At 48.2% G+C, this 264457-nt stretch overlaps 2 protein-coding genes and 1 long non-coding RNA gene across 8 annotated transcripts; 1 reads left to right on the top strand and 2 right to left on the bottom strand.

The window, feature by feature from the left end:
• Nucleotides 48832-218240, top strand: TBXAS1 (thromboxane A synthase 1). 3 transcript variants are annotated; one of them, XM_021078509.1, is made up of 14 exons: nucleotides 48832-49101; nucleotides 67795-68114; nucleotides 90425-90518; nucleotides 94199-94251; nucleotides 128484-128580; nucleotides 141121-141237; nucleotides 155018-155106; nucleotides 158347-158495; nucleotides 160429-160559; nucleotides 164714-165031; nucleotides 209007-209098; nucleotides 213422-213559; nucleotides 215580-215742; nucleotides 217992-218240. In XM_021078509.1, exons 4-14 carry the CDS (start codon nucleotides 94217-94219, stop codon nucleotides 218064-218066), a joined length of 1404 nt encoding a protein of 467 aa, XP_020934168.1. In that variant the 5' UTR covers nucleotides 48832-49101; nucleotides 67795-68114; nucleotides 90425-90518; nucleotides 94199-94216; the 3' UTR covers nucleotides 218067-218240.
• On the bottom strand, nucleotides 55911-210586 carry LOC106508202. 3 transcript variants are annotated; one of them, XR_002340216.1, is made up of 5 exons: nucleotides 209748-210586; nucleotides 206604-206744; nucleotides 73368-73739; nucleotides 58239-58324; nucleotides 55911-56766 (listed from the first exon to the last, which is right to left on the bottom strand). It is a non-coding gene; the product is annotated as an uncharacterized LOC106508202 (long non-coding RNA). The 3 variants fall into 3 exon arrangements; XR_002340215.1 differs by having other exon boundaries at nucleotides 55911-56763; XR_002340217.1 differs by lacking the exons at nucleotides 55911-56766; nucleotides 58239-58324 and adding an exon at nucleotides 68121-68519.
• On the bottom strand, nucleotides 220362-261690 carry PARP12 (poly(ADP-ribose) polymerase family member 12). 2 transcript variants are annotated; one of them, XM_003134615.4, is made up of 12 exons: nucleotides 260238-261690; nucleotides 253879-254014; nucleotides 252241-252541; nucleotides 249125-249223; nucleotides 243202-243325; nucleotides 237534-237729; nucleotides 234296-234437; nucleotides 230368-230464; nucleotides 225336-225411; nucleotides 223680-223810; nucleotides 222704-222855; nucleotides 220362-221500 (listed from the first exon to the last, which is right to left on the bottom strand). In XM_003134615.4, exons 1-12 carry the CDS (start codon nucleotides 260564-260566, stop codon nucleotides 221175-221177), a joined length of 2109 nt encoding a protein of 702 aa, XP_003134663.1. In that variant the 5' UTR covers nucleotides 260567-261690; the 3' UTR covers nucleotides 220362-221174. The 2 variants fall into 2 exon arrangements, with proteins under 2 accessions (XP_003134663.1, XP_020934207.1); XM_021078548.1 differs by having other exon boundaries at nucleotides 259995-260258.

Below are 264457 nucleotides of genomic sequence, written 5' to 3'. Positions count from 1 at the left end.
GATGAGATGAATTACTGGGCAAAATGTAGGGTTCTCAAATTCCGCCTGAGAAGATGGTGAGGCAGGTCCGGGAGGTGCCAGAAGAGGGCACTAGAGAGCATTTCAGGTTGAGCGCTTGACCACCGTCCTGGGTGAGACCGGGAGATGGGCCCAAGGGCTCCCACATTTGGCTTAGAGACCCTATGCCTTGTGCTTTATTTGTTTAATAAATGCATTGACACTTAGTGTTCAAGATGTTTACAAATATTAGCTCATTGAACAAATCCAGTTTTTTATACTACCTAGAACTCCAGGTTTCCAAAAGTCCATGGAAGTTCAGGATGCTGGGAAAAACCTAATAAAGGCAAGAGGACTGGAAGGGACTTAGGAACTCTCAATGCCAGGTGCCTCTTCTTAACTCGTCTTTTACAAAATGACACCAGCAATAGCTGCCTCAGGGGTTAATAAAGGAGCTTTGGCCTCGTTTCAAGGTCATTTTGCTCCCAGGACAAGCATCGAGGGGTCTTTTCTTCATTTATGCCTGCAGTTGAAAAAACATGCAGCATCACAACGTCCTCCAGGCCACCAAGAGGGAGATGGTTCTCTTTTTGGTATATGTTCAGGTGAGCAGGTGTTGTTCTTCATCTTAGGGCTTTCACACCTGAGCCTGTGCAGGTGGCACCTTACTCAGACTTGGTGTGCATTGCCCTCATTTCCCTTCCTGGTCTTTATTTGTGTCAGAGCCTGTGGTTTTGTCTTCAAGGATGTGTCCAGGGGGAGGCAGTTCGCTTTTAGGGGTTTGTCTTCCCAGATCACGCCTCTCTTTTGGCCTCTTGCTCTATGTGTGTGATTTCCTCTTTTGGACAATGTCTCTGTCTCATTTGCTTTTTCTCTGTATCTTTCTACCTCTTCCACACGTGATTTCTGCTCTCTTTCCTCTTCTCTTTTTTATTATTCTGTTTCTAAACAAGTCATAATACAGGCCTGTATTTGTTTTAGCTATTCTTACGATAGAGCTTCTGCTTTAAATTTTCGATGGTCTTAAATGATACATTTTGTAAGGAACTGGTTTTAGCAACTACAAGACTCCTTAAGCAAAAGCTTCTGTGGCGGGGAGCAGTGCACTGACAGGGGATTGGACATTACATTCAAATTAGGAACAATAGGAGTTATGACTTTAAGGGCAAAGGGCAGGGCGAGGCTTGGTGGGGTGAATGGAATCTATGGTGGAAATGGCAGCCTTGGAGAAATGACACCGGCAAGATCAGGGGAACAGGGAGACATCATTCATTTTCTACTTCTGCTTCTGGAAGGAAAACGATCAGACACCTGAACAGGGATACAGGAAATGCAAAGAGAAGCAGGAACAACATTCAACAGAAAAGAATTATGGAGGAGTTCCCATCATGGCACAGTGGAAACAAATCCGACTAGGAACCATGAGGTTGCGGGTTCGATCCCTGGCCTTGCTTAGTGAGTTAAGGATCCAGTGTTGCCATGAGCTGTGGTGTAGGTCGCAGATGCGGCTTGGATCTGGCATTGCTGTGGCTGTGGTATAGGCTGGCAGCAGTCGTTCCAATTGGACCCTAGCCTGGGTTCCTCCATATGCCTCAGGTGCGGCCCTAAAAATGCAAAAAAAAAAAGAAAGAAAGAAAAGAAAAGAATTCTGGAAATCACTTCCTCCCAAACCCAAAGCACAATCAGTCTATGAATGTCAAAGAAGCTGTGATGTAGACACACAGAAGACAGGGCAACACTGTTGGAGGTTTCAGGGATGGCAGATTAGGGCACATTAGCATGAGAAGCAGGTCGGAGGAGCAATCCAGCACCGCAGAGAAATTTCTGTGATGCGGGGAGGTGGGTATAATACTTGGTTTGTCTGATATGCAGTGTAGGCTGAACTTGGATAAACTAGGCAGATGCTGCACGGAGAGAAGCCTCTAGCTTGCGAGTGGGTGTGGAAGGGAGGGTGGACACAGAAGAGGCTTTGAAAAGCCTGAGGGTCCCGTTAAGCCAAGTTAAACTTTGCTCAGTGATGAATCACTGGGCCTGTGCATTTCTGTGCTGTGCAAAGTTTGTGTCATAAAGTTTCTTCCTCCTGGCATGAAAAAGTTCAGCCCTGTGTGGCAACCTGGAGAGAGACTGACCAATGGCAGAGGGCCATCCGGGCTGACTCTTTGTTCTGACGTTGCTGTGAACTCTTTGATGTCAAATCCTCTGCCTTTTTTTCATCCCCTCCCCCGGTTGATCTCTAGACAAATATTAGTTAGATACTGTTAATCCCTTCATCCTTCTTGAATCAATCTCCTTCCTTTTCATATCAATGCATTTTAAACACTTCCCTTAACTTTGCTGGCCTGCCTGCCTTTCTTCCTCTTTTTCCTCCTTCTTTCCTTCTTTCTTCCTTTTTCTTTCTTTTCTCTTTTTATTTTCTTTCCTTTCTCTTTTTCTTTAGTCCCTTCCTCCTTCCCTCTCTCTCTTTCTTTCCTTTCATTCTTTCTACCAAAATCTTTAATTCATGAAATGTTCGGTGACTGCTTACTATGTGTTAGTCTGCTGCGCAAGCTGGGAGGAAAAAGGGAATAAGCCACAGCCCCTGCTTTGAAGTTCAAAGCCAGCAGGTAAAGAGAGCAATACAGTATGATGAGTGCAGTAATTAAAGGATGAATATGGTCAAAGGGACAAATGGCAGGGGTGTGTTTATAGGATGGGAGGAGACAGATGTCGGTGTCTGGGAGGAGCGTGAATTGTGGCCGGGGGACAGTATGTAGAAAGGCACATGTGTCCAGGATCTGTAAGAAGCCAGAATATTGCAAACACGAAGAACAAGGACCCAGCTGAAGACAGAGGCAGAGTCCTGAATGTCAAGTCAAGGAACTGGCTTTATTCTGTATATGCCAGATGTGGAGAGAAAACGAGTTTCATTTTGAATCATGAACTTAAGGTTCCTATGAGATATTCAGAAAGGGATGCTCCTTTGCCCAGTGGGTGTAGGGGGTTGGGGAATAGAACTTTTTTTTTTTGAGTCATCATTATATTATGGGTGACGAGTCTGCTGGAGTGAGGAGATCACACAGGAACAGATTATACATGGTGGCCTTTCCCCAGTTCTCCAACTGTGGTCCATTTTTTCTTTTTTCTTTTTTTTTTCCTGAGGGTTGCACCTGCAGCATTTGAAAGGTCCCAGGCTAGGTGTCAAGTTGCAGCTGCAGCTGCTGGCCTACACCACAGCCACAGCAACCCTAAATCCAAGCTGCATCTGCAACCTACACCACAGCTCATGGCAATGCCAAATCCTCAACCCACTGAGTGGAACTAGGGATTGAACCCACATCCTCGTGGATACTAGTTGGGTTCGTTACCACTGAGCCATGATGGGAACTCCCCCTAGTTGCATTTAAAAAAAATTTTTTTTAGCTGTCCATGCAGCATGCAGAAGTTCCCATGCCAGGGACTGAACCCAAGCCACAGCAGTGACACCAGATCCTTAGTGCTAGGCCACCAGGGAACTCCCCTAGTTGCATTTTAAAAGATACATAAGGTTACAAAGCAATCTAATTATAATGAGATACAGTTACTGAATGTATGTTTCTTTACTGATACATTAAATAACAAGATCTAACTGCAGGCCCAATAGCTACAAAGTAGCAATGAATATAAACAATGTTTCAAGAGACCTCTAAGGACTGTCAATGTGACATAAAAATGCATGTAACTTCCATTGGTAACAAAATCACAGGTACTGCTATTACCCCTGTGGTTGACTTCCTACAGTTAGACTTGAAGATTTAAGGATCATGAAAATAGGGAGTTCCCATTGTGGCTCAGTGGTAATGAACCCATGAGGACTCGGGTTTGATCCCTGGCCTCGCTCAGTGGGTTAAGGATCTGGCGTTGCCTTGAGCTGTGGTGTAGCCTGGCAGTTACAGCTTCGATTCGACCCCTAGCCTGGGAACTTCCATATGCCACAGGTGGGGCCCTAAAAAGACAAGGGAAAAAAAGGATCATGAAAATAAAGGTCTTTTTTTCCCATCTAAGTTTACAGATGCCCATGAACCCCTTGTGGATATGGGACTCTAGGATAAGAATTCCTGCCCTAATTTCATTTAGTATGATAATCAAGTTAGACAGTGAAAAACAAATATCACATGACATTGCTTATATGTGGAATCTTAAAAAAAAAAAAAAAGGATACATATGAACTTATTTGCAGAGCAGAAACAGACTCGCAGAGTTTGAAAGCATATGGTTACTAAGGAGGATGGGGGAGGGGGAGGGATAGACAGGGGTTTGGGGCTGGCATATGCACACTGAGGTTTGTGGAATAACTGGCCAATGGGGACCTGCTGCCGAGCACAGAGAACTCTACCCAATATTCTGTGATCATCTGTGTGGGAAAAGAATGTGAAAGAGAATGGATGTGTATACATGTATAACTGAATCACTTTGTTGTACAGCAGAAATTATCACAATATTGTAAATCAACTATACTGCAATAAAACTTTAAAAAAAGAATGCCTGCCTTTATGCTATTCTGCTATATTCCTGCATAGTATTTATTATTGTTTGATGTCACATATTATTTACTTACTTATTAAGTTCCTATTTTTTAGATTGTCTGATTCTCCCTGCTAAAATGTAACTTTCACCAAGTCAGGAGTCTTTGTCTATTGTGTTTGCTGATGTGTTCAACGAATCTAGAACAGTGTCTGGCACTTCCTAGAGGCTCCATAAATACTCACGGCATCAGTGAGGCCCGAAGGCACCAGCTTTGAGTCTAGGCAGGTGGCAGGGGGTTCTCTTGTCTTCTATTTCCCTTCCTCCTCTCCCCCTTCTCTGCTTTCTAGTCTCTTTCTTATTTTTTATTTTATTTTATTTTATTTTTTTTGTCTTTTTAGGATCACACCAGTGGCACATGGAAGTTCCCAGGCTAGGGGTGGAATCAGAGCTAGAGCTGCTGGCCTACACCACAAACACAGCAATGCCAGATCCAAGGTGCATCGGCAACCTACACCCAACCTACACCACAGCTCATGGCAACGCCAGATCCTTAGCCCACTTAGCAAGGCCAGGGATTGAACCAGTGTTTTCATGGATACTAGTCGAGTTCATTACTGCTGAGCCACAGTGGGAACTCCTTTTCTTTCCCAATGCACCGGCAGCAGATGGAAGTTTCCAGGCCAAGGAGTTGAACCCATGCCACAGCAGCAACCAGGCCCATAGCAGTGATAATGCCAGATCCTTAACCCACTGAGCCACCAGGGAACTCCTATCCTATTTCTTTGCCTTTACAAGCTCTTCTTTTCTTTCTTTTTTATTAGCCTCTTTGCACTTCTCCTTTATTTGACAAGAATGTACAGCCATCCTCCACATCCACAGGTTCTTCATCCTTGGATTCAACCAACTTGTTGGCAATTTTTATCTCCAGGGAGCGCTGACTATACTCTGCCATGTTATATAAGGGACTTGAGCCTCTGTAGATTTTGGTAACTGCGGGGCTGGGGTGGGGTGGGAGTCCCAAAACCAATCCCCCATGGAAACCGAGGGATACATGTACGGACAATTCAACTGTGACCAGGTGGACCCAGGCCTGGGGCACCTAGAGCGCCTCCCTCGTGGGGCAGTGGCTAAGGACGTGGCCTTTAGGCCAACCCAAGTTCAATGTTTGCTTCTACATAGTACTTGTGGTCTGACCTTGGGCAAATCTCTTAACCTCTTTGTGACTGAGTTTCTTTTACATCATTTATTCATTCATTAGTCAATCATTAGAGGGCTCACCATGTGCCTGGTGCGGTGCCGGGTATTTGGAGTCTAGCGGGGGAGAAACACACAACACTGTGGTGTGACTGATGCTCTGACGCACAAAGGGTGAGTGCCGGATGAAGGTAATGGGAAATCTTGAGTCCAAGAAATTCCCTCTTAGAGCTAAAGTCAAGGACAGCCCATTGGCACCATGTAATTTCAAATGAATAAGTTCTTGATTTTTTTCATTTCTGGACAACACTAAGGGGATTCAAACACATAGTATGTTACAAGAATAATTAAATATAGGAGTTCCCTTCATGGCTCAGCGGTTAACCAACGTGACTAGGATCCATGAAGATGCAGGTTGGATCCCTGGCCTTGCTCAGTGGGTTAAGGATCTGGTGTTGCCGTGAGCTATGGTGTAGGTCACAGATGTGGCTCAGATCTCGCATTGCTGTGGCTGTGGTGTAGGCCAGTGGCTACAGCTCCAATTCGACCCCTAGCCTGGGAACCTCCATATGCTGCAGGCTCGGCCCTTAAAAATAAAGAAGTGGGGGGAAGGAGGACGAGGAGAAGGGGGGACGAGAGGGGAGAGGGGGAGGAGGAGAAGAAGAAGAAGAAGAATTATGATTAAATCTCCATTTAGTCTAACCCCAGATTTTATTTTCTTCCTCCAGGCACCCCAGGATTCCACTGTGTGGACTGACTTACACCCTTGCCTTCCTTTTGGGGTTAAAGGAAGAGGGCAGAGCAAAAATTCCATGGCTGGCAATTTCAGGGTCCTCTTTGGTAGATGATGAAAAAGAGAGGACTGTGGCTGCCCCCTGAGGGCTAATTTTGCCCAGACATGGGGGCACACAGGATGGAGAACATCTCAAGAAAGTGACTGGTAAGCCAAACACGGAGGAACGAGGAGGGCAGAGGAGTGAGTATTCCTGGCAGCAAGGGGATCTGTCTGGAGAATGGGAACTCACGGCCCTTAACTGGGGAAACTCAGTCTGCCTGCAGCATTAGGGGTGAGTAGGAAGCTGGCAAGAGAAAGAGTAATGGGGGAGGTGGGATAGAAGGAGGTCAGAGGGGTATCACTGGGGCCAAGTCATGCGAGGCCTTATAAACCTCATCAGAGTGTTGGGCTATGTCCAGAGACATATATGGGACATTAAGGGGTGACAAGATTAGAGTTTAGGTTTTTTTGTCTTCTTAGGGCTGCACCCACCGCATATGGATGTTCCCAGGCTAGGGGTCGAATGAGAGCTGCAGCTGTAGCTGCCAGGCTATGCCACAGCCACAGCAATGTAGGATCCAAGCAGCATCTGAGACCTACACCACAGCTCACAGCAATGCCGGATCCTTAAGCCACTAAGCAAGGCCAGGGATCAAACCTGCATCCTCGTGGATACTAGTCGGCTTCTTAACCTGTTGAGCCACAATGGGAACTTCGAGATTAGAGTTTTTTTAAGCCTTTGTTGGCTGTAGAGTGGGGATAGATCAGAGGAAGTAGGATTAGGGGGCAATAGATAAAGGAGACCTGGGCCATGGTGATAGCAACAGTTAGGAGAAATGATTGTTTTCAGGAGACACTTCAGAGTTGTAATCTCTAGGCCTTAATAACTAGTGGGGGGTGGCGCGGGAGACGGGGGGACGTGCTAGGGGTTAAAGTGTCTCCAAATCACGTCACCCACTCCAAAAATGTATGTTGGGAGTTCCCGTTGCGGAGCAGCAGAAACGAATTCAGCTAGGAACCATAAGATTGCGGTTCGATCCTGGTCTCACTCAATGCGTTAAGGATCTGGTGTTGCCGTGAGCCTTGGTGTAGGTTGTAGCCGTGGCTTGGATCCTGCGTTGCTATGGCTCTGGCATAGGCCAGAGGCTACAGCTCTGTTGGACTCCTCACCTGGGAACTTCCATATGCTGTAGGTGCAGCCCTAAAAAGCAAAAAAAAAAAAAAAAAGATATGTTGAAGTCCTAACCCTCAAGCCTTCAGATGGTGACCTTATTTGAAAACTGGGAAATTGCATATGTAATGAGTTAAATTAAGTCATAGTGGAGCAGTGTAGGTCCTTCTGCAGTACAACCAGTGTCCTTATAAGAACATGGCCATGCAAGGGCAGAGATCCAGGGAGAGGCCACGTGAAAACAGCAAAGTGGAGGGACCCTGGCCCTGGGATGCCCAAGACCGCCAGAGACCCACCAGGAGCTAGGATCAAGCGGGGAAGAAATCCCCTCCAGGTCTCGGAGGGAGCATAGCCCGCAGACGCCTGGATGTCAGCCTTCTTGCCTCTATGACTGTGAGATGACACATGTTGGTGTTTCAGCCACTGAGTTTGTGGTACTTGGTCACAGCAGCTCAAGGAAACTAATATAGAGGGCAGTTAACCACACACACCCCCAGCTAACACCCCGAAGGATGAACACTTAGGCTACTCTGAACTTTGATTATTATAAACATTACAGAGCAAGAGGAGCTGGGAAATAGGAACACAGATTAAAAGGAAAATCCCAAAAATTCTTCAAATCCATTCAGAAGTGCCTAAGGGCCCACAGCTGCCACTGGAACTCAGCCCCCTCACCCCCTGTGGTTTGCTGCCTGGGTTCAGATGAGGTGATATGTGTAAAATTTCTTTGTACACATAAAGCTTTGTCTTTTTTTTTTTTTTTTTTTTTTTTAAGGGTTGCACTCTCAGCATATGGAAGTTCCCAGGCCCAGGGTTGAATTGGAGCTGCAGCAGTTGGCCTGCACCTCAGCCTCAGCTGCACCAGATCTGAGCCATGTCTGCAACCCACACCATAGCTCATGGCAACGACAGGTCCTTAACCCACTGGGCAAGGCAAGGGATGGAACCTGCATCCTCATGGATACTAGTGGGGTTCGTTACCACTGAGCCACAATGGGAACTCCCTTTAGTCTGTTTTCTAATAACTTGAGAAGTTATAGAGAACACCTGTACTTTTAGCATCTCTGTATTAACGAAATGTCCAACGGAGTGACTAGGATTGGATGATCTTTCTACTGTGGTCTCAAATCACTCCATCCTGTAGGAGTACTTTCTTCTATTGTATTTTTAGGTCTGTACGCCTAGTTCTAGGTCAATTCCTCCTTCAACCCACACTGAACCTTAACTGCTGCTTTGTAATCTGAGCATTATGGTTAGTTAGGCCCTTGGGTGAAGTGCCAGAGGCATCTATTTATATGTTCCGTCATTTCCTCTTCATTGAAAAGTGCACCTATCTCCTTACAATAACTTCCTTTATTCCCATGCACCTGTGACTGTGTGGCAATCATTCTCTCCTAAATGGCTGTATCAGGATTTTAGGCTTACTAAATAATCTGTCTGAGCTATAGAGTCAAGGTAGCTTTAGTTTAAAATGCAAATAGGGACCATGAGGATCCTTTGGGTTTCAGACTTAAATGAAGTCTTCTAACTTCCCCTTCTTCTACTAGTGCTATTAACAGTATCATGATGATGGGGGGCACAGGGTGGGCTGTGCCTGTGGCATGCAAAATTCCCAGGCCAGGGATCAAACCTGAGCCACAGAAGCAACCAGAGCCATATCAGTGACAACACGGGAGCTTGCTAATTTCCACTCATCCTTCTTTATTTTTCTTCTCCAATTGTTCCTTCCTTCCTTTGCCTCTCTTTCTCCCTTGTTCTCTCCCTCTTCCCTTCCTCCCTCCTTCCTTCCTTGCTTCCTTTCTTTCTCTCTCTCTCTCTCTCTCTTTCTCTCTTTCTTTCTTTCTTCTTTTTAGGGCCTCACCCATAGCATATGGAAGTTCCTGGGTTACAGGTTGAATCAGAGCTGCAGCTGCTGCCTTACGCCACAGCCACAGCAACTTGGGATCTGAGCCATACTTGTGACCAACACCGCAGCTTGCACTTATGCCAGATCCTTAACCCACTGAGTAAGGCCAGGAATTGTATCTACATCCTCATGTAGATAACATTGAGTCCTTAACCTGCTGAGCCACAGCAGGAACTCCCCCAATTGTTTTCTATTCAGCCTTTATGCTACCTTTATGTTTGGTTTGGTTTGGTTTGGTTTGGTCTTTTTGTCTTTTTTTTTTTTTTTTTTTAGGACCACATCCGTGGCATATGGAGGTTCCCAGGCTAGGGGTCTAATAGGAGCTGTTGCTGCCAACCTACACCACAGTCACAGCAACACTAGATCCAAGCCGCATGTGTGAGCTACACCACAGCTCACAGCAAGGCCAGATCCTTAACCCACTGAGCAAGGCCAGGGGTCGAATCTGCGTCCTCATGGATCCTAGTTGGATTCGTTTCTGCTCTGCCATGACGGGAACTCCTATCCTACCTTTAAAGAAAGGAAAATTAAATAATTATTTAGAAAATCTCCCTTCCACTCAAGACAACCAAAACCTATACAGTGTGAGTGATCAGGTAAGAGCAATTGACAAGAACACAGTGCTTCAAAAAGAGGGGCGACTCCTTAAACTCCTCGAGAAGAGAACTCAAGTTTCTACTGTGATCACACTAAGTTACATGGTAATAAGGAAAAGTTTTAAAGTCAGACCCTTTTGTCCCTTACTGCTGGGTGTTCATTCTCACGGATAAGGTGGGAAATTTAGGTCTCTGTATTAAATTTGTATGAAGGAATAGTTGTTAAAAGAATGTGTAACAATGGTCGCATGACTGATTGATAGCAGTTCTGGATTTTATATCTGGTTATTCACTTAAAAAAAACCCCAAACAGGGAGTTTCTATTGTGGCTCAATTGTAACAAACCAGACTGGTATCCATGAGGATGTGGGTTCAATCCCTGATCTCGTTCAGTGGGCTAAGGATCTGGCATTGCCGTGAGCTGTGGTGTAGGTCCCAGACATGGCTCGGATCCCTCGTTGCTGGTGGCTGTGGTGTAGGCTGGCAGCTGCAGCTCTGATTTGACACCTAGCCTGGGAACTTCCATATGCTGAAGGAATATGGAAAAACAAAACAAAAAAAGACAAAACAAAACAAAAAAACAAAACCCAACCAAACCACAAACAGAAGCACTAATATGTAAATGGAAGTCACCGTCTTGGTTAAGCAACACAGCTGCTGTAACAGAGCAAAACGCTAATACTGGCCTACCACAAGGGAAGTTGATTTATCACAAGAGTCCAGAATGGGGGTTTGGAAGGTGGCCTTCCAGGCAGTGATGCTGGGACCCAAGCTTCTCCCACTGATGTGTGGGACCTTGGAGTCCTGTGCTTCCAACTGGCAGACAGGAGGAGAATAGACGGTCCCGTTAGGAGGTTTTGATGCGCCAGGACTAGGGGTGGGAACCCTGTCTTCCATCCTGATTCCAAGGGCTACAACTCAGTCATGTGATTCTGTCTAACCGCAAGGCAGATGGGAAATGCATCTATGTGAGCATCCAAGGGAAGGAGAGCAAGTTACAGAAACACCACGCAGTCCCAGAACCGCCAAGGGTCCAGTTCTACACCGGGTCATATTCAGAGAAACATAGGTTCAGCTTCAAGAAAGAATCACAATAAGAAAGTTAAATTAAAACCCTAGCTGCTCAAGAAAGCTTCAAAGAAGAATTATGCTTTTTTTTTTTTTTTTTTTTTTTTTTTTTTTTTTTTTTTTTTTTAGGGCCGTGCATATAGCATATGGAGATTCCTAGGCTAGGAGTTGAATTAGAGCTACAGCTGCCAGCCTACACCACAGCCATAGCAACACTGGATCTGAGCTGCATCTGAGACCTATACCACAGCTTATGGCAATGCTGGATCCTTAACCCACTGAGCAAGGCCAGGAATGGAACCCACAACCTCATGATTCCTAGTCAGATTCGTTTCTTCGTTTCTGCTGTGCCACAGTGGGAACTCTGAAGAATTATGCTTTTTTTTTTTTTTTTTTTTTGTCTTTTTGCCTTTTCTAGGGCCGCTCCTGGGGCACATGGAGGTTCCCAGGCTAGAGGTCTAATTGGAGCTATAGCTGCCGGCCTATATCAGAGCCACAGCAACTCAGGATCTGAGCCACGTCTGCAACCTACACCACATCTCATGGCAACACTGGATCCTTAACCCACTGAGAAAGGCCAGGGAACAAACCTGCAACCTCATGGTTCCTAGTTGGATTCGTTAACCACTGAGCCATGACGGGAACTCCCTGAAGAATTATGCTCTTAATGCATGAACTTTGTTCATCTCCCTGCCTCTTGACCTTGGCCTGTGTGTGTGCTATACACACCGTGGCTACACCCCAGAGCCCCCTCCTCCTACCCCAAGCCCCTGAATCTCTTTGCAACTTAGGACACTTGGACTTTTCCCCTCCTTTCGCCCTCACTTAACCCTCTAGGCTTCAATTTCCCCATCTGGGAAAGGAGGACCTTGAACCAGATGACCTTCATGTAGTCAATACTCAGTGAATATATTAAGTCCATTAAGCCTGACAGGGCACATCTACCCAAACCATGGAATGTGGTGCAGCTACTCAAAAACAGTGAGTTTGCGTGATCGTCATGGATGTATTAAGTGAGAAAAGTAAATTTCAAGGTATGGTGCATCGTATAAGCCCACACTTATAAAAAGAATTTGAAAATCCCTAACTGTGTTTGTGTCTTTGTATGATCCTGACAGCAGGTGCAGAAGACTGCTGACCCCAGTCTTTCCATGACTATTACGACAAAGGCCGGGAATGGAGACTGAGACACAGATGGAAGGTTGTTGGCCTTTTCTTTATACATCTTTGTTTGTTTTGCCTATACTGTTGGCATATGACAGTTCTAGGGCCAAGGATCGAACCTGCCCCACAGCAGTGACAACACTGAATCCTTAACTGCTAGGCCACCAGGGAAGTCCTTCTTTACATATCTTCAGAGTGTTTTCCCCCTCATTTCTTGCAATGATCACATACTTTGCAATTTCTTTTTTTTTTTTTTTTTTTTTTGCCATGCCTTTGGCATGCAGAAGTTCCTGGGCCTGGGATCCAACCTGAGCCACTGCAGTGACAACACTGAATCCTTCACTACTTGGCCACCAGGGAACACCAAGAATCTTAAGTATGATTTAAAGATACTAAATAGAAGTTCCCTTCACGGCTCAGCGTAAACAAATTTGACTAGGATCCATGAGGATGCAGGTTTGATCCCTGGCCTTGCTCAGTGGGTTAAGGATCTGGTGTTGCCATGACCTGTGCTGTAGCTTGAAGACACGGCTCAGATCTGGTGTTGCTGCGGCTGTGGTGTAGGCCGGCAGCTACAGCTCTAAATTGACCCCTAGCCTGGGAACTTCCATATGGGGCAGGTGCAGCCCTAAAAATAGATAAAATAAAATAAAATAAAATAAAGATGCATTTGATAATGAGATATGCAAATGGGTGGTAGTTCTCATGAAATTTAGAAAAAAGAAGGGAGGGGAAGAGTGTGTCTGTGTGTCTCCACATCATAATGTTCTTTTCCTTGGAAATGCAGGTTCTGAAACAGAGCAACGCATGCGCGTGTATCAGGCTATGCTGTTTCCCACAGCAAGCGCACCCCAAGACTGTCTGATTCCACGCTCAGCAAGCTACCTCCTCTCTGGAAATGTAATTTACCAGTTTCATGTATATTGGAAGGTAAGTGTCCTGGACCTAAATATTTTGGACTGTGGATCTCTCACTCTAAATTAATACACTGTGCTATGATTTGGGGACAAAACCAAGCTAGTCTGTGGTATGGTTAGAATGGATCAACTCCTCAGATCCTGATGACTCAGGTAAACTGAAAACAGAGTTTCCAAACCACAAGGCTGAGCCCTGGACCCTGGCTCCCCAAGATGCTGCAGAGATACAATCCCTATGAGGCCAGAAGGCCAACCAACCCCACCCATGATCTGTTTGGTGGTTGGTTTCTGGCCTGTGTTCTCAACCCCTCTCTTTTTTCCTTTTTCTTTTTAGGGCCACACCTGCAGCATGTAGAGGTTCCCAGGCTAGGGGTCCAATCAGAGCTACAGCTTCTGGCCTACACCACAACCACAGCAACCCTAGATCTGAGCCGCGGCTGTGACCTATACCATGGCTCATGGCAACGCTGGATCCTTAACCCACTGAGTGAGACCAGGGATTGAACCTGTGTCCTCATGGATACTAGTCAGGATCTTTACCACTGAGCCATGACAAGAACTCCTCTCACCCTCTCTCTTGTCTTCATTTTCTTTGTAGTTTCCAGAGGTTGAAGATCCTATCTTTTAGGTTAACTTACTGTAGAACTTGACCCAGCATCTACATACAGTTTATTGACAATAAAAACATACAAATTAAATCCTACTCCTGGGCATCTATCTGGACAAAACTTTCACTCAAAAAGATATATGCACCCCTATGTTCATTGCACCACTGTTCACAGTAGCCAAGACATGGAAACAACCTAAATGTTCATTGACAGATGAATGGATTAAGAAGTGGTATATATACATAATGGAATACTACATAGCCACAAAAAAAGAACAAAATATTGCCATTTGCAGCTACATGGATGCAACTAGAGATTCTCATACTAAGTGGCCTGAGCCAGACAGAGAAAGACAAGTACCATATGCTATCATTTATTCATGGAATCCCAGATTTGGCACAAATGAACCCATGTACAGAACAGAAACAGACTCACAGATATGGAGAACATTCTTGTGGTTGCCAAGGGGAGAGGAAAGGATTGGGATGGATGGGAGTTTGGGTGAGCAGATGCAAACTGTTACATTTGGAATGGATAAGCACTAAGATCCTGCTGTACAGCACAGGGAACTATGTCTAACCACTTGCGATAGAACATGATAGAAGATAATATGAGAAAAAGAATGTATATATATGTATGATTGGGTCACTCTGAGATACAACAGAAAGTGACAGAACATTGTAAATTCACTATAATTTTTAAAAACTTACAACAAACAAATTAAAACACTGATAGCCAGAGTTCCCATTGTGGCGCAGCGGAAATGAATCCGACTAGGAACCATGAGGTGGCGGGTTTGATCCCTGGCCTCGTTCAGTGGGTTAAGGATCTGGCATTGCCATGAGCTGTGGTGTAGGTCACAGATGTGACTCGGATCTGGTGATGCTGTGGCTGTGGCATAGGCCAGCCGGCTACAGCTCCAATTAGACCCCTAGCCTGGGAACCTCCATATGCCATGGGTGCAACCCTAAAAAGACAAAAAGACAAAAAAAAAAAAAAAAAAAAAAAAGCAGTGATAGCCATGTTGGTAGTTATCCTTCAGGAATTCCATGAAGCAAAGCTGGGCAAATGGTTAGCTGGTCCCCTTCAGCCACCAGGGATGTGGGGCAGGGAGGAGTCTACTTAGATAGCCAGAGGAGCCCAGTTTGCTCTGAGCTAGGGCTTTGCCTACTAGGTCAAGTCTGCTGTGAAGGAGGAAGGAGAAGGATGATGGTCACTCCTCTCCTCCAAAAGAGACGTTTTGGAAAAACTTTTTAAGTGGTAAAAATCATTTGGTATTATTTGAGGCCCAGGTAAGAAACCCTCAATAGGAAATAAGGCAAAATGATACAGGAAAAAAAGAACCGATGTGAATATTTGATGCAACACTATCTGACCCACACCTGGAAGGGTCATGTGGGCTGTGTGTCTGCAGCCCACCTAATTCATGGCTAACCAGGCAAGATGATCAGATGGGAGCTCCAGTTTCTACATATATAGTCGAATGATTATCTACCACATGAATGACATAAACTAAAACTCCGTGAGGAAGAAACCCTCTCCCCCAAAAACCTCCCTGCAGGTATCCAATTGGTCATTGGTACTTTTAAAAAGTACTTATTGAACACCTGCTATGTACCAGCCACTGCTTTTGTGTGTGGCTCACATCAGTGAACGCCTTTGTCTTGGAGTATATGACAAAACAGACCCAGAAGAAATGGACAAACAACATCCCAGCAGCATGGGATCATGGCCAAATGAACAATTCATGGGAGTTCTCGTTGGGGCTCAGTGGTAATGAACCTTACTAGGAACCATGAGGATGCGGGTTTGACCCCTGGCCTCTCTCAGTGGATCAAGGATCCTGTGTTGCTGTGAGCTGTGGTGTAGGTCACAGATGCAGCTCGGATTTGGCGTTGCTGTGGCTGTGGTGTAGGCTGACAGTTGTAGCTCCGATTCGATCCTTAGCCTTGGAACTTCCACATGTCACAGGTGTGGCCCTAAAAAGCAAACAAACAAACAAAAAAGATTCATATTATAAATTCTATTGACTTTCAGGGGATGGAAGATCACAGTCTGGTGAAATAGTCAAGAAAAGGTTAAATTGTGAGCCAGCCATTTAGGGATGAATTTGATTTAGAAAAGCAGAGAAGAAAAGGCAACATATTTCATACGAGGCGGGACAGCATAATAGTGGGAACATTTACAAAGTGCTTTATAGTTTGCCGAGCACTTTCTCATCCGCGCTGCAGAGGTGGAAACGGGCAAACGTGCTCAGAGCCCAGTGCTGACATGAAGCTGACTTGGCAAAAGGGCGCCATTCCCCTTTCCCCTCTACCCTTCCTTCTTGTTCCTGATCAGGGTCCATGGCCTCAGATGGACTTGCTCCTCTAGAGCCCTTCTCCTGGGAACTCCTCCCCACGGGAGTGGCCAAGGGAACCAGGAAGCCGTACTCTTCTGGATACACCGTCTGCGCGGGCACGCGGGCATGCGTGAACACTAACAGTTGGTGTGGGATGGTTTCCATTTGCGGTGAACAAGGCATTTTGCAGCTTATAATCCCAGATTAAATACTCCTGGACTTCAGAGGACTTCCCTGTCTTAGCCCACCTTACTGCTCACCCCGTCTGAGTTCAAGGTGGGTCCATTCTTCCTCCTATTTCACAGCCCCATCTGTCTTTCCCCCATCTCCTCTCACTGTAGGCTGCTGGCTCCCCCAAACCAGGTCCTACCAGCCCCCTTCAGTCTTCAGGTCAAGCCCAACCACTTTCACTATCTCTTCTCCCTCTGTACATGCAACTGGAGATGATGTGCCCACCTCTGCACCTCTGCCGTGGTTCTTACTATCCAGCAGTGGCACACCATATCCCTTTGAGAAGCTGATGAATGCTTTGGACCCTGGACACACACACACCCAAAAAAATGTGTCTGATTTCAAGAGACTCATGTTGCCCTGAAAACATCCCTTTTAGAGAACACGTTTGTTTGGTACAAATCACAAACTTCCATGCTTTCAAATATACTTTTATATTACTTGATCTAACATATGTCTTATGGTCATGATTAGACTAACCTTGAAAACAAAGCAGTTATAGAATTTTTTTTGGTGGCCCTCTTAGAACTAGGTAGACTGTAGAGCACATGGAAGGTATAAAAGCATCATCATCATAACAAAATGTGGTCCATCCCTACAATGGAATATCAATTAATGATGAAAACATAAAACAGCTATCAAGCCGCAGAAAGATATGGAAGAATCTTAAGTGCACACTGATAAATGAAAACGGCAGTGTGAAAAGGCCACATGCTGTATAATTCCACCTAGACGACATTCTTGAATAGGCAAGCCTATGGAGACATTAAAAAGATCAGTGGCTTTCAGGGATGTGGGGGGAGGGAGGGATGAAAACAGAACACGGGATTTTTAGGGCAGTGAAACTATTCTGGCTGACACTATGATGGTGGATACACGTCACTACACGCTTGTCAGCACCCACAGAATGTACAACACAAAGAGTGAACCCTAGTATGACCTATGGACTTTAGTTAATGATAATGTGTCAATATTGGCTTGTCAGAATTCCCTTCGTGGCTTATTGGTAATGAACCTGACTAGCAACCAGGAGGATGCTGGTTCACTCTCTGGCCTCGCTCATTGGATTTAGGATCTGGTGTTGCCATGAGCTGTGGTGTAGGTCGCAGATGCTGCTTGGATCCCACATTGCTGTGGCTGTGGTGTAGGCTGGCAGCTGCAGCTCTGATTTGACCCCTAGCCTAGGAACTTGCAATATGCCACAGATGTGGCCCTAAAAAGCCAAAAAAAAAAAATTTGGCTTGTAAATTGTACAAAGGTACTATACTAAGGTAAGATGTTAACAAGATGAGAGAAGAAATTGGGGAGTGAGTAATTGGGGAACTGTATTTTCTGCAGTTTTTTTTATCTGTAACATTTCTAAATTTCTAAAACTGTTCTAAAAATAAAGGCTATTAATTTTTTTTTTTTAAAAGAAGCATTTCAGGAATTCCCGTCGTGGCTCATTGGTTAACAAACCTGACTAGCATCCATGAGGATGCGGGTTCAATCCCTAGCTTCGCTCATCAGGTTAAGGATCCAGTGTTGCTGTGGCTGTGGTGTAGGCTGGTGACTACAGCTCTGATTTGACCCCTAGCCTGGGAACTTCCATATGCCAAGGGTGCAGCCCTAAAAAGACCAAAAAAAAAAAAAAAGTTTCAGATTTTGACTGTAGCCTCTAAGGACTCCTGGGCTAGAGAATATGCAACTCCTAATGCAATGCGTGTATTTTAGCTTTCCAAAGGTTGTATCTGTTGCTGTTGAACTCAGTTAAACTTGATGCTTGACGTCATGTTGACACAATATCTAGGATTTTGAGAACTAACCCAGTTAGTAAGATAGGTTCTTACGATGCAGACTCAATCCAATCCTATCAACATTTAATGCACAAATTTCAACACAGAAAAAAAAAGCTATTATAGTTAATGAGTCTTAGACATAGAAAGAAGGCCCACCAAGGTTCTTTCTTCTTGGTCTGTCTGTATTTTTTTTTTCTTTTTTTCTTTTTGTCTTTTTAGGGCCATACCTGAAGCATATGGAAGTTCCCAGACTAGAGGTCAAATTGGAGCTGCAGATATCAGCCTACGCCACAGCCACAGCAATGCCAGACCCAAGCCATGTTTGTGACTTATACTTATGTCAATGCCAGATCCTTAACCCACTGAGTGAAGCCAGGGATCAAACCCGCATCCTCATGGATACGAGTTGAGTTTGTTACCTCTGAGCCATGACGGGAACTCCTGTCTCTGTGTTCTTAACAGAAGCTTTGAGGGAAAGCCATACCCATCTGAAACAAAATGAGTATTTGGAGCCACAGAACATCATTTCAGGGAGTGAAGGGCCAAACTCAGTGTCTTGTTCCTAAGTTTGTAATAACATAGCCAGGGGTGACTGACCCAGGAAACATCTCCCCCGAGGTTATGTCTGAATTGATTGTTCTGAGGTCAGGCGAGGATTCTGGACATAGTATTAGCCATTTGTCCCACATGGATTCTTACCTAATCTCGTTTTTTTTTTTAAAGGGCTGAACTGATGGAGTGAACTGTTCCAAAGTCCTATTATTCTGCCCATTTTAACAAATAAAGTTAAGCATGTCGTGATTCAGCTGGTTGGATAGAAGTGATCCATTATGATACAGGAAACAAGGAAAGTTTTTCTGTCTACTTGGCCATGCTTTCTTTTTTTTTTTATACGGGCCACGTCCATGGCATATGGAAGTTCCCAGGCTAGGGTCGAATCAGAGCTGCATCTGCTGTCATATGCCACAGCCACAGCCATGCCAGATCCAAGCTGTGTCTGCAGCCTACACCACAGCTCATGGGAATGCTGGATCCCCAACCCACTGAGCGAGGCCAGGGATTGAACCTGCGTTCTCATGGATACTAGGTGGATTCATTTCTGCTTTGTCACTTTTCCAGCCATCCTTTTCTGTCCCCCCAAATCTCCCAAGTCTTCACCTTCCTGTTTGCTTCTCGACTTTGGGGGAAAAGAGGGAAAGAGCGAGGAATTAAGTAAAGAGTCAGCAAATGAAGGCTCCCAGGTGCTCTGTGGGTCACACTGCAGTCCCCCCAGTCCACTCACACTGGAGAATACAGTGGACACAGTATTCAAGCTTCCCAAGAAGGGCCATGCTGCCCTCTCAGCGATTCTTTTGACCTCAACCCCTGCTCTGGCCCTGCGAAGCATTAATTTGATTCTGTTTATTATCTTCTTCAATAATTATAAAAATAAGGTTTTCCAGATAAACAAAGAGACTGCTTGCTTCATCCCTTCCCCATCATTCATGATGTGCATTCAAAGTGCATAGCCTGGGGGTCGCCATTGTGTACACATAATAAATCTTAGTTTATCTGGAATCTGGGCAGTCACGAAGCTTAGATGACAAGGATTTTTTTTTTCTCCCTTTTAACAGACACAAGTCAGGGAGGGCAGTCATTGCTCAGACAATGTGATTCCAGCAAGTGCTGTTCGGCATCTCTGAGCTCTGCAGGGGAGAAGATGGATGAGCAGGCAAACTGGGATAGAAGACAAGCCAGCCAGAGGGAAAGAAAGAAATTGTTGAAGCAAGAAGAGACAAGGGCATTAAAGAGGAGGAAGACAAGAAATGGAAGCCAGCGGAAGGGGAGAGTGGAGGGGAAGGGAGGGCGGGAGGAGGGAGGGGGAGGGGATCCGAAAGACTGAGTGGGAGGAGCCAAGCGTCCCTCCGTTGTGAACAGGGGCAGCCAGGTGTATTGTTCTGCAAACCACATTATTAGCTGCTGCCTACCATATGGCTTCTGAGATATGAAGGGAAAGCACAGGCAGAAAATAAATGTTAGTCAGTTGTGATAACACTGAAAAAAGAAAACTGTGTAGATTTTGAGAAGGGTGGGAGTTCCCCTTGTGGCTTGGCGGTCACAAACCCAACTAGTATCCATGAGGATGTGGGTTCGATCCCTGGCCTCGCTCAGCGGGTTAAGCATCCAGCGTGCTGTGAGCTGCGGGATAGGTCTCAGATATGACTCGGATCTGGCGTTGCTCTGGCTGTGGCGTAGGCTGGCAGCTGTAGCTCTGATTCGACCCCTAGCCTGGGAACTTCCCTATGCCCTGGGTGTGGCTGCAACAAACAAAAAACAAAAAAATAAAAATAAAATTTTTGAGAGGTGTGAGAACAGAAAACCTCTAAGCTGGAGCTCGGTGTCTTTGTCCATGTCATAATCAAGACTCAAAGAGGATGCTGCTCCCAAACCATAGCGGTTCTGTTTCACATAAAGTTGTTTCAAACCAACCATAATTCATGTTCCTAACGGTGACCTTGAAGCATGGAAAGAACTAAAGGAAACTTCAGAATTTTCCAAGATGAGTTATGCTGAGTGTCGATGGACTAGCGAATACAGATCGAAGGTTAAATGTGTGTTGCTGTATCCTCATTTTTGGAAGATGGTCGAATCCACATGTGAAAGACAGAACTGCTCTCAACTACCTCGCATGCGGCCCCTCTGGCAACCAGTCTGGACCTGAGATCCAAGTTCTGATTCTGTAACTGAATTTATTGTCTGATGGACATTCCTGCCTGGGAGCCCTGTCATCACTTTAAAACGTTATCAGAAATAGCTTCATCTCTCCATCTGTCCTTTTCTGGAACATTGGCACCATTCATCTCTCATCTCACCCTTGCTTTTCTCTTCTTTATCTCCATGGGCTGCCAAATATTTCTTCAGCGTTACTCCGTCCCTTCCTCACCATCCTCATGACCGTGAGTTTAGCTAAGGTCCTCTTCTCCAGCCTCCCCCTCCACTCTGTTATTCACCAGCACGCGTGTCCTAGAACAACTTTCTCCACATCGATGCTGTTTGGAAATGATCTCGGAGCCTAGGAGGTCTTCCCATTGCCCTGGCCACCACCCTAGCCCTCCCTGCCCAACGCATTACCAAGTCTTCGCTGCTAATTTCCAGGCACCCTCTAACCACATCCCCTTCCCCAGTGGGAAGAGAGGTTCCACGCAAAAACGCGCGCTCCATCCCGATGCCCTCCCTCTTCTGTATAAGCATCCATCATCAAGCTCTGCAGATTTCACCCCAGTGTGTTTACCCCTCCCCCCGGCTTTGTACCTCTGTGGTCACCACTCTAGTTCAGGCAATGTCACCTCTTGTTACAACTCCTGCAAAAACCTCCTTCATCTACTCCCTGTTCCTCTTGACCCCCGAGTCCGTTCTCCTCACAGTGGCCTAGAAGTAATTTTTAAAAATGCAAGTCAACGAGTTCCCATCATGGCTCAGTGGTAATGAACCCAACTAGTATCCATGAGGACGTGGATTTGATCCCTAGCCTCGCTCAGTGGGTTAAGGATCTGATGTTGCTGTGAGCTGTGGTGTAGATTGCAGATGTGGCTCAGATCTGGTGTTGCTGTGGCTGTGCAGCTCCGATTCGACCCCTAGACTGGGAAGCTCCATATGCCTCAGGTTCATCCCTAAAAATAAAAATAAAAAATAAATAAAAATTGCAGGTCAATTCGTGCCATCTCTCCAGTGGCTTCTCACCGTCTCACTGCACTCGGGATAAGAATCTAAAACCCTTGCTGTCGCCTCCAAGGTCCTGAGTGACGTCCTCCCTTGCCTCCTTCCCCTGGTGTCCCATTACCTGCCCGTCACAGCCTCGCCAGGCTTACCCACCTCTCCCAGCTCTCTGCCCATAGCCTATACAGACCTCCCTGCTTGAGCCTTCTCACCTGGGCTCTCGGCTTCAGTGTCACATCTTCAGGGAGGACCTTCTAAAGCTCCCTACGCACCGGCTTTCCCACTTCCCGCCAGTGTTCCTTTTACCATGTAAAAAAGGAACACTGCTCCAAACTCCTCATCACAATCTGCAATCACTTTGTTTACGTGTGTTTGGTCTGTCTGTCCACGGGATTCCAAGGTGCTCGTCTCTCTTCCTGACCATCGCTTCCCCAGCTTCTGCCTCGTATCTATTCGCTATTTATTATGTATTGTGTAGTTATGGATGATGTTTATATCTTATTCTTATTAAATTGTATATATTTACATAGATCTATTTCTTTTTTGCATTTTAGGGCCACACCCCTAGCCTATGGAAGTTCCCAGGCTAGGGATGGAATCAGAGCTGTAGCTGCTGGCCTATGCTGTACCCGTAGCAATGCCAGATCTGAGCCACGTCTGTGACCTACACCCCAGCTCTAGGCAATGCCAGATCCTTAATCCACGGAGCGAGGCCAGAGATCGAACCTGTGTCCTCATGGATGCTAATCAGGTTGGTTTCCGCTGCGCCATGAGGGGAACTCCTTTTTCTTTACATTTCTTGATGATTCCAGGCTTTATGGATGGGCTACCCTCCCTTCTAGCTAGAGGTGCTGTGCCTCTTCTTCCTCCCCTCTCTTCTCCGGTACCCTTCCCAGCAGGCATCCCTCCTACTCTAAGCTTTTAGTCTTTTCTCATGAATGGTTGAAGTTTTTCTTTCAATTTTAAAAACTCTCCTAAGAGCCCGCTCCACCCTTCTTCTTTATACAAACCTGCCGTAGGACTCGTTTTTACCCCCCTGTATTTCCTCACTCTTGTTTGTGTCTTCCTTGTCTTCAACTTCCTCCTCTCAAAAGTTTTGAATTATTCCAAATTTAGTTCAGAAGCAGTTTTTAGAAAGTTTCAAAAATAATCCCACTGGTATTTTACTTGGGAATGTATTAACTTAGTTGCGTTAGTTTGAGGGGATCAATTTCTTTGTAATATGAAATGCCTCCTAATCAAGGACGCTATACATTTTTCCATTCGTGTATCTGTATGTTTTTTCTTTTTCGGCTGTCTGGAGGTATAAGAAGTTCCTGGGCCAGGGATCAGATCGGAGCCACAGTCTCAACCTATGTTGTTGCAACTGTGGCGATGCTGGATCCTTTAACTCACTGAGCTGGGCTGGGGATCGAATGTCCTGGTGCTGCAGAGATGCCACTGGATCCCATTGCACCGCAGCGGGAACTCCTCCATTCGAGTATCTTTAAATAAAATTATCTTTTCTTCGTATTGGCCCTTTTATATTATTGTTGAATTTCCCCTCACTATTCAACAGTTTCAAAAGAATATGTCTAAATCTGGGATCTTTTTTTTTTTAAATTAATTTTGCCTGGTACACAATAAGCTTTGATCCATGGATGCAGGTCTTGCATCAACTTGAAAAGGTTTTCTTTTCTAATATCCTTGTATTATTATATGTTACCCTTATATTATTATAAAAAACTGGATTTCCATTGTTTGTCTTCTCCATCTAGACCTTGTTTCTGATCATTTTGATCTATTTGTCCTTTTCTTCTCTGTTGTGGAATAAAATCCCATGCTTGTCTTTCTTTTCACTGCTTGAATTTTCTTTTGTCTCAGTTCTAACCATAGTTTATTCAAAATTCTACTATGTCATTAAATGTTTTCTTTCATTATTTTCTTAACTGACAACTCTCACATATTACATTGTTGATTTTCTCATTTTTACCTTTTATTACATGGAGTCCATGATTCTTACTTTCCCCCCTCAAATATAGTTTAAACTGATTTCTATTTTCTGTAGCATTTTTGTCTTTAAAATACATAGTTTTAATATTTCTTTTTCTTTTTTGTTTTGCTTCTCAGGGCCACACCCTTAGCATATGGAGGTTCCCAGGCTACCGGTCTAATTGGAGCTATAGCTGCCGGCCTACGCCACAGCCACAGCAACACCAGATCCTTAACCCACTGAGGGAGGCCAGAGATCGAACCCGCAACCTCATCGTTCCTAGTCGGATTCGTTTCCACTGTGCCACGATGGGAACTCCAGTTTTAACATTTCTTGAGTGTTGTGTTTGTCTGCATTCATGTTACAGAATGATTTCATAGGTCACATTTTTTTTTCTTTTCCTCTTAATTATGTTTGAAATGAGGAAAGTTCTATCTTGACTAAGCATCCACCAAAAATTAATGTGGATAGATTTTTCACTGTTTACCTGAAATCTGTTAGAATCACCTTTCAAGATCTCAAAACGGAGACCAGGCCAATGAGCCAACAGCCTGATGGGTGTGGAAAGGAGGCCAGGCTATGGGGGTGTCCTGACAAGGAACTATAATCACAACCATTGGTAACTCCAACTATGTACCGGGCCTTTCTCTGAACATCTACCTGGATTTCCTCATTCAATCTTAGGAATAACTGAGAGGTGTATTTATTTGATTATTACCCCCATTTAATGGATGAGTTAACTGGGGCTCAGTTAAGTAAGTTATCCAAGCAAATAATTAGTAGAAGTGGGAAGTAAAACCCAAAGAATTTGGTTTGGGAATCCAACTTTTTTTTTTTCTTTTTTTCAGGGCTGCACCCATGGCATATGGATGTTCCCAGGTTGAATCGGAGCTGCACCTGCCAGCCTACACCACAGCCACAGCAACACTGGATTCGAGCCATGTCTTCGACCTGCACCATAGCTCATGGCAACACCAGATCCTTACCCCACTGAGTGAAGCCAGGGATCAATCCCATGTCCTCACGGATTCATCACCTCACAGGTTCATCACCGCTGAGCCACGACGGAACTGCCCTGGTGAATCTAACTTTAGATCTTCCTTCTCATTTTGGCTCCCCTTTGCCTTAAAACCTAAAACAAATCCCAGATTTTTCGACAGTTACATGAAAAGTCTTAGTCCCTCCCTGCCACGAAGCAAGACTTCCTCCTACTTTTATTTAAAAGATTTTTGGGTCCTCTCAGTGGTTTCTAGAGGCTTGGGGTGACTGCCTGTGCTCTGCTCCCCTGTTTCCAAGTCTGTCCCCTTCCTCCTCCCTTCTCTCTCTCTTGCTTCTTGAAACACTCTTCTGCCTTCTATTTAGCTTTGTTCTCAAAAGAGATTCTCTGGGTGTTCCCGTCATAGCACAATGGAAACGAATCTGACTAGGAACCATGAGATGGCAGGTGCCATCCCTGGCCTTGGGTTAGGGATCCGGCGCTGCTGTGGCTGGTGTGTAGGCTGGCGGCTGCAGCTCCGATTCGACCTCTGGCCTGGGAACCTCCATATGCCACAGGTGTGGCCCTAAAAAGCAAAAAATAAATAAATACATACATAAATAAAAGAAGATTCTCTGGATGAGCCTCTGCCTGCACTCTTCTTCCATCTGCACCTGCCTTTCTTCCCCTTTTGCTCCATCTTCAGCCTGCTGTTCTTTCCATTCTAGACACTCTGCTTGGTGGCCTCACATGCCCTAAAGGTTTCACTACTGTCCCCACGCCCATGGGGTCCAGTCCAGGGCTCCAGCCCAGATGCCTCTGAAACTCCTCTTAAATGGCCAGTTGTCTTCTACCTCTTCCCACCCTAGTTCTCAGAGACCAGACACCCCAAACTCGATGTGCCGGAGCTGCACTAGTTACCTCTTCTTACAGAGTGTGCCTCCTGCTTGGTGGGCAAGTCCACCTAACTGGGCAGGTGACCTTGACTCCTGCCTCTAGTTCATCGGCCCCTTTCCAGCCAGATGACACTCCCCACGTCTGCAGGGATGATTGTCCCCTCCTAAAGACCCCTGAAGCCTCCAGCCCCAGCTCCTCATTGTGGCCTGAAAATCAGGTGGGATTTGGCCTCTCTCTCTGCTCCCTGCTGCGTTCCATTTCCAGCTCTCTGCACAGCTTGGAGGTCCCTCCCTTTATCTTGCAGGGCCTTGGCCCTGCCTGCTGGTAAATGGCTTTCTGGGGAGGAAATGTTCCCTGGTCTGTAGCATGTGTGACTTTTCTGGTGTAAATACTACCGCCACGGCCAATTTCAAAATGACCTGACACAATTAAACGTGGAGAGGGGAAGAAGACCCACTGTTCGTATTTCTGCTGTGTAGATAACAACAGGCTAAAAACCCTGAAGGCTTGGATGATAGTAAAATGTAGGAAAACAATTAGGGAGTAATATATTTTTAGTATTTGCTATCCTTGTTGTTACTGGGATTTCTTTAATTGTAAATGAATATAGTTTAATTGCTATTTGACCAGTTTCACAACCAGCTTTGAAGATTCCTGAGCATTTAACGACCAGTCCACATGAGTTGGATCAAGCCAGCTCCAGAGCACTACTGTCCTCCCCAGCGACATCGGGTCAATGCTTCTTCTTTCCTTTTTTCTTTCCTTTTCTTTTTTGGCTTTTCTCAGGCTGTACCCACAGGGTATGGAAGTTCCCAGGCTAGAGGTCCAATCAGAGCTGCAGCTGCTGGCCTATACCACAGCCATAGCAACGTGCGACCCAAGCCGCATCTGTGACCTACACCAGAGGTCACGGCAATACCATATCCTTAACCCGCTAAGCAAGGCCAGGGATCGAACCTGCATCCTCATGGATACTAGTCAGATTCGTTACTATTGAGCCACAATGGGAATTCCAATGCTTATTCTTTTAGGAGTCAGCTCTGCTCATGCTGGGAACGTGTCTCTCATTCATCTCCATCATTGTTCTTATCACACCAAGTCTGGATATGCACCTGTCTCCCTTCCTATTCTATAAGCATCTTGAGAGCAGAGGTCATGTCTTTGTATTCCCAGTATAGTACCTGGTACAAAGTAGACACCCAGTCAACGACTGTTTAAGGAATTAGTGATGCCCTTCATGTTGGGACCACCTTTTCCTCATCCACCTCCCTTCCTACCCACTGCTCGAAGCGCCTTTGGCTGCAGGATGGAACAGTGTTTAGGTATCAAGGAAAACAATGCTCATTGACGGGACTGACTGATCTTGTGGACCGGAACATGCATGGGTATGAATAGTCACCCATACACATGTAAGGTAGGAAGGGTGTGTGCTTTCTTAACGTGGGTCCCCGCGTCCACGACCGTCACAGCTCATGTCTATAGGATGCAAGTTCCTCATTCAGGGGAAAGCGGTCATTCAAAGCGCTTATACACATCTGATGTCCTGCAGCTTTCAAGGCTCAGGCCTTGTCTTTTATATTGAATGAACATTAATACTCTAAACCATCGTTCTGACAGAAAATCAGAACAGTTCTCCAGGAAGGCTGAACGGAACAGCGATTGAGGTGGGGTTTTTGTGTGTGTGGGGGGGGTGCATCTGTGGCATGCAGAAGTTCCTGAGCCAGGGATCGAACCTGAACCACAGCAGTGACCACACAGAATCCTCAACTGTGAAGCCGCCAGGGAACTCCTGATTGAGCATTTTTTTACATAATAGATACTGTACCAGCCACGGGGAGGGATCAATGGAAACGAATCTATAAGTGTCCTGATGATGTTGGGGATTTTCTTTTCAGCTTTTCAACTGAACGGTCATCATTTTAATGACACAGACTCTACTTTTTTAGCATTTTAGAATCACTCATATTTTCTGTAGCTGATTAACCACACAGACTATAATCTTACAGTGCCTAACACACTGCACATCTATAGAACTCAGCTCCAGCCTGAGAAGGGGTAGCAGAGCAATTTCCAGAATTGTTATTTTATGCTTCACTAGGATGACTTGTTTATATGAAGGAATCTCTCTGTTTTCCAAGAAGATTCAACGGTTCCATTAAGCAGCAGCAAAAGCAGTAGTCATTTCTCCCTAATAGATTTCAATCCTAGCCAGATTTATATTTCACAAATAAATATTTAAAAGCAAATCATAACAGAGCAAAAACCAACACTACCGCACAGACCCAAACTACGCCAGTTAGTCTGGGTCCGCTTCTCGTAGGAATTACGTGTTTCTAAAACCTCTGTTGATTTCACCGTCTCCCGAAATTTGGATGTCTTTAAGATTCTGTCTACATACCCATCAGTCTGAAAAGCAAAATCAAAAGATGGTGCTTACTCAGATTCAATTCTTTTTTATTTTTATTTTTTGGCTGTGCCCTGGGCATATAGAGGTTCCTGGGCTAGGGACAGAATGTTGTGACCCTCGCCACAGCTGCAGCAATGCCAGATCCTTAAACCACGGTTCCACAAGAAACTTCCACTCAGATTTAATTCTTTTTTTTTTGTTGTTGTTTTTTCAGGGCCGAACCTGCGGCATATGGAAGTTCCCAGGCTAAGGGTCTAATCAGCGCTGCAGCTGCCGACCTGCACCGCAGCCACAGCAAGGTGTGACCCGAGCCACATCTGTGACCTACATCACAGCTCACAGCAATACTGTATCCTTAGCCCACTGAGTGGGGCCAGGGATTGAACCTGAATCCTCTTGGACACTAGTTTGGTTCCTTAGCACTGAGCCATGATGGAACTCTGGCTCAGATTTCATTCTAATTCAAGCAAATAGAATGTGAAAGAACTTACTTTTCCACTGGATTCAACCTTAAGAATATTGAGAGTTCTTAATATTTCCTTTTTCAGTGAAACATTGTTTCTTGCCTGGGAGGGGGACACATCTCTATGTACTCTACAGATACAGTCTTTGTCGCCTTGGATAACCAGTCCCATCTGCGGTTTCCCAAAAGACTACAGTTCACAAGCAGAGGTGTGTGGGTGATAGCAGTGACTTCTCAGTGGCTGTTTCAAAAGAGAGCTGTGCCCCGCAATTCATCCGACTGCCCAGCGGGCCCCCCCGGAGGAGGTCAGAATGGCGTGGAAGGCTCTGTTTGCCCGTCTTGGAGAAGATCAGCATCTTAGGAGGACTGAATCTGTTCTTGATGATTCTGGATTAGAAGTGATTCCACGGCATGACTCAGGCTCTTGGAAAGGGACACCATGGAACTGACTTCTACAAGAAAAATCTAGATGTGGTCTCCAGACTCAATAACTCATTGTTAAGAGAAAAAAAAATAAGGCAAGGAAGAAAAAAGGACTTTTTCACCGTGACAAGAACCACGGGAGTAGACAGCCCTAAAGATGAGAATAGTAAATCACCTTCGGTGGGGGATGTTTTCTGAGCATTTCAAGCAGGATTGACTGCTTCATAATACTTCAGAGGGCATGGGAAGTTCTCCATCATGAATGAAAACATTCCATTTCTTATTATTTTTTGTGTTCTTCTTCTTCTTTTTTTTTTTTTTTTTTGACTGCACCTGCGACATATGGAAGTTCTCAGGCTAGGGGCTGAATTGGAGCTACAGTTGCCAGCCTACACCACAGCCACAGCCACGCCAGATCTGAGCCACATCTGCGACCTATACCACAGCTCACAGCAACGCTGGATCCTTAACCCATTGAGCAAGGCCAGGGATCAAACTTGCATCCTCAGGGATACTAGTCAGGTGCTTAATCCACTGAGCCCCAGTGGGAACTCCAAGAACTACCCCCTTTAAAATGAGCAAAGCCTTCAACTAGCCTACATGGCCGTATCTATTTCAGTCCTGCACTTCCTGGCCTGTACCCTTTAGAGCAATTGCATTTCATAAATTATAGGAACGTGCCTGGAGCAGGTAGTGGAGACATGGGAATGGTCATAAATCTGGGACTCAGTGACTTCTAGCTCCCAAAGTTAAGGTTTTCAAGTGCTGGCCTTGGCACAACAGGAATTCCTGTCATAAAATAGTCCTCCACAGGTAGACATTTAGTGTCTTAAGTTTATTTCTTATCGCCACCCTTGAAAAGCCACGGTGAACAGGAATGCTCAAAGAGCTCTCTTTTTCCATCACACCCTAAAAGGCTAGATGGAAGCACTTTCCTAAGCAAAGATAATTAGGCTGAAGTGTTCTACTCTCTGTGGCCAAGGCTGAATTCCTACTGAGTTAATATGCACAAACACGGGGGATGATACTGACCCCCCATCATTGGGGTGAACTTCTCAGATGGACTCAGGTGGAGGGAACAAACACCTTCCAGGAAATGCTCCTCCAATCAGATGCCTGCAGCCCAATCAAAAATTTTTTCAGAACTGTTTTTCCATTACATAAGCAAGGCATATTCAACTGAGATTTTTTAAGAACTTCAGATACATAAGGAAGAAAATTTCTTTTGTTTTCTCCATGAGCACATGCAAAAACATGTCTTTTGCCCTGTTTTTTGTTTGTTTGTTTGTTTGTTTGCTTGCTTGCTTGTTTTTGGCTACACCCGCAGCATGCAGAAGTTCCTGGGCCAGGTATGCACCTGCACTGAGGAGTGACAATGCTGAGCCACCAGGGAGCTCCACGCTCCCTATTCCATTCTGTGGATCAGATCTCAATGAAGACAGGACTCAGAGAGGAATCAGTAGGAGGGGCACGAAAGGAGGAGTAGGGTAGAATGTGACCTCTCTCCATAGCCTCAGTCCCTTCTGGGGGGAAAGGATGGAGAGTGGTGTTCCTGTGCGGTTCACAGGCACCTGATCAGCTCCCCAGGAGAAGTGGACAGTCATTCTACTTCAGCCAGAGGGCTCTGAACGTCTGCCAAGAACCTGATGGGTCCCTTGGTTAATCTTCTGAGGAGATGCCGTTTGGTTGGAGGACAAGTAGAGAAGCACCTCCTGGGCAAGGCCAGGACCTTTCCCATCCATCCTAATGAGACATGCTGTTCTGCACACCTCCCGGCGTTGGGCCAATGGTGTTATCTTGAGATGTGTTTGGCCATGAACCTTGGAGGCATCTTATCTGCCCCTTCTTGTGTAAGTCATTGTACATAGCACAGATGGGCAGCAAGCCGGCCAAGGGAAAACACTTCTGGGGAAGGGGCTGAGCAGCGTTTGCTGCCCACTAGACTGTTTGTAGCCTTCTGGAAAAGTTTTGAAATCGAAGAATAAATCATGGTTCTTTTGGTTTGTCCAAATGTTGGATTATTCTGTATCATTCTTTTTCTTCTTCTTCTTCTTCTTTTTTTTTTTTTTTTTTTTTTTTTTTTTTTTTTTTTTTTTTGGGCCACACCTTGGCATATGGAAGTTCCCAGGCTAGGGGTTGAATTGGAGCTACAACTGCCAGACTACACCACAGCAATGCAGGACCCGACCTACACCACAGCTCAGGGCAATGCTGGATCCTTAACCCACCAAGCAAGGTTAGGGATTGAACCTGCCTCCTCATGGATACTAGTCAGATTCATTTCTGCTGAGCCACAGCAGGAATACCTACCCTTCTTTTTTTGAATAATAACACCCATTGCAGACTTACAAATTCTAGCCACTCCAACTGTCCCAAGACCCTGGACTGGGTCACCCAGTCCCATCATAACTGCTTTTCTTAGTTACGTAGTTGAACCCATCTTACCCGTGTCAGGAACCTAGAGCTCAAGCACCATGGGTTTCCCAGATCTTCTTTATAACCATGTTAAATGTTAGCAAAAGCTAGATTCAATGATGACAGGCATAGAATGTACACCTTTTCCTGCCAAAAGCAGGTGTACATCGAAGTCACAATATTTGGGACCCAGTCTCCAAGTTAGCTGGGATCACAAAGCCAGGACAGTGGATATTGCAAAAGAGACCTGCGCTTAAGATTCTCCCTCCACACATCAGTCTGAAAAGCAAAATCAAAAGATGGAGTGCACTCAGATTTAATTCTTTTTTTTTTTTTTGGATGTGCCCTGGGCATATCATTCCCGGGGCCCAGGGATTGGAACAGCATTGTAGTTGCAACCTTTGCCACAGCTGCAACAAGGCCAGATCCTTATCCCGCTGCATCACAAGGGAACTTCCACTCAGATTTAATTCTAATTCAAATAAACAGAATTTGAAAGAACTTTTATACTGAGTGGGTATAAAAGCCTCTGGGAGCAAAGTCCGCACTGCCAGACTATGACGTGGGTCCAGCTTTCATCTCATCTCTCTGTCTGGTCCCCTCTGGGTGGGTGTTTCTATTGGACTATTCATGTGGCTTGAATGCCCCTGTCCCCCAGCACCACCTCTGTTCCCAGTGGTCCTGACACAGCGTCAGCCTTGTACCATCTCTTCACTACGGAAAAATTGTCTACATAGAAAGTAACTTCAGAGTCCATCTCTCTACATAGGGTTGGGAAGAGTAGGTTTTGACCCTCGGCTCACTTCCCTGTCCACTCAGGCTGTGGTCTCCTCATGGTCTCCACATGGTGGGAAGCCCAGAGCACGGAATGCCAGCCTCAGGTTCTCACTCAGGTTTGTTGGGAAGGTTGGCTGGGGGGCTCACTTTAGACTCAGAAAGCTAGGCGGCAGCTGCTCTCAACACGATGGCAAAGCTCTACGATGAAAGCACCATCAGGCCGGGGGTTGAGCAGCCTGAGTTCTAGTCTTGTCTTTGCCAAGGTTTGCTGAATCTGACTGAGCTCGAGTGTCACTGTTCAGTCGAGCCGGGCTCTCTGGGCCTGCCTAAATCCAGGGTGGTTGTCACTATCAGATAGAAGAACAGATGCGGGTGTGGGTAGGGGGGTTCCTAGTGCAGGTGGGAAACCAGATGCAGGCTCTGGAGCTAAGTAACAAAAGAAGGGCAGCTCAGAGTTCCCACCGTGGTGCCACAGGATTGGTGGCATCTCTACAGTGCCAGGATGCAGGGTCAATCCCCAGCCCAGCACAATGAGTCAAAGGATCTGGTGTTGCTGCAGCTGCGGCGTGGGTCACAACTGTGGCTCCGATCTGATCCCCGGCCTGAGAACTCCATATACCATGGAGCAGCCAAAAGAAAAAAGAAAGAAAAAGAAAAAAAAAAAAAAGAGAAAGGAAAAAAGAAAAAAGAGAGAAGGGCATTTCCTTAGGTTTGGAGGAATTCAAGTAGAGAGCAGTCAACTAGGTTCTGAGGATGCTATGAAGCTAGGTACCAAGGATCTCTGATGCTAGGTATCAAGGATGCTCTGATGCTAGGTACCAAGGATGCTAGGTCCTGGAACCTCTGCTTGGTTTTCCAGAGATTGTGATTTCCAGACTTCCAAAGATGGTGGTTCTTGACCCAAAGGAGACTGGCCTGGAGTCCTCACACTGACTCTGCCTCCTGTGGTCCTGACTGGGGTCTAACATCCTGAGTCACTGAAGGTCAAGCTCCCTGGGCACTTTCCTCATCCTCCTCTCCCAGCCCTGGTCCCCGAGCCTCTCACCTGTTTGCTGTTTCCTAACGTGATGGCCTGCTTGGCTCCTCCGGCTTCAGCTCGGAGCTCAGGTCCTGTCTCAAATTCATTCTCTCTGGCTTGGCCAGTTTACAAAACCGGTCGGGAGAAGGACACCGACAATGAATGTGATCCAAACCTCAATCTTACCACCCAGGTGTTTTATGTCAGGGAGTGTGAGACATGAGGATTGTGAGTGTGTGATGAGAACCTGGCCTTGCTCTTCCAAGGCTGTGAAAGTAGCATAAGGAGCAGGTCGGATGGAAAGACAGGATAAACATGAACAAGAGAGGGACAGACAGACAGCAAACGATCAGCAAACAGCCTGTGTGTGGGCAGAGGGGTTTGCATGCAGCTCCCAGGCGTGGCAGTTTTCCCAGTTTCTAGGTGGCCTGATCAAGCTGGCAGCTTCATTTGGTCACTTCCATGAAGAGGGGGCCTCTGTTGACGGCTGTTCTTCTAATTCAGTGGCTCAGCCCATTCGACAAAGGAAAAGCAGAGAATAACACACCGCAAGCTGATTTTGTTGGTAAACATTGCCCAACTGTTTTCTTATTAATTTACCTTGGCAATACCTCTCTATTATGTAATTACGTGGAATTTCAGACCCATATTTACTTCTATCCCCCACACACCTTCTGTTCCTTCCTCTTCCCACTACCACCTTGAGAGGAAGGACACACAGCTCCCCTTAGCTCCTGCAGAAGCTCAAAGAGTCCTACTGGGAGAAGACACGGACACCATCCAAGGATGGGGTGAAATCAGAGCTGTGGTAGGAGGAGTGGGGGGGGGCAGCACCTGCTCATCAGGTGAGCAGGCCTGCTGCCAGCATCTTGTCCTACCTGCAGGAAATGCAGAATAGATATTTCTGGAATAAGAGCTTGAAGAAGCCAAGTGATGAGTTGCTTACTATGAAAGAACCAAGTTTGAGACAGCTGATCCTTCGGGAGGACTGGCCAGTTTGGGCCAGTTTGATAATAGATGTCAGGGGGAAAGAAGAGGGTGTTTCGCAACAAAAATGGGGGAAAGTCATGAATGGAAACCAAAGAAGAACTAATACACGGCTGCTCAAATACAGCAGCAGCGTCTTTTGACCTGCGGTGTCCCCAGAGGTGTTGTCTTTGAACTTATTGCACAGGTGATGGGGAGACCCTCTGGGAGAGTTCTTGCAGCTAGATGGGATTCAGGGGGTTTGGGTAGGGTTGGCATTAAGAAAAATCCACCCCCTCCCATGGTGAATCCCCTGTGGTGCTCTTTCTTAATGTCCAGCTAAAGACCAGAAGCTCTGTTCTCCAAGAGCGTCCCTGACCAGCAGCAGAGGTGTCACCTGGGAATTTGATAGAAATGCAAATTCTCAGACTCTGACCCAGCCCAAAGGAATTGGAAACCTCGATGGGGGAGGGGCGCCCAGTAGCTTGTGTTTTAAAAGCCCTCCCCTGGAGTGGCTCAGTGGCGACAAACTAGTATCCACGAGGATGCTCATACGATCTATCCCTGGCCTTGCTCAGTGGCTTAAGGATGCAGCGTTGCTGTCAGCTGTGGTGTAGGTTGCAGACGTGACGCAGATCCCAAGTTGCTGTGGCATAGGCTGGCAGCTGCAGCTCCAATTCAACCCCTAGCCTGAGAACTTCCATATGCCACAGGTATGACCCTAAACAAGCAAAAAAATAAAAACAAATACATAAAAAAAGTCCTCCCCTGTGAGTTCAATGCCTGCTCAAGTTTGAGAACCACTGCACCAGAGATGCATGGCACTCGGATGCTCCTTTCCTTAAAGACAGCTCTCTGGCCGTCTTCCCCATTTGTTTGAGAAACACACCACTTCTGTGTTCCTCATCCAAGCGAGGAATGAAGGAGAACGCCCCTTGGGCTGCTGGGGAACGAGGCGGGCACTGAATAACTGAGGGTAGGGCACTGGTCTGGTCTCCTGGGAGCTTGATGGACAAGGCAATTTCCTGGAAGGCAGAAGTCGTGTGATCTGGGGAAGCAGTGCCTTTTCCTAGTTTGCACAAAGTCAGGGTTTAGCCCATGTGGGGCTCCTTCCTCCACTCTCTTCTCTCGCTCTCCTTCCCAAACTGTCAGCCAATCCTGCGCGTCCTCTACCTACACAGCATCTCCTGAACCCACCCAGCCGTCCACCACTTCTGTTCTCCATTGTCTGCTGCCTCAGCCCCACTCCATAGGTCCCTGTAGGAATCTCCCCATGGGTCTCCTTTGCTTCAGGGTACCCCAGAATCCCCCATCCATCTGTCCTTCTCAACACCTCTGGTACATGTCCTTGCGCACGGCACTGCCCTTTCACTAATGCACACAGGGACACACCTGCCCACACATGCCATGAGCACGTGTGCACGTCCCAAGATTCTCAGCCAGTGACTCTGTTGGTGGGGGGGGGGGTTAAAGTTCACATGGCTCAGATCTGGCCTCCTCCCGCTGGCCCTTCCCTTCTGCTCCACTCTCATCTCATAGCCTTCTTCCGGAACCCTCTGCACTAGCCAGACGGTCTACTGGTAAAACCCTGATAAGATAAGCAAGAAAATTAGAGCTAGTGAACCCAGAACAGGTACAAGCAGACACAAGGGTGTCTGACTGGTACAGCTGCAGAAACGTAAATGCTAAAGAGTCCAAATGGATACTCTTGGGTCTTTAGAAAATAGTCCCATACTCGGATGGAGTAGAGAATGGTACCAAGGACTCAATGGTGCTTTTTCTCTACCGCCTCCTTTCTTTTGTTACATCTTTCTTAGAACATCTAGCTTGAGAAATGATTTTGTGGTTTTTTTTTTTTTTTCTCGATGAACTGATATATTTTATAGAAAACTAACCGAGTGCTTGGATTACAGGAACAAAATCTCAGTTTATTTCAGGTGTTCTTGGTCAAAGAGCAGGACCACCTACCTTCATGACCCAAAGAACACTATCGCCATCTGGTGGTTGCTACCTGAAACACAGGCAGAAGTGCATTCATTCATTCAACAACCATTCCATGGATACATATTGAGGGACAGGCAGGCTTTTCCCTAGCCACTGAGGATACAATGTTGAATCAGAAAAGGTTTCTTTTGGAGTTTCTTTCGTGGCTTAGAGGTAATGAACATGACTAGTACCCATGAGGATGATCCCTGGCCTCCATCAGTGGGTCAAGGATCCAGCGTTGCCATGAGTTGTGGTGTAGGTCTCAGACGTGGCTCAGATCTGGCATTGCTGTGGCTGTGGTGCAGGCCAGCAGTTGCAGCTCCAGTTTGATCCCTAGCCTGGGAGCTTCCATATGTTGCATATGCGGTCCTGAAAAAGCCAAAAAGGGAAAAAATTAAGAAAAGAAAAGCTTTCTTTTCTAAAAAAATTTACATTTACACGGCAGACATACAATTAGTCTGGCAACTCCAATGGAGACAGCTTGGGGCGCTGCAGCAGGACACAGAAGTACAACTCATCATCTGGGGAGGGGGTCCTGGAGGACTTCCTTGAGGAGGTGACACCTAGTCTGGGTCCTGCAAATGCACAAGAAGGAGTCTGGCCTGTTAGCGGAGGGTGAGGATATAGAATGACATAGGGCTTGTCATAACTCGGGTGGGCACAGGTCCAAGGCAGGCTGGGCCCTCAGTACACAGACCAGTGCAGACAAGAAGGGAGATAGGACCAGTAAAGAAAGGGGCTTGACAAAACACTCAAGCCACAAGGCTGACTTCTTCAGGCAGAGCACATGTTTTTGCTTTATATGGTCCACTGGGGTGTGAAGAACTAAGGCTTGATTCGAGTAGCACTTACCACCCAAAAGGGTCTGGTTGGGTGGATCAGTCTTGTCTAATCGTGTCTAGACAAGCATCATCCGTGGCTGGACGGCACCAATGGCTTCATGGGGCCGCAGGCAGGCTCCAGGCAGTGAGTGAGCTGAGGGCAGGACCCAGCTAGCCCCTGGGGCTCTGGGAAGTCGGCTCAGCCTCGTGGAGAGCCTTGGCCATACTTGGTCAGATGTGGGCACTCCATCATTGCGGAGGCCGGGCCCTCCTCCACGCTGATCCCTGAGCTGGCTACAAGGCTTTGGCTTGGGGGGGCAGGACCTGGATCACCCTGTTCTAGAGGCTTGTTTCCTGCGCAGGACTGGTTGCCTGGAGAACATACCCAGGCGGGGACCCATCTGAGGCAGGAACGCTATGCGTTCCTTTCTCCCCCTGGGCCCACGGTGTCTCCCAGCCTCCTTTGCAGACAGGGGTAGCCTGTGTCCGAATTCTGCCCGACGAAATAAAAGTGGGAGCATTTATACCACTTCCGGGCCTGACCCTTGAAAACCACCCTCTCTTCTTTTTCCTTTTCTCTCGTTCCCATTTTCCATTTGGCCGTAGATGGTCCAGTGTCTGGGGGTTAGTAGATGGGGGTGGGGGTGAGGCGGGGACACAAGATGAAAGGATTTTGGGGATCCTTACTACAACCCTATTCTGTGCATTCTTTTCCAAGAATCAATTCTCTCTCTCATTCTTTTTTTTTTTAGGGTTGCACCCGCGGCACATGGAGGTTCCCAGGCTGGGGTCGAATCAGAGCTGTAGCTGCCGGCCTACACCACAGCCACAGCCATGTAGGATCCAAGCCTCTTCTGAGACCCACACCACAGTGCACAGCAACACTGGATCCTTAAGCCACGGAGTGAGGCCAGGGCTCGAACCCACATCCTCATGGATACTAGCCACATTCGCTGCTGCTGCGCCACTGAGGGAACGCCGAATTCCTCACTTTGGGAACCTACATCTTTGTCATGGTGCCCTCTTTGCTCTGTGCCTGGACTTTCCATGGTGCCGACTACTTGCCTGGAACAGCACTGGAGTTTGCTGTCAAAACCGCTGCAGATTCTGCTTTCTGGGCATGTAGTCTGCTTTCTGGGCATGTAGTCTGTCTCCACCATGCCTGCCCCATTCCCTGGGACAAAGAGGTGAAAAATGGCTGTTCCAGACACTAGCTTGCCTGAAAGCTCCAAGACTTGCCTTAAGGCAGTCAAGCCATCTGTTGACTCTCCAGTTCACAAGCAAAACGATGCCTCATCCCCCAGTGTAGCCACTCTCAGCCGTGGAGCGCCAGGAGAGACTTGATGACAATTTAGAAAGTGTTCACATCTGACAGGCTGAGATCACGGGTGTGGTAAATGGACAGGCTGAAATGTGAAGGAAATATGGGCCAGGCCATGTCTGATTAGCAATAGCAAGAACAGCCTGTAGCTGACGAGTCTGTATCCTGCCATCTGATGATGCTTCAGCATCCCCACCGTGTGACAGGGAACCTGGATGATGCTGACAGGTGGAGGTTAGATGGTTGCTGGCTGAGCTCTCTCTCTCTCTTTTTTTTTTCCCCCTAGGGCTGCATGTGTGGCATTTGGAGTTTCCAGGGCTAGGGGTCAAATTGAAGCTGCAGCTGCCAACCTACACCACAGCTCATGGCAACACTGGCTTAACCCAGGGGGCGAGGCCAGGGATGGAACCCACATCCTCATGGATACTAGTCTACTAGTTGGGTTCGTTACGGCTGAGCCAGGATGGGAACTCATCTATACTCATTTTAATGAAGTCAGATGAGATACAGCTGGCCTAAATGGCAACAGGTCCCTCCCTTGCTGAAAGCCCTTCCTTCGGTGGCTCCTTTTTCCTGTGAAAGGATGCAGTGCATTGTGCACATGGCCCACCAGGTCTTGGATGTTCTGACCCCCACCCCCACCCCCATCATTCAGTCTTGTGTTTTCTTTGCTCAGGGCCTCCAAGGCACACTGGTCTCCTTTGCATTCTCAGGCACCCCCAGCACAGTGCCAGGCATCCAGCATGAACGCAGCAGATAAATGTTCACGAATGAACAAGAGGCAGGGAGGTTGTTAGGAGATGGTTGCAATCTAGTGAGAGATCATACTGCTGAGATTTAAGTGGATCTTTTATTCGGGGCCACGCTTGCAGCATGCAAAAGTTCCTGGGCCAGGGATCGAACCCGCACCATGGCAGTGACAACGAAGGATGCTTACCCTGCTGCACCACCAGGGAACTCCTGGATTGATCTTTATTTTTTTATTCTTCTGCATTTTAGGGCCACACCCCTGGCATATGGAAGTTCCCAGGCTAAGGGTAAACTGGAGCTACGGCTGCCGGTCTACACCACAGCCACAGCAACACGGGATCCAAGCCACGTCTGCTACCCACACCACAGCTCATGGCAACACTGTATCCTTAACCCACTTTTTGAGGCCAGGGATTGAACCCATGTCCTCATGGATACTTTGGGTTCGTTACCACTGAGCCACAACAGGAACTCCCTGGATCGATCTTTAGATACGAACTCTCTGAGATCATAAACCCAGCTTGCTAGCTGGGCAGTGTATTCCCGTGGTTAGAGCAGTAGCTAACATGGAGCCGTTGCCCATGTACTTATTGAGTGAGTGAAATGAAGTAGAAAGAATGAAAGGATGAATGGCTACAGGGAGTCATAGCCAGACTGAGAGAGCCTGAATGGGCAGAACCAGCAGGGCTTGGTGATTAATGGAGGGGGAGGTGGGGGGCTGGGGGCAAAGGAAGAGTCAAGGACAAGCTGGCAGAGGGGCCAGAGGAGTGAGTCACGGGGTGAGGAACCCGGGAGCAGGATGAGATCCGTGGAGGAAGGAGGTTGTGAGGCTGAGTCTAGTTTTAGACATTTCCAGCCTGCAGCATCTGCAGCATCTGTGAGAAGAGGTCCAGTGAGTGGCGGGATGTATTAGTCTGAGACTCAGGAATGAGAACTGGGCTGGAAAGAATAGATTGGAGAGGGACCAGCCTGTGGATATTAATTAAAGCCAAGCTAGCACATGAGATTGCAATGGGATGGGCAGCATGGCTGTACAATGCTATATAAAGCATGGTCCCTGCCCTCATAACCAATACAAAATCAAGATTTGACATAGACCTTTAAACTGTTTACATATCCATCCTTGTCTCCATAGCAACCTTGAAGGGAAGAGAGAGTTCTGCCCTTATCTCAGGAGGGAAACACACACACAGAGGGTGGCCGTGTCCTAACACAGGAGATGTTCTGGTTTCACGTGGGTCCCACAGACAGTGGCATCTGGAAATTCTATGCGAGCCGGTCCACCCCTGTGTCTACCCCCACGTCTCGGCCACGGGGCCAGAGAGATGGACAGAGAAGTTTGAATCAGTCCTTTCCACCTTCCCTTTTTCTCTGGTGTCGTCTCGCGACACCTTCCACTCCACCAAAGCCATTCGGGGGTGGCAGTGATGACCACAGTGCCAAATCAAACATGCTTCTGTAACCACCTCACTTGGCCTCCCCGTAGCATCCACGCCCTCGGCATTTCCTGCTTCTTCCAGCTGTTCCCCTGTGGCTTTGGTGGAGACGACTGCAGACCCCATGGACAAGTGCCTCCCACGTCGAAGTGTGCCGCATGGGCCCCTCGCTTTCCTTCCAGCAGCCCTGGGAAATAGGTACAGTCATCCCCACATCACAGATGAGAAACGGAGGCTCGGCGAGGTTCAAGAGCTTCCCAAGAGCATCCAAGCTGGAGAGCCGAAGTGGATGGATTGGAAGCCTGGACTTTGGAAAACAGAAAGTGACGCTCCTAAGCACTAAAATGGGGTCCCTCGGCTGGTTCTGCTGCTCTCTCGGATCATCTTTTCTCCACCTCTTGCCAGCCCCCCCAAGTCTTCGTCCTTAACATGCCCCCCCCCCAAGTCTGCGCCCTTAACATTCTTTCTAGCCCAGTGGGCTCAGCACTCCATCTCTGCCCTGTGGCCAATTTTACACCTATGGCTCTGCCCCATCCATATGCAGATGGTTCTCGACAATAAAACTCCTTCTCACTTTTAGATTTCTCTCCTGACCTCTCCAGGATCTGGAGGCCTCCTGAGCATCTTCCCTATGTGGGCCACCAGGGCCTCTTGCTCAGTTTGCTCCCCATAGAAGCCACAATAACTTCCATTTACTCCTTCCCCCAAACCAGTGGTGTGGTGGATGGCCCCCCAGGGGCTCGGTCAATGGAACCAGAAATTGTGTGTGTGTGGGGGGGGGATTATCATCAACAACCCCCTCTCCTTCTCCATCCTGCTCCATCAATGACCAATTCCTGTTGATTCTGCCTTCCCAGGAATCTCAAAACCCGGTCCTCCCTTCCCTCTTTCCACTTCTTTTTTTTTTTTTTTTTTTTTCTTTGCTTTTAGGGCTGCACCTGCAGCATGTGGAAGTTCCCAGGCTAGGGGTCGAATTGGAGCTGCAGCTGCTGGATCCAAGCCACATCTACAGACCTATGCCACAGCTACAGCAATGCCACATCCAAGCCTTGTTTGCAGGCTACACCACAGCTAATGTCAATGCCAGATCCCCTCCCCCCTTTTTTTTTGTCTTTTTGCCATTTCTTGGGCCGCTCCCACGGCATATGGAGGTTCCCAGGCTAGGGGTCAAATCAGAGCTGTAGCCACTGGTCTACACCAGAGCCACAGCAACTCAGGATCCGAGCCGCATCTGCAACCTACACCACAGCTCACAGCAACACCAGATCCTTAACCCACTGAGTGGGGCCAGGGATCGAACCCTCATCCTCATGGATACTAGTTGGGCTCGTAATCCACTGAGCCCCGATGGGAACTCACCTGTTTCCACTTCTATGGCTCTATTCAGACCACCATCTCTTACCCAGAACACCAGTGCCTCTTTGCTGGTCTCCCCATCTCAGCTACAAGGGTATTTCTAAAAAATCTATGTATGTTGCGGCTCAATTTTTGACCCTACCCTGGCTTCCCACGGCATCTAGGATGATGTGAACTCCCTGGTGTGGCCACACTGCCTTGCATGATGTGGCCTCTGAATATCTCTGTGCTTCCACTCACCTCCAGCTTCCGATGTCCCCAGAGCAAGCCTGGGGCGCCCTCTGCCATGTACTCTGTCCTACTCTCAGCTGCTTGGTCATCTGTCCCGTCTAAGCTCAGACGTCATTTGCTCAAACCCTTCACCAATCTCCATTCTCCTATTTTTGTCCCCTCTGTGCCCTGTGTTTATGTGACAGACCCTATAATGGCCCGGAGGCATGCACCTGTCTGTCTCTTGGAAGCTGAGCTCCTTGGTGGCAAGACCTGGAACTTGGGATCTTTTTTTTTTTTTGTCTTTTTAGGGCTGCACCTGCGGCATATGGAGGTTCCCAGGCTAGGGGTCCAATTGGAGCTACAGCTGTCGGCCTCCAACACAACCACAGCAATGTAGGATCCAAGCCGCATCTTTGACCTACACCACAGCTCACGGTAACGCCGGATCCTTAACCCACTGAGCGACGCCAGGGATCTAACCCACAACCCTTATGCTTCCTAGTCAGATTTGTTTCTGATGTGCCACAGTGGAACTCCTGGAACTTGGGATCTTAGAGGCTGGAAGTCCATTGCTGGTGCCTCATGCCTAATGATTGCCCAATATGTGTTTGTTGATCAAAGGAATGAAGAGTGAGAATCTGACCCTAGGTTCTCAGAAACTGGATAGACAATGTTGAGGAGATTGGGCTGAGCAGGGGCTAGCTGCCCAAAGGGGGTCCCAGTATCTTCTCCATGGACATCAAGCTGCCCACAGGCATGGGCCACCCCTCTGTCTTCCTTAACTGCAGCAACTCTGCACCCAGAGGTGGAAACATGGAATAAAATCTGTCACATGGGCTGGCTGGGTGAACCAGGAATATTGAAACCAAGAGCTTTGGATTAGTGGATAAAACATTGCGTTTTTTTGGTTGTTGTTGTTGTCTTTTGTCTTTTTAGGGCTGCACCTGCCGCATATGGACGTTCCCAGACTAGGGCTCGAATAGAAGCTGCAGCTGCTGGCCCACGCCACAGCCACAGCAACACGGGATTCGGGTTGTGTCTGCGACCTACACCACAGCTCCTGGCAATGGCAGATGCTTAACTCACTGAGGGGGGCCAGGGAGGAATCCACATGCTCATGGATGCCAGTCAGGCTCATTACTGCTGAGCCACAACGGGAACTGCCAAAACATTTTTTTTTCAAAAAAATTTTTATTAAAGTATAGCTGGTTTACAATGGTCTGTCAATTTCTGCTGTACATCACAGCAACCCAGTCATATATATATATATTCTTTTTCTTTTTCTCATACTGTCTTCCATCATGTTCTATTGCAAGAGATTGGATACAGTGCCCTGTGCTGTACAGCAGGACCTCCTTGTTCATTCGCCCCAAATGCAATCGTTTGCATCTACCACCCCCAAATTCCCAGGCCATCCCTCGCCCTTCCCCCTCCCCCTTGGCAACCACAGGTCTGTTCTCCATGTCTGTGAGTCTGTTTCTGTTTGGCAGGTAGGTTCGTTTAAAGCCAGAAGAGTGGGGTTTGAGCACACCCTCTAAAATTTATGGAAGGTACGAATTCAGATGGTCTTGTCACATCTCTAGGCTCCAGTTTTTCCCACTTGGAACCCAGAAATGAAAAGTCCTGCTCACCCACTGCCCTGGGTTACCGTGAGGCTGACATGAGGTTATAGGTCAATGTTCCTTGAATGTCTGTGATGCCGAGGCAGCCCCGCTGCCCTTTGGCTTGGGATCCTGCAGGGCAGAGGGAACATCTCTGCCTCAAACCTCATTAGAGACATCGGGCTTGGCGCAGGCCAGCTGGGAAGCTTCGGCCAAGGAGGAAGGCATCTGTGCGGGCAGTTTTTAAACAGAGGGAACATGGAGGAAATACCACAGAATTTATGGAGTGAAAGCTTTAAAAAGAAACACAAGACTTAAGTCAAAACAGTTGACTCAGCTCTGGGGGAGGCGGCTGCCTGGCTGTAGGAGAAAATAAAGATAGACTTGGAGTGGATTGAGACAGAAGGGAGAGCTCTGTGGGCGTCCTACTGGTTGGGGTAAACGGGTACCTCAATACACAGCTGGGGCGGCACGTTGGGATGTGGGAGCTGCCTTTCCAGAGGGTAGCCCCTAGGAGCATTTCTGAAATATCATTCCTAAGACTCTTGGGCTAGCCTCCTGCAAGGCCATCACGATACGTATAAGGATGTCCACGGCAGCCTCATTTGGAGTTGGGAAAACTGGAAAACAGCCCGAACACCGTTCAGCAGAGGCTGGGCTCAATGAATTACAATGCATCAGCCAGCGGAATCCCAACGAGCAAGCGGCTGGGGACGTGGAAAGCTATTCGCGACACAGTGAATGGAAGAGGCCAGCTGCAGAATGGCATGCATACGATGATCTCGTGTTCATAAAAACTGAAAATATGCCGATGGTTGCATATGCGGAGAAAAAGGGAGGGAGCATGTGCACTAATTGGTTAAGAGGGTTTGTCTCGCGGGGGGTGGGATTATAGGCTATTTCTATACTGTTCTGTAGAGTTGGCTGTTTTTAAATAGATATATATTAAACTGAAAATAACTAGGGAGTGGTTAAAAGCCTAATTTTTTTTTGGCTTTTTAGGGCCGCACATGGAGGTTCCCAGACTTGGGGTCCACTCAGAGCTGTAGCTGTTGGCATACACCACAGCCACATGGGATCTGAGCTGCATCTGTGCCCTACACCGCAGCTTACAGCAACGCCAGATCCTTAACCCACTGAGCGAGGCTGGGGATCGAACCTGCATCCTTATGGATACTAGATGGATTTGTTCCCACTGTGCCACGACGGGAGCTCCAAAAGCCTAATATTGAATTGTGGTAACTATCATGGCAACAGTCTGCTCCTGATCGTGGAAAAATCCCTGCCAGGGCATCCCTGTGTTGCCTCATAGACATGGAAGTTGTAATGCATCCTCAGTCGTGGTACTCTCCTGATGAAAACTCCTAACACCGCCTGTAACTGACCCTTCTGCTCCATCTGGTTCATCTACTGCATGTTCTCTCTGCTCTGAGGCCAATGTAGAAAGGGAGTGATGAGTATTCCATGGCGTTTCCAGCACCCACAATTTACAAGTCACACAGGAAGGGCTCCAAAAGCATCAGTGGGAAGAATGAATGAGTGAACTCGATGTCACCAGGGGAGGTGGCCACCCCTCAGGCTATCTCTGAGCTGGTCACCAACATTCAAAGCTGTCTCTGTGAACTGGGCAGGGCCTGGGCCAGCCCCACCTGTCCACAGGGAGATGGAAGGAGCATCTTCTAGATGCAGAGCCTGAAAAGAGAGATGAGGGCCGTGGGCTCTTTCACCAGGTGGCTCTGGGGCTTTGGACCAGTCACTTTCCCTTTCCGGGTTTCCCTTTCCTCCTTTGTAAATAAGACCTGGGTTTGGGCAACATTCCTCCAAGCCCGTTTGTAAGAGCATGACATCTGGATGTGTTCACAAACGTCCCCGATGAGGAAGTGTGTGGTCAAATGCACGTGGGGTGCTGCTCTCTGCACCCCACTCATGGAGAGTCACCGCGCACACCCGCAGGTTCAAGGTCTTCAGTACACAAACTTCTGTAAACTTATGATGCTGATGCCAGCATCTCTCACGTTCATTTCACCTTGGAATTTTTTTTTTCTCCTGAGCATCTTTGTGATACATGTATCAGTCTAAGTAATGTCTGAGGTCCTTCCAACGCCCTGACTCTGTGGTTGTGATGAACTTGCCCCCTCCACGCCAGCGTGCTGTCCCCCCGACATCCCGCACAGCAGCTCCTGTGGCTGAACACACGGTATTTCAGATGGCACTTGGTGAGGCACAGCTCGTTTTGTGAGGAGGATTACACAGATCTGTTAACATCTCAGTGTGGTCCCGATGGGGCAATGGAGACACAGAATCTGGAGAGAGGACAGGAAGACCTGAAGGGCTGGGCTGGAGCATGGGGGCGGGGGGATGTGGTCCAGACAGGAGGCAGCTGCTGGGGACCCCTAAGTAGAGATGCACAACAAGGGGCGGGGCAAAGGGCTGGCGAGGGGGAGGAGCTGAGACGGCCCTCCGCACTTGCAGAGTTGGCCTTCTCATTCACAGCTCTAGCTCACCTCCGCCTCCGCACTGAGCTACCTTTTGCACATTTCTGCCTTCCATGTTTGACGGTAACCTTTTGATGAAGATATGGGCATTGGAGCCATCCAGCCCATGCCTCAGTTTTGACTTCCATAAAATGGGGTTCATCATCAGCCCTCCTCATAGCGCTTTATGAGGATTAAATGAGCTCACATACGCAGATGTTCTTAGACTAGTAACCAGCACACAGTAAGGGCTCCATCCACGGTATTATTATTTATTATTATTATTATTTCTATTTTCAGCTGTGATTCCTCTCTGACTTGACAGCTTCACTGAGATGTCTCTCCCAGGCACCTCAAGCTTCACAGGACCAAAACCCAACTGTTTTTTTTTTTTTTTTTCTTTTTTTTTTTAGCACTGCACCTGTGGCATATGGAGGTTCCCAGGCTAGAGGTCGAATCGGAGCTGCAGCTGCCGGCCTACTCCACAGACACACAGTGCTGTATCCAAGATGTGTCTGCGACCTACAACAGCTCCCAGCAACACTGGATACTTAACCCACCGAGCGAGGTCAGGGATTAAACCGGAAACCTCCTGGATACTAGTTGGGTTTTTTTCTGCTGAGCCACAATGGGAACTCCCAAAACCCAACTTCCTTTTTTTTTCTTTTTCTTTTTTTTTGTCTTTTTAGGGCTGCATCTGCGGCATATGGAAGTTCCCAGGCTAGGGGTCCAATCGGAGCTGTAGCCGCTGGCCTACACCACAGCCACAGCAGCGCCAGATCCAAGCCATGTCTGCGACCTACACCACAGCTCATGGCAACAACAGATCCTTGACCCACTAAGCAAGGCCAGGGATCCAAACACATCCTCATGGATGCTAGTCGGGTTCGTTAACCGCCGAGACATGATGGGAACTTCCCAAACCCATCTTCTGACCTTCCCAACAACACCCGCCCTTCCCCCAGCCTTCCTCATCTCAGTGAATGGTGCTCCCTCAAGTCAGGAACCTGGGGTTCAAAGGTGCCCCCCCTTCCCCTTCCCTTTCCCATCCAGTCCACCAGGCGATTCTGCAGAATCTACCCCCAGCATAGGTATCAAAGGTATCTGCTTCCTCCTGCCTCCCAGCCCTCTTCTAGTCTAAGCAGCCTCATCTCGGGACACACTTCTAAGAGGTCTTCTAAGTGGCCTCCTGGCTTTGCCGTCTGTGAATTCTCCACGTGCAGCCGGAACAACTTTAACAAACAGAAAGACGACCATACTCAACCACTGAGTGGCACATAAAGTGAAGCCCAAGCTTCTCCTGGGCGCTGGTGCTGTCTGGCCTCCATTGACGTGTCCACACCTCCATCTGCTCCCCCAGTTGAGCCGCTGTCCTCTTTCTGGTTCCCACAAGGCGGGGAGTTCTTTTCCACCTTAGAGCCTTTTTCTGGTCACCCTTTGTGGCCCGAGGGCTTCACCCACGGCTCTCACCTGGCGTCTCCGCCTCACCCGAGGCTCTCGGCGCCAAGCTCCCCTCCTCAGCCGCGTTTTCCTGCCGTGCCCTCTCCATAGGTTACCTGTTATTCCCAGACGTAACCTCGTGGTCCTGACCGTCACAGCGGTTCTCAGCTCGCAGTTGCTTCTTTGTCTACTTGCTGATTGTCCGTCTCTCCCCAGAGAAAATGCTCCAGAGCCCAGTACTTCTATTTTGCAAATACCCAGTTTGCACACTCAGCACAGAGCCCGGCCCTGTATGTGGTGAATGTCACAGTGAGTGAATGAATCCCTCTTGGATGTACCCTCCTCGTGACGAAAGGTGTAACGCAGACAAACACGCAAAAAGTAATTCAGTCTCCTTTAACCAGATAAACTCAGAGTTGGAACAAAGGACCCATATGTGAACACATTTGGATGTGCTTCTAGACGTTTGAGAAATTCTCCAACTTGCGATGAGAGGGCTGACCCAAGGCAAGACCTTCATCTGTTCCAATGGGCAGTCCCCAAGGACCCCTCTGAGCCCAGAAGGGTCTGCAGACCCCAGGAACTAATGAACTTCGGGGGATGGGTGTCCTCCACGCAGCCAACATTTTTCAGCAGGTTGATGATGTCTGGTCAGGCCTCATATTTTTCTGGGAAGTTCAGTCTCCTGACCCATATCATCATTTAATTAAAAAAGAATTTTCTTTTCTTTTTTTCTTTTGTCTTTCTAGGGCTGTACCCTCAGTCTATGAAAGTCCCCCAGTTAGGGGTCGAATTGGAGCTGCACTGCCAGCCTATACCACTGCCACAGCAAGGCCAGATCCAAGTTGCATGTGTGACCTACGCCACAGCTCACGGCAACGTCGGATCCTGTTGAGCGAGGCCAGGAATCAAACCCGCATCCTCATGGATACTAGTCGGATTTGTAAACCACCGAGCCACAGCAGGAACTCTGCAATTACAAGATACTTTTCTAAAGAGGAGTCTTTGTTTAAGGACTCCTTGTCACAGCACAAATGCATGGCTGCAACCATTGTCTTTCTCAACAAACCTGGGGCCCGTTATGCTGCCACTTCCCAGAGACGTTAACATAAATGTTTATCGACAGTAGAGTCATCGAGAAAATAAAGCTGCTGATTCACTGCCTTACACTGAAACCCTTTCTTTTTCCCTCCTCTTCCTTCCTCTTTATAAGGACACACTTCTGAGAAAGCGCACATTTCGGGGACCCACTTGATTGGCTGGGTTCTTGGTTGCCTGTCTCTTGTACCTGCAGATATCATTTCCGGTGAGGGCAGGGGCGGGCCAGCCTCACTCTTTCCTCTGGAGGACCAGCCCTCTAGGGTCTCCGAGGAACAATGGAAGTCTTGGGGTTTCTCAGCCCGGAACTGAATGGCCCAATGGTGACGATGGCCTTGGCAGTTGTCCTCCTGGCCCTCCTGAAGTGGTAAGTGCAGCCAGCATGTTCCAGCGACAGTGACATTGTCAGAAACTGCAGCGGGTGCCGCCTCCCTGGAGCCAGGGTGGGGGGTGTGGGAGTGTGTTTTTCTTCCCCTCTAATCTGGAGGGAGTTGAGTATTAACACGGCTTCAGAATTAAAAGCAAACAGCCAGGTTAATCTTTTGCTCACATGCATGAGATTGAGGTGTCAGGAAAGGCTGGGGATTCAGTGGCTGAGAACGCCACACATAATTAAGTTGGCAAGGGAAAAAGAAACAAGGGAGAGGTTTGGGGAGAAGTAGCTCTTTGCACTCCCATCCTATCTTCTCACCTCGTTTTTCTAAGATCCTCTCCTCACGATGGATTTACAGCGGATTCAGCCTCTTGGTTCTGATTACATGAAAAACAAGAAAAAGATAGAGGCGCTGTCAGGCCACGTGGGCCCCTTTGCAGAAAGTCACTGCCAGGGATTTCTGCTTAAGGACAGAGGGGTGAAACTAATTGCCTAGTTTTCGAAGATGTGATAGAAGGGAACGGATTCCGATGAACGTAGTACATGCAGGGCCTCAAAGGCTGGGACCCTGGAAAGAGCTCACATTTAAAAGGAGAAGAACCCCCTGTGATTTTCTTCATTCAACAGAAGGGTTTCCGAGTTGCATTTCGAAGTAGCGTGGGCTTTGTGAGCTTCCACCATGGCGTACCGTGGCCAGGGCCAGAAAGTGCAGAAGAGATGGCGGATGCAGGTGTGGCTTTATGAGCAAGTGAACATGCGGATAGAGGGCGGTGTCGCTGGTTTTGAGGAGTATATGAACCTCGTACTAGATGATGCAGAAGAGATTCGTTCTAAAACAAAGTCAAGAAAACACTGGGTCGGATCATGCTGAAAGGAGATAGCATTCCTCTGCTCCCAAGTGTCTCCACCTAGAAATGATCACTGAAGTGAGAAATTGTTGAGAAGGCAGTAGTTTGGTAGTTGAGTGGTTTTGTTCAACGGGTGTCCTTTGTTGAGGGTGCAGTTCTAAAACATATTCATATTGTTTTGATGGTCCTGTGTTATTATCAGATAAAACTAAATGCTTTTGTGGTGTTTTTATTTAAAAAAACAAAAAAAAACCCGGAAGGTTTTCCGACATCTGGCTCCATTGGAGATTGGATGGAAGGCCCAGCAGTATGTTGAGGTTTTGCATATTCAGCCGGTTGGGACAGCTTATTCACGGCACCCACGCCACCAAAAACACCTGGATTCAGGCGGCCCTGGTTTGTGAGGGGAAAGTGGAAAAAAGAGTGGAGAACTTAAGTTTGAACAGAATTTCAATTTGTGTGTCCGGTGGTAATAAAGCCTCCTCGAGATTAATAACGGGGGAAGCACTTGGAGAAGCATCAAGCATTATGCAAATGTGAGGTATTATTCTTTTGGAATTTGCATAGCTGAAAATGGAATTCACGTTTGATGTGCTGTGATGATGAAATTACTTCTTGGAAATTGGCTTTGAAACCCAGCTTCGGTCCCAGTGCTGTTGTGCTTTCTAACTGGTTTAATTATCTTTTGAACTTTTCTCAGTGTAGCTTATCTCGCCTTGAAACCAGCCACATGAAAAGCCGGGGGTGGAGGCGAATGGTCACCCCGTCCCCCACCCCACTCCATCCACCCGTCTCTCCGTCTCCGCGTGCTTTGCTTAGTGGTGCTCTTAGCACAGTGCCTGGCACGTAGTGAGTGCTTAGCAGATGTCAGCCGCTATAATTAACTATCATTTGTGTAACCTGAACACAGAGGAAAAGAAGTCTTTGGTGCTTCAGGTATACTTAAAACTTCTCATGAATATGCTTATAAATATTAATTTCTCATCACACAGTCACGCTCTGTGATTCTCAAAGCGGGTCCCACCTGAGGCCCCCAGGTGGTCTCACAGCTTCAATGCCTCTATTGTACACTTGGCACTTTTGTTTCTGTCTTTATCGGGTCTTTGTAATTTCTGTATTCTTAACTTCCAGCTCAGTGCCTGACACATAGTACGGCCTCGATAAATATTTGATGAATGGTTGAGTGGACGGCATCCATGAATGTGGCTCTGCTTGTGGGAAGGGGCATGTGTCCTGACTGATAAGGTGCTGGAATTGGGTGTTTATAAGCAGCCATAGATCAGAGTCATGGCCAATAACACCGTACCGTTCAGCAAGGCAGTTATGCATGTGTGCTCTGTTCTGGGGCCACACCAATAACCTGGGTCAAAGACACGGAGATTAGGGAGAGGCATGAAGCCGAGGCGGGGAGTAGGAAGCAAGAGCTGGCTTCTCTTTGTTCCTGCAAAAATATTGATTGAGCTGTTAAAGTGTGCTGGGCACAGCGTGAGGCCCAGCTACAAGGTCAGAAAATAGCGTGTCTGGATCAGATGCCCAAGGTGGGGGAGATGTGGAGGTTCAGGGGTGAGCTCGGCATCTGGAGAGGACAATGGCGAGGAGGAGGAAGCAGCCAGAGGGAGTGGCCGTGGCGGTGGCTCTGGTGCTCCTGGGTCTATCACTTGATCAGCTCAAGGTCACCATCCTTGTGCTCTCAACCCTCCCCTTCCAGGCAGGACTCCAGACAGCCTCTGAGCAACGGACATCAGCCTGAATGAGGCAGGGGGCCCCCTCCTGCTTCATTTTCCCGATGGGGCGGGTGTGGGAGGGAGAGGGGCGCTCAAGGAGAGCTGGAGGTGGAGAGACCCTCACGGCCGTCTTGCCTCGGAGAATTTGTGAAGGGCGGTGTCCTGAACTTTTAAAGTCCTTAGTTTGACCTTGAGGAGCTACACTTGCCGTTAGTCCAAGGAGAGCCTCGACTCTGGGAAAGTTACATGAGGAGGATCGCTTCTTGCCTACGCCGCCAGCCTGGGAGTAACTGAAGGCAGGGGTGAGGTCCCATCTTATTGCGGTTCCAGAAACTTCTGTCCATGGCACAGATGGTCTTCTGGTTCAATGTCAGCAAAGTAAAAAAGTACATTTTTATCAGCCCCGCACCCAGCAAGGAGGGTTTGGCTGCTGCCCCCTTCAGCAGCTTCAGCCCCCAGCCCTCACCCAATCGGGCTTGGCAGTTCTGTGAGTGGTCAGCTTGCTGCCTGTGCCCGTGCCTTTGCCCTGGCTGGTCTCTATGCTTGAGTTCCCTCCCTTCTGTCTTTTTCCTTCAAGGATCTCAGAGGCACCTCCCCCAGGAAGCTTTTCCTCTTTGCCCAAGGCACTGACACGCAACGACTCACTGCTGCTTTTATCATAACTCTCATCACCCACTTCTCGCTCACAATGTATGCATGCAGCTGGTGCCTAATAAATGTTGGCTCCAATCTCCACTGGTATTTTTCTTGTTGGTTCTTCTCTTAGTTGTCACAGCTCAGTACAAGTCTTTTTTTATTTTTATTTTTTATTTATTTTTTTGCTTGTTATGGCCATCCCTGTGGCATATGGAGGTTCCCAGGCTAGGGGTCAAATTGGAGCTGTAGCTGCTGGCCTACACCACAGTCACAGCAATACCAGATCCAGCTGTGTCTGCAACCTACGCCATAGCTCATGGCAATGCCAGATCCTTAACCCACTGGGAGGCCAGGGATCGAACCTGTGTCCTTATAGATGCTGGTCAGATTCATTACCGCTGAGCCACAATGGGAACTCCTCAGTACAAATCTTAATTCTGCTGCCACATGCATCACCCTTTCCCTGAAAGCCGACTGTGTTTTCAGCTTGGACCAACTTGATGTCTACGTTTTTAATTGTTGCAGAAACACTGGTTTTGGATCTCTGCCCACCTTGTAGAACAAGACCATGGCATACTTAATCCACTTAATAAACACTGCTAAGTTATTAAGTGAGTTTGGAAAGAAGAAGACAAAAGAGTCAATTTCATTTAGAAAGAGACTGTTATAAAATAGGCATAGCATATTTTGATAGTTTTCCCCAAACAGTTTTGACACAATTTTTCAATGACAATCATTTAACTTGACAGTTATGTGGCTGAGCAGTGGGCACTGGGGTATGAGGAGACCAGGGCTGATCCACTGAGGCTGTAGACAGAGCTGGGTTGGTAGAACAGATTAGCTAGAAGCACGTGACACACATGCGAAGGTGATCAAAATATGTGAGAGGACACTTTAAAAACTTATTTTTTCTGCATAAAATCATCTGAAATGCCTACTTCTGGATGAGGTTGGGTGTATGAGAAATAAGTTGGGTGGGCTGAATATTGCTAGAGGCAAACAAGTACTCATGTGTTCACACTTTCAAGTGCACCTATGAACTGGCAGCTTTTGGTGAGACAAAGATTTCTTTATTCTTGAAGAAAGAGTGTAGATCAACTATATACATATATATATGTGTAAATATAAAGAAATATATGTTGTATATAAAGAAGAGTGTAAGGACTCCCTATTTGATTATGTACAAACTCATCTGTCCAATCCATATAGACAGAAAGTGGACGAGTGGTTGTCAGGGGCTGAAGGAGGAGAAGGAGAGGAGAAGGGAGTGGCTGCTGAAAAGTATGGGGTTTCTTTCAGGGGTGATGGAAATTTTCCGAAACAAGATAATGTTGATGGTTGCACAACTTTTTGAATGTACTAAAACTGAATCACAGACTTCAAAAGGATGAATTTTATGACATGTGAATTATATTGCAGTAAAAAAATTCATGTACCCAGGGAGGCAAAAAAGAAAAAAGAGAGAGAGAGGAATGTAAGGAAATAGCTCAAATATTAATAGTCATTTTCTTTCAATGGTGAGATTATGGGTGATTTTTTTTCTTCCTTTAGTCTTTCTGCATCCTCCATATATATATATATATTTTGAATGAATATCAATTACTGAGGGAAAAAAAAGAGGAGTTTTACTAAAAAGAGTAGGGAGGAGTTCCTGTTGTGGTGCAGCAGAAATGAATCCAGCTAGTATCCATAAGGATTCAGGTTCAATCCCTGGCCTCAATCAGTAGGTTAAGGATCCGGTGCTGCTGTGAGCTGTGGTGTAGGTCACAGATTCGGCTCTGATCCAGCATTGCTGTGGCTGTGGCTGTGGCTGTGTCTGTGGCTGGTAGCTACAGCTCTGATTTGGCCCCTAGCCTGGGAACTTCCATATGTTGTGGGTGTGGCCCTAAAAAGAAAAAAAAAAAGAAAGAAAAGAGTAGGAAATTGCTTCTGTCTAGTGGTGAAGAGGAAAGCAGTTTTATGCTTTGGGCATGGAGGTTTGGAGACTGCCATCTCACTATTTCTACAGCTGAGTAGATGTACGGGAGTGTTGGAGTAATGGGGGAACTTATTGACTGATGAAGCAATGAGAAAAGTAAACCATTGTTCAGCATTAAGTAGCTAATCAGTCAAAGCAGTAAAATATATAAATATGGTGGAACTGAGAAGCACGGTCTTGGGAAGGTGGAAGGGCTTTGAATGCCAAGCTGCACTTAAGTCTCAGGAGGCCAAGACCCAAAGGTAAAAATCAAGTGGACATCAAGATAGGAATCAGGGAGTTCCCACTGTGGCTCAGTGGTTAATGATCCTGCCTAGTATCCATGAGGATGTGGGCTCAATCCCTGGCCTCACTCAGGGGGTTAAGGATCCAGCATTGCCATGGTGTAGGCTGCAGACGAGGCTAGGATCCGAAGTGGCTGTGGCTATGGTGTAGGCCAGCAGCTGCATCTCCGATTCGACCCCTAGCCTGGGAACCTCCATATGCTGTGAGTTCAGCCCTAAAAAGACAAAAAAAAAAAAAAAAAAAAAATATAGGAATCAGAATGAGTTAGTGTCCTGATCCAGTCTCATTCTAAGATGAGGTTAAATTAAATTGTGAATGGTGATCGCTAAGACTTAAGACTACCATGAAAAATGTTATCCCTGTAACTGGTAGTTTCTTTCTTAGAGAACTTGCTTTACATGTAGAAAAACTGGATTCTAATTCTAGACCTACATCTAATCCCAGATCATATTTAAAAGAAACCATTGCTCCCTGGGATGCAAGATGATTTAACATATGCAAATCAATAAACACGATACGCCACATTAACAGAAGGAAGGATAAAAATCCTATAATTATCTCAAAAGATGCGGAAAAAGTATTTGACAAAATTCGACTCCCTTTCATGATAAAAGCTCTCAACAAACTAAGCATACCTCAACTAAATATACCTCAGCATTATAAAGGTCATAGTATATGACAAACGCATATGATACTCAACAGTGAGAAGAGGAAAGCTTTTTCTCTAAAATCAGCAAGACAAGAATGGCCACTCTCCTTAGCTTTTATGCAACATAATGCTGGAAGTCCTAGCCAGAGCAATTAGATAAGAAAAGGAAATAATGGCCTTCTATATTGTAAAGGAATAAGTAAAACCATCTCTGTTTGCAGATCATATGATCTTATATATGCAAAATCCTAAAGATTCCCCCGCAAAAAACTGTTAGAAAAAAGTAATGAATTTATTAAAGTTGCAGGGTACAAAATCAGTATATAAAATCAGTTGCATTTCTACATACTAACAATAAACTATCTGAAAAAATAAATAAAGAAATCAATCCCATTTACAACAGGATCGAAGAGAATAAAAATACTTAAAGGTAGGACTTCCCATCATGGTTCAGGTTAACAAATCAGACAAGAAACCATGAGGTTTCGGGTTTGATCCTTGGCCTCACTCAGGGTGTTAAGGATCCGGTGTTGCTGTGAGCTGTGGTGTAGCTTGCAGACGCAGCTCAGATCTGGCATTGCTTTGGCCGGGGCAGCTAGCTCTGATTAGGTCCCTAGCCTGAGAACCTCCATATGCTGTGAATGCAGCCCTAGTATAGACAAAAAGGCCAAAAAAAAAAAATACTTAAAGGTAAATTTAACCAAGGAGGTAAAGGATCTGTCTGCTGAAAATGATAAGACACTGATGAAAGAAATGGAAGAAGCCATACAATACATGGAAAGATATCCTGTGTTTACGCATGGGAAGAATTAAGATTGTTAAAATGTCCATACAGCCCCAAATGATCTACAGGTTCAGTGCAGTTCCTATCAAAATACTGATGGCATTTTCCACAGAAATAGAAAAAAAATCCTAAAATGTGTGTAGATCCACAAAAGACTCTGAATAGTCAAAGCAATGCAGAGAAAGAACAAATTTATAGAGGCATCATACTTTCTGGTTTTGAACTATATTACAAAGCTATAGCACTCAGAACAGTATGCTCTGGAATAAAATCAGCCACATAGACCAATGGAACAGAATAAAACATTTGGAAACAAACGGTCAATTAATTTTTGATAAAGGAGCCAAAAATGCACAACAGGGAAAGGATGGTCTCTTCAATAAATGATGTTGGGAGAACTGGATAATCACATGTAAAAGAATGAACTTGAACACTTATCTTACACTATAAACAAAAATAAACTGAAATTGGATTCACCTTAAAGACCTGAACCTGTAAAACTCCTAGAAGAAAACATAGGGAAAAAGCCTCTCAACATGGGTCTTGGCCAAGAGGTTTTGCATCGGACACTAAAAGCACAGACATCAAAAGCACAAACAAGTAAGTGAGACTCCATCAAACTAAAACTCTTTTGCACAGTGATGGGAAACAATGGACAAAATGAAAGGTCATCCAGTACCTTCTAGATTTCCTTCATGGCTGCTTCATCTGTTGATGGTCTTGCTTGGCCAGGTCTGTGCTGAACCCAGCTGCTGCTGGCAAAAAACAAGTCAGATAAGTGCCAAGGGTTCCGACAGGGAGCCTCCCTCTGCTGCCCGGACCCCCTACTCTTCCTCAGTGGCAGTTCTTCTATGCTGAGTGTCCCAGGAACTGGGAAATACTCTCAAGAAGTGGCTTTTAGGGACCACCTTGTAGCTCCATGCATGATGCTTGCTTATCCCTTCCAGCCGCAGTCCTTCAGACTTTCTGGGTAGCCGGCTAGTTAGAGGGGGCGGCTAGTTAGAGGGGGCTTCGGAAACGAGAGAGGTCTTGGGTTGGGTCTCGAAATGCAGGGAAGGGTTAGCAGAGAAGAGGAGGGTGGAAATTGTAGGTGGGGCAGGCAGTATCCCAGGTGAAGGCAACATCGGGGTTTGTAACATTTGGCGGAACAAACCATTAAGAGCATGAATAATGGACACGTTTCCGAAATACATTTTAAAGGCTGTGGATAACTTCCAGCGCCCCAGAGCAGCTACAGAAGGATGCATTGCCATTTTCCTTGTTTTTATTTTTTGTGCTTTTGTCTAGGATACGATGGGTACTTCGGTTTAATAATTCAGTGATGAGCTTGGAGATAAAATTGAGCTCGCTTATGAAAACTAGGTCTGGGCTTCCTCGAGGACCATTTTCACAGAATATTATTTTTTGTTTTCTCTCTTTTAAATAGTTATACACAATATCCCTAGCCTTCTTCTCGCTTTATTGATTTTCCAGAATGAAAGTACGAGGTGTGACTATAAAGCGACGTGACTGATTATTTTAGCACACACACCAGAACTTATACAGCCAAATGAATTTTATGACCTTCAGAGGCATTTTCCTGATAAGCTAAACCCTCACTGCAGATATGCCATATCAGAAAACACATTCTTAGCACTTTTCTTTGGGAAGGGTCCTCGGTGTGCAAACGCCACCTTTTGACAGCCCTCAAGGCAACAATATCGTCTTTGTTGAGAATAGATTGATTTTTTTAAAAAACAGCCCACATTTTGCCAACAGGTGATTAGATCAAGTAATATTTTTAATCCAAAACAAAATATGATTATGAAATAGTAAGGCTTGGAGTTCCCATTGTGGCTCAGCAGTAATGAACCTGATTAGTAATCCATGAGGATATGGGTTAGATCCCTGGTCTCAATTACTGGGTTAAGGATCCAGTGTTGCCAGGAGCTGTGGTGTAGGTCACAGACATGGCTTGGATCCTGTGTTGCTGTGGCTGTGGTGTAGGCCAGCAGCTGCAGCTCCAAATCGACACTTAGCTTGAGAACTTCCATATGCCTCAGGTGAGGCCCTAAAAAGCAAAAAAACAAAAATGCAATAAAGCTTGTTCTTTACTCAGACATTTATGAGCCAGTTCTGGAAGCCGGGGGATTCTGTGGAGCCACATTCACGGGACATATGAGTTGTTCTTAGCTTAGTTTTGTTTTAAAGGAAATAAGAGCAATAATCTTAATATTTACAGTCATACCTTCTCTCATCTTGTGAGGAATTCAGTTTTCTGGAATTGGTAGGATCTAGTCTTAGGGCAGAGATGAAAGAAGAATCTCGTTCATTCTGTAAACAAAGGAGAACATCAGAGCCACGTTAGTGCCATACTGAGCTGTTTGAGTCAGGGCTTGGTGCTGCTTTCCTGGGAAGGACACTGGCTTTTCCAGAAATAAAGCTACTGAATGGTCCTTCCCCTCCACCTCTCAATACCAGGATGACAACTAACTGGGTGGGTTGTCATTTGCCACTGAGCGCAGGTGCATCTTTGGGAACCTGAGTAGTGTAGCAGCGATGTGTTTCCACTTGCAAAAATAATGCACATCTGGATGAGGGGGTGAGACTCTGGGGAGGGATGGGGGCAGGAGCTCACACCGCTTTGCATTGGTGCTTCGATTATTAAACACTTTGACCCTGGCTTGCCAGAAATATGCGATGCAGCACAACATCCAAGGGGGCTGGAGGTGAGGAAGAGCATCAGCTGAGTGGGGCGGCCCCCAGAGCCCCGTGCTCTCAGGTGTCTTTGGCCTCCAGGCAGAGCCTGGCACCCTCAATGTCTGGATGGCCTTGCCCAGGGGTGTTTCTTGGGTTTCACCTCAGCAGACAGCAATTCCTGAACACGGACCCAGAAAGAGGAAGGCATTTTTTTTCTCAAAAGTTTCAAGGGAAATGGCATCAGAGAATGAAAGCGAGGCCCACCTCTGCTAATAGTGGCTTCAACCAAAACCCTGTTTCCTAAGCACTGCCCAGACACCAAACCCATGAATTCACAGAGCTGGTAGAAGCACTAAGATTCCCCTCTGGGGTTTCCTTCCTCCCTGACATGGTTGCCCCTTCTCTGGACACTCAGCTCCTCTCAGTCCCTGCTGTCCCTGTGCCCCACTCCCTGTTTAAGCTAAATCCTACCCATCACTCAAAAGCATGTCTAAACGTTGCTCTTCCTGAAGGTCTCTCTGACCAGGCCATTCCTCCTCTGAACCCCAACAGAGCTTTCTGTCTACTGCATCTTGGCGCTCCCCAAATTATTTTATTGTTGGTTGAGGCCTGTGTCCTATTTCCTAGCCTGATGATAAGGCTCTGAGAGCCTGGGCTGCATCTTAAGGCAACGGATACCAGGCGCCTAATAGCTGCTCAGTAAATGTGAATGATCCCACTCAAGGCTTGGATAACTGAGATGATGGCACTGCTTCCAGGTAACTGCTGTCCCGTGTGTGTGCAAGCATGGGGGAGGGTGCAGGGGTGGGGCGTCCATCTCCTGCTGACCTGCGGGAGCACTCGGTGACACGATGTTCTCATGGCAGAATGCCTTCTGCATGGATCACTGAAAGAGTAAATAAATTCCTTCTTAGTCCATGCACTCATTGAACACAGAAGGCTTTCTAGGCTGGGTGCTGGTTCTACCTCACTGAGGCGCGGTGGATGCCATTCCCCAAAGTAACTGACACATTAGAGATCAAAGAGCAAGGCTCTCATGCAAAAGTAGGAGGCAGGACAGAAGGCAGGATGCAGCCATTTAGAAGACGTGGCCTGTGGGGAGCTCAGAGCACCCCGATGTGTGGGCGGAGGGGGAGGTGGGGGTTTTGTGACCACAGTTTGGGGAAGGGGAGGCATCCAACCTCCACTAAAGGCATCAGAGGACAAACACTTCCTCTTTCACAGTTTTATTAAACCCTGATCCCCGTAGTTCAAAGCAATGCTATTTCAACTCTTCACCAACATCTGGTGTTTATATTATTTCCCCATAGGTCTCGTGTTCTATTGTCCAAACAACAATGTATATTTAAGTAATGACTGATTGATTGTCCCATTTTAATTATTCAAAGACAAGCTGATGGAAGCTCTGCCAATGGAGAACAGCGATCGATGAGAAAACTGGCCTTAGCGTACCAAGCTATAATTCTACTCCAGAGCAAAGAGACTTGACATTTTCGTTAACCTGCACAATCTTATTGTCAATAAAGGCACAATTTACATTGAGGCTCTTTGCAACGTTAAAAATATCTCCTGTCCCCCTCTTCCTATCTTTGCAAATCAATAGGCATCTGGGACCCCCTGGGCTGTAAAGCACAGTGAGTTATACATTTAATGGTCTGAACGCTATCTGGGCAGACAGAGGGACCAAAAACAGTAGCATTGTCCCATGCTATAAGGGATGATAGAGGGAGGTAACTGGGAAGTTCTCAGGAGACTGTGGCATTGCGGAGCTCTGCAGGCCTTTATGGTTGAGGGCAGATGCAATTTTCCACTGGAGGACGTTGGGCAAGTTACCCCTCCATCTCACTTCCTCGTTGATGTGAGAGGGCTAACCATCCCTGCTTCTCAGCGCCTGGCATCTTTTCCCTGAACCACCCCGCCCCCAGACCAGCTCTCCCTCACCCCCAGTAGTCAACCCTATCTTGTTTCCTAAGGGGCCCCCAAATCATTCTTTCTTCTCCATGTGCTATTCAGGTTTTCAAGAGCACGCCTTGGCTGGAAATAGACATCCAACTGTTTCCCTGCCTCCTGCTTTGTGCCTCTCAAATTTGTCCTTCAACTCTGCAGCCAGAATAATACACCAGAGTCTCACCATGGCTGCAGTCTTACCTTCCCTGGCCTTGGGCACCTAGAGAATGAGTCCCTCGGCTGGCCCAGGAGGCATTCTCTGACCTGGTCCCATCCTCGTCTCCATGTCCATCTCACCTGGCACTTTGCTCCCAGATGCTCACAGCTCCTTCCATATACCATGCTGCTTGCCATCACTTTCCTTCCCTCTGCCAGGGTGCTCTTCAGCCCTTCATTCAGGCAAGAGCCCCATGCTCTTGGCCTCACCACACCTGATACCTTCTCTCTCACACCACTTCCCCGACTCCCCCATTTGAAGGTAAGCAGGATGGATCACACTCAGCTTTCCCCTAAGTGCCCAGCACTGTGTATGCTCATTTCTTTTGGGTAATAGGCCCTTGATTATTTGCTGACCGAAGCTGAATTAAGAAGGACAGTGTATAAGATTCCATGCAGCACATTCAGACACAGATACAAGTTAGTTATTCTTTGCTGCTATGAATACCATCATAGAGAATTTCCATTCATTTCTGGCTGCATACCGCTGCAACCAGCTACCACCCACTGGTTACATAACACAATTTCACTGAATTGAACTCTGGATCTTAAAATATTTTATCTCTGTAACTCAGGCTAGACAGAGTGGTGGGCTGAACTTCATCTCTGCATGATTTAGGAAGAAAGGATTGCTAAACAAAACCACAGTGCAAAGGTGACTGTTGAACCCATTTAGAGAAATAAACTATGCTCAAGCACTTTAGCTGACGTTAGTTCATCAATGTTGCCTTTAAAAACACACGCATGGAGTTTCCATTGTGGCATAGTGGAAACAAACCTGCCTAGTATCCATGAGGGTGCAAGTTCGATCCCTGGCCTCACTCAGTAGGTTAGGGATCCGGTGGTGCTGAGAGCTGTGGTGTAGGTCACAGATGTGGTTTGGATTCCGAATTGCTGTGGCTGTAGTTTAGACCAGCAGCTGCAGCTCTGATTTGAATCCTAGCCTGGGAACCCCCATATGCTGCAGGTGCAGCCCTAAAAAGCAAAAAAAAAAAAAAAAAAAAAAAAAAAAAGCCACACCCAGAACACTTCACCTTTGGTTGCCTTTCCCCAATTGTGTAATGGTCCAGAGTTTAGGCTTTGGAACCTGACTGCGTGGGTTCAAATCCTGACAAGCTTTGTGACTTCAGGCAAGTTTGTAAGGTTGCTATGCCTCAGTTCCCCCAGCTGTAAAACAGGAATGATAAGAGCACTTACTTCAGAGCATGCTGGAAGGCTAAATGAGGAGACTCAGAGCAGCACGGGGCATGGCTGGTGTTCAGTAAGTGTGAGCTATTGTTATTCCATAACTAACTGGAGGTTTATGCTCAACAATAACTACACAGATGCTAGGTACTAGGTGGTAGCTAGATCGTGGCTTTTATTCTTTTTTTTTTTTTTTTTTTTTTTTTTTTGCTTTTTAGGGCTGCACTCGCAGCATATGAACATTCCCAGGCTGGGGTCAAATCAGAGCTACAGCTGACAGCCTATGCCACAGCTCACGGCAATGCCAGATCCCCAACCCACTGAGTGAGTCCAAGGATCGAACCTGCATCCTCATGGATACTAGTTGGGTTCGTTTCTGCTGTGCCACAATGGGGAATCCAGTTTATTCATATTTTTAAACACCACTTGGAATTCTCGCATGATCTCTTGGGATGCACTGAAGTGAAAAGGGAAGAAAGCCATACTTCAAACAAATGGCTGCATTTTGTTTATGGTCAGTTTGATTAATGTGTGTCTTGGGGTGTTCCTCCTTGGGTTTATTTTATATGGTACTCATTGCACTTCCTGGATTTTGAGTGAGTGGCTCCTTTCCCATGTTAGGGAAGTTTTCGGATATTATCTCTTCGAATATTTTTTCTGTCCCCTTCTCTCTCTCCTCCTTCTGGCACTCCTATAATATGGATGTTGGTGCGTTTAACGTTGTCCCAGAGTTCCCTGAGAGTCTCTTCATCTGTTTTCAATCTTTTTTTCTTTCCTGTTCCACATCCATAACTTCCACTAATCTGTCCTCCACCTCGTTTATTTATTCTTCTGCCTCCTGTATTCTTCTGTTGGCTGCTTCTAACGAATTTTTTTATTTCAGTTATTGTGTTTTGCATCTCTTCTTGTTTAAGTTTTATATCTTGTATCTCTTTGCTCGGGGTTTCCTGTAAATTATCCATCTTTGCCTCCAGTTTATTTCCAATGTCTTGCATCATCTTCAGCGTCAACAGTCTAAAGTCTTTTTCCTGGAGGCTGAGAATCTCCTGATCACTTAGCTGTCTTTTTGGGGTTTTTTCTTTCTCCTTCATCTGAATTATAGTTCTCTGTCTTTTCATTTTTATAGGTTTTTGGTGTGGTGACCTTTTTACAGATAATAGAGTTGTAGCCTCTCTTACTTCTGGCGTCTGCCCCCCTTTTGGCTGAAGTTGGTAAGGGGGCTTGCTGTAGGCTTCCTGATGGGAGGGAGGGGTGCCTGCCCACTGGCAAGTGGAGGTGATTCCTATCCCTCTGGTGGGTAGGGCTTTGTCTCTGGGTGAGATTAGAGGTGGCTGTGTGACTGGGGTGTCTTTAGGCAGCCTGTTTACTGATGGGTGGGGCTGTGATCCCACCTGGATTGTTATTTGGCATAACAATAACAGTGCTGATGGGTGGGGCCTGATTTTCCCAAAATGGCCACCTCCAGAGAAAGGAACACTGCTGAATATTCCCAAGAACTTTGCTTCCAATGTCCTTCCCCCCACAACAAGCCACATTCACCCCTGTTTTCCCAGAAAGTCCTCCAAGAACTATTGTCAGGTTTGACCCAGATTCCTATGGAGACTTTGCTTTGCCCTGGGACCAAGGGCATGTGAAAGTCTGTGTGCACCTTTTGAGAATGGGGTCTCCGTTTCCCCCAGTCCTATGGAGCTCCTGCACACAAGCCCCAATGGCCTTCAATGCCAGATGCTCCGGGGGCTCTTTCTCCCAGTGCCAGGTCCCCACACGTGGGAGTTTGCTGTGGGGCTCAGAACTCTCACTCTTGTAGGTGAGTCTCTGTGAACCAGTTACTTTCCAGTCTGTGGGGCTTCCCACCCAGGAGTTATGGGGTTACTTATATCACATAATTGCCCCTCCTACCTCTTGATGTGGCCTCTTTTTTGTCTTCTGGAGTAGGACATCTTTTTTAAGGTTTCCAGTCCATTTGGTTGAAGATTGCTCAGTATTTGGTTGTAAATTTTGTTGCTTTTAGGAGAGAAGTTGAGCTCCAGTCCTTCTATTCTGTCATCTTAATCCCATCTTCCAAACAAGTGGCCGCATTTTGAATGATCTTGGGCTTATACCATTAGGTGGCTTTTGATCTTGAATAAGTGAGACAAGGTTTTAAAAATACCTCTTGGGAGTTCCCTTCATGGCTCAGGCAGTTAATGAACCCGACTAGGATCCATGAGGATAGGGGTTTGATCTCTGGCCTCGCTCAGTGGGTTAATCTAGGGTTGCCAAGAGCTGTGGTGTAGGTCGCAGACGCAGCCTCAGATCTGGTGTTGCAGTGGCTGTGGTGTATGTAGGCTGGCAGGTGCAGCTCTGATTCTACCCATAGCCTGGGAACTTCCATATGCTGAGGCTGTGGCCCTAAAAAGTAAAATAAAAAATAAAAATAAAACAAAAAATACCTCTTGGCTTTAGCAAATGAGTTTTAGGTGATGTTGGAGATGGTCACTGATGGGCTGGTGAAAATAGAAGCCAGAATGCAGTAGGTTTAGAAGAGGTTGGGGGAGTTCCCGTCGTGGTGCAGTGGTTAACGAATCCGACTAGGAACCATGAGGTTGCGGGTTCGGTCCCTGCCCTTGCTCAGTGGGTTAACGATCCGGCGTTGCCGTGAGCTGTGGTGTAGGTTGCAGACGCGGCTCGGATCCCGCGTTGCTGTGGCTCTGGCGTAGGCTGGCAGCTACAGCTCCGATTCAACCCCTAGCCTGGGAACCTCCATATGCCACGAGAGCGGCCCAAGAAATAGCAACAACAACAACAACAACAAAAAAGACAAAAAGACAAAAAAAAAAAAAAAAAGAAAACATTAAAAAAAAAAAAAAAGAAAAAAAAAAAAGAAGAGGTTGGGAAGGAAGGCAGTTGAGAAGAAAAGGGTGGATTATTCTCTCAAGAAGAAGGTCTGACATGTCAGCTGGCTTTCTAAGCATCAGTTTTCAGTGGTAAATTGGAGATGATCTTCTTTGTCTTGTACCCTTGAAAGGGAGTATGAGTACTTTGTGAACGGTAAATTTTACACTGATAGATACTTTTATTAGTCTGTTGATGTAATCATTTGACTCTTGATTGCAGGTGTCTAAATTTTTTTAAAATCTATTTCTTCTTAAATCTATTTCTTGCTCTCTAAATGAAACTTTAAACTCAATTTGCTTTCCAGAAAATTTTCAAATGTTCCTATGATAAAATCTACATTTATCCTCTGATTTGAACAATAACAGCACAATTCTATTTTTCATTTGGTCCTTCTTTCATTAGTTGACACTTGCTTTGCCCTGGACTTGAGAAGGTGAAGTGTAAATGATGAATATCAAATCAGTAAATAAATACTGGTAAATTCTTCTCCTACTCTCTCTCGTAGACCAGACCACTGGTTGCTTGCATACCCTTCTCCAAGACCCTGGTTTCCTTAGCCCTTAATTATGACACTGCAAATGTTTCTTTGCAGGTTGCATTCTCTCCCATCTTAAAACAGACATGTAAGGCAGCCAACCAACCAACCAACCAATCATCTCTTCTTTGACTGTGTTCCACCCCTCCCCCCACCCCTCCCCATCCTTTCCTTCCCAGCTGAGACTCCATACCTGCTCACTTGCTCACTTGCCGTTGACCCTACAACCCTGCAATGGGGCTTCTACTCCACTGAAATGACTCTCTCCAAGGCCCCCAATAAGTCCCTGCTTCCTAAACGGAATTCCCATTTCCCAGCCTTTCTCTTTCTTTAATGCTTTGCAATATTTGACTCTGACGTGTTTCATCTTTTATTGTTGGCTTTATGGCAGACCCCTCAGTTGTGTATGAGTAAAGAAAAGGCTGAGCACTTTGATACAGTCCAATGGCCTCATTTTACAGATGAGGAAATGAAGGTCTGGGGAGTTAAGTGAATTGACCTGTATGGGTCAGTGATTGCTGCAATAACGCTGTGTAACAAACCACCCCAAACTCATGGGCAAATACCATTTATTTTTCTTATGGTCTGTAGGTTGACTGGGGTAGCTCTATTCCAGGTTGTGGGAGGGGTTCAGATCTGTTCCACATGGGTCTGTAATGGGGCACAGGCTAAAAAGGATACTTTGGGAAAGTTCTACTCCTGCCTGATCACAGAAATGCAAGAAATATAAGCGGAAATAAGTAACGTCTCCTAAGGGCTCAGCCTTAAGGTGGCTTAATGTCACTTCTGCACATATTCCTTTGGTTAAACCAAGTCCAACACTAACATTAATGGGACGGGGAAGAAGGCTTCACTGCAGTCAGAGGGACCTCAGAGTCACGGAACAAAGGGTGATAATGTAGAATTTTGATGGAAGGAAGGCATGAAGTGTTGGGAGGAATGGCTCAATCCACCACATGTTTGAAGACCACACATGTGGGTTCTGATCTCTGGCAAAGCAGGAAAGGGCCATGAATGAGCAGACACAACAAAATAAGAAACAACGATAAAAAAAAAGAACAAACAAAACAAAAACTTAAAGCTAATGGAAGTCTGGATTTTTACTGTAAATGACAACAATGTTCTCTGAAGAAAGAACAGACATGGATGGGGAATTTGCCCGCTGAGACACTGAGACGGTGAGTCATGGGAGGTCTTGGCTGTGCAGTGATGAACCAGCAGGGAGAGGGCTCAAGCAGGGTTGTGAGCTCAGTGTAGGGGCTCAGCTAGGACCTGGCTGAGCCTGGGGATCTAGTCAAGAATTTCTAGCTGAATCAATGACAGAGTTCAGGAAATGACTAATGATGGAGCTACAACATAGCCTGAGAAGAGCAAATACTGACTCAGGGGAGGGGGTGGGGAAGAGATGAGCTGCCGCATAAAGGACCCAACTCCAGTCTGGAAAAGCAGGACTGAGGGGAGGCAGGTCTCAAGTCCAGAAGATCAGAGGAAGCCTGAAAGCAGAGAGCCGAAGGCGCTCACCACACCCTACCCTGCAACAACCAGGGAATGCCTTGTAGGCTGTGAGCTGTATTGTATGGGATAAATTCATTGTTCCATACTTAGCAATGCATTTATGTATGTTGTTACACCAAGAAATGGCTCTGGCTGAACACACAAATAGCTCGAGTTATTTAAAATATTCTCCTGGGTGCTAGGGCCCTGCTGGGTTATTAAAGGGAAAAAAAAATGCATTTTAGGCTTATCTCCTGCCCTTCCAGAAACTACCCCTAGGTGCTGGCTCATGGCTGAAAGAAGAACAGCTGTATCACAGCATCACAAGGCCTGTTAAGAAGCAAGGTGAACTGAACGTGGGCTCTTAAAGATAAAAAGAGATTCTGAGCTTGCTTCCGTGCTCCTGTCCTGCAATTCTGTACGTTCTCCTCTAGGCAGTCGCTGGTGACTCTCAACAGGGAGATGCTCCAGCCATCCCAAATCGGCCATAACTTGTCATTTCCTTTTTTCCTATCAAAAGTGTACACTGACTCAAACAAATAAAATATAGATGAGTCAGCATACAAATAATAAATACCAAAAATCCACGTTCCAGACCAAGAAAAAAAAAATGGAACAATCAAACAAGCCTGAAGCATAACATTCAAATCGAGCCAGGAAAAAAAAAGTTTTTGAATTAGCTTTCATCAGAGTCAGTTTCTTTCCACACCGCCTCCTCTGACCCCAAGGTGGACAGGAAGGCCTGGCCCCATTAATATCTCATATGTGGGCCTTTCTCATGGCTGGCGACAGCTCTGATGGTCTTTGTACTGGGTTGAGCAGTGTTCCCTCCCATCTCCCCCAAATTCAGGTCCACGTGGCACCTCAGAATGCAGCCTTAATTGGACATAGTGTCTGGGCGGAGGCAACCAGGTCAATACGAGTTCATGCTGAATCGAACTGATGTCTTCATAAGAGGGAACTGGGATCCAGAGACGCACAGAGCGAAGATGATACGAAAACACACAGGATCCTCACGGGAACGCCAAGACTTGCTCGCGACCGCCAGAAGCTGAGACGAACCGGGCAGGGTCTTCCCTCGGAGCCTCGAAGTGAACACCCATATCCTGATTGCCGACCTCCAGCCTCCAGGACTGTGAGAGAATCAACAGCTGTTGCTGTGAGCCCCCGGTTTGTGGTCCTTTGTTATGCCACCCTAAGAGACACCTGCAGTGGGCTTCCCCTCCCTGGCCCTGTTGAGCCGACAAAGAGCAGCCAGAGCCCCGCTAGAGCCTCCTTCAGTCAGACACATCAGGCCTGGGCTGTGGGCCGGGCCCTGACCGGTCCCGTGGCCGGTTTCTAGGTCTCAGCTCCCCCATTGGCCTAAGAGACAGAATGATGACGTTGGTGGGGATGACAGGCCACCATGGTTCTAAAGTCCGTGGTCCAACGCCTGGCACACGGCACGTGCTTAGAGAATGGTAGTTGTTAACAGCCATAGAGTTTCCATATCAGCTTGAAGTTTCGCTGACTTTCCTTTTCCAGTAAAGGCCAAGTAGATGCCTCTTTCCTGGGGATGTCTTGTGGCATCGGGCACTGAGCAGGCACAGAAAACATCTTTAAGGGATGAAGAATGGAACAATGACCTCCTCTGGGTTTTTTGGTTTGTTTGTTTGTTTGTTAGTTTTAGGGCTGCACCCACAGCATAGGAGGTTCCCAGGCTAGGGGGCCAATTGGAACTATAGCTGCCACAGCCACAGCCATAGCCATAGCAATGCAGGATTCGATCCGTATCTGTGATCTACACCACAGCTCACAGCAAGGCAAGATCCTTAACCCACTCAGTGAGGCCAGGGATCAAACCCACATCCTCATGGTTACTAGTCAGGTTCATTACTGCTGAGCCACAACGGGAACTCCCGGAACACCGACCTCTTGTTTTCAATTCCTCAGCAAAGGAGAAAAGAGCTTACAGTCTTCCTAAGGTTTAGGAATCAGCTTGAAAAACCCAAGTGAAACTTGGGAAGAAGGATGTCCTTTAATCAAATTTGTTCACTTTGGGGCACAGGTGATGTGGCAGCCAGCTTCCAAGAGGACCCCTAATGATGCCTGTTCCCTAGTTTTCACAGCTTGCTGTGAATCCCTTTGCTGTGAGTCCCTTCACCCATTGTACGAGGGTCAAGCGGGTGACCAAGAGAACAGAGCAGAGGTGACAGGCTATCACGTTTAAGATTCGGTTATAAAAGTCTGAGGTGTCACCCTTGGGCTCTCCCTCTCCCATGGACTCTGCTTGCTTAGGGGGAAGCCAGCTGCCATGTTGAGTTGGCCCTATGGAGAGGCCCGCCTGGTGAAGCCTGCCAGCAGCCACACAAGTGGGCATAAATGTGACTCTCTAAGCCAAGGCAAGCTTTAGGTTACTGCAGCCTCAGCTGACAGCTTGACTGTAACCTCACCAAAAAAAAAAAACTCTGACCCCCAAACCACCCAGGTAACAGACTCCCAGATTCCTGACCCTGGGTAACCATATGAGATGATACATGTTTGTTGTTTTAAGCCTCTCGGGCATTTGGGGTCATTTGTTACATAGCAGTAGATAATACAGGCGACAAGATAGGAAAGGCCAGGATGGGCCAGAACGGGGACAAGGGATGGAAGGGGAGGTATTATACACCACAGGAGACAGGCCAGAGGCCAAACCCAGATGGTCAGACATGGAGAAGGTCAGGCAGGTTCTGTGGGTCTGAGCCTCTGGTCCAGAGCCCAGTGGAGTGAGAGCCAGAACCAACCACATCACTGATCTAAGGGCATTGAGATCTTGGTGATCTGAGACCGGAATATCGCCTTCTGACCTTGGCTGTATACAATTTCCAGTTGGACCTTCAGCTGGTCTCTGTAGTTATAGGTGATCAGAGGCCAGTGAGTAAATTTGCCAAGAATTAGGTCAACAAGGAGTTTGGGGATTACAGTAACAGACAAAGTGCAACGGGATTATAAATATTTTTGAAACACTCATAATAGTCTTTGGTTATTTTGATCTCCTAAGCTCTTGTTTTGATCGCCTAAGCTCGGTCATTGGCCGAACTGGGAGGCAGAATTCGGTTTCCTAGGCCTGTTCCAAAGCTATGAGACAGCTCACAGTGTAATAGAAAGTTGGAAATATTGTCTGGGTTTTTGATGACATATCTCAAATCCAATTGGCCATGATCTTCTCAATGCCTGCTAGGCTAGCGGTGGAAGAACTTAGAATCATTTTCGCACCTCGAATGAGTACCCAAGGCCACTTATCCCACCTGTGGCTCAGAGATAATGAAATTAAACTGGCCAAAGAAGGAGCTCCCATCATGGCTCAGGGGAAACGAATCTGACTAGTATCCATGAGGATGCAGATTTGATCCCTGGCCTCACTCAGTGGGTTAAGGATCGGGCATTGCTGTGAGCTGGGGCGTAGGTTGCAGAGGCGGCTTGGATCTGGCAGTTGCTGTGGCTGTGGGGTAGGCCGGCAGCTGCAGCTCCAATTCAAGCCCTCGCCTGGGAACCTCCATAGGCCATGGGTGCGGCCCTAAAAAGACAAAACAAAAACGAAAACTGGCCAAAGAAATGGCCCCTCTATTCTTTGCACAGGCCAGGGTGCAAATTGTCCTGTCTTTGTTTCAAGTCTTGGGGCCCTACTGACTCAGTGGCTAATCTGATCAATTATTTGATCCCTGAGGATAAGAGAGTCCTATGAATGGCATCTGCCTTTTCACAGGGGCTGAGGAGTCCTTACCCCACAGAAGGGAGCAAAGCTGCCTGCACCCTCTGTCTTGCAGACAAGTTGAGTTCCAGTCAGTTTGCTGCCTGCAAACATAAAATGAGGCACAGAGGCTAAGAGCACAGGCTCAAAGCTATACGGCCGGGGTGTGAATGTCCGTTCTGCTAATGCTGTGCAACCTTGGGTGAGTGACTTAATCTCTCTGGGCCTCAGTTTTCCCATCTGCAAACTGAAGATGATCATAATAGCACCTCCCACACAGACTGTTGGGGGGGGGACAAATGAGTTAATGTGTGAGGCACTTGGAAAGGTTCTGGCTCCTGGGAAACCTTCTGTAACTGTTTGCTATTGTTATGCAGGATACAAAGGCAAAAGTCACCCCCTCTGCCCTCTCCAGGCTCACATTTAATTGGGGTTCACCCAAGGCGGATGTCTCTCTTTCACAACATCTAAAGGGTTCTTTAAGGACTTCATAAAAACAAAAGGATTAACTTCGGATGACTAAGCCCATATGATGGAAACAGAGCCAGGTACAGTAAATAATGAACTTAGGAAGGATTATATTGCTACAAACAATACATGGAGTTCTCCTGCTCTTTGTTTGCAATCCCTCCACCATGAGGGAGCCAGTGTCCAAGGAAAATGTTCCCATCTGCGCAGGACAGTCTGGATGGGCTCCTGGAGGAGGTGGTCCTCAAGCAGAAACTTGAGGAATGATCAGGACTTGCCAGGTGGAGCAAGAGGGTGGGTCCACCCGGCAGAGAAGTATACCCGGACCAGGGTGAAGCAAGCAGGCACCTGGGACACAAGATTTAAGGAGGCACTCACGCTCAGAGTCATTTAAGAGCAGGGGTGGCACCTGCACGTCCCTGAAGGTTGAGTGCCTCCTTAAACTTTTGCATCCTAGATGCCTCTCTTGCCTCACCTTAGTCCTGGCCTTGGCAAAGAGCACAGTAAGAGCCTGGAGGGGTGAAACAAATTGGTTTAACTAGAGACGTCCAAGTCTTGAAAGACGGCTTGAATCTAAATGTGGGGAGAGAGAGCACTTGGAGTGAGGCTGGGGAGTCAGCCTGGGGTCAGATCATCAAAGGCCTTAGGCATCAAATAAAGGGGTTTATGTGACGTTGGTCTAAAAGTGACAGGTAGGCAATGAAGAATTCTGAACTGGGCCACCACATGATTAGATTCTTCTGCTGCTAGTATGGATGGCAGATTGGTGGATGAGGGAAGAAACTGGATGTCTGGGGGAGGCCAGTTCAGGACTTTATTAAGGGAGAGGCAATGATGGCCTGAAATAGGGCATTGCCAGTTAGAAGTAATGAGAACTCATAGAGAGATATTTTCGGGTTTAAGTGACAGTATGTATGATTGATTGCCAATGAGGGGGGTGACGGGAAGAGTCAAAGACAGTTTAGAAGCCTTGTGGAGTGACTAGTAAGATAAGAAGTACACCAAAGGTAGTTATTGCAGCTTCCCCGAGTCCAAGAGAAACTCTCCATCCCCCATTTGTTTTCTTTCCTTTTCTTTTTGTTTTTTAGGGCCGCGCCCACAGCATATGGAAGTTCCCAGGCTAGGGGTCGAATCCGAGCTGCAGCTACACCCCAGCCACAGCAACGCAGGATCCCAGCCGTGTCTGTGACCTACACCACAGCTCATGGCAACGCTGGGTCCTTAACCCATGGAGCCAGGCCAGGGATCAAACCTGTGTCCTCACGGACACTAGTTGGATTTGTTTCCACTGCGCCACAACGGGAACTGCCTGCCCCCATTTGTTTTTTAAATGATACAGCCCATGGGGGCTGGGACGTGTCCTACCCTGGGTACAGCACCCATAGTCTCTAAGTATCTCTGACCCAAGCTGAGTGACATCCAGACCCCATTGCTTCATCCTGCTCACTGGCTTCCAAGCAGCCTTAAGGTTGTCCAAGTCCTTTTAAAGACAACTGTGCAGCTGGGATCAGACAACACATCCCCAGGTCCAGCCACCCATTCAGGACCCTCAGGACCCCAGGGCTCTGACCTGCCCCATGGCAAGAGCCTTAGACGAGACCGTGTGAATCAGAAAGGCAGCTGGGTTCTGAGGTTCAACCCAGAAAGGCTGAGGCCTCGGTGCTGGGGAAGGAGGGCAACGTTCAGGGCCGTGCAGCAGCGGGAAGTGCTAAGGCAGCTGGGCTGCACGCGGAGGCACGGACTAGAGCTGCTTCCTCCAACCCACTGGGCACAGCCGGCCTCGCGGGCGTTGTGGTCAGCTAAAGATCCTTCGCTCTGAACTTCGGTGAAACCCGGTCTCGCCCTTCCTGCGCTTGAGAAATTTGGAAAACACCAGCTCTGTGCACATTTCCCGACATGCTCACAGAGATAAAGGGAGTGAAAAATCGTGTCTGAGCTCCTTAAAACATTAAGGACACCGTGGTTTCTTCATTTAACCGAGGGTTGCTACCTCATTTGGGATTACGAGCAAAGCAAGACAGCTTTTGTTGTGCTTGACAAAGTGATTAATTCAGACTCGAGGTGAATTTTGGCTTTCTCAACATCTTTTGATGTGCTAAGATTCCCCAGTGAGGACCAAACATCATCAATTACTTAAACAACCCATTACCTTGAGAGCACAAGTACCAGGGAGGCCCAGTCTGCGCCGAACTGGCAGAGGATAGAGCTAGAAATGAACCCTCGGCTCTGGCCTGGACCCTTACCTGTTCAGGAGGGGTGAGTTCTTTAATCGGTTTTGCTCCTGCTCCTCTGGGATGACCTAGATGCTTTCTGTCTCTGCAAAAAGGCATCTTGGGTGACACCTGCGTCTTTGGGATCCAGCTGCTGCCTGTGGCTTTTGGACCAGAACCTTATTCTGGTGGGCAGGGCTGAAGAGCCCAGCACTGGGGGAGCTCAGAAGAGTCCACAGAGGCAAAATTCTTATGCAAAGGGAGCCAGTCAGACATTCTCCAGCTTGCTTTGTCCTTCACAAGGGCCGAATTCTCCAGCTCCTGGGACACGCAGGATGAGGCTGGGGCTTCTGTAGGATGCTGCGTCTGTGTTTACGATCCCCTGACTCATTAGGAATTCAAGGCCTAAAAAAAAGAGGCAGATTTTCATCTAAAAATGCATATATAAAATTGATAACATATATAGTATATTTTAATGCACTTATTTAAAAATATTATAAATATATTTTTATGTATGTATGTATTTATGTTGCTTTTTGGGGCCACATCCAAGGTGGATGGAAGTTCCCAGGGTAGGCACACCCCACAGCCACAGCAACGCAGGATCTGAGCCACGTTTGCCACTTACACCACAGCTCAGGGCAGCACCGTTGATGTTAACCCATCAACACCCATCCATCCTCATGGATCCTCGTTGGTTCATTTCCACTGATCCACAACAGGAATGCCTAAAATATATTTTTAATGCACTAAGCCATTACTCTTTTTTTTTCTTTTCTTTTTTTCTCCACCCTCAGAAGAAGAGTTTGGGGAAAGGTTTTATGCTGCATTTATTTACGTCATTGGTTTTTCTAGGGGAGGGAGGAGGAGCTCAATCTAGTTACATTCAGTCCAATAACCAACACTTAAAAAAAAAAAAATCCAGGAGTTCCTGTTGTGGCTCAGCGGTTAACAAATCTGACTAGGAACCATGAGGTTCCGGGTTCGGTCCCTGGTCTCGCTCAGCAGGCTAAGGATCTGGCGTTGCCATGAGCTGTGGTGTAGACTGCAGATGCGGCTTGGATCTGGTGTTGCTGTGGCTGTGGCACCAGCCGGTAGCTAAATCTCTGATTAGACCCTTAGCCTAGGAACCGCCATATGCCACAGATTCGGCCCTAAAAAGGCCAAAAAAAAAAAAAAAAAAAGTTCCAGAAGTGATTCATAGATATCAGCCACTTAACTGGTCTTAGGACAGAATTCAATAGCTCTGCTCTATGTTTAAAATAGAAAGATGAGTCGCATGTGTATTCACACTGCTAAGCCACTTTTTGTGCTACCTTCATTATTTTCCTTGAATGCTCCCTGGCATGAAAGGGCAAGGCCCCTCCCTGAATCCTGCCCTGGGAAGAACTGAGAAATAAAGGCGCAGGCCCTGGCCTCACTCTGGGTCCCCTCCCTTCTAAACCAACTCCAACTCTGTGCCACTTGCTGCCTTTGGTTCTGGAAGGTGTCAGCTGATTTTCTTGGGTGGGGCCAGCACAGGAAGGCACACCTGAGAAAGCCGAGTGCACTCAGAGTGAAGGCAGGTACTCAGCATCCCCTCCCTAGGCATCTTCCAGAGCTCACTCCTCCTGAGGGGGGACCTCCTGGGACACCAGCCCCTCAAAGCAGCGGCCCCTTCCAGCACCTTTGCCTGCTATGGGCGACGCGGCTGTTTATCATGCCAACTTTCACACCTCTGTCCTCCACCTAATGGATTTTTGGAGACTGGTCTGCTTTGGAGGGCCCTGCTTTTTTTGAAAACTAGCCTCAGGGGGCTGGGGCAGGGGCAGTAATAAGCATAAGGACCATTTGCCATTTTTTTCTAGGTTCAACAAATACACACCATCCCCTAGATGGACAGAAGAACTGCTCTTAAGTGATCAAAACATTTCAGCCGCACATCCTCTGACAGGGACGCTTTGTTGCGAGGATTGCAACGTAAAGGCTTGATGGACTGCTTGTGGTTAGCCACGGAAGGTCTGTGGGGTCCATGGGGCTGTAAGTGCCACATCCTTGCAGCTCCCCTGGCTCCCAGCACAAGCCTGGCTTGTGGGAGACACATGTGTCCACCCAATGGTCCTCTCCACTTGTAACATGTGCCCCAGGAGTGATGGAGGACATCCCTACCAGGGTTTGGAACAAATCCAATGTCAAAGGCAGACCAGCTCTCTTTAGTTCTGAGAAATGAAATACAGGACAGGCGTCACTTGTTCAAATTCCCCACGCGTACTCTGAGAAAGGACTGAGATTGCTTTGTCATTCTCTGGCCATGGTGTCAGACGACCAGCTGGGCTGGGACAACCTAGACAGAGCGTGTGTTAACACGTGGCCCACTTGAACCAGCCTTGAGACCCCCATCTTCCCCTCGGTGCCCTTACGGACCATCCGTGGCCAGTGAGATCATTTTAGGGAGTTCCCGCGCTTTAGAATTTCCCATTGTAAAGTGTTTATTTTTTTTACCATTAGTTTTTCTTTAAGGAAGTGGTAATCGTTTTCATTTATGGTCATGACATAAAGTTTCCTTTTATTTAAGTTGATTTAAAGGAAATCGGGGAGTTCCCCTTGTGGCTCAGCAGGTTACAAACCCGACTCGTATCCATGAGGATGTGGGTTCGATCCCTGGCCTCACTCCGTGGGTTAAGGATCCAGTGTTACCGTGAGCTGTGGTGTAAGTCACAGATGTGGCTTGGATCCTGTGTTGCTGTGGCTGTGGTGTAAGCTGGTAGCTGCAGCTCTGATTCAACTCCTAGCCTGGAAACTTCCATACGCCGTGGATGTGGCCCTAAAAAGCAAAAACAAACCAAAAAAAGGAAATCAGGAAGCAAGTGGTAGCCTAGGTGATTTGCAGATACGGCAAAAGTTGTAAAGATTGCGGAAAATTGCACAAACGATTGAACGTAGAATATCAACCTCTTAATACCAACCGAGATTTAGTGACTCGATTGACCGACCCTCCCGCCCAGAAAAGTTGGGCTAAAGATGGAGAAGTTAGCTAACTCTACTTGCCATAATAACCATCAACTGGATGACATGAATGCTTTCAAATTGTAGTCTCTTCTTATAAATACTTATCCGCTGGCTGTTTAGGTGGCTGGGTCTCAGAAGCCTGGGTCGGCGATGCTCGAGGCTGAGGCTGCGTGTCATGTGAGGTCTGGGCTGGCCTCCTCCCTCTCCCTCAGCAGTTGGGTCATCAGTTCTCTCTAAACAGGAAGCCCTGATAATCTCACAGTCTCCGCCCCAGATACTTACTTTTCCAAGCACACTCCAAATACAGTCAGCATCTATTCACAATGTAAGTTGGTGCAGTACCTGAGTTATGCCCTCCAGACAGGCCCACATCCTAACCTTTGGGGATGGTACTCTATATGGCAAAAGAGACTTTGAGAGTGTGATTTAAGTTAAGAGTCTTGAAATGGGAGATATCTTGAATTTTCGGGGTGGGGAAGCTAAATATAATCACAAAGGTCCTTGTAGGAGGGATGCAGGAAGATTCAGAGTTCAGAGGAATTGATGAGATGACTGAACACAGAGATTGGCGCGATGTGGCCATAAGCTAAGGGTGCAAAACCCAGATAATCACCTGGAGCCCCTGGTCAGGACCACCCCTACTGACATCCCGACTTGAGACTAGTGAGACTGATTTTGGATCTCTAGTCTCCAGAACCATCACATAATAATTTCTGTTATTTTAAACCTCTAAGTTTGTGGGTTTTTGTTAGAGCAACATTAGGAAACCAATGTAGTTGGGAAAGATTAATTTACTCCAAACAATTCCTTCGTTTTCTGGTAGGGTTTACCATATTGATTTTTTTTTTTTCTGTAAGGTACCCCTATGCATTTAAAATCATTCTAATTCCAAAGGATTCAATTAACAAGTTTTAAAATCTATTTAAGTTTTTGAATAGGCATCCGCATGGTTGAAATCTTGAACATGGCATCATAAAGTATGACCAAGAAAGGCAGTGAAAAATCTTCCAGTTACGGCCCCTAGATACAATTTTCTACTAAAAGCAACCACGACTTCTTGGAAAATGGCTGGTTCAGGTCTGGGGCAAGAAATGTACAAGATGAACCTTGGAACATCTTGTCATTTCAGAAAGCAGGGAAGCTGTTTTCTCCAAAGTACTCAGGAACAAACTTACATGTGCTCGCCTAGCCAAAGATGGGACAAATCTGATGAGTAAAAGGATGATGCTGCAACAGATCAATACACATCAAATACATTTAAATTCATGAGTTCATAATGATACAAAATAGCATGTGTAACCGATTAAGATGATATGGACTCAACGCATCATTTTGAAAATGAGCAATAAAAGGAAAGAATCAAGCATTGATGCTAATTTTCTATTTTCTATTTTTCTTTTTCTTTTTCTTTTTTGCTTTTATTTTAGGGCTGCACCTGTGGCATATGGAAGTTTCCCAGCTAGGGGTGGAACTGGAGCTACAGGTGCTGGCCAACACCACAGACACAGCCACGGGAGATCCAAGCCACATCTGTGACCTACACCACAGCTCACAGCAACGCCAGATCCTTAACTCACTGAGCGAGGCCAGGGATCAAACCTGCTATGGATGCTAGTCAGGTTTGTTAACCACTGAGCCATGAAGGGAACTCTGATCCTACTTTTCTTACATGAATTGTCCTTTGGGGCAACCAAAGAGTAGAGGAGGGTAAATTCAGAATTATTCTAGCTAATAAACTAGGACACAATATCACCGCTGTGCAGCCCCTGGGGAATGAATGGATTCAGACGATAAGATCTCAGCTGCTAAGAGACAAATAGACTTTAGGACCATCCTACACAGTAGACCTGCAGAAAAAGCTTTTCTGGATCAGTGGTTCTCAGACTTGGCTGAATGCTGGAATCACCTGAGGATCTTTAAATAATATTCCAAAGTCCAAGCCACACCCCAGACCATCTAGTCACCACCCAGGTGTGGGGATGAGGGGATGGGATTCAGGCAAAGAGTTTCTTAAAGTTCCTCAGGGTGCAGACAAATTCAGGAACCAGTGGTTAGATATAGCAATCAGGACTGGGGATGAAAAACAGAAAACTACACCACAGGAGGCTACCAGCAGAACCTAGACTGTGGGGGTCCCTATCATCACCTGGCTTTGTTATTTTAAAATGCAAGGGGAGGAGTTCCCGTAACAAACCTGCCTAGTATCCATGAAGATGCGAGTTCCATCTCTGGCCTTGCTCAGTGGGTTAAGGATCTGGCACTGCCATAAGCTGTGGTGTAGGTCACAGACGCAACTTGGATCCCAAATTGCTGTGGCTGTGGTATAGGCTGGCAGTTGCAGCTCTGATGCAACCCCTAAACTGGGAAGCTTCATATGCTGCAAGGATGGCCCTAAAAAGCAAAAAAAAAAAAAAAAAGCAAGGGGACAAGGGATGGGTGGGTGGAATGAGAATTTAGAGACTTGAAGATACTGAAGAGGCATCTGGCCCAATTTCAATATATGGACCTTATTCAGAACCTCATTCACCAACATACTATAGGAGAAATTTATGAGACAGTAGGGAAATTTAAACACTGACTAGATATTTGAGGATACGAGGAACTACTGTTATTTTTAATTGTGATAATGATACTGTGGTTATTTTTTGAAAGAGTCCTTATGTTTTAGAAAAGGGAACGGACATATTTACAGCTGGAATATGATGTCATGGATTTGCTTCAAAATAATCTGGGCTTAAGGTGGGCGGGGTGTAAAGCTGAGACAAGATTGGTTGCGAGTTGATAAGCATTAAGGAGAGTGGTGGGTACACAGGGATTCATTTGATTTGATTGTTTTGTCTACTTTTGCATTTCACATACTAAAAAATAAAACTAAACATCTTCTTCCCAGCTGTCCTCATCCCCACAGTTTCATCTTTGCAATTGTTACCTATGCAAAGAACTTCTTAATTAGTCTTAGAGACATTTTAAATAAGCATACAACCTAATATAAATAATGTTACTTTTCTCTCATTTTTTTTCATAAGTGGAAGCATGCTAAATTCAGTTTTCTGCATCTTATTATTTCCGTGTCATATTGGATCTTGATGGCTTTCTGTCTTTGTTGCATAGTATATCTCTGAATGGTTACATCATAATTTATTTAAAAAGTCCCAAACTGATGGGCATTCAGGATGTTTCCAGTCTTTTGTTCTTATAAACATGCTGGAATAAATGCCTCTGTACACATTTATGCTCAATGTATAAAACAAATACCCAGAAGCAGATCTGATGGATCAGTGCCCGAATGCACATGCAAGATACTAGCACATAACCCTCCTTATGGGCTTGTACCAGGGTAGAAGTTGAAGAGATGGAGAAAAGTGGGCAGATATGGAGATGGAGCTAATTTGAAGATGGAGCTAAAAGCATGTGCTGATAGGTCATGTGCAAAGTATGAAAGATAAAACAGAAGAATCAAGCACATCTAAAATCAGTCAGCTTCAGGTAAGTTCTGCCTGGGTAATAACTGACTCCCCTCATGCCCTCAACAAATCTTAGTGATTTATACCAACAAATATTTACTTCTCGGTCGTGCTAAATGTCTATCATGGACTTTTTTCTCCTTCGTTCCTCATCATCGTCATGGCAGGACCCAGGTTTCAGCAACAGCTCTCGGAGTTGCCCTTGTGGCTCAGTGGCAATGTGCCCGAAGAGTATCTATGAGGATATGGGTTTGGTCCCTGGCCCTGCTCAGTGGGTTAAGGATCCTGTGTCGCCATGAGCTGTGACGTAGGTCACAGAAGTGGCTCGGATCTCTACACCGTGACTGTAGTGCAGGGCAGCAGCTGCAGCTCCAATTTGACCCCTACCTGGGAACCTCTATATGCTACGGGTATGGCCTTAAAAAAAAAAAAAAAAGAAAAAAAAAGAAAGAAAAAGAAACAGGTCTCATCGGAGGAGACAGAGGGCTCATGGCAGAGGGAAAGGGACAAATGGTAAATGGCTCATCAAGTGCTGCTTTCAAAGCTTTTGCTTGGAGAGAGCACGCATGGTATCTTTTCACACTCAGTTGGCCAGAGAAAGTCACAGGATCTGGACTTATTATGTAAACGGGGTGGAGATGTATAATCCTCCAATTGGGAAGGACTGTCAACTTTTAAACCATTGTGCACTTTACATTTTAAACAATTATGCACTCTACAATTTGCATGTCTCAAAGTTTTCTGGCTTCAGCAATTAGTGGGTTATGGTTGTAACAGTGATGACTGGGGAGGAAAAGAGGGAAAAACTGAGCTCAGATTTAGCTATGCTAAGGTTAAAATCCCTAATAGACATCAAAAAGGTGCAGCCACATTGCTGTCTGGATAAAGACAGGCTCAGTGGAGAGAATAATTTAGTTGAGAACTACTGAAATGTGGAAGTTATAGACATACGGATGGTCTTAAAAGTGATAGGACTAAAAATGGAAAGAAGCCAGCAAAGATACTGAGGACCAGACCCTGAGGTAGGAGGAGTGAGGTCATGGAAACCAAGAGAAGAGAATGTTTCAGCAAGAAGGAAGTGCTCATCTGGGTCAAAATGGTACTGAGAGTCAAGTAAAACAAACAAAAAACAACTGGCAGGAAATTACTGGATTGACAAGATCAAAACCATGGATGACCTTGACAAGGTCAGGTCCACTGAAGTGGTGGGTGCAGAAACTTAGCTGGAAAGATAGAGAAGAGACTAGAGGCAGAGAAGGGAAGAAAACATGTCTAAATAATGCTTTCATGGATTTTAGTGGAATGGAAAAAAGAAAAATAAGACAAGGGCTGGAATCAAAGGAGTTTGCTTTTTTCCTTAAAGATGGAAGACACCAGAAGATGTCTGTATGCTGATAACAGTGGTCCAGCAGAAGGGGAGAGAGCAATGCAACAGAAGGGAGAAATAGTTGAGAATTCTGAGCAAGAGCAGAAGTTGAAGGCATTGACTTTAACAAGGCAGACTCTGATTCATCGTGGTTATCAGTTAATTGGTATCTGTTGTTGTTATACCTTTGGTTTCTAAGAAACCTGCCTTTGTTCTCTGTATATTCTCTGCATGTTCTCATGCAGTGTTTTATCAACATCCTAGCTTAGAGGACAGGAAGAAGCAGGTTAGTGGAGTTCGAGAAGCACCTATTTAAAATATCGAAGACCTGGTTGCAACTTTGACTCAATCACTCATCAGCACCTTAGGGACACTAATTAATCTCCTTAAGCTCTAATTTCCTAATCAGTAATATGAGAAGAATATTTTTTTCTACTTTCATAAAATTGTTGGAAGGCCCATGCAAGACCATACATAAAAAGTTCTTGGCACAGTGCTTGGTGTATTGGAAACATTAAAAATTATTATAAGTTATAATAACAGTAATAATTGTATACCCCTCTTTGTATACACAAATGTATTTTTCCTGTGCTGTGACAAAGTTGTTGTGAGACTGATAACTACAATGATGATGTTTTTGTGGTCCTTACATTATTGGGGAAAGAAATACACATCAGTCAGATATTTATGTATCTGTTCAGTAGACCTCTAATTTTTTTTCCAGAGGAGTGAAGATGATAAGCGGTCTCCTTTTCTGGGAGAACAAATTATATTGGCTGTGACTTAATTTCATGGATAGAGCCGTAGAGAATTTAAAAACAATGGGAAAGTCTTTAGACTCCAAAATATCTGTCCCTCTGTGTTTTGCTTGTATGCATCTTGCAGTACATTTTATATTTAGAAGTTTCCTGTTAGAATGCAACTATCACATAATGAAAGCACTACATTTCAAAATGTGTGGGACACAGCTAAAGAAGTACTAAGAGGGAGATCCATGTCCTTGAATGAACTTACCATAAATAAAATAATACTGAAAATAAGTGCCAAAATGTTAACTTCAGAAGCTAAAAGAAAAACAAAGAATGAAGAGTAAACCCAAAGAAGTTAGTAGGAAGACCATAATTTAAAATGAGCAGAAAATAATGAAATAGACAACAGCAAAAAAAAAAAAAAAAAAGAAGTTATCAACAAAAGAAAAAGTTGGTGCTTTGAAAAGATTAAATAAGACAAACCTATAGCAAGACTAATCAAGGAAATTTTTTCCAAGCAAACTAGGAATAGAAAAAATGTCCTTAACCCAACAAATGATATCTATTAAAAATCTACAGGAGTTCCCACTGTGGCTCAGTGGGTTAGGAACATGACATAGTGTCTGTGAAAATGTGGGTTCTATCCCTGGCCTCGCTTAGTGGGTTAAGGATCTGGCATTGCTGCAAACTGCAGCATAGGTTGCAGCTGTGGCTTGAATCTAGTGTTGCTATGGCTGTGGGGTAGGCCAGCAGCTAAAGCTCTGATTCAACCCCTAGCCCGTGAACTTCCATATGCTGCTGATAGAGCACCCCCCTCAAAAAAAGAACGAACTACAGAAAAATCTTACACTTAACTTTGAAATATACACATTCCCATAGAGTCAGAAATAAGAAAGAGATGTTCTCTCTTACTGCATCTTTTAAATAATGTAATAAAGCTCTAAGCATAAGTGATAAGACAAGAAAATGAAAAGTGAGACAAAAGGATAAAAAATAGAATAAACTGATGTTATTTGCACAAAATATAACTGTCAGCATAAGAAATCAGAGTCCACATGTAAACCAGAAGAACTAATAAGAAAGTTTAGAAGGATCATGATTACAAGATTGGCATAAAAAAACAAATGGCATTCCTACACATGAGCAATAACAATGACCAATATACATAAACAGCACAAAGATACTCTGTGCATAAAATTACAAAATATTGGAGTTCCCGTCGTGACGCAGTGGTTAATGAATCCGACTAGGAACCATGAGGTTGGGGGGTTCGATCCCTGTCCTTGCTCAGTGGCTTAAGGATCCGGCATTGCCGTGAGCTGTAGTGTAGGTTGCAGATGCGGCTCGGATCCCACGTTGCTGTGGCTCTGGCGTAGGCCAGAGGCTACAGCTCTGATTAGACCACTAGCCTGGGAACCTCCATATGCCACAGGAGCAGCCCAAGAAAATGGCAAAAAGACAAAAAGACCAAAAAAAAATTACAAAATATTATTACGGACAGAGAATGTAATCAATGGAATGATATGACATATACATAGTTAAGAAGACTCAGTGTCCTAATAACATTAGTACTAATGTATAAGTTTAATGCAATTCCAATAAAAATTCCAAAAGGATTTTTCACCAAGCTAGACAAATTAATTCTAAAATTAATATGGGAAAATAAGATATTAAAAGGTGTTATAGAATCATAATAGTTAAGATAGTCAGACAAATGGATCAGAATAGACCCAAGCACCCATTTTAGTAAGGTGGCATTTTAAGTCAGTGGAAAAAGGTGTGAGGCAGCAAGCACACTATCTCTTTGCCAACCCTTTCTAGAGATGCACTCAGCTGGGGGGCAGGATTATTTTTACTGGGGTTCCGGGGACATATCTGTTCTGATGAACCACCTCTTATTGTAGAACCTGGCTTAACACATCACCTTCTGATGTGTTTGGCTGCTCAAGGACCTGAAAAGGAGGTGCTCTGGGTAGATGCTTCAGATTCTTGATCCTGGGAAAGAATAACCTACTCTTATAAATTACTTCATGAACATTCTGGTTTGCAGGTAATACCTTAGGAAATAACCTAATGGCTACTAACTGACATGTGAATAAATGTACACTTGATGGTTTCCAGCCCTGAAAGTGAGTCTTGAGGGAACAGGTCACAAGGGAAGGCAATGAACATGAAGATGAGGATGTGAAAAAAGGGATGAGGACTGAGAAGACCTTATATAGAAACTCTATTTCCAAGGAACTCCTGCATGATTGAAGCTATTTCTTTTTTCTTTTCTTCCTTTCTTTCTTTTTTTTTTTTTTTTTTTTAGTTTTTGCTTTTTAGGGCTACACCCACAGCATATGGAGGTTCCCAGGCTAGGGGTTGAGTTAGAGCTGCAGCTGCCAGCCTACACCACAGCCACAGCCACACAGGATCCAAGCCGCATCTTCGGTCTACACCGCAGCTCATGGCAACACCACATCCTTAACCCACTGAGCAAGGCCAGGGATCCAGCCCGCATCCTCATGGATCCTAGTCATGGGATCCTCGTGGATTCATTTCCACCGCACCTTAATGGGAACTCCTGAAGCCATTTCTTTAATTGTAGAAATGGAAGGAGAGAATGGGTCGAGGAAGGAGAAGGAAACAGAATTTGAAGTCAACTAACAAGGCTGAAGCTATTTATTTTTTCAACAAAAAACTCTTCAGAATTCATCTGCTTACTGCCTCCATGCCCAAAAGTGGGCTCAGAGTTACCTCTCTTCGACTCCTCAGTTCTCAACTAATTTCTCAACCAGTTGGTATTGCATGAGTCTGCCTGCCACTTAGATAAGCTGTGGTGGGAATGAGGGGGAAATAGAAAGAGTCATTTCAAAGTTGGTAAATATTTTTGAAATTGGAGGAAAAGGGATGGCAAAAAATGCTTTCTCTCTCTCTCTAGGAATGAGAAAAATGCAGGCATCAAAATACATTGATGTGTCTACAAAAATCAGAAAAATTTTATGAGCGCATTTGCTGAAATGGATACACTGACAGTGAGACTAACTGGGACAAACTTTCTGGAAAGCAAGTTGGCATTGCGTGACTCATGGATTTCGGGTCTGGAAAAGCTTTGTGCATAAAGAGCTTGGGAAAGCTTGATGCATAGGGATGTTCATTGTAGGGGCTTAACTTAAATTAGCTAAAAAATTGAGAACACCCTGAATATTTAATGATAAAAATAGTCTAGTACATTATAACATGTCCACAAGAGGAACACACAGGCATAAAAATAATATTCATAAAAGATTAAAAACATGGAGTTTTTTCCTTGTCTTAAATGGAAAAGTAGAAATATGGAGAAATATAATAAATTAGAGAGAATATGATCTTAAACATATAAAAAATACTCTGAGAAAAAACTACAATTACAATACATTGAACTTTCTCTGAGAGTTCCTACTTTTTTGGCCCAAATTTCTGTCAAGCATTTCAAGATTCATTTTCTGGAAACTAGCAAACCTCATCTTCTGCTCCTGTGTCTCAGAATCTTTGGAAAAGGCAAGAATTTAAGCCCTCACCTCTAATTAAGTTTCTGATATTCATGGCCACAGCCTCTTATGGAACTGCTGGCAAAGCCCTTCATTGATCTGCATGTTGCAAGCATAGAACAACATGACAAAAAGCTTCTCTTCCCCAAAGGTGGACCAGGGGGTTACCTGGCACCTCCAGGCTTCACCTCTTCCTGGAGCACCATGGTTTTTAATCCCAGGAGAGTGGCTATTTGCCAAAGGAATCTTCCACCATTTCAAAAATATCAACAGCCTCGCACAGTAGCTCAGTACCCAGACATTCTTTTATAGGGCTAGTGAAGGCATGGTGCATGAGCCAGGAAGCTGGCTGGTCCCAGAAGCACACAAGAGAGCCATCAGTATGCTTAAGATCCACAGTGAGGGGATCCTGGAGGGCAGGTCAGCCTTTGGCTCTTTTCTTCTTTGGCTCAAACCCCAATCAGCTTAACCATCTCTTTAATACATGATTTATTAAAATGTCCCTCAATGCATCGAAAGTAGGCTCCTTTGGCTGAATGATGGGCTGACCACTCTCATTCAAAGCACCAGTAAGGGGCTTTGTCTTGGAGAAAACGAAATATTGGGGGAATTTCTAGGCTTTACAAATAGACTCTTAGGTTGAAGATAAACCCATGTGGTTCTATTTATTTTGGGAATGGACAGTAGAAGGCGCACCACTGGCACTACAGGATTTGTGCCCTGTGGCAATGAATGAGGATGCTATCTGCAGCCACTACAGGTACTTGCCCTTGTCATCTTCCAACTTAAGATTCCTTAATGTAAAGAACAATAGCTGTTCATAATCACAAGTGTGGAATATACTTGCATTAACTCCCCTCAAAATGAAGCTAGCCTAAATAGTGTGACATGGTGGCTGCATGACAGCTGTGTGTTACCTGATTTACTAGCATCCTGGGCCACCAGCACTTTTTTGATGGCTCAGGTTTTAATGGCACAATTTGATATAAAAAACAAATTTCTTTCACAATGACAATTTTTAAGGTAACGGGAGGTGTTTTTAACTTTTAAAACATTTTTTTGGCCATAGCTGTGGCATGCTGAAGTTTCGGGGCCAGGGATCAAACCCGTACCACAGCAGTGACAACACCAACTCCTTAACTGCTAGGCCACCAGGGAAGTCCCAACTGGGGACATTAAAAAAATTTTTTTTCATTGATTCCCTAAAACTCTTTCATGGGTATTCCTGGAATATCAGTTTCCTACCAGTTTCAAAGTAATACAAACTGGGCTTAAAACACCAGAGTTTGAGGAACCCTCCTACACTCTTGGTGGGAATATAAAGTGGTACAACCACTGTGGAAACCAGTATGGAGCTTCCTCAGAAAACTAAATATAGAACTAGCATATGATCCAGCAATCCCACCCCTGGGCATATATCCGGACAAAATTATAATTCAAAAAGACACATGCACCCTATGTTCAGAGCAGCACCATTCACAATAGCCAAGACATGGAAATAACTTAAATATCCATAATTAGCTGAATGGACTAAGACAATGTGATACATACATACAATGGAATACTACTCAGCCATAAAAAAGAACAAAATAATGCCATTTGCAGCAACAGAGATCATTCTAGAGAGCCTCATACTAAGTGAAATAAGTCAGAAAGAGAAAGAAAAATACCATATGATATTGCTTATATGTGGAATCTAAAATATGGCACAAAGGAACCTATCTATGAAACAGAAACAGACCCACAAACATGGAGAATAGGCTTGTGGTTGCCAAGGGGGAGTTGGGAGGGAGTGGGATGGATGGGGAGTTTGGGATTAGTAGATATAAATGGCTATATTTAGAATGGATAAGCAATGAGGTCCTACTGTACAGCACAGGGGACTACATCCAATGTCTTGGGATAGACGGTGATGGAAGATAAGAAAAGGACTGTGTGCGTGTAAACTGAGTCACTCTGCTGTACAGCAGAAATTAGCAACATTGTAAATCTTGAAAAACAAAAGACAGAGAGAGAAATGCAAAATCACACAAAAATAAAACACCAGAGTGTGCTGTCTAACAATTTGGGAAACCAGAGGTGAGAAATCAAAATTTTTGCAAGGTGATGCTCCCTCTGAAGCCTGGAGGGGAGAACACTTTCTTGCCACTTTCTAGCTTCCAGTGGTTTGCTGGCAATCTTTGGCATCTCCTGGTTTGCAGCTGCAAATTCCAATCTCTGCCTTTGCCATCACGTGGCATTCTCCCTGTGTCCCCCCGTCTTCACGGGGCGTTCTCTCATAAGGACACCAGTCATAATGGATCAGGGGTCCACTCGACTTCAACAGGACCTCATCTTTAATTGCATTTACCACCACCCTGTCTATAAATAAGGTAATATTCTGAGATATTGGAGATTAGAACGTCAACTTATTTTGCGGGGCCTGGGTGACACAATTCAACCCCTAACTCCTGGAGTCCATGGACACTGGGTTAAGAGCTGTTGAGACAGAACAGACAGAGGGGACCCTGGGGCCAGAGAATATGAAACATGGGTGCAGAGAAGGAAGTGGGAGCAAAACAAATGGAACCCACTTTCCTATTTGACCCAGAAGTCTGGAGGCAGTGATCGTCCCCAGCTGATTTTAGTGCAAGGCCTGTAGTGACTGGTGGCAATATTTGGCCAGTTCCTAGTTGAAGATGCTGAAGTTCTGTATTTGAGTCCAGGTTTCGAAGTGAGGTTTACGGCTGTGTCCAGAACATTCTGTCCTGATGCCATATGTTTGGAAATGCCTAAATTTTGTGCAGAGACACACAAGCAGTATTTTTGTAAGTGGAGTTACATAATTAGGGCATGGACTTGCATGATAATTAGCATGTGTCATTAGGCACAGACTTCTTGTCCTTTAATTAGACAATCAAGACATCTAATTACAAAATTAAGATGTAATTACGTGGCCCAAGATCGACAGATTTCTTTCTACCCATCAGAGACTACATTTAAAAGATAATTCACAGAAATGGATGAGGAAATGAACTAGAAACCAAACTTGAGGGGGCTGAGGGGAGTGTTAAGTGGGCTGGTACGTCTCCTCTGGTCTTTCCTCTTAGGTGTCAAGGGGGTTATTTAAAACACCATCGTCTACTTGAAAGAATAACTTTGATACACTCAGCTGTCAACCTTCGGCATTTGGCTAATGAAGAGAAATATTAACATGACTAATCCACGAAATCCACATGTGGCTCTTGAGTGTGCTTTGTAATTACACTTGAACGTGGACTTAAATGTGATGTCCTGGGGATTCATTCAAACCAAAGAAGGCAGCCCTCTGGGGGAGACCTGACAACTGGGAGGAGAACTCAGCTTCCCTCCTGCCCTGGCTTGGCGCTCCCTGCGACCACTGTTAGGGTCACCGCGTTGCTCAGAATAACTCAAACCAGACATTAACCTGTTGTCCTTTCCCTGAATATCTGAGTATTTGTCAAAATGTTCTTATTTTAAGTGCTCCTCATTGGACTGCGGGCGGAAAAAGGGAAGGTCACAGTCCACAGCTAATATTCCATCTTTTAAACGATAAATTAAGTGAGTCTTGGAGCCGTGGGTTTTTTCAAGTTCCAGCACGCCTGTGAAGTCTGGCTGTAGAGACAGTCTCTTTATTTTTTCTCTTGCTCTTCAACTGAGATTTGGCTGATCTTTGCACGATGTTAAATACCCAGTTTGATGCATTCATTTTTCTGAACGAACTGAACTTCTGACCTAATTGGCTGGCTGATTAGGGATTACAGCCATATGGCCAGGTTTTTCTAAGCCAGTTTGGGCTTTAAGTGTGTTATCCCTCTGTTCCCATAAACTGTTGAAATATCCTGGTAATTCCAGTGTTTTGACAGCCACACACAGCCCTTCTCAGACGGCCGCTTTCTCCTGGAAAGTGGCACAGAAACCTGTCAGGCCACGTTTCCTGGTTTTGGGTTAGGAAAATATGCTTCCCATATGGTTTCAGGCCGTGAAAACAAAGACATAAAGAGGCTGTAAGTGGTTGGTGATGAGGTCTTATCTCATGGTGTGGTCCCTCTATCCTTTTTTTTTTTTTTCCTTCTCTCCTAGGCCATGGAATGTGATGAGGGACATATTACGTGCAGGGGTCAGTTTTGACCAAGAAACCCCCTCCCCACAAATTTGTTCAGGGAACTCATTTTTGCCATTGTTACATTTTTTGCCCTGCCTTCTGAGACAACTGTTCACGGTAGATTTAAAGACAGGGGGCTGAAGCCAGTCGGGGTGCAGTTTTATGTATGTACGTATGTATGTATGTATGCTTGTATTTTAGGGCCGAACCTGCGGCACAAAGAAGTTCCTGGGCCTGGGGTCCAATCAGAACTGTAGCTGCCGGCCTACACCACAGCCACAGCAACACAGGACCTGAACTTCGTCTGTGAACTATACCATGGCTCACGGCAACGCCAGATCTTTAAGCCACTGAGCAAGGCCAGGGATCGAACCGGCAATCTCATGGATACTAGTCGGGTTCGTGACCACTGTGCCACAACAGGAACTCCAAGGTGCAGTTTTAAAAACAATTTATTGGGAGTTCCCTTGTGAGGCAGCAAGTTAAGGATCTGGCGTTGTCTCTGCAGTGGTGTAGGTCGCTGCTGTGGCTGGGTTCAATCCCGGGCCCAGGAACTTCCACACGCCATGCAGGCGCAGAGAAAAGAAATCGTTAAAAAGCGAACAAAAACCCAAGTTATTGAAGGAAACTGTCGGTGGGGAGAGGGGCTACATCATGTCTAAGGCAACTTCCAGCTGAGAGATTTGAGGATGCCTTGATCTCTAGCCTGTTACCCAAACAGGAGGAATTTACTGAGCTCTATTCCTGCCAATCACGCATCTCTAGGTCTCCACCTCTTGAGTCCTTAGACGTGGTCAACTGGAAACTTCTACCCTGACTTCCGGAGAACTCAATAATCCCGACTTTTAATTGGGTCAAAAGCATGAACCTATTTCTCGGTTTTTAAAAACGTGCTTTTCCCCTCAGGTACTCCACATCGGCATTTTCAAGACTAGAGAAGCTGGGCATCAGGCATCCCAAGCCTTCTCCTTTTATTGGCAACTTGACATTTTTCCGCCAGGTAAGGACTGCCTTCCGCGTAAGACGTGCTGAGCCCGGCGTGGCTTTACGCATGAAGCCTTGCTCCACATCCGGGGGGCGGGGCTATGAGCGAAGGCACCAGGGGCGGAGCCTTCACTTGCTTTCGTCAGTTCTGGTGTGATGAGAATGATCCATCACAGATCGCGCATCAATAAATCCTGAGTCCTAGCACCCGGTCATTGATCCAAACCCCTTTTTTTTTTCTTCCCTTTTAGGACCGTACCCTCAGCATATGGACATTCCCAGGCGAGGGGTGGAATCAGAGCTACAGCTGCCGGCCTATCCCACAGCCACAGCAACATGGGATCCCAGCTGCAACTGCAACCTACACCACAGCTCAGGGCAACAGCGGATTCCCCGACTCACTGAGCAAGGCCAGGGATCAAACCTGAGTCCTCATGGATATTAGCTGGGTTCATTTCCGCTGTGCCACAACGGAAACTCCCCAAACCCCACTTTTTGAGTGTCTAAGGTTCCAGCCCTGGCATATGGAAGAAGTAAAAGTTGCCTATGCCCTGGCTCCAGTGGGTGGTAGAGATGTTGTCATGGCTGTCCCTCAGAGAAGAAGGAGAGGCTGGGGGCCTTCCTGGAGGAGGAGGTCCCGCAGGGGCAATAGACATAAAGACAAGGCCACACACACCAGGTGGGGAGCAACAGCAGGTGTGGTTGCACCACATGAGAAACAGGGCACTGCTTGGGGAGCCACCTGGACTCAAAAGTGAAGATTGGGGAGTGCCAGAGCACGCGGCTGTGAGAGATGGGCTAGATCCCTCACTGTCTAGAAAAGCCAGTGGAGAGCTGCACATGTCCCATCGTAGGTGAGTAGGAGGGGCTAGTGAAGGGGAGATTTCTCTGCAAAGGAGAAGCTTTAGGTCAGGTCTGTAGACTCCCAACTGTTGCCGAGGTCTAGATGTGAGGCCGTGAGGGCGTGGCCCGGGGTGCTGGTCACAGTGAGAGAGAAGAACACAGGGGCCAGAATGAGTAACTCCGGTGGCTACTTAGGTTTGGAGAATTCAAAGTAGAATTAGTCAGGAGTTCCCACTATGGCTTAGTGGTAACAAATCCGACTAGTATCCATGAGGACATGGGTTCGATCCCTGGCCTCACTCCGTGGGTTAAGGATCCAGTGTTGCCATGAGCTGTGGTGTAGGTCACAGATGTGGCTTGGATCTGGCATTGCTGCAGCTGTGTAGGCCAGCAGCTGTAGCTCCGATTCAACCTCAAGCCCAGGAACTTCCATATGCTGCGGGTGTGGCTCTAAAAACCGAAAAAAAAAAAAAAAAAGGAAATTAAAAAAAGAATGGGTCAAACACGGCTTTAAGCCTTCTGCTGAGGTAACGGAAAATGCTAATGAGTTGACAGAAACCAAAGGTTGGGAGGTCGCTGGTTTAGGGAAGTGCCTTTGATTTGCCAGAGCGACAGGCAAGTGGAATCTTCCAGCGGGCATTTGGAGATTCGGGCTCAGAACTCTATCTTCCAAGGTTATTTTTGTGCTCAGGTTGGATTTCTCAGAAGCCAGGAAATAGATTTCCTAACTCATGGGGGTGCTGCCACCAGACGCCACCTGGGGAGCCCACAGACCCTGCCTGCAAAGAGCCACTAAGGCAAACAAAGGCAGGAAGGACTGAACTGGGGACAATCCTGAGGATACCCCTTTAAGATCTCTTGAGGATTTCCTCACTCTGCCCTTGGAAAGACTGGTCCTTGGTGTTAGAAAGTAACACAGGCTATTTCTGTCCTTTTCTCCTTGTCATCTCAGGGTCTCTTCTGTTCGTTTCTGTCCAGCACCCCCTTTCCACTCCCGATTGTTGTTTCTCTTGTCCCTGAATTTTAAAAACACCTTCTCCTCTCACCTCCAGCTCAGGGGTGGCCAGTTCACAACTTTCCGCCCACGAACAGCGTCTCATCCAGGCTCCCCCTGAGCCCTTGAAGCAAGTGTGAAGACATTTCTAAGGGTCAAACTAGAAGGAACCAGATAGGAAATGAAAGCGAATACATTTCACATAATTGGGGTGGAGGCGGGGGTGTGATCAGTTGCCTTCAGTTGAGTAATTTAGTATCCATGTGGCCAGAACACTGCACCCCCAGCCTCTGGATAATTTGCACATATGCTCCTTAGCTGCTCATCATCCTTGATGTGCAAACCCTGCCAAGTTCTTGCTACAACGTAGTCATTTCATTGACTGTTTTTATATTCATATGAGCTTTCCTTGATCTATGGCAATGGTGGACAATGAAACTTGATATAATGAGCCTGGGGCGTTATTTCCATTAAGACCATCACCTCGGCAGTTCCCCTTGTGGTACAGCAGGCACAGACCCGACTAGTCTCCATGAGGATGCAGGTTCAATCCCTGGCCTCGCTCAGTGGGTTAAGGATCCGGCGTGGCCGTGAGCTGTGGTGTAGATTGAAGACGAGACTCAGATCTGGTGTTGCTGTGGCTGTGGTGTAGGCCAGCTACCACAGCTCCAATTCAACCCCTAGCCTGGGAGCTTCCAGATGCCGCAGGTGCAGCCCCAAAAAGACCAAAAAAAAAAAAAAAATCACCTCTTCTCCACCCTCTCTGTCTACTCTTGCACCCCCCCATACCTGCCCATACACTCCATTCCCACAGCACAAGTCTAGCCTTTTCCTCTCCTCCAGCTCCTTCCCAACCAGTGCATATTTTCATGTGTATTTCCTGCCCACAGCACAATGGATCCAGCCATGTCCAATCCTTCACCCATACAAGCCCCCTGTGCATATCTGCATGCATATTCCAACCCCACTATACAACACTGTCCCTACACCACTGTGGGTCTAGCATTTTCTGACTCTCCACCCCCTACATATACCTCCAGGAATACGCCTTTCCCACTGCAAAGCATGTCCAATGTATAAAGTCACTCAAAGATTCTTTCGCTTTGAATATGTTGATTTTAGTTAAAATTTAACTTGGATCATAATTCAGTATTTGTGATAATTTGGGTACATTCAGCAGACAGTTATACATATAGTGGCTGTGAAAGAGGCTTTGCCAAAAATAATAATAATATAAACCAAATTGCAGAGGGGAATGTTAACATAGCTGAGAAAGCAAACAGTGTTCAAATATTTTAGCAGCAATTATACACAAATAGTATAAGTACAGATGATCTCTTCTGCCCATTAAAGCAGAGCTGACTGAGACTTTTTCTTGGCAGTATTTTTTTTTCAAGCCACGAGTTTCCTTTAATACCCCAAAGTACTTGAAAGCAACACAACTTCAATTATTTTTTTATTGTTTATGTAATTATGTTCTTACTATTCCAGACTCTTTTCTGAAGAAGTCTGAATATTTTTTTTGACTTTTTAGGGCTGCACCCACAGCATAAGGAGGTTCCCAGGCTAGGGGTCTAATTGGAGCTGTTGCTGACGGCCTACACCACAGCCATAGCAACACCAGATCTGAACCACATCTGTGACCTACACCACAGCTCATGGCAATGCCAGATTCTTAACCCACTGAGTGAGGCCAGGGATCAAACCCGCAATCTCATGGTTCCTAGCCAGATTTTTTTCCCACTGCGCCATGATGGGAAATCCTTTTTTTTTTTTTTTTTTTTTTTTTGTCTTTTTAAGTCTGAATATTTGAAATTTTGTTTCATCTGAGACTAATGCTCATGCTGTGTTTTCTGCAGGGTTTCTGGGAAAGCCACATGGAGCTCAGAAAGCAGTATGGACCTCTGAGTGGGTAAGAGAGAAACTCCATTCTCTTACTGTATATTTTGATTTGCGTGTATTGAATTGATGGGGAAGCAATAACGAGAATGGGAACGTGGCAGGTGCTTCTAACTTTCGAGGGGCCGCAAAGAGAAGCCCGGTGGTATAAATGCAGCTCTTGGAGAAGACCCCAGGGGTGCCCAGGGTCCATGGTTCTAGCCGGAAGAAGACCACTTCCCAGCCTTTAAGACCCTGACCAGCTGAGTCAGGCCCTGGGTGCCTTGGTCATCGCTCACCTCCGAGCCAAAGGCGGGCTGTGATGGACACAGTGGCCCTCATGCCTCAGCCTAACTGGCCTTGACAACCCATGGCCGATCTTTCCCATGAACGTATCTAAATCTTACTCGGACCTGTTTTGTTGTTCAACCCTTTGGGTAAAATATGCTGTCAGCTGTATGATCATATAATCTATTCTCCAATCCAGTACGCATGTGAAAGTTAAAGGGTTGCTGTTAATTATCACCCCAGGACGACAGTGGAAACAAAGACTGACCTGGATATACTAGAACATATGGTCCCCCTAAATCTCAACGCTGTAAAGTAAGAGAGGCCGTCGTCTTATTTTTCCTGTATTTTCCCTTTCTATGCTTCAGGGTATGTTCCTTTAAAAAAATTCCAGACTCTGACAAATAAACCCATGATCAGACCGTTTACCCTATTCAAGATTTAACAGACTTGCCGAAAAAGAAAGATAAATACCATATGATATCACATATCTGGAATCTAATATACGGCACAAATGAACCTATCTACAGAAAAGAAACAAACTCATGGACGTGGAGAACAGACTTGTGGTTGCCACGGGGGAAGGGGAGGGAGTGGGGTGGACTGGGAGTTTGGAGTGAGTAGATGCTAATGATTGCATTTGGAGTGGAGAAGCAATGAGGTCCCGCTGTATGACACAGAAATTAAAAAAAGAATGAGTCAAATACGGCTTTAAGCCTTCTGCTGAGGTAATGGAAAATGCTAATGAGTTGACAGAAACCAAAGGTTGGGAGGTCGCTGGTTTAGGGAAGTGCCTTTGATTTGCCAGAGCGACAGGCAAGTGGAATCTTCCAGCGGGCATTTGGAGATTCGGGCTCAGAACTCTATCTTCCAAGGTTATTTTTGTGCTCAGGTTGGGTTTTCTCAGAAGCCAGGAGATAGATTTCCTAACTCATGCGGGTGCTGCCACCAGACGCCACCTCGGAAAGATATCCAATCACTTGTGACAGAACATGATGGAGGATAATGTAAGAAAAAGAATGTGTGTGTGTGTGTGTGTGTGTGTGTGTGTGGTGTGTGTATACACACATATGTGTAACTGGGTCACTTTGCTACACAGCAGAAATTGACAGACATTGTAAATCAACTACAATAAAAATTTTTTTTAAGAAGAGATTGAACAGGCTCGAAACATGTTGACTGCCAGCATGGGTTCTTCCACCCTGGGGTCCTCATAGAGCTTCTTCTCAGCTACTGGATGATTTTTAGTAGGTCTTCTAGAGGCTTGCAGGTTTAGGAGAACTTTTTCAGGTGCCGTAAAGTTCTGTGGTGTTCCTACTGTGTATCCTAATGGGGTCTGGTGGTTGGTGAGCCCTTCTATCCATAGGACAAGTGATGCTTATTCTCCCAGTGATGATTTTCCAAGGCATTGACTTGTACTCTTTGGGAAATGCCAGGAGACCCATACTTGTAGCCAAGTTTTTACCACTCTTCCACTTGCTGTGTAACCTCGAAAAGGTAACCCATGAAGAGAGTCCAGGAGTTCCCGTCATGGCTTTTTAAAATTGTTTCCATGAGGATGTGGATTCAATCCTTAGTCTCACTCAGTGGGTTAAGGATCTGGCATTGCTGTGGCTGTGGTGTAGGCTGGCAGCTGCAGCTCTAATTCGACCCCTAGCCTGGGAACCTCCACATGTTGTGGGTGTGGCCCTAAAAAAAAAAAGGCTACTAAATGCTTTCTGATTAGTTTGTTATTGCTGGATGACAAACTACTTGAAAGTGCCCTGGCTTAAACAACAAGTTATTATTCCTGATGTGCCTAAGGGTTAGCTGGAGTTGTCTGATCTAAGCCAGCCTGGCTGGGAAGCTCAGCTGGGCTTCGTGGTGCATCTACAGCTTCAGCCAGGGAGGTGGCTCATCTAGGCCAGGCTCAGCGGGGCAGCTCTGTTCTGCACCTCTCACATCCTCCTTGGAAGGACAAGCCAAGGCAGCCTCTTCTGGTGAAGGCCAAGGATCAAGAGAGCAAGCCCAAGAGTGGAAGGACTTCACGTTTCTGCGAACATCCTACTGGCCACACCAAGTTACGTGGCTAAACCCAAAGTCAGAGCAGAAAGCACACTTTGGGCACAGTGGGGTCAAAGCGAGTTACCTGGCCCAGCCTAACACTGATGGAGCGGGGAGGTGTATTCCTCTGAATGAAGAGGGGTCAGATGGTGCACATCTTTCAATGAGTTACCTCTACCTCATCCCTTTTAGCTTGGTCTTTACCTACTGTTCTGTGTGTCTGTGTGTGCACGCGCATGGCTTCTTGCTTTAAGCACCGTAGGGACCTAAGGACTTCTCTTTCCAACAGTCTCCTTCTGCAGCTGACTTGACAGTGATCTTGGACACTAGCCCATATATTTCTGAGACACAGCACCGACTGAGAATGATGGTGGCTCCCTCAGAATTAGAAAAAGACCTCCCTGAGTTTGAATTCTAAGAATCGCTTTCCTGGAATACTTCTGCACAGATTTTCAGAGTAGAGCCCTTGGGTATTTTAAAAACAATTAAAAAATGTCAGATGAAAAGTTTAAAGGGCACTGTATTGGAGTTCCCGTCATGGCGCAGTGGTTAACGGATCAGACTAGGAACCAAGAGGTTGCGGGTTTGATCCCTGGCCTTGCTCAGTGGGTTAAGGATCCGGCATTGCCGTGAGCTGTGGTGTAGGTCAAAGACTCAGCTCGGATCCCGCGTTGCTGTGGCTCTGGTGTAGGCTGGTGGCTACAGCTCCGATTGGACCCCTAGCCTGGGAATCTCTATATGCCGCAGGAACAGCCCTAGAAAAGGCAAAAAGACAAAAAAGAAAAAAAGGCATGGTATTAACTTGTGGGGGGTGTGGTGTGTGTTGGGGGGGGTGGGGGGGGGCAACTGATTTCCTTGACAACATCATGTGTCCAATCAGTCCTTCCCCTCAGCTTTAACTAAGTAAACACAATTTATCCTTTTCATTTTGAGAAACCTTAAATCAGAGAGAATGATTTCAAATGAGATTGTCCAGAGAAAAACTGCAGTATCATCTCTGGTAAAAAGGGGGAAAAAAAAGAAAGGTGATGGCATAATTTCTTTATACAAAGCTATCAACATTTTCTGCTTTAGAAAAAAATGACGAGCTATAAAAAAATGCTGAATTTTTTTTTCTTTTGAGGGCGACACCTGCGGCATGTGGAAGTTCTCAGGCGAGGGGTTGAATCAGAGCTGCAGCTGCCAGCCTACACCACAGCCACAGCAACATGAGGTTCAAGACACATCTGTGACCCATGGCACAGGTTGAGGTAATGCCAGACTCTTAACCCACTGAGTGAGGCCAGCGACTGAACCTGCATCCTCATGGATACTAGTCAGGTTCTTAACCTGCTGAACCCCAGCGGGAACTCCAATGCTGACTTCTTTTTCAATGTGTCCAGTCCTGGATTGAGAGGCACTGTGGGGTGAAATGAAGTCCTGTTTGAGTGCTGAAACCCTGGGGAAACTCGGTGTGCTTGCCTTTTCAGATGCAAGAGGTAAACCAGGCTCTATTTAGGGATGCTTGGGTCCTCAGATGACAGGGCAGTATGATATGTTGGGAGAAATGTGGGCAGGAAGGATCATCTCTCTACGTGGAAGCCAAATATGATGATTATTTATGCGTATTATCTGTTGTCATCATGCCAACTCAGAGTGTGGGTCTCCGAACTGGAAATCAGCTTCTTAACCCTTTTCCCTCTCTTGCTATGAAGAAGATAGGGCTGGCAAAGCCTCCTGCCAAGAGGGGCTGATAGCATCAGTGTTTATAACCATCATCACCACCACACTGAGAACAAAACATCTTTGCCAAGTGTCTAATCATGAGCCTGCTTTGCTAGACCCTGTGTAAATAAAACAATGCACATGCTCTCTGACTTCGTTGAACTTGAATGTGAATCCAGTGGCCTGGCATGTACAGCGAAACAACTTTTACCCACACTACTTCATTAGAATACTTTTAAATTGCACGTTAGCATAGCAGCGCCCCTCTCTTACCTTCAGGGCTGGGTTCCAAGACCCTCAGTGGATGCCCAAAACCACAGATAGCACTGAACCCCGTATAAACTGGTTTTTTTTCCTACACATACATACCAATGATAAAATTTAATTCAAAACTTAGGCACACGGAGTTCCCATCATGGTGCAATGGAAACAAATCTGATTAGGAACTACAAGGATGCGGGTTCAAGCCCTGGCCACCCTCAGGGGGTTAAGGATCCGGCATTGCCGTGACCTGGGGTGTAGGTGCGCAGATGCGGTTCTGATCTGGCGTTGCTGTGACTGTGGTGTAGGCCAGTGGCTGTAGCTCCAATTCAACCTCCATATGCTGCAGGTGAGGCCCTAAAAAGACAAAAAGACCAAAAAAAAAAAAAAAATCATACACACACACAGACTTAGACACAGTAAGAATTAACAATAATAATAAAATGGGACAATTTTAACTATATACTGTAATAAAAGTTATGTGAACGCAGTCTCTCTCCCTCAAAATTCTGCCTGTCCAAGTTTAATGCCTTCACCATCTTAACTAAGCCCTTATGCCCTGTGGCCTTAACTTGGACAGTTTGAGGTGTGACAGCAAAACTAGCAGAGATTTCTTTTTCCTTCTCCATGATTCCACGGAGAGAAGATTCAGTCTTATTGCTGGTCTTTGCAACCTCTGCATATGATTTTTTTTCTTTCCTTATTAAGTGGAGAACTTCCGCTTTGTCACATAAAGGAAGCACTTTGCAGCTTCTCTTTGGCATATCTGAGTTGCCAGCTTCGCTCTGGGGCCACCGTTAAGTATAATAAGGGCTGCCGGACCCCAGCGCCGAGGCACCTTGCGAGCCCATTTGAAAACCCGACTTGGCTGCTGAGGGACACGACGGACAAAGGGATGATTTGCGTCTTGGGCTGGATGGCATTTGCCGGCAGGGGATTGCATCACGTGCCTCACCACATTTTAACGCTTAACACGTTAACACTTCTGACTTGTTTATTTCCACAATTTTCCATGTCCTATTTTTAGACCACAGTTGACCACAGGGAACTGAAACCAGGGCAAGCGAAACTTCAGATAAGGGGAGAACTACCGTACCCTTGACCATGTAATATGGAGCCAGCAAGGCTCTCCCATTTTTGACAACCCCAGTGAGTGATTACTGGTTATGTCCTTTGGTCTGAGAATGAGCCCCAAGCTGGGCTTGTTTTCCTTTCCAAACCCGGTGGGAACAGTATCAACCTCATCATACATTTGGGATTGAGTATGAGTAGAACAGAGATTATGTCCCTTCTAATTTGTCATTGACTTCATTAATCCAGCGGATGACACACACACACACACAATCAAAAAACAAAACAAGGAGCTCCCATCATGGCTCAGTGGTTAACGAATCCGACTAGGAACCATGGGGTTGTGGGTTCGATCCCTGGCCTTGCTCAGTGGGTTAAGGATCTGGCTTTGCCTCGAGCTGTGGTGTAGGTCGCAGACTCGGCTGGGATCTGGCGTTGCTGTGGCTCTGGCGTAGGCTGGCAGCTACAACTCCAATTAGACCCCTAGCCTGGGAACCTACATATGCTGTGCGAGTGGCCCTAGAAAAGGCAAAAAGAAAAAAAAAATCCAGTGGATGACAAGTTTTTATTATGCTATTACTATTAATTACTTTTTTAACTATTAATTACTTAGAAATACTTATACAGCAGCCCAAGTTCAGCTCATGTGCAGCTCCTAGCAGCTCCTATCCAAAGCCTCTTTTCCTCTTATCTCTTGTAAATGAATGCTCAGCAGTTGTTCTTTTTTTAAAAAAAAAAATTTAGGGGTTCCCACTGTGTCACAGTGGAAACAAATCCGACTAGTATCTATAAGGATTCTGGTTCAATCCCTGGCCTCGCTCAGTGGGTCAGGGATCCAGCGTTGCTGGGACCCGTAGTATAGGTTGCAGAGGTGGCTCGTATCCCGTGTGGTTGTAGCTCTGATTTGACTCCTAGCCTGGGAACTTCCATATGCCCTGGGTGTGGCCCTAAAAAGCAGAAACCGAAAAAACAAAAAAAGTATTTTAAATTGAAGTATAGTTGATTTACAATGTTGTGTCAATTTCTGCCATACGGCACAGTGACCCAGTCTCATATATGTGTGGGTATATATATACACACACACACACATTCTTTTTCTCATGTTATCTTCCATCATGTTATATTGCAAGAGATTGGGTATCGTTTCCTGTGCTGTACAGTAGGCCCTTATTGCTTATCCATTCTAAATGGAATAGTTTGCATCTATTGCAGTTGTTCTTTTATTTAGCCTCATCCCCGTTCCTTTTTCCTTGGGGTGTGTGTGTGTGTGTCTGTGTGTCTGTGTGTCTTTTTAGAGCCATACCGAGGCATGTGGAGGTTCCCAGGCTAGGGGTTGAATCGGAGCTACAGCTACAGGCCTACATCACAGCCACAGCAACGCAGGATCCACCTATACCAGAGCCCACAGCAACGCTGTATCCTTAACCCACTGAGTGAGGCCAGGATCAAACCTGCATCCTCATGGATACTAGTCGGGTTCATTTCCACTGAGCCATGACAGGAACTCCTCATGCGCATTTCTTCTTGTGCCCACATCACTTCCACCTCAATTTCTAGTAAACTCTTAGCTCCTCTTGTTGAAGGTGGCGTCCGTGCCTCCTGGCAGCCTGTCTGTGCCCCTCCATTTGATTCCTGTATCCATCCTCATCAAGCCAGATCTGTTGAATAATCTAATATCCTCTCCTTAGAACATTAGATTGTGAGTAGGTAGACATACATTGCACACAATTCACCAAGTACACACACGCATACAGAGAAAAGGAAAACTCCCTCTCACCCTGGACCCTTAGCCAGTCTTCCTCAGAAGCAAACCCTGTCATCAGTTTCTGAATACTCAAATGGATAACACACAATGGATGCAATGCTTCACCTTGCTTTGTTCATTCAGGACATTGGAGAAACTGTCCCATTTCAATGCGCTCATTATTTTTTTTTAATTTTATAGTTGCACTTGCAGCATATGAATGTTCTCAGGCCAGGGATTGAATCAGAGCCACAGCTGTGACCTACGCTGCAGTTGTAACAACACCAGATGCCTTTAACCCACTGTGCTGGGCCAGGGATCAAACCTGTGTCTCCACAGCCACCCCGGCTGCTGTAGTCAGATTCTAAATCCAATGTGCCACAGTGAGAACTCATAAATGAATTCATTCTTATTACTTACTGTTTTATTTTTTTAAAGATTCCATTGTAAGGTTGTATCCTAACTGTAAATAGAAGTTCTCAATCAACGAACACCTGTTGATTTTATAAACAATACTGCAGTAACTATTCTTGTATATACATCATGCTATCTTGTATAAGTATGTTTATAGGACTAGTTCCTTGGAGTTCCCGTCGTGGCGCAGTGGTTAATGAATCCGACTAGGAACCATGAGGTTGTGGGTTCGATCCCTGGCCTTGCTCAGTGGGTTAAGGATCCGGCATTGCCGTGGGCTGTGGTGTAGGTTGCAGACGTGGCTAGGATCCTGCGTTGCTGTGGCTCTGGCATAGGCTGGCGGCTACAGCTCCGATTAGACCCCTAGCCTGGGGATCTCCATATGCTGTGGGAGTGGCCCAAGAAATAGCAAAAAAAAAAAAAAAAAAAAAAAAAAAGGACTAGTTCCTTGAAGTGGAATTATTAGGTCAAAGATTACCTACATTTTTACCCTGATAAGTAAAACTAAATTGCTCTCCCTAGGGGTTATATCAATTTACAGTCCCATAAACAAGCATATGAGGGCACCTGTTTCCCTCACACATTAAAAATGTGCAGGCACTATTTTAAATCTGTACCCATTTGATTATAGTTTTAACTTGCATTTCTCTAATTATGAACAAGTTTGAGCATATTTTCCTAGGTTTAAAATACATTGCATTTTGTTTTCTGAAGAATCCTTTGCCACTTTTCCATTGGGTTATGGATCTTCTCCCAATTTATTTGTAGAAGCTCTTTACTTATTAAAGAAAATGGCCCTTTCTAGTTAATATGTGCTGCAAATATTTTCTCCTCTTTATCATCTGTCTTTGACTTTGTTTACTGTATATTTTTCTAATCAGAAAACATTTGTTGGGAGTTCCTGCTGTAGCTCAGTGGTAACAAACCTACCTAGTATCCATGAGGACACAGGTTCAATTCCTGGCCTCACTCAGTGGGTTAAGGATCCGGTATTGCTGTGAGCTGGATCTGTGACCTCGGATGCAGCTCGGATTTGGCATTGCTCTGGCTGGGGCATAGACCAGCGGTCGCAGCTCCAATTCAACCCCTAGCCTGGGAACTTCCATGTGCCCTGGGTGTGGCCCTAAAAAGACAAAAAACAAGCAAACAAACAAAAACCCAAATGAAAACATACATTTCTTTGTTGTTGAATTTCATCTATTTTAATGGTGTCTACATTTTGTATCTTAGTAAGGCTATCTCCCCTAAAGAGATATATATATATATACACTTTTTTTTTTCCAGGGCTGCACCTACGGCACATGGAAGTTTCCAGGCTAGGGGTCGAATCATAGCTGCAGCTGCTGGCCTACATCACAGCCACAGCAACACCAGATCTGAGATAGATCTTCAATCTACACCACAGCTCACGGCAATGCCAGATCCTTAACCCAATGAACAAGGCCAGGGATCGAACTCACATCCTGATGGATGCCAGTTGGGTTCATTTCTGCTGATCCAAGACGGGGACTCCCAGAATATACATTTTTAAATTTTTATATTTTTCTAGTGTTTTTTATTTCACTTAAAAATTCAGATATTTGACCCATCAGGAATTTATTTGAGGGTAAGATGGAAGTAGGGACCTACCCTTATTGTTTCCAGATGGTGGTGTTCCATCTGGAAACTGAGTCTTTCCCAATTGGTTCAAAATGTCATTTTTATCATTTATTGGTTCCTCTATGTATTTCTGACTTCCCTGCTCTATTCCTATGCCTAATCCCATGTCAGTGCCACACTGAATACCCTCGTTTGGTACAAACAGAATCTTCTTGTACCCAGCAGCAGCAGAGGGTTCTAAAAACATCTTTCTTTCTTTCTTTCTTTCTTTCTTTCTTTCTTTCTTTCTTTCTTTCTTTCTTCTTCCTTCCTTCCTTCCTTCCTTTCTTTCTTTTTCTTTTCTTTTGTCTTTTTTAGGGCCGTACCCATGGCATATGGAGGTTCCCAGGCTAGAGGTCGAATTGGAGCCATAGCTGCCAGCCTACACCACAGCCACAGCAACGCCAGACCCGAGCCAGGTCTGTGACCTACATCACAGCTCATGGCAACGTGGGATCCCAACCCACTGAGCGAGGCCAGGGATCGAACCACCAACCTCATGGTTCCTAGTCAGATTTGTTTCTGCTGCGCCACGATGGGAACTCCTAAGAATATCTTTCTAAGTATCAGAATCTGAAGCAATCTATCTCCTAGAGAACCTTGGACCGGTGCCCTAAAAGAGAGTAATTTAGCAAATAAATAAGACTTCAGCATAAGGGACCAAGCACTTAGACCCAAAGTTCCCGCCCATGGGAGGGAGAAGGGGCTCACATGTCTCTAACTCGGCCATCTGTAGTCTCATTTTTTATGTATTTGGCATGCATGGCCCCTTGTTCCGAGGCAGTGACGAAGCCAAGAACGCTGGGATACGCTTGGAAAAGCATGTGACACCAGCAATGAAAACAATAGGGTCTTTTAGCAGTTTTTTAAGCTCTGATTCCATTGAGCCAACCATCAGAGGTGTGTGTGTTCTGGGAGTGACTAAGGTGTGAAAGCTTCTCACGTCAAGTGCCCTTCGCCGTCTCGCTTATGTACTGTTCAGATGAGCCGCAGAGAGGGTTTACGTTAATGACCTCAGAGGATGCGGACGAGGTCATCAGCATGTGGGAGGGTTGCCGGGCTACTTCCATAGATCAGGACCTCTGAGCATTGAAAAGTTCCTAAGGACTCAGCCTGGTGCACCCCTGTGTCACGTGACGGTTCTTTGCTTTACAAGACACTGAAATTAACACACCATTGTAAATCAATAACACTTCAATGAAAAAAACAAAACAAAACAAGAGACGCTGAGACCGAGTAGACGAGGCTTGAAAATGAGGGAAACAATGGGTTAGGTTGGAAGCTACTGATTTGTTCAAGAAAATACAAGTATTTAGACTCACACTGGGCAGCTGATCTGGGGAGACGGTTCTCGTTTTTAAACTGGACTAGGCTCAAAGGAACGATAGATGTTGGAGCACATGGTAGATGTTGATTTCTGCTCTTAGGTAGAAATGAAGCCACAGTTGCAGAAGAGGCTCACAGACTGTGCATGGGAGCCAAACTTTCCATTTCGGCTGCTGATGCGGAGGGCATGCCTTGGAATGAGACTCGCTTATTAGGCGAACTAAAAGTGAAACTCCGTTTTAAGAGGAATTGATGAAAATGAAAACACACTATGATCACAGAAAACAGAGTACCCTTGGAACTCTGGAAGTACAGAAAAACCTAAATTATCTTCACATTTCTGGCCGTAAGGCTAGGCTGGGGGCAACATCTGGGTCCCCGAGCTTGGTAAAAGTTTTCAACGCTTTTATGAAAGTGTTGAAAGCAAAACTTAGACACAGTAGTTTAAGTAATTGCAGTCTGAAACCAAAATTAATATGTGACCTGATGGTCTATATGCCATAGTTATTGAAAATTATTCAACGAGTTAAAGACTGGTTGAATATTCTTACTGGTCAAAATAGATCAATCACCAACACTTTGCCTCTGAGGACACATTTTTAATGAGTGTTTATTAAAGTGTTATTGCATTGGGGGTGGCATTATTTTATAAAAGGGAATACCCTAATGTGCCAGGCTGATTTTTTTTTAGGAGGCCACTGAGAATAGGAAGAAGGTTTTTAGCAGGAATGTGTTTTGACAGTTATCACCCATCCAAATGTGTAGCCCAACAGGTGGAATTACCTAAAGAACAATTATCCTCAGATCAGTAGGGATTTCGACCAAAGAGGCAGAGGAATTCCATTAGGGTAGGGCCCCACTTTTCTTGAATGAAACTGTAATAGACTGTCCATACCACCTGTCCCTAGCATGGTCTCTTGTCACCCCAAATGGTGAATTCCTACGACGCTTCCTTCTTCCTTAAAACTTTCTTCCTCGTCATCATTCAGAAACCCTTCTGAAGTATTCCCATTTTCCTGGACCTCACACATCTCCTTTCACCACCATCCCCCCTTTTTTTGGCTACACCCACAGCATGCGGAAGTTCCCAGGTCAGGAGTCAAACCCTTGGCACAGCAGTGACCCAAGCCACGGCAGCGATAATGCCAGATCCTTAACCACTAGGCCACCAGGGAACTCCCTTTGACCCCCCCCCTTGTCACATTACTTTCTTGCCACCCATATTCATTCTATGAAAACCTATGGGTGATATTTGCTGCCTATTTTAATAACCACAGCAGTCGAAGTCTTTGTGACCCACCCTCCCAAAGATCAAGAGCCTATATTACTTCTTGTTTGGGTAGAAAAACACCACCTAAAGCAGGCCGACTTACAACCAGAAGCTGGGGCTCCGATTGCAGCTCCAACTCTCTCTCTACCGGTTGTTCACTTAATGGATTTGGGCTGGTCACCTCCCCTCTTGGAGCCTCAGATTTCTCAGACAGATAATGAGGAAATTTTGACTAGATCAGTAACTTGGGCACTTTGTTTTAATATGAGCCTCGGTTAATAACAGATTTACATTATGATCCAGCACACACACACACATACGCACGCACACACACACAAATACATACACACACACATACACACGCACACACACATACACACGCACACACACACAAATACATACACATGCATGCACACACAAATACATACACACGCACGCACACACAAATACATACACACGCACATACGCACAAATACATACACACACATACGCACGCACAAATACATACACACGCACGCACACACAAATACATACACACGCACATACACACGCACGAATACATACACACACATATGCACGCACACACACATACACAAGCACACACATACATACACACGCACACACACATACGCATGCACACACACACAAATACACACACACGCACATACGCACGCACACACAAATACATACACACGCACATACGCACGCACACACACATACACACACACACACACACACGCACACGTCAATGACAAGTCTTACTACGTAGCTTTTACAATATAAGATCCACTTGGATCAAGTCTGTCCTTCTGTTCCATTAGACTCTATTTCATGACAACACAATACAAATACCAGCTGGTCATGACCCACAAAACTGGTTTCAAAACCACTCGTGAGTCAAGATGAAAAGCAGAGAGCCAGATGATAACTGGAGTCCTTTCCACTTCTAAACTAGGTGAGCAGAAACTGATGACTCAACACCAATAGTCTCCGTTAGAAACCCTGGTTCTGCACCATTGTGGTTTAAGATTCTGAGAACTATCTGACAAAAGAGATCACATCAGCTGAGGGAGAATCTCAGAGGAAGCCTCTCCTCCAGGGATGGGGCTTCTGCACAACTGGGGACCTGGCTGGAGCGCCCCCTGCCCACCAGCCCTTCCTCCTTCTTCTTTAAGATCAGAAGTTCAAGCATTATTAAAGTGATCTCCCAGAGGTAACCCAGACTCTTTCGAGCTACAACGCTTACCAAAGTATGTTAGTGGACAAGGTAAAACATTTCTCCCTATGAGTTTTGCACTGATTGTAAATATCCAAGTCAGTAATTCAGGCGGATGTCCTAACCTAGCCACACGTGGCCAGGGGATGGCTTACTTCCAGGAGAGGTGGCCGCAGGAGAGAATGGAAGTTACCAACCGGAAGTTGCGCCATCACTGGGGTGTCTGGGTAAAGAAAGCTGGCCAGGCTGTGTGTGCTGAGAGAGCAGGTTCCCTCTGCGGAGCAAAGCACAGCACTTAAAGGGGATGAGACTGACAGCCCCCCGTTCTAGTGAACACTGGCCAGTCATGGACCGTCCAGGAGAAGACAGCCCGCAGAGTTGGCTGGACAACAGTCAGGAGTCCAGTAAAGCAGGAGTCAAGAAGGCCTGTCAGTGGACAGTGGCAGGAGCACAGGGAGGGCCTTGCGGGGGAGCAGGGCTGGGGTACGAATCATGTGCGGACACTCAGTCCTAAGACTGATCCTGCCTGGCACAGAGTGCGGCTGAGGATGATGGGGGTTGTTCCACCTCAGGGCTGGGCGGAGCGGAGGGCCACAAAGGCTGGGAGTCAGGCACAGATGTTCCGTTTGGCACTCCTTGATGTGTGTTTCCAAACTCCACCGGTATGTCAGGTTCAAGGTGGAAGGGAGCTCATGCTTCACCAGCGGCAATCAAATATGGCATCAGTAATTTCTTTATCCTCCAAATGACAGCCTTGCTCAGACATGTTCCCAAACAATAGAACGTCTCAAATTAAGATTGCATGAAAGCCGTTTCTGGCTAATATTTTTGAATAACAAACTCCATATTTAATTGTATTGTACCTGCAACAAATCCAAGTTGTTCAACCCCAAATGCAAAATAGAGTTACGTAACACAGTCGTGAATCACTGTGGCATTTGCCAAAGCATTCTCCCATCTGGAAGCAGGGCCACGGAACACATGGCACTACACATATATCTTCTGTCAAGGACTCTTTTGCAGAGATAATCTCAAAAATTGCACGCATTTACCCAAGGCTTATGGCTCTTAACCCTAATTAACTGAGAATGCAAACAGCATTCCTATTCCATTCAAAAAGAAGCATGGCGAACCATCTATGATTTCACAATTTTTTTTTTAAGTCTTTGCTACATTCAAAGAAGCGGCCAACTCCCAGTTCACATGGGCTTCCAGTTCCTCTTTGATCACTATTTTGCGCGCAGAAAAACTTTTTCCCAAAAAGTTCTCAGAACCCTTGAATGATGAAACATTAAAAAAAAAAAATAGCTTTTGCTCGTGTAACATAGGGCCAAAGGTGAAGGCATATATATGCCCAAACCAAATTAGCTCTGGACGTACAGCGTAAACTTTCAAGCAAGAAGGAAGTCCTACGGCATCACACGCACATTTGAAATTCTACTGAAGTTGGAAGAATCAAAGTTTATCTTGAAAATGGAACACAGTCTCCTTTCTTCTTCAGGACCCTTAAATCTTTTAGAGGTTGAGTTGTTTATTATACATTTCAATTATTCCTGGTCAGTCTTATGAGTAACATGTCTGCAGCTGTGCACAGGGAGTAATTCCCAGCAAGGTACTGCCAGGTTTTATGACGCCTGCATGCCTGGGGCAGCTCAGAGAAACTTAACGACTCCAATAAGTTCCTTGATCATTTGTCGCATCTCAAGACCATGCTCCTAATGATGTCTCCCCCATCTTGCCCCCCAAATGGCACGGATTTTGGAACCCGCGCTCTCAACTTTTCCACTCTGGGTGAGGCTCTTGGTTTATTGGCCTGTTTTAAAAGGCCTGACTCTTACGTGCTCCCCAGGCTCCCCACATTAACCACTAAGGAGGCGCTGTTAGCAGAGGATTCTATTTTTGCCTCTGCTTAAAGAAGAACGTGCCAACTTTTGCCCTGAGCACATGGCTGGTGGAAGGCACATGTTAGGCGGACGTAGTCAGTGTGGTCTGCGATGTTACAACACCCACCAGGGGTTGCAACTACTAGGGGATGTGGGCACCCAATACGAATAGAGACTCTTGGTCTTCACAGCAAGACCCCCCTGGGGGAAGGGAATCCAGGTCCTTCTGACTCAGCCCCCTCTGTTTTCTCCATTGTGAAGGCTTTGCCTGGTGCGTATCAACCATCAGATTGCTGGATGACTTTCCATTTGCCTTTGAGAATTGTAACTCTTCAGGTCTTCTCCTCTGTCTCACTGCCAGACCACAGGCTGTGTCTGATGACTGACATGGCCCCTGGATCCTTCCCAAAGACGCCAGCCTAGAGGTTCTTAACTAAGTCCCCCAAATCGTAGATGTTCTCTGCTGGAGTTTGGCTTCTCTAGCCCATCCCATGAGCAAGTAGGCTCAGTTCTTTGTCCCCCATAGGCTGGGGACCTGCTGTGATGCTTTATCTCCAAACTTGAATGGACCCTCAGCCTCCTGAGTCCCTCCCTCCTCCAACCCATCCCTGTTAAGGAGAACCAGGCTCAGGGCCTCAGCACCCACAGCTCACCCCACAGGGTGAAGATTTCATCTGATAATGGACATGGGTCTTCCTGCATGGAGCACCTGGTCAGCAAGAAGGATTCTATGACCCATGGCTGTGGATGGATAGGCCCCCTGCCTCCCAGTCCGGTCCAGATGTTGAGGATGGCATGAAGACCTTTTAGCCGGAGGATAGCATTTTATTGTGGGGAAGCACAAACAACATCACAGTTATCATCACAACCATTTTGTGCGTGTGTCTGTTTGGCATATGGAGGTTCCCAGGCTAGGGCTCGCTGGCCTACGCCACAGCCACAGCAACACCAGATTCAAGCCTCGTCTGTGACCTACACCACAGCTCATGGTAATGCCAGATCCTTCACCCACTGAGCAAGTCCAGGGATCAAACCTGTGTCCTCATGGATGCTAGTCCAAATTGTCTCTGCTGAGCCATGACGGGAACTCCCAGAGCCATCTGTAAACGTGCAGCTCCGTGGCATTAAATACATTCACATTGTTGTGCAATCGTCTCCATCGTCCATTTCCAGAACTCTTTTCATCTTGAAAAATGGAAACTCTATATCCGTGAAACAATATCCCCCCATTGCCCCCCTTCCCCGAGCCCCCGGCAACCACCACTCTACTTTCTGTCTCTGTGAATTTGACCTGCTCCAGGGACTCATCTAAGTGGAATCATACAGTATTTGTCCTTTTGTGACTGGCTTATTCCACTTGGCATAATGTCTTCAGAGTTCATCCATGTAGCATGTATCAGAATTTTCTTCCTTTTCAGGGTTGAATAATATTCTCTTGTACGTACATACCGCATTTTCCTTATCCATTCATCTGTCGATGGACACTTGGGTTGCTTCCACCTTGGTTCTTGTGAACGAAGTTCTCATGAGCATCAGTATACAACTCTCTCTCCAACTACCATGCTTTCGATTTCTTTAGGTCTATATCCAGAAGTGGAATTGTTGGATCATATGTTAATTCCATTTTTAATTTTTTTTTTTTTGGCGGCACCCCTGGCATATAGAAGTTTCTGGGTCAGGGATCAAATCTGAGCCACAGCTGTGACCTATGCCACAGCTGCAGCCTATGCCACAGCTGCAGCAATGCAAGATCTTTAACCCACTGCACCACAGCGGGAACTCCCATACTGTTTTCCATAAGCAATCGCATTTGGAGAACATGTTATGGAGATGCTTTCTTTGTGTGTGTGTGTGTGTGTCTTTTTTTCTAGGGCCGCTCCCGCAGCATATGGAGGTTCCCAGGCTAGGGGTCTAATCAGAGCTGTAGCCGCCAGCCTATACCACAGCCACAGCCACAGCAATGTGGGATCGGAGCTGCGTCTTCAACCTACACCACAGCTCATGGCAACGCCGGATCCTTAACCCGCTGAGCAAGGCCAGAGATTGAACCCGCAACCTCATGGTTCCTAGTCAGATTCATTAACCACTGAGCCTCAATGAGAACTCCTGGAGATGCTTTCTTATTCCTTTTGACCGTGGTGGAGTGGCCATTACCTCACGCCTTCAAATCTTACACATGAATTTCCTTTGCTCTGGAACCTAACTGATGGGCGTGGCTGACACATTTCTCATCAGAATGCACAGTCCCAGGGATCTTGTCCCAACTTCCTGTTGATGACAAGTCAGCGAGCACAATCTTTACCAGACTAGACCCATTATCAACAAATGCTTCTGCTATACCATAAATTCAGTTCGTTCTAATGAATTCCCAGGGGCCTCTTCTGCCCTTATCTCATTCCTCTCTGCCAACCCCTTTACAATTTATGTGTTTGCTTCTCGGTTCTCCTTTCAGTCCTTCTCCAAGTTTCCTCTTTCCCACCAGGTCATGGTGGCCTTTGCATCTCATCTAAATTTAGTCTTCTCTGTCTGGGCCTCTTTCCTGATGGGCCTACACTTCTCTCCCCACACCAGCACTCCAATCTCTGGACTTACCAACTGGAGGAATTTATTGAGATCATGTGCGTGTAATTTGTGGCTTCTGAGTTTTCCCTCTCTGTGTCTCTTTCACACCGTCTTGTAGCTACGTTCCAGGCATATGCTTCAGCTTTGTGGTCGTTTGCTGAAGGAGACACACTGAATCAGGGCACAGAGATGCGGCTGCTGAGAGGCCACCTAGCTCCACGACTATCCAAACAAAGGACAGATGGCAGGTAGCCTGGGGGCCCCAGCACAGAGGGTGGGGATGGAGTTTAGAGGTTTTGGCTGAGCTATTAAAGGGGAGCGTGGAGGCCAAGGACGTACTAGGAAAATGGGATGCTTTAAAACACCAATAGAGGGGCCAACCTCTAGACAACCCCTCTGCAGGGCCAGCACAGGAGAGGCACCTACGGCACGGCACTGAAACAGCGCGTTGCTTGAAAGCAGCTGTTACACAGAATAGAGAAAGCAAGGTGAGGGGAGAAGGGAGAGGATGGAATTGATCAAAGACAACCAACCAACCATTCCAATAGCCCAGGCGAGCGATAACAGGAATTTGGATCATCAGGAACATAAGGAAAAGCGAAGGAGACGTTGGTAAAGGAAACATGCCCTAGCCGCCCAACCGAACCACTCACTGCTTATAAGGATTAGTCGACAAGAGAGTTCCTGTTGTGGCACAGCAGAAGCAAATCCGACTAGGAACCATGAGGTTGCGGGTTTGGTCCCTGGCCTCGCTCAGTGGGTTAAGGATCCCGCTTTGCCATGAGCTGTGATGTAGGTTGCAGAGGTGGCTCAGATCTGATGTGGCTGTCGCTGTGGCGTAGGCCGGCAGCTACAGCTCTGATTAGACCCCTAGCCTGGGAACCTCCAGATGCCGTGGGTGTGGCCCTAGAAAAGACAAAATAAAATAAAATACAAAATAAAAATAAATAAATAAAAGGAGTAGTCAACATGAATCTCATCTCTGACACTGGCTTTGGTAGCTACGAATGAGACACTGGGTCTGAGGTGGCTTGGGGACAGAGGCCACACTCTAAGGGGCGGGGAGGGTGTGAGTCCCAGGCTTGGAATCTGGCATCTCCTGCCCATCACTCTTGAGCGGCATCGCCCACGGGGCATCCTTGGAACCGTTTCCAGGGACAATGATGACCGTTAGGCAAGAATAAAGGGGGGAGTTCCCTGGGGTCAAAAGCTGGAAACTCTGGGTTAGACAAACCAACACAGGTCTCTTTAGGGTAGGATGTCTCAGAGCTGTTTCGTGTAATGATGTACGCGGAAAATCTCCAAGGGGGAAATTTGGTTTACAGTGTTTATTTGACCACAGGCCTTTTATTTTATTTTTTTTCTATCTGGAATATCTCTTGGGATGAGAGCATGCGCAACAGGCTTTGAGAGGAAACAATCATCTAGCGAGCATTTTGCTCTAAAGAATTCCACATAAAGCCCAGCCATTGATAAGAACAGTTCACTTCACCACTGCAAGTTATCAGTGTTGCCACCGGCAATTATTAATTACCTCCATTTCAAGGTTGGGTGTGTGTGTGTGTGGGGGGGGGTGTTTAGTCCACAGCACCGTGGAGAGCTGGGGACACACGGCCTCATGCCTTGGGTATTTACGGATTCCCTTTTATTCCCATACCTTTCTCACAGTCCCCTTTCCGTCTCCCGCAGACAGCCATCCCATTGTCCTTAATGCATATGTATATATATATATATATTTTTTTTTCTTTTGGTGCCACTTCATCTGAACGGTGTATTATCTCTGTAGCTGGCATCAACGATAGGGTCCTACATCCCATTCTGCCCTTTAGGAGTTTCAGTTAGCGCCACACGTTGAAGCCCCATCACCTCACTGTGCTCCCATCCACTCTGCTGCCTCTAACTCTGCCTATCGCTCAGCTGTGCCCCCCCCCCCAGTTCCCTGGCCACACCCCCAGAGGGGACACCCAGTGGCCTCCAGCAAACATCACCACCGTGGACATCCTTTTTGGGGCCCTTTCTGGACCTGTGCATGCCCCTGGGGGGCCATCTACCTCGCTTTTAGGACCGCAAGAGAGATACGTCTTTGTTCCCCGGGGCCGCTTATGCAGTAAATGTCATTAATCCATAACAGTCTAACAGTCCCCTGTCTGGGTCTTACCCTTTCAACACAGACTCTCGGTGACCATCCCGACACCCTCCGAGTTTACCTGGGCTGACTGCATTATCCTCAGTTTCCATGGAAACATGACGTTCAGACAAGAATGACAGGTGGATAGTGAGAGGGGAGCAAAGGGCTGTGCAGGGTCTCCTCGTTAATCCAAAGGCTTTTCGGTCCCACCGTCCCTTATCATTGTTCCTCGGACACTCCCTGCACTTCTGACTTAAGATGTCAGCCGCGACAGGTCATGTCATTGTTTACTGTCCTGCTGTCCTACTAGAGCAGAAACTCCGTGAGGACAGGAACGCTGACCCTTACTTGCTTGGATATTGCCAGTGCTTCTCACAGAGCCTGCCACACAAAAATCACTCAGAGAATATTAGTTGCATGACCTCTAAGCACATGCCTTTCGGGACAAATCTGTCTCCAAGGAAACCTGAAACAGGAAGGCCTTGTTATTTGGTGATTTGGGTAATTGGTATTGCAGGTATTCACTATTGGGACATAATGAAAGGACTTGCAGGAATTCCCTTGTCCTAAATTCAAGGGTTTGGGTGGATAGGTCTGTAATCTTCCTCGGCCAGTGGCCTACGCTCTGGCAGTTCAGCAGTTAGCCCACAAAAATATTAAAAAAGAAATTTTTTTTTCTCTTTTTTGGGCTGCACCTGAGGCATATATAGGTTCCCAGGCTGGATGTTCAAATCAGAGCTGCAGCTACCAGCCTACATCACGGCCACAGCAACACCAGATCCCAGCCGTGTCTGCGACCGACACCACAGCTCACAGCAATGCGGGATCCTTAACCCACGGAGCGAGGCCAGGTATCACCCGTGTCCTCATGGATCCTAGTTGGTTCTGTTACTACGGAGCCACGACGGGAACTCCCCAAGAGCACAAAATTGATTTACTCCCGCATCGGGCCACATGGATGAAAGGAGGAGTAGGCTCCTGTGACGCACTGGCTGGGCTCCACTCACTCAGGTCACTGGTCCCGCTCCCTGGGAGGTGCCCTCTCCTCTAGCCTAAGGGGGTGCGGGGAGGGTGGTCTGCCGAGGGTGCCGGAAAGAGCACTGGCTTGGGAGGCAGAGCTGTGGCTGGTCTGATCGTAGCCCTTCCCAGCCACGGCACTGGAACGAGTGACTTCACCAGCACGATCACCTTTAAAAATACCTGCGCGCCTGCCTCCCTCCCAGGTTAATCAGCGCTCTCCGTCCGCACAGCCTTCCCAAGGGGCAGGGGTCCTCACTGCCATTCCTCAGCCCCTGGGGCGGGCTCGGAAGGGTCCTCTTGCAGCCACCCGCCCTCCTGCTGCAGGAGCCCACCCCTCCCCAGCTCTGGGGGGGAACACCCCCCTGGGGCTGGCACATGGGTCCTCAGAAAAGCTGGGGAGGAAGTTCCCTGGCCGTTGAGGCCTCCTCCTGGCTAAGGAGCTGCTCTAGGGCAATGATGTAGGTCTAGGCACCGCCCGACCTAGTCGGCTGTCCTCTTCGGACCTCTGATTTCCTAGGTGTGGACTGAATGGGCTAGAACGATCACCTAGAAGCTTCCTTCTATCTCTAGAGTAGTAGGACCCGTGTTTAATTTCCTCACCTCTTGTTTCTCTCCAGCTGTGTGTAAAATTCATTGGCCATTCAATGGGAATTCCACATCTGGGCTTTCTAATAATACCCGACTCAGGACAGCGCATTTCTCTGACGGGGTGGGCTCTTGGCCACGATGTCTGTTCAGAACGGATTCTAGCTTTTGCTAAGCTCCCCCCCCCGGGCCCCCGATTCATAGTCTGAGTCTACATATCATCTGGAAGAGGAGATTTTGCTATATACTCGCACACAAATATATGTCCTGCACATATTGTATGTAATAGAACACACACACACACACACACTCCCGTGCCCGAGAGTCTGCAAGCCCGGGCATAACCGTGTGGATGCAAATATTCTGGGACAGCCAAATGACTCTTTTACTGTTTCTTTGTCCCTGTGGTGCCATCTACCTATTTATTTAGTAGCTTGATGCTGTTTTTGCATCAACAACGTTGCCTTATAGGCTCCTCTTCATGTTTATGATTCTTACTGTGAAAAAAATTGCTTGCCTAACATCTGTTCTGAATTTGCTTTTCCTTTCTTTTTTATTTATCTAGTCCCTGTTGGATTAAATCTGTGCCAAGGACAGTAACTTGAATTGGAATCTTTGGTGTCCTTCAGGATTTCTATACACTTCAATACATCTCTTAATTACCCTTTTTTTTATTGTTACGAGATACACATATATATCCATGCCCACACAGGCAGATTGGTTTGTAGCTTACCTCTGCCTGGCCCCCTCTGGGGAATACATTTTATTAACTGAATAAATTAAATGGGCGGGTATATTCGGTAGAGGAGAGAGGTGTATCGTTACAGGTTTGTCAGAGATAATCTCCCCTCTTGCTGCCCAGTCCCTACTTTCGCTGCAGCTCTGTTCAGGAGAGAGCTTGACTGGAGCTCGACGTAGCCACAATTCACGAGGACTAGAAGGGCCACTTCATCTTGCAGATGAAGAAGCTCTTCCATGCTGGCTTATGTGTACTCAGACCGGGGTCCCCCTTCCCCCGCTGTTCTCACCACTTAGAAACCCACCCAAGCAACCCCATCCCCACCAGGAGCCTAGAAGATCCCTAAAGACAAACAGTGAGACCTGCTTTTCTTTTCTTTTTTTTTTTTTTTAGGGCTTTACCCGCAACATATGGAAGTTCCAAGGTTAGGGGTCCAATTGGAGCTGCAGCTACCAGGCTACACCACAGCCATAGCAACATAGGATCCAAGCCACATCTGCAACCTACACCACAGCTCATGGCGATGCCAGATCCTTAACCCCAAGCAAGGCCAGGCATTGAATCCATGTCCTCATGGATACTAGTCAGGTTTGTTACCACAGAGCCACAACAGGACATCCCACAAATAACTTTTTTATAGCAAGTGTGTATGGCTCTAATTCCCAGACTGTGTACAAGGTATCCCAAGGTGCCATAATGAATTCACAGAGGCCTCCTGGGATATTTTAAATATTCATGGGGGACACAGCGACACCTGATGGTCATTGTGAGAACTACTTTCAATTTACATGTATTCTTTTCTTCCCAAGTCTATTAAGACTTACTGAGACACTAGGGGTGCCATGAATCGAGAAAGTTTGGGAACCTTGGTGGCAGAGGAATGCGACAGGGAGAGAGGTCCTGTAGGGCTTCGTGTTATTACAGTCAAGAAGCTTGGACTTTTTTGCTTCCAACATTGCAGCTATACTGGTAGAAGGACAAGATAGTCCGTTTCAGTTTTATGAAGGTAGACTTGTCCTGGATGAGAGGGTTGGTTTGGAAGCAGAGAGCCCTATATGGAGCTACTGCAGCAGTACTCGTGAGAGATGGGATAATCTAGGGGCATTAGAGGCTGGGACCGAACTACAGCCTTCTCCATCCCCATTAGAGAACTCCTCCTGCACAACAAACACGGTAAGCACAGTCAGACATCAAAGTCTCAAAAGACCAGATCCCTGTGTTCAGAGCACTCACAACCAAGTAAAGCAGTCAAGAAAACAAACAATTCCAGTCAGTGGAGAACTGCTAGGTGTTGACCAGGCAAGAGAAGCAGGATGGCTGTTCCAGGAAGGCAGGGGGAACAGCATGTGCAAAGGCCCATGTGTTGGAGCGTTACAACTTTAGCTTGTGAGTGGTGGGGAAGGGGGAGGGATGAGGCCAAAATGCAAGGCAGAGGCTAGATGGTAAAAGACATTTTTACTATGTGCTAAAGACTCATGGACATGGAGAAAAAACCTGTGGTTGCCAAGGTGGGGGGAGGGACTGGGAGGGACTGGGAAGCTGGGGTTCATGGATGCAAACTAGTGCATTTGGAGTGCAGAAGCAATGAGATCCTGCTGTACAGCACGGGGAACTATATCCAGTCACTTGTGAGGGAGCAGGATGGAGGGTAATGTGAGAAAAAGAGTGTGTATAGGTATGTGTGACTGGGTCACATTGCTGTACAGTCAAAAATTGATAGAACACTAAACCAACTATAATGGAGAAAAATCACTTATTAAAAAAAAAAAGACTCTCAAAGGCCTTGATGGAGCCAAACTACTAAAGTCAGGAGTGGTACAATAAATTTGCATTTTACAAAGCCCTATATGGATAAGCTGAGGCAAGGCCCATGTGTGGACAAGCAGCAGATCAGGAAGACAAGCCGGAGTGATGGAGGCATAGAACTGAGAGAAAGGTCCAAAGTCCAGCCAGGAAGTGAAGGACCAGAGATTCCACCAGCATCTGAGGGCAGGAGAAGGGACCAGCAGGGCCCTGGTTCCACAGAGGGAGAGGGCTGCTCCAAGGCTCGCTCAGTGCGGTAGGCTCTGTAGGGCTCTGTGAGTTCGGGGCCAGCCCCCAGGTGTGAGTGCCCTGAGGCTCCCCTGTGCTCCCCAGGTAAGGCACACCTTGATCCAAGTGACAACAGGAGCTGGAAGAAAGCGACTCCTGACCCAGGGACCTCTGACTGTCACTGGCTCCTCAAGAAAAGCATCCTTAGCAGCTTGAGTGGGCTCCACTTCTCAGACCCCTCAAGCCTGCCTTGCTCGAATGACAGATGGATGGCTGGCAAGAAAGGGCAGGATGTCCCGCTGAGCCAGTCAGGGACAGATCCCCAGGACTGTGGGGCCATGCTTTTTGTGCAGCACTGGGCACCGCGCAGCACTGATCGCCGCCCAGCCTGGAGCCCGCCACTCCTGGAAAACCTGATCGCCCAAACGCTCCCCACACCGGACACCTGTTTTTCTTTCTGCGAATGTTCTGGAGGTTGAGAGTCTCCAGCACCAGGTGGTCTCCAGCAGTCAACACCCACCCATGCGTGCTGGATCTGGGTCGACGGTCCAGGACAGACTTAAGGCCAGGATAGCAGTTACCCTATTGGCATCCTCAATCTGCTAGGACGTAGCCCTGCCGCCAAGGCAAAGATTTATCCAGTGCTCACTGTTTACCGGCTGCCAGAGCTGCTAAAAGTCCTCATCAATTCCTAAGGCTCTGCCTGGAAATCGGAAATCTCTGAAAGCACCTTCAGATTCCTTCTGCTAACATCAGGGAGGGGAGTGACATGTCACCTGATCTCTCGGGGCCCTTCTCATCCAGCTTCTTCATCCCCTATGAAGTGCCAATTGGCAGGGGGCACAGCATCCCCACCCCAGGGGACCAGGGGCCTTCGCTCCTGATGGGGAGGTTACCGTGACCGGCATTTGCCTAATATCTTCCCGTGGACAAAGCATCCTTGTGTTTCTCATCTGACCCTCATAACAGTCTCTTTTATCAAATAATTGGTTCGGGAAGGCTGTGGTTTTCTCAAGGTGACACAGCTGTTAAATCACAAGGCAAGGCCTTGAACCCAAGTGCCAGCAGCTGTACCACGGTCAACCCCCACGTTGACTCCTGAAAGACGCGGTGGGGCCAATCCAAGGACAAACCACTTTTTTCTCTTTCTTCTTTTTCTCATGACAAGAGCAGTCATGGCAAACAACTGGAACGTTGAAAGAGACGCACGATGGGAAAAGTGCAAGTCCCCCATCACTTCCTGCTTTGCAGCAAATATATCTTCCTCCAGAGTCTTTCCAGGGATATAATCATTATTATTATTGCTTTTTAGGGTTGCACCCTCAGCATATGGAGGTTCCCAGGCTAGGGCTCCAATTGGAGCTACAGCTGCTGGCCCACACCACAGCCACAGCAACGTGGGACCTGAGCTGCATCTATGACCTACGCCACAGTGCACGGCAATGCCAGCTCTTTAATTCACTGAGCGAGGCCAGGGATGGAACTCGCGTCCCCATGGATATGAGTTGAATTCACTTCTGCTGCACCACAACAGGAACTCCCTTCCAGGAATATCATTAACACACCTGAGCCTAGGGCCTGACACAGAGGATGAGCTCAGTAGATGCTTGTGGGATGAACAAACAGTCAAACAGACTATTATTTGCTCCTACAACTGTGTGTTCCCGTTCGCCATGTGCTTTTCCATTTAGCTGTGTAATCTGGACATCCTCTCATGCTGGTGCCTGCAGGGACCTCCCTATCAAGCGCTCTGCCACCGCTGGCAGGGGCAGGCCTTCTGGAACAGGGCCAGGCGGTCCACACGCTAATAGCCACAGGTTACCTGCTTCGATTCCCAGAAGGCAACTGGGAACTATTTTGGTTGAACTGACTGGTCAGTGTTTAAAAAAAAAAAAGAGAGAGAGAGAGAGAAAAGAAAATAGCCAATTGAACAAGTTAACAAGTGCTATTTTTGTCTGTACAATACTTTACTGATTTGCCTAAATTTTCTCTTCAACCAGGTGCTTCGGAGTTGACTAAGAACATTCTTATGTGGCTAAATAAGTATACATGAATAACTGGCTGAGAATTTTTTACCCCCCCCCACCCCAGCAGTGACTACACATACGTTTCAATTAGAGGGGAGCAAGACGGTACCTTCGTAATTGGGCTGGGGAGGCGGGTGTTCCTGGTCCATTAAACCAGAAGCTGCTCTGAATTTCCACCTTGAAAGGACACAGTCTGCACAGCTGGAAGCCTGGCTGTTTGCTCTCACACACACCTCAGCCCTGGAACTCTTCCACCGAGGCAGGGGGGGACCCGGGGGAAAAGTGTCCCCTGGCACAGATGGCAGCATGGGCCGTGGCCAGGGGCCCAGGCTTTGGCAGCCATCAGACAGGGATCAAGTCCCTGTTTTGGGCAACTTCTCTCTAAGGCTCAGTTTCCTATTTTGAGAAGTGGGTATATTAACAACCCCCATTCATTTTCTATGAAGATTAAATGAGTCCCAATAAGCAGTGCACTTAGAACAAGGCCTGGTAAGTGGTGGTCACTCAATAAATGCTAAAGATGATGATTACATAGACAAAAACAAAAAACAAAAAAGGGAGTTCCCGTTGTGGCTCAGTGGAAACAAATCTGACTAGCATCTGTGTGGACTCAGTTTCGATCCTGGCCTCACTCAGTGGGTTAAGGATCAGGCATGGCTGTGAGCTGGGGTGCGGGTCACAGATGTGGCTCGGATCCCGCGTGGCTGTGGCTGTGGTGTAGGCCAGCAGCTGTAGCTCTGATTTAACCCCTAGCCTGGGAACCTCCGTATGCTGCAGATGTAGCCCTAAAAAAACCAACCAAACAAACAAAAAGATTGTGGTTACCTCAAAGGTCCTGAGAAGGGTCCTCAAGCCATTTAAATACTTCACTGGCTGACTCCACTGATATAGGACATTCTTTCACACCCTATAGCGAAGAAACTTCAAATGCAAATACCATTGGAGTTCCGGCTGTAGCACAGCAGGTTAAAGATCTGATGTCTCTGCAGTGGCTCAAGTTGCTGCTGTGGTGTGGGTGCGACTCCCCAGCCCAGAGCGATGAGTTAAGGATCCAGCATTGCCACAGTAGCTGTGTCTCCAAGTGGATCCCTGACCCAGGAGCTCACACATGCCCTGGGTGTGGCCAAAAAAAAAAAAAAAAAAAAAATCAAAGACCGCAATTTAATTTCTTTTCTTTTTTTTTTTTTCCCCAAGGCCACACCCTCAGCATATGGAAGTCAAATCCCGGCTAGGGGTTGAATCAGAGCTACAGCTGCCAGCCATGCCACAGCCACAGCCACGCCAGATCCGACCTTGTCTTTGACCTACACCCCAGCTCACAGCAACACCAGGGATCAAACCCACTGACCGAGGCCAGGGATCAAACCCAAGTCCTCATGGATACTAGTCGGGTTCTTAACCCACTGAGCCACAACAGGAACCCCAATTTCTTTTTTAATTTACAAGATGTATGATAGATTTAAAGCTAGAGCAAAGCGCAGAGATGGCCTAGTTTTACTCCTGTATTTCAGAGGTGAGGAAGCAGAAATGCAGGGCATTTACAGAAATCGCCCACGATGGTTGTCTCAGTGAGTAACAGAGTCAGATGGTCCTGGATCCTGACGCCTGGGCCCTAGTATACGTTGCTTTGCAGTGTCCCCCCTCCCCCCATCTCATACATTCACACCAGTGGATGAAAGTGAGAGTAGACCCTCGTGGGGACATATGTTTTTGGAGGCAGCGTGGCAGGAGGCGGTCACAAGGTTGAGAAGGAAAAAGGTACCGTATTCGCTAGGACTTCTGGATTACAAAGGCGAATGAACTTAAACGTGTAAGCTAACTGAAGCTTGGCGGATGCAGGGAAGATTGTAGGAAGAAGACCTTGACCTGGAACTTGTACGTCCTTGCCATTCTCCATGTTTGTCTTAAATCTCTGCTCGGCCCTGTTAGAGCCTAGAGGCCGTTCTCACCACGTGGCAGAAAGATGACCACCGACAGCTCTGGATTTATGTATTCCCAGCTTAGCACCTCCAGGAGGAAAAAAAAAAAAAAAAACTAGAACTTTCCTCATGCATTCTCCATGTATAGACATTCCATGAAGGGTTCTGACTGGCCCTGACTCAGGCATGTGTCCACGCCATGGACCAGTCACTGTTGCCAAGGAGATGAGATACCATGATGGGCCATGCCCAGAGGGTGAGTCCATCCCCATGACCAGAGGGGCGGGGTCTGTCATCCACAGCTCCTCCAGAGCTGCGAGGCAGGGGAGAGGGACTTCTTCCAGGACGGCTGGGCAGGCAAAAACAGTGGAGCCCTCCAGGCACCCCAGAGGAAAATCAAGCTTCATTTACATGTTTCCTTGTTCAGGATCTTTCCAGGAGCTCCTCAAACTGTAGATGCGTGTTTGTGCAGATAAAAAATCACAAGATTACACAATTTACATGGAAAACAGGGCCCGTGTTCTCATGAGGTTCATAAACCAGCTCTGAGGCAATTCTAAAGAAATTGTGACAAAATTGCTTTTTTAGCATTAGCCATATTATTAGAAAAAAAAGCACCGAGACTCCCAAAGTGCCCACTTGGAAGGGGAACTTTCATCTGAATGTGCAAGTATTATTTCATTCCTTTGAAAATCCAGATTACATGGAAGATTATTTTGGTAATAACTAAATCAATACAAATACGTTACCAAAGCAGGTGTGCACTCCGGTATCAATGCTTTCCTTTTAGATCTAAGAATTTAGGGAAGTGAGAGTGCGTGTGCACTTTGGTTCAGTATAGAGCAGGGTTTTTAACTTGGGGTTTGTAGATCCCCCATCTGGTTACCACCAGTCAATCAGAATCCCCTGGAGAGCTTATTAAAATTAGAGGGGACTGGGTCTACCTCTGAGATCCTAGTCAGGTAGGTCTAGGCGGGACCAGGTATTATCATTTTCTGAATGCTTGGCAGGTGGTTCTGACCAGCCACTGAGGCTGAAAGTCTCTGTGACAACAGGGTTTTCGGAAGTGTAGGAGTACACCTGGTGAGAGAATCTGGACAGCCTGCTAAAATGCAGATTCCTGGGCCCCACCCCGGCCTACTAGATCTGCTCCTGGGAGGAGCAGAGCTATGACTATAGTTTACTGAGCCTCCAGATGGCTTTTAAATATTTGTAGATTTTGAGATAATTATAGATTTATACGAAGTTGCAAAAAAAAAAAAAAAAAAAACGTCCTGTGTACACTTTACCCAGTTTCTCCCAATGGTAACTAAGCTCTTGCATAACTATAGTACATTATAAAAACCAGGAAAGTGACATTGGTACAATCTACAATACTTCTTCAGATTTTGTCAGGCTTACATGCACTCCTGTGTGTTTCTGTGTATGCATGCGCATGTGTGGAGTTCTATGCAGCTTTAGCACACATGTAGGTCTGTGTAACCACTACTGCACAGCCAAGATATAAAACTGTACCATCACTACAGGGCTCTCTAGTGCTACCCTTTATAGCCATGTTACCCCATCACCTTCCCCCCCTCCCCAGCCTCTGGCACCTACTCATCTCATCTCTATCATTTTGTTATTTCAAAATGTTATAGAAACAAAATCACATCATATGTAAATTTTCTAGATTGGCTTTGTCACATAATTCCCTTGAGAGCCATTCTAGTCATTGCATGTTTCAGTAGCTTGGGGTTTTTTAATGGCTGCATAGTATTCCACTGTAGAGATGTATAACTGTTTGTTCAACCATCCACCTGCTGAAGAACACTTGAACTCTTTTCAGTTTTCATCTATTACTAGTAAAGGGGTTATGGATATTCATATGCATGTTTTCTGTGAATGTAAGTTTTCATTTCTCTGGGACAAATGCCCAAGAGCATTATTATTGGGTCATATGGTAAATACATGTTTAGTATTATAAGAAACTGCTAAACTATTTTCCAAAGTGACTGTGCCCTTTTAGACTCATGCCAGCAATGTATGAGTGATCGTTTCTCCACATGCTCATTAGTGTTCGATGCTGGTTTTTTTTTTTTTTTTTTTTTAATTTTAGCCATTCCAATAGATGTATAGTGCTATCTCATTGCAGTTCTCATTTGCATTTCCCTAATGGCTAACGATGTTGAATATCTTTCTGTGTGCTTACTTGGCATCTGTGTATCCTCTTCAGTGAAATGTCTGTTCATGTCTTCTGTCAATTTTTAAATTAGATTGTTTGTTGAGTTGTGAGGGATGGTCACATAGTCTAAATGTGAATCCTTTGTCAGATATACGGTTTGCAAATATTTTCTTTCAGTCAGTTGATTATCTTTTCGTCTCCTTAACAAGAAGCTTTCAAAAACCATTTTTTAAAATGAAGTTCAACTTATCAATTTATGTCCTTTTATGGATTGCAGTTTTGGTGTCAAGTCTAAAAACTGTTTGCCTAATTCTAAATGCCAAAGATTTTCTCCAATTTTTCCCTAGAGCTGTGTTTTACGTGTAAGCTCATGATCTACTTTGAGTTAATATTTTGTATAAGGTGTGAGGTTCATTTTTCTGGTCAATGTATGTTCAATGGTTCCAGCACTGCTTGTTGAAAGGTTATCCTTCCTTCACTGAATTGTTTTTATGCCTTGGTCAAAAATTAGTTGAGATTATTTGTGCGGCTTTGTTTCTGGATTCTCTATCCTGTTCCATTCATCTACGTATCTATCTCCCTGCCAGTGCAAGAGTCTTGACTTTAGTCAAGTTTAGGAATCTGGTAGATTGACTGCCTCCACGTCATTCTTTGTTTTCAAATTGATTAAGTTTTCTAAGTCCTTGTCTATTCTAAGTCCTCTGTATAAGTTTTAGAATAAGATCGATACCTCTCTCTTTCTTTCCTTTTTCTTTTTTTTTTTTTAAGGGCCACGCCTGCAGCATATGGAAATTCCCAGGCTATGGGTCAAATCGAGCTGTAGGTGCCAGCCTACACCACAGCCACAGCAAGTCAGGATCCCAGGCTCGTCTGCAATCTACAGCACAGGTCATGGCAACACTGGATCCACTGGGCAAGACCAGGGGTCGAACCTGAGTCCTCATGGATACTAACTGGATTTGTTACTGCTGAGCGATGACAGGAATTCCTTCGGGAAATTATAAATTATGGATTCAATACTTTTATAGCTATAGGATTACTCAGATTGTTATTTCATCTTAGTTGAATTTTAGTAGTTTGTGTTTCTCAAGTTGACTGGTGTAAAACTGTACGAGGCCCTTATCCTTTCAATTGCTGCAGGGCCTGTAATGGCACTTGCTTTACTGCTGATACTGGTGATTTGTGTCTTCTCTCATTTCCTTTGTAAGTCTTACTAGATGTTTATTAATTTTATTATTTATTAATGTTTACTAATATTTACTATTTTTTTCAAAGCACCGGTTTTTTTGTTTCATTGATTTTTCTACTGCTTTTCTGTTTTCAGTTTCACTTGTTTAGGCTCTTTTCATTATTATTTCCTTCCTCTGTTTTGGTTTTTTGCTCTTTTTTTTCTAGTTTCTTAAAGTAAGGACTTAGGTTTTTTTATATAAGATCTTTCCTCTTTTCTAAAGTGCCTTTAGAGCTATAAATCTCCCTCGCAGCACTGCTTTAGCTGCAACCACACATTTTGATATGTTGTTCTCTGATTATTTCATGGTATTTGTAATTAGAATATAGTAAAACATTTATTTTCTTTAAGAGACTCACACTTGTTTACCATTCTATTGTTCTTCTTCTTGATGTTCCAAGATTTCTTCTGTTACCATTTTCCTTCTGTTTGGAGAACTTCCTTCAGCTGTTCTTTAAGGGTAAATGGGTCAGTGACAAATTCTCTTAGTTTTCCTTCATCTGACAATACTGTAATTTTCTTTTCTTTCCTGAAGGATATTTTCACCAGATACAGGACTTGTGACAGACAGTTTCCTTCTTGCAGCGTTTGAAAAATGTGCCCCTTCCTTCTGGCCTCCATGGTTTCTGAAATCTGCTACCCTTTGAACTGGTGTTCCTGAAAATAATACATCATTTTCTCTTGGGTTGCTTTCAAGCCTTTTTCTGTTTTTAGTTTCCAGAAGTTTAGTTATGATGTGTCTTGGCATGGATTTCTCTGGGTTCCTCCTATTTGAGGTTCACAGCTTCTTGAATGTGTAAGTTTATGCCCTTTGCCAAATTGGAGACACTTTCAGTCATTATTTCTTCAAACCCAGGTGACTTTTAAGCACATTTTAAGTTTGGGAAGCATTGCCCTAGAGTGGGCTTCAAGGGTTCAAGAATCCCTCAAATTTTATTTTAAAATGCTGTGAATGTCCATTTTATTAGGAGAACATCCACAGCTTTTACTAGAGTCTGAAAAAATTCCATGGCATGCCTCATAAAGTTTATAAAAGCATTGGTTTATGGTCTTATTGGGTTATTTTTGGTCTTCTTGGCCAAAACCAAGAAAAAACTAGTTAGTATTCTTTCTTCTACCACATCTGTTGAATTCCTGTGTCCCAAAGATTTTCCCAACAGTTTTTGGAAATCTGATCACTCAGATGAATATTTCTGAGTACCTGTCATGTGCCAGGAAAATATTTTTCCCTTAGTTTGTGACAAGGGGAAGAGTTAAAACATTAAAGCCACTTTTAGCTTATGGAAAGTTCGAAGTAACTAAGAAATCAGAGTTAACATTGCTACTTTCCTATCTTGTGATTTTTGTGCCTTACTACACTGAGCTGGATATGCCAGCGATCAAATTACATCCTGAAAATATAATTTCATGTACTAAAAACACGGCATTATGCAGTGGGCCAACCTGTCATCACTCTGTCTTGCTTCATACAGTTGATGGCCAAGCACTCATGGTTCCCCCAAGCAGGCTTGTCCCTGGACAGTTGCACAGAGCGATTCCTCTGCCTGGTACACCCTCACTCCCCTTTGCTACTCACCCTCCTCAAGTAACTCTTTCTCATCCCAGTGTAAATTCTGAAAGCACCACTGCCTCTAGGTAGACTTCATTCTCTCCAAGCGCTAAGTTGGGTATGCCTCCAATGTCACCCGTGCTTGCCAGATGTCACAGTGTTTGTTGATTACCTAATTGTCACTTCTGCCAGACTGTGAGACCGTTGAAGGCTGGGATTGGATCTTGGATGCTCTTGCACCCCTAGTACTTTAATAAATACAACTAGCCATGTCCTTAAACACTCTTGTCTTTCTTTCTTTTTGTTTGTTTTTGGCTTTTAGGGCCTCACCCACGGCATATGGAAGTTCCCAGGCTAGGAGTCAAATCAGAGCCACAGCAACACAGGATCCAAGCCATGTCTGCAACTTACATCACCGTTCACAGCAACCCCAGATCCTTAACCCACTAAGCGAGGCCAGGGATCGAACCTGTGTTTTTATGGATGCTAGTCAGATTCGGGGAATTCCAAACACTATTTTCTATTAAAGTTCATCACCCCCACTGACTGGCTGAGCCTTTCCTCCATTTCTTTATGAGGGTCCTAAGTATCTCTTGAGCTCCTTCACAGGTAGGTATGGCAACCGAATGTTCAATCCTTCCCCAGCAGGTTTAATCTTTCCTGCTGAAATTCTCACAAGTGGTTATTAAATCACTTTAGACTTTTCTCAAGAATTGGTATAAAAATTACTGGTCTTCTCTGGCTAGAATGCCTGTATCCCCAGTTTTTTTGTTTGTTTGTTTGTTTTTGTCTTTTTGCCATTTCTTGGGCCGTTCCCACAGCATATGGAGGTTCCCAGGCTTGGGCTCGAATTGGAGCTGCAGCCGCCGGCCTACACCACAGCCACAGCAATGTGGGATCCGAGCCACGTCTGCAACCTACACCACAGCTCACGGCAACGCCGGATCCTTAACCCACTGAGCAAGGTCAGGGATCGAACCCGCAATCTCATGGTTCCTAGTCGGATTCGTTAACACTGCGCCACGACGGGAACGCCTATCTTCCCAGTTTTGGAAAATGGGGACAGCATCCACCTCTGCCATTTTCTTTCTTGGTCCTACTCTACTGGATCTTAGGAATTCCTTCAATATTGTGCTTAAACGGACAGATCTGTCTTTCCTATCAAGGTTTGAGTTCCCTGGGGGTAAAGACAGTGTCTTATCACCCCAGAGTCTCCAGGGACTGGTACAAGGTGGGATTCCACACATGTTTGTGGAATAAAATCTGGAGTTAGATCATCACGGCTCTGCTGTTCCTCATGCGTATTAGCGCATCCCTTTCCTCAGCGTCCCCAGGCCATGACTTCCCATTTCTCTCTTAACCTTCACCCTAAGCCACTGGGGATTCTCTTTGGAAAGGAGAAGGGGGCAGATACATACAGCCCATCTCAAAGCCATTTTTTTCTTACTCCTCCCAGGTACTATCTTGGTCGCCGGATGATTGTCGTCATCTCTGACCCAGACATGATCAAGCAGGTGTTGGCTGAGAAGTTCAGCAACTTTACCAACAGAATGGTATGTGGTTTTCTTTCCGCCTCTGGATGGACGGGGACTCATTCTAAGACGTAAGGATGGCACATCACATCTCATAGGGATGTGACTGGGCCAATGAGAAGGTGTAGACGTGTTCACCTGAAAACTGAGCTCCTCAGTGAATTCCAGATTTCAAAAGAGAGGGACACGATTGCTACAAAAGAATGGCATTTACATTTAAGAAATGCTCCAAGAAAGCTAAAGCTCAAGAGAAGCTGTGGCTCATGAAAGTGCTAAAACCAGGAGGGTTTTTAAAGCTGGGTTCAAAGCTAAAGGAATCCAAAGGGCACAGATTAAGCGACAGAGGAAGACCAAGCAGGGGTAATAAATATCAGAGGGAAAGCAGAATTTCAAGCCTCCCCTGCTTCCCAGAGAGGATAAATGTCTTAAGGCTGGAAAAGGAAGACAAACAACAAGAAATTCGTCCCCAAGTAGCAAGTCTCCAACCCACGAGAGGATGGACATCCATCCATCTTTTTGAGACAGTGCATATCCTACTTTTTATCCTTTTTATCCTTGATGAGAAATCACAAAGAACGGAGGAGGAAAGAGAAAATGGCAAAAGTCAGTGTGGTCCATATTTTCCAAACATGAGGAGAAGAGAATTCTAGCAGAGGGGATCAATATCCCTCATGTTGATTCTTGGAAAAAAAAAAATCTAAAGTGAATTCATACATCGATGCTTGTGAGAATGAAGAGAATCACTCTGTGCCAACTCTTGGGGGTCAAATTAAATGCATCTTCCATTCTTACGGGCATAGTGAGCCATGTCAGCACTCTTCTGTTGGTTATTTGAAAATCTGCTGCACACCCTCCATGTATGCCAGGCACTAGCTAGGTGCTGCTTAGAAAGAGACAGGAGATCTGACCTCGTCCTCAAGGAGCTCACAGTCTAGTGACAGTGGCAGAGGAAAGAGATCAGCAAAATGCAGCGAGCACTATTGCATGGAAAACCCTGCACCATGAAGGATGGGAGCAGGCTTATGAGACCTGAGGTGCCTGGCTTCTGAGACTAAGTCTTAAAGAAATTAGCAGTATCCCCTGCATCCTATACTGGTTGAGCTGTCTGGAGAGTTTTTTTCTTTTTTGCTTTTTAGGGCCGCACCTGAGGTATATGGATGTTCCCAGGCCTACACCACAGCCACAGCAATATGGAATCCAAGCCACATCTGTGACCTACCCCACAGCTCACAGCAATGCTGGATCCTTAACACACTGAGCAGGCCAGGGATCGAACCTACATCCTCATGGATACTAGTCGGATTTGTTTCCACTGAGCCATAATGGTTACTTCCAGAAAGGTTTTCTGTTTGTTTGTTTTGTCCTTTTTAGGGCCACACCCATGACACATGGAGATTCCCAGGCTAGGGGTCGAATCGGAGCTGTTGCCACCGGCCTACACTACAACCACAGCAATGCCAGATCCTTAACCCACTGAGCGAGACCAGGGATTGGACTCACAACCTCATAGTTCCTAGTTGACTTCGTTTCCCTTGCGCCATGACAGCAATGCCCCAGAGAGTTCTTTCCTGTTAAATTTCACAGGAACTTATGAGACTGGTACAATTATCATCTGTTATTTTACTACACAGAGAAAGTAAGACTCAGAGAGGCTAAGTGATAAGCCTGCTCGTATAGCTAACAGGAGGCAGAGCAGGGATTCTTTTTCCAGCCTCCGCAGTAACAGCTGCATCAGGTGACTGACATTCCTGGATTGCCAAGGTTGCACTGAGCAATTGGTTACTCACCCCAAACATGCTCATCTCGGGGCCTCAGGGCATCACGCCCAGTTCCAGACACCACCCGGCCACTAGGAGCAAGTCATTTGGAGGGAGGTCACTGCCTGGCTGGCTAACTCTGTCACCTTGGAATGGCTGAAGGAATTACAGAAGCTTAACTGCTTCTCTGCCTCCACGAGAATCTCTCCCCAAAGGCTGTGTAGTCATTCCCCTGTCCAAAGGCCCCTGAAGGGTACGTGTGGCCTTGGGATTTGAGAGGCTGAGTCTGATGGTTAAATGCAGTCAGAGGTTGCTGCTCCCCCGGACTCAGCGAGGGATGCTGGTGGGAGAAACATAGGAAGCCAGTGCGTCAAGGACCCTGACCACCAAGCCGCATCCTAGCAGCCATCGATGGACTCCAAGAGCCTTGAGCCTGGCTGAGCCCCTGAGCAGTGAGATGGGACGTGACGGCCCTGTGCCTCACGTGACATCCCAGGTGGGACCAAGGCCCAAGACCATGACAGCTGCATGGGTAAAGGGCTAGGGGCAGACACACTCAAAATACACATTCGAGCAGAGGGGACCAAATCAAGGGGCCCAACTTCAGTCCATTTCTTCTCCAAAGCGTGTGTCTGTCCCCCACCTTTCCTACCCCCTCTAAGACCTCTAGGCCCCAACCTCCAGCATACGGTTCCAATTTCCTTTTTCACTCAACGCAGTGCCCTCAAGACAAAGTTCAAACTCTCTAGATAAGACGTACGGGCGCTCACTGCTCACGGCTCCCCAGGACCAGCTGTCTCTCCAGCTGGACGGGCCTCTCCATTCTCTCTATAACCTGCTCTGGAGAGCCTGCCCCAGTGCCTTTGCTCATGCTGACGCCTCCCCCAGAACTGGAGGCAGCACGACAGAGGGTCTTGCATTGACTAGCAATGTGAGCTTGAGCCAATTATTAACTTCTTTAAGCCTCTCATTCTTCCTTTGAAAAGCAAGGCTATGCTCTTTCTTAAGGGGCTCATGCATCTACGTCCTGCTTTGTATGCAAGCCAAGTCCTCACAGTGCATGGGCTGCTAGGAACAAGAGCCTCCACGCATCTACACCCAACCTGTAGGTGTTCTTCTAGGCTGCCCTCAAATTTTGCCCTTCCGACCCCAGCCCACAGCGACTTTTCCCCATCTCTGAACTAGAGTTCGGCGTTTATCACCCGCCTCACTCGTTTTCACAATCTACCGTAAATGAAGGATGGCTCTGGCCCTAACTTGATTCCCTTCAAGGCCTGTCCTTTTTTACACCCCAGGGCCCAAGCGCATAATGACTACTCGGTATCCAGTATATTCCTCTTCAAACTCAACTGAATCTCCATCCAGGTGACATTCTTACCAAATGGACTACAGAAAAAATACCTGGAGAGAAAATCCGTTCTTCCCCCTGTGGGTCATTCACAGACATGGGAAAAGATCCATCAAAGCTTAGATCTCTAGGAAACCCCAATGTTTATCATTCTCCATCTGGGAATGTATCCACTTATCTGTAGCTTTGTTTATGGTCCTTAAGCCAATTCCATATTCATGATAAAACAACCCTTCGTGACTCAATTTTGTAAAAGCCGTTTTTAGAGTGGGATTTTCTCGCAGGTTTTGAAAGTCAAATTAAAGTGGGTTCTGTGGTTCCCTCTTATCCATATGCTTATTTATCTGCTCAAGGAACTCCAGGAGATTAGCGAGGCGTGATTTCTTCTTACTGACACTATACCGTCCTCCCTCCAATAAGCCGTGTTTACTTAAGTGTTCAGCGAGTCAGCTTTATTATGCATTCGCTCAGTAAACATTAAACGCTTACTCCATGCAAGCTTCTACCAAATGGTCCCTTGTGATACAGAAAATACCTCCGCAGAGGAGTCTGATACATTAAGTGAAAAGGGAACTTAAATAACTCACAGTTTCAATTTCCAAATAGGAGAACCCATCTCTGCTCACAAATCCAGGCTTATGTGTGCCCCTGACGGCCCGATGGAGAGAGTGCCTGGGATGTGGGAAGCTGGGTGTCGCTCTCAAATTTGCTGTGAGTTGTAGGCATCCCATGGGAGACAGAGCACATTGGCTGGAGGTAGGCTGGTACCACGGGGAACCTCCCTAAGTCATGACAGAGCAAATATTTGAAATCAAAAATTGCTGAGTGGGGAGTTCCCGCTGTGGGTGGGTGGGTTAAGAACCGGACTGTATCCAGGAGGATTCGGGTTCCATCCCTGACCTTGTTCAGTGAGTTAAGGATCTGGCATTACCACGAGCTGTGGTGTAGGTTGCAGATGCGGCTCGGATCCCAGGTTGCTGTGGCTGTGGTGTAGGCTGGCAGCTGCAGCTCCAATTAGACCCCTAGCCTGGGAACATCCATACGCTGTGGGTGTGGCCCCCAAAAGCCAAAATATATATATATATATATATTGTTGAACAATACATTTTTTTCCAACTCGAGAACACTGGGCTGAACGGACGACGGGTCAGAGCCAACGTGGCCGGTCCCCTATCGCTCTTGTCCATCCACATTTTGAGGCACTCAGTCCTGGCAACCATCTCTGCTCTCCCCTGCCCGTTTTCTGAATGGACCCCTGGACCTCTCTGCTGCCCTCAGCACTCCCCACAGGTGCTTCTGGCGGGGAAACCGCAGTGTATCTATCATTTAACCCCCATCTTCTGAGCATGTCCAGAACCTCGGCTAGCCCCGTGCCTCTGAACTTGGTTATTTTTGTTATTTCAAATTTTTTAATGAGCTCCTCTTTGCGATCAAGAGCCACGGGAGCAGCTCTTTTTTTTCGGATCTGCAGCAACTAGAGCTGGGTCCACGAGACTCAGCAGACACAGTCATGGGCAGCAGGAGGATGCTTATTCCTGGCCTGGCGTGGAGGCCCCCGGGGTCGGGGAAGTGGCGGGAAGGGCGCTAAGAGGTCAGAAGTCTTCAGCCCGAGCCAGGGTGGTCCGGCTGCATGAGGGCACGGAGAGGGTGTGTTTAGTCACTAAACCTGCTGCTGGGAGCCCCGAGTTCTGGTCTAAGATGGGAGCGTGAAGAGCCAGTCAGGCTGCGGTACTGCTCGCTGCAAGCTCCCCAGCCTGTTTATGCAGCGGACGTGGAAGTCTATACATGTGTGTGTGGGGAGGGGGTACAGGTGCCAGCCCTTGGTCCTCTTGGGGTCACTTCTCCAGGCAGGGGTCCGGCCACACCATCGACTCACCAGAGTCGCATCTAAAGCCATGTGATGGATTTGCTGAGCGGTTTTACTCAGGACCATAAAGTCCCTGGGGTCCGGCTCCCCAGATGCAGCTTCTCAAGGCCACTCCCACCCTCTCGCCACATGGACGACTAGGATCTTCTGTGAAAGCACAGAGCTCTCAGTACCGCAAAGACTGCTCAAGTCCTCAGGCCAATAAAGCCGGTGGAAACCTTGTTACCCTCTGCATCTTTTTTTTTTTTCCAGTCTTTTTAGGGCCTCACCCATAGCATCTGGCACCCTTCCAGGGAGCAGGAGCGCCCCAGCGGGTCGCCAGGTTCATGGGCAAGGCCAACCCCACCCAGTGCCCCAGGTGGATCAGGTGCCCTGCGCTGGGCCCTCAGGGACCTGCCTGCTGCCACCTGAAGAGGGGGTGGGGGGGGCGCCCCTCCCCAGTTTAGCCATAAATTCGCCCCCTACACCTGCAACCAGCACCTCTCCACCAAACGCTGTTGAAAATGTGCTCATCTGGAGTTTCTGATCCCCTTTCTCTGAACTAAAACAGGGAGGAAATCAAAACCTTCCGGTTTTCAGATGGGTGCAGGAAGAGTTCAGGTGTGAGAATGGTTTGGGTCCATGACTTAGGGAGATGCTTGGCACCGCAGTCAAACCTTGGTTTTTTTCAGCTTTGCATTTCTTGAGAAGGGGGGATGCGCAGCACGGGTCCTCCGCTCTGAGAAGCGGCAGTTCTCACTTAAAGCCCAAAACGACTACAGAGAAACCAGAAGCACAGGTGCGCAACCTCGATGACCTGAGCCCCTGTCTATTTTGAGGCAAGTCTCTCTGTTTTATGAGAAACATTTTGCGGTGCACAGCAAACCGTGCAGCCTGAGCTGGAAGCCTCTTATCCCGGGATGGGCTGCCCATGGGAAGCCGCTGGGGTGGGGAGTTGGGGGGGCACGATGGGAGCCCTAACCCCTTCAGGCCTTTCCTTTCAGCAGCTTTCCCAATGTTTGGACCTGGCTGGTGCCGGAGAAGCCAGACCAGGGAATTGCATCTTGCAAGGGCCCGGGCGCTCAGTGAGGCCTCAGCAAGCTCGTAGCAGTGTTAAGTGCTATTGATTCGAATGCTCAGATGGTCTGACAGGGTCTTGCTAAACTTTTCTAAACTTCACAATCTGTGGCCAATGCGTTCATATTTTTGTGTCTTACGAGACACTTGGCTCAGCAGGAAGCCCTCTTTATATTTTGAAAAGAGAAGGAAGTAAAATCTTGTTCTTATATTTATCCCTCCTTTCTCTGACTTCCATGGTGGTGGAAATAAAAATAAACGTGCAAGCCAGGAGATGACATCTAGCACTCTAGCGGAGAACAGTAAAGAAGCCATGAAGAAAAAAGGAAGGAAGGAAGGAAGGAAGGAAGGAAGGAAGGAAGGAAGAAAAAGAAAGAAAAGAAAGAAAAGAAAGAAAAGAAAGAAAAGAAAGAAAGAAAGAAAGGAGTTCCCCTGGCTCAGTGGAAAGGAATCTGACTAGCATCCATGAGGACGCAGGTTCGATCCCTGGCCTCGCTCAGTGGGTTAAGGATCCAGTGTTGCCGTGAGCTGGGGTGTAGGTCAAAGACACAGTTTGAATCCTGCATTTCTGTGGCTGTGGTGTAGGCTGGCAGCTACAGCTCCTATTTGACCCCTAGCCTGGGAACTTCCATGTGCCTCAGGTGTGTCCCTAAAAAGACCAAAAAAAAAAAAAAAAAAAAAAAAGAAAAAAGAAGAAGCCATGGACGAAGTGCTGGTCTGTCACTGGGTTGGCTTCCTGAACTCTCTCAGGCAGGGCCTCCAGGGCCCACTCTTGAGCTGGCAGATGGAGCCCATGCTGGGTTTAGCCCCACATGCCCCCTGAACCCTCAATAAAATTGACTGCGTGTCCCCTTGAGCCCTGGACATGCCACACACCCTTCTAGAAGGCCATGCTCTTGGGCAGCTCATGATCTAAAAGCAGACAGAGAGAGACAGTGCGAAGTTGATGATTCTTCTACCAGCCAGGAGCAAACGGACAAAAACTGTCCGGTGGAGACGGAACGTGTCCAGTGTTCCCGAGCCCCGGAATACAAAGCCCTGTTCAGCTGAAGTCCTCGTACAGCCAGAGAGCAGTGGTCATATGTTGAAAACGGCATAGGCTCGCAGGTAATCCAAGGGACAGAATCCTAGCGTTTTCGCTGACAGTGATGTGGCGAGGGGCAGTGTGCCATGTCTCACTACCCAGGTGAGGGGACAGCTGGGGGACCATGCGCTTCCCTATCTGTGTCAGGTCGTGAGAGAAATCGTGGAACAGTGAGCCTGGCCTTCTCAGGACCACAGCATACCTTCTGAGGGTCATATTTCTGCAGCCAACCTGACATCCTTAACACCAAACAAACTGGCCTTACTCGCACCATGACCACTGAAGCAGGGTATCTCTTGAGTCTTTAAAAGCACCTCTTGGGGGAGTTCCCGTCGTGGCGCAGTGGTTAACGAATCCGACTAGGAACCATGAGGTTGCGGGTTCAGTCCCTGCCCTTGCTCAGTGGGTTAACGATCCGGCATTGCCGTGAGCTGGGGTGTAGCTTGCAGACGCGGCTCGGATCCTGCGTTGCTGTGGCTCTGGCGTAGGCCGGTGGCTACAGCTCCGATTCAACCCCTAGCCTGGGAACCTCCATATGCCGCGGGAGCGGCCCAAGAAATAGCAACAACAACAACAACAACAAAAGACAAAAAGACAAAAAAAAGCACCTCTTGGGAGTTCTCTTCGTGGCTCAGCAGTTAACGAACCCGACTAGGACCCATGAGGATGTGAGTTTGATCCCTGGCCTCACTCAGTGGGTTGAGGATGCGGCATTGCCATGAGCTGTGGTGTAGGTCGAAGCCACAGCTTGGATCTGGTGTGGCTGTGGCTGTGGTGCAGGCCAGCAGCTATAGCTCCCATTTGACCCCTAGCCTGGGAACCTCCATATGCTGTGAGTGCAGCCCTAAAAAGCAAAAAAACAAAAAAAGTAAAATTACCTTGCTCTGTTCACCTGTCACGTGCAGCTGTGGGTGGCTTTTTGAGAGCTGCTGACTGCCCTGCTGAGGCATCCCAGGAACCATGTATGCAGACTCTGAGCCAATGTTCTAGCATGTCCCAGGACACAAGAAAATTATTTTGGGCTATAGCTTCATATCCCGTTATGCTTTTTTCTCAGTAACGTGCACACGCGGTTAGAGCACAAATGCGTTGCACGTGCTTTGCTGCACTCTGGGAAGAGGTTGGTGGTTCTCGTGGCTGCACCAGACCAGTTGAGAATCACCGGCTTGGCCTGTGATAAACACACCAGTGCGTGTTTGTTCTCTGCATGTCAGCACAGAATGCAGAGGTCGCAATTTTAATAACTTGCCCCTCGGGACTGAGTGGTTCTTCAGGGCTTAAAGTTTACGATTATTTGGACTAAGAAGTTTGCTTGTTTGTTTGTAATGGCTGGACCCGCGGCATCCTGAAGTTCCCGAGCTGAGGACTGAATCCAAGCCACAGTTGCAACCTAAACCAGAGCTGTGGCACAGCCAGATCCTCAACCCACTGTGCCAGGCTGAGGATGGAACCCGTGCCCCTGCAGCAACCCGAGCCACTGCAGTCAGACTGCTAACCCAATGCCACAGTGGGAATTCCGGAAGTTAGACTTGTCATTGAAAAGACAAACACCTTGAGCTGAAATTCAGCAGAGGAGCCAGGAGGCCATCACTGAAGCAGCACCACTTACCAGGCCGGTGTTTCCTGGTTATTGGAGAAGGACCCCCACGTTAATAACATGATGTGAGAAGCACTTTGTTACTGTAAGATCCACAAGTATTGAGTACAAACCACCCCATTCCCATCTGCAGGGCAACAGTGACCTCCTCGAGGGCAGGGGTTCCATTCTTTGCCTCAGAAGTTTCAGAGCTGCCATAGCGCCTGGCACACAGTAGGTGCTCAATAAACGTTCACAGCTCGGCAGGATCGCAGCTGAGGGAGGGACGACGCCCAGGTTTGAGGTTTAGGTTAGAATAGGGTTTTCAAATGTTTTTGACTGTGGCTTCCCGTAAGAAAGATTTGCTATCAGGACACAGAATATACACACTCTCGCTCACACACCCTTTCACACTCTCACACACTCGCTCACACCCTCTCTTTCACACTCACGCCCTCTCTCACACACACACACCCTCTCCCTCTTTAATACTCTCACACACACCTTCTTTCACACCTCTCACACTCACACACGTACCCTCTCTTCCACACTCACACACTCTTTCACACGTACTCTCACGCACCCTCTTTAATACTCTCACACTCCCATACACCCCCTCTCTTTCACCCACTTACACACACATCCTCATTCACACTTCTCACAAACTCTTTCCCACTCTCTCACACACCCTCACCATCTCTTTCGCACTCACACTCTCAGCCACACACCCTTTCACACTCTCACAGAGAACCCTCTCTTTCACTCACACACTCTCACACACTCTCTCTCTCACACACACCCCATCTTCGACAAACGTTTACGTCACTGTACTCCCCCTTCCTTCGGGCAGTGCCCCCCTATATTTTCTACTCTGGTCCACTCCTTGGTTCTCTCTCTCTGCTTCTGTTTAATGCCAGCTGCCAGCCACGACACTGGTTTCACGACTGGTTATGGTCTGCAGTCTGGAAGCCCTGGGCGGACTGGGACTGGAGCCTTTAGGAGTCTAGAAAGCTCTGTTGCCGGGACCTCCCTTGCCCGGCTGCCCCAGCACTCACAGTCAGTTTTGCTGGTCTCATTCCTTCGAGGGCGAGGCCCCCAGGTCTTTCAAAAGCCTCACTCAGTACATCTGATCAATTACGACGTGTAGACAGGGGCCAGCGGGGAGTTGCTGTGTAAGAGGCAGGGAATTTCAGTTTTGCAGGATAAAGAGTCCTGTGGATGGATGGTGGCGGTGGTTGCACACGGATGGGCGTCTTTAAGATTACCAAACTCTACACTTAAAATGGTTAAGATGCTAAAGTTCACCTTGTATGTATTTTGCCATCATTTAAAATGCATATGTGTGCAAACTTTTTTTTTTTTTTTTTCTTTTTAGGGCTGCACCCATGGCATATGGAAGTTCCCAGGCTAAGGATTGAATCAGAGCTGTAGCTGCCGGCCTACGCCACAGCCACAGCAATAGCACCAGATTCGAGCTGCATCTTCGACCTATACTGTACCTCACAACAACACTGGATCCTTAACCCACTGAGCGAGGCCAGGGATCGAACCCACACCCTCAAGGATACTAGTCAGGTTTGTTACCACTGAGCCACAACGGACACGCCAGACAACCTATTTTTTTAAAAAACGCCGAGAGTGGCCTTCTGGAGATGAAGTCTCAGGGTGGGACGACTTCTTCAAAGTCATTTGGACAAGACTCGCCAGGCCACTCAACCCTGTGCACAATTTCCGAGAAGGGGAGCTCATCGCTCAAAGCAGGTTATTTTTAACTCTGAACAATTCCGCCTTTGACTTGAGGAAGTTCTCCTTCAGATGAGCCGGACTTTACCCCACAGTTCCCACTACTTAACTCAATTCTACCGTCCAGGATCACAAAAACAACCCCCATTTCCTCTTCCATGTAACAGGCATGCAATACGTTTTTTTGAGCACAGACTAAGGACCACGATCTGGCTTTCCAAGCCTTCTTTTTCCAGCTACATGTTCCAAAATATGGCAGGTGGTCCCCTCACCATCTGCCTGCGCTTCTGAAATGACCGATATGCTGCTTCCCCTCTTAGAGCAGCCTGTCTAGAAATGAACGCCCCACTCTAACCAGTGCCCCTGACATCGCTTCTCAAAGAATGAAGAACTCGAACGGATGCCATGGGCTCCGGGGAGAGGATTTCATGGCCAGCTGGTGACAGAGACAAGGCAGACACATTGCAGGGGGGCCAGATGTGGCCTCCAGGGGCAAGACCAAGACCATCATAGATCCAACCCTTAGGTCCGAAGGCTAGATGACAAAATCCGGCCAACCTTGACTCGTGTCTCTGATTTATCCTGTTTCATCAGAACCCCTTAAAGTACCACCCAGCTTTCCTCGGCGCAGCGGGCTTTATTTGATGTGGCGCACGACTGGCGTTGGCCAACATACAAGCCTCCGTCATGTATGATTTCCTCCTTTGACTCTGGAACCTAAACAAACGGGTCATGGTTCCCAAATTCCATAAAACCACCATTCTGTGTAGTGAGCACAGCACTGCTGGAGAGTTTCATTCTAAATATAGAGAGGGAGCCCTCTGCAGAAAAATATCCCACCAACTTGGTTCTAACATATAATTAGATCCCCGTAGATACTTTGCAGTTATGTTTTATAGCTTATTTTGAGTGTTCGTATTTTATCAGAAAATTATAATTTTCCTCTAAACAGGGGTTTTTACAAGGCTTTTGAGTTAGGATGGCTGGCTTCGTGTTTCAACTATAATTAAAATGGTGAAAAGAAATTGCCAAAGCATAGATCACATGTGGTTCTGAAGAATGCTTGGTTCCCCCTCCATCCTTCCCCACCCCGCTTCCCCTCACCCTGCAGCCGGGGATGGGGGCACTCTGAATAGCTGTGGGTGCCCCCAGGTTTGACCCCTTGGTAGGAATAGCTGTGTGTGTGTGCGTGAAAAGGTACAGGAGTAGCTGGTTTTATTTTTAATTTCTTATTTTTGTCTTTTTAGAGCCGTACCCACGGCATACGGAGGTTCCCAGGCTAGGGGTCTAATCGGAGCTGTAGCCTCCAGCCTACACCACAGCCACAGCAATGCTGGATCCCAGCCACATCTGTGACCTACACCACAGCTCACGGCAACACCGGATCCTTAACCCACTGAGCGAGGCCAGGGATCGAACCCACAACCTTATGGTTCCCAGTCAGATTTGTTTCCCCTGCGCCGCAATGGGAACTCCGAGGCATTCTTTTGGAAGCAGTTCTGTTGGAACAGGCTTCCAAAGGACTCCCATTTTTCCCTTCCCCTCTCGTGTGCCCCACACATATATCAAGGACGCAAATGTGAATCTGTCAACTCCTGACCCAGCCTAACCAATCCAGCCACACAAAACCCCTTGCTACATAGTTCAGACATGAAACTTAATCCCAGGAAAGACCAGCGCTTCTCCACGAAGCCTACCGTTGGGTCCTCGGGGAACACTCTCTCAACAAGGGGCCTGCAGAGCACACAGAAGCCTCTGAGTTATTCACAGCAATGAGCACAGAGGAAGGAGGTTTGCGCTGGGCCAGCAGAGTTTCTCCATCTCCTCCCTCTGGGACCCTCAGCCAAGGATCTTTATTTTTATTTTCCATTTGGGGCCGCGCCTGTGGAAGTTCCTGGGCCAGGGATGGAATCTGTGCCATAGCAGTGACAGCACCGATCCTCAGCCGGTGAGGCCACCAGGGAACTCCAGGCCATGGATCTTTAGAGCATTGTCTAAGCCTTTATATTCTTCACATCCTTGCAGGAGAAATCTCCTAACTGTGGGTCACTGATGACTTTAGCAAGTGTTTATCACACACAGTAACGGCCACCCTTGGGTCCTAACCTTCTTCTTGTTGCTTTCTACCAGGCCACAGGATTGGAATCCAAGCCGGTAGCTGACAGCATCCTGTTTTTACGTGACAAAAGATGGGAGGAGGTCCGAAGTGTCCTGACTTCTGCTTTCAGTCCTAAAAAGTTGAATAAGGTAAGACTCAGGAAATGCTGACTCTCTCCGCAGGTTTCTTCTCCCCAAATTGTGATGGGGAACCTGTTCATGCTGTGTCACCTGCCCAGGTGGCCCCCAAAGTGTCCCGCCCATTGCAGCCTTCAGACCTCCCTTTCATGCAAAAAGACCAGGGAGGCTTCCATCTCTCCAGGCTTCCGCAGTCCCAGTGAATCCACTGCAAGTTATCACGCCTGCCAAGTCCCAAGGGGAAACCGCAGGGGCCCTCCTCCTCCTTGCACGTATAGGGGATCACCTGGGATCTGGTTAAAATGCAGCTACTGGGAGTTCTGGGAGCTCCGCAGTAAGGAACCCAGCCAGTATCCATGAGGATGCGGGTTCAATGCCTGGCATCGCTCGGTGGGTTAAGGATCTGGTGCTGCCCTGAGCAGACGTGGCTGGGATCTGGCATTGCTGTGGCTGTGGTGTAGGCCGGCAGCTGCAGCTCCGATTCGACCCCTAGCCTGGGAATCTCCATATGCCGCGGGGACGGCCTTGAGGGGAGAAAAAAGAGAGAGAGAGAGACATGCAGCTCTGCCCTGTGGAGTGCATTTCTCTATTCACGGGGAGAGGCACAGCTGCAGCCTCCCGCCGCAGGGAGGCAATGGAGAGCCCGCGGGAGCGAGGACGGGGCTCCCACTGGGGCTGGCCCACGCATGCTCAGTTCCCTCTTCCCAAGCCCCAGTCTGAGGACGGTGGGCGTGTCAGGGCGGCACCCAGCCCTCCTCAGCCGCAGGTCCCTGGGGAGCTCTGCAGACACCATTGCTGTCTGGGTCCCACATTTATAAGTTCTGATTAAGTTGGTTTGGTCTGGAAGGCAGCCTGGGTTTGAGGGGACTTTACAGCTCCCCAGGTAATTCCAATGTAAAGCCAGCCTTGGGGACCCCCACTCGTTGAAGCCCAGCACCAGGAAACGTGAGGAGGGAGACAGCCAGCTTCAGCCCTGCGCCGCCTTCAGCCCTGTTATATATACACTGAGGCTCCACGTGAGAATTTGCTGGCAGGGCCTGCGTCTTGAGAAAGTCGTAAAGCGTCATCGTGGTCGCCTTTATTATATCTAGTCGCTAACATGCTGAGTTAAGCGCAAGAGAGGGAGGGGAAGAGAGGCAGGCCAACCATCAGCCGACATCACTGGCTCAAGCACGTTGCATCACACGTCCTCCCGTGGGAGGTAATGACGACGGCGCTATCGACGCAAAAACGATTTCATCATTTGTTTGAAAAGAAATGGATGAAGGGCATCTGAGGGTATCTGATTATTTTTTGAAGTAAGAGAGAGGTTTTTTGGACAATCTTGAGCCCTGTCTCTTTGAAGAAATAAAAACCTTATCAAGATTTTCTTATAGGGTATATCCAGAAATAGATACCATATCATTGCCCCAAAGGATGCAGGGCTCCCGGGGTTCCCTTCCTGGCTCAGCGGTTAACAAACCCGACTAGGATCCCTGAGGATGCGGGTTCGATCCCTGGCCTCTTTCAATGGGTTAAAGAGCTGCAAGCTGTGGTGTAGGTCGAAGATGTGGCTCCGATCCAGCATTGCTGGGGCTGTGGTGTAGGCCAGCAGCTATGGCTCTGATTCTACCCCTCGCCTGGGAACCTCCATATGCCGAGGGTGCAGCCCTAAAAAGCAAAAAAAAAAAAAAAAAAAAAAGATTCAGCACTCCTGGCATACAAACACAAAGCGTTTCCTCTTTCTGGTTCATATGGTTTAGATAACAAATTCTTTTTTTTTTTTTTTTTTTTTTTTTTGTCTTTTTAGGGCCGCACCCACAGCATATGGAGGTTCCCAGGCTAGGGAACAAATCGGAGCACCACAGTCACAGCAACGCCAGATCCTAGCCGCGTCTGCAACCTATACCACAGCTCATGTCAATGCTGGATCCTTAACCCACTGAGCCAGGCCAGGGATCGAACCTGCAACCTCATGGTTCCTAATCGGATTTGTTTTGACTTCAGCTTCCCAGGTTCCTAACAAGGGTCTGGGAAGCCAAGCTTTGCTGGGAGTGAAAAGCTTTCCTAATCCCAGAAGCAGCTCTCTTTGCCTGTGAAGAGTAGGGCTGGGGAGGGCGGGGCCTCTAAGCAAGGAGTGTTACTCTACAGCCAGGTAGAGATGCTGGAGCATCCGACAAAGGGGCAGTTTCTCTCCTACGGAAGCCAGTGGACGGGAGAAAGCAGAGGGCTGGCTGCCAGATATCAGTGTCCTGACGGCCTCCTTCCCCAACGTCAGTGACCTGCCAGGTTTCTGGATGCTTCCTTCAATGTCAGCCTCCCACTGGCCTTTGCTTTCTAGGTCATTGATTCTCAAACCCTGTGTGACCAAGGGCTGCACCCCAATCACCTAGGACTCTTGTTTGAAACATGTGATTCCACCGTATGATATCACTTATATCTGGAATCCAATATATGGCACAAATGAACCTCTGCACAGAAAAGAAACTCACGGACTTGGAGAACAGACTTGTGCTTCAAACCCACGCCCTCATGGGCACTATTTGGGTTTGTTATCCCTGAGCCACGACGGGAGCTCCTGGACTTTTATTATCAAACTTCAGAGTTTATGCTTGAAATGGAGATTTGTTTTCCCTTGGAATTCTGAGGCTTTCTCCTTCAGCCCCTGGCAGCCTAAGTCCTTTACTGTGTCTGAGACTGTCATTAATATTCAGAAAACCTCTGAATGGCACTGTCTTTATTTATTTATGTGGATATTAGGCTGCTTTGGCCAATAATGCTTGAAACTCACATTAAAATCAGCATTCTATCATGGATCCATAGTTTTATTTAAAATAAAATTGAGGAGTTCCCATCGTGGCGCAGCAGAAACAAATCCGACTAGGAACCATGAGGTTGTGGGTTCGATCCCTGGCCTTGCACAGTGGGTTAAGAATCCAGCATTGCTGTGAGCTGCGGTGTAAGTTGCAGACACAGCTCAGATCCTGCGTTGCTGTGGCTGTGGTATAGGCCGACGACTGTAGCTCCAGTTGGACCCCTAGCCTGGAAACCTCCATATTCCATGGGTATGGCCCTAAAAAGCAAAAATAACTAAAAAAATAGATAATAAATAAATAAATTTTAAAAATTGGGTTTTGGTTTCCATCTTAATGGGAATAATAGAGAGAGACAGAGAACCAGGGAAAATTTTGATTGACACATCCCTGATTCCAGAAGAGATCATTGAAATCATAGTTCAGTGACAGAGAAGTTATTGGGATTTATATTAAAGGATGGCTGAGCACTGCTGGGAAAACAACTGATTTTTTTTATTAGGGAAAATTTTGGCGGATTAACCTGCCAGAATTTTCACCTCATCTCCTAAAAGATTTCACCCCTAAAGTTTTTAAAGGAATGACCAGTAATTTGGAGACTCTTTTAATCGATTCTTTACCAAAGACTATTAATTACTAACTCTAGGATTATGGAAAGCTTTATTATGGGTCAGGAAGTAAACAGATTTAATTTCAAGAAACAAAATGAGCTAAACAAATCCTTCTCTGAGGGAAATATATAAATAACGGGATTCCCTCAGGGATGAGGTTAGCACTAATTTTATTTTTAAATTTTATCATTCATCTGAGAGAGGGAGAACACCATGAAATTTATGCATTTGTATATTTCTCTAAGTTCTTCTGATCTGAAAAATATTAAATCAATTGGAGTAAGTTTCTAAGACTCTTCTAGGATTGTCTAAGTCAGCATAAAAGTGGCAGATAACCTTCAGCATAAGCGAGAATAAAAGAATACATTTAGGAGAAAAGCATTTAAACTGTACTTATATGATGATGAACTTCAAGCTATGAATTACTACCCAGGAAAAGGTTTTAAAGTCACTGAGGACTGAAAAGCCCCCATGGTCATTAAATTCAGTAAAATATTGCAACCCCGGCTTCTTCTATGCATAGGGATTCACTATGCATATTAAAGACTTGCTGGGGGGGGGGACTGCAGTAAAGAAATCTGCTTGATTCTGTTTATTCTGGGTTCAAATAAGTTTTCAGTAAGTGAAAAACATGGGGAGTTAACCTCATAGTCGGCTCTTGAGAGATACGAGGCTTTGGGGTGCAGTGCCTTTGGAGGAAGCGTTCACAAGGAACTCCCTTATCCAATTCCAGCAGCAGAAACCAAGCTCCAAATTGGATGGACCATGGATCCAACCCAATATGGCAGCTCGAAACGTCTCAGTCCTCAAAGCCCAACAGTTATTCACCCAGATAACTAATCTGCGGGTGACCCACTGAGCAGAGACATACAGGCAGCTCCATACATGAGAGGTTGAAGAGGGGTGTGTGTGTCACTCTTACTCTGTATGTGGGGACCCGGCTGAGGAAAAGTCAGACCTGCGGGGAAGGCTGGCATCCCTCACAGTTGCTACGAATCCAGCCCTGTACCTAATGTTTCACTTTCATCCAGATGTTTCCTGTCAGGAAGGCACAGTCAATAATGTATGAATCTTAGAGGCGGAGACAGATGTGGTTATTGTTCCCTCTGGGCCTTTCCTGCCTTGGAGAAGACGTATGACTCAAGAATGGCTACAATTTAAAGAAATTTAAGTTGATATAGGCAGCTTATGAGTAAATGCATAGCTCCGACCATTTCAGAGCAAAAGTCGTCTTTGCAGAATTACAGTCATCGTCACAGTTGAGTTTGCCCTTTAAATCCTCTCTGTAAACACTTCAGATAATCACGCACAAGGGCTTCTAAAACAGAACCCAGGAATGCTGGCCCAAGCCGCTTTCTCTGGGCTACATCAGCTTCCAGAAGCCTTTTTCTTGTTTTTGTTTTGTTTTGTTTTATTTTGTTTGTTTGTTTTGGGGGCTTGTGAGGGCTGCACCTGTGGCATATGGAAGTTCCCAGGCTAGGGGTTGAATTGAAGCTAGAGCTCCTGGCCTATACCCAAGCCACAGCAACGCCAGATCTGAGCCGTGCCTGCGACCTACACCGATGCTCATGGCAATGCCAGATCCTTAACCCATTGAGCAACGCCAGGGATCGAACCCACATCCTCATGGATACCAGTCGGGTTCATTACTGCTGAGCCACGACAGGAACTCCCAGAAGCCTATTTTGAATATTTGCTTTTATTTCGTAACTCTTCTAGACAATAAAAATGAAAGTCATTATAACCAAGCATAGCTGTGATAATAAATACTTGAGAGTCCAAAAATACATTGTTCCTGCCTGACTGGTTGCCCATTTTCCAGAAGGTCTAGGTATTTATCTACCAGCAAGAGACCATTATCCTGCAACACAGTTGTAGTCCACTGACACCTAATCTCCTCATTAAAATCGGTATAATGATGGACCGCTTAAATTCTGGTGAAAATGTTCCTTTTCCATTTGCATTCAAAAGAAAACACACTCCTCATTGTGGCACCCCATCCTGGGTTATAATTTGGTTTTCCTTTGCCAGCATCATAATGTCACTCCCGACTCGCCGCTGGTGAAATCGAAAAGAGCATCTAAATGTGCCTCGCAGCTTGCCCGTTGCTTGGCAACACCAGCAGCCACCTCCTCATCAGAGTGAGTTCTAATGGGTCACAACTCTTGACAGGAGCCGCCGACTTACTAGAAATGACACTTGATTATTCACCTAGATGGCCAGAGCTGATACTTATCAGCGGGAAATTTTGCATAAAATTAAGTCATGGATGTTTTTAGTAGCTGAGTGACAAAAGCAGGTTATAACTTTCATTAACTGGTATTAAGTTTACATCATTAGGCGCAGTTCAGAGCACTTTAGCATATGACTTTTTCTATGTTTTGGTCCAGTCGTGTGTTTAAATACAATCTCTCAACCCCATTAGCTGACCCTTATTTATTCTGAAAATCCCCTTCCAAAATCAGTTCCCAAACAGCACTGCTCACAGGTCTAGGAGTACCAAAAAGAATGAAACGCTAAATTCCTAAAATTCAACCCGCGTGTGTTAGCTCCTCTCTGTAAGGGTTTATAAGGTAGAAGGATAACAAAAGGCTTAAGTCCTACGTTGTGACTAAAACAGGAACAGAGCTCACATCTCCTCTGGAGAATCAGAACCCACTTTAGGGGACGGGGGGGGGGGGGGCCGCATGGGAACTGAGCCCTGATGATTGGACTGAGTTTTGACAGAGGGAGAAGGTCCGTTGCAGGTGGAATGAGCTGCAGGAACAAAGGCATCTGGAAAGAAAGTACAGGGCGTGTGCAGGGGCAGGGGGGTCACGAATTGGCTGGAGCGCAGAGGACAGGGAAGGGATCGGTGAGAAGAACGTGGGTGGAGGCATAGAGTCCGCTGCTCGGGGCCCGGGGGAGGCTTGGTGTGAACTTGACCGGAGAGCGAGGAGCTCATAAATGTCGAAAGGCGGGGGTGGGGGGAGGTGGTGAGGAAAAGGGGTTCCATTCCAGCTGGTCAGCCTCCAAGATGCCAGAGGACCCCTGGGCCCGTGGGACAAACACCCCAAGGCAGGCAGCTCCCAGGGGCCATGTCTGATCTCAGAGTGGCAGCCTCTGCTCGGGCTCTTCTCTGAATCCCTGTCCTCATGGAGACAGATGTGTCACCCAGCCTACGTGCCATCCACGGTGGGGGGGCAAGAGGGGCATCTTGGTTTAGGAGTCTAAGCTGACACTATGCTCACCCTCCCTCTCCCTGCTCAGGAAATGCACCTTCCCCAGCGTTCAGACCCACACCATTCTCCAAACTTCCAGGCGCTCCAGAGGCTTAATGTGGTTTGCTGGTCTGTTTTTCAAGCTCATGGCATCAGAGCTGCATTGGGTGAAATTATAACCTTGAAGTTAATTAACTAAGGAGCAAAAGGAATATGGATGCTGATTTTGGAGGAAAAAACAAAAAACAAGAAGCCAGGAGGCAGTGGATCTGGTGTTCTCTCACTGTTATTAAATGCTGTCATCATAAAGATAACCAGAATCCGCCCTTTAGATCTTCCTGTGGAGCTCCCATTGTGGCTCAGTGGGTTACGAACCTAACCCGAGGATGTGGGTTTGATCCCTGGCCTCGCTCAGTGGGTTAACGATCCGGCATTGCCATGAGCTGTGGTATAGGTCACAGACGCAGCTCAGATCCCAAGTTGCTGTGGCTGTGGTGTAGGCAGGCAGTTGCAGCCTGATTCAACCCCTAGCCTGGGAACTTCCATGTGCCACAGGTGTGGTTCTAAAAAAAAAAACAAAAACAAAACAAAGATCTTTAGGTAATCTGAAGTTAAAGCATCAAAGAGATGCCCAAAGGCCTTCTTAGAGGTGGCAAGTTGGAGGTTTTACTGCCCGCAGCTAGGAAGTTGCCTGTCGTTTCATGGTCCCCAAGTAACTGTCTCAACAGGAATCCTAGAATGTCCATGCCAAGGGGCTTTGCAGCTCATTGCGGTCCGCCCCTCATTTGAGAGTGAGGACTCAAGTCCACAGAGATTCAAACGACTTGTCCAAAGTAGGAACCAGCATGGTCTTTCATTCAGGGCTAGCGCCCAGCAAGCTGCACTGCATTCATGCTCTGATAGAAAGAGCACCTCGACCTATTAATGTTTCTTGTGTACCTTCTACGTCAAGGCCCTCAAGGAACAGTCAACACAGATATTTCTAGAGAATCAACTAAATGTGGTGGCCTGTGCTCATCCCTAACAGAACAAATACTGAAAACTTCGATACCACAGTACATGACAACAAGAGTCGCCAGAGAGTGACATTGAACGTGTATTAGTTATCTATTGCTGTGTCACAAATTACCCCCAAACTTAGCAGCTTAAAACTGCTAAGGAATGCTCAGGAAACTTAGCACCCTTTTATTAATCCAGTGCTTCTGTGGGTCAGGAATCTGTATGTTGCTGGGTGCGTCGATCTCAAGGTCAAGGAGTCAAGCTGTTGGCCTGGGTTGTGATCTCATCTGAAGTTTTGGCTGGGGAGAGATCTAAACTTACAAGGTTTTAGCAGGATTCAGTTCTTAACAGGCTTTGGAAGATAGGATAAGAAGTTGTGCTATGTCCCCTAGTCAGTGGGCAATCTCCAAAGAATTTCAGCTAAACATTGCCCAGATGGCAAGTATTTTCAGCAGGCTCATATGGCAATGGAAAACAGGATGGACTGGAAAGTGCAAAGAAAGGACGTGCTTTTGAGATTTGGTTTTTTAGCGCATCTATGGGCCACGCACTATACAAGATACTGAGACTACAAAAATGCTTAAGAGATGGTCTTTGTTCTCAAGAAGCAGAAGGACAGCCATGATGCAGGTGACAATGTCTGGCTTAGAGTGGTCCCTGGGGAGATAAAGATGAAGGGAAAGATACAAGAAAGGAAGTGACGTTAACGCAGCGAGGCAAGAACAGGTGGATCCAGTGAGGTTCCTCCCCTGTCCGTGAGGAAGAAGAGAAGAGAGAATGATGCCAGGCATCCAAGCCACCCTGGGAGCAGGGGACTCCCCAGAGGACCAGAAACAGGCATCCAATACCCACTACCTTCTAAACCTTTCACGTGCTTTGTTTCTCATCTGGTCACGGCTCTTCAAGGGACGTATCATTATTCCCATTTTGTAGGTGAACAAATAGACTTGTTGAAGTTAGCACTTTGCCCAAGGTCACACAACTCCCAAGTGCCAAGGAGAGGAAACCTAATCATTGGTTTTGAGTGTGTGCTCTCCTGGGCCAAGTGCATTTAACAACTTCAGTCTCTTAGCCTCGAGGAGACCTTTCTACCTCCTGGAATTAACTCCATTGTCCTCTGCCTATGCCTTGACTCATAATTCCTCAGACTCAGTCAGTAAAGATCCCATCTTTTTTTTAACCTGGCAATTTAAATTCCAGGGGAGGAGTTCCTGTTGTGGCTCAGCAGAAACGAACCGACTAGGAACCAGAAGGTTGGGGGTTCGATCCCTGGCCTTGCTCAGTGGGTTAAGGATCTGGCATTGCCGTGAGCTGTGGTGTAGGTCGGTTGTAGACACAGCTCGGATCTGGTGTGGCTGTGGGTGTGGCGTAGGCCAGCAGCTACAGCTCTGATTCTACCCCTAGCCTGAGAACCTCCATATGTCGCAGGTGCAGCCCTAAAAAGAAAAAAAAAAATTCCAGGGGAGCAAGGACTTCCTTCCTTGGGGAATTTCCTTCCCAGGCTGAGGATGTTGCTTTACCCTGGATGGTTCCTGCTAATGGCCAAAAAGCTGGCCAGCCATACCCTCAGCATCTTCTATAATAAAGATAACCCACATGAGAGGTGAGAGAAGCAAAATGGGAAACTTTTTTGTCAAGCTTGGCTGCTCGACTATAAACTCCCTGCTCAAAATCATTCTTTAAAAACTTAATAGCATTAATATTTTACCTGATTATAAACATGTGTGCATTATGCAAAATGTGGAAAAAACCAAAACAGAATTCATTCATCATCCTACAAAGAAGATGAAACAGAACAACCAAATGAGAGTCTTTATTGAGATCTGCAGGATGATAGCTTTGTGTGTGCATCTGTACGTGTGTTTGCACAAGCCACCTATGCCTGCTTGTCTGCAAATCTAGGGGAATAGCTGTGGGGTTTGTGGATTGGAGGAAGATGATTGCAAGCCCATCAAAGAGAGCTTTTGCTTGTATGCAACTCATGTAAGAGCAAATATTCCATAACTGCTTGTGTATAATGCAAGGAAGAAAACCTGAAATGATGGCTATTGGCCAACATACAGGTCACGTGCCACGGTCTTATAATATTTTCTCTGCATTGCTTTTTAAAACATTTTTCGTATTACATGCCCCATCTCATATCACATTAACCTAAATAAAAATGTCATTATCCATTCAGTTCGACAGACAGCAGGCAGAGTATAGGAGAAATTACAATCACGCCAGCCAACAACAAAGCATTCTAATCATAGCACACAGAGAACCAATGTGGGCAGCTGCTCCAGCCCCCATTCTGCACCGTCCAGGCACACAGCTGAATTCAGTAGGGGGAGACCCCTTCTTGATACACAGGCCATGCTTCTCAAGAGTTGAGGATAAATTGAATTTTATGTTGCATCCCATTTTTGTTTCATTAAGGAAGCATCAAGCTGGATGTCTAAAGAGACTTCCTTTCAAATAGCATTTTTCTTTTTACCAGGTTCCCATTCCTCGGAAACAAATCTAAAAGATATGTTGCGGAGTTCCCTTTGCAGTTCAAGGGTTAACGAACCCAACTAGGATCCATGAGGATGTGGGTTCAGTCCCTGGCCTCACTCAGTGGGTTAAGGATCCGGTGTTGCCATGAGCTGTGGTGTAGGTTGCAGATGCGGCTTGGATCCAGCATTGCTATGGCTGTGGCAGAGGGCGGCAGCTATAGCTCCAATTTAACCCTAGCCTGGGAACTTCCATGTGCCACAAGTATGGCCCTAAAAAGCAAAAAAAAAAAAAAAGTATAGTTCCCTTGTATCACTAAGTTAATTAAAACAATGGAAGGAACGTAGCCAGCAAAGCTGGCCATAGAAAGGTGGCTCCGATAGGGCTGATTTCTCCAACATTTAGTCTGAGATTTATTGAGAGTAACAGCCTAGCAGCTATTAGAAGTGACCCATTTGTGCACACTTTTGTACTGACGGGTTATTAAATTGGTGATTTGTGAGAATTTAGAAAAGAATGCCATAGTCCTAAGAGTCCGCTCAGAATTACCAGGATAGTAACTGAGAACAGTCACCCCATTTCCTTTTCTTTTTTTTCCTCTTTTGAGTAGACTTCAGGAGAGGTAGATGAAATCATTTACATTTCTGCTTCGGCAAATCCCTTGACAAAGACACCCCCCGCTGACTTATTGCTAAGATGCTCCCTGGCAGGAAGGACACACACTTGGGTTCATGCGCAGTTGGCCAAAGAGCCAGAAACGGTGATACTGACCAGTTCCGCAGCTGCCTAATGTAGCTGACCAGGGGGAGCACCCCTGTGCCCTGCCCCATCCTTTTCCCATCGCAACACACCAAATGGAGCCTTAGAAGACACCCTGACCAAAGTTCAAATGGAAGAAAGAAAGAACAGCCAAGGCGACGGGAGATGGGATTTGGAGGCGAGCATGCACCCTTGGTCCACCCGCACCCATACAATCACCCAGCGCGCTAAGCCCTCGGGACTTGATGAGCAAGAAATCCTTCTCCCACTGGGTTTCCTCTCCAGACACTCTCTCCAGGAATCTTGGCAACACGGAACAAGGGGAAGGTCTCAGATGCTCAGCCCTCTCTCCACTGGGTGTGTAGGTGTGTTCCACTTTGAATGTCTGCTCTCTGACCTGCTGCTCCGCTGCCCACAGGTGCCGCTCAGGTCACTGTCCTCACACCTGGGAACCCTGCAGCCCTGAGCTCAGCCCACGCTCACTCGCTCTCACTCAACAGGGGCTCCCCTTCACCTTCTCAGGACCAATTCCCGCAGCCAGCAGTGGGGCCCTGGGGACACAGGACTTTCCTTATGCCCCAGAGCATAAGGAAGGAGCGCGGGAGCCGTGGGAGGGAGGGTCCATCCAGGTGCCCCTCCAACTGGGGCCGCAGCAGCCCAGAATGCCCCCCCACAACGGCCCCGCGCCGGGCCTTTCCAATCACCTGGAGCCTCCGGGCAGGTGAGAGACGGCTCTGCTCAGAACGAGGGCAGGATCATTTTCAAAAGTAATACATGTTAGGTAAACGGAAAGCCTTTCGGATGAATGGACCCTCAAAGGTCAAAAAAATCAACTGCCCACGACGATGATTCATGGGGGAAAAAAAAAAAAAAACCTTGTGGTTTTGTTGACCCGAACCTCAATATTTGCCTGTGCTGTGTGTCTTCTCAAAAAGTCAACATGGACCTGGCTTTGCCACTGACATGCTGGGAAGTGATCGGTTTACGATGGCGGGATTGCACCCGAAATGCTGTTCCGTTTATGGAGCTGCCTTTCAGGAGGGACGCTGATTAAAAGAGAGAGAAATAAAAAGGGAGCAAACCAGGCGGTGCCCAGAGTAGGTGAAGGGATGGGAAAACGATGGTCCAGGAGATGATGTGGGGATGAGGGGCGGCCCTCGCTGTCCCAGTGTTTGGAGCACTGTCACGTGGAGGAAGGAAGAACTGAAACCAGCCAGGGGTTGTTGGAGGGAGTCAGATTTTACCTCAATACAGCGAAATACCTTCTAACAAAGAGACTCACATGTTGTAACTTTTCCTGATGCCCCAAGACTTTACGAGCCAAGAGCGGGTCTTAACGTCATCAACATGCATTCATTCATTCATTCATTCATTCGGCAAATTACTGTGTACCAAGCACTGTTCTAAGTGCTAGGGATACAAACACGAACAAACAGACAAAAATCTCCCCTGATCACAGGAGCTTATAATTTAGGGTCAAAAATACAAACTCTAGAAGTTCTGGTTGTGGTGCCGTGGAAGCAAATCCAACTAGTATTCATGGGGTTGTGGGTTCGATCCTGGGCCTCGCTCAGTGGGCCAGAGATCCAGCATTGCCTCAAGCTGTGGTGCAGGCAGACGGCTGTGGCTCTGATTCCACCCCCTAGCCTGGGAACATCCATATGCCCCAGGTGCAGCCCTAAAAAGCAATCGATAAAAATAAAAGCTATTTGCACTGTCTTTAAAAAAAAAAAAAAAAAAGTAAACTCTAAACACAAGTAGCATTTCAAAGCATGTTTTTCCATAAGAAATGCTCAGAACAATGCATCACAGCATGTTGCTCTAGCTGTGAGTATACACTGGCTAAAAGGATTCCCCTCTGGAGTTCCCACTGTGGCTCAGTGGTAGTGAACCTGACTAATATCCATGAGGACTCAGGCTCAATCCCTGGCCTTGCTCAGTGGGTTAAGGATCTGGCGTTGCCATGAGCTCTGGTGTAGGTTGCAGATGCGGCTTGGATCTGGCGTTGCTACGGCTGTGGTGTAGGCTGGCAGCTACAGCTCCAATTCGACCCCTAGCCTGGTAACTTCCATATGCCATGGGTACAGCCCTAAAAAGCAAAAAAAAAAAAAAAATTTAAATAATTAAAAGGATTCTCCTTGACATTTCCAACTTGGCTTTGCAAACACACAGGAGAGAATAAAGGGTCCTGGCTGGGGGTGCCCATTGGGTTTCACAGAAGACTCAACCCATTCGAGATGGACTTTTGGGGTCAGCAGCCAGGACGGGACTTAAATCTGTTGAAGCTGGATCATAGTTACATGTGCATGTCAGAAATCTTCCATAATAAAGGAAAAATTTTGCAGTTGTCCTGCGTGGGCACTAAAAGTCTCTTGAAGTCAAGGATTCCCTATATTGGAAAGTCTAAGCAGTGTAAACAGAAATGAATAAGCACCCACCAAAAATGCTCTGGAGATGACTTTTGTATTGAATAAGAAGTTGAAATGGATGACCTCGGGTTTCTTTCAGTACTGAGAGTCTTACATTCTAGCAGAAGATCTAAAGTATAATTGGAACCAAGCAAACATGGATTTGGGCTAATTCCAGAGTTAGTACATATGGATTGTGGTCTATTTACTCTCTAATGCTAACCAAATGTCACGAAACTAAAGACGGATTCGCATTTCTAAGCCTTTAATGATCATTTTCATAATTATTTCACAGTATTTCCTCTAAACCTCCTCTTTTTCCTTTCTAAAAGACTGATCACTTGGGCTAAAGTAGACGTTTACAGCGACTGAATTTTGCAGTAGATGTGAATTTTCAGTCTTCCTCGTGCATCTTCGGTGTGTGAAAGTTGCATTCAAAACAGTGACCATTTTCCCAGGAAGCATGACACATAACCCTCTCTTCTGCAGCTAAGTTAGGTGTGCTCCCTGTGTGGTGTCCTAATTACACCTCTGTTTTCCACTCTCAGCTGACTCCTCTCATCAGCCAAGCCTGTGACCTGCTCCTGGCTCACCTAGAGCGCTATGCGGAATCCGGGGATGCCTTCGACATCCAGAGGTAAGGGCACCGCACGGCTACATGACGGTGGAGAAATCGCATTTCTGAACTGCTGCCTCTTGTAACTGTACATAATTTCTGGACAATTATCTCAGGACCGGCACACTGGGGAAAGGCTAGAAGCTCCTAAAAGCAGGGGTGGACTAGGAAGAAGTGATAGCCACGGAAAATGTGAAGCAAATGCCAACCAAGCCCAGGGGCCTGTGGCATGTGGAGGGAACCCGGAGTGAGCAGTGTTTTGTGGACTTGCCCTCTGACCTCTACAGACCCCGGAGTAGGCAACTTAACATCTGGGCAGAAAGAACAGTGTCGGGGGAAAAGTCTACGAATTTTTGCTAAATTTTTTTTGGCTGCAGTGTACAGCAGCCTGATGTGGGATCCTAGTTCCCAGACCAGGGACTGAACCTGGGCTGCAGTGGTGAAAGCTCTGAGTCCTAACCATTAGAACACCAGGGAACTCCCTATGTGTCCATGTATGTGTGTATGTACGTGTGTATGTATTTATTTTTATGGCTGCACCTGCAGCATATGAAAGTTCCCAGGCTAAGGGTTGAACCAGAGTTGCAGCTGCCGGCCTAGAGCACAGCCACAGCAACACCAGATCCAAGTCGCATTGCACCAAAGCTTGCGGCGACGCCAGACGCCCCATCCACTGAGCGAGGCCAGGGATAGAACCCGCGTGCTCTCAGGGACAATGTCAGGTCGTTAACCTGCTGAACCTCAACAGGATCTCCGCTCAATGCATTTTTTTTTTTTGTCTTTTGTCTATTTAGGGCCACACCCAAAGCATATGGAGGTTCCCAGTTTAGGGGTCCAATCGGAGCTACAGCTGCCAACCTACACCACAGCCACAGCAACACCAGATCCAAGCCGCGTCTTCAACCTACACCACAGCTCAAAGCAACACTGGATCCTTACCCTACTAAGCCCAGGGATTGAACCCGCAACCTCATGGTTCCTAGTCGGATTCGTTTCCACGGTGCCACAACGGGAACTCCTCTCGATGCATTTTAAGAAGAAAAACTGTTATACCCCTCAGCCTAGAAGCCATGACTTAGTGGCGGACCCGCAATTTAAATGACTGATTGGCTTGTTGCCAAGTTGTCCTGTGCTATTTTTTTACGGTTTACAGCAGATGAGGAGTAGAGGGGCAGATCAGCCAGAAGCGAACTCGCTCTTGCAATCATTGTTAGTAAAATAATAACATAGGCGTTCCCGCCATGGCTCAGTGGTGACAAACCCAACTAGTATCCATGAGGACACAGGTTTGATCCCCGGCTTTGCTCAGTGGGTTAAAGATCCAGCATTGCGGTGAGCCCTGGCTCAGATCCCGTGTCGCTGTGGCTGTGGCGTAGGCTGGCAGCTGCAGGTCCAATTTGACCCTTCGCCTGGGAACCTCGGTGTGCTGCAGGTGCAGCCCACCTCCCCCCCAAAAAATAAATAATAATAACAATCATTGCCAGCATTTACATGCTACCATATTGTTCACAAAAGTCTCTCAACATTCTCTCTGGTCACGAGGTGCTTGAGTTGGGTAAAGAAAAGATGGGTCCAGAAGCCATAAAAGCCAAGTGAATAACTCTTAAAACCTTTACATCTTCAGCCATTAGGATCGGATGAATTCACGTTCACTAGTCAAATTGCTGTTTTTGCTGTCACGGGGAAATGTGTCATCAGTTGTAGAAAGCAGTCAAAATAAAAGGCGTCATCTGGAGAGGCCTTGTATTCCTTAGTGATAAGTTATTGGTAATAGAACTTAAGAAGGAGAGGAACTAAGTATGTGCCTCCATCAAGCCACAGAAATTGATCTTCTAATGATAAAAGGATACAAACACTCAGTTGTTAGACTTTCCAGATGCAACCTGACTAACCCTATATGGGAACAGGAAAGGATTTTTCTAGTTTAAAATGGCCATTTGCTGGAGTTTCCGTCGTGGCAAAGAGAGAACGAATCAGACTAGGAACCATGAAGTTGCAAGTTCAATCCCTGGCCTCATTCAGTGGGTTAAGGATCTGGTGTTGCCATGAGCTGTGGTGCAGGTCGCAGACTCGGCTCAGATCTGGCGTTACTGTGGCTGTGGCTTAGGCGGGTGACTGCAGCTTTGATTCGACCCCTAGCCTGGGAACCTCCATATGCTGCGGGTGTGGCCCTAAAAAGGAAAGAAAGAAAGAAAGAAAGAAAGAAAGAAAGAAAGAAAGAAAGAAAGAAAGAAAGAGAGAAAGGGAGAAAGGGAGAAAGGGAGAAAGGGAGAAAGGGAGAAAGGGAGAAAGGGAGAAAGGGAGAAAGGGAGAAAGGGAGAAAGGGAGAGAGAAAGGGAGAGAGAAAGAGAGAGAGAAAGGGAGAGAGAAAGGGAGAGAGAAAGGGAGAGAGAGAGAGAAAGAGAGAGAGAAAGAGAGAGAAAGAGAGAGAAAGAAAGAGAGAAAGAGAGAAAGAGAGAAAGAAGAAAGAAAGAAAGAAAGAAAGAAAGAAAGAAAGAAAGAAAGAAAGAAAGAAAGAAAGAAAGAAAGAAAGAAAGAAAATGGCCATTTGCCAGGGCAGGTTTCCTAGAGCCTAAGAGGTTAATTTTTCCAGCACTGCTGCCAGACAGTCTTCTTCTGTTTGTTTCTAAACCGCAATGTGTGTTTTCTGTGATAATATACATATGTTCGTGAAGCTGGTCCCAGAGTTTGCCTTGCATTTATTTGAGTGTGAAGGGCCCTGGGTTTTTGTTTGTTGCTCTTAAGAAAACTGGAACATCTTTAGGAGAAAGAGGGGGACAGAACTCAGACCACTAGACACGCAGGTTGTTAACTTCTCAATTGCAACTTGTGAGCCGTCAGTCAGTCATTAGACCCTGGCCTTGGATGAGTTCTGCACAGCTTTGGGGTAAAACACATAGGTTTTGGTTCAAGTGTTTTCCCCCTTTCATGGGGAGAAAAATGGACCCGGCACTTCTTGCTATTTGACCGAGCCTGATTTGACACTGCCCCTCGCCTCCAAGTGCAGAACGGGAGGCTCTTCCCCCCCACCCCAGCTTTTTCTAGACCCGTTCTCTGTTCCTTGTATATGTCTCCCCTTGAACTCTGCCATCAGGCTCCCAGGATCTAGTCCCGGGGGCTCCTCTGCCGCTGCCTCCCTTCCGAGCTGCCAGGGGCGCCCTGGAACAGGGAGCTGATGGGGGCGAGCCTGTGCCAGAGCGCCTGCGATGGAGAGGCCGGTGGCCGAGCCCCTCCCAGCCCACGCCGTTCCCTGTCCTGCAGGTGCTACTGCTGCTACACCACTGATGTGGTTGCCAGCGTTGCCTTCGGCACCCAGGTGAACTCCAGCGAGGAGCCTGAGCACCCCTTTGTGAAGCACTGCCGGCGCTTCTTTGCATTCTCCGTCCCCAGACTTATTCTCGTTTTAATCCGTAAGTACTTCCGCGGGCAGTACATTTGGGCCATAGCGGGTTAGGCAGACCCTGCGCTGCGCCCCTCAGGGCAGGGCGGGAGGCAGAGGGGTGCTCTGGGCAGCTCCAGGAAAGGGCACTCGGAGTGTCTCTTGACAGTCACCCGGAGCCTCCCAGGCGCTTCATACCACCAGCCTGGGGCAACATCACCAACGCTGGTAGCCCGGGCCTGGCTCCCGCCCTGCACGGAGCTGAGTGCCTCACAGGCATCGCCTCAGTTAGTGCTGGCACTCAGCGCAGGAGCGAGGCGCTGCCTCCCCATTTTACAGATGAGAACAACTAGGGCTTAGGAAGGTGGAGCCAAGACTGGAGCCCCAAGCCTTACGTTTTTCCAGGGCCTATTTCTCCTCTCCAGCAAAGTCCTCTTCGGGAGACTTGTCTGCTGGAAGCCCGATGCAGAGTGAGCTAGAAGTCACCTGTGATGGGTGGGTGACTGGCAGGTTACCAGATGCTGTGGAGACCAGTCCATTTATCTTATTTCTATCTTAGAAGTGGGTTTGGACCCTCTGGCCAATCCGGGATCTTCTTGCTTTTATGGAAGCATGGAATTGCTCTCATTGCCATAATTCTTAATCATTCTTCTGGCCTGGTAAAGTCTATTCATTCCTTGGTCAGTTTCATTCCCCCTTTCTCAGTCCATTTCTTTTTTTTTCTTTTTTCGCCTTTTCTTGAGCCGCTCCCACGGCATATGGAGGTTCCCAGGCTAGAGGTCTAATCGCAGCTGTAGCCACCGGCCGACATCAGAGCCACAGCAAAGTGGGATCCGAGCCATGTCTGCGACCCACACCACAGCTCACAGCAATGCCGGATCCTTAACCCACTGAGCAAGGCCAGGGATCGAACCCGCAACCTCATGGTTCCTAGTCGGATTCGTTAACCACTGCGCCACAACGGGAGCCCCCTCTCAGTCCGTTTCTGTGGAAGCCCCTGTCACCTCCACCTGCTCTGCCCTGAGATTGGAGGGGAATCGGCACAGGGCTCAAAGCAGCTGCCACCTTCACCCCTTACCCGCTGCATCCCAGGGGGATGGGCTCCCCTTGCCATCAACCATGGACCATCCTGCGTCCTACGGGGCGGGTGGGTCCCCTGGCCCAAGGCTCTTGCCACTCCTCTCTCTGCCGCGCTGAGCCTGCCCCCCTGCTGCATCCTGCTGGTTCAGGCTCTTATTCTTGAAAACGGGCAGACCATCCTGAGACCTCCGCGGATCTAGACCGTCTTCTCCCCTGGCTCCCGCACTGAGCCTGTGCACAGCAGGCTCACCATGAATGCAGAGGAGATGAGCGGAGCCCCTCGGCCCAGGCCACCGCCCGTGGTTGGGGAGAAGTGTCCCCAACCCTGGGACCCTTGGCTCAAGGGCCTGGCGGCAAGGGTGCGGGCTATACAGGCCCAGCAGGGAGGTGCCCACAGAGGACAGAGGCCAGCAGCCTCGTCAGCAGCTGCAGGGTGGCTCTTAGGAAGCATTCAGGTGGTAGCTCTGGGGGAAATTGTCCAATGGAAAAAAAAAAAAATAAAAGTGCAAATGACCAGAAAGTTAGAGACCAGCTTCCACCACTTGCTAAGACTCAAAACACGGTCTGAGCTTTCTTCTTTCCTGACGAAATACAGAGACCTTGGGCCCTCATATCTAGGTCCTGGAAAATTAATTTAGAAGCACAAGATTGACTCAGGGAGGGCCAGGTGGAAATGGGGCTGCAACTGGAGGGACATTTATCAAGTGCGTCCTGGAAGGGTGAGGAGTCCAGAGGTAAAGATACCACAGCGGCGATTCGGAAGGGGAGACAGGCCTTCAATGGACTAATTCAAGGCCAGGGTTTGCTTCCTGGCAACAGGCATCTAACAGCCCTGGCTTGTTCTCACCCCCTTTTCAATGCCACTTTTGTTTTTCTCTTTCAAGTATCATTTCCATCCATAATGGTCCCACTGGCCCGGATTTTGCCCAATAAGAAGCGAGATGAAGTGAATGGCTTTTTTAACAAACTCATTAGGAATGTGATTGCCTTGCGGGACCAGCAAGCAGCAGAAGAGGTAACGTATTTTAATAGGACACAGCTTCGAAATGGAATGGCAGCTAATTTGGCATCAATGTCTGTGTTCTCTCGCTCCCCTCTGCAGCCCGCATGCCCATGCCATGCTGTCCTGTCGGGGCCTACCACTTAGGGCTTGCAAGGGGAGCAGAGAGAGAGGGAAAAGAAAGATTAAGCAGAGGCAAGCAAGGAGAGAGGGGTAAAGGCAGGACGGTGGGGAGACGCCCGGAGCAATCTGTCCATGCTCTGACCTGGGGGAGCAGAACGAATGCTCCCCACCCCCAAGCTCACAGGCCTCCTCCTTTCAAGCATCACCCCCAGCAGAGGTTACAGCAGCCCCAGAGCATTTGTTAGGTAAATGTGCCCACATGTGCTTTTCATCAGTCTACTCTTTATATTGAAAAATGGCAAGATGGAGCTTTGCGGCCTGAACAGAGCCATCGTCGGAGGGGACCCGGGCAGCTGTCACCAGCCTCGCCCTCCCTTTCTGCACGCAGGGCACTGCTACAAAGTGCATGGTCTAGGGCCCTCCTGTGCGGCACTGAGACCTGGAAAGTTCGGTCCTCCTTGCAGCTTTGCCCCGTGCCTGGCACACAGCAGGACTCAAGTAACCATTTGCTGACGGAAGTCAGCTGAGCGTGGAAATGGGACTTTTCCCTGTGAAGGAAAAGAATCTCAATATTGGATATGCCCTTGCATGTATAGCGCTTTAAGGGCCCCACTGCAGTCAAGAAAACTGCCTTGAAGGAAAAAGCAGGGCTGAAATGTCTCTTCCTGAAAAAAAAATTTTTTTTTTTTTTTTTTTGCTTTTTAGGGCTGCACTTGTGCCACATGGAAGTTCCCAGGCTAGGAGTCAAATCGGAGCTATAGCTGCTGCCACAGCCACGTGGGATCTGCGCCACATCTGCGACCTACACCACAGCTCACGGCCATGCCAGATCCCCGACCCACTGAGCGAGGGCAGGGATCGAACTTGCGTCCTCATGGATATGGATACTAGTCAGATTCATTTCTGCTGCGCCACATTGGGAACTCCCCTTCCTGAACCGACTTGTGGTGGCTCATGACGGGTGGGAGGTGAGCAGGGAAAGGGGGCGAGGTCGAGCATTGCAGTGCTGGCCAAGGATGAGATCGGGGGTCCTCAGGCCTGGCCTCATCCTGCTCTGCTCCCCCCTCTGGAGGCTGTGACAAAGGCGTTTTGGTCCAGAAGGTGGGGGATGGCACATACAAGCACGCGGCCCTTTGGGCCCCACCCACCAAGAACCTAACCTGACGCCCTTAGGTGAGAAGAGTCCGCTTCCTAGTGTCTCAAAGTGCCCAACCCTGGCGTCTAAAAGCACAGAACATTTTCATCCAGTTCCTGCTTCTCTAGAGTGAGGAGGGAGCCTGGGGGCGGGGGGCAGCACAAGGAAGGTCCCATTTTCAAACCTTAGTAACGCCGTGAAGGTCTTTGCTCCCCATGCGTGGGGTCTGTCACCCCACCCCCGGTTGTGGAATCAGGCTGAGACCCTCAAAGTGTTGCACCAAACAGCTTATGGAGAGGTGAGGGGTTATGAAAGATCCAATCACTGGGATTGCCTCGAGCTTTTCCTTTTATAAACTCGAGAGCTATTTGTTTCAAACAATGCGTTGATCGTTGATCGGAGAAAAACCTCCCGACCACAAATCCAGGACTGGCCGTGTCAAGACAGAGCTATACGGTTACTAAGAAAACTTGCTTTAAACCCATCTCAACTCCGTAGACATTCCATCAAGCAGATGTGTGTTTGCGCAGTGGAAAATGCAGCACAGATGTTAAAAGGTAAATATTTTTCTAAGCTCTAGCCGATGGGTGGATTAGACACCTACATCTATCAGGGTTCGTATTTTTCTTGGATGGAACCATAAAACCAGCACTGTTGCGGTCCTAAATGGGCAGCGTTCAAATAGCCTCTGTGATGCAGTGCAAATAAGAGAAACCCATCTCTGCTAAAGCTCCTGGCCCGGGCACGGTCCCTAGAGAGCAGCCCTTTCCTCTGGCCTCTGCAGCTGGAGGTGAAGACACATTTCTGGAAGGCTCCGTGGCCCCGAAGCAGCCTGTCTGAGCCAGGGTGAGAGAGAAGGTACAGCTATGCCATGGGAAAAATCCAGTGGTGTGGGTGTGGCCATGCCCTGCTTCCCATCACTGCCCTCACCCTACTCCAGAAAGCCACAAGCAAGCCAGCCAGCTGCAAGCAAGCCTCAAGGACCACAACCGTATCGAGCCTGAGGAGTTTCCAGTGTGCCTGCCAGAGAGAGAGCCCAGGGATGCTCTGGGGTCCCCAGCTGGCATCTAGGAGCCAAGGGAGCAGAGGAGGCTCACTCCAACACTGGCCATCGGGCCCTGCCCCCGCCCAGGCCACAGGAAGGAAGCTGGGGGACAGCCAGCCCACTCCAATGCCATTTGGGAAGAAAGAGGCACCAACGACGGTTGACCCTGTGCCATCCTCTCGGCTCTCCCATGCAGGCTGGCAGGACACTGAGGTCTTGCCTCCTTTCTCTCAAGGTTCTTGCCGCCATCAGGCTTAGCTGGGAGCCCTGTTGGCATCTCAGCAGGCACCTTCCAAGGCCACAAAGCTGGGAAGCAATAATAGAGCTACAGAGGTCTCCCAATCCAAAATTCCTGTTCAAAGAGCATGCAGTGGCCAGCATATCCAACACTGCCTTCCTCGAAATGCACTTAGGGCCTTGCCTTTGTATCCATGGGGTTATTCATTGCACAACTCACGTGTGCTGGGCACAACGCAGGCATGGGGCGGGGCGTGGGGCTCTGGGTCCCGCCCTGGAGACACAAGCCGCCCTGTATGACACAACAACCACCTTAACAGACGGAATTAGGTGTGCGACACAGACTATTGAGGCAATAGAAATTCAGAAGCCCGTGGATGGAGAAAATGATGCAATAAGCCCTCTGAAACTATCTTTTTTTTTTTTTTTCCTTTTTCCTTCTGTTGGTGGCTCTCCCTTTTGCTGTTGAGCCCCATAAACTTCAGGAAAGAGGACCCCGTCGGCTGTCACTCATGACCTTAATGAGCTTTGCAAAGACAGGACGTGCCAGGGAGATGCTTTGTCAATGCTAGAGCAACATGCAAACGCTTCCACTGTCACCCTTAGGGGTAGGAAAGAGACCAGCGCTATGCAAGGTGCTGATAAGGAAAGTGGGGGAAAAGGTAAGAAAACTAACCCTGTAAATGCGGCCAGGCTGAGGGACACCCAACGCAGATCAGAGACTCTGAAGACAAGCTTCACCCAAACTACGTCCCTCCTCTGCCCCCAGGTCCTGTTAAGTTCCTGCTGTGAGGAAAAAAAAAAAAAAAAAAAACGAGGCACAAACATCAGCCAGGGCTGGTGGTGAAGATGGAACATGCACGCTTTGATTTAAATCTATCTGGTGCTTTGCTGTCGGAAAACCCAACCAACAATACCAACAGGGACAGAGTAAAAATATTAAAGCCCCCCTGGTTCTCCCACCTCCTCCAGCTCCCCGTGGCTAAATATTTCCTAAGCGTGGACGTCCATGACAATAGACATTGTCCGTGTGCTGTTTTTACAGAACTGAGATGCTGCTGGGCCTGCTGCCGGAGAGCTTGCTCTTTCTGCTCACCAGCGTGGCTTTCTGGATCAGCCCAGATGGAACAGCCACATTCTGGGTCATGGCAGCATCGGGCTGCTGTTGGTCTCCCTAGTCTCTAAGCCAGTGCCCGAGTGAGGGCCGGTCAGGGGGTTCCAGGCTCTCGACATCTCACACAACCCTGCCCCCAAAATCCTCCTTCCTATCGAGCTCTTTAAAAGTAGCATGTCGGAATTCCTGTCGTGGCTCAGTGGAAACAAATCTGACTAGTATCCATGAGGATGCGGGTTCGATCCCCGGCCTCGCTCAGTGGGTTAAGGATCCGGCATTGCCGTGAGCTGTAGTGTAGGTCGTAAATGTGGCTCGGATCTGGCATTGCTGTGGCTGTGGTGTAGGCCAGCAGCTACCCCTCTGATTCGACCCTACCCTGGAAAACTCCATATGCCGTGGGTGCGGGCCTAAAAAGACAAAAAAATAAAAGTAGCACATGCATGTCTTTGTGCTCCAAGAAGGCTCTCACTGCGGCTCTAAGGCCAAAATGCGTACTCTCTTCTTATGTCCCTTAGAGGCGGCAAGATTTCCTCCAAATGGTTCTGGATTTGCGACATTCCGCCCCCTCCGTGGGCGTGGAGAACTTTGACATTGTCCGTCAAGCCTTCTCCTCTGCCAAAGGGTGCCCAGCCGACCCTTCCCAGCCACACCTGCCCAGACCTCTGTCCAAGCCTCTGACGGTGGACGAGGTGGTGGGCCAGGCCTTCCTCTTCCTCATCGCTGGCTACGAGATTATCACCAACACCCTGTCCTTCGTCACCTACCTCCTGGCCACCAACCCTGACTGTCAAGAGAAACTTCTGAGAGAGGTGGACGATTTCAGCAAGAAACACGTAAGTACAGTCTGTCCGGGTGAGCGCGCGTTCATGGCGATGAAACTTATTTCTGATGGCCATCTTGCTAAAATTCACATTCTAGGTGCATAAGGGTGTCAGAGCCACCTGCTCCATCTCTTTGGCTTAGCAAGTAAAATGGGGTGCTCAGAACAACGGAAAAAGAAAAACGAAAAAAATGCCACAGGGTTTCACTGCCTGGGGTGGTCCATGAAACCCAGCCTGGCTTAGCAAAGCGGCAGAGTCCCAGGCAGTCAGGGTCAAAGGTCAGAGATAGAGCAGGAGGCCTGGCTTCCCAAGGCTCTGACAGTGGAATCTCCATGCTCAGGCTGTGAGCCAGAAAAATGGAGCCAGGAGTTCCCGTTGGGACGAAGCAGACGCAAATCTGACTAGGAACCATGCGGTTGTGGATTCGATCCCTGGCCTCGCTCAGTGGTGTCAGTCACAGGCACAGCTTGGATCCTGCGTTGCTGTGGCTGTAGTGTAGGCCAGCAGCTACAGATCTGATTGGACCCTAGCCTGGGAACCTCCATATGCCACGGGTGTGGCCCTAAAAAACTGAAAAAAAAAAAAAAAAAAAAATGGAGCCAAAGGGGAAGGAGGCAGAAGCAGGCCTAAGGCTGGGCCATGCCAAAGCAGGAATGGAGATGGCGTGAGCGCTGCGGAAGAGGTCTGTGAATGGGGCCACATGACATGGGGCAGTCGGTGTCGCGTCCAGATTTCTGGATATTCCTTCTACTCAGGGCCCCTCTTTGCTGGTCTGGAAGCCAGCTTTCGAGGGTGCTGAGCTGGGCTACTCTTTCACGTTATTTATTTATTTTGGACACTTATGGGTGTGCTGCTTTGACTCATGAGGTTGTTTTTTAAAAAGCTATTTTTAAAAAAATCCATTGGAGTTCCTGTCATGGAGCATTGGTTAACGAATCTGACTAGGAACCATGAGGTTGCAGGTTCGATTCCTGGCCTTGCTCAGTGGGTTAAGGATCTGTCGTTGCCATGAGCTATGGTGTAGGTCGAAGATGTGGCTCGGATCCCGAGTGGCTGTGGTGTAGGACAGCGGCTACAGCTCCGATTAGACCCCTAGCCTGGGAACCTCCATATGCCGTGGGATGGGCCCTAATAAAGGCAAAAAGACCAAAAAATATATATATATATACTTTAAAAGGAAGACTGCCATAATAGAATCTTTTCCATTACATTCTGATGTAATGACTCTCATATTCACAGTTTGGGGAGGAGCCTTGCTCTGTTATTGAAACCATCAGATATTTTTTTCATATGTTGAGCTGAAAACTGCTTCTCAGAAAATTCCGCTCCTTTGTCCCACTGGGGAAAGTTGATCCAAGGTTAGCCTTTCTCTTGAAAACTGCATTAACTGCATTACTAATTGCCTCAACTTGTGGCTCATCACGAGCTTACGGCCAACACGAAGCTCTGAGACATGATGGCATCCGCCAAGCCACCTCTGGTCCACTGCTTGTACCACTGATTTTTTGAGCCAAGATGCGAGAGCTTGTATTTATCCTTATTACTGCTCAAGTCAGTCAAAATAATTTTGAATCTTGATTCTGCCATCTGTCATATTAGCAATTCCTCCAGCTTTGTGTCATCTGAGACTTGCTAAGCATGTCTCCCATTTCATCCAAGTCATTGATTAAAATGTTGAACAGGACAGGGCTTCCCTCCAGGTTGACATTGATCTATTAATCACTCTTCTTGGACATGTAGTCTCAACGAGCCATGAATCCAAATAACCCTTCCACCCACTCCCACCACCCATCTCATCCTGTTTCATAGTAACTGTGGGTTTTTGTTTTTTCAGTTGAGAGGAAGGACCAAAGATGACTGGGGTACATTATGGCAAGAGAAATAAGGGGAGCTGAAAGGTACATTAGGATGTACTTAGGGGCAAGTACCAAAACCCCAACCCTAACTGACTTTGGCACAAAAAAAGGAGGGAGGTCCTTATGCACAGATCATTGAGCATCTTAGGAGGGGACAGGGCTTCAAGCCAATCTTTATGGAGCCTCAAAGATGGGTTCCGGTCCTACTTGCTCCCCTCTTCTTGGCTGTGCTTCCTTCGTGTTGGTCTCATTCTCAGCTCTGCCCTCCTCTCAAAGCCCCAAGCTAAGAATATCTGGGACTACAAGCTTCCTTGCTCATAACCAACCCAGAGAAGAGAGTCTGGGACCCCAAATTTTCAGCAAGAGTCATCAGCTTCACTCAAGTCACCATGTTTAGGTTGCTGCCCATTCTTGAACGCATTATTGTGGCCAGGGGAACAGGGGCACGGATGGGCATAAGTCAATCAATCCCACCCCCAGAGTCAATCACACCCAAGTCATGTGACTGAGATCTTGGGAGAGTACCCTCCCAGAGGGAGCACCTGCAGGAATCTCTGGAAGGCCACCAGGCAGGAGAGAGAATTCAGGCCCCTGGGCTCAAATAAACCAGAAGGCAGGTCAAACTAAAGTTTGTTGTTGCCTTTTTTTTTTTTTTTTTTTTTTTTTTTGGCTTCCTTGACATGTGGAAGTTCCCGAGCCAGGCACTGAACCTACACTACGGTAGTGACCTGGGCCACTGCAGTGACAATGCTGGCCCCTTAACCCACAGCACCACAAGGGAACTCCCAGGTCAGCTGTGCAGTGGACAGGGCAGGGGTTGGAGAGGGGGCAGCAGCTCTAGGAGGTGGAAGTCCTGGTCCTCACCTTCAGGGAATTTCACTGCCAGTTGAAAACCACAGCTCCTTCCTTGAACTTCTCCAGGGCAACAGAAGGCAGCACTTAACCAAGTCTGGAATGTGTGGTGTCACTGAGAGACACATGGAGCTCTAGGGGGGTCAGTCCTACCAGTTACGCTGTAATTAAATCAGGGGGCCACGGGGAGGGTTTCCATAGACCTCCATTCAGAGGCCCTCGTGCACACAGCCCCTTACCTCTGACGTGGCCTGAACTGACTGTGACCTCAGCGAAGGCGTTAGCATCTTACTAAACCCTGGCCTCCTTCAAATCCCCCCCCAGCCTAGGACAGGGGGCTTCTTTCCCACGAGAACCACCTCCCACGGGGCTGTGCAGAATGTTGCTAGGCACTCAGACCCCACAGGCAAATGAAGAGATTTCAGGAGGTGAAGTGTTTCAAACTTCAGTGTCCATAAAATCATCTGGAGGGTTTCCATTGTGGCTTGGCAGTAACAAACCTGACGAGTATCCATGAGGACTCGGGTTCGATCCCTGGCCTGGCTCAGTAGGTTAAGGATCTGGCGTTGCTATGAGCCATGGTGTAGGTCGTGGATGTGGCTTGGATCTGGTGTTGCTGTGGCTCCAATTCAACTCCTAGTCTGGGAACTTCCATATGCTGCAGGTTTGGCGCCTGCTCCCCTACCCAAAAAGGACCAAATAAATAAATAAATAAAATCATCTGGGAAGATCGTTAAGATTCCGATTCCAGGGCACTTCCCTCAGAGATTCTCATTCCACAGGTTGGGCCCAGGACCTAGAGACCTGCATTTGAAATACACATCCCAGGTGATTTTGATGCAGGTGGTCCCTGGTTCCGCTTTGAGAACACAGCCTCAGAGTCTCAGGGCCTGAAGCCCTGCCTGGGCCACGTAAGCCCCCAGGTCATTGTCTTCCTCTAGGTAATAGCTGGGACTATCTTTAACCAATGGGAATACATAAGAGCTGGTCTTAAAAAAAAAAAAAATTTGGTTGTCACCATAGTCTTAATAATTACAATAGCCTTGCACATGGTATGCATGCAATAAATATTTTCAGGTCCTTTTTTTTTTTTTTTTTTTTTTTACTATAACCAGAGTTCTGTTAATATGGGCCATCTGTCAGAAGATGGAAATGCAGATTAGATGTTCACACGTTAGATATTTTCCTGAAAATATTCCTGAAAATTTGCATGTAAAGTATGACTTGTGATAATTTTCCTGCTGGTTTCCACTCAACAAAAAAAAATTTTTTGAGTGCCAGTTAATGCCAGAGTCAGGCTCCAGACTCTACACCCAAGGCTGTTCTGACCTAGTTCTTCCCCCCTTATCCCTGTAGAGCCGCAAACATCTCATCAGATGGCCTTGCCCTTGTACTCGTCAATGAGGTCACTGGATTTGAGCCCTTGAGTTTCTTTTCCCTGAGCCATACCCTTTTTTAGCAAAGCCCAATGAGAATCTGATGAAAGCTCTGCCTTCTCTCCAAGAAAAAGTATACCTGCTCACTGTATCAATTAGGATTCTATCTGCTAACAGAGATAAAACACTCAACCCAGGTTGGCTGGGGGAGTTTACTGACCCACATAACTGAAAACTCCAGAGAATAAGGCTGGCTTCAAGTATGGCTTGATGCAGGGGTTCAAACTCTATCACTGAGACCCAGGTTGTTGTTTCTCCCCCTCTCTTGGCTCCAGTCATGCTGCACACTTTTTTTTTTTTTGACCATACCCAAAGCATGAGAAGTTCCCAGGCCAGGGATCGAACCTCACTACAGCAGTGACCTAAGTCACAGCAGTGGCAACACCAGATCCTTAACCAGCTGAGCCACCAGGGAGCTCTAGGGCACACTCCATTCTTAGGCAGGATCTCCCTTGTAGTCTGAAGATAGCTGTGTAGCTTGAACAAAGTGAAGTACAAACACAGAATCCTTTTGTGTGTTTTTAGATTATTTCTCTTAAATATGCTCTGATGACTCTCCGTCCCTGTCCTTGATGATACGTCAGACAGATTGCAAATATTTCTGTCACCTTTAGGCATTTAAAGGTTCAGAACAATCTAGTCCAGTTTAAAACTTCAGTCTCAGATCCAATTTAATGCCCTCCCATCCCCTTAACTCAGGCTGACCTGTGGCCTGAGCAAGCTGTAGAGGGGAGGGGGCGTAGTCTATTATTTGACCCTCCTTCCTCTCCTCCCCCTGCGGCTCCTGGACCTCCATCTTCTCCCAGGGATGGGGCTTCTAACAGATTCCCAAAACCTGCCTAAAGGGGGCCTCTTTCAGCCCCTCTCCTGTGGTGGAAGCAGGAGTTATTCAGAGAGCTGACTCCTTGGACACCCCCCACCTCCGGTTCCCTGATGGGGGAAGGGCTCCCACCTCCCTGGGTGCCGGGGTGTCCCGGTGACAGTCAGCCTTCTTGACCAGGGTGTTGGCAAGACGGCTTGAGCTGACCCATGATGGCTTGCAGTATCTGAGTGGCCCACAGGAGTCCTCTCTTGGCCACACCAACAGTGGCTGCTCCCTCTGCTGTCCCCTCGCGGTGCCCTGACTTCTCTGCTCAAATAGGCAGAGAGCGCAAGTGAGAAACTGCGCTGCATCAGCAGGCGGCCACCTGGAGAATGAATGGGGGGCAGTCAGCTGCCCCCACTCTCCAGGAACGGCTCTATTGGAGCCCCGCTTCCTTGCATCAGGACAAGAGAACTCTCCTCCAGGCGGATAACTCCCTGCTCTGACAAGTTTTCCTTAAATCGCTCGTCTTTTCATAGGCTGAGGATAGGTGAAGCGGGCAGCCAGCTCAGGCCTGGCCTGAAGGAAGAGTCTTGTTCCTGGGCTCCTCAGTGAAAGTCTCGCGGCATCGCACTGATGGAGATGGGGTTGTGCCTCAGCCTCCCAGCCAATCACCGGTGCTGAGGGGGATATGATGCTCTGATTGGCTTAGGGCTGTGTCACTCACCCCATCCCTGGGGGTTGTGTCTAGAAGGGGTCTCACCTGAGCCCCTGAGAGCTCACGCGGAGCAGGAGTGGATCCCCAAATCCCTGTTTCTAGATGTGGGGTGAATGGCTGCTGGGTGGCCAAAAATCAGTGTGTCCATCCACGTCATAGAACCAACCGGTGGTCTCCAGATTCGAAGCTCCCATTTTCAAATTGTCAGGTAATCACACTCACTTTTCCTCTGAACTTTTCAAAACCAAAAGCCAAAGGGGTAAGTCCAGTAATGCTTAGTACTTCGAAATGATGTGTGCTTCTTGTAAACCATGTGGCCACCTTCTGCCAAGTGTCTGGTGATGTCCACAGAGCCAGGCAATGCTTCTTTATTGGTTTCAATGACAACCCAGTGGGTGACCTTACTGCATCCTTTACCAGTGAAGACAGGAAGTTGTCGGGGGACGAGGTCCCGAATCCAGGGGCTCTCTTTGAACAGAAACTGAACTTCTACACACACAGGGACACTCGAGGGTCTCCTTCACTACTAGGGATTGTCTTGATACACGTCGCAAACCTACTGATTCGGTCTGTCCCACGTCTTGCCAGGCTACCCAAGTAGCTTTGACTGCCTGTCTCCTTTCAGGGCAGAGATCTCTGTTCCAGTGTGTAGGACAGCTATACTCCACTCTGCAATGCCTGCCTCAAGGCTCTAGAACATGCGTGTTTTCTCCCAAATCATCTGGCTTTGGGATTGTGTCTGGCCTCTCCTTCTTCCACGAAACCTTCCTCAAGGCACCCACCTCTTTGAGAACTCTCTTTTTCCCTGCGTTTCCTTAGTCATTTTAAAGAGGCGGGATCTTCATTAAATTCAGTAGTTGGAGGAGTAGGGAAAGGCTTGTGCCATTTGGATCACTCATAAAATTGAGAAAACACACCAGTTATTTAATAAGGCCTCTGGAATGGGGATGCTTCATTGTGTTTTCCAATATCTAATTTTGAAAAGGATGAGGGGGGGAAAAAAACTTCTTTCCATATAAATTGTTTTTGCTATAGCTTGAGCACTTTATGTTGAAATGATTGACTTTTGATCTGGCTAAACCATTCTCTCTTCTTCTCTTTGGTGCTGGACGGTGCCAGCCAAAATTTATGACCCATTTTCCTTCTGCTTAATTGTTGTTATAAATCTGCTGTGCAGAACCCAGTTGTAAATTTATCACAAATTGGACTAGATTGATATACAGCCCCTCTTTAGGATAATTCGAGCAGTTATGCCTTGGAAGGCCAAATTCTTAAAACTTCTCTTGAAGAGCTGCTTTGTAACCATTATAAATACCTAATTAAAATACAACTGACTCTTTCTCTCTTAAGGATAAAAGAGCATTCCACGCTGGGTATTTCAGCTGATTAGCTCATGCTGCTAATGTGAGCAAGGTTGAGGATTTGTTCCTTGAAGCAGCCAGAGGATTTCAAAGGAAAAAGGCATATTCCTTTTCACACACACATACACACACGCACAGGGTCACTCCGCCCACAACCAGGTGTTTCATAAATACACGTCTTGTGTCACAGGGGTAAGGGTGGGTGAAAAAAATGTGACTATCTTAACACAAATTCATCCTTATTATGGACCCCAAAAAAGTCTCCCAGTTTGAATCCCACTCAGGGTCAATCTTCAGGGCCATTTTCACAGGGGTAGGGCCATCTTAAAGTTGACTCTAAGATTCAAGTGAAAAACTAGAAATGGGTTTTCCCCGTTGAGAAAGTCCCCTGCCTTTTGTGAGGTCTGCTGGGGTCCTGCTGTCTGATGGTTTAGGAGGAGTCCGCTCAGGTGCTCCTGCCCCTGATTCAGTCACCCCGCCACACAGGGCTTAGTGGTTCTTCTGGAAGCTCCCCTCTCCCACAGATCCCATAACAGTATAACAGAACACAAAGCAATGAGGCAGGAACAGAGAACAACTTAGAGCCCTAAAGTCAAACTGTGAAACAGAGACAAGAACTGGGACTCAGCAGGGTGAGTTTAGTGGCAAAAGCACCAGCTTCAGAGTGGAACGTCTCAGAATATACCGTGCAAACGAAACCCCTGGGGATCTTGCTGAACTGCAGGTTCTGACGCGGTAGGTCAGGGGTGGGGCCCAAGACTCTGTGTTTCCAACAAGTTCCCAGGTGACACTGATGCAGCCGGTCCACAGTCCACACCGTGAGCAGCCGGGCTCTCCACCCTAAATAGAGAACCTCCCTCCCACTGTGATGCACGTAGCAAGTATTTCTGCCTAATGCCAGTTGAAGTACTGATATTCTGCCAAGGAGTTACCTTTTTTAAATGAAGTAAAACAGTTTCACAGTGATTCTAACAATAACGGTGCCACTCTCACTTGACTGAGTGAGAGATGAAGTGAGACAGGACTTACCCAGGTCTCTAGGTGGGTATTGCCTGCAATCCTAAAATCATCTTGCTTCCTCAAATAACAGTTGATCTCTGAACAGTATGGGGAGTTAGGGATGCCACCCCCACCCCCACCCTATGGAGCCAAAAATTATTTGCCAATTAACTTAACTACTAATAGCCTACGGTTGACCAAAAGCCATATGGACAACAAACAGTCAGTGAACACCTATGTTGTATGTTATAAACTGTCTTCTTACAATAAAGCCAGAGAAAGACAATGTTATGAAGAAAACCATAGGGGAGTTCCCATCATGGTTCAGCAGAAACAGATCTGACATCCAGGAGGACACAGGTTTGATCCCTGGCCTCCCTTAGTGGGTTAAGGATCCTGCGTTGCTGTAGCTGTGGTGTAGGCCAGTGGCTACAGCTCCAATGTGACTCCTAGCCCGGGAACTGCCGTATACTGTGGGTGCAGCCCCAGAAAGCAAAAGAAAAAAAAAAGAAAACCAGAGGGAAGAGAAAATACATCTCTGGCAGTGTACTACACAAGTACCTACATCAATATTGTCTTATATGACACGGAACACTGTAGATGCTGTAGGCATTACTAATACGAGGTACCAAAACTGCAAAGATAATGCACAAAAGAAATTCCTATTTATTTACAGGTATAACGATTCATGCAGTGATAATGAAGCAGCAGCAATGTGCTTGCTTTATGGTAGCCTAGCGTAATCGATATGATTGCTTCACGGTAGCCTGGCCTCCATACTAATCATTAGAGAACTGTTGTGCCGTAGAGTATCTCAGTCATATTCATAATCCAGTATTGGAAACACCGTTACATTTTCTAAAAAACCACTGACCTGTGATGATAGGCTGATAGGCATTTCTTTCAATTATGAGAGGGGCATACGGAATGGCAGTGTGATTCTTTGCAAGCAAAGTTATAAAACGATAAGAAAACTAAGACATTATTAATTTTATATTAAATATCATATGCCTATGTAAGGATAGAATGGTAACTACATCTTTTTATGCATGCATATCTTTTTCTTAATTTTTTTTTGAGAGTACTAGGCTACATGGTTTATGAGCTTTGGCACATGGTTGCAAATCTCCAAAATTTTTTCCAAAATATTGGAAAAAAAGTCTGCTTGTAAGTGGACCCATGCAGTTTAAACCCATTCTGTTCAAGGGTCAACTATAACTTCCTCTGGGGAATGGGGGAGTAGCAATGTTTAGGGGAGCTTTTAAGCTGATTTAAAGTCATTTTCAAGGCAGATGAAGGTGGAAACCAGAGCCTTCTCTTAGGAGCCATGTGCAGACTGGGGCCTATCATGCCCAACAAGCACCCATCCAGCTGGATCTTTCAGGCAGGGAGCTCCGTCTAGACTGTAAACAGCCCTAATGAGCCCCTAGTGTACACGGCAACTTTGGGTGCCAGTTGAGAGGCCAGGTCACAGTACCACAGTCAAAGGGAACCTCCCTGAGGCTGTCTCCCCGGGGGGGCCCAGAGCAAAATCTGCTCTATTATCACAGCAGGAGCAGGAGCTACAACAAGGGAACCCTGGAATGAGCCCAGCTTGCCCACTTCTGGTCCCTCCTTCTGGAGGTGTCTGACTCCCGAGAAGCAGACTCGCTCACCCTTGCCTGGCCTCCCAGCAACTAATGTCAGAGCCTGCAAGAGGGGCCTCTCTGGGTGCACCTGTCACTCCATCTTAGAAGTTAGGATGTGTGGTCTCTGCTTCTGAGGCTCCAATTCTGGGAAGGAAGAAGGACGACAGGAGAGGAGGTGTCTCTTGCCCCATCATTAGACAACTCAAGTCCCCAGAGCAAGGGGAATGGCCAACCTGGATTAGGGGACAGAGGCCCCCGGTTCAAACCACTCAAGAGTTTGAACTCCTCCACGTGGGCAGGAGACACCCAGAGCCCATGGCCCGGCGGCTCCTGGGGAAACCGAGCTGCCTGCCTCACCTGAGTGCCAGCTGTCCCCAGGGGCCTTGGGAGTGGCAGCCACAGCCCCAGGCTCTGCACCGTCCAGACCTCAGAGATCTGAGTGGCTCCCTGGCCTCTTTTCTTTTGTCTTCCTTCTCATCCGCCCCATCTCTCTGCTTTCTCACCTCTCTCCCTTTCTCTCTGTCTCACCAGTGTTTGCAACAGCACATAGCCTTCTCGCTCGCTCTCTTTTCCTTCCGCTAGTCCTCAGATCCAGAGATACACAGAAGCTTCCTTGCTTGACCCTGACCCCCTGTCCAGCTCGGGAGCCCCTGGCCACCCCAGAAGCCTGTACCTTTGTGAGGTGATGTCTCACGTGCGGGCGCTGTGGATGGTCAAGCGGGAGGCTGGCGGAGGGCAGGAAGGGTGTGGCAGCGTTTTCTGGGCCGCCTGGCTTAACCCAGGGTAGCGCTTCAGCACTTAGAAAGTTTTGCAGTCTGTGCCCCAACCCCCGGCCCTCCACTGCCCGGGAGTCCCTGCAGAGCCATTCCATCGGGGCAGAGGAGGGGGAACCTGCAAAAAGATCTTCACTGCACCACCCCCCCGCCCCCGGGATGGGCAGCGCCAGTCAGCACAGGTTTGACGTCTCTCATGGGGCGACTCGGAGTGTTTGACATTCGATGTCTGGGCCTCTCGAGGAGCCACACTTTGCAAAGCAAAGAAGCTGGAGGGGTGGGTTCACCTCCATCCAGAAAAGCGAGAACTAAAAAATAAACTTGGGCAAGTGAACTCCACAGCCGAGGCTGGGTGTTCCATGGGTCTACTTGGCCTTGCGTTAGAGACTCAGCTGAATGGCTCCTTTATTTAACTCTTGCTCATATTATGGGCTTTTACGACATCAAAAGCATGTGGTTTATTCCCCACAGTTAGCTTTTGGAATAAAAGAGTAAACACACACACACTATGATTAAACTTCACTGGACGCTGGTGACCAGTGGTGAAGCAGGAACCTCAGAATGCAGACGTCGTAGGCCAAGAGGAAGATCTTTTTCAAAACCCATCCCTAGGCATCAAATCTCACCCTTTGGAGGTGCTTCCTTTGTGCCAACACATCTCCACCACTGCGTGCCACTGGAGAGGGGTGATACAATCAAATCCACACAGACTTTAGCCCTGCCAGAGCAGGGACTCTGCCTAGCACCGTGGTGTACCCCAGGGCAGTGCCTGGCACACAAGAGACTTGGGACAAACAGGTGCTTTTGCTTTTGTTTTTAGGGCCATACCCACGGCCTGTGGAAGTTCCCAGGCTAGGGGTTGAATTGGAACTACAGCTGCCAGCCTACACCACAGCCACAGCAACGCGGGATCCGAGCCGCATCTGCAACCTACACCACAGCTCACGACAATGCCAGATCTTTAACCTACTGAGCAAGGTCAGGGATGGAACCCACGTCCTCATGGATATGAGTCAGATTTGTTTCCGCTGAGCCATGAGGGAACCGAGTAGGTGTTGAATGAATGAATGAATGTTCACTCCTTTTCTAACTGGAGACTAACTGAAAGCAGATGTGAGGTGGGGAAGCATAGGGCGGTCACTGCATGCTGGAAGGAGGAAGCAGCCTGGAGTCAGAGAGGGGAGGCACCATTGCTGCCAAGGGCGATGTGGGCAGGTGAGAGCGACACTTGATGTCCCTTCAGCCCTACAGTCCTGCGCCCACAGGGGTCCTGCGGGGCCCAGAATCTGTCATGCCAAGGAAAGGAAGAACCCTAGAGGACATCTGGGGCAGCCTCCCACCCAGGACCAATATCTGAGATAAGATCATGCTGTTCTGCTTGAATGCTTCCAGGAACAAGGAGCTCACTACCTATCATCACCCCCCACCTCCACCCCCGTCATCCTCGATAAAGGTCTTCTGCACAGAGGGTTGACCTCTGCCTCGATTATTTGCCCAACAACCTGCCTTGGTTGTGCTTCTCTCAGTTCATGCTATTTGCCCACTAGCAGTCAGCAAATTAATAGCTTCTCTCTGGGGGGGCCACCGCCACGCTCACTAATAGCCAGTCATGGGGCATCTCAGAGCCAGAGAAAGGAAGGAAAATTGGAAAGTTCGCAGAGAATAAAGAGACCTTTCTAGAATGTTTGCTTCTGGCTCAGACATTCAATTTACTCTAAGTTTTCTAGTAAGTCTGTTTTGCCCCAGGACTATGGGCAGCATTATGTTTTGTTTTGCTCTGTGTCGTGGTTGTTTTTTTCAGCATTATGTTTTATAGCTGAATGTGGCGTATGTGAAAATATCAACCACGTGAGCCTGTTACTCCAGGCACAGGAATATTCCAGATCAGAAGGGATGTTTGACTCCCCTGTGAATTCCAATGTGTAAGGTTTATAAAGTTAAGCACTTAGAATTCCGTCTTTAAAATTTAAATATTTAGATTGGGTCTCTAGGACACAAAAGGCAAGGGCTGTTTCTCACTCGCTTAATTCGATTTTTTTTTTTTCCTCCGTTTTGGTAGCACAAGTTGTTTTTCAAAGCCTCATTTCTTGAATGTTCCCTATAGGAGGAATGTAATTAAACTCCACTGGCCTCCCCCTGCTGAGACCAAACTGGGGCCAGAGCTATAGGAAGCATAAAACAGATACCCTGTAACAAGAATCCTTATTATAAAGATGAGAAGAGAATCCACTTCCCTCTGGTTATGAACAAGAAGCTTTAGAGAACCAGCCAGGCTCTTTCTGCAGTGGGCTTAGTCTCTGAGACATTTTAATTAGTAATTTAAGGCTGGAAGCAAGAGGACCCCTCTCTCACCTCCTTCGCGACAGGCAAGGACTTCAGCTCCATGAGAAACTGGTTCGAGTGGCTGAGGAGGAGGGAGGCCCCAGGGGAGGGCAGTTCTGGACAAAAGACAGACTTTTCCACGGAATCGGAAGAGCTAGGTGTCCTGTCTGGTCATTCACGGTGCTTGGGGGCCCACTCCTTGAAGGACCTTGGGGACATGGCCTCACCTCCTTCTGGGACGGGAACAGAGCAGGCAGCCGAGCGAGCGCGCTTCCAATCCCACTCAGACCAAACCTCAACTTCTCTCTGACCCAGGAGCACTGCCACCCACAGTGCCAGGCTCAGCCCTGCCAGGGCGCACACGGGGCCACAGAGCTGCCCCTCCCAGGCGTCATCTCCTTGTTCCTCAGTTTTCCTATCTGTAAAATGGGACTTGCAACAGTGTGTAGCTGATACAGCGTCTCAAGGCTTAAGAGAGTGAAGCCACATGTGATTCTGGGTCCAGTGGCCCCGAATGGAGATCCCCCTCGATGCCCACCCCCTGTCTGTGCCTCAGTGTCCCCATATGTGCAAGGAGTAGATCTCCCCTCTGCTGGCCTTGATGCTGCCGCCAATTCAATGTTTATAGCCAGGCCTTAAGCTGAGAGCTTACAAAAGTTAACTTGATCCCCTCAAAAACTTTCTGGTATGGCAACTATCACCAACCCCTTTTAATTGGCAGGGGAAGAGGCTGTACCAGTCAGGAATCTCCAGGGGATGAGAACCAGCAGGAAAGAGGGAGAGCGGGGGTTTAAGGAACTGACGCTTGGGGTTTATGGGCCAGCACATGCAATATCTGCGGGGCAGGCCAGCAGGCTGGAAGCTCAGGCAAAATCCAATGCTACAACCTTGAGGCCGAATTTCCTCTTCAGGAAACCTCAGCTTTTGCTCTCAAGGCCTTTAGCAGACAGGAGGAGGCTCACTTACGGGACCAAAGGTCATGCCCTTTCCTGAAAGTCACCATATCGTAGACATCACCCCCAAACAGAGGACACCTCCACAGCAACACTGAGATTAGTGTTTGGCTAAATGACTGGGGACTGGGGACGGTGGCCTAATCAGGGGGGCACAAAGACGAACCATCACAGAAGCGCCAAGAGGATAAGCAACCTGTCGAAGGTCACGCATGGGAGCTCCTGGACTGGACTGGAGCTCCCATCTCCCGCTGCTTTGTCCTACTCAGCGCTGTCTCCAATACTCATGAGTCAGCAGCTAATCCCCGGTGCTGCGCGCCCTGCCTGGGGTGGGACAGGGGCGGCTCCAGTATTTCTCTAGAGGGGCTTCGGGCTGCCTGCTGGGGTGGGGAGCTTGCAACTGTGTTTGCTCCGACACATTCATGGCACTGAGAACCTGCCACTGCCCAGGCGGGCGGGGGCACAACCTCATCGCCCATCTCTGCTGGCACCGTCTTTAACCCATCTTCCTGGCTCTCTGTCCTCAGGAGAGTAAGTGTTCCTAGATGGTTGTGGGATTGGCATAGCTTTTCCAGGATCCGTTTCTCTGCATTTATGGATTCTCTTTCTTGGGGGCCCACAGAGTCAAGGTGAAGGGCACAGGGTCAGCTTCTCCCCTGATGCCCCTGCGTCTCTGGACAACCACCCCACGAGGCAGGAACTTTCCAGAAACAGAGACATCATATCCCTGGGCTGCTTTTTACCTCCATAGACACCCTTCTCAGTGCTTTTCTCACTCTCCAATGAATGAGATCTCATCTCATTCATTGGAGAAAGTTCTCCAACTTGGAATTCCCATTGTGGCTCAGTGGGAAATGAATCTGACTAGGAACCATGAAGTTGCGGGTTCGATCCCTGGCCTTGCTCAGTGGGTTAAGGATCCAGCGTGGCTGTGAGCTGTGGTGTAGGTCACAGACGTGGCTCAGATGCAGCATTGCTGTGGCAGTGGTGTAGGCCAGCAGCTACAGCTCTGATTCGACCCCTAGCCTGGGAACCTCCCTATGCCACAAGTGTGGCCCTAAAAAGCAAAAAAAAAATAAAAAAATAATAGTTCTCCAACCATCCTCTGTGGGTTCCATGCCCTTCAAAGTTTGGCACTAGCTGCATGTCCTCGCAGTTTTGTTTGTGTTTTACGGTAAAAAAAAAAAAAAAAACAAAAAAAACAAAAAAACAAAACAGGAGACGTGCATCTGAGATGTTCATCTTGCAGCCTCATTGTGCCTCCGGCCTCCCCCAGTCTGTTCATGTCTGATGCCAAGATGGGCAGTGAGCCCCGGCCTCCCTCTCCTGGGGTCTCTGATGGATCCACCTCAGAGGCCCACAGAGCAGGACCACCCCTCCTCCCCAAATTCCCAGACTTTGATTGAAGTGGCCAAGGCCTAGGGTTATAGAGCAGACCCCAGCCCACCTCTAGGCAGAATCTCTGACTTCGGGCAATTAGAGACCGCCTCCTAGTTCTTTCTCTTATCCACACGCAGCTCAGACCAAGGGCCCAGGTGCAAATTGAGGTCTAGGAGCAGCCAAGGGTATTCCCGTGTCCTGGAGAACTTTCTAAAATCCGCAGGTGCAGGGATCCCCCAGCGGTCTGGATGGAGGTGGCCCGCCGTGGGATCCAGGCATCGCCCTTCTTTAAGAGTCCCCAGGCTGGAATTCCCGTCACGGCTCAGTGGTAACAAACCCAACTAGGATCCAGGAGGATGCAGGTTTGAGCCCTGGCCTCGCTCAGTGGGTTAAGAATCCAGTGTTACCACAAGTTGTAAGTCGCAGACAGAACTTGGATCCCGCATTGCTGTGGCTGTGATGTAGCTGGTGGCTGCAGCTCCGATTTGACCCCTAGCCTAGCTGCTTCCATATGCCGCTGGTGCAGCCCTAAAAAGACAAAAAGAAAAAAAAGTCCCCAAGTGATTCTCAGGTGCAGCCCAGTGGAGAACCACTGCCACATGCCCATGAGGTATACATGCGAACTTGACTTTAATAGGGAGCTCGGGCTGCGTTATTAAGGACAAGACTCACTCTATCAACACACTGCCTAGTTATTGGAGCTGCTTTTTGCTTTTTACACAAGTCACTCGTAGGGTCACCAGGAAGTGGCGGGTTTTCTATGAGTGTGTTGTGGCTCAGATCCAGCCCATGATGAGAGCCAGGCACCCAAGGCCTGCCTGGCCAGCCCCACGAGCTGGTGGCTCTGGAACACTCAGCAGACTGGCCTGCTTGAAAGCACCTTCTACAATTAAGGTCCTTCCGCCTGGAGGTCATGATCCAAGAGGCCCGGGGTCTGGCCCCACCCTCCAGGAGCGGGAGGGGCTGTTTCTCCACCTCACCAACCAGACCACTGAGACCCAGGGAGGGTCCCTCGTTGTTATCTCTCGATGAAGGGAGTGTGTTTCTGGCGCCCGAGCTGTCCCCCTCCCCCATCCCCTTGCCTTTCCCTGAAAAGCTCCTGTAACAATTCCCCAGCCTGTCCACAAATTAGTGATCTGCAGACCTGAGGGACAGTAGTGACGAGGCCACCCGCATCATCGCCGTACCGGTAAACGCTTATGGAGCATCGTAATTATTCATAATAAACTGTATGTGTTAAATAAAGCTGACCCGAAGCTATAAAGAAAGAGCCTCTGCTCACCGAGGCAACACATAACTTAGAAATCTCCCAGGAGCATCTAGCGGAAACATCTCAGGCTCTGTGACACACGTACCTACCATTCAACAGTTCTGTTTCTGGGCACCAGTCGCCTGCACAGTGTCAGGGGTTTCATGCATCATCCCGGCCCCCCGTCTGTGACCTGTGGCCAGTTGTAACCCCTGTTGTGGAGGCTACCTGTGTCAGGTCTGTGACAGAGACACCCTGTGTCCAACTGGTTCATATCGAGGAGGGATCCTTAGGAATCGAGTATTAATATCAACTCATATTGCCAATAATTACGATGAAAAGAAGAATTACGACTCATTGAACCCATGCTCTGTGTCTGGAGTTGGGCCAAGGAAGTCTAACAACCAATCCGTTCTTTTCTCAAAGTAGAGAACATTTCCCATTTCCAAGATTAGGAAAGTGAAACTCGGAGACTAGGAGACTCACTCAAGGTAGAAGCAGAGGGCAGGATTTGAACTCAGATCTGCTAGCTCAGAATGCCTTGGTGCTGTCTTGAGAAGGACCACCAGGTTCGGACTAGCTTGTTCCAGGAGAGCAGATGGCTGTCCTACGAGAGCAGGTTTTGCACACACCTGGACCATGTATGACCACTTGGCCAGCGCTGTGACAGCGGGGTCACTGTCAGGGTGCTGGGAAGGCCCCGAAGTCCTCCTCTTTTAGGTGTCCCCTCTGTTCTCTGCCACCAAGTACCTAAGGACATCACCAGAAGAGGCGGCATCTTTCACCTGGATCTTAGGCTTCGAGAAACTAAGCAATTCAAGGAAGGCCAGACATGTCAGTCTTAACATGCAAACGACAAATAATTTACTTCAACAACCACGAAATAGATCAAACCACCTCAACATCCATAGCAAAAGAAAGGGGAAAAAACCCTAAACCAAGAAGTACAGCTTCTTGGAGTTCCCATCGTGGCGCAGTGGTTAACGAATCCGACTAGGAACCATGAGGTTGCGGGTTCGATCCCTGGCCTTGCTCAGTGGGTTAAGGATCCGGTGTTGCCGTGAGCTGTGGTGTAGGTTGCAGACGCGGCTCGAATCCCACGTTGCTGTGGCTCTGGTGTAGGCCAGCAGCTGTAGCTCCGATTTGACCCCCAGCCTGGGACCCTCCATATGCTGCGGGACGGCCCAAGAAATGGCAAAAAGACAAAAAAAAGAAGTACAGCTTCGTTCTACTTAGCATTTGACAAATTTACATTCTCTTCATCTGCCCTTGAGTGTCTTAAAACTCTATTGATATTTCCATGCAAAAAAAAAAAAATTTTCCCATGTAAAGTCTACCACACAGGAATCCCTCTATCCATTCTGTCCCTTGAGTCTCAGAGAGACAGTTTCCTCCTCTGGGAATAAGTCATATGTCAAACCTGTCATTTATCACCGTGTCTAGAAGCATTTTTCTTCCTGTCCCTCAAATTTTAGCTTCAAGCCCACTCAATTAGGTCTGTGAGTATCTTGACAAGCATCTTTCTTGGGCTCCATGAGCTATCTGGTGAGATAGGCTATCATCTAACCAAACAAAGCCTGTCTGCTGCTGGCATCGAAACAGTATCCTTCAAATGTCCATCCTTGCTTTCCTTTTCTACAGCTGCATTAAGGATGAAAACATCACCCATGCCTCCAAATCCTACTGCCTATAAAGGACAGGACAGCCTCGGAGATGCAATGCAGGTTCCTTCCTGTCCGTGTGAACCAGCTGAAATAGAAACAGCCTGTGGGGGTAACCCATCCCTGCTAGGGCTCCGTCTGGGACAGAAATTTCCAGCAATCGGCACTTCCCAGCTGTCCATGTTAGGTCATTACAGGACTCTCCCTCCTCAGCTGGGAAAGCCAATGTCCAAAGAAGCAACAGATGTCCGCCTTGGCATTTGTCTTCCTTAGTCGTTTTCACGAAGGAGTTAGCCGCCTCAGAGGGAATTTCACATCACGGCCCCTCCTCCTGCCCACCTGCTCCTTCTTTCCGCTGCTGCTCTTCGGCAGAAGGACATGCTTTTCAGGTTGACCTCTAGGCTGTTGACCCCAGGTGTGCAGGGCCCTCTCATCCTCACGTGGCCGGTGCTCCATATTAGTTGAATGAATGAGTGAAAGCTAATGTCCAAACAGATTTAGAGGCTGGTCCACCTAATCCTTTTATTTTGCAGATGAGGAAACTGAGGCAAAGGACTTTAGGAGACCACCCAAGACCACCCCGTGTGCGTGCGGTTTCCTGAGTCCCAGCCCCGTCCTCATTTCTCCGTGTGTTGGAACAGCCTGTCCTCCTCTCCTGAGACCGAGTATGCCCTTGTCCCTGCCCTCACCGCCGGGGCAGGGAGTGGTTGTGTTCGTGTTCGCAGGGTGGGAGTGGGCACTGTACAACCCCGACATGCCGCGCCACACCCCGCCTCTGTGTCTGTGGTTTCTCTTCTGGATGAACAAAGAGTCCTTTTGCCATTGCAGAGGTCTCACCTGCCTTCCTCCTGTCACTGCGGCTGCAAACAGCCTGCCTTCCAAGCCTGGCCCCGCAATCTTCAAAGATTCCTTAAGGCCATCTGGCTCCCTGTCCCTCTAAGCCTCTGCTATCGAGACCCCTTTGGGACTGTGTTGTGCCCTTAGCAAGATCTTACCCCTCCTTTCCAGAACAGACCCAGGCATTTCTTCCACCAATAGTATTCCACATTTTTTTCTTTTAAATTACAAATGCTTTAAAAAAAAAAAATAATACGGGTGGTGTACCAGGAGCATCCAAGAGAATGACAGTTGTCAGTGAAAAAAATTAAGCGAAGCCTGAAGATAAGGCATGTCTATTATGTTCTGAATATTAAATTAGCCAACTGGTGGCCATTTCTACAGCGATGCTATAGAAAGGCAACAGCAGAAATTGCTTTTGTTCCCTTTGTGTGGAATCGCCAAGAAACGTGAAGGCAGAGATTAAAAACCAAATTTTTCCTCCCCCTTCTTGCCTGTCTGGTCAGGCTCACCTTTATCAGGCACAGTGTTTACTGGTGGGAAACTGCCAACTTCTGGATGAAAGGCAGGGGTGTTCGCTCCCATTATTTCACCACCAAGCTGTGTTTCTCCTGAAAGGCATTAACATGGAGGGAAAACAACCCCTGGCCACTCACTGGGGCTGTTCTTCAGTATTCTAGACAGACCATAAGTAATTCAGCGAGTCGCTCACAAAAGCCTTGGTTCTGCGTGTTTGTGGCTGTGGCATTCAGGCGAGCCAAAGGTGATGGGCGCCGCCGAAATGCAGCGCAAAACTCTCTATCAGACGATGTCATTTTTCTCTAAATGTCATCTATACAATTTTTATCGGAGCGTGATGACAGAGAGTGAATAACTTAACATAAATTTGCATAATACAATACAGCTGTTAATTTATGAGCATATTAAAGCACCAAGTTTCGTAGTTTGGGGCAGTTAAAAGTCTTACTCTTTTGAAACTTGCCCTCCTGTTTGCTGTTTATTTATGGCTTATTTAGGGTGGCCAGATAAAATACAGGTGTCTGCTTAAATTTAAATTTCTGATACATGAGTCATTTTTTTTTTTTGTACAAGTTGTGATTCATGAGGTATTTGGGACATCCTTATGTTAAATGTGATTCACTCTAGATCTGAAATCCACATTTAATCAGATGCCTGTATTTTTATTTGATAAATCTGGCAACTCATCGTCCTTCATGAACCGTCCCCTGGCCTCTACAGTCTCCTGGATGGTGGGGGGCGGGGGGTGCCGTCACGCAGGAAAAGGCACTGACCTCTGAAGACTTCGAACCTCTATGCAGAGTCAAAGGGATGAGATCATAGACTCGCCTGTGCCAGGGGGGAAACTGAGGCAGGCAGATACCTGCATCTTCCTGGCAGCCCCGGGAGTCTCAGAATTATGTTTTTTCAAACTTTTGGGGGGACCACAACCCATCGTAAGAAATTTATAATTCAACCCAGCACATGCATACCTACATCACGGACACAAAAGTTTCATGAAGAGTTCCCGTTGTGGCGCAGCAGAAACGAATCTGACTAGGAACCAGGAGGTTGTGGGTTCGATCCCTGGCCTTGCTCAGTGAGTTAAGGATCCAATGTTGCCGTGAGCTGTGGTGTAGGTCGTGGACACAGCTCAGATCTGGCGTTGCTGTGGCTCTGGTGTAGGCCAGAGGCTACAGCTCTGATTAGACCCCTAGCCTGGGAACCTCCAAATGCCTAGGGTGTGGCCCTAAAAGGACAAAAAAACAAACAAAAAAGTTTTATGAAACAACAGGTAATCTTCTATGTGTGATGTACTGTCTTCTATTCCACTCTATTCTATTCTATTACTTTTTGAAAAAAAAAAAAAAAAGCTGGTCTTAATCCCCTAAATCGAATTCACGATTCCCTAAATAATCACAGCCCACATTTTGAAAAACACTCGCTGGGACAGTTACAGCTCAGGAAAACGGATGAGGAGATGTTAAGAATCCACTTAACAGAGGAGGAAGCGCGTCAGATCAGTTAAGGGACTCCCCAAGTGCATTGTACTAACGTGGGGCCAAACTGGGGATGAAAGGCGGGTCTGCCAGCTCCCAAGCCTGTGGTGTTCGTTCTGCTCCACTGTACCCTGCAGCTTCCGCTTTCCTCGTCTCCAAGTTATAATTCACATTCTGAGAGTCACATTTTTTGGTTTTATTTTATCTACCTATATTACATCTATACCATTTTGCTATCACTTCGTATTCTTCTGAAATGTCCAAGACTTACATAATTTCTCATCTAAACCGACTGTGTCATGGCTTATGATATCCATCTGATTTATATCAGCATTGAAACGAACTCGTCTTGGTACTCACCCTTTGATCTTTAGCATGTTACTCCCCCTCTGCCCCCATCCTTGTCTAGTGAGACAGGTGCCCTAGGAGATCTTTACAGTATATCTTCCCTGTACCAATACCCGAGACTGGCACTGGCACTGGCAGAGATATCAGACAGACGTAAGAACAGTAACTATGACTTGTTATCACTTTGTTCTAATCAGTGAAGTCAGTGGAGTATCTACTGTGAACATTCCCTCTTAAAGAGCCGAGAAAACACTGGCTCAGAGAGGTTAAGTGTCTTTCTCAGAGTCACACAGCACACACAGAACTCAAGTCCTTTTTTTGTCTTTTTAGGGCTGCACCCTCAGCATATGGAGGTTCCCAGGCTAGGGGCTGAATTGGAGCTACAGCTGCCAGCCTATGCCAGAGCCACAGCAATGCCAGATCTGAGCCACATCTGGTACCTACACCACAGCTCATGGAAATGCCGGATCCTCAACTCATTGAGCGAGGCCAGGGATCGAACCTACAACCTCATGGTTCCTAGTGGGATTCGTTTCCACTGCACCACGATGGGAAAACCCTTTTGCTCTAATCTTAACACTCTGTCATCAGGACGTGGAGGTCTGCTACGCTGAGATGCCTGCAAACTGGCAGGAAAAAGACACCAATCCAAGAGATATCCATGTATACTGCATATTTTTCTCTCATGCTATGTCTAGATTTTCAAAGCACATGCAGAAGTTTCTGGAATCTTACCATTTGGCGGACTATCCCCTAGGTCCTCTCCCTGGCCACCCAGCTCACACATCTGTTTTCCAGGTGTGGTGGACAGAGGCAGAGAAACGTATGCTCCTTTCCCGTTCCTCCTCGTGCGGCTCTGCAAGGGTCCACCTCGGCTTGCGGAATCCAAATTCAGGGGCTTCTTTCAGTATTTTGTGAGCTCAGCGGTCCGTCAATTTGCACAGGGAAGGGGGTCTGGCACTCTCCCACCATCCCGTGGAGTGAGCTGGCCAGGGGGTTCTCTTGGCCCTGGCGGCTACTGCTTAGAGAAGGTGGTTCTTAGTAACCCCACAAGGCTTGGCACACGGGAGCCACAGCCACCCTGGCCCGGGGGGCCCGAGGCCACAATGCCCACAGCAGGACCTACAACTGGCATTTGGCAGGTGCCATGGCCCTCTCACCCATGTATCTTCACCCACCCTGGAGGGAGCCGGGCTGATGGCGAGGAGCACAGAGACTGGGTCCGACGCCCCGCCTCAAAGCCAGACGGGGCCTCAACCAGCCATGTGACCCTGAGCCTCAGTTTCCTCAACTGTAAAAGGACAGAACCATCGTGCCTCTGCCGTGAGGTGGGCCCTGCTCACATGAGATGGTAACAAGCGCTCGGCACGGAGCCTGGCACCGAGGGCTCTGCAGAAGTCTTCTTTTTAATTTTGCTGTCGTGGCGAATCTTCCCATTTTCCCCATCTTACAGATTTCAGAAACCCTAAGTAGTCACAGGTCCCCTCCTCACCCTGAGGCCAAGCCTCTGCTCCCCGGGGCACACAGGCCCTTTCCTGCACTCCTGGGCCCCGCTCGGTGCGGCTCCTCCCAGCCCCCGTCCCTTTCAGCTCAGAGCATTCGTGCCCTCCTTTGCTCCCAACGAAACTCACTCTTTTGACACCCCAGTTGCCAAGACACTGTTTTCTGCCAGAGAAAGACAAAATGAGCAAATTACCGAATCTGAGGAGCTGGAAGGATTTCAGGGATCATTGGTTGAGCCCGGCAACCGAGGCCAGAACACCCACCCCGCCTCCCCGGCCCTGCCGGCGACGCTCGATCTTCCAGCCCATCAGTCCCAGGATGCGAGCTCACCTCTTCCAGGTCACACAGCCGGGCAGACCCTTAACCCACGGGTCCGTTTCCCTACAGCTTCCACCCAAGGCTTCAAACCCTGGGACCAGATAGAATAACCTTTCAAAAGGGTGGAGGCTACAGCCCCTCTGGTTTCTGCAACGTTTCCCAAGTAGCAGGGTTTCAAGTCCCTTGCCCACCCGAGGCCCCATCCGGTCTGTGTCCCTCCACGGGAGACACACCTGCAGGGGCAGGCCAAGCCCAGGTGCGGAGGACAGCATGGTAGCTGCTTCCATGAGAGTTGCTTCCCGAGGCCACGGTGGCCCCATTAATAACCCATCATCCATTATCTCCCCTGAATTTATCAAATTCTAAGTCAGTGATTGTAACCCTGTAGAGTAAGCAAGTCCCATACGTTTAAAATATACTGGATGGGAGTTCCCGTCATGGCTCAGTGGAAACAAATTAGACTAGCGTCTATGAGGTTGCAGGTTTGATTCCTGGCCTCACTTAGTGGGTTAAGGATCCCACATTGCCGTGAGCTATGGTGTAGGTCACACACATGGCTTGGATCTGGCGTTGCTGTGGCTGTGGTGTAGGCCAATGGCTACAGCTCTGATTTGACCCGCAGCCTGAGAACCTCCATATGCTGCAGGTGCGGCCCTAAAAAGACAAAAAAAAAAAAAAAAAAAAAGTTTAAAAAAAAAAATATATTGGATAAAAAAGGTAATTACTAAGGTAATTACTTTTATTTGCTCCAACAAATTAACTCCTTCAGGTATTCTGAAGTATAGCAAACAGCTTCATATTTTTAGCCCCTGCAAATCTTTTCTTCAAAACTCTTAGCTCTGCTGTGGCTTTACATTTATTGATGAGACGAGCATCCCCCCACTGGGCTGGGAGCTCCAAGCGGGAGGGACCCATTATAGCAGCCCCAGTTCCCAGCCCACGACCTGGGGTAACCCCGGGGACCAAGAGGAATAGCAAAGGGACCACTCTGGGAGCCTCCGGTTCCCAGTCCTCTGGTCCAACTGTCCCCTTCCCTATGGTGTGACAATTGGGAATCCTAGACGGAGGTCCTTGGTTGGGTGACACCAGGGCCCAATCCTGTTCCCTCTGAGGTCTCATGATGGAGCCAGGACCCCCAGTGAGGCGTGAGATGCCGAGCAGGCATTCCGGGGGCATCTTCAGGGAGAAACCAGGTCCAAGACTGGTCAGGCCTGCCAGAGAAGTGGTCGGTCGAGGCAGGCAGGTCAGAGGGGAGAACCCTGGGCACCAGCCAACGGAATGGACCCCCAGAGGCTATACGAGGCCACGGCTGCATTGGCAAGGCGAGCTCTCCGAGGTCCATGTGCTCCAGGCATTGCTAAATGCTGTCCAGAAACCCGGCTCTTCACCGACAACAACTTTATTGAGGAGGATTAGTATTATCCCCCCCCTTTATTTTTTTTTTTTGTTTTCTTTTTAGGGCCACACCCACAGCATATGGAGGTTCTCAGGCTAGGAGTCCAATTGGAGCTGCAGCTGCCAACCTACACCACAGCCAGAGCAACGCCAGATCCAAGCCATGTGTGTGACCTACACCATAGCTCACGGCAATGTGGGATCCTTAACCCACTGAGCGAGGCCAGGGATCCAACCCATGTCCTCATGGTTCCTAGTCAGGTTTGTTACCACTGAGCCATAGTGGGAACTCCCAGTACTACCCCATTTTATCTGGTGAGAAACTCAGGGTGACAGTTACACTGGCCCCGGGCCCACAGCTGGTAAGCGGTGAGACTCAAATTCAATTGGGTGGTGTGCCTCCCGTGTGCTTTGAAGCGCTGTGTGACACGGGCTCGCAAAGTGGAGGTTTGAAATAGGAAGCAGGGGGGCAGACCCTGGAAAAACTCCCCAGGCTCTCTGTACAGACCTAGACTTTCTACAACGTTCCAGAAGCTGTGGACTTGGGCAGTGCCCTGGGAGGGTAAACGCATAGCTCTGAGCTGACACTCGGCCTGGGTCTCTCTCAGGGATGTGGCAGGTCGCTGGTGATCCCAGGGTGAGCCACGGTGGGCTCACCAAGTGAGAGGAAATGCACTGTGCTTCCAAATGCAAGAGGAAGGCCCCCCCCCCCCCCCCGCCATCAGAGCCCAGTGGCCAGAGGAGCCCAGAACCAGTCTCACTTCCATCCCCAACAGAGACTAGAGGTTCAAACCCGCACACACTGAGTCCGAGGCCAGAATGACCAGCCCAGAAGGCTGACCAACAGTTCTGATGCCCCAGGCCAGAGACTGGACACCTCTTTTGACTCTTTATTTCATTCTTTTCAACTCTCCTGGCCGCTCCTCTCACAGGAGCCTGCAGGACCGAAGGCTCCCTCCCTGGCTCCACACATGTAAAGCCTCACCCCAAGGTTCCCAGCTTCACTTGCCATAAATCAGCTGTCAGGGTCTCTGAGCCTAAAACGGTCACGCAATTACAAAACACATATTTGACTCAATGCTTCTACCAGACATACCCATCAGAAAGATAATGCACAAGGGATCCTAAGAGCTTTCTGAAATGAGATCCAGATATTTTGTCTTTAAATCCACAGTATTATTGCCCTATTTTTAAATTACCTTTTTAAAAAGCCACTAGGAGGAGTTCCCATTGTGGCTCAGTGGTAACGAACTTGACTAGTATCCATGAGGATGCAGGTTCAATCCCTGGCCTTGCTCAGTGGGTTAAGGACCCGGCGTTGCTGTGAGCTGTGGTGTAGGGCGCAGACGCAACTCAGATCTGGTGTTGCTGTGGCTGTGGTGTAGGCCGGCAGCCGGAGGTCCAATTCAACCCCCAGCCTGGGAACTTCCATGTGCCACAGGTGTGGCCCTAAAAACACAAAAAAATAAAATAAAAAAATAAAAAATAAAAAGCCATTGGGAAAGTAACGAATCTGGGCGGGGGTGGGGGCAGAGATCAGAGCAGGTGGACCAGGTCACCTGTGCCTTGACCTAAAAGATTCTGTGGGTCCCAGGCCTTCCCAGAGCTCAGAGGGCAGTGGTTCTCATAAAGAAACGGTGTTTTCTTTCGTCAGGCAGATTTTTCTGAATTTTATAAAATCCAACTCCCACACCAGAAACCCAACCCAACCTGCCATTGGCCTAAGTGTTTGGAAAGGACTCTCTTTCCTTAAGACACGAGACGTTTACGGTGTCCTTTGGGCTGAGCCAAACCAACAGGCATCTGCATCCCCGATGTGCAAGGTGACGGCCGAGGAGATCCTGCGGGTGCCTCTCCCTTTGTTGGAGTTTAAATCCACTTCTTCCTGCCCAGCCCTTGCCAGAAATTAAGAATAGCTCGGCACCGTGCCATTTTCAGTAAACTTTGCAAATCTACTTTCTGGCCTGACCGGAACCTCAGGGATGGCCCCCATTGGCCCAGGGACAGTCTCAGAGCAGTTGTTCTTTGAGAAGAATCCATAGCCAGCTGGGGCTGGCGAAAGACGGCAGGTGAGCCACCTGGGGGCCAGGGAGCCACCACCCAAGTTCAACTGCACAGACTAGAGGGCAGAGCAGGGACCACCTGTGGGCGCAGTGCCTCCCCAGACGCTCAGGGAGATTAGAGGTCAAGGCCAAGGACATGGATAAGGCAGAGACTGTCCACCCACTGAGAGCAGCTTCCACTTCCTTCCTGGGAGCTGTGGGATGAGACTGGCCCTCGCCAGCCCCAGCCAGAGCACTCTGCCCGGCACCAAGGGGGCCGTGAGGTCTGCAAGGGCTCCTCCCCGGCCTGGCAGCGACCTTTGGCACCCTCCCCATCCCCCTGGCCTGGGTTTAGGGACCCTCGGGACACCCCTGGGTTCTCCCCCTTCCTGTTTCTCCCAGCGGCCCATCATGCTAAGAGAAAAGCCTTCCTTTCTGCTCTGTCTTTGCTTGGCCTTCTCACAACCTCTGGAATCAGGCAGATGGACTTTCCTTCAGCCCCTATGAGCCCCTGTTTTGGCCAGGCTCCACCCTCCCTCTGCCTGCTGAACTTATGCACAAAACCCTCTGAGCCTCAGTTTTCTCATCTGTAAAATAAAACCTCAGTGAGATGATAGCATGAAACTCAGCCTGCACCTGCCCCACAGCACGGGGGCAGTAACCCTCGGGGTAGCTCTGGACTGCCCCTGCCTTTAAAGATGGCACTGGTTCTGCTCTCTTCCCTTCCCCCACCTGTCCCCACATGTCCTGGCCCCTCCACCAGGAGCCTCGGCTCTGGGGAGACAGAGACCAGCAGCAAGGGTAGCAGGCGACGTCCATCTGGGGGCCCAGGGGTGCGCTTTGTTCCCATGCAACTCTCCTTTTTCATAGATGCACATGTGGGTCCCACATTTATGGGCAGATACACCAGCGCTGGCACGAAGGCTGCTCAAAGTGGCAGTCTTGAGAGGATGGAGCTGCAGGCAGCAGCCCGCCTCCCAGACCTGTTTCCTGTGTGGCGGCACGTGGCCCTCATGCCCTCCAGGGAGCCCAGCCTCCTTTGTCGCTGGGAGGTCATCCTATCACCTCTGGTCCTGACCCCTGGGGCCTCCTGTCCCGGGCCCATGTTCCTGGCAGCCCATCTGCCATCACCCCATCACGGGCAGGAGGCAGGGCCCCATAAACAGGCCTTGCCCAGCTCAGCCATGCCCACCCCCTCAGGGCTGCTTCTCTCTCCCTCGGGTGTCTGAGATTCCTGCCCTCCTGCCCCACAAATGCCCCTACCTGGTCTGTGGCCGTGGATTTGGCCCCAGGCTCTCGGTACCTATTTGCCTGCAAAACTCCCTCCAGCCAGCTGGTCCCGCCTCCCTCAGGGTCTCCTGGTGTGACCTCTGTCTCTATCACCTCTCGCTCTGGGAGGGACCCCCGTCTGTCCTCGCCGTGAGGGTGAGTCCCTTTGGGAAGCCTCGCCACTGTGCAGGGGGAAATGCAACCAGGCTGTGAGGCTGACGGAGGCCGGCCCGACACGAAGCAGCAGACAAAAGAAACAAACGATTCCTTAAGATCCGCGGCCAAAACAAATTGCCGTAATTAACACGTGCCACTGCGACGATCTATGGGCTGAGACGCGGTTGGCGCGAGACAGAGGCAGAAACCGCGGAGAGCACGCGCTCCAATAAAACAGCAATAAATGGTGCGGCTGTGATGGAACTCGCTTCAATTTTGTTCCAAAACCTTGTTTAAGTGCTTTTATTGTTTCTGTGTGAAAGAACACAAATGCTTTTTGAAAATTGCTTCGGCATAAGCCTCACCTTCCCGGGAAGTCTTTCTGATCCCCCCGTTCCTACCCGGCGCAGGTTCCGTGGCCCCCGTGATGGCCCCTCCGTGTCCCCGCGGTGGCCGCCCTTCCCTCCATCACAGCCTGGGTGCCGAGGTGTCTCTGCCTCCAGGGACCGAGCACTGCCGTCTCCACCCCACCCCTCAGGACCACGCCAGCTACACAGCAGCTCTAGTGACATCCAGCCCAGGGCAATGACCGTCAGGGCGTGGAAGCGCCTCGTGTAAACAGCAAGGGGACCCCAGAGGTTGCTAGGTGGCCCTCGTGAGATGGGGAAATTCTTGTTAGAAAATAGCTTGTTGGAAAGATCCCTAGCATAAATAAATACAGAAAAGAAAAGCCTAAAGAGAGGAACACGCTAAACAGAATCTTTTTTCATGGGAGGGAGGGCAGGAGTGAGGCCCGAGTCACCACGTCGGGCTTTGTTCCACATTAAAAGAACAGCCCAGTAGGGAGCCCCCATGGTGGCTCAGCGGTAACAAACCTGACCAGTATCCATGAGGACACCGGTTCAATCCCTGGCCTTGCTCAGTAGGTTAAGGATCCGGCATTGCCATGAGCTGTGGTGTAGGTCACAGATGCGGCTCGGATCTGGTGTGGCTGTGGCTGTGGTGTAGGCCGGCAGGGGTCCAATGCGACCCCTAGCCTGGGAACTTCCGTACGCTGCATATGTGGCCCTATAAAAGCAAAAACGAATAAACAAGCAAAAGAACAGACCAAGGGAGGAAAGAAAATCAGAAACCAGTAACAAAAGTCAGGCCCCGGCTGCGGACTGGGTGGAAGGTCCCTGGGCTCAGCCCATCTGTCTGCATGAGCAGCTGCCTGACGAAGGGGGCGCTCTTCACCAAAGCTCTTCCTGGATGCGCTGGGGGTCTGCCCAGCAGCCGGGGATGGGGAGGGGAGGAGAGAGACTCAGGCTGGGGGGTGGGGAGGGGATGAGGAGGGCTTAGGCCGGAGCACTCAGCCTCCCATTCCATGAGACCCTCCCCATTCCATGAGAGATGGAGTGTGGGGGTCTCCCTGTGACCCACAGGAGTAGCCGTTACCTCCCCCAGCCCACCCCAGAGAGGTGAGCCCTCCACATCTCTCATGTGGTCAGTGGGAGAGGATCAGCCAGGCCCCTCCTGAGAAGCCCAGCGGGGACCCTGGCAGGGACCACCTGCAGGCCAGCTGGTGGGAGCCTGGCTGACTGGCTCCGGCAGCACCCCCTTCACCTAGGGGCCCCCCTTACACCTGGCAGACCCAAGGCTGAGGCCTGAGGCGTATGCCATCTGTGGTTATGTAGGTCCCCTCCTTCCCCCAATTTAATTAAAAAAAACTTTCTTTCCCCACAACCTCATTCTTATTTATCCAAACCCACTCCTCCATCTCCCAGGCAAAGGGAGGGACGCTCTTCTGTGTACCAGGCCCACAGCAGCCGAGAACCTCGCATTAGCCACGTGTCTCGGGCACATTTTTATAGCTTTGCCACCACAGAGGCCATTCTTGGCAGGAAGCACATTCGCTAAAAGCCACCAGCTGCAGAAAGGGGGATAAGGGCTAAAACTGCATCAGGTGGAAGAGGTGAGGAGGTTACCATGGAGGGTGGGGGGCGGCCCCAGACAAACCCCAGCTCTCCCAGTGCCTGGCCCTGTGGACGTGAGCAAACTACCTGAGTTCCAGAAACCTCTGTGCAAAGTGGGACCTTGTAAGGACCAGACACGCTGTCAGGGAGGCACAGCCCGCTTCTTGGCAGAGGGAAGACTTGAGCTGTCGGGGGCCTCCGAGGATCAGCTGCAACTCAGCTGTCGCCACTGCTGCATCTTCTAGGCTTTATCCACCCTCCTCTGATGACAGGCGTGGGAGCTTCGCACTGTCAGATTCCCCCAAGGTGGCCCCCACTGAATTCTTAATTCTTATTGGCACAATGGTATCCATCTCTCCCGGGATGACCCCAGGCTCGCAACTACCACTCACAGAGTCGCTCCTGTCCCACAGCCGAATTACAGAGCTTCCTAAGAAACCCCCCTGGATGGCACTTAATGGGGACTCCTCAGTGCAACCCTTGTAGGTGTGGTTTCTGCCCATTTTACAGATGAGCCAACTGAATGTCAGCACAGCTTCACAATTTGCCCACTGTCTTCCAGCTGGATCTGACGTGTTCCTATCTCTTCCTGTTGACAATTCTGCCTGCCGGTCGTGAATTTCAAAATGTCAAGAGTTATTTTTTAAAAAATGGTAAATTGCTCTTTAGACTTTATGTATATATATATATAACTTCAAAACTTACTTTTACCTAGGGTTGGGTTTATTTTAACGCTTAGCTGGTTTAATGGACTTTTTTAAGAGTGACAACTGAGAATTTCAGTGTGGGCTACAGTGAGGACCGGCCACCTTCGCTCTCTGGGCTGTGGCTTTTCATCTGAACCATGCGAAGGTGGAACTCCAGTAACACCCAGAGTCTCTGTACTTTTCTCCTAGTCATGGACGTGCCAAGAGCAGTGGGGGACCTTCCTGTCCGCTAAAGTGGCCGACGGATATACCCGACGCCACCTAAGCTTCTGGACAAGGTTCTTGGGAAAGGAGATTTCTTTTCTTTTCTTTTCTTCTTCTTTTTTTTTTAGCTCAGGCCTAGCCCTCCCCACTTACATCCTGAGCTGTGAAAATGGACTGAGCAGAGAATTTAAAATGAGCTGGGGGAAAAAAAAATCCTGCTACAATAAATCGCATCACAGTGGAGATCTCTATCTAGCCAGAAAATTCTCAGCCCAGACAATGGCTCATTTATTTCCAACAATATTCAATACAACAGAATTCCAGGCCAACAAAAGGATTTCTACAGGTTCTTGGACTGTGGCAAAAGGGGTTTAACCTACAGAGAAAAGAGAGCTGTTCCATTATGGGCTCCCAGGCGAGGGGGAGACCTTTGTAAATAAACTGGAAGGTGGCCTGCTGGAAACGTGGTTCCCTCCCTGGGGAGCATCTCAGCCCGCGACAGTGGGGAGGCAGAAGCACCGGCCACCTCGCCCCGGGAGACATCTGAGTCAAGGCGGCTTCGCCGGGTGGTGCTACCGAGGACACAGCCCCTCTCTCCCAGGCGCTCAGATGATACATTTTATAAACATCCAGGCAGGCAGCCTCCAAAGACTCCTGGGCTTTACAAAAGCATTTCAGATTCCATGGTCAGCGAGCCGGTGTTCTGAGCATGGGCGGTGAAGAGGAGGCAGGAAACGGGAGGGCCCGGAGGGGTCTGGAGGCTGCCTTCTAAATTTAACATGCAGTTGCTTTTAGGCCAAGTGGATGAAAAATAAATTCCAGTGCTTAAAGCTCTTATCTTTGTTTACCATTTCCCCAAACAGTAAGTGACCCAGGCTCTGGCTTTTAGACTGAATTATCAACCAAGATGCACACAGGATGCGGGACGGGGACGCTGGGGGCTGGGCCGGGGGATAAACAGAGGAAGCTGACCGCTCTCCACCGTCACGTGGCGTTTCCTGGGCCTGGCAGAGTGACCAGGATCTGATGTCACAGGCTGTCCCTGGGTGGGCCAGGGCGTGCTCGGGATGTGTCCGACCATCCCAGACACGGAAGGCGCCGAGGGGTTACCCTCCTCCTTTGCATGAGGGGATCCATAAATATCTGACGGTGACCTTTTCAGATGCTCCATAACAGCTTTTGAAAATCTCCAGTGGGCCCGGGCTTGCCCGCTTTGATGGGAAGCTCCAGCCAGGCTTCTGCATGTTGTCAAAATCCTCCGTGGGACTCACTGTCCAGCCTGATTCTACCCTCAGGAACGACAAGAGTAGCATATCCTTTTCTTTCGTCACGTGCCTGCCACTCAGGTGACAGGGCCCTCATTTCTCTCCTTGGTTGGCTCTGTTCTCCAGGATTCTTTCCAGGTGCCCCCAGAGAAGCGTGTCAGTCCTACCTCCCTGCCTCTAGTTCCGTCTCTCAACCCCTGGGAGGCTGGCTTTGGCCGCACCTCCCTCCCACGGGTGACTGACGCCCTGGCCTTTCCAGCCGCTCTGCCAGCTTCCCCTGGTCAGTCCTTACTGTTCCAAGGTCAGGGGCATGCCCTTCTCTCCTGCCTCCATCCCAGAGGCCTCCGGCACCTCTGGGGGCTGAACAGGACACCATCTCCCGCTGGGGCCCCAGCCCAGCCCCGCCAGCAGGAGGCAGCCCCGGCCAAGTCCTTTCCACCTTTCAGCCACCGAGGAATGAAACCTAGGAGTCGCTTTGCTCTCTTCATCCCCCGACCCCTTCACCCCTTCACCCCTTCGTCTCCCCAGCAAGTCTTCCTTTACACAGATGCCTCTAGATCCAGGCTGCACTCGAGAATTACCTCGGGAGCTTTTAAAACCATACTGATTCCTGTGCCCAGTCCAGACCCGTTCCAATGGGCTATTTCAAGGCGGGGACCAGCAGCAGCAGCAAGCAGCCGGTAGGGAGAATCGCTGCTTACGCTGCTCCCCGGATTCAAGCCCCTTTTCCTCTCTGGCCGCTGACATGGTCGTCACGGCTCATCACTTCTGCCAGGGCTACTGCAAAAGCCTCCTGTTTTCTGGCCCTGCTTCCCCCAGCTCTCCGACCACACACCCACAATCACAAAATACCGTTCTCACCACATTACCTATACTTGCCAAAAACCTTCAGTAGGTCCCTACTGCCAAATAACAAGTCTTTGAACAAGTCGATGGCTTCCCAAGAAAATAATAAGTCGTATGGTCTGGGACAGTATCTTCTCTCCTCTTTCCTTCTCTTCTCTACCCCCAGCACTCTGCTAAGCACGTATCAGGTACTCAACATCTATCTGAGGTGAGAGGGAACAACAAAAAAAGAATTTCTCTGCAGATGAATGCCACGCACCCTCCTCCAGTGCAGAGGAAGCGGGCGGGTGATTTAGCTCTCATTTACTCAGGGGCTGATTTCTTTAAACATCGCATATAATCAACGGTGACTGATCCACGCTGATGGAGAGAACTGGACCTTGTATATTACAGGCAGTGGCTAATTCAACAACTTGAAGCTAGTTGATGTTGGAAGCTGTTGTACGCTTTTGCAGGCTTGTGTCTGATAATTGAGACTTTTTTTGAAATTAGGTCATTAGATGTGTCTTATTTTCCTACCCCCTCTTCTCCCATATACACCATAGGAATAAATAAATCATGGAGTTCTCGTTGTGGCATGTTGGAAATGAATCCAACTAGGAACCATGAGGTTGCGGGTTCTATCCCTGGCCTCTCTCAGTGGGTTAAGGATCCAGCGTGGCTGTGAGCTGTGGTGTAGGTCGCAGACACGGCTCAGATCTGGCGTTGCTGTGGCTGTGGTTTAGGCCAGCAGCTGCAGCTCCAATTCGACCCCTAGCCTGGGAACCTCCGTATGCCATGGGTGGGGCCCTAAAAAGCAAAAGCAAAAAAAACAAGGAATAAATAACTCAGCTCCCAAAATAATCCATTATTTTTTTCTCTCAACCCTTTCCTGAAATAGAGATAGTGGTGACACTTCAGCACACTGGAAGGGGCACATTGCGGGGGGCGGGGACCCACAGTGGGAGTAAATAGAGGGGACGGGGGTGTCAACATGCTGCCTTTCAACAGGTTCACTGTTAAAATTTAGGCAGTGCGTACAACCAGTTTGTAAAACTATTCACAGTTTCTACGACCGTACACACCCCTTAGGACACAGCAACTCCACTCCTAGGTATACACCCAAGGGAAGTGAGACTCGCGTTCACTAAAAGCAAGAACATCCCAATTTATTCATAATGTCCCCACTTGGGGACAACGCAAATGTCCACCCACAGCGGGGAGGACGACTAGATGTGGAGCGTCACACAACCGTCGGAGCAGGCACACTACCCTCACACCACCGCACGGATGGGTCTCAGAGACACAAGAGGGAACATGGGGACGCAGATACAAAAGCCTACATACTGGAGGTTCCCTTTACATGACGTTTTTAAATCTTTTTTTTTTTTTTTTTTTTTTTTGGTCTTTTTAGGGCGGCACCTGCGGCATATGGAGGTTTCCAGGCTAGGGGTCTCATCGGAGCTGCAGCCACCGGCCTACACCACAGCCACAGCAACTCAAGATCCAAGCCTCATCTTCGACCCACACCACAGCTCACGGCAACACCAGATCCTTAACCCACTGAGCGAGGCCAGGGATCGAACCTGCATCCTCATGGGTCCTAGTCGGATTCATTTCCACTGTGCCACGATGGGAACTCCTACATAAAGTTTTTAAAAAGGCAAAATAGGAGTTCCCATTGTGGCTCAGAGGTTAACGAATCCGACTAGGAACCATGAGGTTGCAGGTTCGATCCCTGCCCTTGCTCAGTGGGTTAAGGATCCGGTGTTGCCGTGAGCTGTGGTATAGGTTGCACACGCGGCTGGGATCCCACATTGCTGTGGCTCTGGTGTAAGCCAGCATCTGTAGCTCCAATTAGACCCCTAGCCCGGCAACCTCCATATGCCGTGGGAGCGGCCCCAGAAAAGGTAAAAAGACCAAAAAAAAAAAAAAATTAAAAATTAAAAAAATTTTAAAAATAAAAAGGCAAAATAACCTCTTGTGTTAGAAGTCGGACAACAGTTACTCTTCGGGGGCTGGGAGCAGAAGGGGTCCCGGGGGCTCTGTGGAGGACTGCAACCATTTCTGGTCTTGAGCTGGATGCGAATTTCACAGGTGTGCTTACCTGTGAAAATTCACTGAGCGCTATGTTCTGCTTGTGTTCTGTTTTTATGCGAGCATACTATTCTTCCAGAAAAGGTACAAAGGACAGTAAAGGAGGAAGGAAAGGTGAGCAGGAGGGGGGCACGGCGGAAAAGCCTTAGAATGTACAGACTACATTTACTTCTGACTCTGCGGCATCCTAGCTGAGGGACCTTAGACAAGCCACAAACCTCTCTGAATCTGGTGTTTTGTTATTTTGTTTTTGTTTTTGGGCTGCACTCTCGGCATATGGAAGTTCCCAGGCTAGGGGTCCAATCCGAGCTGTAGCCGCCAGCCTACACCACAGCCACAGCAATGCCAGAACCTTAACCCACCAAGCGAGGCCAGGGATCGAACCAGCAACCTCATGGTTCCTAGTCAGATTCATTCCCACTGCACCACGATGGGAACGCCCTGTCGGTTGTTTTAATCTAAAAACTAGCCAACAAAAACAGCCCTCCCGTCTTCACAGTGCAGTTGTAAGAACCAGGTGAGCTAAGGCAGGTAAAACCTTTCAGAAGGCGGCAAAGTACTGCAGGAGGGGGAGCACCACTGCGACCAGAGATCCAGCTCCGCAGACAGGAACCCCTGCAGGGGGTCTGCAGTATCAATCAAGCCCAACCCAGGGCCCAGGGTGGGAAGGGCTGACCCTCACCAGAGTGAGAGTGTGAGAGTGTGTGAGTGAGTGAGAGAGAGAGAGAGTGTGTGCGTGTGCGTGTGTGGCTGGTTTCTGTGCTTTCATTACATCTCCTCACCTAATCCCTTAATGGCCTGGGCCCCAGAGTACAAGAGCACCTGGAATAATCCCTGTGTTTATGCGAGATGGATTCTGTCTCGTTCCTTTTAAAGTGGCTATAAATAGATGCCATCCACCCTGTCCTAATCACCCATCCTGAGGTCAGGATGCAGGTCTACGTCGAAATCTGCCCAAATCTTTAGACCAGCACGCGGAATCTTCGGGGCATTGGCTGGGCAAGCCGGCGATGCTGAGAGAAAGGACCCGCCCCCAACAAGCCTCACCCCCCCACACCCCCTTCTTCTGGCTCCAGGCCTGTAACAGCTCACTCAGCAGCGTCTCTGTGGAAGTCACGCTCAAGAGTCAGGGCTGGAAGGACCCCCGCACTCCAGCTTAAGACAGGGTCCTGGAGGAGTTCCCTGGTGAGCTAGGGGTTAGCACTCGTGGTTAGGACTCGGCTTTCACCGCTGCAGACTGGGTTCAATCCCTGGTCTGGGAACTGAGATCCCACCCCAAGCGCTGCATGCCGGGGGCCAAAACGGGGTCTGGGAGGAGCCCAGACTCTGGATCCCTGGGGACTCCGCATTCAGCTCGGAGACCGGCCGCCAGGGGGCGACAGGCTTTTTCTCCCAGGCTGGTGGAAAAGGGCAAAGCGAGAGCTGCCGTATTTTCTACGTGGGGTTGGGTTTCATCGCATCGTCTCCGTTACCCGGAGAACGCACCCGAGTGGAAACTTGGATTGGCCGTGTCCCCCACCCCCACACTTCTCATGGGCCCTAGAGCCTGGGGGCTGGCACCATCTCACCCACTGTGGACAATGCCAAGTCCACTTATGAACACGCTCTGTCGCTGCTGCTGCCACCTCTTGAGGGAAACACGACTGAGGCCGTCCCACTTCCATTTCCTCTAGGAAAAGAGGAAAACCCTCATTTCTCTATTAAGTCCCTGAAACGCCAGGAAAAAAGTCTTTTTGAAAGCAAGGACATTTTTCTTTTCTTTTTCTCATTATGTCCCACATCTTATCAGCACATCCCCCGTGTAAGGTCCGTGAGTTGCTGTGAGGGACTCGGGGCGGGGTGCACACGCGCACGCACCACTTTCAAAGAAAATGGTACACGAAACTCCTAATTAATTTATTACTCCAGCAAAGCGAGATTAATAAGAGAGGGCAGTATTTCCTACTTTAAAAGATGTATCAATAGATTTTCCAGAGTGCCCTTAACCATCAAGTTTAGCTACTGCACTTAAATATTGGTTTACGGAGCCTAAACGAAGTGATAGAATGACCAAGAGACCAGGAAATTTAGAAATAAAATGAGCAGCCACAGCCCATTGAAAATCAAATAAAGATGAAAAGGTGTCCCTAAAAATTAAAGAACTCTGGATGAAGAATATAAGCCACAAGGCAAAGAGGCCATTTTTAAAATTTCTATTTTCCCCCAGTATTTAAGTTTTGTGGGGGGTTTTGTGTGGTTTTTTGAGGTTTTTGGGTTTTTTTCTCCTTCTTCACTTTTTTTAGGGCTGCATCTGCAGCATATGGAGGTTCCCAGGCTCGGAGTCAAATTGGAGCTGTAGCTGTCAGCCTATACCACGGCCACAGCAACGCCAGATCCAAGCCACATCTTCGACCTACACCACAGCTCATGGCAACACCGGATCCTTAACGCACTGAGTGAGACCAGGGATCAAACCTGCATCCTCACGGATCCTAGTCGGGTTTGTTACCGCTGAGCCACGATGGGAACACCTTCAGTATTTGAGACTTAATTAATATTTCTCAATACTAAATATTAGTAAATACTAAATATGTATTTTTAACTGCCTAAGAGCACAGTTAGTTGTTTTACAGAATCAGTCTCAGGCGAAGTGAATTTATAGGGTTGGAGAAATGCTTTCCTCCCTCTCCCCTGACGACAGAGGGTCTCCTGAGGAAATGAGCTCCCAGCCTCCAAATCCGTTCAAAGAGAGGTCCTGTCTGCTTGTTCGGTACCTTCCAGAGAGTTTCCCCTCTATCACCTGTCGGCTCTGCCCCCCCGAGGGATGGGTGGAGAAACCTTGGTCCCACCTTACAGACCAGGTGACCCGTGGATGCTGCCTTGGCAACGGGCCCAAGGCCAGGGCTGCTGGGCACCAGATGCAGCACGGAATCCCTGGTGGGACCTGGTGACCACACGGAGGCCTGACCCAGGTCAAGGACAGAGGCTGCTGGGCCTTCCTCACTGGGTGAGACACAGGACAGACTGATTCTAAGAGTCTCCCCAGGTCGAATTCTCAACAGCTTGGCCTTGGCAACAGGTGTCAGGGAGAAGCCTGGGGATCCATTTTCACCATTGCCTTTTGGAAGCCCAGCCTGAAGGGCTTCCTGGCTTGACATAGTCTGCTCAGAGTCCCTGGGTGCCCAGCCCCGGAAGCCAAGCAGACTCTCCTCCACCCTTATCAGCGCAGACAGGGCCTGAGAGCTCAGCCCCGGGTCCCAGCCTCCCGCCTGTAAGGATGCTGCTTCTGTTTAAACACTTGGGGTGGGGGCACCAGCCTTTGCTTCCAAGGCAATGCCCTTTCTTGACGAAGCCTCCCTAGCTTTCCCTTTTTCACTTCAATTCTACCCTTCAACATTTGGGGGGTTAGTTGTTTGTAGAAGGCAAAGAAAAATATGGAGCCCCCACACAGCGCAACCACATTTTCCATTTCAGTTCTTGGCGGCACCTCTCTCTCACACACACACACACACACACACACACACACACACACACCCCTCGGTTGGCTCCCTCCTGCCCTGGCCCAGGGCACCAGCGCCCCATCCTCTGAGATGCCCCCAGAACAGGGCCTCAGCCGGCCTGGCGCCACCACTTTGCATTCGGCAACACATTTCAGGAGTTCCCTTTGTGGCTCAGCAGGTTACAAACCTGACTAGTATCCGCAAGGATGCAGGTTTGACCCCTGGCCTCCCTCAGTGGATTAAAGACCTGGCATTGCTGTGAGCTGTGGTGTAGGTCGCAGGTGCAGCTCGCCTCTGGCATGGCTGTGGCTGTGGCTGTGGTGTAGGCTGGCAGCTATAGCTCTGATTCCACCTCTAGCCTGGGAATTTCCACATGCCGCGGGGGCGGCCCTAAAAAAAAAAAAGAAGGCATCTCAGAGTCTTTCCACAGGCTGTTCCACAGACTATTGTTATTTACATTTCTATTTGAAGGAAAACTTCAACCAATACAAGTTGGAAAAACAGCTGCGTGAACCCCTGTGTACCCATCATGCAGCTTCGACAAGTGTCAGTTTACGGCCACCCTGGCTTCCCTATCTGCTGCCAATTAAAAAAAAAAAAAAAAATCCCAGCTAGCATACCATACCATCTGTAAACATTTCAACATACACCTCTAAAAAGAAAAGGACTCTTGGAGTTCCTGTCGTGGCTCAGTGGTTAACGAATCCAACTAGCAACCATGAGGTTGCAGGTTTGATCCCTGGCCTCGCTCAGTGGGTTAAGGATCTGGTGTTGCCGTGAGCTGTGGTGTAGGTTGCAAACGCAGCTCGGATCTGGCGTGGCTGTGGCTGTGGTGTAGGCCAGCGGCTACAGCTCCGATGAGACCCCTAGCCTGGGAACCTCCATATGCTGCGGGTGCGGCCTTAGAAAGACAAAAAAAAGAGAAGGACTCTTTCCCAAACCCCAACCACCACACCATCATCACACTAAAAACCAAATAAACCATCATTTCTTAAGTGCATCAAATATCCACTTAGGGTCCGGGGGCGTGTGGTTGAGTCACACTTTGGTTTTTAGATTGGTTTGTTTGAACCAGCACCCAAACAAGCCCACCCACTTTTCACGGGCCTTTCTCACTCATCATAAATCTCTCCGTTTAGACGTCGCTTCCTCCTGGCAGCTCCCCCACCCTAAATGCCGGACGTGTTCCCCGTCTGTTCTGCTACAGCACCCAGACTCCCCACCCTCTGACCTGCATCCCTGCTTGGCACCCTGAGACGGCTGTAAACGACCAAAAACACACCTGACGCCCAGCACTGTGCCGGGTCAACAGGAGGCACCAACCCTGTGCTGAATGAACAAGTAACAAAAGAGTTTCCGAACAAGACCGTTTCTCCTGCACCGCGCCCCCCCCCCAAGCCCACTCTAACACGCCCGGCGTTCAGCACAATGACTTGCTCAGAGTCTGTTTCCTGACGGAGCAGAAACTTATGCATTTTGAGGCCCCTGTGCCTAGCGCAGCATCTGACACCACTGGGTGTTCAGCGAAGGGTTGGTTTTCTTTTTTTTTTTTTTTTTTTTTTTTTTTTTTGTCTTTTCTGGGGCCAAACCCACGGCATACGGAGCTTGCCAGCCTAGGGGTCTAATCGGAGCTGTAGCCACGGGCCTACACCACAGCCAGAGCAATGCAGGATCCAAGCCCCATCTGTGATCTACATCACAGCTCACAGCAATGCCGGATCCTTAACCCACTGAGCAAGGGCAGGGATCGAACCCGCAACCTCATGGTTCCTAGTCAGATTCGTTAACCACTGAGCCACGAGGGGAATTCCGAGGGTTGGTTTTCTAGTCCGAGTTCTTTTTTTGGGTTCACAGCCTCTCTGGGTCTCACTTTCCTGTCTCTATGATGAAGAATCTGGATTCATGATTTCCAGGGTCCCTTGGGGCTCAGTTGGGGATTCTGCATAAGGGCCCGGCTTTGCGGAGAGTCAGCATTTGCCATACGCTTGCTGCCCTCTGCTGGCAGGACCGGCTCAGGACGCCTCCGTCCCCAATTTTCCTGAAATAATTGCAGGCCAGGAAAACAAGTCCAGAGGGAGGCTGGGCTGGTGTGCAGGTGGGTGGGAACTTGAATTGCCTTGCCTCACCTGAGTTTGGTTAAAACATGGAGGCCTGAGGCTTCCCCACCCCATCCGTGCACACCTCCCAGAGAGGGTCCCTGGGGCAGGTCGCAGACAAAGACTCACACAGTGAGCTCACCCTCCTGGCTGCACTTTAGAACTAAGGGAGGCCGGGGGTGGCTTCAAAAGTACTAATGCCCAGGAGTTCCCGTTGTGGCACAGTGGAAATCCAACTAGGAACCATGAGGTTGTGGGTTCGATGCCCGGCCCCACTCAGTGTTAAGGATCCAGCATTGCCGTGCTGTGGTGTCGGCCAGCAGCTGTGGCTCCAATTCGACCCCTAGCCTGGGAACCTCCATATGCTACAGGTGCGGCCCTAAAAAGAAAAAAAAAAAAAAAAGAAAACTAGTGCCCAGGCCCCCCCTCGGGCCAACAATCAAATCCCTGGGGAGGGGGGAGGCAAGGCCCAGCATCACTGTATATTAAAAGCCCCTTGGCCCCTTCTAATGTCAACCACATCGAGAACTGCTGGACCAACAAGCAGATGTCAACACACACATCTTGAGCTCAAAGCTTAAAAGCAGTGCAGAGCTCATCTGGGGGAAAGAATAAACCAGGACCTGACTTGATAATACAAACGTCGCTTGGCCTGTCTGCAAAAGTTCTCTTTCAAATACCGACAGCTCCCCAGCCAATTTTGTGCAAGGAACCAAATACCATTTACTCGTCAAGGATGCTACTCCCTGATCTGGTCTCCTTTCCTGCTTGAGATATAGTTCTATATTCTGGTGTATGGTGCCACTATTTTGTTGCATTTTTAAGAATATTTCTGCATTTAAGACTCCTTTGGTTGCAGGTAACAGAATTCAGCTGTCACTAACTTAGGCCAAAAATGAGAAGCCGTTGGAAAGGTTCTGAGATGCCACCCACAGGGCTACTTGCCAGGAACAGATGGCAGACAGGACACCAGGAAATGGGCTCTGTCCTTTGCTTCTGCCTCTGTGCACATCTAACTCATTGCTTCCTTCTCCCGGCAAGCGTGTTCTCTGCTCAGTGAGCCACAAGGCACGACGTGGTGATCAACAGATCATGACTCACCTGTGTCCAGCTTCCACCTGCTGGAGAAAAACCCCTTTTTCCTCTGCCTCGGATCCAAATTTCCAGTCTGTTGCCCTTGTACCGGAGGCCCGCTCTCGGGCCAATCAACCATGGCCTGCAGGCCTAAGTAATTTGTTGGACCTGATGCAAAACGAAAAATGCAGGGAAAGTACCATTAATGGTCCTCTTCCATCTCTCAAACCATCATGGTGTTTTTTAATTTTCTAATATCAGTCCCAGTAATCTCTACATTTTAAATGATGAGCAAGAATTTTACCTCTCATCTCTAGCTCATGCAATGCCAGTTTTCCATGTTAATATCAGAGCCTTTAACTCCCATGCAGAATGACTGAAATTATATAAGTTGTCATTGGGACTCGGCCAAAAAAGATGAACACAAACCAAACTATTGAGTGAAAAATATTGATGAGATGCTAGGAGTGAAGGTGTGGAGAAGCACAACTCCAGTACCCTGTGTTAGGGATCCCAACATCCCCTGCATTTCTTCCCCCCGGAAATGCTGTCACTCTCCAGCCTTCCCCCCATGGCCTGAAGCCTGTGGGTGGGATGAGTTAGTGGCAGGGGTGGGGGGATGCTTTTTTTTTTTTTTTTTTTGGTCTTTTTAGGGCCACACCCTCAGCATATGGAGGTTCCCCCCAGGCTAGGGGTCGAATCAGAGCTGCAGCCGGTGGCCTATACCACAGCCACAGCAACACCAGATCCAAGCCCCACCTGCAACCTACACCACAGCTCACGGCAATGCTGGATCCCTAACCTACTGAGCGAGGCCAGGGATCAAACCCACATCCTCATGGATATTAGTTGGGTTCGTTCACCACTGAGCCACAAAGGGAACTCCCCCAGCTTTTTCTAATTGGATGAGTGAAAACGGAATCTCGTGGTTTTTCATTTGTATTCCTCACCCTGGCAACTTGTATTTGTTTTCTGTCTTTTGCTTCTTCATATCCTTTGACCACTTTTCTGGTGAGTTACCTTTCTTACCGATTTATCATAGCTCTCTGGTTTTTTGTTGTTGTTACCATTGATCCTTTCTAGATGTGGCAATTGTCCTCATTTATTTTGCTATTTCACTCTTTGTCTTATATATGATGTGCTGATCACAACCCTGTGAAAACCTCTCTGAGCCTCAGGTTTCCTCACCTAAGAGATGGGAAAGTAGCTGTTCCATTGGGTTTTCTGGAGGATTAAAAAAAGTATCGACGAAAATAATCAATAATAAGAACAGAAGAGAGTTTTGTGTGAGCCAAACTGAGGACTTGCCTGGAAGCCTGCTTCCCAGATTACTCTGAGAAAACAGTTCTGGAGAAGCAGGGTTTTCAGCACAGCACAGTTTTCTACGTTGTCAGATCAAAGAACATTAAACAAGTCAAGGTTACATTTCTTCAAGGTTTCCAAAAAAAAGAGAACAGACCAGCGCGTACACAAGTCAGCATGGCCTTGGCGCCTGGGAAGGGAGTCTTGGCATCAGAGGAGGACCAGCACTGGCGTCCCAGGCATTTAGTCTTTATTTTTAACGTGGACATTCTTTCCTTCTGGTCAATGTGCCCTTTTGTTTAACAATTAAAGCAGATGTACGGTGTATTTGGACAGGCCATAAATAGGCTCTTTTAGGTAGCCTAAAGCTCAACTGAACTCACGTATGAGCCAGGATGACTTCTCTATATAGCTCAATGTATAAATGCCTTTTTTTTTTTTTCTGGAGTTCCCATGGTGGTGGAGTGGAAACGAATCCAACTAGGCACCAAGCTTAGTGGGTGAAGGAGCCTTCATTGCTGTGGCTGTGGTACAGGCTGGCAGCTGTAGCTCCAACTGAACCCCTAGCCTGGGAACCTCCATATGCCACAGGTATGGCCCTAAAAAAAAAAAAAAAACTTTTTTTTTTTGGTTTTTTTTTTTTTTGGTCACACCCACAGCATATGAAAATTCCCGGGCCAGGGATTGAATCTGAGCTGCAGCCGAGACCTGAGCTGCTGCAGAGACAAACTGGATCCTTAACCCTCAATATCACAGCCAGAACCCTGTAAACACGACTTTTATCCTAAGGGAGTATGTACAACATGCAGCTACCACATCGTCAGCCCTCAAAAAACACTAGCAGTGCCGCTGCCACCACTGCTTTATCACAAACTCCTCTGACACCCAGAGACCCCGGAGTCCCGGGCCTGGCCTGCTCTTCAGTAACACACACCACCAGGAAACAAGCCCAGCAGAAGGTGGGAGTGCCGATCTAATGCGATTCGGGTCGTATGGCTTTTCGTCGGTGGGGTTTCCATTGACGTGTTTGTGAGCGTTGGAGGCGGACGCTCAAGGGAGTGGGAAAGACGGACGCCATGTGACTCAGTCTAACTCAACCTCCACCCTCTGTCGCCACGCCTCCATCAGCCGAGCCCTGAGCATTGCAGCCTCCAACAAGGCCTGCCCTACCTGGACATGGTGCTCTCGGAGACCCTGAGGATGTACCCACCCGCTTTCAGGTAAGCCTGCATCCCTGACCCCCGCCCAGACTCCAGCGCCCCTGGAGCATCACTGTTCAGGGTCCCCGTTAGTCCTCACGCTGTCACCACCTGTGCTGTGAAGAATGCTGGACTCAAGTTCCTGGGGGCAAGGTCCGAGGCTTGGGTTTTATTTTTTTCCCCCTGGGGCACTGGACACCACAGGGATACATATCCCGCCCATATTCCCGTACATTCACCCTGCTTTAAAAACTGTCACTGGCCTCTCTTACATGACTTTCTCCCCAACCCAAGCCAATTTCTTTGGCCTCCTCGTCTTCAGCAGCTTAGGCTTGTCCCTCTGCCTGTTCATTCGTTCATTCACCAACTCATTATCCAGCACCGACTCTGTGCCACACACTGGGAAGTCAGCCCCAACAGATAAAAGCCCTGCCCTCGGAGCTGACATTCCGGGGGGACTACCCCAGGCCTGGGGGCACCCTCTCCCTCTCCAGTGGTCCATACCCATCCTGTCGGCAGAGCTCCAACCCAAGACTCACCACTCCAGGAGGTCTGACTCTCCCTGCCTCACCTCCCCGCCTTTGCACGCTAACTAGACTTCATAGTTTATGTTGGGGCAATTTTCAACGGTTCTGCGACATTTCACCAATGGGCATCCAGTCACACCCACCTGTAGGTGCCTCGAGAGCAGGAATCGGATCTTCTGTTTTCAAATTCCCGCTCAACGAGGAGTTACGGAACCGGACACGTTCTCCCCACGCACAGGAAGCCAAGCGATGCTGAGATGCTCAAGTTTGCAGCAGAGAAAAAATATATTCCCCGAGCAGCCCAACGAGGAAATAGAACAAATCTCCAACCGGCCTCCCCCACGGCAAGGGGCTTGGAGCATGTGTGGGATAAAGCTGGGGCGTGGGGAGCGTGGGGCAAGGTAATAATTGGAGAAAAGGAAAAGGTGAGGCAACGGCACTTCTGCGCAGGCGCAACTAAGCTGCAGGCGGTTCCCAGGGTGGAGTTCTGAGCCCTCCGACGTCGTTTACCGAGCAGACACTGCGCATGCCCGGTTGGAGGGTCCGTGGGCTTAATCAGTCTTAACGAGCTCATGATCCAACTGGACCCAGCTGACAACAAATTCCTAAAAAACAACTTGTTTAGAGGACGCTTAGAGGACGTACAGGGTTTTCGTAGAAACAAAGAGAGCAGGACGGGGAAGGCAGGTTTAATGGATCTAACTGATGCCTGGGTTTCAGAGGCATCCCGTGGAGCTCAGGATCTTACGGTGGGTTCTCAGGCTCTTAGACACTTACATATTGCCAGATTTCTAGAAACAGAAGCAACACAAAGCATTAAACTGTGTATCATAAATTCCACTCTGCATCTCTATAGATTACTGTACCACATAAACCACATGGAGAAGGAAGTTCCCAGGCGAGGGGTCAAATCAGAGCTGCAGCTGCCGGTCTACAGCGCAGCCACAGCAGTGCCAGATCCAAGCTGCATCTGCGACCTACACCACAGCTCAAGGCAATGCCAGCTCCTTAACCCACTGAGTGAGGCCAGGGATGGAACCCACATCCTCATGGGTCCTCGTCGGGTTTATTACCACTGAGCCACGATGGGAACTCCAAGCTTTGGCCTTTTTCAAAAGAGAAAATATGGGTGATTTGAAGTGATCGCCAAATTATATTCCAAACCAAAAATATCCCAGAGCGTGTGATTGTAGATATTGTCCCAAATGTTCCGACCCAGAGCCAAGAAAGAGGATTTCCAGAGATGTGGGTCAAATCTGTCACCCTGGAGCACCCACGGCTCCAGTGACCTGGTCTGGGAGCAGAGTTACCCCAGGGCTCAGCTCGCTGCTCTCCTGACGGCGGCGTTATGTCCTCTTCCCACGGTTTCCCCGACTTCCTCAGGCGCCTCAGAGCGGACTCATCCAGTCCCTGCTTTTTAACCATTGGTGCAAACTTCCCTCCAAGGGAACCGAGGGCAGCTGCCGTACATGTGAAGCTCAAAATAAGACATTCAGCCGTAAAACCGACCAAAGGCTGTCTAAAGGGAAGACGCCTTTATGGGAGCCCAGAGACGGCAATAACTGGGATGGGCCTGGGTGGCTGAGGCTCCTGGCAGAGGCGAACCGGCCGGGGTGAACACGCGTGTGCTCTAGTGAGAGGAAAGGGTACAAACTGGTCAGAGACACATCATTTCCTGGATCTCAACTCAGTCAAGAATCCAGCAGCTGAGGTCTTGCATAGACGGCGTGCTGAGTGACAAAGGAAACAGTCTCTTCGAAATTCTGCAGCCACCTCTCCCCCTGACGTTTTATCAACAGTGAAGCGTCGATGGAAGTCAGTGAAGTCTAGCACTCTCTCTAGAGAGCACGAGTGTTCACCTCCATCTTCCAGGGAGGGTTGGGAGAATCAGTGGAACCGTGGATGTGGAAACGGTCCCCTGCAGGCAGCCGGCCAGCCAAGGTATGAAGGAAGCAGCGAGGAAGGAAGGCAGGAAGCAAGCTCCGCGCTCCTGGTCGAACACCTGCTCCGAGGTTGGGCAAGCCGTGCTCTCCCCGCCTCACCTTCTTCCACATCTACTTCATTGTTTTTGTATTTTTTTTAATGATTTTTATTTTTTCCATCATAGCTGGTGTACAGTGTTCTGTCGATTTTCTACTGTACAGCAAAGTGACCCGTACATATATACACTCTTTCTCATATTATCATGCTCCATCGTAAGTGACTAGATATAGTTCCCAGTGCGATACAGCAAGATCTCATTGCTTATCCATTCCAAAGGCAATAGTTTGCATCTGTGAACCCCAGACTCCCAGTCTACCCTCCCCCCTCCCCCACCCCCCTTGGCAACCAAAAGTCTGTTCTCCAAGTCCATGGAATGTTTTGTTTGTGCCATCTATTAGATTCCAGACATAAGTAATGTTACATGGTATTTGTCTTTCTCCTTCTGACTTACTTCACTCAGTATGAGAGTCTCTAGTTGCATCCATGTTGCTCCACTGGTTTTTTAATCACACCACTCGGCTTACTTCTGTTTTCCAACAACAGAAGAGAGGGGGCAGGTCATCATGATTCTCATGTGGGTAAGAGGCCAGTTGGCTTTGGCCTGGCACAGGATTTGGGGGTTGAAGGGAGGGAGAGAGAGAATTTTATTTATTTTATGGTACTTTATTCATCTCAGAAATGTGTGTTGGCTTTTCCCAAACACTGACACACTTGACTGATACTCTTATCCATAAAAATCTTTGACATGGCCTTTGTGGAAACCAACAGTTCCTGTTGAAGGGTTATTAATGTCCATCCAGGAATCTATGCAGAATAATTCAGCAGAGTTTTCTGGCCTTGTACACAGCCTAGTCTAGCCAGACAGGAGGCCCAACCATGTACAGAAGGAAAGGCCCTGTTTTCTGGCTGTTAGGAGGTCCTGCATCCAGGTCCAAGCTATTTCGGGGAAAGATGAAGAAAGAGGTCAGGATACAGCCTTGTTTGATCCCTCAGAGCTGAGGTTGCACACCTCAGAGTATCCCCACCTGCTCTGATTTGAGCAAGGATGTTTTGTGACCAGCTCCAGGCACATAATAATTGCACTAGTAGCTTAGGATCTGAATAAGGATCCCACAGCCCTGGCCTTTCATGTTCCTGGTACATTAAAGGCTCATAACATGCTGCTCGGGTTACTCTTAATTTCTTCTATACACAGGAACAGGGTATAACAATAATTAGTGTAATAACTTTATCTCCTCTGAGATATTTAGGGAAGCCCAGTCCTGCAACCTTAAGTAAAAACCAGCATCGATTATTTTTAATTTTTCAAAAAATTATTTATATTACCAAAGTAATATGCTTATACTTAAAAAAAAAAAAAAAAAAAAAAAAAACTGGAGGCCCCATTGTGGCTCAGCGATGGTAACCAACTCAATAGTATCCATGAGGACTCAGGTTCGATTCCTGGCCCTGCTCAGTGGGTTAAGGATCCTGCGTTGCTGCAGCTGTGGTGTAGACTGGCAGCTGCAGCTCTGATTCAACTCCTAGTCTGGGAACCTCCACATGCTGTGGGTGTGGCCCGAAAAAGACAAAAAAGAGGAAATAAGCACCCACTCCAAGCAGAAGATGGGCTCTTCAGGCCTCACGTGTGGCCAAAGGAAGGGACGGCTGAGGCAGCACAGGGTTAACGATGGGGTGGGACTGGTCATCATCCCGCCACCCTGGAAAGAGGGCTGAGCCTCCTGTCCCGCAGCCGCATCCCACACTGCAGGCCTCTGCCGCAGCACAGCTGCCCTTGAGCTCCCCCTCGCATCTCTGCTCTGCCTCAAGGCCAGCGTGACCCATGTCTCCGCAGGTTCACACGGGAGGCGGCACGGGACTGTGAGGTGCTGGGGCAGCGCATCCCCGCGGGCACAGTGCTGGAGGTGGCCGTGGGCGCCCTGCACCATGACCCCAAGCACTGGCCACACCCCGAGACCTTCGACCCTGAGAGGTGAGTACCACGCCTTCAAAGGGGCCCAGAAGTAAGTGAGCGTAGGCAGACTGGAGGCGACGGCCAGGAGAGACAGATTTACTACGATTGTCCCCAAGCAGTCAAAAGCCACGGTCATCAGAGAGTGGTTTCCAAGCATAATTTCTGAAGGAAGTGATTGGGCCTTTATTTTAAGAGCCCAAAATGTACTCCAGAGTTGTAGCATTTCCGCAGCACCGCATGCAGGGAACAAGGCAACGTCAGACGGGCGTCCACTATCTGTTCAAGCCAAGAAACAGGACACTTCTCAGGAACACACTGAGAAGCAGCGGAACATCACTCCCTTTTAGAAAATGAATGTCTGCTCTCAAACAAGAGCATTAACTAGGAGTTCCTATTGTGGCTCAAGGAAACGTGTGAGCTGTGGTATAGATCAAAGATGTGGCTCGGATCTGGTGTTGCTGTGGCTCTGGTGTAGGCTGGCGGCTACAGCTCTGATTCAGCCACTAGTCTGGGAACCTCCACATGCCACCAGTGAGGCCATAAAAAGACAAAAAAAAAAAAAAAAAAAAAAAGATTATCGACTAAGTCTCTCCAGGATTTCACGAGATCCGGCTACATTTACACAGTAGACCTGGATCCCCACTCCTACTCCCTGCATGGATTTGATTCCATTGTCTAAGCTGCATTTCTAGACTCCCAATTTAAAAACTCCAAGCAAGCATCTCCACCCCTCCTCAGAGTTAACAGATACCCCTCGCTGGTGTGATTTGGCAAGTGGGGGTCTGGCCAGCCTGCAGCTGTGTTTCCACCATTAGTGGCTCCAATGTCCTATTAATGCAGCCCCAACTCTACAATCTGGTCACTGGGGAACATGGGCAGTGGGGCCGAAATAAATAACATTCTACTGCACAGCAGTTCCTGGAATTACGGTAAATATCAAATGACGTAACAGCAGCTGCAGAGCTTACAGCATCACCTATGAAAACTAAAAGTGCATTAATATGATGTTGAAAAGGGTAGGCCAAGGGCTTCTTGTGCCCACAATGCCCAGAGGTGGTACAAGTGAGCTGGCTATTACAAAGTTGTGGTTGTCACCTAGCGTTACCATCAGAGGATACACGTGGCAAATGCTGTCATTTGGCAGTAGATACGGCAATTCATTCTGAAGAAGGACTTCCAGGGGGTCAAATACTGCCAATCCCCACCCCCGCAAAGTGGGTCAAGTTTCACTGCTTGAACCAGAAAGGCAACTGCGGGCTGGTAGACAGCAGCCGGCATCAAGAGACAAACTGGCAGGACGTGGCCTCCAGAGGGGGCTGGCACCTTGGACCCTGCTTAGGAAGCAGGCAATGGGTGGTGCACCCTCTAGCCACTGGGGAAGCTGGACTCATAGGTGAAATGAGGGCTGTGTGGTTTCTTTTCTTTTCTTTTTTCTTTTTATGGCCGCACCTCCAGCATATGGAAGTTCCCAGGCTCATGGTCGAATTGGAGCTGCAGCTGCCGGCCTACATCACAGCCACAGCAATACCAGATCCGAGCTGCATCTTCGATCTATACTGCAACTTGCAGCAATACCAGATGCTTAACCCACTAAGTGAGGCCAGGGATTGAACCCGTGTCCTTATGGACACTATGTCAGGTCCTTAACCTGCTGAGCCACAAAAGAAACTCTGGGCTGTGGCTCGAGACTTTCATCCTGGAGCCTAGTGGGCCTGTAGGCTCATTAACAACACAGTAAATTCAGAAGAGGCAGAGAGAGCAATGTTGACATTTGAGACAATTATTTTAATTTGTTAGTGCCTCTAGGGCTTTGCAGGACAGGAGAAGAGACAGACTGAAGCCCTGGATTAGAGGCCACCAGCTCCAGAGCCTTAGGGACTGACCTGGTCAGTCCAGGAGAAAACAGGATCCTGTAGACTGCGCTAGGATTTGATACAAGTGTGGCCTGAGATAGTAACGTCCCTGGTCAGAGCCAGTGGCTGAAACCTCTGCAAGGGAGATGGGGTCCCGGGCCAACCCTGACTGTGCTGCCCCACAGGTTCACGGCTGAGGCCCAGCGGCTCCAGCAGCCCTTCACGTACCTGCCGTTTGGGGCGGGCCCCCGGAGCTGTCTCGGGGTGCAGCTGGGGCTCCTGGAGATCAAGCTGACACTGCTCCACATTCTGCGCAAGTTCCGCTTTGAAGCCTGTCCTGAGACTCAGGTGAGCCCACTGTCCCCAGCACGTGGCATGCCCCCCACCCCACTCCCTGATGCCTGGGTGGCTTCCCGGCTCTGTGTGACTGGGGCAAGTTCCTTAACCTCTGTGGGTCTCAGCTTCTTGATCTGTAAAAGGAGGACGATAAAAATAACACCTCGTCCCTCTTCTTGTCACGTAAAGATGAAACAAGTCAACACAAGTGCTCAGAGAAGTGCCTGGCACATAACTCCCATCTGGGGGTATCTATTATTATTACTGTTCTCTGTACAGCAAGGCTGGGCCACACCATGCTGCAGCTCTTCCCTCCTCGGCAAAGGAAACCAGTAATCCCACAGAATAAATTACATTCTTCCCATTCTTCAGATGAGCAGCTAAAGTAAAGCTCAGAGAGGTTGAGCAACTTGCCTGGAGTCACACAACCGGACTGTAGACTCCTTGAGGGCAGGGACCAAAAGACTTCCTATTCATGGTTGGAGCCTCCGTACCCAGTGTCATGCCAGGCCTGTGGCAGGTGATCACTCAGTCATTCAACAAACACTGAGGAACAAATGAATGAACAACTGGAGAGGGAAGAAACTGAGGTTCAAATCGCGTCTTGGTCACTCTCAAGCCCTCCCTCTTTCCTCTGCCTTTAGCAGCCTCTCTGTACCCTACTAGCTGCTCCCACACAAACTCAATGTTGCTGTCTTCCACGCTGTGGCTGCAGGCCTGGACAGGAGGGCATAAGGGGACAGATAATAAGGACATGGTGACAAATGGGGACAATTTCTTGATTCAGAGAGGGGCACTGTCTCTGACCAACAGGGAGACTGAGGCAGGCTGCTGGCTGGGAAGGACTAGTGAGTTGGGTTGGGGGTACAAAAGACTGAGGCACCGGATGTGACTGCGTCCGTAAAGGCTGGAGAGATGGCGAGCACAGAGCCAAACCGAGACCAAGGAGCAGAGACGGGCGGGCCCCCGCCAGCCGTAGGTATCCCGTGTGTGCAGCACTCTCCCTGGGGGGTTGTCTCTTCACACTTGGTCTCGACATACATACAGCACAGCAACCAGACCAGCGTCCCCGAAAAAGCAGCAGCCTGGCACTCCCCAGATCAAGGACCAGCCACGAGTCCCCAGCCTGCTGGGCCCAGAGCTCACTTGGCTTTCCCATCTCAGCTCCCACCCGACAGAGCTTCCGCAGGCGCCTGCCTGCCTGCCTGCCCAGGCCGCTGCCCTTCTGGAATGCTGCCCCACCCCCCAGCCCCAGGCTTCTCTCGCCCTCCAGTCCCTCAGGGTTCCTCAAATCCAGAAGTAGCTCCTGAGAAGTCCTGCTCAAGGAGCATCGCCCATTCCCAGCTACGCCCCCGCACCAGTTCCTCCAGGAAGCCCTCCCTGACTTGGCCAGCCACAAGACCTCTACTTGTTTTGAAATCCAGTGGTGTTTCAAGTGTGTCTACACCTGCAGGCCTGATACCGTAGCCACTAGCCACGCATGGCCACTTCGACATTAATGAAAAAAATTCAGCCTCTCGTTGGCACTAACCTCACTTCAGTGCCCAGCAGCTGCGTGCGGCAGTGGCTGCCCTCCAGGAGAGGGCAGGTCTGGACCATCTCGTTTCTTGGGCAAAGGACTGGGCTCCCATCTGAACTCTCACCTCGGATGTCTGAGAGCCTGCCAGGCCCCAGCGCCAGGCCTGGTGCCTCTTCTTTCCTTTAAAGTGTTCGTGTTAGCCACGCAACAGTCCAGGAGTCCTTGCTTCTCGAGTCATTATGTGACTTTTCTCCCACGTCTCCCGCTAACCGTCAGACTCTGGAGTTGGAAGTAAGGGGAGCTTTCTGAATGGCAGCAAAGCCCCTCAGAAAGACAGAGGGCTGCTCCGTCACTGGCTGGGCCCCAAGGGAGCTGTGTGGAGAGACGAGGAACGGTCCCAGGCTCCTCCGGCTGGGTGCCCTTGAGCAGGTCGCTTGGCCTCTCTGAGCCTCCTTTTCCTCCTCTGCAAAAGGAGCTGCGCCCCTCTTCCACAAGCTGTTGGGAGGATAAATGTGCGCCTGCTCCCCTGCAGCCCTGTCTCAGCACAGGAAGGGGGCTTCCCTGCAGCCCTCGGCACAGGGAAGGGGCAGCTTCTCCAGGTCCTGCTGGGGAGGCCGCTTAGCTCACTCCCAGCCCTGCCCTTCCTCAGCCCTCGGCACAGCCCTGCTTCCAGCCTCCAGCCGAGGAGTTTTCCTGTAGATACGGTTGGCTCTGACAAGAACTTTCATTTCCTCTATTTTAGGTGCCACTGCAGCTAGAATCCAAGTCGGCCCTGAGTCCAAAAAATGGCGTCTACATCAGGATTGTCCCTCGCTGACCCAGTCAAGTGTTACAACACCAACCCTCACTCGAGAAAACCCTCCTGAGGAAATTTGGATATTTGGAAAAATATCACCAAAGTGACTGAAAGGATGCCTGGCATGCATAAAAGTAGAAAAGAAGCTATTTCCGTAATATTCCTACATGCTTAATAAACCTTCACTGCACTTAGTTTTGACTCTGCCAATGGTGTTTGAACAACGTGATCCACTTCTTAGTAAGGGATTAATGATAAAGAAGTGAAAGCAGGGAGTGTCCCCTTGTGGCTCAGTAGAAATGAATCCAAATAGAATCCATGAGGATGCAGGTTGGATCCCTGGCCTCCCTCAGTGGATTAAGGATCCGGCATTGCTGTGAGCTGTGGCGTAGGTTGCAGATGCGGCTCGGATCTGGCGTTGCTGTGGCTCTGGTGTAGGCCGGCAGCTACAGCTCCAATTGGACCCCTAGCCTGGGAACTTCGTATGCCATGGGTGGGGCCCTAAAAAGCAGAAATTTAAAAAAAAAAAAAAAAGCGAAAACGTAGTTTTAACAAAATGACTGAGAATTTGGAGTTTTGAAAGAAGTTCTGGCCTCAGGATGGAAGGACACTATAGGGCAGGGGACACAGGGACGCTCGGATGAGTGGTCCTGACGGCCCCAGCCTGGGAGCCTTTTCTGCTTCCAGTGCATTGTGATGTTTGACCTAGACAGTAACATTCATCAGAAGCTTAACTTCAAAAGCAGTTCATAGGCTTTATTATGCTTTAATTTTCCGACGTAGGGTACTACCAACGTTATAAGTTTCAAAGCACAGAAAAGCAACAGAGGCTGAAATGTGCTTTTAAAGAGCATATCTTTTCTTAATTCTGATCAAAGAATCAAATTATAGAGGTGAATTTTAGTCAAAGTCACTACCGTATTGCTGAGAAGTTCAAATTCAACCAAGACCTTGCAAAGTGAATCCCAGATCTGTCACCAGCAGCCGCATGGTCGTGGCTACTAGTCTTACCACCCCTGTGCCTGCTTTCTCACCTGTAAAACCAGGAGGCTGCCCTACATCACAGCCCCTTCCTCTGCTTACCATCCGAGCGGTGTCAAGGGGTCAATGTGCAAATAACAGAGCGGGAATCTGTGGGCGCGGATGCAGTACCCAGAGGCGGACCCACCTGTGCAAAGCACAGGCTGTGCCGGGAGCTGGCAGAACAGGCTCCCCCATCGCCGCTGCTATGGACGCCACTGCTGCTGTTTGTCCCCCCTGCCTCCAGCCTGGAGCTCCCACACTGCCCCAAAGTGCTCTCCCGGAGAGTCTGCTTCTCTCTCTGGCCCCTTGGAATACAAAAGGCCAGCCTCGCAACTATTTGTTGTCACACACACACACAGGATCCCAAGACCTCTGTAGGAAGATGAGGAGAGGTCTTTTTGACTTCTTTCCTTCCCTCCCATGCCCACAGGAGCAGCTCCTCCCCGCCCCCCACAACCTAGCCACATGGACCCCATCCCTTTCTGGAATTTCTGGTCCAGAGAGTGGTTCTTCCCAACATGCTTTCTCAAAGCCAGCAAGTGCAGAGGTCTCAGCAGTCCTCAGCTCTCCTGACTTTGCTGGAGCGCGTGACCCCCTCCCAGCCCAGGTCCCTCTTGCCATTCTCCCCGGCCACACTCCCTAATGACCACTCCTGCTGCTGCCCATGGCTCAGGTCCCAGCAGCCCTGATCTGAGAACTACAGGACAAGCCAATTTAAGCAGAGCCATCGTGTCGAGACCGGACACACGGTGTGGAGTGGGGTGGGCAGGTAGGGTGCAGGGGAAAGCCCTTTGCTGAGGACTGGACCCAAAGCCAGTGGGAGGGGCCACCCAGGAGGGACCAGACGGACCCGTGAGGTGGAGCCACCCTGCCAGGCCCTCTGCCCCCAGCCAAGATGGCCAATGCCCCGCAGAGAGACCCCTACCAACCGCTGTGTGTGGAGACACACAACTCATCCACCCCTGTGTCCACAGCACCCTGTGCAGTAGTGCATCTAGGTTTTGTGTGGCTTGAAACCTAAGTTAAGGGAAAGAAAAAAATATCGATATGTAACTTATGCAAATTTAACCAAAAAGCATGATCATGTAGCCATTATCGGTCCCTCCTAGGGCCATGGAAGGGGCCCCAGCAAGTGAGGGGCCATGAACCCTCAGCTTCACTGCTTCATGGTAAACCCATCCATGGGCTCCTCGGGGCAGTAGCTGGGGCTCTGTTGTATCCCCACACCCAGCAAAGTGCCTGTTTCCAGCAAGCGGTCAATAAACAGGCAGTGAAGAATGAGCTTTAGCCATCTCCCGTGTCAGATAAATATTTTTATTCCCAGACTCTGCTGTGACATTGGCAGCACAGGTATTGAAACCTCACAGGGACGTGAAACCCTTACTCAGAGGGTGTTCAGTGCAGATGCACAGACAGGCATTCACGGGCCAGGACAGGTCCTGGGGGAAGCCGCTCATCCATGTCACCTGCCAGGTTGAATGTGCTTCCCAAGTGACACGGACCCCTGCCAGGACTAAGGGAAACCGACAGCGTCTCAAGGACACCACAGAGAAGCCGCTTATTCTAACGACAAGATATGTGGGCCAGTGTCAAGGCCAAAAGCTTCAGAGAAGCAGCAGAAGAGCGGCTGAGATTAGAGACTCAACAACAGACACAATGACTGGGCCCCGACAGGTCCACGACACAGGATATCCTGCACCGATGGCTGCTGTGCCACTCTGACGAAACAAGATGCCACCTCGACCCTGAAAAACCCAACTCTTGAAAATTAAAACCAATCCATAAAATAGTATCTGGAAACTCTGCCTGGTGCCAATCTGCAGCCAAGTCAACAGAGAGTGAAAAATAAAACTTTCACACCCGACTAAAGAGCAATAAGGGGTTCGCCTATAATCGCGACCAGTGAGTCCACCAGCAAACCCAAAAATGACTTTAAAGTGAAAATATCATTGGCCAGAGATTAAGAGTATAACTTCATCAAGAAGTCAATATTAAAGGAACAGTTCATTAAAAGTTGCTTTGCTTAAAAAGAAAAAAAAAATAGAACTCTTTCAAACAACCATTTCAAGTAAGATGAGCCTAAAAAGCATAAAAACATTGGGGCGCTCACTGCCGGCCGCTGAAGAGGGACGCCAAGGAGAGCAGGTTGGAGGCAGCGGGCATGGGCTTGGTCAAGGCCGTGTACTGGATGACGTACTCTGGGTAGGCCTGGTGCTTCTCGAAGATCACGAAGATGCTGGGGTCGGACACGCTGTTGACGCAGCTGTCATACAGGACGGTGCCCTGGCCCTCCTTGGCCGGGGGGCGGACGAAGCTGGTGTTGCCTCGGACAAACTCGCCCACCAGCACCCGAGCCAGGAACATGGTGTGGGACTTGGTGTTGGACTTGCTGTAGTGGTGGGAATACGCGGCGTCCCGGGCAAAGTAGCTCCCTGCAAGGACACTAGGTTTAGCTAGGCCCCAGGGCACCTGCGGCCAGAAGGGGAGGTGCCAACACCCTGAAAACCAGGCGAGGCCGTGGCCTCTGCTGTTCCTCCCTCTGCTCCCCTTTTCCCGCCTCTCCCTCGCAATGGGCATCAGAGGGGTCACCAAAGGCCAACACAGAAAACTCCTTTTGAGTCGGGATCTGTCACATCTAAAGGTCTCTGGGCACCTGGCTACTGAACCACTGGAACCCCAATCCCCTTGGCCAAAGATGGGGCTGTCACACCCGACCTCACGGGGCGGAGGGGCAAGCAGCCGAGACGCCACGCAGAGAACACTCCATGGACGCCGGCAGCCCGAGGAAAGGCTTCGGGAAACTTATCGAATGGGAACCCGAGTTGGAAGCTGCCACCTACACACTGGGATGTATGGCCTCCACTGGCTCCAATGCCCTTGACCCTGCAGCCGAGATAAGAGCGCGTGCCGCTAAAGCTCAGCAACAGCCTCGGCAGAGGGGCTGCGACCACAGACCGCGTCACTGTGCGGCGCGGCTCTCGATTCAGCAGCCGAGGCATGGTTCGCCAAGAACGCGTTCACGGGAGGCGCTCGGGGGTGAAGGTATGAAACAGCCCCCCCCCCCGCCCCGCCGAATGGTTCAGAAAAAAGGGAGAGGGGGTGATGAAGCCCATGTGAACGTGGTAAAGCGGATGAACTAGGTGACATTTACGTGTGAGGGTTTTTTTTAATACTATTCTTGCACTTTTCCTGTGAGTTTGAAATTATTTTCAAAGTTTAAAAATAACTAAGAGACAGGAAAAGAGGTAACGCGCATCACAGCGAGAATAACATCCACACGAACGCATCTGAGCGTTCAGGTTTCCACTCTAAGGAGACGGCAGAGGCGGTCGGGGACCTGACTCAGGGCTGGCACGCAGCCCCCCCGCCCTCTCCCCACTCCCGATAGGACGCAGGCCCATCGTTCAGGGAAGCCAACCCCCCGCCTGGGCCCAGGGTCGGGCCCGGCTCACACAGAGGAGCCAAGTACAGGGCCAGCAGCCAGGCCTCCCACGTCCTGGCCAGTCCCCAGTCCGGACTCTTGCTCCGGCTCATGCTGGTTCCCTCACACCTCCATCCTCTGCTTTAAGTGGTCTCCAGTCCCGGGACAGAGAGGCGAGGAGGGTTCGGGCAGCGCGGGCCGCTCTGGCGCTTACCTTTGCCGTAGGAAGTCCCGTGCAGACCGTTGACCCGCCAGTCAAAGTTCTGCTGGCAGATGGCGTCGACTAAGCTGGTGCTGGTGCCGTGGAACAGCTGCCTCTCATCCACCGCCTTCCCCCCATTTCTCTTCTGCATCTGTCCCTTTTGCCTAAAATCACGGGAGCGAATGTGTGCTGGAGGCAGAGGGCACTCGCCCCCCGCCCCCCGCAGAACGGCCCCCCCAAGAACACATGTTTTCAGTCCAAGTGTCAAGAGACCAGGAGCCCCAGGTCACGAGACTCTGGCCATGGGCCCGGGCCCGGGAGAGGCAGAGCAGAGGATGCGGGCACGAGCAGAGGATGCGGGCACGAGCAGAGGGGACCTTCCCTCCAGGACTCCAGGCTCCCAGTGCTCTCTGAACCCCAACGCAGACAGGCCAGCTGCTGGGGGGCAGGAGTGCCTCCTCCCACGGCCTTGCTTCCGCGTGGAGCTCAGCCGGGGGAGGTGAAGGCTGCTGGTCAGTCCTCCCCTCTCCTGTGAGTCACCTCGATCTCCTCACTGGGCCCAGAGTACAGACGACACTGCTCTGGCTCGTGTGGGGAGAGACTGGCAGGACTGGCTTCCTCCCCACCCGAGGGTGTGCCAGGCCTCGGGCATGAAAGTGAGGCCCTGAGCTCTGGCTGCCAGGACAGGAGCTTCATGGTCCCAGGAAGTGGGGGCTCATGCTGACCCGCCCTGTGTTGTCAGGGAAGCAGAGAGCACAGAGCTGGCTCTGTCACTAGGGGACCACAGGCCCCAACTCGCTGGAGGATCAGGCCAGCACTCAGCCATGTGGGTGATGGGACAGGCAGGAGAGGGACAGCTCCTGCCCCCAGCAGCACCAGGGAAGCAGTGACTGCCTTCTCAGATTTCCCCGCAGCCCAGGGCATGCTCAGTAAACCGCCATCTGTGGGGACGGAGGCCCAGACCACCAAGGGCGCGCCTCGGACGCACCACTGGTAGACTTCCCAGAGGGCCACGTTCTGGACCCGCTCGATCTTCTGAATGCAGTGGTTGGGCATCGTGCAGGTAAAGAGGTTCCAGACCTTCTGAAACTCTTCCGAGGACGAATGCAGGGCGATCCTCTGCAAGAGGCAAATATTTTCACTCTGTTATCACAGACGTGCAGAATGTAGGCCTCTTCCCAAATAAAATACCAGAACTACCACACTCCCCTGTACCCCCAGGGGCTGTCTCTTCCCTGCCTGGGATGTGGGCAGTTGCTTGTCACTTCCCTTTTCTCCACTCTGAGGCCAGCCTGGAGGACAGGGAGGTGATGCTAGGTCAGTGCTACCCATGCCCCTCACCTGTCCCTGCTCTTCTGACCCTGCAGAGGGCCGACTACAGAGACCACAAGACTGCAGGACTGGTGTCATTGGATGTGGAACACACACACTGGCAGACGGGGGCAAACCCTGCCACAGGCAGCGATGCTGTGTGAGCCCCACCCACGGCGCCCAGCAGCTCAGGAGTCAGCAAGTCAGGCAAGCACCCCTCCCTCCCAGCTGAGCCCGCCACTCTTCTAGGGTCCGGCTCTGGGAAACACCACTCCTGATGAGCCAGGAGCAGAGGGACAACCCACAGATCCTGCACCTGCAGCCTGGACCCCACCAGCCTCCCGTGCCCGGCGCCAAGAGGTTCAGCCTGATGACGGCCTTCCCCGGGGGTCTCTGGGGAGGCCCTCCGCACCGCCTTCCCATATAACCACCTCGCCCCCAAAGAGCTAATGACAGGGCTCTGTGTGAACAGCCGTGGGTCTCTGCAACCCCAATTCTGACCTGGATTTCCCTGCTCTCACCTCACTGGAGGGCACCCAACTCCTCTGCCTCACGCCCTGCCCTCCCAGACCAGAGCCTGCAAGGACTCCCACCTCTGGCCTGGCCTGCACTGTGGCCCCAACCAAGGGGCTCTGCAGCCCAGCCCTGACCTCCCCCTTCTGCTCCCCCACGTCCACGCACACCCTCCACCCCAGACACTCAGGGGGTGGGCTCCCTCCCCACCCAGTTTCTTCCTGCCCTCTGCCTGCAGAAGCGCCAGCCATCACGGTCGCCGGTCCTCTGCTGCCCGAAGTCGCCAAGCCCTCCCGGCCGGCCTGTGCAGCTGGCTGGAAAGGCCAGTCTGCCCAGTGCTCACCAGTCCGAGGGCTCCACACACATGGGCGCCCTCAGACCCCGGCCTGGCTTCTTTGCCCAGCTCAGCACAGTGCCCGCCGCGGCGAGGCCCACACTGAGCTGCTCCAGCGCAGCTCCTTCTCAGTCTTCTAGTAAGTACCCAGCACCTCCCAACAGCCACTGCCCTTCCAGACGCCCCTCAGCACACGCCTGCTTGGCTTCTTCCCCTTTCCTTGCACAGAATAACTTTGATTATCCAAGCAGCTCTTAAGCGCCTTATTTACGTCCTTTCTAGAAAACATCCAGCTCATCATCATCCCTTCACCGTACAGCCTCACCCCTCAGGCCACAGCCACCCCTGGGTAAAATCCCCAAGATCTAAAAGAAACCCCACCTCCCGCTCACCTCTCGGCGGTGAAGGACGCAGCGCAGTCTGCTCACACTTGCCCGTGTCTAAGAGCACCCGCCTCCCCAGCCCAGGACAGCGCCAGTCCCGTACCTTAAAGCCGGTGTCTGGCACGGCCGAGTGGTCCCAATGCTCAGGGATGCTCTTTGGGCCTTGAAAATTGACGCTGCTAAGAAATGTAAAGAAAGACACTCAGGCAGTTTGTTCTTAGACCTAAGTGGATCTCTCGGAGATGCTTCCACCAGCCAAGACCATCCGCCCTGAGTCTCAGCACATCATCCTGTAAGAGCAGGGAGGTGGCGGCCAGGAAGCAGGCAATCACGCCGTCCTGCACGCGGGAGCACTGCCATCTCTGCCGCATGGCCCAAACCAAAACCCACCAGGCGTGAGGGTCCATTTCTCACCTGCATCCCAACTCCAACACACAGGGGACAGAGCACACGACTAAAGCAGCACACACGAACCCTGATTTTGATTTTGAAATTCAAAGTGCCCTGAAACTTTCATCAGAAACAACCTCAATGAGATACAATGGCATATAAAACACGTTTTTATGTAAAATTGATGTCAATCCTCTGACTTGAACTGCTAAGAGGCTGCTTGTGGTCTATATGCATTTCCCTCTTAAAGTGACTATGCATATTTTTTACTACAGAAATATTAGCATGTTTAATTACAGGCTGTCAGATAATACAAAAGCAGCACATGATCTTTCTAAAAATAAAATACAAATAAAAACTGAGTTCCAAAAAACGTGGCTCAAAGGGTCTAGAAACAAGGGCTGTGAAACTTTAACTCCAAATCATTCCTATTTAGTGTCAGAACGTTCTGTTCTTCCCACAATAGACCTACCTTCTGCTTCTGCTGGCATGAGACATGTACCTTCATCCTAAGCCTCAAAGAACTCCCACAAATAACTTTCCTAGGAAAATGGCACAGTTTAAAAATAACTAAACAAGGTCCCACAGGCAAGAATCAGCCAGAAACAGACCCATGAAACTTATATCCTGAACTTATCAGGCACATTATTAAGCAACAACAATTCTTTCTATGTTTGAAGAAATAAAAGGCAAACTTTAAAAACATATGCAAGGAACCTAAAACTATAAAAAGACCTGGAGGATTTGAAACAACAACCACCACCAAATAGAACCTATAGAAATGAAAAATACATCCCTTGAAGTAGAAGTTCTATGAGCAGGCTGGCTGGCAGAGTCGACAACCTATAGAGAGAGGGTGAGTGAGCTGACAGCTATGGCCAGTGCGATAATCCAGAATGTGGCACAAAGCAGTAAGGAGAGGAATGAGGTGGGGAAGAAGCTGAGATGTGGAGAACAGAGAGAGAAGGCCTGCATCTGGTCAGAGCCTAAAGTGAAGCTCCAGAGAGAGAGAGGGGCAAGAACAGGATGGAGGCAATTTTCAAAGAGAACTAATGAGACACATCAACCTACAGATTTATGAAGCACAAAGGATCCCAAACAGGACAAATAACAACGCACACCCAGACGCACCAGTGAGAGTACCTAATACAAAGACAAAGAGAAAACCTTAAAAGCAGCCAGAGCAGGGAGAAGCATGATTCCGGAAAAGCAGCATGAGTTAGACCAACACTGATTTCTCAAAAGCAGCAATGGAAACTGAAGGACAGCAGAGTAATATCTTCAATGTTCCAGGAGAAAGTAAAACAAGCAGAAAGTCTATACCCAGGAAAATAGCTTTAAGATTGAGGGCAAAATAAAGGTGTATTCAGGCAAATAAAAGAAAATTTCTTTTTCTAACAGATCTTTATCTAAGGAAATCTTAGATAGTAAACACCCAAAGAAAACGGTAGTAAATTTAATGAAACGGTCATAACATAAATAGCATGACGTTAGGAGTTCCTGCTGTGGCACAAGAGGTTAAGGATCTGGTGTGGTCTCTGAGGCGGCTGAGGTTCAATCCTCCCCCGGGTGCGGTGAGGTGAGGACCCGGCATTGCTGCATCTGGCTGTGGCACAGGCTGCAGCTGCAGCTCGGATGTGATTCCTGGCCTGGGAACTTCCGTATGCCAAAGATGCAGCCAGAGGGAAAAAAAAAAGGAAGTTAAAAAACAGCAAGTCTGGAGGAAAGTAATGGAATGAAATAAAGCATATGAAGGATCTTGTATTAGGATCCAATGAGGAGGGCAAACGCTGACTTACACCTAAGGGTGGAACTCATGTTGTAATTTCTAGTATGCTGGCTTTTGCTTAAGGTTGCATCAAATGAAGAAAAAATGCTGCAGTAGACTAACAAACCTAGGGCTGAGCTCCCAAAGAAACGAAGGACTCTTAATGTTTAAGAAAAATACCAAAAAGTTGATAGAAGAATGGACAAAAGACACATAATTCACAGAAAAAGAAAGGCAGTGGCCCTTACATGTTAGGAAGAAACACACTGAACATCACTCATAAGAGAAAGCACACTAAACACACTGTGACACTCTTTCCCACCGATGAGAACAGCAAAAAATCCAAGAGGCTATGACTCACTCTGCTGGCAAGACTCAGGGAAACGGGCACCTCACACATTCTGGGGTGAGTCATAATGGTCCGACCCCATAAAGAGGAACTTGCATTTACCTTCTGGGACTGTAACCTGACGACCCAGCTCCACAAACACGAAATACACCAGACATCCTTAGCAGTGTTATACTTGTAACAGCAAAAGATGCAAAAAAGGCAAAAATGTCCCTCCAAAGGGGACAGAGTACATACATGTGATAGAGAACCATGAAGACAGAAACAGAATTCAGACTTCAATGAACTGAGAGTTATCATCTATTTTTTCAACATTTGTACACATCGTAAAATGGTCACAGTAAGTCTAATGAAGATCTAGGTTTAAGGGAAAAACAAAAAGTACAGAACAGCATATTTTGAATGTTACCTTTTACACAAGAAAAGGAAACTAGGAAAATACTTTTATGTATATGCATTTGCTCATTGTTGCAAAAAGAAACACAGTAAAGATAAACCAGAGAATGATGAAAATGGCTGCCCATCATGGAAACAGTGTGGAGAGTGCTGACCACTGAGTATAGCTTGTCATATAAGCTTGACTTTTACATCATGTTTTACAGAGCCAAAATCAATTTTATTTTATTTATTTTGTATTTTATTTATTTTTTGTCTTTTTGCCTTTTCTAGGGCGAGGTTCCCAGGCTAGAGGTCTAATAGGAGCTGTAGCCGCCGGCCTAACACCACAGCCACACCAGATCTGAGCCATGTCTGCGACCCACACCACAGCTCACGCCAATGCTGGATCCTTAAACCACTGAGTGAGGCCTGGGATTGAACCTGCAACCTCATGGTTCCTAGTCGGGTTCGTTAACCACTGAGCCACCACGGGAACTCCCAAAAATAAATTTTAATAAGAAAGGGAGAAAGGCATACTTGGCTTCGCCGGGGAGGGGGAACCCCAGGAGGCTGCTTTGTTAGACCACGGGCACTCTATTTTCTTGGACTGAAAATACCTCTTCCCTCTAGCTTCTTCAGATGACCTTGCCATGCTCCACACACAAAACCACTGGAGCCCAGTTGTGAAATCTTAGAAGCACCAACAAATCTTAGAAGAACCAACACCAGCAGTTCTCTGTGCAACAGAAATGAGCCCGACCTCTCTGGCTAACGGAAGGTGCAGGCCGCCAACAGCAGCTCTGGCTACAGTCCCGGTGCGAGCTGTCACACACCCAGACTAACAGGCACCTGTCACCACCCAGGCCACCCTCCCCAGTAAGTGGCCTTGAGAACTGACCCCTTCCTCCAACTCCATTCCCAGCACACTGGCCTCAAGCCTCAAACTACTGACTCAGCCATCAGGGCAAAGCTCACAAATTTGCCGTCAGTGGCAGGAGCGCCCTCCCTGCTCCTAAAAGCTTACAAGACCAGGGGCTACCCTGGCAGCTCTGGCGCTTATGACCTAAGGGATCCTCCCCTGGGGATGGAGTTAGCCCATCAGCACTTGCAGCATCTGTTTTAGTGTTTTTTGGTATTCCATTATATTCCAACACTAAAATAATGGGTTTTTTTTTTTAATGGCCGTACCTGCAGCATTAAAGTAATGGGGTTTTCATTGGTATAATTTTTGGTGTATTCGATTTTTTTCAACAGTGACAAAAAAATTCAGGTCTGTGGCTCAGTTTAGTCACTTGAAAGGACAAGGTGAGAAGCTGGCTTCAAGTAGAGACTGGCTTGCAGAACACAGCAAGCAGTCCACTCGTTACATGTCACAAAGCCTCTGCCCAAGAGGATAATTCTCTCTCTGGGTTCGAAGCCCTTCCAGGTACTGGAACCTGCACGACAGTAGTCAAAGTGCTACAGGTGACAACTGCCATTCACGTGTGACACAACTAGAGGACACAGAGAACTGAAAATGCTTTTTTAGAAACAAAACCCACAGTTTGCTACCAGTGGAAAAAAAAACCTGACTCTAAAAAAACACATACATACAAACAGAAAAATCCAGAGAACTGTGCAAAGAGATTTCCTCCCGGTCATAGAACGAAAGACACCACCACTCGAAGAGGGAGACAGAGAAAGAATTAGGACTTAGACTATTACTATTTCCTCACCGTTCTCTAAATTAGTCTCAACACAGGAAGAACTTTTTGGCTTCTGGAAAAATCTGCACAAGAATACCTTCAGGTCTCAGTAAAAGCACTAGCAAATTTAAAGATAAGACATCTCTAATTAAGTGATTTTTTTTTTTTTGGTGTTTTCAATGTTGTGTTTGGCTTATCACGTAAAAATTTTGTAAACTGCATCTGCATCATCATTAGAACGGTTCTACACCTAATGATTACCTTTTTATAAATTTACGTTATAGTTATCGCTTTGTAATACCTGCTACGACTGTTCTATTTGGAGTGTGATTTTTCAGGTTCCTGTATCCCTGGCCCCTGGCTAGATCACTCCTAAGAAGGGCAGCGCTCTGGTGTTAAGGAAGGAAAAGTGCGAATACACATGGGGCGGGGGGCGGGGGGGGCGGGGGGGGGGGGACATCAGTCCAGAGCCAACTAACCCTCCCAGGGCTAGAGCCCAGCTGAGCAGGTTTCTGTACCTGCAGCAGAGCACATGCTATGGAACAGGTGCCCCCAGTGCACCTACCAGGTTTGCTTCATCTTCACATCCTGGGGAGACACGTATTTGGGCCTCCGGCGAACCTTTCTCATGGTGCCATAGGCCAGATTTTTCTGAATGAAGGCTGGAAAAAAAAAACAAAAACACACACACAAAAAAAAATCCCCACATATACACACACAGGATGGGAATGTGCTATAAACACAAATTAAATGGGTTGGAAAGTTAATCCCAATGTTAAAGCCCAAATCAGTCTGTTAAAAACAAGGCCATTTTACACATTTCAAATATTCATAAAGAAAATAACGTATCTCTAGGAGACTGGGTTTAATGAATAGATGAATGATTAGTAATTGACATATCAATTATACATGAGTGCTTTGAAATCGTTCCTGCCAGTCTTGTTTAAACTATTATTTTGCTTAGCAATTTTTCCCAGCTTAGATATAAAGAACCTTCAGCCCAGCCTGAGACCAAATTACCACATCTTGAGCCAGTGGGACTTAGAGTTAATATAATAATTTTACTCTCATACCCTTTTTTTCCTTTATTTTGACTAAACTTACACTGCAGCAATATTTCTCAACCTTTTAAAACCTGTACCATCTTTAACGAATGAAATCCTTGCCCCATACCCGATTCTTAGATTCATTCTAAGGGCAGGAGGGGAACCTACTACATTTGAGCATAAACCCTGTGATCATCAAGGTGTGTGTTCCCTATGCCATCAAGAATGGGCCCTCCTGGAGCTCCCATTGTGGCTCAGCAAGTTAAGAACCCAACACGGCATCTATGAGAATTGGGTTCAATCCATGGCTTTACTCAGAGGGTTAAGGATCCAGCTTTGCCACAGCTGTGGCTCAGATCTAGTGTTGCTGTGACCGTGGTGGAGGCTGGCAACTACAGCTCCAATTCGACCCCTAGCCTTGGAACTTCTATATGCCACAGGTGAGGCCATGAAAAGACAAAAAAAAAAAAAAAAAAAAAAAGAATGGGTCCTGCTGGGGGGGTCCCCCACATTCTAAACAGGAACCCGTAATTCAGACAGGTCTGCCACAACCCCGTCAGTCACCCAATCCTCAATCTCCCATCAGGACTCTGCTAATTAACTTACTTAAAAGGGCTTTTTTTATTGGTCCGTTGACTAACACTGTGAATCGCAAATGAGCTTCTACCGGTGAAATTAAGAGTTATTCACGATGTGCGGACTGGCAAAATACATGCAAGATCCATTCCCGATCATCCCATGGACAGGGTAAACATGAAGCCTTCTCCCTAGTTTACCCTTAAAAAGGATACACTAGGCTAAGTCCCTAAACAAGCCCTGTTATGGGGCTTCTGCCCAACTACTACCAACAACAGACATCAGAATTCTGCCTCTGGGAGTTCCCATTGTGGCTCAGCGGTAATGAACCTGACTTGTATCCATGTGGACATGGGTTCAACCCCTGGCGTTGCTGTGAGCTATGGTGTGGGTCACAGACGTGGCTTGGATCCCACGTTGCTGTGGCTGTGGTATAGGCTGGCAGCTGCAGCTCTGATTCAACCCCCAACTGGGGAACTCCCATGCTGAAGGTGTGGCCCTAAAAAGACCAAAAAAAAAAAAAAAAAAAAAAAAAAAAAAGATTTCTGCCTCTGAAGTATTAGCATTTACTCTGAGTGACCATTTTGTGACCAGAGTCTCTAAAGGGACAGAGCCAAGTGATAATGGCCTGTGTATGTCTTTCTTAAATGTACTTGCTTCCCCCTAATATTTAGTTGGTAATACGAGTGGCAGGCTGGGGCCTGAGACATGCTTTCCCACTACCTAGGAACGAGGTTATGAAGGGAGAAGTTACTTCAGCCCAACTCTTCTGAGGCTGCTGTTATCTACCAACAAAGAGCAGAACTGTGTCTGCCCCAGTGAGCCTGAGTCAGCCTGCACAACACACGCTTCTTGCTGCACTTTGCAGTGAACTGGCCGTGGGTGTTCTTCCCATCCTCAGGGTGACTGTTCTGTCCCCGTGGGTGCTGCCCAGGTTGAAAAGGATAAAGGTTGCACCTGACATTCCTGGCTGATTTATTTTAATACCATCCAGATACTTTGTGTTTTTTGGAGCCTACACCACAGCAACTCGGAACCCAAGTCCCATCTGTGAACTACATCACAGGTCACAGCAGCGCTGGATCCTTAACCCACTAAGTAAAGCCAGGGATCGAACCCGCATCCTCCTGTATACTAGTCGGATTCATTTCCACTGGGCTAAATGGGAACTCCTCATCCAGATACTTTGAAGAAAGATTTCAAACTGTGGTCAGCAGCAGTCAGATGAGTGCAAGGTATACAGAGTTGCTCCTCGGGCCAATCCTGACTTGTTATTTCCTGCGTCTCTCACTGTCCCCTTCAGGGCACTTGCGTTTATCAGACTGTGGACTGCAGAACACCTCACACGTGACTGGCATCCCCAGCAGATGCTGAGGACTGGGCAGCAGTCCTCCCTGCAGAGCACGAGCAACTTTCAGGCTCTCTGTACAGGCACACCAAGGGGCCAGTCATTCCACTGTAAGCAAAACCACAAGTGCTGCAAAACCACAAGCAACACCAACCGGCTAAAAGCAGGCCGACAGAATGGATTTAGGATATTTCACCAAAGACACTTTGCTGCCCTCCACACAGAAGAAGGTCCACAAAAATACAGAAAAGAGTGAAGTGTTTAAAAGAAGCCCTTCTTAACTTTCTTAAAAAGTGCTAAAATCTCTGAAGGATTCAAAGTTGAAAATGGAACTTCAAAGGCAAAACTGAACTGAACAGGGATGGACTGATAAATCCAGTGGAAATGGCTTGAGAGAAGCCACAAAAAAAAAAAAAAACTTAGGAAAAAAACAAAAAAAAAAAAAAAAAAAAAAGAACCCTGGAGTTTCTGTCATGCCTCAGCGGAAATGAATCTGTCTAGCATCCATGAGGACGCAGGTTCAATCCTTGGCCTCCCTCAGTGGGTTAAGGATCCAGCGCTGCTGTGAGCTGTGGTGTAGATCGCAGATGTGACTCGCAGATTCTGCACTGCTGTGGCTGTGGTATAGGCCGGCAGCTACACTATGAGTGAACCCCTAGCCCGGGAACCTCCATATGCCACAGGTGCAGCCCTAAAACAACAACAAAAAAAAAAACAACCTCACAAATTAGCCACTGGAAGACCCAACCAAAGGGTATTTGTTCTGCCTCTGTCTGTCTGTCAAGGCAACCAGAACAAGCCATTTAAAGCCCAGATTCAGAACACCAGAAGCAGAGCACATGAAAACCTGCTTCCTGGTAATTTTTAACGAAAGTGTATATCTACCACTTGCTGAGCTGACCGCCCATCCACACTGAAAGCACTTATAACAAAGATGATGTGGGAGTTCCCGTGTGGTGCAGTGGTTAACAAATCCGACTAGGAACCATGAGGTTTCAGGTTCGATCCCTGGCCTCGCACAGTGGGTCAAGGATCGAGTGTTGCCGTGAGCTGTGGTGTAGGTTACAGACGCGGCTCGGATCCCACGTTGCTGTGGCTCTGGTATAGGCCATCGGCTACAGCTCCGATTTGACCCCTAGCCTGGAAACCTCCATATGCTGCGGGAGCGGCCCAAGAAATGGCAAAAAGACAAAAAAAAAAAAAAAAGATGATGTGGATGCTGCCAGTCAGGGACCAAGGTTAATGCTCAGACCCACAGGGACTCGCCCATGGCAAGCTGTCATGCTTGTTCTGCCACACTTGGGCTCCTGTCCCCCCAGGCAGCCCCTCCTATCCTGCTGGCTGGCCTCATCTGCTGACAGGTCCATCTCCCGGTGCGGACAGGCAGCACTTCAGGAGCAGGAACCAGGGCACCCCTCTCCTTCCTGGCCCTCCACGTATACGACGCTCCTCCAGGGTTAAAGCAGAAAAGGCAGAGCAGCAGGTGAGCAGGCCTTGCTGGGTGAGGGAAGCGCAAGAAGTACCTCTGAAGTCTAACTCGTACGTGTGCTTCCCGGCCTGGAACCTCAGAATGGCTGCCTTGGCATCAGACCCTGGGGTGCAGTACGCCAGGTAGGCCTTCTCCAAATCGCTGCTGTTGACGCTGGTCACGGGGTGCTCCATGTCCTGTGAAGAGAAAGCCAGATACCTGCTGAAGGCAAGAAGAAGACAGAAGCGGAGTTTCCACTGTGGCAGAGCAGGTTAAGACCCAACCAGTGTCTGTGAAGACCTAGGTTCGATCTCTGGCCTCGCTCAGTGGGTTAAGGAGCCGGAGTTGCCGTGAGCCATGGTGTAGGTCCCAGACGGGGCTCGGATCCCGAGTTGCTGTGGCTGTAGTGCAGGCTGGCAGCTACGGCTCCTGTTCAACCCTAGCGTGGGAACTTCCATATGCCACAGGAGTGACTGTAAAAAGAGAAAATGAAAAAGAAGACAGACGTCCGTCTGGGGGCCATCCGCGCCACCCTGCAGACATGCCCGCAGCGGGTATTTGCATCCTGGGGAAGGCAGAGGAGAGAGGAGCCAAGGGGCTGGGGTGTGGCAGGAGAGGGAGGCAAGGAACGGGAGCCAACACCACGGCCCCTAAAAGCTGCAGGGAAAACAGAAGACAGTACACGCGCTCTCCCTGTTGGTCAGTGTCCTGCCAAGCTGGGGAACCTCAACGGGAGCGACGGCAAAGAGGGCATTCAAGTCTTGGTAACAGATGATATAGCCCTTCAAGTGAAGGTGAAATGCCAAGGTGAGTTCTCTGATGCTGCTTCACTGAGGGCCTGAGCAATGCTGCCGTGAGCAGTGACCAGACGAGGGAGCAGTGGGAACAGAAGTCAGATTCTGGTGAGTTGAGGAAGAAATGGAGGTCCTCCCTTCAAGCAGAGACGGACGGCTTATTCGGGTACAAAAGAGCAATCACGAAGCCTTTACATCAAAGCAAAGGAGACCACAGCAAACAGGGGAAAGGGAGAAGGTAAGTCGACCCAAGAAGCCTGATGAGAAGCAGATACGGGTTGGGGGAGTACATCCTGGAGCCCACCACCTCCGGGACCTCAGGCTCAGCAGGGGAAAGCTCAGTAGGCCAAGAGAGTGACATGCACAGGAGTGGTTACAGGTTAATCTGGGACCCCCAGAAAACATGACGAAGTCTTAACGCCCAGAACCTCAGAACGTGGTGACTTTATTTGGAAAGAGGATCACGGCAGATGTAAGTAGTTAAGAGGAGGAGAGTGGGCCCTTAGCCTACATGCCCAGTGTCATCACAGGGGACAGCCACGTGGAGAATGCCGTGATGAGGAGGCAGAGCCTGGAATGATGCAAATACCACTGAGGAGCGCCAAAGACAACCAGGGAACTGCCAGAATCGAGGAAAAGACCAGAAAGAAGTCCCTACATGTTTCAGAGAAAGTGTGGCGCTACTGCCACGTGGAATCTGGGTTCCAGCCTCCAAGCTGTGAGACTACAAACCACTGCTGCTCCAAGCCGCCCAGTCCATGGTTATTTGCTATGGTGACCTAGGAAATCAATACAGGGTGGAGGTGACCTGGACCTGAAATTTGGGACCTGAGCTCAGGCAGAATGGAACCTAGCTTTTCTGATAATCAAGAGAGAATTGTCTTGAACTAGCAATTAGCAGAAAACTAAGAAAGAGAGCTGAGTAGGGAGTGACACCAGAACTGCGTGGGAAAGGAAGGGCTAGAGGGGACAGGTCACCCCACTGAGGGGCCCAGCCGCCGGTGCAAAGTGAGACGGTGCAAGTCCCCGAGGCCGCGTGTGCACAGCTGGACACAGCAGCACGAGGTATGTCAGCGCCACCCACACAGGGTGTTCCCACAGGTTTTCACTGTTCTGAATTCTGCTCTCTGACTGCACTGCAGGAAAGGAGTCAGCTTAGGAACGAAGAAAGGAAAACCCTACGCCGGGCTGTTTCGAGGAGAAAGGCCCCTGTCACCAAAGCAGTGGCAATGCAGCTTCTAAAGTCACCCAGGGAAACATTACTTCCAAGTGTGTTGCCCCCAGGGCCCCATGTCACTTCACTCAGCTCCCAGAAGAGGGACAAATCACCAAACAAAACACGGGTAGCTGTCACATGTGCTGAGCACTTCTTGCCTGCTGTGCGTCCCCCAGGTGAGCCCCATCACCGAGCACGGCCACATCATCGCCTCCCTCCTCGGCGCCAGGCTCGGCCTCTCCCCTCCCGCTCCCCACCGAGCCCAGAGGGAGGGATGCTAGGGAGCCTCCCTGGCAAGGCCAGGGAAGACGGGCGGAATCCCCCGATGTGCAGTGGGGAGGTGCGGGAGTCGGGGGGCAGGCGGAGACGCTGGCTGGAGCAGTCGATGCAGAAAGGCTGGCACTGGAAGAAACGGAGGCAAAGAACAAGGGCTTATGTCATCTGCTGATGGCGACCATGTCCAACTGGCCAACAGGTGTGGGGCAACAAAACCTCTGTCCTTGAGCAGCCACTATCTTCCCCCGAGGACCTGCCAGGTGCAGGCATGGTCCTCAGCACGGGGGCATGTAGGTGGCAAAAGCTCCCTGCCTTCAGGAAGCGCACACTACTGAGTTCCCAGAGGAAAAGACATTCCAGGTGCAAACCAGAACAAGAAACTAAAGCTCTAACATAGCCTCATACAACCAGGAGAATACGTCTGTTAGACCATGCACCCCAGTTTGCACTGTGGGGAAGCAGTCCTATAGACATGGTGACCTCCCGATCCGTGTGCCTCTAGAGGTGGCCAGGAGGCTCCCTTTAATCTGATTCATCCATGAGCACCTTCACGTCATTCCATCCTGACACCAAGTCAAGACCAGAAATAAGTCAATTTCCGTCCACTTGGCCACTTTGCATCAAGTTGCTACTACACACAAGGCAGCTTTGAAAAGCCTTAAACTTTATTCCACAGTTGCACACACAGGCACGTGCTCTGGAGCTACCTGTTCAACAGGACAAGCGGCATCTTTCTACCCCATTTAACCAAACGGGACAACAACTAAATTCCGTCCGTTCTCATGAACCAACAGCTAGCTAACTGTTCAAAGGCAGAATCTCATACAGATGAATTTCAAATTATCCAGTGTTGCCATAACTCCCCCAAAGTAAGTGAGTCACAGGGGACCTGGGGGCCTCTGGCTCTGTCAAGGGCTCCCCGGAGCAATCCCGAGCCCATGTTTGGAAAGGCTCCTCCATCACAGACCCACAGGAAGAAACACTCGCCCACTGTCCATGCCACTTACTTGTCTTCCATACTCCTGCCAAGAGCCTAACTCATCAGTCCAGTACCAAAGCCACTCGGTGGTGAGGATGAAGTGCGGAGGTTTGGTGACCGACGAGGCCGTGGACAGGCGGCGAGCCCGGGTGCCACCAAACGTCATGGAGTCAAACTTCAGAGAACCAATGGGAAAGCTACCGGCTGACTCCGTGCACGTGATCCTGCAAAAGAACATGAGAAGTAAACTGAACATTCCACGAGCCAAATGAACTCAAGGCCCTCAGCTTCCATCGTGGCCTTCCGGACGCTTGGCTGAAACATATGATCATACATGTGACCTGCGCATTAAAAAATGTTGGGACAGGGTCATCTGCTTTTTAAAATCAGTTTTGCTGTGTGAAAATAATGAAGTCACTCTCACATGAAAAACTTGTTATCATGACATTCCTGTCACTACACAGAAAATGCTGGTTAAAATATTCTTTTTTTAAACGTACTGCTGACCTGGCAAGAAACAGAAATCCTTAGGAGCCAAAAACAGTGAATATATACAGAATGTATGTGGGGTGAGCCAGCCCCGGTAGTGAGTGCTTTACACATATTAAAGGCTTAAGTCTTTGTAACATCGAGGCTACAGCTTATCTTCATGACACAGTTGGGAAGACAGAGCCCAGAAAGGTTAAGTGAGCTGTCCAAGGTCAGACAGCTAATACACGGTAGAGCTGGGGTTCAAGTCGAGCGGTCTGGCAGAAGAGCCTGCCCCCTGAGCCACCAGGATCCACTCCCTCTCCAGATGCTGCACTGCCCTACAGGCAAAGGGAAGGTCCAGAACCGAGGAGGTGAGTGAGGACTAAAGCCAGTGGCTGTCCAAGGGCAGTGTCAATACGCACAGACACAGAGCCCTGTTTTCAACAGCAATAAGGAAATGGGAAGCGAATGTAGCATCTGAATATAGCCTGGGGTTGAATCTCCAAAGAGATACCTCCGGGCAAACCCATGATCATAAAGATGACACTCGAGGCCGGGGAAGGGATCTGCTTTGCCAGGAGAGTCAGCAAGGAGACTGGCCCGTGTCCGTGCTGGCTTCGGAAGGCAAGGAAGAAGACTTCCACTGAGAACTGGTAAACCACCTAGGCCTCACAAAGGTGAAGCTGAGCCACTAGCAGTGTGAGAATCAGCTTTAAAGACTCGCAGTGGTAGTTCCCAGAAAACCAAACACACGTTCTCTCTGGAGGAACTCACCTTCAACCTAGGCCTCAAAGAATTTCCACAGATAAAGTTTCAGCAAACATGAGCTTACAAATAGATCAGAAAATGCATGTGGAAACAAGACACCATGAGCAAAAATCAGCAAAAATAGACAATGAGTCCAATAAAGACAACAAACATAAGGAGTTCCCATTGTGGCTCGGTGGGTTAAGAACCTAACTAGTATCCATGAGGATGGGGATTTGATCCCTGGCCTCGCTCAGTGGGCTAAGGATCCGGCGTTGCCATCAGCCGTGGTGTAGGTCACAGACGTGGCTCAGATCTGATGTTGCTGTGGCTGTGACAGAGGGCAGCAGCTCTAGCTCTGATTCAATCTGAGAGCTTCTATATGCTGTAGGTGCGGCCTTAAAAAGGAAAAAAAAAAAGACAACAAACATTAGAATTCTCAGACACAAATATATAATAGGTATAAAGTATTTTTTAAAGTTAAAATGAGTATCAAAGTATAAAGATTGAGAAACTATAAGAATTAACCAGGTAACTTTGAAAAAAAAAAACAAACAGAACCTTCAGAAGTAGATAATATTAATAATTACAATTTTTAAACCACAGGAGGTAGGACACACTGTGTCCCAGACAAAGCTTGACTAGTGAACTGGGTGACCAAGAAACTCTCCTGCATACAGTATAAAGAATGAGAGAGATGTTAAAAATATAAACAATAAAGCAACAAGACAGTAACATATGTTTGATGAGAAGTCCAGAGAAGCAACACTGGAAGAGATATGAGGAGCTTCCAGAATTGATTAAACCTAAAGCCTCCCACTCAGCACAAATTAGAAGTAGATTAAATAAAAATAAATCCATACGTAGATCTTAGCGAAACTCAGCACCAAAGAATGACAACATATTTAAAGCAGTAAGAGAGAAAAAAAAGAGATTACTTGCCGTAATGGGTTGAACTGTGCCCTCACAAAAGAGATATTCAGATCCTAACACTTGATACCCACAAACGTGACCTCATTTGGAAATAAGGTCTTTGCAGATGTCATCAAGGTAAGATGAGGTCACACTCCAGTAGGATGAGCCCCAACCCAATGACGGGCATCATCATAAGAAGGGGGAATTTGGATGCAGACAGGGACACACAGGAGGAAGCCATGATATGACAAAGGTAGCGATTAGAGTGATGCAGCTGCAAACCCAGGAACGCCAAGGAATATCACAGAGCACCCACAACCACCAAGAGCTAGGAAGAAGCACAGAAGGGTCATCCCCTGGAGGCTTCAGACAGAGCAAGGTCCTGCTGACACTTGGACTTCGGACTTCTAGCCTCCAGAACTGTGAGAATAAATTCTTTTTGTCTTAACGTCACCAAGTTTGTGGCAACCTGTTTTGGCAGCCCCCAAAACTAATACATGTATACTGACAGCTAACTTCTAAATAGAAGCAATGGAAGCCAGAAAACCAAATGATTAAAACTCTTTGAAGAATCAAGAGAAAATACCCAATAAAATTATTTTTGAAGAATGAGGATGAAGCACTCCCTGGTGGCTCAGTGGTTTAAGGATCTGGCATTGTTACTGCTGTGGCTAGGGTTCAATCCCTGGCCCAGGAACTTCTGCATGCCACAGGTACACCCAAAAAAAAAAGAAAAAGAGGATGAAATAAAGACACTTTTAGACAAACAAAAACCACATCTGCCACTAGACTATCACTGAAGCAACTTCTAAGAGATGAATTTAAAAGAAAATGATCCACGAGGAAACCTGAACAAAGGAACAGTGTGCAAAACAAAACAGGAATTGTCCAAACCTAAATAAAACAAAGCCAATTTTTACCTTCTGGGATTAAGAAAATAACAGAAGCAATATTTATATAGCACATCTTATATGCCTGGCATTGTTCTGAGTGTTTTAGATACACTAATTCTTTAAATTCTCAGAGTAACCTCTTGATGTAGGAACTACTATTTTTATCTATTTGACATATGGGGAAATCGAGGCACAGGAAGGCTAAGTGATTCGTTTAAATTCACACAAGTGGTAAATAAGTATGCATGGACATAGGCAGAATTCAAGTAGTTTCAAGATTCTTAATAAGAGAAAGATAAAAGTACTGATTAGCTTAAGCTGTTAAGCTAAAGCTTATTAAGTTAAAGGGTCTGCTTTCCAGGTAACCACTAAAAGAACAGAATCTCAGTAACATAACTTCCAAATTAGTAGGTGCGGGGAAAAAAATCAAAAGAGAAGACCCAAAAGAAAATATACATAAAACAGCAAAACAATCAAGATAGACAGCAGAAATAAATTCAAATGTACAGGTAGTCATAATAAATGAATAAATTGCAATAAATAAATTACAAGAAATAACTTTTTTTTTGGTCTTTTAGGCCTACACCACAGCATATGGAGGTTCCAAGGCTAGGGGTCCAATCAGAGCTGCAACTGCCAGCCTACACCACAGCCACAGCAATGCAGAATCCGAGCTGCCTCTGCGACCTGCACCAGAGCTCACAGCAACCCCAGATCCTTAACCCACTGAGCGAGGCCAGGGATTGAACCTGTGTCCTCATGCATGCTAGCTGGGCGTGGTAACTGCTAAGCAACCACGGGAACGCCAAAAATGTATTTTATCTACTCAAAAAGTAGACTCAAATTCTTTTCTTGGCTACTATCTCAGCAAGTTCAATCCAAGATATGATAAGCATTTGAGAATAAGCTACCCGAGTTCCCCATTTACTCTGAATTGACTAAGTGAAAGTACTAGGACATAGAAAAAAAATTTTTAAAGCTGAACAATAAGCAAGAATTCAGCTGTATAACTTTACAAAAGCTGAAATTTCACACGGGATTGTCTCTTGCTTTTCTGTCCTAATCAATGAGGATATATTTATATGATCAATCCTAGCAGCAAATAATTCAGAACTCACTTGGACTGCCCTCATCTCTCCCCACAGCTCCCCCCTGCAAGGAGAGGAGGATAGGGGAATAGAGGCACCAACCACCGGCATAAAAATCAACATCTAACTTCTAGCCCAGAGCTTCCACCTCCAGACCAGGCTGCCTAGAGAGAGTCTGTCCAAGTTTATAGCCCATCAAAGCTAAACCCTGATGTACCCTCCTACACTGTTGGTGGGAAGAGAAATCGGTACAACCACTATGGAAAACAGTATGGAGGGACCTCAGAAAACTAAATATAGAACTCCCATATGACCCAGCAATCCTACTCTCAGACATATATCCGGACAAAGCTTTCACTGAAAAAGATACATGTACCACTATGTTCACTGCAGCACTATTCACAATAGCCAAGACATGGAAACAGCCTTGACAGCCATGACAGATGAATGGGTTAAGAAGATATGGTACATATCTACAATGGAATACTACTCAGCCATAAAAAAGAACAAAATAATGCCATCTGCAGCAACACCAATGAACTAGACTCTCATACTAAGTGAAGTAAGTCAGAAAGAGAAAGACAAATACCATATGCTATCACTTATATATGGAACCTAACATATGGCTCAAAGGAACCTATATCTACACAAAAGAAACAGGAGTGCCTGTTGTGACACAGTGGAAACGAATCCAACTAGGAACCATGAGAGTTTGATACCTGGCCTTGCTCAGTGGGTTAATGATCTGGCATTGCTGTGAGCTGTGGTCGCAGACACAATTCAGATCCCGCATTGCTGTAGCTGTGGTGTAGGCTGGCAGCAGTAGCTCCAATTGGACCCTAGCGTGGGAACCTCCATATGCCGTGGGTACAGCCCTAAAATGCCAAAAAAAAAAGAAACGGAGTTCCTATCGTGGCGCAGTGGTTAACGAATCCGACTAGGAACCATGAGGTTGCGGGTTCGGTCCCTGCCCTTGCTCAGTGGGTTAACGATCCGGCGTTGCCGTGAGCTGTGGTGTAGGTTGCAGACGCGGCTCGGATCCCGCGTTGCTGTGGCTCTGGCGTAGGCCGGTGGCTACAGCTCCGATTCAACCCCTAGCCTGGGAACCTCCATATGCCGTGGGAACAGCCCAAGAAATAGCAACAACAACAACAACAAAAAGACAAAAAAAAAAAAAAAAAGAAAAGAAACAAATTCATGGACGTGGAGAACAGACTTGTGGCTGCCAAGGGGGAGGAGAAGAGGGAGTGGGATGAACGGGGAGTTTAGGGTGAGTAGATGCAAACTATTGCATCTGGAGTGGATAAGCAATGAGATTCAGCACAGGGAACTTGTGATGGAGCATGATGGAGGCTAACATGAGAAAAAGAATGTATATCTATATATATATACACACACACGTGTGACTGGTCACTTTTGTCTATAGCAGAAATTGACAGAACACTGTAAATCAACTATAACAGAAAAAATAAAAATCTTAAACAAAAACAAAAAAACAAAAAACCTGAAGCCTGCTGTGTCAGCTTCCCACGCCACACACAAAAGCCCAGGCCCAGGGCAGACCCAGTGATGTGTTTCATACCCGTCTCGTCTGGGGTTGCTATACGCCTCTTCGATAAGCTCCATCTTGGGCAAATCCTTCCACTTGCCTCCATCTAAGACTTGCCACCGATACGGCAAGTGGAAGTGAACTCTACTGCACTTCTCTGAAACAAAAATATAAGGAAGTAAGCACACTGGCAGCACAGCACACGACCCAGCCCCCTGCTTCCCTGTGGGTGTGGTGCCGCCTGCGACCCGGAAACACTGTGGGAACCTGCGAGGGAGCCGCTTTCAGTGCAGTCAGCCCTGAGCATTTAGCTATCAAGATAGCATGGATTTTATTACATACACTTTCCTTTTATGCCTCCCTTTTTAACCGGACATTAAACACATCAAACTGATTTTTTTTTAACGTGCGCTAGTAGGTTACATTATGCAGGAGTTTCATCTCGTGATAGGAAAGAAGCTGATGGTGAGGCGGTCAAAGCCTCCATCCCCGCAGGGGGCAGTCTGTCCAGGCCTTACTGCTATACTTGTGACACTCAGATGGGGAGTGGTCACACCAGAAATGGAGCCAGGTTCACCTCTACTAGAGCCACCCCAACCCCAACAGGTCCTTGCGCAGGTGGCCTGCGCACAGTCCCAGTGCACCTGGACCTCTGCGGCTGCCCCCTCACTGCCCCTCCCAACACCCCCACTCCCTGAAGGTAATACACCCACCGCTCTGCCCCCATCTGTATACACACAACCGGCCCAGGTCTCAGGTTTCCAGCCAACCGCACCCACCCCTCCCTGTGCTCCTGGCCCGTCCCTCCTGGCACTTCCTGGCCTGCTTGCCAGGAAGCTGCCCACACCCTCCCTCTACCGTTCAACAGCCTCTGAGGCTCTGGGCCACCCCTGCAGAGCAGTGCGGTGAGAGCAACAGGGGACAGGAACGAAGAGCAAGGGAATGCTCATACCCTGACGCCTGAGGATTTATATGCTCCTAGGCAGAAAGAAACACAAAGTGCAGAAGGCCTCTATTTAGGGAAAAAATAGAAAACATAAGATTAGAGATACACTGACTAAATATACACGTATGCACATATTGTTTCTTGCAAGGGAATCTGGGTGGCCAGGCACAGTTATGAAGAAAAATTTGTTTTGAATTTTGAATCACAAAAATATATTATATAGTCCAAAAAATTACATCTAGTTAAGTGAAAAACAATACAAAACAGTGGGCAAAGTGCACCTATGTAAAAAGAAAGAGACTAGGAGTTCCCATCGTGGCTGACATAGTGTCCATGTGGATGTGGGTTCAATCCCTGACCTCGTTTAGTGGGTTAAGCATCTGGCGCTGCCGCCAGCGGAGGCAGGTGTTTCTGCAGATGCAGCACGGATCCAGACCTGCTGGGCTGTGGTGTAGTCCGGCAGCTGCAGGTCCAATTTGCCCCCTAGCCTGGAAACGTCCATATGCCCAGGTGTGGCAAAGAGAGGGGGGGGAATGGAGGGAGAGAGAGGGAGGGAGAGAGCCAGAGAGAAAGGGAGGGAAGGACTAGACATACGCACTTGAGCTTGTACAAAATCCTCAGGGAAGGGTATTTAAGGAACTAGTGATAATGACCGTACTGGCGAGGATCTGGGTGCTGAGAAAAAAGGCTGCGAGGGAGTCTTTCTTACTGACTTACTTTTGTACATTTTCAATTCCTCTTTCAAAACAGTAACAATGAAGCCTGGTTAACTTGCCAACTGAAAAAAAAAAAAAATTTTCTAAAATCTTACGCTAGCTTTCAGGCAAGTCTTGATGCCACTTCTTTCCTAGATACCCTGCAAGGGTACAGTGAAGGGGGGACCAGGGAGGAAGGGGGGGGTGGGCTTGTCAAAGACCAGGCCTGGGACCAGGCTGACAGGGCAGAAAAGAACACTAGCCCAAGAGGCCTCAGGGAAGAAGAGGAGGGACCCAACCAAGGCTCTTAGCTCAAAAGGGTCCCAACAGCCACAGTGGGGACACAGGACGTCCTGTTATGTCCGGAGTTATGGCATGGATTGCTCACACCAGGCCAAAGGGAACCCTCTTGGCCTCCTGACCCAGGCTGTGGATGATAAAGTGATCACCAGGGGCCACAGCTCTGGTCCAGAGGTCACGAGCAAATAGGATTTCCTGTTTCCTCCTAAGGGCACTAAGGGAAATGATCAGGGAGGGGTTTGGGGCCACTTGTCTTCAGCCCGGCGCAGGTGAGTCCTGGACAACCCGAGCACAGGCTCTCCCCTTAAGAAGGCACCCGCCAGGGAAGGTGCACCCCTACCTGCGACCCTACAGCTGACACTGGCAAGGGCACAGAGGCGCAGGGCAGGCACGGCTGGCCTGAGGCTTCCGATCTTATTCTAACCTGAGCGGGAACCCACACCACCCAGAAGCTGAAAGTGCCCAGAAGAGGAGGATACCACACAGGCCACCGCAGCCACAGGGGCCGCCAAGCAGAGTCCCAGCCCAGTGCTGGAGGCGTGAGGCCCTTTCTCTGCCACATCTTTCCTGGTCCTCTAGTCCCCTTTCTCAGCTTCCTTCCCTTCGTCCAGGGTCTGCACCACCTGCGGCACTCTGGAGTCTAGGCTTTCTGGAAGGGGAGTCACAGAAACCAAATCGATTTGGCCAAGTACCCACATCCACATCCCCTTTCTCCCTACTTCCCTTGAAATGACAGATCACAGAAAAGAATACATCCAAAAACACTGAAAAATCCAAGGACCATCAAAAGGCCAGAATTACTAAAGAAAGCATAAGAATAGGAAACCATCCAACAAAGACAGAGAGGAAAACCCATGCAAAATATGCAGAAGAGACCACCCTGGAAGCAGGAAGGATCTGGGGGCTTGGCAAACTCAGAGTCAGAGGAAACAAGGAACAATAAAGACACCCAGAGTTCCTGCTGCGGCTTGGCAAGTTAAGAATCATGTACCCATGAGGATGGAAGGTTGATTCCTGGCCTCGCTCAGTGGATTAGGGAGCTGGTATTGCCACAAGCTGCAGTGTAGGCTGCAGGTGCACTCTGGATCTGGCAGTGCTGTGGCTGAGGTGTAGACTGGCAACTGCAGCTCCGATGCAACCCCTAGCCTGGCAACCTCCATATGCCGAACATAAAAAGGAAAAAAAAAAAGAGAGAGAGAGAGGGAATGACACCCAGACAATAGCACTGAGACCCACTGGAACAGGTGCCCCAGCAGTGCCTTGCTTGTGTCCAGAAACCTTGCTCTTAGTCCCATGGAACATGTGAGTGTGGAAATGGGGGCTGGAGAAGCACATGAAAAAGCCATCAAAGTCCCACCCTGATCTCAGCACGCAAGCTAGCAATGCCCACCCACCCAAGCCAAGACCTACTGCCTCTCCCCACCGACTCTGGAACCCAAGTCAGCATCCACCAGCAGACACAGGGATCTGAGTACCAACGGGAGGAGACACCAAGAATCACCAACACACACAGAAAAATAACACAGACAGGCAGCTAACTCACACGAAGAATCAACCCCTAAGGAAATAATTACTAGAGAAACAGATCAAGAATAACAACCAGACCTAACATGAAAGCTAAACCTATAAAACTTTCAGGAAAAAAGCCATAGGAGAAACATTTTTGTGGGCTTGGAACAGTTAGAGATCTTTAGGGCATAAAAAAACGCAAACCATTAAAAAAATGTATTACCATGAACATCAATATTAAAACTTCTATTTTTCCAAAAACACTGTAAAGAAAATAAACATGAAAGACACAGCCTGGGAGAATATATTTTCAATACCTATATCTGACAAAGACAAGAATAAAGAATATTCAAAACCAGAACTCAATAATGAGGGAGCAAACAACCCAATAAAAAAAATTGGGCAAAATAGTCACAAAAGACCTCACACTATGAGATTCCGTTTGTAGGAAATATCCAGGCAATTCATAGAGACATGGTGTAAAGAGCTGTAGTTGCCAGGAGCTGAGAGGAGGGGAGAGTGGGAAGTCACTGCTAATGGGTGTGGGGCTTCTTTAAGGGTGATGAAAATGTTCTAATATTGGCTGTGATGACGGCTGCACAACTCTGATTATATTAAAAACCATTAAATGGGTGAACTGTATACTTCGTGAAATATACTTAAAGCTTAACAAAGCTGTTATTTGCCTATAAAATAGGCAAAATATTTAAACGGATACTTCAGAAAGGATACACCAATGGCTGATAAGAACATGAAAATCAATGTTAAATATCATTATTCATCAGGGAAATGCAAATAAAAGCCACAATGAGCTATCACTACTCATTTACTAGGATGGCTAAAATGAAAGACAGACAATGCCAAGTGCTGACAAGGATGCAGAACAACCAGAACTCACACATTACTGGTGGGAAGGTGAAATACATCCACCTTAGAAAACAGTTTGGCTGTTTCTCGTGATGTTAAACACAGATTTATCAAACGTTATTCTACTCCTAGGTCTTTAACCAAGAGAGATAAAAATATACATCCACCTGAAAACTTGTACATGAATATTTATAGAGTCTTTATTCATAAAAGCCAGAAACTGGAAACCACCCAAACATTCGTCAACACGTGAATATAAATGTAGTTAATCCATGCAACCGAATACTCCTCAGCAATAAAAAGGAGCAAATTACGGATATGACAGCACGACCGAATCTCAAATATGCGAAGTGAGAGAGGACAATCAGGAGAACACATGCTGTATGATGACTTTTATGTAAACTTCTAGAAAAGGTAAATGCGGTCCACAGCAACTGAAGGTAGAGCAGGGACTGCTTTGGGTCAAGGAGCTGGGGGATGAGGATCAACTGTATGGGGCATGAGGGAAATTTCTGGAATGAGAGAACTAGGCCATGTCTAGGTAACAGTTAACAGTTACGTGGGGATCCATATTTACCCAAACTCAAAGGGTATACGTAAAGTGGATGCATTTTATTGTGTGTAAGTTATCGCTCATGGTGCTGATTTTAAAAAACATAAATATATATACAGCACACATTCCCTAACCTAGTATTCCACTTCCAGGAATCCATGGAAATGCACATGAACTCAAGATGCTCAATGGAGAATTACTCCAATCCAACACTATGAAGTTGTTTTTAAAATCCAGGTAGACACACTATGTGTGTAGAAACGTGGAAAAAATCTCCAAGACACACCGTTAAGTAAAAGAGGCTGGTTAAATAATGCATTTCACATGTTCTCATCCGCTGAAAAAATACGCAAAACAAATTAGACCACATGTCACGTGTTTACCTTTGGAGAAGGACTTCAGACTTTACTCTCTATTATTTGACTCTTTTACAAAAGTGAAAGTATTCATGAACTGTTTGGGTCATTTTTAAAGACTGAAAACGAAACAAGAAGTTTCAGTGGTTGGTTTTTAAGAGGGGCCATCAAATCTGAGAAGGAATCTTTCTTCAGTCAAAGACCAGAACAGCAGTAAGAAGAAAGCAAAGGTTTAGTGAGAATACAGTCACACACGTACACAATTTGCTGCTTCTGATAAAAGAAAGCGTGAGGAAACAAGCCCCCAAATTAAACAATACTCACCCCCCAAGAGCGAACACAGGCGTCCCCTCCTGAGGGAGGCCATTCCTAGGGGCTAAGGCATCTCTGAAACCGAGCCCTTGTTCACACAGATGGGCATCTGTGTGTCTCTGCAGGCCGATGACTGCATGCTACGCTGACCAAGGGGCAACACACGACCCTCACCAAAGAGTCATGTTCCCCCAGCTCATCTACAGTTTGATTTTTAGAAACTCAGAAGTCATCCCTACTGCCTTCAGTTCCCCTAGAAAATCACCAAAGTGCCACCAGCTCACAGTTAAGAAGGCCTGACCCCCTCCAGACAGGGGAGAGGACCGGGGTGGGGTTGAGGGATGGTCGCAGAGCAGAGATCCAGGAACCAGAAGGAGTTATCCCACCTGCTAGTGGACGAATGGCTCCCCCAACTCACCTTGAAAGCTGCAACTCTTCCAGATGTGGTACAAGCAGATCTGATCACTCTCCTCTTGGGGAGCTGTGTTCGGGCACACAGAACCTGTGTCTCTTCTTTCTACAAAGAAACACCGCAGGGATAAATCAGGTTCTCCTGACTCTTCAGGTGTGGGATCGGAGTGCAGTTCATGGTACAAAGGAGAGCAGGGGGGATTCATTCATCCTTCTGCTCAAGGCGGAAGTGGGCGAGGCAACCTCACAGAAACCGTACAACATCCGGGATGCAAGTACCCTCAGATGTACAGGTGGACCTCTGCTTTATTCATTTACTTATTTATTTTTGGCTGTTCCCATGGCACACAGAAGTTCCAGACCAGGGATCGAACAGCAGTGACCCAAGCCACAGCGGTGACCACACCAGATCCTTAACCTGCTGAACCCCAGGGACCTCCAGCCCTCTGCTTTTAGGGAAGAACCAGGGAGCCCAAGGCCACACAGCTGTTTGCCAAATCCAAGACATCAAGGCTGGGGGTGAGGGGGAATGTTTTCTCAGCTGTTGCTGTGCACCCAATTCACCAGGAGACCTGTTTAAAAATACAAGTGCCTGGCCCTGCCGCAGACGGGCTCAGTCAGAACCATCAAGCTGTGGAATTCAGGACACTTGGTTAATGGGGGGAACCACTAACCCACACATTGAGGTAGCTTAAGACGCCTTCTGTATCAACGGCTCTGATGACCCCAAAGAACAAGTGAAGGCTGCATTTTATAAGTGAGATTTGATTCCAACTGCAAATACCTGTCAATGAACTAACAGAACTGGGTACCAGTACCAAGGAAAAAGAACAGTAAGTGGAAAGCCTGCAACTCAAAATGAAACCAAATTTAATTATAAAAATTTTAACATAATAAGGGTATGCAAGTGCTTTCAAAGCTGACCCTTACTAGCAGTGTTTCAATGAGTCATTGCCTAAGAATCACATTTATGCCCACCCTGACTGCCGCCTGAGAGAGAAGCATAGAAAACTCATCAGCAAGCCCTTCCTGGTTACTACCGCCTGTCATTGTGTTATTCATCCCCCCTTTCTGTTTTATAGGCCCCTCAGACATCAACATGCTGGACCTCAAAACCCACATCTGGGGGGCCTTAGAGACTACCTCCCTCCCCCCACCAAAGGGCAGGTATCCCCCTTCCCTCTCTAATAAGTCCATAGTCCGATTGACACTCAACATAAATCTATTTAAAGCAAAACCTGTCTCCTTCTGGGTTTCCTACTGTTGAAGGAAATTAACAAAAATAATTGAAGAAAATATAAAGGAAGAACATATGGCAACAACAATTTTCAAATATAAAAATCAGATAAAGGAGTTCCCGTCATGGCTCAGTGGTTAACAAATCTGACTAGGAACCATGAGGTTGCAGGTTCGATCCCTGGCCTTGCTCAGTAGGTTAAGGATCCAGTGTTGCTGTGAGCTGTGGCGCAGGTTGCAGATGCGGCTCGGATCCTAAGTTGCTGTGGCTCTGGCGTAGGCCGGTGGCTATGGCTCCGATTCAACCCCTAGCTCGGGAACCTCCATATGCCGTGGGAGCAGCCCTAGTAAAAAAAAAAAAAAAAAATCAGACAAAGATTAGAGTGATAAGTTGGCTTGCTGACTGTCCGGGCACTGTTATTTTAGGAAGTGGTCTATTAACAAATCTGAGCTTATCACTACAGCTAAGTCAGGGGAAGCCATGTCCCACAGCTACCAAGGTATAGCCAGGGCCCAGGACAGAGGCCAGAACATAGCAAGGACTCAGATTTGTTCAAAGAAAAAAATGGATCATCAGAATGGCCAGGCAACAGCAGATACTGTGACATCCAAAGGGGATTAAGGCATCATGGCCTCCCTGAGGGACGATGGTGTTACAGGTACTCAATAAATGCTTATTAAGGGAGTTCCCATTGAGGCTCAGCAGAAACGAATCTGACTAGTGTCCATGAAGATGCAGGTTCGATTTCTGGCCTCACACAGTGGGTCAAGGATCCGGCAGCTGTAGCTCTGATTCGACCCTAGCCTGGAAACTTCCATATGCTGCACTTGCAGCCCTAAAAAGCAAAAAAAAAAAAAAAAAAAAAGAAAGAAAGAAAGAAAGAGAAAATGCTTATTAAATAAACAATCTCTGCTCAAAAGGCTCCCATCTGCCTGTCACCAAACCTGATAGTCTTCTTAAAAAAAAAAGTGTCCTGGCAGGCTCATTCATTAACTGTCTGCATGCCCACTGTGGCCAGGCACCATTAGAGATGAGCAGCGAACAAAGTGAATTCACAATTACTTAAAAATCTCATTTATTCATGCCAAGAAGAGAGTCGAAATTAAAATATGCTTCACTGACTTTTTTTTTTTTTTTTTTTTTTTTTTGCTGTGTCACGGCATGTGGAGGTTCCCAGGCCAGGACTGAACCTACGCTATAGCTGCAGTAACCTGAGCCACTGCGTGATAACACCGGATTCTTAACCAGCCAGGCCACAAGGTAACTCCCATTCACTCGTTTAAAAAAAAAATTCAGGCGTTCCTGTTGTGGTTCAGCAGTTAATGAACCCAACTAGCATCTATGAGGATGTGGGTTGGATCCCTGGCCTTGCTCAGTGGGTTAAGGATCTGGTGTTGCCATGAGCTGTGGCAGACATGGCTCAGATACCACTTTGCTGTGGCTGTGGTGTAGGCCGGCAGCTTAACTCCAATTCGATCCCTAGCCTGGGAACCTCCATATGCCACGGGTGCGGCCACAAAAACGACCAAAAAAAATCCAAAACAGAACACAAGGCAAAGGATGGCCCTAGAGCTGTACAGCATGGCGTTCTTAATTTTGGGGTCCCTCACTGGAAGGCAAGTTCTTGGGGGGGGGCAGAGGGAAACTGGGGTGAAGAGAAGCAGCACCTCCCGAGTCTGTGCAGCAGGCCCAGAGGGAATTCACCCGCTGTCAGCACTCACAGGCATTTGTTTAGACCGTCTTGCTTGTTTCCATTCATCTTCACAACCCCACTGTCTAGGAAGGGATGGCCAACTGCATTTTACTAGAAGTGGCCCAGACTCGCCCAAGGTCGCACATTCCATTTAGGGGCAGCTGGAATCCAGGGGCGCCAGCCCAGACCTTACCAGAGGAGCCCTGTGACCGTGAGGGAGGAGGCGGTACTCTGACGAGGGGCGAGCTCTTATTCTTGATGTCGTGAGCGTTTCTGTAGATGGAGGGCAGCCTGCTCACCAGGTCTGACCTCATGCCCAACTTCTCCAGTTTTTCCAGGTTCTCAGGGTTAGAGAAATCATGGGATCGCTTACAGCCAGTGCCAAACTTGCATTTGCCCTGTGAAAAATACTGGCAAACATGGAGTTTGATGCATTGCTTTTTAAAGGAACAAGAGCCGTAGGGTCCATCTCCTTTGTTGTAATGAAGGCAGATCTGTTAATAGAGGAGAAAGAGACAGCAGCTTAGACAGGCCTCACAGGAGTTCCCATTGTGGCTCTGCAGCAAAGAACCCGACTAGTATCCATGAGGATGCAGGTTGGATCCCTGGCCTCTCTCAGTGGGTTAAGGGTCCAGTGTTGCCCTGAGCTGTGGTGTAAGCTGGCAGCTGTGGCTCCAATTCAACCCCTAGCCTAGGAACGTCTATATGTTGGGGGTGCAGCCCTGAAAAGACAAAAAAAAAAAAGGAAAGACCTCACAATGCCAGCTCCTTACTGACCAGTTTCCTGGTCAGAAGACATTCCTCTGGAGACCTAGCCGAGGCTGTGAGCCCATCGTCTACAGGGGTCAGACAGCTCTGAGGGCACCCTCACTCTAGATGGACAGCCGCTGGCACATGCCCTTGGCTAAACAGGCCCTGAGCGAACCGAAGGCTGCTCAAAACAAGCCCCTCCCTGGGAGAATCCAAAGCACTTCCAACGGATCAGGGCTGCTTTCTTCACCTAAGGCAACATTTTAAAGCAACTCACATGCAGCCTCCTGAACCCTTACCTGCCACCTACGACCTCCCTCCTCTGATTCACCAACTCTCCTAACCCAGGGCCCGGTTCTCCCCACTTCTTCTTTTCTCCAATTCAGGGTCAAATACAGCCCTTTAACTTCTCAGCGAAGTTGGGGTTGCCCTAGGTCACACAGCATCTCGTACATCTGGCACAGACAAGGTCTGCTGAACCGGGTTGTTGGTAAAGCTGGGACTTGAACTGGAATCTTCTTTCTCCTCTGTGTTCCACAGGCCTGGAGATGGGAACCAACCAGAGACCACCAAAGCCACCCCCCCCTCAATTCACAGGCATTACAATGAACAGAGGGCTGCAAAAGCCAGACCTCGATCAGTAGGGACCCCCTTCTGGGGATGGAAGCCCCAAGGGAAAAGGTCAGAGAGGCCTGGGCCCTAACCCTGATTCTGCCATTTACAAGGTGCCCGACTGTGGAGACTCTGTTTTTAAATTCCCCTAATGGGAGTAATGCCACCTACCTCGCTAGGCTACTGTGGGAACGGAATGAGAAATACACGAAGCCCCCAACTGGTCACCTGATAATAAGAGGACCAGCCTGAGAGCAGAGGTCCTGGCAGGAAAGCCACACTGGACCCAAGGTTTTGGTCCTGGCCCCTGAGTGCTGGCACTGTGTCCTGAGCCACCCAGGTCTCCCTGGAGGCAGCACCCAGGGATCAGTGGGGTCCCTGGCCTCTCTTCTGCCAGAATGTTTCCCTGTCTTCCAACTCCTGGCCTCTCCCCGTCCCGTGCAGAGGCCCACGCCCTCCTGACACTCACCTCGGGCAAGAGCTGGGGGTCGTTCTGGAGCAAGAGCACGGTGAGCTCACTGAAGTCGAGGTGGTCCACGCCCTGAGTCTTCAGCACGCTCATGTTGTGATCGGACCTCAAGGTGTGACTACTCCTACACTCCTTCCTGCAGAGGAGCAGAGCTGGCGTGGCAGCTGAAACGTCTCCCCGGAACCCTCCTGCTCAAGTCCTAACCACCCCCTAGCCCCGCACCTCGGAACTGACTTTATTTGCAGTCTTTCCCCAAAAGGTGATTAAGTTCAAATGAGGTCACTGGGGAGCCTAATCCAGCCTGACAGGCGTCCTAATAAGTAAAGGGGATCAGAAATAAAAACAAAAACAAAAGGGACCTAATCAAACTTACAAGTTTTGCACAGCAAAGCGAACCATTAAAAAAAAAGAAAAGACAACCTACAGAACAGGAGAAAATAGTTGCAAACAATGCCACTGACAAGAGCCTAATCTCCAAAATATACAAATAACTCCTACAACCCAACAACAATGAACAACCCAATCGAAAAATGAGCAGAAGACCTGAATAGACATTTCTCCGAAGACATACGGATGGCCAGCAGGCGCATGAAAAGATGTTCAACATCACTAATTATTAGAGAAATGCACATTAAAACTACAAGGAGGTACCACCTCACGCCAGTCAGAACGGCCATCGTTAGTCAGTCTATAAATAACAAATGCTGGACAGGGAGTGGAGAGAAGGGAACCCTCCTACACTGTGGGTGGGAATGTACATGGTACAAGCACTATGGAAAACAGTCTGGAGGTTCCTCAGAAACCTAAATAGAGAACTACCATATGATCCAGCAATCCTACTCTTGGGCATCTATCTAGACAAAACTATAATTAAAAAAGATACAGGAGTTCCCACTGTAGCTCAGAGGGTTAAGAACCCAATGCCGTCTCTCTGAGCATACAGGTTGGATCCCTGGCCTTGCTCAGTGGGTTAAGGATCCGCACTGCCGGAGGCTGCGGCATAGGTGGTAGATGCAGCTCAGATCTTGCGTTGCTGTGGCTGTGGTGTAGGCCTGCAACTGCAGCTCTGATTCAACTCCTAGCCTAGGAACTTCCATATGCCACAGATGTGGCCATTAAAAAAAAAAAAAAAGATACAGGCACCCCAATGTTCATTGCAGCACTATTCACAATAGCCAAGACATGGAAACAACCTAAGTATCCATCAATAGATGAATGGTTTAAGAAGATACAGTACATACACACAATGAAATACTACTCAACCATAAGGAAGAACGAAATGCCATTTGCAGCAACATGGATGCAACTGGAGAGTCTCATACTAAAGAGAAGTCAGTCAGAAAGAGAAAGACAAAACCCATATGATATTACTTATATGCAGAATCTAAAATATGGCACAAATGAACCCATCTACAGCACAGATTCACAGACTTAAAGAACAGAAGTGTGGTTGCCAAGAGGGAAGGAGGAGGGAGTGAGATGGACAGGGAGTTTGGGGTTAGTTGATGCAAACTATTCCATTTAGAATGGATTAAGTAATGAGCTCCTACTGTACAGCACAGGGAACTATTCCAGTCTCTTGGGATAGACCACGATGGAAGATAATATAAGAAAGGGAATATATATGTGTATCTATCTATCTATATGTATGACTGGGTCACTTTGCAGAAATTGGCACAACATTGTAAATCAACTATAATTTTAAAATTCAACTTAAATAAAATATAGCACAAATGAACCAATCTACAAAACAGAAATGGACTCACAGACATAGAGGACAGACTGTGGTTGCGGAGGGGGAGAGAGCAGGATGGACTGGAATTTCCGAGTTAGTAGATGCAAACTATTCCATTTAGAATGGCTAAGCAATGAGGTCCCACTGTATAGCACAGGGAACTATATCCAATCTCCTGGGATAGACCATCATGGAAAATACAATAAAAAATAATGTGTATACATACAAATATGTATGACTGAGTCACTGTGCTGTGTAGCAGAAATTGGCACATTATAAATCAACTATAGTTGAATAAAAAAAGGCAGCTAACTGTAAAATCAATATAAAAATCATTATAACCATCTCTCAGAAAAACAATAAAAGCCAGCAAAACTAAAATTTTTACTTTTAATGTAACATAGGGGAAGAAATATTTTTCCTCTACCCATTTTAAGTTTTCAGCTGGAGCTTTGTAACAAAAGATAGGTTAACAAGGGAAAAAAGCATGGAAATTTAGTTAATATGTATTTTAGGTGACACAGGAGCACTCATAAGAAAATGAAGGCCCTGCAAAGGGGCAAAATCTAAGGGCCTTTGTGTAAGATTGCACAGAGAGGGACCATGGCTGGAAAGTAACTAAACTTTGCGGATGACTAAATGTTGGTCAGGGTTTTTTAAAAAATAAATAAGATAATATGAAAAAAAAAGATATGAAAAAAATATATATGTAAAACTGGGTCACTTTGCTGTAAAGCAGAATTGACAGAACACTGTAAATCATCTATAATAAAAGTTTTAAAAAACTAAGCAAAGGGCATGAGGACACAGAGGGAAGACAATGTGAAGACAGGGAGAAGACGGCATCTACAAGCAAAGGGGAAGAAGAGGAAGCTTTTTCTCGGAAGAAACCAAGCGGTTGACACCTTGACCTCAGACATCCAGCCTCCCAAACGGTGAGAAAATAAGTTCCTGTTGTGTAAGCCACCCAGTCTTCGGCACCTTGTGACAGCAGCCTGAGCAAACCAGCACGGCTGGGAACGTCAGTCTTTAAGACAATTTTTTCAGCAACAGTTTCTGACATTGTTTAGAAGCACCAGAGAAAACCAGTTGTGTCAATGCAACGACAAAGGAAGAGATGGGGCCTTTTGAGTCCTAGACCCAGGGTGCACCTCTCAGCAGGTATTTGATGAGAACGACATGGCCATACCCCAAAGAGTCACAGCATGCCAATCCCTGGGCACTTACTGGCATTTAACACTGGCTGGAGAAATGTGTGTGGATGGCTTGTGGTACGTACAGACACAGACACACACACACAGACGCGCACACACACACACAGACCTGAGACCCAGCCCTTCTTTCTGTCCCTGCCTTCATTCTTTTGAGCAACAAGCCCCTCTTGGACACTCACCACGAGCCAGGCACTGGCGCCACACCCCAATGCCCCAAAAAAGCCTTCGAATGATCACCCAAGTCAAAAGGACCCAGAGAGTCAGGTAAACAGCCCTGGCTAAACTCGGACACCGCCACACCTATGCCAAGAATCTCACAGGGAAAGTGACCCCTGATCTACCCCAAACCCACACCTCCCATGGGCTCCCCCATCTCAGTAAAAAGCAACTTCCCCCTTGCACGGCTCAGGCCAAAATCCCTGCAGTCACCCAAGCCCTCTCCTCCTCTCCAGTGCAGACGCGGCCACAGAGATGATGCCAAACGCCGTGGGAAGCGCGAGGTCAGCTGGGCTCAGGATACATTGGCGCAGAGAGGGGCACTTGGGCCTGACAGAAGTAGAGAAGCCATCAAGGGAGGGTGCTGGGCAGGTGGAAAGCTTGAGCTCAATATTTAGGGTTGAGAAACCAGGCATGGAGGGCAGGGAAGAACATTCTAGACACAGGAGCATGGTCATCGTAACGAGGATGACGATGGCCACTAAATCTCATTGGGCATTTACCACAAACTAGGGATTACCTCAATGTTTTGTGAGTTAACTCACACGGTCCTCAACAAGCCCATGAGGTGGTGATACTATCCCATTTTGCAGATGTGGGAACTGAGGCTCACATAAAAAGTAACTTGCCCAAGATGACTCAGCTGGCAAGGAGCAGAGCCAAAGAAGAGACAAGGCAAGCTCGCCTTGGGGCAAGCCTCTTAACCACGTGCTCTCCGGCCCCTAAGCACAGGAGGGAATCAGGGACCTGGAACCCTTCCCAGCTGCCACCAATGAACAAAAAAGCAGCACTGATCCTCTATTCCTGAGACAGGTGACCCCATGGTTGAGGAAGACGAGCAGCTCCGCAGGGAAAGCATAGAAAACACAGCTGCCCTGGGGCCCAGAAATCATCTGAGAAGGACGGTTCAAGAAACTGTCCCACGTAAACCACAAGGGGGAGGAAAAAATAGAAGACGAAAACTCAGAACCATTCAGGCCAGTAAATACCAGGTGTCCAGATTTCCAAGACAAGTGAAATCTGGCACCAAATTTTTGGGAATTAGCCTAGTGGGACCGCCATCTTCATCTTACCAACTCCAGGCATTGCGACCCACCAGTGAGCCCCCTCATTAGATCCCTCCATCCACCATTTACCGTGTCCCCCTTCCTCTCCAGGTGCTGCTGCTCCTTCCTCCCCAAGGTACAGCTTCTTCACCAGCCCCTGAAGGCCTGACTGCCCTCAGCTTCCATCCCCAGCCTCTGCCTCCACCTCGGATCACACCCACTCCTGGGGCTGCAGAAATGGCATACACTGCCCACCAACTCCCCAAACCAGCATCTAGGGCCCTGGCGACCCTCTCAAGGATAACACCTGGGTAGCCACCCCCTGCGTGTGCCTCCAAACAATACCCTCTCCGGCTCTGTCAACAATAACAAAGAAAAGTCATCACTGAGTCAACAATAATACACATGAGTCATCCCCTCTCGTGTTTTGTCACCACTCTCTCATCATCAGCTCCCCATCACTCCCAAATTTCTCACACACACACATCTGGTCCTCTTAAGGCTATATCTAGGCCTTGCAGTATTCAAACCTAGGTATTTCTGAGCAGCTGCTTCCGAGGGACCGCATTCCCCCCACCCCCCTCCACCATCCCCGGCCTTTAAGCAGAGCCCTGAGACATGGAGCAGGGGACGTGGACAGAAAGATACCTACCATTCCCAGACCTAGCCCATAAAAACCTCCTACCAGCCCTCTACTGTCCCTCTTCTCCCTGCTCCTTGTCCCTCATACCCTGACGCCTTAAGAGCCATAGGTTGAGAAGGACCGAATTCTGTATCTGTCAGCCTGGGTCCCTAAATGACTGCATGGATCTAGCCCCTACCCCAGGCTATTTATTTATTTATTTATTTGCTTTTTAGGGCCGCACCTGCAGCATATGGAAGTTTCCAGGCTAAGGGTCAAATTGGAGCTACAGCTGCTGGCCTACATACTACAGGCACAGCCAACACCAGATCCAAGATGTGTCTGCAACCTACACCAGAGCTCACGGCAACGCCAGATGCCCAACCCACTGAGCACAGCCAGGGATCAAACCTGCATCCTCATGGGCACTAGTCAGATTCGTTTTCACTGCACTACAAGAGGAACCCCTTTTTTTTTTCAGTCTGACGAAACCTCACTCTTTGACCCAATGTCAGCAAGAAATAATATCTACTGTGTTAAGGCAGAAAAAAAGAAGAAACAACCCTTCTAAGTAATTGGACTAGCTACTTAGAAACAGGGCCATACAGATGCCCATCACATCCTCCTCTGAGTCAGCATCCACACCACTATCTAAGACAGCTTCCCGAAACACACACTTGACAGCTGCTCTCTCCCGCCATCGGAAGGGCCCACACCACCTTCCCGGGAGATCTCATTAATTTACTCCACAAATCTCAGTGAACACCTGTTAGGTACAGAGCACACAGCTGAGGGCCCGGAGAGGCCAGCCAGGTCAAGACAGCGGTCAACTCCGCCCTTGGAGTTGACATTCTATGGCAGGAGTGGGGGACCATGATGAACGCTCTGGGAAAAGCCAACACAACAGTGTGATGGAGAGGGAGAGGCAGAGAACAGCTCAAAAAGCAAAGATACTCGAGTCGAAGCCTAAAAGATTCCCTGGGCCGAGCAGGAAAGACGGTCCCCTGGGACCGTTCCCCAGGGACATTGTGGGCGATGGTAAGGAGCTTGCAATTTACGCCAACGGCAAAGCAGCCATGGCGGCGTGTAAGCAGGTGAGAGAAGTTTCGAAAGATTCCTTCGGCTGTGGGGTGGAGAAAGCTCCTCCAGCAGCCCTGGAGCTCTGAGCAGGAGCCAGCCACAGCCCCTCTTCTTCTGGAGAACCCTCCCCGCTCCCTTAGCCGGCGCTCCCCCGCCCCCACCCCCACCCTGGTACTGTCACCCCGGGGTGTCCCGCCACGCACTGGGTTCTAAGGCTCTGAGACCGAAGGAGCCTAGAGGACACCGTTCGACGCGAGTCCCACGCACGGGGCCAGGGGTCGAGTAGCTGCTCAATAAACGTTCGCTGAAGGGAATTAAGGAGGAGGGGAGGCCAGGGAACAGCCACCTCCCCACCTCCCGGTGTCCCCGAATTTAAGAAAGGCCGAGACCCAGCTGGGGGCGGAGGCGGCGGGTCCCGGCCCTCCGGCTCCGGCGCGGCGCCTTACCCGTCCCTCAGGAACTTGCACTGGCCGTACAACACGAACTTGCAGAGGTGCAGCTGCGCACACAGCCCGTGGCAGCTCGGCTTCGGGCCCAGGTGGGCGGTGCACAGGCGCAGCGGCGACGCGGCCAAGACCGAGGGCTCGACGGCCGCCGCGCCCGCCCCGGCCGCCCGCCGCACCACCACGCAGTGCCCGCACTCCCGCAGCAGCCGGTCCAGGGCATCCCCGCCGACGCCCGGCCGCAAGCGGCGCCGCAGCTCTTCCAGCCCCAAGGAGCCCCCGGCCGCGCACAGCGTCTGGGTCACCTCGCGGAGGAGGGCGGCGGGCGCCATGGCCGTCGGGCCGGGGACTGCAGGGCCGCGGGCGGCTCTCGTGGACACACCGGCTGGAAACGAAACCGAAACCTCCGGCTGGAAAGCAAACCGAAAGCTCCGGCGGCTCCGGGGAAAACAGAACCCGGCCGCCTCGCCACGCCCCCGGTCCGCAGCTGAGCCGGGCTCGGCGCCTTCCAGCCGCGGGTCGCCCGGCTGCGCGCTAGGCCTCCCGCCCCGTCGGAAGCCCGTGGCAGCTGCTCGGCGTCCGAGGAGTGCTCGAGGGGGTCCCTCCGAGCGGCGAAGGAACGAGGCCCCGCTGCCTCGCGGCCGCGCTTCGCGCTGCTCGAGGCGCCTTCGCCGGGCCGAGGGGTGTGGGGCCGCCCCGGGCGTCGGGAAATAAGGCGGCCGGCGGATCTCGCACCTCCGCGCCCGGCGCTGGGGCGGAGCGGCCGGGACGCCCGCCTGCGGACGGCCCGCAACGTCGCAGAAGCCAAATCCGGCTTCCTGGTCACTCGCGGAAATGGGGGCGACGAGCAGGGGTCCGTCCCCCCTCCCCGCCCCCCGCCCCGCGCCAGGGGAAGGCAGTCACTCGGAGCTGCGAGACGGGCTGCAGGGCTCCTTCCTTCACTTCAGCGCCGGCAGCGAATCCCCTTGAAAAAGAAGTCCCTTTCTCCCCACCCCCGCTGAATAAAGATGGACTCTTAAAGGCCTTCGGGGGCCTGGCGACGCTCACGGGGGGTCGCAGGTGGAACTGTGAAGTGTTGAGAGCCCCCTGGGAACGTTATCCGGGAATAGTTATTAAAATATTGAGCGTGCGTGACCTTTGGCCCAGCAGCCTTTCTTCTGAGAAGCTTCTAGAAGTCAGAGGAACAGTAAATAAGTTAGGTGCAGAAGCGTCTGTATGGAGGAGGTAGGGTAGTGGGAGCAACGCGGTGGGTGGGTTTCCGGGCTATTACTCAGGTCTAAGGAGCATGCGTTGAACCCGTCTTCGGACCTGGAAGGACCTCCATGTTGTGAAGAGGAAAAAGAACGCTGTATAAAAATGTCTGAATTGATAGGAAGGGGCGAGTCCCAGTTGTGTGGGACTGAATCCGACTAGTACCCACAAGGCCCAAGGTCCGGTCCCTGGCCTCGCTCAGCGGGTTGAAGGTCCGGCGTTGCCGTGAGCTGCGGCGTAGGTCACAGACGCGGCTCCGATGTGGCAGTTGCTGTGGGTCTGGTGTAGGTCGGCGGCTGTAGCGCCAATTAGGCCCCTAGCCTGGGAACCTCCTCATGATGCCTGTGCGGCCCTAAAAAAGGCAAAAAAAAAAAAAAAAAAAAAAAAAAAAATTCTATTTGTAATATTACGAATATGCAAAAATCTATTAAGTGTATGTGAGAAGAGTAGATCATAATGAGAACAAATAAACGTAAATTAGGGCATGGGATGAGGGACAATTTTTTCTCTTGGATTTTATTGTTTTAAAATTTTTGTCATGTGTAAAAAATAATCTTTAATAACATTAATTTAATTTAATAAAGTTTTTCACTTAAATTTTTAATTCTTTCTCACAGCAGTGACCCCGCTGGGTCCTTAACCCACTGAGCCACAGAAGAACTCAATTTTTCATTTTAATGGTGGTCTTAATATGGTTTTGAAATAATAGGACATTCTGCATAAAGAAAAAAAGGGTGTTGTTTTTATCAAAAACCTGGGTTTCTCTCTTACCACGTACAATGGAGTCACAAGACACAACCAAGCCAAAGATCAATAGAGAGAAGGAAAGATTTATTACCGACAGCAAGTAAGGAGAACACCAGGGATCTTTTCCAAAACAGTGTCTCACCAGCAAAATGGGTGACGTTTTAAGCTAAGGGTACATGCATAGTCATCAAGGGACTTGAGCAGAAGTCAGCAAAGAACTGGGGCAAAGGGTGACAGAGTCCAAGCTTTCGTTGATTCAAGTCATGAGGGTCTTCAAGCCCAGCAAGTCAATAGCATCATCCCTTTGGTTCCAGTTATCTGGTAGTTGAGCACCTGAGGGGGGGTTAAATTCTGTGAAACAGCTGAAGAGTGTTCTTCAGACTAGTCTTTACCATTGAAACAGAACTAGGCATCTCTACAACTAAGTTGCTATCTTTGCTGTTGTTATTTGTCTTGCATAATGACAGTTTGTTCTCCTGTTCCCTGGAGATCATTATTTCTGAGACCTGTTCAGAGTCACGCATTGTGGCCAGGCCTGGATCACAACATGGCGTAGGCCTAAAATGGCTTCTCTTATGTCAAGAAAGCCAGGCCTGGTTTTCTTTTTCTGGGGACTCCCTATCTTAGCGGCTTACAATGTGACAATGGAGGCAGAGAAGGCAGAGATTGCAATGATGTGCACATAATCTGGGAATGCCACGGAGTGCCATCAGTCACCAGAAGCTCGGAAGAGGCAAAGAAGGATTCTTCGGAGCCTCCGGCGAAAGCACAGCCCTGCCCTCATCTTGAGTTCGGATCTCTGGCCTCCAGAACTGAGAGAGGATAGATTTTTGTTGTTAAGCCCAGTTTGCGGTGATATGTTCTTGCAGCCCAGGAAACTCATTCGGCCTGCTTTCCCAGTGAGATGTGGGGAAGGGTTATCAGCTGAGAGGAGCTAGAGTGGGGGCCGGGGAGAGAGAAGACAGGACCAGGGATCATGGCTCGTTTCGGGGAATGGAATAGCGAATAGTACTGCAGAGACACAGGCAGGCCAGTCCACATCAAGGGCCCTGTAAGTCGGAGGATCATAAGATGTTAACTCGAACCAGTCAACCTGGTTATGTGCTTGTCTTTTTCCAGTAGAGATCAGCTGCTTCTGAGTTACAGAGAAAGTTGGCTTCACCTTGGATTGGGGTTTTTGCCTTTTTTTTTTTTTTTTTTTTTTTTGGCCATTTCTTGGGCCGCTCCCGCGGCATATGTAGGTTCCCAGGCTAGGGGTCCAATCGGAGCTGTAGCCACCAGCCTATGCCAGAGCCACGCAACGCAGGATCCAGAGCCACGTCTGCAACCTACCCCACAGCTCATGGCAACGCTGGATCCTTAACCCACTGAGCAAGGGCAGGGATCGAACCTGCAACCTCATGGTTCCTAGTCGGATTCGTTAACCACTACGCCACGATGGGAACTCCGGGTTTTTGCCTTTTGATTGGAGGCAGGACCTTTGCAAAGGAGGAAATTTCTTAATAGATGATGGAAACCACTCTGGGTTGGAAGAGCAAAGGCGAAGGGAGTATGAGCGATAGTGCGAAAGGTCAGGGATTGGATGGACATCCGAGTCAGACCTCGCTGGCAGGAAAAGCTTAGCAGCAGCCAGTCTTTGGAGTGTCCAGGCCCTCCCCAACCCACGGTTTGGCCAGAGTTCACGTTCATGGCCCCTCCTGCCCCATCCAGCATTCTTCTTCTCGACAGAATAACCCAGGCTTTGGGAGAACCACCCCTGAAAGTTATTGCACCCTGTGAAAACTGATCGCACACTTCCCCCCCCACCCCCAGAAGAGACCAGCTCTGTGCCATGCAAATTAGACCACAAGACAATTGCAGAGGAGTTCCCTTGTGGCATAGCGGGTTCAGGACCCCAAGTTGCTGCAGCTGTGGCGTGGGTTCCATCTCTGGACCGGGAACTTCCACATGCCCCTCTCAGTACCTTGCGTTGCACAGAGCTGGTCTCTTGGGTAGGAGGTGCAGTCAGCTTTCCCAGGGGCTAAGGAACTGCCTAGGAGCAGGGAGAAGAGTGCTGCACTGCCCCTTCTATTTCAGGCTGGCTTCCCCAGACGCAGACCCTGCGACCTTGATTCTTGTGCAAGTAATGTACTCCTTGTGCCCTCAGGAGAAATTTGTAAAAAAAAAAACGGCAGGGGTCGAGGGAAATGCCGGCGAGTCCATAGGCAGAAGCTAGGTTCAGCCTG

The sequence above is a fragment of the Sus scrofa genome, chromosome 18 (genome assembly GCF_000003025.6).
Source record: "Sus scrofa isolate TJ Tabasco breed Duroc chromosome 18, Sscrofa11.1, whole genome shotgun sequence".
In the NCBI taxonomy this organism is placed as follows: domain Eukaryota; kingdom Metazoa; phylum Chordata; class Mammalia; order Artiodactyla; family Suidae; genus Sus; species Sus scrofa.
Note: the sequence above shows the minus strand (reverse complement) of the source record. Positions and strands in the feature narration are given on the sequence as shown.

What these genes read in the sequence shown, in the direction of transcription:
- TBXAS1 (XM_021078509.1), top strand. Translation starts at nt 94,217, where the DNA reads ATGGAGCTCAGAAAGCAGTATGGACCTCTGAGTGG. An exon ending in GATGCCTTCGACATCCAGAG is followed by an intron (nt 155,107 to 158,346) that starts GTAAGGGCACCG and finishes CCTGTCCTGCAG; the next exon opens with GTGCTACTGCTGCTACACCA. An exon ending in AAGCCTGTCCTGAGACTCAG is followed by an intron (nt 215,743 to 217,991) that starts GTGAGCCCACTG and finishes CCTCTATTTTAG; the next exon opens with GTGCCACTGCAGCTAGAATC.
- PARP12 (XM_003134615.4), bottom strand. Translation starts at nt 260,566, where the DNA reads ATGGCGCCCGCCGCCCTCCTCCGCGAGGTGACCCAGACGCTGTGCGCG. An exon ending in GAAGAGTTGCAGCTTTCAAG is followed by an intron (nt 243,326 to 249,124) that starts GTGAGTTGGGGG and finishes TTTTTGTTTCAG; the next exon opens with AGAAGTGCAGTAGAGTTCAC. An exon ending in TGCCAGACACCGGCTTTAAG is followed by an intron (nt 223,811 to 225,335) that starts GTACGGGACTGG and finishes TGCCTCTTGCAG; the next exon opens with AGGATCGCCCTGCATTCGTC.